This window comes from Pipistrellus hanaki (assembly GCF_964339955.1).
Source record: "Pipistrellus hanaki genome assembly, chromosome: 2".
Lineage (NCBI taxonomy): Eukaryota > Metazoa > Chordata > Mammalia > Chiroptera > Vespertilionidae > Pipistrellus > Pipistrellus hanaki.
This window is the reverse complement of record NC_140504.1, coordinates 95,305,944-95,594,301: the sequence shown is the minus strand read 5'-3', so window position 1 is coordinate 95,594,301 and position 288,358 is coordinate 95,305,944. Positions and strand designations below refer to the sequence as shown.

Sequence of the window (288,358 nt, the reverse complement as noted above, 5' to 3'; positions counted from 1 at the left end):
GGGCCAGGGACCTCAGCCAACTCTGCTGTGGCCCCCACCCACTGCAGCTTTGTCCAGAATGAAGGACGTCCAGAAGGCTATCTGATCTAATTAACATATTATTATTTTATTACTATAGATAAATGTGAAACCTATATAAGTTCATTAACCAATGTCACCCAATAAATTCAATAAAAATTTTAAAAAATAAAATCATCATTTACAAAACAATGTAAAAAAAACAAATTATTTGTTATAATTATTCTAGAGGCCCGGTGCATGCCAGTCAGATGGCCAGCAATCAGGGCCAATCCATGGGATGACCAGTGGGGTGATTGCCTCCCCACCCTCTGCTGGCACCTGCCTTGGCTGGCCTGGGGCCTGCAGCCTAGGGGAAGCTCCTGTGTTGAGCATCTTCCCCCTGGTGGTCAGTGTGTGTCATAGCAACTGGATGTTCTACTGTTAGGTCAATTTGCATATTAGGCTTTTATGGTATAGGATTATATTTTACATATATTATAGTATTTTAAGTAATTAAGATAGGATTAAATATATAACTCATTTTTTGCTTGAAATGTAATCCTGTTCTACTTGGGAGATTTTGAAGGAATACATGAAAGATGAGCATATGAAGAGAGAGAGAGAGAGAGAGAGAGAGAGAGAGAGAGAGAGAGGAGCTATTAAGGAAATTGGTGGCAAAAAAAAACAAGAAAAAAACACTCAAGGCTTAGAGTGCACCAGTTCATTCTCTGGTGTTGACTAGAGGTGAAGATTAGCTCAGCAAAACATGGTTTATTTATTTATGTATTTATTTATTTTGGGTTTATATGCAACCACAGCAAAAAGTGAAATAATATTCAAGTATTGTACAAAATTTGTTTTTAATTAGATTTAAGTGCATTCCAAGAGGAATGCTGAGAAAACATGGTTTTACGAGTCCAGTTGAGTCAATATGATCTTAGACATTTGCTCTGCCCAATTCTAGTTGTCCATCTGAGCTCCCTAAACTCTATCATCTTCATACCAGGTAGGGATCTGCCCTTGGTGTGAGATGAAAAATGCCACCTTCAAATGACTGTCCAGCTGTCCACAAGGCCAATGTCCATAGAAGAAACAGCCAAGCCAGTCTGTAAAACCAGCCACATATGCCATGGGCCAGGGGCCACTATCCTCCAAGTGGCCAGAAGAAGCATTTGTTTTTGTTTTTGTTTGTTTGTAATTCACTGCCAATTTTTTAAAAATTCAGTTCACTAAAGTATGTAGACACCTTACGTCTTTTTAAAAAAGTATGGTACTGCAGGGCCTGCATGTTGACACAGTGGCCTACACTGGGCAAGGCTGAGCCCTTTGGTAGAAGCCCCACCCCACCCCTAGGAGCCATTGCATCATGCCTTGCTCTGGAGCCAGGTTCCCTTTTGTTCTGAGAATCTGGACAAAGAGGTAACCATTCTATGCAAACATGTGTAAGGCAAAGAGAAAGAAGCTGTAGCATAATTTGATTGCTGCTCTAATGCTGAGAGATTTTATTTTCACTAAGGCTCACAACACCCCCTCCAGGTGTTAAGGAATGCTGTGCTCCTGTGGAATGTTGTTTTATGAATCCTACTGGGTAAAAAGCCCATGGGGCATAAACAGACTGGCCCAGGGCTAAGGCCTAAATCCTGACGCTATCCCCACAGCTTTGCTCTCTATCCTTTCCTGGCCCCTCTCTCTTCTCTTTTGCTATGTTTCTGGAGTAATCCCCAGAAGTAAGCTGCATCATTCTTTTTTCCTTTGGGAAGTAAAACCAGGAATAAGAGTTGGCAGTAGATGCAGGATGTGGAGACTAAGGAACTGGAAAAAATCATGAGATCACCTAAGTGATAGTTTCCAGGTGAAAATGGAGGTAAGCTCTCCTCTGAGGCTCAGCCAATGGAAGCCCAGCTCCAGGAGTCACCTTCTCAAATAAACTGGACTAATGAGAGTTGAGGGCAGAGAGGAGGGTGACTTTCAAGGTGGGCTTTAAAAACCGTCCTGAGTGTTTTCAGGTCTCAACCTTTTCCTCCCATCCTAGAGGCTCTCTTGCCTTCTAATTTTTTAAATAAATTCATCTCTCATGATCCAATGAGATAGCTAATTAACTCAATCAACTCATTCATGTTAGGTATGTGCTTTAATAAGAGTCTATTGAAGCTCTTGGCCTTGAAAAGAGCATCTTTAATAATGGGAATGAAGATTGATGAAGGAGATATATTAGAAGCAAGCACATTCAGCAACTTTCTTACGTAAATAAAAGCCCCACCACCACCACCACCACCCCACCCCCAGCCATGGGCAGGGTCCAATGGCTGAAAGACCTGTGTTTGGAGAGGAAGGCTTTGGTCAGGACCTAGAGGAGCATATTCATTATGGAGCCAGCACTTCTTCCCATGCCTGGCTCACCAGTGCCCCCTAGGGACACCTCCTGAGTGAGCATGACTGGAGGGAGCATTTCAGCTAGTTTGAGGGGGATTTAAGAAGACAGTTCTTTTCCAATAATAATCTTGAAAAAAAAAAATACACTATGGAACCCTCTTTCTTCTCTAAATGTTTTTTATGCTGTAAAATGGATCATGGCACTTGCTACCTTTCATACGGACATGGTACAGTTTAGAGGAAGATGATGTAAATATTAGTGTGCAAAGAAGGGGAGAGTAACACTATATGCCTGTGGTACTGAGGACACAGATGCCTTTGATAAATGCTTGTTGGATAAATGGACACTCAGGGGGAATTTCAGGTGATTTCCAAACTTTCATGCTCAATTCTCACAAAACTCTTTTAGTTAGGCGTTAAATATCTCATTTCATAAATAAGGAATCTGAGACGCGTGGCATTAACTTTCTCTCTGCAACATCCCACCCCACTGTCTTCTCCCTTTCCTGGCATGGCCATGGCATAAAATACAGGACATTAATGTTTTCAGGGGGGAAAACTTTCATGTAATCTATATATATCTCAGAATAATTGCTAATTATTGTACCATGCCCACCAGACATGCTTCTCCAGCATGTTGTCACTACCCAAGTTTCTAAACATCATCTTCCCAAAAGCACGCACTTTTCCTCCTTCTCCAGCCACCAGAGCCTCTTCCCTCTGGTTCAGCACACATAAATACACGCCTAACCAAGAACCCACCACAGATGGGGGACAGAGTGGGGTCTGATCCTGAGTGGTCTGCCTCCAGAGCCCAACAGAGATGGAGGTCTTAGAGCTGACAAGTGGTGAATTAGAAGGCATTTGATGAGAAAGCATATTTAAGTCCATTTCAAGTTTACAGCAGATGCATAAACACATTTTTATCAATGTGAACAGGATAGGTGTGTTGAACAACCATAAGAGAGTGAGCTGGTTTACTTTTATTTTTTTGCCCAGAGTTATGCTCTCTGCATTTGTGGAAAATAAGAGTGTGTGAGGATATGTTAATAGAAATATTACAATATATTGCCAAGACTGGTTTGGCTCAATGGATAGAGCGTCGGCTTGGGGACTGAAGGGTCCCGGGTTTGATTCCAGTCAAGGGCATGTACCTTGGTTGCGGGCATATCCCCAGTAGGGGGTGTGCAACAGGCAGCTGATCGATGACTCTCTCTCATCGATGTTTGTAACTATCTCTCTTCCTTCTTCTCTGTACAAAATCAATAAAATATATATATATTTAAAAGAAATATTACAATATAATAATAAAATTCATCAAATATTTGCTAATGACATGGAAAATTATCCAAAATTTGGAAATAGGCAAAAGAAATTTCTTGGAATCCTATCATTAAAAGTACTGGGCATTACCCAGTAGCCCATTTGGGATTATCTGATTTTTCTAGAGTATGTACCTTTTATGTCCCGTTCACTATTGATTAGATGACCTTACATATTATGGTCTCCCTCAGGCAGGTACTTATTATTGGACCTATTTTACAGAATGGAAATGGAGGCCTCAGAAAGATTAACTTGCCAAGGTCATGAGGGAGTAACTAGGATTCACATCCTGACTGGTCTGCCTGACATTCATGCCCATGACCACTACAGTGTAGTGTCCCTCTTTAGTATTTAATCATTTAGATGGGTAAAATCATTTCCATAGTACAAACACTACAAAGGAGGCCTCCCATTCCTGGTTCCAAACTCTGGTTTCCCCTCCATTCCTCAAACCCCATAGATTACCACTGCTGTCAATTATTGTGTCTTCTTCCAGAGATATTCCAGGCTTGCTGCCTGTTTATTTAAAAGATAATTAAAGTATCTGTTCCTAACATATCCACCTTGATCTTTTCTTAAGGCTTTATTGTTAAGAGTATTCAAATGTCCCTCTCTTTCCCTGCAATGTCCCCTTCCACCCAGTTTCTGCCCCACTCCAGACCCTTACCATCCTATTGTCTGTGTCCATAGGTAATGCATATATGCATTTAAGTTCTTTGGTTAATCTCTTCCCATTGAGATTAACCAAGTTCTTTCTTCTGAGATTCATCAGTCTGTTCCGTGTTTCCATTCCTCTGGTTCTATTTTATTCATCAGTTCTTTTTATTATTATTAGATTTCTTGTTAATTTATTTTGATTTTTAGATTTAATTGTTGATATGTATTTATTGCCATTTTATTGTTTATACTAGTATTTTTAAGCCTGTCTTCATCCTTTTCTCTTTCTCTTCTTCTCCTTCTTCTCCTTCTCCATTTCCTCCTCCTCCTCTTCCTCCTCATACTCCTCCTTCTCCTTTTTTTTCCTGACATCTGCATTTTATGTAATCCTTCTTTGGTGATGATGAACTCCTTTAGCTTTTCCTTTTCTGTGAATGATAGCTTTGCTGGGTAGAGTAATCTTGGTTTTAGGTCCTTGCTATTCATCACTTTGAATATTTCTTGCTATTCCCTTCTGACCTGTAAAGGTTCTATTGAGAAATCAGCTGACATATGGGTGCTCCCTTGTGGGTAACTAACTGTTCTTCTCTTGCTGTTTTAAGATTCCATCTTTGTCTTTAACTTATGGCATTTTAATTATGAAGTGTTTTGGTGTGGGCCTCTTTGGGTCCATCTTGTTTGATACTTCTGTGCTTCTTGGACTTGTAAGTCTGTATATTTCACCCAGTAAGGGAAGTTTCTGTCATTATTTCTTCAAATGGGTTTTCAATATCTTGCTCTCTCTCTTCTCCTCCTGGCACCCCAGGATGTGAATCTTGGTTCACTTGAAATTGTCCCAGAGTTTCCTTACACTAGCTCCATATTTTTGTGTCATTTTTCCCTTTTGCTCTTCTGATTGGGTATTTTCTGATTCCTCATATTTCATATTGCTGATTGGATTCTCAGCATTCTCTACTATACTGTTATTTCCTATAAATTATTCCTTTTTTCAGTTAGTATATCCTTCATTTCTAATTGGTCCTTTTTCATAACTTTGATGTTCTCACAGATTTCACTAAGTCCTTGAAATTCTCACTAAGTCCTTGAAATTCTCACTAAGTACCATAAGCATCCTTATAACCATTTTTTTGAACTCCATATTTAGTAGTTTGCTTGTTTCCATTTAATTTATTTTTCTAGAGATTGCTTCTGTTCTCTCATTCTGTTCTTTTCCTTTGTCTCTGCATTTTGACTGCTCCTGTTTGTTTCTATGTATAAAGTAGATCTACTATGTCTCCTTGAATTGATAGTGTGACCTTATGTGTAGGGCCCAGTGGCTCAGCCTCCCCAGTCACCTGAGCTAGGCATTCTAGGTGTGCCTTGTGCACTGTCTTATTGTAGTTGAGCCTTGATTCCTTTTGGCATCACTGGAAGAGATTGACCCCCAAGCCAATTGGCTGTGAGGACCAGCTGTGACCACAGTGGAAGAGATACTATGCAGGAGACACCCCTATACATCAGGACTGGCTTCACTGGGGCTTTGGTGCTCACTGAGTCTGTCCCTTGACTGTGTTGCTTATGGATGTGTTGAATTGTAATCTGGCATGGTCTGAAGCTGTCCATCGGACACACTGGCTCTGAAGCCCCTCTGGAAAGGAAAAGCTAGCCACTGCCTATGCCCTGACTGGGGTCACCCTTCAGAAGCTTCAGAGCAACCTGCAGATGGCTGCTACTTGTATTGGACTTGAAGTTTCCAGGAGAGGCCAAGCTGTAAAGCAAGGCAGGCTGCTGCTAATGTCAGACCTGGGGCCTCTTATTGAGAGGTATGGGGCACATTGATGCCAGTTGCTACTTGTTCGAGTGATTTTTATAAAGATCGGAAGCCTGAGCCAGGACAGGCCATTCGTATAGAAAAATAGCTGCTAACAGCTTAGGTAGGGCTGCAAATTGGGCAGGGCAGGGTCTCAGTGAATCACCAGGGCAGAGCAAACAGTATGAGCCAGGTTGATGTGGACTCAGATATGGCGCCTGCCAGTCAGCTCTATTATGGGGAGGTCTCAGCACAAGAACAATGACTGCTGAGGGCACCCCTCTCTGGGAGAAAACCGCCCCCAAGTTCTTGCTTTGATGTCAGACAGTTCAGTTCCTCCCCATATGTTTCTGTCTCCTCCTCCTTCCCCTTTTCCCCCAACCCACTGCCCCAGCACTGGAGCTCAGAGGAGTGGGGCCATGTAAGTTCATGCACTGGTCCTTTAAGAGGAACTGCCTGGGTTTCTAGCCACTTCTGTGTCACTCAGCCATAATCCCTGTTGGCTTTTATAGCCTGAAGTTATGGAGACTTCTCTTCCCAGCTTTGGAACCCTGGTTTGAGGGTTTGGTGTGGGGCTGGGACTCATTGCTTCTCATGGGAGACCTCCACATCCTAGACATCCCTCCTAATTAAAAAAATACCACAATGTGAGTGTTGAACCAGCCAATTTCTCCCTCTGCCCCTCCTACCATTCTCAATGTGCTTTCTTTTATACTTCTGTAGCTGTAGGACTTCCATTCAGCCAGATTTCATGTAATTTGGAATGGTGGTTGTTTTGTGTTCTAGTTGTAATTTTGATGTGCTTGTGGGAGGCTACAAGTACCAGCATTTACCTAAGGCACTATCTTGGTTCTCTCCTTCAACTTGATCTTAATAATTTTTCTTTTAACATAAAAAATTTTGTATATTGAAACCCATGAAAAATTAGTTATTCCATACTGATTTTAAGACTGGCTCTATCTCTGAGTAATGAATTTGGCAATTTTTAAAGACTTCTAAACTTATAATTACTGCAAAATAATAAAGTGTACCTTGCTTCATGTGTTTCCTCTGGAAACATTATGAAAAGTCAGTTTGGGGTGGCTGTTTTAAAGTAAGAAATTTAAACTGGAATATAAAACCAGAACATACCACCTGTAGTTTAATGAAGTTATAACTCAATGCTTTATTTTCTTTAGATACTTTTATAAAAAAAAATAAATCATTATTGATTCAATTGAGAGTCACTGTTCCTCTCCTCTATTACATTCCATTCACTCCTGAGAGTAATCATAATCATTGTTGCTATGAGACCATCCATACCTGAACAGAATATTTATAAAACTTCTTTTAAGCCAGGAAGCAAGATCTCAAGTGCTCCAAATGATGATCATTTTGCAGGTTCTTTTATGCATTTGGAATTAAGACAAGACCATAAGGAAGATTGCATGAAGGTAGAAAAAGCAAGGCAGAGAAATCTCCATGATTAAGTTTCAGGCTAGTTAATAAGATTAGATGCTCCCTTGAGGATGGTTCCACTGACAAGTGTCTGAAAAAGGGTATTTCCAAGGTGTGTTAACCTAGATGTACATGAAGATGGGTGGGGCTTGGTTCAGGGAAAGATAAAGCTTTTATAGGCCAGGGATGCAGGACTATCCACTATCACCTGTCCAGTTAGCAATTTATGATAAAATCACCCTGTGATGTTACTTTCAGTTAGCTTTGTTAGTGCCCCCTTTTCATCCACGTCATAATATCAGTGCAGATCATAGCCATGAATTTATTTAACTTTTACTACAAAAAAAAATCTACTTTCAAATGTTCTAAATTATGTTGTCCAATACAATGTGGCTATTGGGCATAGGAAATGCGGCTAATCTAAATTGAGATGTACTGTAAGTATGAAATATACTACAGATGTCAAAGAATTAATGCAAAAAGAAGCATGTAAAATATACTATTTGTAATTTTTATATTCATTATATTTTGAAATTATAAAAGTTTAGATATGTTGAGTTAAAGAAAATATTTTAATAACTATGTTTGGTGTTAGATGGGTACAAGATTTATTGGGGTGGTCACTTAATAAGCTATATAAAGGTATAATCACTATGTTGTATACCAGAAACTATTATAATAGTGTACATTAGCTGTAAATAAAAATTATTTTTAAGGGGAAAAAACTCTTATACTTGGCACTGCCCCTTCATATCACCAAAGGAATAGAAGTGATCATTTTCCAACATTATTGATATTTCCACGCTACTCTCTTCTTGCTGTTTAGAATGGACATTGTATCTCTGGGCCTAATATTTTCCATCTGTAAAAAACAGTTTGCCTGACTGAGCTCTAGGACTTTTTTTATTCCTTTCATACTGTATAATTTTTTACTTTACATTTAAAAAAAAATAAAACTGCTAGTGCAATCAACTTTTTACAAAGTAATCTTTGTCATATAAAACTGGTAAGTTAACTAGAATTGTTGTGTTTGTTTAACCCAAAGAAAACTTTCAGGGGGCAGAAGGAGGAAAGTGATACAAAGTATAAAATATGCTTATTTAAGATATAAAATGTCCAAATATTTTAAAGTCTGCTACCAAATAGAAGAGAGATTGGACTCAATCTTTCTAACCTCAAGGGATCTAACTGTGACCAATGAGAATTTTTAGACTTCTACTCTCTCTTATAAGCAAAAACCTGCCTGGTGCATAAGACCACAGAGTGACTTAGTCTCTGTGAAATTATTAAACCAGAAAACTTTTTAAATCATTTTAAATTGTAATATTCTTTGATTCTATAATAGACTGGTCTTCCATATTAGCCCTGTAAAGGAGATTCTATACTTAAGATTGAAAACCTTGGTTCAAGAGTATTCTATATAATAAAGAGGTGATATCCAAATTGACCATCATACCCTTTCAAGATGGCTTCTTATGACCAGGCTGGCAGGGAGATTAGTGAGGGATGACCAAATGACTAAACAGCAGGCTGCATGGAGAAACCAGGCCAGCAGGGGGCAGTAAGAGGTGACCAGGCCAGTGGGGGGGGGGTACAGTTAGGGGTGACCAGGCCAGCATGGGGGGCAGTTGGGGACAATTAAGCTGGCTAGAGGAGCATTGAAGGGCAACTAGGCTGATGAGAGGGAACAGTTGGAGGCAACCAGACCAGTGGGGAAGGCAAGTTAAGGGCAACCAGGCCAGCGGGGGGCGGGCAGTTAGGGGCAATCAGGCCGGGGGGGGGGGGGGGGGGGCAGGCTGTTAGGGGTAACCAGGCAGGCTGGCAGATAGCGATTAGGAGCCAGTGGTCCAGGATTGTGAAAGGGATGTCAGACATCCCCCAAGGGGTCCCGGATTGGAGACGGTGCAGGCTGGGCTGAGGGGAACCCCCCACCCCATGCACAAATTTCATACACTGGCCTCTATTCCTATATAATCAAAGGCTAATATGCAAGTAGATCAAATGGCAGAACAATTGAACAATCTGCCATTACGCAGTCCCACCCAGTGCTCACACCTGCTGCTGACACCAGCCTTGTTCTCACCTGCTGCTGGTGCCTAGCACTGGCCCTGATCAGGGCTTCTCCACTTCTCCCTGCTCCTGAGGGGCAATGAAGGCCAGCAACTGCCTCTCATACCCACTGCCAGTGATGACCCCACTCCCATCTGCTGCAGGCACCAGCCCTGCTCACACTTGCAGCCAGTGCCAGAGCTGCTGCTCACACCCACTGCTGATGCCCAGCACCAGTCCTGATCACTCTGTGCCATCAGTGGGTAGCCCCAATGAGCAGCAGCAGCCAGCCCCAGCTGCCTGGGGGCTTCTTCACCTCCCCTGTTCCTGAGGGACGATCAGGACAGCAGTGGAATGACTGGTTGCTATGAAGCACACTGACCACCAGGGGTCAGATGCTCTATGCAGGAGTTTCCCCCAGCCTACAGGTCCCAGGCCAGCCAAGGTGGGTGCCAGTGGGGGCCCCCTGATCACCCTGCCAGTTGTCCTCGCTGGTCACCCCAGAGCGGGAGGCAACTGACTGTGATGGCAGAAGGTGTGACCAGCTGGCGAGAGCATGGTGGTGGTGGTGAGGGTGCTGGCTGGCCTGCCAAGTCAGGTGCCAGTGCCTTCCTCTCTTCCCCTCCCCCCATCGCCCTGCTGGTCATCCACCAATCTGCCCTAATTGCTAGCCAGGCTTAGGGACCCTATTGGTGCTTGAATTTCATGCACAGGGCCTCAAGTCAACTCATAAATATCACTTCAAAAATTGGTGAATAGGTGAAAAATATATGCGCATGAAGCAAAGAAGGGGACATGAGACACCTAAATCATTCTAGGAGACCTGAGAGGCCTCATCTCCTGGAAGACTGGCTTTTACCTATAATTTTCCTATAGCTACCACACTCAACAACAGGCTGCTTAGGTGTGTTGAGAGCAATCTCTGGACCAACTTAAGAACCTGGCTGTCTCTTTATCTTTCAGATGTTCTCCTCCACAATATTTGCTGTGATTGGATTCTTGGGTGCTGGATACTCATTTGTCATCTCAGCTATCTCCATCAACAAGGGTCCTAAATGTCTCATGGAAAATAGCACATGGGGCTATCCCTTCCACGGCGGGTAAGGTACACCCTGCAAGGGGCACAGTCAGATAAATGGCCAAAGGGGAGACTGCACATGCACCTCCTGTCATCTTAATTTACAAGTCTCACGCATGCTGCTCTGAGAGGCAGAGCTGAAGTGTGTACTGGAGTGAAGCTGCCAAGATCTCAGCTCTAACTGCTGCTTTGACAGAGACCAGGAGAAATAATGAAAGAGGGCACCTCAGCTGGCCTGAGGGAAGGAGATTTGTGGTGTCTCCACTGACATTCAAAGTTTATTAGCAGATACACGAGACAACTAATAATATTAATAAACAGAGAGAACTGGCTTCCATTGTAAATATAACAATGGAAAACAAGGATAATTACTCATTAACAGGTTCACAGGCTTTCAGTAATATCCCAAATGGTCTATAATTGAACAGATTTTAAAGGTGCAAATTTACAGCTACTGACATTGGAACACATTATAGATTCTTCATGAGTGTTAATGTTAACAGAAATCTTTAAAATAGCATTTCATATTTTCATTATGCTTTGTTAAATGTTTCCTTTTTGTGATAGCCAGTTTTGCTCAGCAGACTGAATGGTCTCGGGTTTGATTCCTGTCAAGGGCATGTACATATCTCTATTGCAAGCTCAATCCTGGGGCACATGTGGGAGGTAACCAATTGATGCATCTCTCTCACATTGATGTTCCTCTCTGTCTGTCTCTCCCCATCCCTTCCACTGTCCCTAAAAATCAATGGGGAAAAAAATATCCTCTGGTGAGGATTGACAATAAGAAAAACAAACAAACAAACAAAAAAACTTTCTTCTTGCCCTGGCAAGAAGTTAGGATATTGGAAGGGTCTTGGGTTCAGTTCCAAATTAAGGTCACATACTTGGGTTGTGGGTTCCAGCCCCCACCCTAGTTGGGTTTTATGGGGAGGTAGCCAATTGATATGTATCTCTCACACCAATGTTTCTCTTCCCCTCCTCCCTTCCTTCCACTCTCTGTAAAAAAATAAATGGGGAAAAATATCCTCAAGTGAGGATTAACAAAAAAACCCACAACATTCTTTTTCTGTGTTTTTTTAAACAAATTTATAATTTAATACCCATAACAACCCCAAAAGGTAATTTACTTCCTGCCAAGACAGACTTAAGAAATTTGACTTGCTCTAAGTCAGACCACCATGTGGAGGCAGAGGCACAGCTCAAATTCACATCTTCTGACTTCCAAGCTTAGTCTCCTTATATTACACACTAGAGGCCTGGTGCATGGATTCATGCACCAGCGGGGTCCCTCAGCCTGGCCTGTACCCTCTCATAATCTGGGATCTGAGAAGCGGCAGTTCCCAGCTTACCCCTGCTTCCTAATTGTGCAAAATTCCATTGTTAGAAATGTTGCCGTGTTTTCTTTGTATTGTTTTTAATGTTAAGAATAAAGATATCCTATTTTCCCTTAAATCTCTTAAAATATTATAAAACAATGCATGTTCACTAATAAAAAGGTTGAGAGTTTAGGCCAGAATTCTTAGCTACTTGAATTTTATTTTCCTTCCCCAATAATTTGTTAGAGGCTTGCACTGTTCTCTGCTCTCTATGACATTCCCAAACCCAAAAGTGAAGTGGCAGGTGGCCAAGGAGGAGCCCAAGGCCAGGCCGGGCACCACACCACTCCTGCTCATTCCAGACCCACTGCTCCTGCCACCACTGCTGCTTGGTAGCACTGCTGCCGAGGTGGGAGAGGCTTGTGCTGTTGCAACTCTGCTTGTCAGCTGTGAGCCCAGCATCTGGCGCCCATCGGTGAGCTGAACAGCACTTCTGCTGTGGGACTGCACTGACCACCAGGGTCAGCTCCTCCTGCATTAAGTGACTGCCTCCCTGGTGGTCAGTGCATGTCAGTCAACCAGTTCAGTCACTTAGGCTTTTAAATATATACAATAGACTAGAGGCTTGGTGCATGAAATTCGTGTGTGTAGGGGGGAGGGGGAGAGGCTCAGTGCATGTAATTAGTGCATAGAGGGGGGTTGTCCTTCAACCCAGCATGCACTGTCTCCAATCTGGGACCCCTCGATGGAATCCTGGTGGAATCAGGGCTAAAACGGGCAGTTGGACATCCCTCTCACAAACCAGGACTCCTGGCTCCCAACTGCTCACCTGTCTATCTTTCTGATTGACCCTAACCACTTCTGCCTGCCAGCCTGATCGATGCCTAACTGCTCCCCTGCCAGCCTGTTTGCCCCCAACTTCCCTCCTCTGTGGGCCTGATCACCCCTAACTGCCCTCCCCTGCAGGGTTGATCACCACAAATGCCCTCCTTTACAGTCCTGGTCCCTCCCAACTGCCCTCTCCTGCTGCCTATCCTGTGATGGCCATCTTGTGTCCACATGGGGGCAAGATCTTTGACCACATGGGGGCAGCAATCTTGTATGTTGGAGTGATGGTCAATCTGCATACTGTACTACTTTTTTATTAGATAAGATTCTCTCCCTCCACACTACACTGTCCAATATGGTAGCCAGTAGCCACATGTAGCTATTTAAATTTAGATTCATGTAAATTAAATAGAGTTAAAAACTCCTCAATCACATTAGTCATCTTTCAAGCACTCAGTGGCTACACATGGCTGGTAGTGACTGTTTTGAATATCACAGACACAAGGCAGTTCCACCGTCACAGCCAGACTGCCAGACAGTGCTGCCTCCACAAGGGCTGGGACCATTTCTGCCCTGTTCACCACTGCAGCCCCTCCGCCCAGCACAGTGACCGACTCACCCAGAGGGTCAGGAAAGATGGTTGTTAGGTTCTCCTGCACATGGAAGATGAGTTCATTACTAGAAAACCTATAGGGCACTGGTTTATTAACTCAAACCCTTTTATTAATTTACAGTGAAAAGTTCAGAACTCAGAGCAGCCTTCAGGCAGCGGAGGTGGCAGTACTGGTTCTGTTATGAGTCTGACCTGAGGCAAGTGAGTTCACAAGTTTCACATAAAATATCCCCACCTTTCTCCGTAGCTAAATGGGAATATGCAGCCTCTATAACATCCTCATATCACAGGCACGGATCCCCAAATTTACTGTGAAAAGCCCTCTCATCTCACAGAGGACTGCTGGGGTCCTTAGCCATTCAGCTGTCTTGCCTGAGCATAGCATTCAGATTTCAGAAGGCTGAGCCATCCCCTAAGGTTCTTCCCCTGATGGCTCCCTCTCTCCCACATGGGGTGTGGCTGAGAACAACAGATTGTCTTCTTCCAAGGACCCTTTTCTTGTTGTTTCTAACAACAGCATCAGCACAGCACTAAACAGGTTTTTCTATTTATTGTGTTATGTGAATGATACTATCCTTGATGAAATTTAAAATGATTTAGAGGAAATCTATGTCTAAAACTAAGAGGGGAAAAGGGCCCTAACTGGTTTGGCTCAGTGGATAGAGCATTGGCCTGTGGACTGAAAGGTCCCAGGTTCGATTCTGGTCAAGGGCATGTACCTTGCTTGCGGGCACAACCCCAGTAGGAGGTGTGCAGGAGGCAACTGAATTGGTGTCTCTCTCATCGATGTTTCTGTCTCTCTATCTCCCTCCCTTCCTCTCTGTAAAAAACCAATAACAAATATTTTTTTTTTATAAAAAGAGGGAAAAAGGAAACACAACAGACTCAAAGTCATACTCCCAGGCAGTACATTGGTCTCAGATGTCACACATGAAGGGCCAAACACATCCCCTGGCACACTCATGCCCTGCTTGTGAAGCGATGGTCCCATACCCAGTTCTCATGAACTCACTTTAGAGAGTAGAAAAGTCCTTTTTAAAAAGTTTTGCTACAGGTAACTATGTCTTTGTTGATTCTGTGATTTAACTCAATTTTCTCAGGCACTGAGTTGAAAACACAGGCATTCACATGAAGATACCAAGATTTATCATGATATGAGTAAATATTGATTAACATACCACTAGAGACATATGTATGTATTTTATCCATCATATTCAAATAGCCTCAGGGGATATACTTTCTTAAATAGAGGGATGTGTTAAGAGCATTGGCTTTGAAGTCAGACAGACCTCAGATCAAATCCAGGCACTTCCATTTCTAGCCTCAACTTTTTAATCCGCAGTGGGTGTATGTTCATTCATTCGGTGACTATTTCCTGAAGGCAACTCTATGGCAGGTCTTGTTCCAGGAGATCAGCATGTCCTGTTAGGATTGGGGAGGCGATGTAAAGCAGCTGGCCCTGGGCCCGGAACACAGGCAGGGCACAGTAAGTACAAGCTGCTGTTACTTATGGAAACTCCCTGTGCTGGAACTGGGGACAGACACAGGGGACATGGTCCCTGTCCTTGTGAGTGTACAATCCAAAAAGAAGACAGACAAATGCCTAGACGATGACACAGAATGCTGGGAAGCACAGAAGGGGACCAAAACCAGGCAGAGTAGCCAGTGAGACAGTGGGGTTACCCTGCCCTTCTTCAGCTGCAAGAAGTGAGTTGCATGAACTCCATGATGCTCCAGTGATCAATGTTGATGGATTACTGCTGCTCCATGGGAATGCCCTTCCCAAGAGCAGGATGCTGTAAAACTCCAGCTCAGTACGCTGGGTGCACACTGCCTCAGCTCCCCTTGCTTCACAGAGTGTGGAAACATGATTAGTCCCCAGGTCCAAGGAATATGAAGTTGGAGAGTTGGGCACAGCAATCATTACCGGCATCTCTGAGAGTCTCGGAACCTGAGAGTTTGGGGCAGTGGTTGGCAAACTCATTAGTCAACAGAGCCAAATATCAATAGTACAATGATTGAAATTTCTTTTGAGAGCCAAATTTTTTAGACTTAAACTTCTAATGCCACTTCTTCCAAAAAGACTCGCCCAGGCCGTGGTATTTTGTGGAAGAGCCACACTCAAGGGGCCAAAGAGCCGCAGTTTGCCAATCACAGGTTTGGGGGATAGGAGAAGGGCCTGGACAGGCATGTGTGATGGTTTGTGAATGGGACTGAAACGATTGCTCCAGGCACCAAACTCAATCCTTGCTTCCAAGTTCCCCAGTGAGCTGATCTTACCACCAGGAGGTGCTAAAGGCATAACTACCTGTAGAAAAACTTTCAAAAAAGGACTTTTCCACTCCCTAAAGTGAGTGCATGAGAGCTGGGTCCGGGACCATCACTTCAAAAGCAGGGCGTTAGTGTGCCCACTGCACACACCTTCAGAAGAGGGAAGAACTCGGGACTTTATCTCAGGGTCTTCTCTTTACCAAATGTGCCTGGAAAATACTGTCTCCCTGTAACTGCCTATCATCATCAAGTTTAAAAACTGTAAGGAGGGATAAGACTACATGGAGAAATGCAGAACAGAAAGATGAGTGTTTAAAAAATAGTAAGTACTGAAAAGAGGTCTTACACAACAATACATACGGTATATTATCTCAGTGACTTCTCACAACTGAGAGGTTGGTTTTAGCCTCTTTTATAGAGGAAGAAACTGGTCTTGCTGCTGGGTAAGGGATAAGTAACTTGGATGAGGAATACACACTAGTAAGAGGAATGCTTGTATTCAAACACAAGTCCATTGAAATCCAAAATACCAGACTCTTCCCTTTAGATCAGACAGCTCAGATTAAGTGAAATAATAATACTAGCATTTATTGAGACATACCATATGCCTGACACTGTCCTAAGCACTCCACTAGTATTAACTCATTTAATCACAATAATTCTGTGATCTCATAAATAGTGAGCAGCTAGAACATGTGCTTTTATGGAAAAGTCCATCAATGTTATGAACAATGTTTATCTTTAAAGCAAGAGGAAATGCCCTTTCCTTTGTTCTTTTGACTGTTAAATGAAAAGGTATCTTCTGTCATTGCAAACATTTTTAAAATTTTTACACAGTATCTATACTAATAAAAGGGTAATATGATAATTAGTCTGGGAGACCTTCCAGACAAAGCCATAGTGGCAGGGCTAAGGCAGGGGCAATTAGGAGCTATCGGGCCAGGAGGTGAGGGCAGTTGGAGGTGAGCAATCTGGTGGTGGGGGGGGGGGGCAGTTGGGGGATAGCAGGTCAGCAGGCAGAGTGGTTAGGGTGATCAGGCAAGCAGGCAGGTAAGCAGTTAGGAGCCAGGTTTTCTGGATTGTGAGAGGAATCCCATTTTGGAGAGGGTGCAGGTCAGGCTGAAGGATGCCCCCTCCCCCCCCACACACAAAATGAGAGCTGGGTCTGGGACCATCGCTTCACAATCAGGGCGTTAGTGTGCCTACTGCACACACCTTCAGAAGAGGGAAGAACTCAGGACTTTATCTCAGGGTCTTCACTTTATCTCAGGGTCTTCTCTTTACCAAATGTGCCTGGAAAATACTGTCCACACGAATTTTGTGCACTAGGCCACTAGTGTATTAAATAAGTGTGCACTGATTACTAAAAGATTCATCATGTCAAAAAGGTCTAAAACCATCCGAGACTGGTTTGGCTCAGTGGATAGAGCGTCGGCCTGCAGACTGAAGGGTCCCGAGTTCAATTCCAGTCAAGGGCATGTATCTTGGTTGTGAGCACATCCCCAGTAGGGGGTGTGCAAGAGGCAGCTGATCAATGACTCTCTCTCATCGATGTTTCTGACTCTCTATCTTTCTCCCTTCCTCTCTGTACAAAATCAATAAAATATATTTAAAAAAAACACACATATTAAGGCAGATTATTTAGTGCTTTTAGTTAATTAAATCTTTTTGCAAGTGTAATTCCCACATGTTGACAAAAATATACTTGAGTCAAATTTACAATTTGGTTAGAATTAGACCTTTAAAAAAGTCAAGCTCTCCCCTTTAACTATGTGACATAATTATACTTTACATGGCTTCAGACAGCCACTTAGACATGGCAGAATTGTGGCTGAATTATGTCAAATGTCCAAGTGGTCCCAAATCACAGTAGGTAGGAACAAGCCCAGTGGTGAGATTCTGTTCCTGGAGTGTCTTCATTTTCCTGGCTCCCCGATCGATACTGAATTTACCCATCCTCTCTGTCAGCTCATAAAAGTCACTCTGTCACTTAGCTCTGTGACCTAAGGGAACTCACTTAACCTCTGTGCCTCAATGCCTTTATTTGTGAAATAGAATAAAAAAAAAAAAGCCTACGGCTTCTATAAGAAATAAAATAGTTATGGGTAGCTCAGTTGTTGATCATTGACCTACAAACCAGGAGGTCACGGTTCATAACCCGGTCAGGGTACATGCGTGTTCTGGGCTCGATCCCCAGTGTGGGCTGGGCAGGAGGTAACTGATCAATGATTCTCTCTCATCATTAATGTTTCCTTCTCTCTCTCCCTTTCCTTTCATCTCTGAAATCAATAAAAAAATATTTTTAAATAATTTAAAAAGAAATAAAATAGTTAATACTTTAAAATGTTTGGAATAAGGTCTAACACTTAGTATCCTATCTAATAAAAGAGTAATATGCAAATTGATTGTCACTCCAACTCCCATATGGCCAAAAATGGCTGCCCCCATGTGGACACAAAATGGCTGTCACAAGATGGCCAGAAGGGAGGGACCAGGCCTGAAAGGGAGGGCAGTTCGGGGTGACCAGGTCTGTAGGGGAGGACAGTTAGGCATCGATCATGCTGGCAGAGGAGTGGTTAGGGGATGATCAGGCTAGCAGGCAGAAGTGGTTAGGGGCAATCAGGCAGGCAGGCAGGCAAGCAGTCCTGGATTGTGAGAGGGATCGGGACTAAATGGGCAGATCCCCTCAAGGGATCCCAAATTGGAGAGAGTGCAAGCTGGGCTGAGGGACACACACACACACACACACACACACACACACACACGCACGAATTTCATGCACCAAGCCTCTAGTATAGTCTATAGAAATATTAGATATTGTTGTTAAAAAGTATTGGTATTGACGCAAAACTCTGGGTGTGGAGAGGGCATGCATGGGAGTGGGGTGGGGAGGGCGCAATGGTAATATATGTACACATATAATACCTTAATAAAAAATGAAAAGAAAAACAAGTATTGGTATTATGGGATATTTTTCTTATGGCACTTATATTTTTGGATGAAAGTATTTCAAAAGAAAAATTATTAGTGTGACTTTCTAGTCTAGGTATTGTCTACATTTTACAGTTGTTTCCTTTCTTTCCCATGCCCTGACAGGGATTACCTCAATGACGAAGCCCTATGGAGCAAGTGCAAGGAGCCCGAAAATGTGGTGCCCTGGAATCTGACCCTCTTCTCCATCCTGCTCATCATAGCAGTGTTCCAGATGCTTCTTTGCACCATCCAGGTGGTTAATGGCCTCCTGGGGACCCTGTGTGGAGACTGCTGCGGGGTAAGTTGAGGTCTTTGTCTTTACTCCTCAGGATGGGAAGCCAAGGCTAGCCTCCAGCACTAGTGGAATGACACAGTGAAGAGGGCTGCAGCTATAGAAAGCCACAGCCAGGCTGGACTGTCTGGCAGCCCCCTCTGTCAACCCAGGGAACAGTGACATTGTGTTAGTGGAACCCAGAAACTCTGTTCTCTGTGCATGTTAACATTTCCAGGCTCAAGTTGATGCAAATTTTTAGCTTCACACTCATTTGACCATAATCCTGGAGACAAAGGCCTGGATGTGCACATTCACATGTGCAGTGACGTCATGTGAAAGTCCCCGGGAAGTGGGCATGTGTCACCATAGCGCATCACAGTCTGGCCTGAAATGTTCTTCCCATTTCCTAACTAGAGCTACAGAGAGGGTTAAAGTTGCGAAGTAGTATGCAGAACACACTTCAAGATATTTTATTTTCCCTGTAAAAGAACAGAACATGCCAGTTAAAAACAAACAACTATATTTTGATGATATATCTTATATAAAAGAGAGAAATATTTTTAAAGAGGGGGGAAAGGAAAAGTACAAAGGGTTTAGTCTCAAAATTGATTATAAGTTATCAGCAAGGATATAAAAATAAAAATAAACCTATGGGAAGTAAGTCAGTGCATTTGTTTCAACTAATGACTAAAGCAGATCAGACAAAGTTATTTAAATACTCAGATTTGTGTAGGGGAAGTGGAGGTGGGGAAGGTGGGGAGGGAATAAACAACTTGTTCCTTTAATTGGAAATAGTGTAAATAAGGTAAATAAATGTCTATCTACTTAACATAATATTGTAAAAATAATTCCCTAATTTTAAATGATTCAAATAATTTTCTTTAAATATTTAGCAAGCATTATATGTCTATAAGTCAAAAATTGTGTGTGTGTGTGTGTGTGTGTGTGTGTGTGTGTGTGTGTGTCACATACAGCTATATAGAGAGTATTTCCTTGGGAAGGCTGCATTCTGCCCTTGTCTTCTGTTCACCCAATTCCCCCAGTTCTCCACCTAGGGAATGTTACCTAATTTCTCATATATCCTCCCAGAGTTTCTTTTTTATTGTTTTTATTTCCCATAGCTTAAAAAGATTTTATCAAAATGTATTACTAATGTTTATGATATAGTGTTATTTAAAAAGAGCAAAATGCAAAGTAGATGTATACAGGATATAAAATTATGTAAATAAGAAAAAATACGTTAAATAAAAAAGACCTAAAGGAAATTCAAGTAAAGTGTTAAATAATAGTTGTTTGTGGATAAGAAGGCTTTCATTTTTGTCCTTCTTCCTACTTTATGTTATTCAATATGAAGCAATTAGTCATTTTAAAATATAAAAGAGTAAACAAAAAGTCCTAGAAATCGCCGAAACCAGTTTGGCTCAGTGGTAGAGCGTCGGTCTGCGGACTGAAAGGTCCCAGGTTCGATTCCGGTCAAGGGCATGTACCTTGGTTGCGGGCACATCCCCGGTGGGCGGTGTGCAAGAGGCAGCTGGTCGATGTTTCTGGCTCTCTATCTCTCTCCCTTCCTCTCTGTAAAAAATCAATAAAATATATATTTTTTTAAAAGTTCCAGAAATCTACTGTAAAATGTATGTATTTTAAGTAAATTTTACTGGTTACTGATTTTTTTTCTATAAATTTTCAATTGTGTTGCATTTTTTTTTTTTTTTTTTTTTTTGTCAATACACACAATTGGAGAGAAAAATACCAGTTAGGTCATCAAAATTATTTTCATGCTAGCAGTGAGAATATTGAGCACTTGAATTTTGTGATTCCTCCTAAATGAATTCTTACTTTCTGAATCAGCCATTTTATTTCAAACACCAATATTATTTATTTTCCTGCTTTCACACTTCATACTTAGGTAGAAAATTTTTATTGCAAGATTTATTGAAATTACAACTGCTCTTTTAATAAAATATAGTAGTTTACTAAATTTGAGTGTTATCTATAAATATAACAACATACCTGTAAATGTCTGTACATTAGTTCTTTTCAGTGAGTGTCATTTACTCAGATACCATGTTTTTGAAATTTTAATAAATAAACCATTGATAGGCAAAAGGAAGTAGATGGTGAATTGAATCCTGCTGAACACAATCTCTGAATTCAGTCTCCCTGGGTTCAAATGCTGCCTCCTCTGCTTAGCCATGGCTAGGCATCACTTGAGCTCTCTGTGCTTCTTGTAGAAATTATTTTAATAATAAATTATGCAAAATAGCCGAAACCGGTTTGGCTCAGTGGATACTGAGTCGGCCTGCAGACTGAAGGGTCCCGGGTTTGATTCCGGTCAAGGGCATGTACCTTGGTTGCGGGCACATCCCCATAGGGGGTGTGCAAGAGGCAGCTGATTGATGATTCTCTCTCATCCATGTTTCTAATTCTCTATCCCTCTTTCTTCCTCTCTGTGAAAAATAAATAAAATATATTTTTTTAAATTATGCAAAATAAAATGAAGCTTTAACTCCTATAACCTAAACACAGTCAAGAGATTAAATAAAACTCTGAAACAAAGTCAGAATAGAATATAAAATATCCAATAAGTAACCAGTGAGGGACAGGAGTAATCAGAGAAGAGAGGTGACAGAGAATGGAGGTAAGGGGAAGAAGTAAGGCAAAAAATTATGTCATATTAATTAACTTTTTCTACCTTCTAGGGAGATGGACCAGTTTAAACCTCTGTGATGACTTTTTGTAACTCGATGACATGTGGGAAGACATTCAACGTAATCTCTTTTTGGGGTTGTCAGTTTCCATCATATCTTAGCTTGGAGTTTTATGTTAACTTCAAATAAAAAAACAGAATGCCTACATAAGTTATATTTATAAATCTTTCAAATAAGCTTCCTATTAGAATTGAAGAACAGGTAAAAAGCTAATTTTTTACCAATTTTTATTCAAGAATGAAAAATTGATGTCACATATACTACCAAACTACTTCTTTGTATATATGGGTGTTTATAGTTTATTGTTGTTTTTGTTGTTGTTGTTGTTGTTTTTCTTTTTCTTTTTTTTTCTTTCTGGAAGTTTAACATAATTGAAATGATAAAATCACTTTAAAATGAGCAACTAAGACCAATTTTTGTTGTCAAGATTTATGGGGGGGAAAAATAACTGACTGACCTATCAAAACTAATTTTAATTGGTGTCTTTTGGCTAACATGTTTGAATTAATTGTAACTACTCTTTTGAGTAAGGATTTCCTTATGAATGTTAAATTAAAATCTTAATTCAGTGGTAATATAATAAAGACTAGAGGCCCGTGCACGAAATTTATGCACAGGGGTGGTGGGAAGTGGGGGGGAGGCAGGGTTGGGGGGTGCTGTCCCTCAGCCCAGCATGCACCCTCTCCAATCTGGGACTCCTCGAGGGATGTCCAACTGCCAGTTTAGGCCCGATCCTGATTCAAGACTGCTCCCAACTGCTCATCTGCCTGCCTTCCTGATTGCCCCTAACCACTTCTGCCTGACAGCCTGGTCACCCCCTAACTGCTCCTCTGCCAGCCTGATTGATGTCTAACTGCTCCCCTGCCAGCCTGTTTGCCCCCAACTTCCCTCCTCTGCCAGCCTGGTCACCCCTAACTGCCATCTCCTGCAGGGTTGATCGCCTCCAACTGCCCTCCCTTGCAGGCCTGTCCCTCCCAATTGTCCTCCCCTGCTGGCCATCTTGTGGCCACATGGGGGCAGGATCTTTGACCACATGGGGGCAGCCATCTTGTGTGTTGGGGTGATGGTCAATCTGCATATTATTATTTTATTAGATAGGATAGAGGCCTGGTGAATGGGTGGAGGTCGGCTGGTTTGCCCTGAAAGGTGTCCCGGATTAGGGTGGGGGTTCCCTTGAGGTGTGGGGTGGCCTGAGTGAGGGGCCTGCGATGGTTTACAGGCTGGCCACAACCCCCAACCTCTTCCAGCAACCCAAATGGAGGCCCTGGTATCTGGGATGTATTTACCTTCTACAACTGAAACTTTGTAGCCTAGAGAGGAGCCAAGCCTCCTGTTCACTCCATGGTAGCAGCCTTTTCTGTTTGGAACTTATGTATCTTTTATAATTGATACTTTGCAGCCTGGAATGGAGGCATAGGCCTGCTAGGGCAGGTGGAAAGCTTGGCTTCTTATGTTACCAGAGAAACCTAAGCCTCTGTGGTGGCAGCCATCTTGCTTGGGGTTAATTTGCATACACACTCTGATAGGATGGTGGACATGCTTGTGGACATGACTTGTGGAGCAGAATGATGGTTAATTTGCATATTATTCTTTTATTATGTAGGATAGTGAGTGTTTTGGGTAAGGGGGAAAAAGGTTGCTTTCTTTAATCAAACAAAAACTATGTTTTAAAGTTGATTTTGGTAATAACATGTCAGCCAATGGCCCAGGGTTAACATACTAGATATTATTAATTCTACTAGAGTTCTAGTGCAGAAATTTTATGCATGGGAGGGTTTCCCTCAGCCCAGCCTGCACCTTCTCCAATCTGGGACACCTCAGGGGATGTCCCACTGCTGGTGTAAGCCTGATCCTGGCCTATACCAACAGTTGGACATCTCTCTCACAATCTGGGACTGCTGGCTCCTAACCACTCACCTGCCTGCCTGCCTGCACCCTGCCCCCAACCACTCCCATGCTGGCCTGATTGATGCCTAACTGCTCCCTTGCAGGCCTGGTTGCACCCAACTGCCCTCTCCTGCCGGCCATCTTGAAGTGGCCATCTTGTGACAACATGGGGACAGTGATCTTGTCACGATGTAGGGGCAGCCATCCTATGATGATTTGAGGGCATTGCTCGAGGACGAGAGGGCCACCTTGGCTTTCATTAGTATAGATGTGTTATATTATGACACTAAGACTTTAGTTTTTTGGGTCAGGCACTAATATAGAGTTAAATCCATTGTGTTGATTTAAGTTCAAACCTCAACTCCATCATATACCAGCAAAGAATCCTATGAAAGTTACTTTCTAAGTCTCAGTTTCCCCATCTGTTAAAGGACGGTTAAGAAATCTTGAAGAGATCCAAGATGTCGGCTTAGGTAAACACACCTATACTGCTGCCATGCACTACGATTTCAAAACTACAACTAAAAGACAAAACATCTATCACCCAGAAGCATGGAAAATCTGGCTGAAAGGAAGCTCTATAACTAGACAGAAAGAGAAAGGAGCACTCAGGGCACAAGTGCTGAAAAACTGAGGTACAGGTCATGCGTGATACAGGCTGATGGCGGATCCTGGCTAGCAGAGAGCGTTGTTTTCTTCAATAAAAAGAGAGACAAGCTCCCAATCTCCATGAGGTGCAGTTTCTAGAGAGAAGCTAGACTGTCTGCCATTGGGTCAGAAAGTGAGGGTGGTTTACTTGCAGAACTGCATGCAAGAATAATTGTTTGCTGTGCTGAGGTGAGAGACGTGGGGATGCAGTCAGAGAGGCAGAGACAGCTGATGGGCAGCCATTGCTGTTTGCAATGCCCTAGCCTAGTGGTGCCCTGAGTCCCTGCCCCACACAATCTACAAACACACTCAAGCTCCAAACAGTGGCTTTTGCATATGAATGGCTTCTCTATTGCAAACTTCCAACCCAGTACAGACAGCTCCAAAGCCTCCAAGCAAACTTGCAACCCGGTACAGACAGCTCCAAAGCCTCCAAGCACCAAGGAGGGAGGAGAGAACTGTGGTTTTCACTGTAGCTCCTGTAGGGTGGCCTCAGACAGTAGCTGAACTTTACCCCATTGGAGATCCAGAAGCCAGTGTACCTAGTGGTAAATGTGAGACACCAGATTTCAACCTTTCACATCCATAAGTGACACATTCAGGAGGCAGATTCAGTGAGCACCAAAACCTCACTGAAACAAGGCCTGCACCATAAGCGTGTCTCCAGCACTGCAGTTTTTCCATTATAGACAGAGCGGGTCCTCACAGCCAATTGGCCTGGAGGTCAATTCCTCCCAGTGTACCAATAGCAATCAAGGCTTAACTACACCAAGACTTTGCACCCAGCCCACAAAGGAGTGTACCAAAAGCAACCACCTCAGGTGATTGGGAAAGCTGAGCTACTGGCCCTTATAGGTAACCAACCACACAAAGCCACTACATCAAAACAGGAAGGCAACCAAAATGCAGAGACACAGAAGCATGTCACGAATGGGAGAGATGGAGAAAAGTAAACTACTGGACAACACAGAGTTCAGTATGACATTTATAAGGTTACTCAAGAATCTTCTAAAAACTGCTGAGAAACTTGAAGAGACCTTCAAGGACCTTAATGAGAATACAAAAAAAAAAAAAAAAAAAAAAATGGAAAAGGACCATTCAGAAATTAAGCAAACACTGTCTGATATAAAGAATATACAGAAATTCAACTGTAGATCAACATATCCCAAGAGTCAAACCAAAGATCTGGAATATGAGGAAACAAAAACACCCAAACAGAGAGGCAGAAAGAAAGAAGAATCCAAAAGTGTGAGGATAGTGTAAGGAGCCTCTAGGACAACTTTAAGTGTACCAGCATCAGAATTGGGGGGAGGGGGGGGGAAGCAGGATATTGAAGGCCTATTGAAAGAAATAATGACAGAAAACTTCCCCTACCTGGTGAAAGAAATAGACTTACAAATCCAGGAAGCACACAGAACCCCAAACAAGAGGAATCCAAAGAGGACCACACCAACACACATCATAATTAAAATGCCAAGGGCAAAAGACAAAGAGAGAATCTTGAAAGCAGCAAGAGAAAAAGTTAGTTACCTATGGGGGAGCACCCATACGATTACCAGCTGATTTCTCAACAGAAACTATGCAGGCCAGAAGGGAGTGGCAAGAAATATTCAAAGTGATGAACAGCAAGAACCTACAGCCAAGATTACTCTACCCAGCAAAGCTATCATTCAGCATTGAAGGTCAGATAAAGAGCTTCACAGACAAGAAAAAGCTAAAGGAGTTCATCACCACCAAACCAGGATTACATGAAATACTGAAGGGTATTCTTTAAGAAGAGGAAGAAGAAAAAGGTAAAGGTAAAAACTATGAACAATAAAAAGACATCAAATACATACCTACCAACAAGTGAATCTAAACATCAAGTGAATAAAAAATCTGAAGATCAGAATGGACTGGTAAATATAATAGAATCAGGGACATAGAAAGGGAGTGGACTGACAATTCTCAGGAGGAAGGGAGTCTGAGGGGTGTGAGAAGAGATTGCACAAAAATCTTATACCTATGGATGAAAACAGTGGCAGGGGGTAGGGGGTAAGGGCATGGGGTGGGGTGGGGTGGGGAATCAAGTGGAGGGGAGCTATGGGGTGGGAGAGGAACACCTGTTATAATCTGAACAATGAAGATTTATTATATAAAAAATGAAATAAAATAAAACCTATAGGTTTATAGTCTGGTTTAAAAAAAAAAAAAAAGAAAAGAAATGTTGAAATCTCAAGGATGAAATCAGGAGGCCTATGGGATTGTCTACAGTGAGGACCTCAGCGGGAGTTACAAGACAAGTCTCACCTCTGCACCCGCCATGTTCAAAAGCACATTGACAACGAGGCTTCTCATGGCCATTAACAAAGCAATTACCAATCATCCCTGAGTGCTGGCCACTGGGAGATGACCACTGAAGACTTGAGGAGTTACACATCTTTTGATTTTGCTCTCTGTAATGAGATCTCTGAGATTAGAGATCAAATCTGGCACTCAACAGGAAGAAGGAGAAAAGGCAAGCAATTATGCATTATGGTCTCTTTGAGGGACCTGTAAATACACACACACACACACACACACACACACACACACACACATACACACACACACACACAAATCATTCATTCAACGGAAATTTTGAAAAGATTTGGAACAGTGTACTAGGCATTGTTCAAGTTCCTAATATAAAATAACACAAAATCCCTGGTCCCACAATGCTGACAGCCAATAGGACAAAATAACAGAAGTGAATTATCCTCACTCTTGTATGGACTGAACTGCTGTGGAGGAAGACATGGCCAATAAGAAGCGAAGGAAGAATTCACAAACAGGGAGAGCATGAACATTTACTGACCAGCTATGAATTGAATTACTGGGTGTTCTTTATAGGTCTCTCCTCTTCATCTTCACTCTCTCATTGTACCCTTCCTTTTATTATAATAGTCAGTCTTATGTGTAAAGAAACTGAAGCCCAAAACATTGGAAAACTTGGTCCAGGTGTTAATTAATAGCTGCATGCACTGAACTTCTTAACTGGTTGTAGGAACAAAGCCCAGGATGGACTTGAAAAGGAGACTGCTCACACCTGCCCCTTCTTACCACTCACACACATCTTCCCTGGGACTTGCAATGCTGCCTGCAGTGTGCCAGCTCACCTTCCCATTAGTACTCCCCATATCCTCATTCTCTGAAATGTGTTCCTCTCTTCTCATTCCATGATGCAGTTTCTTTCTACAGTGCAAGGGCTTAGTGACAGTTAACCTCTGCTAATTACACAAATAATTTACTCAATTTATAGCCCTACAGTCAAATTGTTACATAAAACTGGAGAAAAACCAAGCAATGCTTAAAGAAATGGAGTTACATAGCTTTATTTTGCTAGCGGACTCAGAGGAGGTTGTCTCTCAAATTCTGAGCAAAGCTATCTGGTGGAAGCTTTTCCTTTATATCTTTTTGGCTTCTTTGTCCCCTAAATATGGGGCTTCCAGTCTCTTTTGCAAATTTTCAAAAGAGCCCTGTGTATGCTTAGCAGATATCTCTCAGGAAGCATGTAGCCTTGAGAGTACAACACAGTTCAGTAGCCTTGATAACAGATAACTAAAAGACACCTGCTATGGTGGTAGCTAGGGATGGCAGCAGAGCAGTTTGCAAGTCGGACCGTTGAGCTTATTTTCCTTATCATTAGAGAAAGCATGGTTACAGAAGCTAATAGCAGAATTGATTCAAAGAACCTTCTATGTCTAGTGGAAATTTCAAGCAGCGGTTTTTACAAAATAGAGATTATGCTTCATTCCCTACTGGTTTTATATACATGAGTCAAATCATTGACTCTTGTAGGCCATTATTGGGGATGAGGTTATATTGATCTCTGATGTAACAATGAACAGGGACGACTGTTCTTAGTTATAAGGAATGACAACCAAGAGGTTAGCATCCCATTTCTTCCTCTTGGAGGGGATTTTAGGGAATTCTTCTGGTTTGTAGAACCATTTGAAGTTTAAAGGCATCTAGGCAAGATGAGGTAAGGCGAGTTAAGAAATTTAGAAAACATGGTCCTAAGGTTATGGTTCTGAGTAGCATTAACAGTAATCCTGTCGATGGGAGAAGTCATTTCCAGACCTTCCCCCTCTCGCCCCCCCAAGCAGCTCAGGATCAGATAGCTCCTGTATTATTTTTGTTGCTCTTTCTATTAGATCCTTAGCCTTATCTCTGACAATGCCTGACTGGTTGGTGTAAAAGCAGAACTCTTCTCCTAAGAAAAGGCAGATTCCACCTTTCTCTGACATTAGTAAGTCTAATTCCCTTCTATTCTGTAGTACTACTGTGGCTAAGATATCAACTTGATCCTGAAAGGCAATTAGGGTCTCAGCTACTTTCTCTATGTCTTCTGAAAATTCTTGGGTCAAAAATTGATAAGAGGAAACAGGGTGAGCTATTCCTCCTACCCCAACTCCTATGCCACCCACAATTCCAAGTGCTATTAGAAGGAGAATCACTTGCATAGCCCTTTTATATCTAGTTACTGCTTAAAGAGGGGTTTCTAGGAATTTGTTGTTGGGTATAATAAACAAATCTGGGGTTAGATAGGCAGGAGTGCACACTCCCATCCAGTTTGCAGGCAGGCAGGGGTAAGCAATGGTCCCACACATGTAGAATGTTCCTGTACGGGGGGAATCAGTAGTTGGTGGTGTTTTCAGCCTGGAGAGTAGAGTTGCATAGATCATCTGGGAGGCGATCTTTTGGATGTTGGCTCTGGGTACTGCTGAAATAAATAGGAGCAACTTTAGTTAGCTGCACAATGGCCATAACACGTCCTATTATTTCTTCCACTAAGTTCCCTGGTTTAGTTATGTTTACTGGGGTAGCCATTAATAGGAGTGGTCCTGGGGGCAGATATAACCAGCAATCCCTAGCCAAATTAGGGTTGGTAATATTGAGGAGGTGGTGGGTTGAATCAAGGAGCTGATAGTATCGGAAGGCCAACTCATATTGCTTCTGTAGCTGAGTTCTTAGTCTGGGTACCAGTACCTTAGTCTGGGTACCAATACAAAAAATCATTGCTTGATTTTTTCTAGTCCAATGACTTCCCTGGGTCAGTCAACAAAACTTTGGTCCCCCTTATGGGTCCAACTGATGTTGGGTCCCAGGCTCAATTTCGGTCAAAGGCATGTACTTTGGTTGTGGGCACATCCCCAGTGGGGGGGGGGGGGGGTGCAAGAGGTGGCTAATCGATATTTCTAACTCTCTATTCCTCTCCTTTCCTGCCTGTAAAAAAATCAATTAAAATATATATATTTTTTAAAGAATAGAGACTTGAAGGGGAGAAGAGCTGTATGTGGGCTTGAGGAAGAGACCTAAGGAGCAAAAAAGCAGGTGGGAGAACAGTAAGATTCCTAGGACACCCATCCTTCAAGGACTTTTAAAAGCCCTAAGAGGGCTCATTTTATCTGTCATCCTGCGAGCATTTTAATGTTTATTTTTCCTGTTCTGAAATACCCTTTAGACATTTACCTGCCCCTTTAGTAAAGAACTTGGCTACAGTGGGGTAGGGCATGGAGGAAGGACATCATAAAGATGAATGGGAATTTAGATGGACTGGGTCAGATTCATTTCTGAAGTAAGCATGTTAGGTGAAAGTTGTTTATATTCAAATTTTACCTTGAAAATCATCTCCCATAACAGAGAGAATATGAGGTTACTTCAAAATGAAGCAGTTCACTTCTTTGTTCAAGATCATTTGCACATTTTTTCCTGGGTCTTTCCCACGTACATAGACTGTGTACCTACATGGATTGTGTTGGGCTTAACTGCATCCTTGGGTTGATTATTATAATTGAGGCAAGCAACCACATGTAGGTAAAATCCCTTTAACAAATGCTAAGACTTCACTGTGTGTGCATTCTAATGGGCGTGTCCTGCTGGAGGATGATTAGGAGAGTACTAGTGTGATCCTCAACATTAGTTTCAAGTCTTGATGGAGAAAGACTTGAAATACTTTAGTGTGTATTTGCTCTTTTCTTTGGAATCACATTTGGTGTTGGCAAGAAGAGGGGGAGTGAAAGGAGGGAGAGATAGATAAGAGAGAGGAGAGATGAGAGAGGAGGGAAGAGAGAGAGAGAGAGAGAGAGAGAGAGAGAGAGAGAGAGAGAGAGAGAGAGAGAGAGAGAGAGTGGAGTGGTCAGTGAAGACTTTTAGGCATGAGAGATCATAAAACCAAAACCTGTAAATTGATTTCTACCTTGATAGGTTAGGGAAGATGATTACTACAGGCTTGAAAACAGATGCACCCTGCCACACACAGGTTTTATTTTTTTAATCTCATAACACTTTTTAAGAATTTATTACTATCTGTTCTTCCTGCCTATTCTCCTAACTTACCTCTCAGACCCTGAATAGGTATTTCTGCTTCATGATACTTTTTCTGTAACATCTCACTATTCCTGAAATGATCGCTTTCCTGGTGGAGAAAACAAATGAAACATTTTTCAATGGTAAAGAGAATGCCATTTTGGTCCTAATTTTTGGGATGGAGATGAGATTGCTGTTTAAAAAGTATGACTTTTCTACTTTTCATCCCCTCTCTAAGAGGGGAAAATTTTCCACTTGAGAACGATGGCCAAATGAATGAAGTATTTTTCACAGTTATTTTCTCATAGCTATAGGGCAAATAGACAGTGGGTCTTTTCCATATGAGCATAATTTTGTTTAAAACATAACCATGATTAAATAAATAAAAACTAAAACATTAAGTCTCAGTGGAGAATTTAAAAAAAAATAAACTACTTGCCCTGATTGGTTTGCCTCAGTGGATAGAGCGTTGGCTTGCAAACTGAAGGGTTCCAGGGTGTGGGGGGAGGAGGGGTGCAGAAGGCAGCTGATCAATGTCTCTCTCTCTCAATGATGTTTCTAACTCTCTATCCCTCTCCCTTCCTCTCTGTAAAATATCAATAAAAATATATTTATTAAAAAATAATAAAAATATATTTATTAAAAAATAATAAAAATAAACTACTTTTACCTCATTCTCTTCAGATGGACCCTCTGATTATAATGAACTCTGAGTCTAATTGCTAAGCTGGAACCTTCCAAAGATTCAATGTAAAACTTGCTGAAACTCACAAAGTCACTATGCTTGGAATTGAAATTATATTTTCAAATAGGAGGACAGTATGTTTTTTTCCATTGCATTTTTTCTAGTAAATGCTTAAAATATATATAGCTTCTATAATTTTATTATAAACTAAAGCAAATATTTCTAATGCTTTATAGTCTATAAAACACACATTCATTTATCACATTGGATAATCTTCACAATCAACTTTTGAAGCAGGTATGAGACTGAGAGAAGTCAATTTGAAATGCAGGCAGATAGGGCAGAGGTCCACTGGAAAGCAAAGGCAGGTAAAACAGAGACAGGAGCAGACATGGCAGTTTGAGCAAGCCTAGCCGTAGGAACCAACCACCCAGAAATAAATAAAATGTTTCTGGATGCAAAGTGGGAGGCATGGCAAAACAGGGAAGGGCCTGCAGTAACAAGGTGTACATACACATAGAAACAGAGAAATTTCAGGTCCATTGCTGGGAAAGAACGATGAGGGAACCAATCAGGAGATGATAGATAGATATGGAGCGGGCTTGTAGCACATATATACTCCTAGAATGAGTTGCTTCACTGACACCCCATTATTTGGTCCCCCTTTCATTGGGGAGTCTGAATCTGCTTGTAATAAATTTTCCACCCTTTAGCTTAAATCAATGGTTCTCAACCTGTGGGTCACGACTCCTTTGGGGGTCGAACAACCCTTTCACAGGGGTCGCCTAAGACCATCGGAAAACACATATTTCCAATGGTTTTAGAAATGGAGACACTGCTCCTCTATCCCTCTCCAGGTGGGTCCACCCACATGCAGATATGCTCACATCACCAGGCCAACCCCATCACATATACCCAGTACAAATATAGGTGTATGTGACAGGGTTGGCGCCATAATGTACTTATGCGGACCAGTCACACATGTGTAGAGAACAGCTGCTGTGTTGAAAGCAGCAGTATTAGAGGTAAAACAGCATTTCATGAATTAAATTATTAGGTAAATGTGAAATCATGTACTGTAAAATCATCAACTACTGCAAAAAAAAAAAAAAATATATATATATATATATATATATATATATATATATATATATATATATATATATATATCTGTACCATCTCTTTCTATGGCCAAACCTCTGTGTGTTTTACTAAAGAACAATTCCTACCCAATTTTATGGAAAAAACAGGACTGACATAGCTTTAAAGCCTCAGAGGAGAGTTCAATGAGCCCACTGCCTTTGGGCATCCAATTATCACATCTCCTTTTTCCTTTATGTATATGAAAAGGAAGGGGATGTCCTTATGGTACTAACACCATTGACCCACAGTGTATAACAGCAGCAATAGAGCCTTGTGGCCTAGGGACATTCCCTTCCTTAGAGCAATTATTGCCATTGTTCTCTTGGTTAAGGCCACTGAGGAAGTCATTGTGGGATCTCCTTTAACCATCTTTGTTCCCCATGCAATAGAAGCCCTTCTGAATTCTCATCAAACTCAAGATTTTTTAGTAAGTTGCCTCACCCATTATGAAATCCTTTTGTTAATTGCTCCTCACATAAATTTTTCATGTTGTAATAACCTGCTACTCTCTTCCCCTCCATTGCCAGCAAAGCCCCTCCTGGTTTCTGGTCAAGATATTAGTGTTGCATCCTCCCACAACCACATCAAAATTACAACTAAACTACAGAAAAACCTTCATTCAGCACCCACAAAGCCCTTCACAACTGTTTAACACTGACGGATGGATCACCTCCTGACCCTTCGTGATGATCTACAGGAAACTCCTGGCTTCTAGTGGCTCACTCATAGTTCTTATTTAAAAGGTGACAATGGTAAGTATTGTGCAAGATATACAATATCAACAGTCTTTGTAACTGAAGCAGCATCTTTGCCTTTGCTACTCAGCCCCAAAAGTCTAATTATATGGGCTCATTCTTGTTTACACTGGCCTGCACCCCAAGGTCAAAACCAACAACATTCATATTGATAGTGGATGTGCTTCAAAGTAACTCATGATACTGGAATGCTGTGGAAGCAACATGGCTTCCTTCCAGTGGAAATAAAGTAAAAATTGGCCAGTATGTTTGGGGATTATTGGCTTCCATACATTTACATTCTACTTTAACTATCATTAAGTTCCTAGGGCATTCAAAACTCAAACTCCCTGGCAACTAAAGGAAATCAGCCTGCTGACACTTCTGCAGGGAAGACTGCTCTTTGAAACAAGTAGCAGTTAAAAAGATATTTTCCCAAATGATAACTTAGACAAACTGCTTAGAAAAAAAACAACAATTGGCTTCAGAAAAGGAAAAAAAAGATTGGAAATCCATAAATCATTTGCTTGAAAAAAGAGAAAGCTCCAGTTCAGACCAAATAACAACCTAATTCTAACAGACACCCTAATATCCGCACTCCTAACTACTGTCCACGCATTACCATGATCCACTGACAGAATGACAGCATTCATGAATCAGTATTAGTGGGGGAATATTAACAAGGCCACAGAAAGCACCTGTCTCACTTGTCTCATTTTTTCAAAGTACAACCCAGGGAAACTGTTCCCACAGCTCCCAGACACTTTAAATTACCTAATGGACCATTCAAGGGTTGGCAAATGGATTTCATACAGCTCCTCATCTCATGGACCTGAATGTGTTTTAGTCTCATGGTCTACATGTTTTCTCACTAGACTACTACCTCTAGTGAGTAGTAGTCAAAATCCTTTTGGAAAAAATTGTCCCTACCTGAGGAACCACTCTCAAACTCCACAGTGATAGGTCCTATTGTATAGGTGTGGGAACCATGCCAGAGTATGCTGGATGTTCAAGGCTAATTAGAGTGCGAAGACCTTTTTCAAAGTATGCTGGATATTCAAGGCCACTCTGAACATGGGAATCTTAATCAGGGTGTCCAAAGACTATAAGCAGGTGCAAGGATACAGACACTGTGCAGACGTGACCTTCTATAACCCAAAAGATTTATGTCACTATTTGGTTAGAAGCCTCTTTTGTCTAAGTAGTATTAAAGTGTGTTACTGAAGCTAGAGAGCTCAAGGGGAGCTCAGATATAGCTACTATGCTGTATTGAGCTCAGATGCAGCTGCTATAAGAGGCTGTGGGTCTAGAGGTAGCGTGTGGTTGCTCAGTTAATGACTATGGGGACAGAGACTCCTGCTGCCTTGTGGGAAAGATCTATTGTTACGTAGCCAGTATGTGGCTATCTGTTTTATGGACTACTTAAAGAACTGTTTTGTCTAGTGGGTTCTTGTTAGCAATGGCTACATAGCAATTGGCTCCTCAATAAAGACTTTTATATACCCACAGCTTCTCATGGCTTCTCTGTCTACCACCCAGTGTTCAGCAGGTCCAGCCTCTAGCAGAGGGGCTCAGACATGACAGTTGGTGTAGTGGAGCAGGAGGAAGAACCTGTGCTCCCACACTTGGACCAGATGGCAGGATGGAGCAATGCGTGTTCCCAACACTTAGTACAGTGAGCAGGGTTCAGGAGGAACTTACTCTAACAATTGGCGCTGTGAGCAGGATTTGGGAGTAAGTACTCTAAGAACTTGCCAGGCTCCCACTATGGGTCAGATGCTTTGAAAAGTCTGTGCTGTTTGGTCAGTTTTATAACACTTTGACTGCACTTACTACCCTCACCCCATGCTATTTGAACACACTATCAGCATTAAGACAATTAGCAAAGATTTAAAAAAAAAAAAAAAAAAACCTTAATTGGCAACATTTGTAGAGACCTTCCATGTTCATTGGTCCAAAGCACTGTCATTGGTCCTTCTAAATCTCAGATCCACCGAATCTGGTTTGGCTCAATGGATAGAGCGTCGGCTTGGGGACTGAAAGGTCCCGGGTTCGATTCCGGTCAAGGGCATGTACCTTGGTTGCGGGCATATCCCCAGTAGGGGTGTGCAAGAGGCAGCTGATCGATGACTCTCTCTCATCGATGTTTCTAACTCTCTATCTCTCTCCCTTCCTTTCTGTACAAAATCAATAAAATATATTTTTAATAAATAAACAAATAAATCTCAGATCCATCCCCTTTGGAATGCACAAACTCTCACCCTTTGAGATAGTTACAGGGCACCCAATGCACCTGGTCCCTGACCCTTGATCCACAGCTGATAAAGGAGACATTTTTCAATACTCTGAAGGCCTGATTGCTTGTATCAAAATAACTAAGTTCTGTTACAACAATCTTTTCACAGGGCATTCCTTCAGCCCTTCAGCCACACACTCCACAGCCTGGAGGTTTTACCTGCTGAAAAAGATAACTTTGGAAAAACTAGCCTCAACCTCACTGAAAGACCTCTATCAAGCATTGCTAACCACTCTGTGCCAACAAACTCCAGGAAATAGATATCTGGATTCAGGTGACATATCTAAAGAGAGCACTTCTCCTGCCTGTACTTGCACACCACCTAGTGACTCGAAAGTGAAGATTTCCTTAAATTGATGGCATCTGATGAGATATCTTTCAGGAGCTATTCAGACCACACAAAATTTACAGAAGATTTCATCTAAGCAATGAATTGACTCTAGATTCTTACCAAATTTCTAAGTTTCTGAATTCACCCTATAAGTTGTACTATTGATAAGACATTTTATTCCACTTTATAATTTCTTGTGAATAATATTGTTTAATATGTTTTCCGCCTACATTGTGTCTTCCCAAAGCACTTGTTTTGCTTTCTGTTCTGAGGGTACCTTTGCTGTATTTGTTATCTTAAAAAAAAAAAAAAAGATTTTAGATAGGAAATGCCTGCGAAATGTTCATCTGACCCCTCCTTGATATTCAAATGTGACTATAGTAGGTATCTAACTGTGCACTTTCCCTTTGAGGTGGAATATGCCGAGGAGTCATGGGGGCAGAAAGCGGTTCACCTGCAGACTTGCTCAACTCCACCGCTTTTCCCAAGAGGCCCAGGAAATGTCAGGTCATGGCTGCACACGGGTTACCATGTACTGTCTACAGCCAGGTCAGAAAGGGCTCGCTTTTGTTCAGAGCAGGCTCTACCTCATTGAAGAGGGGGATCAGATCTTCAGATCCCAGAGTTCCGAGGTCCACATTGGTTCCTGGGAGACAGTCCAGAAAATCAGGGAAATGGGTCTGCTGAGGATTGATGTTCGTGGGTTTTCCCCTGCAACGGAATGAGAAGAAAACATTTTCACTCCTTTTTCAGGTTCTTGAAAGAGGGTCAATTCAAATGTGAACATAACTCTTGTCTTCACCTGTGCTATGCCTACGCGGAAACAGATTACGTTGCTATGGGTATAAAATATTTCATCTCTGGGCAAAATTTCAGCTACCACACTGACTCTGAGCTGGTGATGCTCGTCCCTGGGACATGCAGAGGTGCCAGGGGAATCCGCAACTGTCCTGGGTCGACATGGGCCAGAGGAACAAGTCCTGGGAGAGGGTAGGCACAGGTGAAGGCCCTGCGGATCTGACCTATGAGCTGTGTCTTCCCCGGAGACAGTAGCATGAAGAGCTGCTCTGTAAAAGAGTGGAGAGGCCCTGCCTGTAAGAAATGCCTTATCTCAGGGCGATAATCTAGGATTTAATTGTAAGCTTATATGTACCCATATCCTCCCTCTTATATTTAAAGATAATAGTGAGAAGTTCCTTTTTTTAATATATTTTATTGATTTTTTTACAAAAAGGAAGGGAGAGGGATAGAGAGCTAGAAACATCGATGAGAGAGAAACATCAACCAGCCGCCTCTTGCACACCCCCTACCGGGGATGTGCCCGCAACCAATGTACATGCCCTTGACCGGAATCGAACCTGGGACCTTTCAGTCCGCAGACTGACGCTCTACCACTGAGCCAAACCGGCATTGGCAGGAGCTCCTTTTAATGGTGTTATTAAAAGGCTGTCTTCTGTTGAGAAATCAGCTGACAATCATATAGATGCTCCTTTATAGGTAACTACCTTCTTTGCTCTTGCTGCTTTTAATATTCTCTCTTTGTCTTTTGCTCTTGGAATTTTAATTATGATTTGTCTTGGTGTGGTTCTCTTTAGATTCCTTTTGTTTGGAGTTCTGTGCGCTTCCTGGACTTGTAAGTCTAATTCTTTCACCAGGTGGGGGAAGTTTTCTGTCACGATTTCTTTCAATATGTTTTCAATATCTTGCTCTCTCTCATCTTCTGGGACTCCCATAATTCTGATGTTGGTTCGCTTGAAGTTGTCCCAGAGGTTTCTTACATTATCTTCAATTTTCTGGATTCTCTTGCAGGCCAGATGGGAATGCAAGAAATATTCAAGGTGATGAATAGTAAGAACCTACAGCCAAAGATAATCTATCCAGTAAAGCTATCACTCAGAATCGAAGGTCAGATAAAGAGCTTCACTAATAAAAAAAAAAAAAAAAAAAAAAGCTAAAGGAGTTCATCAACACCAAACCAGAATTATATGAATTGCTGAAGTGGGTTCTTTCAGAAGAGAAAGTAAATAAAGATAAAAATTATGAACAACAAATACGTAACTATCAACAAGTGAATCTAAAAAACAAGGAAATTTTTTTTAAAAATCTGATGAACAATATTAACTGTGGAATATAATAGAATCAGAGGTATGGAAGGGGAGTGAAATGACGATTCTTGGGGAAAAGGGGAGATAGGGATATGGGAAGAGACTGAACATAAACCATGCACCTATGGATGAGGACAATGGGGAGTGGGGAAAGGGCAAAGGGTAGGGTGGGAACCTGGTGGAGGAGAGCAATAGTGGAGGGGGGAGGGGAAGGAACATTTGTAATAATATGAACAATAAAAATTTATTTATTTTTTTTAAAAAAAAGGCTGTCTTCATTGAAGGCACTAGGGATCAATGTCAAAGCATTTTATAAAGTGGGTTCTGCAGACCATGCCCCTCCCTCCACTCCACCCCCCACACCATCTGCCTTTCTCACAATGCAGGAGGGTCACAATGCCTGTGAGCTCAGGAAGGTTCTGAGATGTCTTGCAGTGAAGAAGTCTGCTTTATTTTGTTTCTGTCACTGTTACCTAAGCTCATGTAATCGCCTAATCTAATTTTGGCAGAACTTATATCCTAATAGAACTATGGTCTATGGAACTCACTTAGTCTCCATGGCAAAATAGTTACTCTGATCCAAGAATAAAACACCCAGGACTCTGGGTCAGGGAGAAGGTATTATAGCCATCGGCATTGAGGTTCAGCTCCATTTGAGAAGTGGAAGCAACTCCAGAACTCAGTTCCCAGGCTGACTGGCTTCTCAGCTCCAACATACGGATTGAACAGGGATATTGACTAGGACCCTTTGCTCATAACTTTGAAGAGACCCAGTGAAAGAGGCAGTGAGGGACGTTTCACCCGGTCCAGTGTCATCTTTCCCCAACATGTGCACCGGGATGTTGGCCAAGTGCCTGGGGGTCACCCTCATTCTGCTTTCCATGATTGCCTTCCTGGCTAACATCCTTTTGTTTTTCCCTGGAGGAAAAGAGATAGACAACACCAATCACCTTTCTGAAGAGGTCTGGTATTTTGGAGGAATAGTAGGAAGTGGGTTCTTGGTGAGTATTAAAATCCCCCTGAAGGAGATTTTCTCCCCATTCTTCCAAAATTGGACACTTACTAACCAGGGAGATACTTAGTTGCTAACAAAAGCCTAAGCATTGCTTGATGAAAAGTCGGTGCCTTAATTGTTCCTTCTCCATTAGGGCCTGACAAGGACCTGTCTGCTGTATTTCTGGGCCATTTAAACTTGGTCTGGCTGTTCTCATGGGCCAATTAAGCTCCGGGAACCAAACTGAAGGTCTCAGAGTTCCTTAATTCAAACAAGAGAGGGTGCTATGGGGAGGAGGAGGTGAGGGTGGAAATACACTTTAGAGCAAATTGATTGACTGAACCACCAAGAGCAATAGGTGTCAGAGGATTCTTCTTCCACTCGTACATGAAGGCTTTCGAGCTTCTGCTTTAGAGAGAGATCTTTATCATGACAATCCAGGACACCTGTTTTTTTGTTTTGTTTTTTTCTTTTCTTTTCCTAACCCACCATCTAAATGGAGACTGGGGGTGTCAGAGCTTGCAATCTTGGTCCATTGAAACTGCAATTAAGTCAAATGGCATCAAAATATTTAATAACACTGATCCACCTCACCAGCCACGCTCTATCATTCCTGCCATAACCTTCAGCCACCAAGGCCCACATCGTGACTGTGGCTCCTCACACGGCCAGGCAAGTGAGGGCCTTGCTTTCACATCCCGGACCCATGTTGAGGTGCTTCTCTTGCTGACAGATGCTCCTTCCTGCTAACGTGTTCTTGGACCTGAAGTACAATGACTGCTGTGGGTGCTGTGGCAACGAGAGTTGTGGGAAGAGATTTGCGGTGAGTTACCAGGGGGGGCAGACACCATAATTATTCCCAAGTACACTGTCCCCTCCTGCTGGACACCTCAAGGAGTGCAGAGGAGTAACTAGCCCCAAGCAGGACTCTGGGGACAGCTGGTGCAGGGATAAAGATGTAATTCTTCCTGTGGATGGAAAGTAACTATAACAATACATTTAAAATGCCACCTCTGATTTCATAAACAAGCAGAGTTGTCAGAGCTGGAGGGCTGCAGTGGAGCCATAGAAGAACCAGGATGGGGAGACAGAGATGGGGAGTGGCCCTCTCCTCCAGCCATAAGAGGCCTGAGACCCTAGACAAGACATTTCCTTCTCTGGTCCATCTGTAAAGAGGGGTAGGAAAGATAACAAATGTAACCTCTTCTCTTCTATAGCTCCTAAATCCCCCATGCACACCACTACCAGTTCACTATCTCAGTGCCCAGCTCTTCCCACTTCTCCCTGCATTTTCCCTCAGGACTTCTTCCTTCATGCAGCCATCCATATTTTCACAGACAGGTAGAGAGATTAGGCCTTTCTGTTCCTCTCAGGGTGGGAAGAATTCTGGGATGTAAGGTCACGTCCCCTTTTCACAGCTGGCCAAGTCACTGTCCTGCTCTCTGCCTCCCTTTGCTTACTTGTAAAATGAGGAAGTTGGACTAGATCAGAATTTCCCAATTTAGGACACGCTTTGCGGGAATTCAGATGTGCTACATTTTTCAATAGAATAGAAGGTTACCCCCTTTTCAATTCTCCTTCAATCCTTTGAGTCTATCATGAAAAAGAAAATCTTATTTTGATGGAATAAAGTTCTTACTATTCCTAACCCCTCATGATCTCCTTTTCTAACAAAAGTACAAGCCCCCAGCTCCAGGATTGCCAGCAAATTAACAAAGAATGATATTGTGCTCTGTTTGCTAAAGATCCTAGCTTTTCATTCAGATGATGATATGAATGAATGAAAGAGAGGGTTGACTTAAAGAAAAGTATTAGGAGATCAATACATTGATGTGGCAAAGGTGACGGTAGAACTGGAACGAAGGCGGGGTGAGGATGAAGGCCAGCTCCTGCTCCCATCTCCTGAGGTTCAGTTGTCCCCCTAAGAGAACTGAGAGCCCAGTGATGAACTATACCTTAACGTCTTCGAGGGAAAGCTATCTGTTCTGAAATAAAATCATGTCATCATTGTTTCTCACCACATTTGGTCATTTATTGAATCAAACAATACTTACTGAGCACATATGAAGGGCTGAGGCTGGTGCACAGAACATAGCACAAGGATTTTCATGGGAGATGAAAGATCATTTAAAGAAAACGATCTCACCTTCTTAACACCATCATGAGTCCCAAGTAAGCATCAATTATTATAATAATCTTTAAATCTCATTTACAAAAAGATGTAAAATAACCACAATTTATGTGATATATATATGCCTAATACACTAATTGTCCCTCTGACCATTCGACCATTCAACCAGTCACTATGATGTGCCCTGACCACCAGAGAGCAGATGCTCCAATCAGTAGGTTAGCTTGCTGCTGAGGTCCAGCTGATCAGGACTGGGGGAGACAAGACAGACACTCCTTGGAGCCCTCCTGTGGTCCCTCGGACAGTCCCTCCCTGGCCCTTATCATGTACTGGTGGGGTCCCTTAGCCTGGTCTGTGTCCTCTCCCAATCCTCAGGCCAGGCTGAGGGACCTCACCAGTTCATGAATCCATGCACTGGACCTCTAGTATAATTAATTATATTACATGTGCCTCCCTTTGCTTACCTGCAATATGTGTAATATTTACAGTAGGTCCTCTGGTTACATCGGAGATCTGTTCCTACAGCTCGATGTAACTCGATTTTCACTGTAAGTCAGAATCCACATACTAAAACACCTATGTCACTCACATGGAGCACATCATACACAGTAGTAATGAAGTGAAACGGTAAAAAAAACAAAACAAAAAAAAAACAAAAAACAAACAAACAAAAAAAACAACCCTGACCTTTACTTGTGGTAAATAAATAATAAAAAAACATAAAGTACATATGTACATATATTGAAATAATGAAACATTTTTTTTACAAATAAATGGGAGACAGCGACATAACCACAAAATGACATACATCAAATCCAATGTAACTGAGGACTGCCTGTATTTTTATATTAATAAGATAGAAAAAAAATATAAAATCCACTTTCCCCTTGAAATGTAATCTTGTACAACGTGGAATAATTGGGAGAATAAGTTGAAGGTGAGAATTTGGGAAGGAGGGGAAGGGAAACAATTAAGGATATTGAGTGAAAAGAAAAGAAGACTCATTGTTTAAGAGTCCAGCAGCTTATTCCTTGGTATTGAATAGAGGTGAAGATTAACCTGTTAAAACAAGGATGTTTTTCTTTTTTTTAATCTTTATTGTTGAGATTATTATAGATGTCTCTCTTTTCCCCCCACATTTGGTTCCAACTCTATCTTAGGCCCTTGCCACCTATTGTCTATGTCCATAGGTACTGCATAAATGCATATAAGATATTTTTCCAATCTCTTCCCACACCCTCCCACACCCCCTTTCCTCTGAGAATCATCAGTCTGTTCCATTTCCATGCCCCTGCTTTTATTTCACTCACCCGTTTATTCTGTTCCTCAGATTTTTTATTCATTTGATTTTTAGATTCACTTGATAGTTATGTATTTATTGTCACCTTGTTGTTCATAATTTTTTAATATTTACCTTTTTCTTATTCCTCCTCTTCTTTAAGAATACTCTGCCATATCCTATCTAATAAAAGAGTAATATGCAAATAAATCATCACTCTGCTATACCCACAAGCCACGTCCACAAGCCAATCAGGAGCAAATATCCAAATAAGCCCAACCAAGATGGCTAAAGCCACAGAGAACAGGAGGGAAGCTTGGGTTTCCCAGATAATGGAGGAAGCCAAGCATTCTGCTTGCCCTTGCTGGCCTAAGCCTCCACTTAAGACTACAGAATTTCAATGATAGAAGATATACAAATCCAAACAGAAATGGTGGCAGCCACAGAGCTGGAAAGAGCAGGAGGCTATGGTTTCTCCTGGAGATGGAGGAAGCCAAGCTTTTCACACACCCTGGCCGGGCCAGGCCTCCACTTAAGGCTACAAAGTTTCAATTATAGAAGATACATACATCCCAACAGAAATGGCTGCCCCCACAGAGCAAGCAGAAGGCTTGGCTCTGCTCCAGGTTACAAAGTTTTAATTGTAGACGATAAATAAATCCCAGATACCAGGGCCTCCGCTTTGGTCACCAGGGGGCACGGCCAGCCTGAAAAACCACCACAGGTCCCCCTCCCAGGCCGCCCTATGCCCCAAGGGAACCCCCACCTTGATACAGGATATCCTTCAGGGCAAACCAGCTGGCCCCCACTCATACACCAGGCCTCTACCCTATCTAATAAAAGAGTAATATGCAAATTGACCATCACTCCAACACACAAGATGGCTGCCCTCATGTGATCAAAGATTCTGCCCCCATGTGGACACAAGATGATCACCACAAGGTGGCCAGCAGGGGAGAAAAGTTGGGAGGAACCCAGACCTGCAGGGCAGAGCAGTTGGGGGTGGGGGGGAAGACCAGGCCTGCAGGGGAGAGCAGTTGGGGTGGACCAGCCCTCGAGGGGAGGACAGTTAGGGGTGACCAGGCCTGCAGGGAAGGGCAGTTAGGGACAAACAGGCTGGCAGGGAAACAGACATCAGTCAGGCTTGCAGGGGAGTCGTTAGGGGGTGATCAGGCTGGCAGGCAGAAGCAGTTAGGAGCAGTCAGGCAAGCAGTTGGGAACCAGCTGCCCTGGATTGTGAGAGGGATGTCTCATATTGGAGAGGGTGCAGGCTGGGCTGAGGGACTCCACCTCCCTGTGCACAAATTTCATGCACCAGGCCTCTAGTTTCATATAATACTGGTTTGATGGTGATGAATTTAGTTAGCTTTTTCTTTTCTGTGAAGCTCTTTATATGACCTTCAATTCTAAATGATAGCTTTGCTGGATAGAGTATTCTTGGCTGTAGGGTCTTGCTATTCATCACTTTGAATATTTCTTGTCATTCCCTTCTGGCTTGCATAGTTTCTATTGAGAAATCAGCTGACAGTCATATGGTACTCCCTTGTAGGTAACTAATTGTTTTTTTCTTGCTGCTTTTAATATTATCTCTTTGTCTTTTGCCCTTGGCATTTTAATTATTATGTGTCTTGGTATGGTCCTCTTTGGATTCCTCTTGTTTGGGGTTCTCTGTGCTTCCTGGAGTTGTAAGTATATTTATTTCACCAGGTAGGGGAAGTTTTTTGTCATTATTTCTTCAGATAGGTTTTCAATATCCTGCCCTCTCTCTTCTTTTATATAGCATCCCTATAATTTAGATGTTGGTACCCTTGAAGTTGTCCCAGAAGCTCCTTACACTATCTTTATATTTTTTATTCTTTTTTTTTAATGCTCTTCTGGTTAGGTGATTTTTTGCTTTCTCTTATTTCAAATCATTGACTTTATTCTTGGTATCCTCTAGTCTACTATTGAATTCCTGTATATTATTCTTTATTTCAGTGAGTGAATGCTTAATTTCTGACTAATTATTTTCCCCTTTTTTGGCATTCTCACTAAGATCTTTGAAGGTCTCACTAAGTTCCTCCAAGGTTTCTAGAAGATTCTTGAGTAAACTTATAACTATGGTTTTGAACTCTATATCCAGTAGTTTGCTTTCTTCCATTTCTTTCATTTGTGACATGTTTCTTTGTCTCCATATTTTGGCAGCTTCCCGTGTTTGTTTCTATGTATTGGGTAGCTGCTAAGTCTCCTTGAGTTGATAGAGTGACCTTGTGTAGTAGGTGTCCTATAGGACCCAGTACTCAGCCTCCCCAATCACCTGAGGTAGACACTCTTGGTGAACCCTTGTGAGCTGTGTTGTATTATAGTTGAGCCTTGATTGCCATTGATATCACTGGGAGGAATTTACCTCCAAGCCAATTGGCTATGGGGACCAGTTGCAATTACAGTGGGAGAGCAGCTATGTAGGAGACACCCTTATGGGGCAGGACTTGCTTCAGTGGGGCTCTGGTGCTCCCTGAGTCTGCCCCTTGTGTGTGTCACTTATGGATGTTAAGAGTTGTAATCTGGTATGTTCTCATACTGACCAATGGGTACACTGGCTTTTGGATCTCCAAGGAGGTGCAAAGTCAGCCACTGCCTGGGATCACTCAGCAGGAGCTACAGAGAGATCTGCAGATTCCTCCTCTTTGTATCAGGTTTGGAAGTGCTCAGATGAGGCCCAGTTATGAAGCAAGGGAGGCTGGTGCTGGTGCCAGCCTTGGGCCTTTTATTGATAGCTTTGGGGCTCCCTGACCCAGCGCAGCTTGTTTGATGGGCTTTAGGCTGAGAAAGGACAGGCGTTCATATTCAAAAGCTACTGTGCTCAGCTTGGGTGGGGTTGTAAATTGGGTGGGGTGAGGTCTCAGGGAATCTCCAAGACAGAGTGAACAGAAATGTCTCCCAGCACCAGGGAAGTCCCAGCACAGGAACAATGACCATTGTGAGCACCTCTGTCTGGAAGAAAGCCACCCTCGAGATCCTGCCTGATGCCAAACAGTCCAGTTTCTCCCCATTTGTGTCTGGGTTCCCAGAGCCTCACCTGGCTCTGGAGCACAGAGCAAGTGGGAGCTTGTAAATTCATTTCAAAGTGCTGGCCTTTTAAGAGGAGCAGCTGAGTCACTCAGCTCCAATCTACACTGTTTTTTACAGTCTGAAGTTCTTGCTGCCTGTTTGAACTTCTTTCCCCAGCCCTGGAGCCCTGAGATGGGGGTCTGGTGTGGCACTAAAACTCTTTGCTCCTTTGGAGGTGACCTCCAAAGAGACAATCTCCCTCCTGATTAAAAAAGTGACACACCCAAATGCCAGACCAACTCATTCCACACCTCTCCACCTCTTACCAGTCTCAATGAACTTCCTTCTTTACCTCTCTAGTTGTAGCTTTCCCATGGTTCTGGATGATAGTTGTTCTATATTTTAATTGTAATTTTGATGTGTTTGTGGGAGGCAGCAAGTACAGGTGTTTACCTATGCCACCATCTTGGTTCATCTCAAGACAAGAGTTTTTTTTTTTTTTTTTAACCTTTTGTCTTTAAATTTATATATAACCTTAGCAAAATGTAAAATAACATTCAAGTATCATACAGAATTTGTTTTTAATTAGATTTAAGTGCAGTCCAAAAGGAATTCTGATAAATCATGCTTTTACAAGTCCAGTTGAGTCAAATATGATCTGAAACATTTGCTCTGCCCAATTCTAGTTGTCCATCTGAGCTCCCCTAAACTCCCTCATCCACATACCGGGTTGTGACTGACCTTGGTTTGAGTTGAGGATGACACCTTCAAATGACTGTCCAGCTGTCCACAAGGCCAATGTCCATCAAAGGAACAGCCAAGTTAATCTGTAAACCCAGCCACATATGCCATGGGCCAGGGGCCACTATCCTCCAAGTGGCCAGAAGAAGCATTTGTTTTTGTTTTGTTTGTTTGTCATCTGCTGTCAACTTTTCAAAATAGAGTTCACTTAAGTATATAGACTCCTTAATTCTTTTTCAAAAAGTTTTGTACTGCAGGGCTGAGCCCTTCAGTAGCAGTCCCACCTCACCCGATCCCTAGGAGCCATTGCATCATGCCTTGCTCAAGGCCAGGTTCCCTTCTGAGAATCTGGACAAAGCAGCAACCATTGTAAAAAGACATGTATCCACAAACATTTGTCAGGCAAAGAGATGTGGGCTGGAAGCCAGGTTTCCTCAGAATATCAAACTATCCTATGTAATAAAAGGCCAAAGACCATAACGGTGTTACAACCATAATGACCGTTAGACCAGAATCACCATGACCTCTTGTGGGGCTGGCCCCACCCACCAGCAAGCAGTTAGGGATTATCAGGCAGGCAGGCAGGCAGAGTGGTTAGGGGCAATCAGATAAGCAGGCCAGCAGTTAGAGGTGATCAGGTAGGCAGACAGCCCCTCACAGGGCTGGCCCCGCTCCCCAGCAAGCAGTTAGGGATTATCAGGTAGGCAGGCCAGTGGTTAGGGGTGATTAGATAGGCAGACAGCCCCTTGCTGGGCTGGACCCTTCCCCAATCAAGCAGTTAGGGGTGATTAGTCAGGCATGCAGAGTGGTTAGGGGCAACCAGGCAGGCAGGCAGGTAAGCAAGCCAGTGATCCCGGATTGTGAGGGGAATGTCTGGATTGGAGAGGATGCAGGCCAGGCTGAGGGATAACCCCCTCCATGCACAAACTTCATGCACTGAGCCTCTAGTCCTTCCTATAAATATGATCTTTTGTTGACCTTTAAAAAATAGCCTATTTCTCCAGCAAAATGGGTTTATTTGGAAACAACAAAAAGTTGCAACTCAAGACATGCAGTTTAATGGTGAACCATGAGCAAGTCCTAAGAAACAAAGGAGAGGACCCCCTTTTCTGGAGAAAGGCGGTTGGAAGAACTCTTGTAAACAGTTCTTACTGATGGTTCCATGGTCGAAGTAAGGCTTAAAAGCTCCCCCCAGCCTTCTGACTTCAATTTAAAGGAAGTTTCTCTTTATTATTTTATACTTTCTTTTCAATTACATCTAATTTAGATACTCTAAGATTCTTAATCAGAGTTTAATAACTCCTGAATAATAATTAAAACTCAAATAAAGTAAGCAAAAAGATCTTTTTTTATATGCTGTTTTAGTTTTGTGAGAGAAATAATACCATCCACGGGCAACTTGAGAATAAGAGTATCTGGTGTTAGTGGAAGTGTGTCATGGGTATGCATGTATTTGAATAGTGGAAGTTACAGGACATTAGACTTGGAGAGAGGAGACCCAGATTCATAATCTAGCTTAGCCGTTCTAGACATGCAACATGAGAAAGTCCCAAATTAAGAGCATGGGCTTTGGAAGCAGTATTCAGGGACTCAGCTCCATCCTTTAGCTTCACTATTTGACTTAAAGCAATGATCTTAAGTTCTATTTGTCTCAGCTTTCTCTGGAAAGTGTACATTATACTACTCACATCATAGGTGCGCTAAGAGAACTAAATGAGATTATGCATATAAGGCTCTGATGGAATGAAGCTAGTTGTATTAGAAAGTGAGGTGCTTGAAGTAGATGATTATTGAAATATTTTTTACAAAAATATAATTATAAGAATATTTAACCATTTAGGTAGTGGCAATTCTGGCTTTGAAACACTTTTGACCACTTTTATTTTTTTTAAAACTTATTTGCATTCTTTTTTTAAAAATATATTTTATTGATTTTTTTACAGAGAGGAAGAGAGAGGGATAGATATTTAGAAACATCAATGAGAGAGAAATATCGATCAGTTGTCTCTTGCACACTCCCTACTGGGGATGTGCCAGCAACCAAGGTACATGTCCTTGACCGGAATCAAACCCAGGACCTTTCAGTCCCCAGGCTGAAGCTCTATCTACTGAGCCAAACTGGTTTTGGCTTGACCACTTTTAAGATGTCAGAAATCCTCCCTTTATAGAATCTGCTTTTTGGCTTTGCCACTGAGCCTCAGGAGGAATCTGAGGAAGAAGTAGAGGAACCTAAAGGAAGACAGCAAACACCAGAAGTGGTACCTGATTGTTTGGGAACTTTCTATGATCAGACTGGCAGCAATTACTTGAAAGAACATTTAGAGAAACCCGTTGCTGAACCTGAGCCTGATCCTGAACCTGTATCTGAAGTCCAAAAGGAGAAGTGTGAACCAGTATTGGAAGAAACTGCTCCTGAGGATGCTCAGAAGAGTTCTTTTCCAGAACTACAGACATCGCTCAGACAGTGCAGGAAGACTTGAGGATATTTTCCTGAGCATCTATGACCAGCAAGAACCTTCCACCCAGTGGAGCTGTTCCAGTTACTGGGATACCACTTCATGTTGTTAAAGTATCAGCTTCACGCCTTGCCCAGAGTCTAAGCCTGAATCTCAGATTCCACCACGGAAGCCTCAGAGGGATCAAAGAGTTCATGAACAACTGATAAATATTCCTCCCCAGAGGGTACCTAGACCAATCTGTGAGGCTGGTGAGCAAGGCGGTGTTTAATCTCAAAGAATCATGAGATAACCTGACAGTCACCAACTCTTCATTGGCAATCTGCCTCATAAGGTCAACAAGTCAGAGCTTAAAGGTTTATTTCAAAATTATGGGAATATGGTGGAGCTGTGTATTAACAGTGGTGGGAAATTACCCAATTTTGGTTTCATTGTGTTTGATGATTCTGAGCCTGTCCAAAAGGTCCTTAGCAACAGGCCCATCATGTTCAGGGGTGAGGTCCATGTGAATATGGAAGAGAAGAAGAGTCGAGCTGTCTGGGAAGGAGACCAGCAAGATAACCGCCTGCAGGGACCTGGAGGCCCTCAAGGTGGGATGGGTGGTGGAATGAGAGGCCCTTCCCATGGAGGCATGGTGAAGAAACCAGGATTTGGAGTGGGGAAGGGAATTGCTCCAAGGTAGTGAACTGCTCTTCACTGATCTTCATGCAGTAGTTCAAACCCCATTCCTACAGAATGATGATTTCTTCAACCATCCTTTGGTATCTTGCAGTATGACCCTGGTCTCTTAAAAACTGCTTAAGTTTGTACAATTAAAATTAAAATATAAAATAATTTTACTATATTGATTTTTGAAGTATGACTGTTCCCTCCAGATATTTAATTTTTACAACAGACCTTAAGGTAGGCATTATGGTGCCCATTTTATTGATGAGAAAATTAAGACTCTGAGGAAATACATTATGCATAGTCATCACAGAGAACAGTAGCAAAGCTAAGATTTGAGCCTGAGTCTGCTGACTTTTTTTTTCTAATAAATTTTTATTGTTCACATTATTACAAATGTTCCTTTTTTTCCCCTCCCCCCCTCCATTGCTCTCCTCCACCAGGTTCCCACCCCACCCTATGCCCTTTCCCCACTCCCCATTGTCTTCATCCATAGGTGCACAGTTTATGTTCAGTTTCTTCCCAAATCTTCTTCTCCCCTTTTCCCCAAGAATCGTCAGTTCACTCCCCTTCCATACCTCTGATTCTATTATATTCAACAGTTAATATTGTTCATCAGATTTTTTTAATTTCCTTGGTTTTTAGATTCACTTGTCGATAGTTATGTATTTGTTGTTCATAATTTTTATCTTTATTTACTTTCTCTTCTGAAAGAACACCCTTAAGCAATTCATATAATTCTGGTTTGGTGTTGATGATCTCCTTTAGCTTTTTTTTATTTGTGAAGCTCTTTATCTGACCTTCGATTCTGAGTGATAGCGTTGCTGGATAGATTATCTTTGGCTATAGGTTCTTACTATTCATCACCTTGAATATTTCTTGCCATTCCCGTCTGGCCTGCATGGTTTCTGTTGAGAAATCAGCTGACAATCATATAGGTGTTCCTTTATAGGTAACTACCTGCTTTGCTCTTGCTGCTTTTAATATTCTCTCTTTGTCTTTTGCTCTTGGAATTTTAATTATGATTTGTCTTGGTGTGGTTCTCATTGGATTCCTTTTGTTTGGAGTTCTGTGCACTTCCTGGACTTGTAAGTCTAATTATTTCGCCAGGTGGGGGAAGTTTTCTGTCACTATTTCTTTCAGTATGTTTTCGATATCTTGCTCTCTCTCATCTTCTGGGACCCCCATAATTCTAATGTTGGTTCGCTTGAAGTTGTCCCAGAGGTTTCTTACATTATCTTCAATTTTCTGGATTCTCTTGCTTCTGCAGAGGAGTGTCTTCTGGCTCTTTATGTTCCAAATCTTTGACTTGATTCTTGCGCTCTTCCATTCTGTTTTTAGGACTCTGTATAATATTTTTTATTTCAGACAATGTATTCTTTATTTCTTGTTGATCCCTTATCATTTCTTGTTGATTCTTTATTAATTCTAGTTGATCCCTTTTCATCTCCTCATAGGTCTTATCGACCTTTTCTAGGGAATTCTTGAAAAACCTTATAAGCGTAGATTTGAACTCTATATCCAGTCACTTTTTGTCCTCCATTGCTTTCCTTTGCGATCTATTTTGTCTCGGCATTCTTGCAGCTTCCCTGATGGGGCGGGGTTTTAGGGTGGAGCCTACAGCTTTGGCCTCCGTCAACCCCACCCTATGCAGTTCCTGAGTCTCAGTGTTTCTCAGGGTCCTTCAGGACTTGTTGCAAGCGCCTCTGAGAGAAAGGTGCCCTCAATTTTCACCTGCTACCAAACAGTCTAGGCTCTCCCCCAATGAGCCCTGTATTGGGGTTCACTTCAGCCGGAAGTGGAGTTGAAGGTGGCGTTCAGAGCAATCTGGAGCCCCTGTCTCCTTCCTGCCAGGGCAATCCCATGGCACAGCCAACCATCCCTTCTCTGCGCACAATGTGCGCGCCTCCGGGACCTCCTTTCGCTGCTCCCCCAGGGTTCAGCCTTACAGCCCAGCTCCCTCTGTTTGAGCCTGGGTCCCCGGGGTCTGGCCTAGAACTGGGGTTCAGAGCAGTTGGAACTGGGCCCCAGCACAGTCGGAGCTTTTATCTCCTTCCCGCTAGGGAACGCCAGCCAGGCACTTAGCCGCCCCTCCTCTCCGGCTCAGTCCTCTCAGCGCGCGCCGCGCGTCTCAGTACCTTAGGCTTTTACAGCTCCTCCGCTCTTCCTTCTGGCTTTCTCCTTGCTTCTCATTGTAGAATTTCCAGTCAGTCAACTTTCCTGTAGTTCTGCGTAATGTCCATTTTATATTTTAGTTGTATTTTATTGAAATTGTTGTGTGCGGCTGCGGCTAGGTCTTTACCTGTGCAGTCATCTTGGATTCTCCTGAGTCTGCTGACTTTTAAAATCATGTGCTTTGAAGTACACCTTCATGTCACCAAAGTAAAGCAAAAGAGGTGATAATTTTCTGACTCTATTTTCAAAATTATTAATGTCTCCAACTACTCTTTTATTACTGTTTAGAATGGAAATTGCATCTCTGGGCCTAATTTTTTTTTATCTGTAAGAAACAGCTGAATGGGTTTCAGGATTCTTTATGCCTTTCATGCTATATAATAAAAGCCTAATATGCTAAATGTCTGGTCATCCGTTCAACCAATCAAAGAGTAATATGCTAATGATATGCCACTCAACTTCTTGCTCTCATGTGCACTGACCAACAGGGGGCAGACACTCCAACTGGTAGGTTAGCTTGCTACTGGGGTCTGGCCAATCAGGACTGAGTGAGATGGACCAGCCACAACCTGGAGCCCTCCTATGATCCCTCCGTGGCCCGGCTAATGCACCCTCTCACAATCTGGGATCCTTCAGGGCATGTTGGAGAGCTGGTTTTAGCCAATCCCACAGGCAAGCCCGAGGGACCTCATGGAGTATGAATTCATGCACCGGGCCTCTAGTATTAACAGGTATATAATTCTATTTTTATTTTATGATTAAATAAAAAAAAGATGCTAGTAATCTCTGTTATATAAAAACATTTGAAAGAACTAAATGTTGGGCTTGTTTAACTCAAAGAAGAGAAAACTTTTAGAGAGTGGAAGGGGAGGAGTTATGTTAAATGCAAAACATGTTTAAGATACAAAAGATCTGAGATATTTTAAAGGCTGCTACTACATGGAAGAGAGATTGGACTTAATGATTTTGATCTCAAGGAGAATTTTTAAACTTCTGATTTTTCTCATAAGCAGAGTCTGTGTGCTACATGACACCAAAATCATTATAGGAGACCCCAGAAGCCCCATCTTTTGGAAAGACTGACATCTGCCTGTAACGTCTCGTAGCTACCTGTACTCAACAGCAGGCTGGTTAGGTGTCCTGAGAATAACCTGTGGACCAACTTAAGAACCTAACTGTCTCTCTTATTCTCTTTCAGATGTTCTCCTCCATAATATTTGCTGGGATTGGATTCTTGGGTGCTGGGTACTCATTTGTCATCTCACTCATCTCAGTCAGACGTGGTCCTAAATGTCTCATGGATAATAACAAGTGGGGCTACCCCTTTCATGATGGGTAAGGTACAACCTGCAATGCCCTTTTGTCACCATAAGGGGCACAGTCAAATAAATGGCCAAAGGGGAGACACTGCACTTGTCCTGTCCTCTTTTTTCTTTTAATTGAATTTATTAGGGTGACAGTGATTAATAAAATCATATAGTTTTCAGGTGTACAATTCTATAATACATCATCTTTATATTGTATTGTGGGCTCAACACCCCAAATCAAGAGTCCCCTTCCATCACCATATACCCTTTTCTATCTCCATACCCTGCCTTTCCCTCTGGTAATCACCATCCTGTTGTTTGTGTCTATGAGGTGTTTTTTATTTTTTAGCTTAATCCCTTCACCTTTTTCACCCAGCCCCACAACCATCCTCCTCTCTGACATCTGCCAGTCTGGTCTCTGAGTCCATTTCTATTTTGTTTGTTTACCTGATGTTTTGTAAATTAGATTCCACATATGAATAAAATCATACGGTAGTTGTCTTTCTTTGATTGGCTTATTTCACTTAGCATAATGCTCTCCAGGTCCATCTATGCTGTTACGAAGAGTTAGATTTCCTTCTTTTCTTATGGCCAACTAGTATTCCATTATATCAATATACCATGGTGCTTTTTTTATCCACTCATCTACTGGTGGGCATTTGGGTTGTTTCTAGATCTTGGCTATTGTAAATAGCACAATATAAATAACACAATACAATATAAAGGTAGTATGAACATAGGTATGCTATGAACATAGGGATGCATGTATTTGTAGAGGGCCGCCTGGAAAGGCACATGGGCAATTTTCCTTAATTATCGTGAGCTGAATTCAAGACGCAGGCAGAACCACACCTTGGAAACATGTTTTCCCAAGATGGTGGACATGTTGTCAGCTTGGCCTTCAAATCAGCCCAGGCGTTCGCAGAGGCGGGACTAGATATGTAAATCTAGGCATGGTAGGGACTACTTAAGAATGCAAATAAGTTGGTGTTACTTCCTGGTATTGGGGGTATAAAATAAATGCGCTGGGAGGGGTCATTGTCTTCTTCCTGCCTCTCCAGCAGACTGTATGGTGACCCACCCAGCTCCCAGCCTGAAATCTATCTCTGTGTCTTCTCTCTTTATTTCTATTATTTCTCAATCCCTGGCCGCCTCCACTTAGAACCAGTTCGTTCATCTCTCTTTCCGTGTGGGACACGGAAAAGGTAGATCCCCACCATGTCTGGCCCCCGCCGCATCAGGACCCAGCATGTATTCTTTAGAATTAGTGTTTTGGGGTCTTCAGATATATTTCCAGAAATGGGATTTCTGGGTCCAAAGGCAGTTCCATTTTAAATTATTTGAGGAAACTTCATACTGTTTTCCATAGTGGCTGCACCAGTGCATTCCCACACAATGCACAATGGTTCCCTCTCCCCCCCACCTCACCCCCCATCCTCACCAGCACTTGTTGGTTAATTTATTGATAATAGTCATTTGACAGGTGTGAAGTGATAGCTCATTGTGATTTTAATTTGCATTTCTCTGATGACTGGTGATGTTTAGTATCTTTTCCTGTCATCTTAATTTGCAAGTCTCAGGCATGTTGCTCTGTGAACAGAACTGGAGCGTGGACTTAAGTTGCACAAGATCTCACTTCTAACTGCTGCTTTGACAGAGACCAGGAGAAATCATGAAAGAGGGCACCTCAGCTCGCCTGAGGGAAGGAGATTTGTGGAGTCTCCATTGACATTCAAAGTTTATTAGCAAATACATGAGACAACTAACAATATTAATAAAGTACTAGCTTCCATTGCAAATCTTAAAACAGAAAACAAGAATGATTATGATAGATCCTCCTTTCCAACGAGGTTGGAGAGAGTCTTTTATTTGGTGTCTTTTCCAATACATCAAGTCTCCTGGTTATAAGCCGTGATCTTTGAAATCTTCGTCTTCCGGGAGCGCACTGTGAAATGAATCTGTTACCAATTTATCAATTTCTTTAAGTTGGTTAATAAGCCCTTGACAATAATGTAAAATGTCTCCTTTTAGTAAAGTTGGTTCATATGCCCCTTCATCCAGATGCATAGGGTGACCAGTGATTATTTCATAAGGAAAAAGCTTATTTTTACCAAAAGGAGTAGATCTCAGGTTGAGGAGTGCTATAGGGAGAGCTTTTGTCCAGGAGAGATTAAAGGGTTATGAAATTTTGGCTAGTTGAGTTTTGATTATACTGTTAGTATGTTCCACCAGTCCAGAAGACTGGAGGTGATAGGCACAATGGAAATGCTGTAATATAGGCCAAATATTATAGGTGGATTTTATTATTTGCCCAGTGAAATGAGTCCCTTGGTCACTATGCAACTCAGAGGGAATTCCCCAATTAGGAATTATTTTTTTCTATTATAGAAACAATTTACCAACTGTTAAGGCTGTTGCTCTCCTGAAAGGGAATGCCTCAACCCAGTGAGAAACATACAAATCATGACCAATATATATTTGTAACCTTGAAATGATGGCATTTGGATAAAATCCAATTGCCATATTTCAAATGGGCCCAAAGGTAGCGGGAATTGTTCTTGAGATCCATGGAGTGGTTTTTCTGGGTTATATTTTGGACAGATAGAGCATTTGCTGTACACTTTATGAGCTACTGTAGGAGGTTTCCAGTAATATTGTTTACTCCATGAAATCATTTTTTCAGGACCCCAATGTGTTAGCTCATGTACATGCTGAAGTACAGATATCTGGGCCCCTACAGGTAAAATAGGTTTCTGATTGGGTCCAAGCCATATCTGTCTGTCTAGGTCAAAAGTTCCCCCCTTTTGTTGCCATATTCTCTTTTCATCTTCCTTGGCTGTGTGTTGAAACTTTAAAAGATAATCTTTTATTGATTTAATAGGAAGTAAAGAACATTCTTGAGTCTGGATAACTAGACTGTTCAATGCTGCATGCTTAGCTGCAGCATCAGCAAAATGATTTCCTTTTGCTTCCATGGTGGTGGCTTTAGAATGCCCTGGGATTTTTATAATTGCCAATTGTTTTGGTTGTTGTATAGCATCTAAAAATTCTGCAACCAGTTTTCCATTGAATCTATCAGATTACTTACTGCCCAACCTGGATGGCTCAGAGGCTAAGCATCAATCCATGAACCAAGAGGTCACTGGTTTTGATTTTGGGTCAGAGTACATGCCCAGGTTGCAGGCTCTATTCCCAGAAGGGGCATGAAGGAGACATCTGATCAATGATGTTTTTCTCTCATCGATATATTTTTTCTTTTTTTGTATTATATTTCATAGCATTTTAGTGACTTTTTATCTTTCCATATTCTGTAATATGGTTACAATACTTTATAATTCTTTTTAAATTTTATTTTATTGTTTAAAGTATTGCAAATAGTAGTACATATGTCTCCTCCCCACCCTCCCCACATTGACCTTCCCCTGTCCTCCCCTACCCAGGCACATGCCCTCACCTCACCCCAATGTCTTGCATCCATTGGTTATGCTTATATGCATGCATACAAGTCCTTCAGTTGATCTCTTACTCCCCCCCAACCTTCCCCCACCTTCCTGCTGTAGTTTGACAGTCTGTTTGATGCTTCTCTGCCTCTGTATCTATTTTTGTTCATCAGTTTATAAATGTACTCGATTATCCATAAATGAGATAATGTGGTATTTTTCTTTCACTAACTGGCTTATTTCATTTAGCATAATGCTCTCCAGTTCCATCCATGCTGTTGCAAATGGTAAGAATTCCTTCTTTTTTATAACAGGGTAGTAGTATTCTATTGTGTACCATAGTTTTCTAATTCATTCATCTGCTGATGGACATTTAGGCTATTTCCAAATCTGGACTATTGTAAATTGTGCTGCTATAAACATAGAGGTGCATATATCCTTTCTGGTTGGTGTTTCTGTTTGCATATATAGGGGTGATATATTCCAAGGAAACATATCCCAATGTTTTCTTGGGATATATTTCTATAAGTCTGCTATTTTGCTGCTTATGGCTAAGATTTTTATGGTTTCCCATCTTACGTTTAAGTCCTTTATTCTTTTTGAATTTATTTTTCTGTATGATATAAGTTGGTGATCTAGTTTCATTTTTTTTTCAAGTATCTGTCCAGTTTTCCCAACACCATTTATTGAAGTGACTATCTTGACTCCACTGTATGTTTTTTCCTCCTTTGTTAAATATTAATTGAGCAGAATTGCTTGTGTTGATTTCTGGGTTCTCTATTCTGTTCCACTAGTCTATATGTCTGTTCTTGTGCCAGTTCCAGGCAGTTTTGAGAACAGTGGCTTTGTAGTATAGCTTGACATTTGGTATTGTGATCCCTCCAACATTGTTCTTCTTTCTCAAGATTGTTGCAGCTATTCTGGGTCTTTTTTTATTCCAGATGAATTTTTGGAGAATTTGTTCTAGGTCTTTGAAGCATGCTATTGGTATTTTAATGGGGATTGCATTGAGTCTATAAATTGTTTTGAGTAGTATGGGCATTTTAATTATACTGATTCTACCAATCCATAAACATGGTATATTCTTCCATTTGTTCGTGCCTTCCTCTCTCTCTTTTATCAGTGTTCTGAAATTTTCTGAGAACAGGTCCTTTATCTCTTTGGATAAGTTCATTCCTACATATCTTAGTTTTTTTGTTGCAATGGTAAATAAAATTGCTTTTTAAATTTCTTTCTGTGAGTTATTATTGGTGTATAGACAAGTTATAGACTTCTGGTTATTAATTTTGTATCCTGCTACATTGTCAAATTTATTTATCAAGTCAAGTAGTTTTTTGATGGAGTCTTTGGGGTTTTCTTTCATATCATCTGTGAATAAGGACAGTTTTACTTCTTCTTTTTCAATTTGGATGCCTTTTATTTTTTCTTCTTGTCTGATCGCTATGGCAAGCACTTCCAGTACTATGTTGAACAGGAGTGGTGAAGGTGGGCATGCCTGTCTTGGCCTTGTTCTTAGGGGAAATGGTTTTAATTTTTACCCATTGAGTATGATGTTGGCTGTAGGTTTGTCATATATGACTTTTATTAATGGTTTTAATTTTTACCCATTGAGTATGATGTTGGCTGTAGGTTTGTCATATATGACTTTTATTATGTTGAGGTATGATCCTTCTATTTCCACCTTGCTGAGAGATTTTATCAAGAAAGGGTATTGGATTTTGTCAAATGTGTTTTCTGCATCAATGGGTATGATTATATGGTTTTTATCTCTCAGTTTGTTTATGTGGTGTATCACATTTATTGGTTTGCAGATATTGTACCATCTTGCATCCCCAGAATAATTCCCACTTGCTGATGGTGTATGATCTTTCTAATGTAATGCTGGATTTGATTTTCTAGAAATTTGTTGAGGAGTTTAGTGACTCATCTCACAAAAGACTGCTGGGGCCCTTGGCCATTCAGCTGTCTTGCCTGAGCATAGCATTCAGATTTCAGAAGGCTGAGCCATCCCCTAAGGTTCTTCCCCTGATGGCTCCCTCTCTCCCACATGGGGGTGTGGCTGAGAACAACAGATTGTCTTCTTCCAAGGACCCTTTTCTTATTGTTTCTAACAATAGCATCAGCACAGCACTAAACAGGTTTTTCTATTTATTGTGTTATGTGAATGATACTATCCTTGATAAAATTTAAAATGATTTAGACGAAATCTATGTCTAAAACTAAGAGGGGGAAAAGGGCCCTAACTGGTTTGGCTCAGTGGATAGAGCATTGGCCTGTTCGATTCTGGTCAAGGGCATGTACCTTGCTTGCAGGCACATCCCCAGTAGGAGGTGTGCAGGAGGCAGCTGAATTGGTGTCTCTCTCATCGATGTTTCTGTCTCTCTATCACCCTCCCTTCCTCTCTGTAAAAAATCAATAACAAACTCCTCAACAAGAAAAGGGTCCTTGGAAGAAGACAATCTGTTGTTCTCAGCCACACCCCCATGTGGGAGAGAGGGAGCCATCAGGGGAAGAACCTCAGGGGATGGCTCAGCCTTCTGAAATCTGAATGCTGTTCAGGCAAGACAGCTGAATGGCCAAGGGCCCCAGCAGTCCTCTGTGAGATGAGAGGGCTTTTCACAGTAAATTTGGGGATCCCTGCCTGTGATATGAGGATGTTACAGAAGCCGCATATTCCCATTTAGCTATAGAGAAAGGTGGGGATACTTTATGTGAAACTTGTGAACTCACTTGACCTCAGGTCAGACTCATAACAGAACCAGTACTGCCACCTCCGCTGCCTGAAGCCTGCTCTGAGTTCTGAACTTTTCACTGTAAATTAATAAAAGGGTTTGAGTTAATAAACCAGTGCCCTATAGGTTTTCTAGTAATGAACTCATCTTCCATGTGCAGGAGAACCTAACAACCATCTTTCCTGACCTTCTGTCATTGCAAACATTTTTCAAATTTTTACACAGAATGTATTAAATAAGTGTGTTCTGATTACTAAAAGATTCATCATGTCAGAAAGGTCTAAAAACAATAAGATGGGTGTTGACCTAGTAGCCACATGCAAATGGTTTCCCATGGAGGCCTTGGGAGAATAGGCGAGGCATAAAGGAAGAGGGGCAGACAAATCTGTGGCTCTGAGAATGTGAGAGGAAGGATAATGACCCAAAGGTCAGACCGTTTCCCTGTGTTTGGTGTTGAAGACAGCGTGCTTCACTTTCCTCCTTCATTGCATGATACCCATTGTCATGCAGTGGACTCCCTATACACAAAATTTATAAATGTATTGCAGTTCTCCTATTTCAAAATTTTTATAAAATACACTAGAGGCCCAGTGGACGAATTCATGCACCAGTGGCGTTCCTCGACCTGTCTTGAGGGATCAGGCTGAAACCAGCTCTCCAACATCCCCCAAGGCATTCTGGATTGCGAGAGGGTTCAGGCCAGGCTGAGGGACCTCACTGGTGCATGATCAGGGCCTAGGAGGGATGTAGAAGGTTGGGCAGCCGGGGAGGGACCAGAGAAAGGCTCTAGGGCTTGTCCAGCCTATCTCACTCAGTCCTGATTGGCCATACTCCAGCAGCAAGCTAACCTACCAGTCAGAGCATCTGCCCCCTGGTGGTCAGTGCACATCATAGCAAGTGGTTAAGCAGCCTTAGCATGATATGCAAACAGCAGAACAACTGAACAACCAGTCGCTATGATGTGCCCTGATCACCATGGAGCATGTGTAGAATATGGTTGGCATTGGCAGAAGGTGCAGAACATGATGGGAATCAGCTATGGCAAGATGGTGTAGCAAGTAAGCTGGGGCACCAGACCAAAGTGGGATGCTAGTCACTGTCATCGGGAGAGCCTCTGATGGTTACTGAAAATTCTTTGCTCCTGCACCAGCTGCTGTCACTGGCCCTGCTCACACCTGCAACCAGAGCCACCACTCATATCTGCTGCTGGCGCTTGGTGCCAGTCCTGATCTCTTAGTGCCATCAACGGGTGCAAGCAGGTGCTGCTGGCCCTGATCACCCCTGAGGGTTTCTCCACTTCCTCCTGCTCCTGAAGGGTGATTGGGGCATTAGCCACCACTTGCACTCGCTGCTGGCTCTGGCCCCAATCACTCCATGCCATCAGCGGTTGTAAGCGGGGCCAGCATCATCAGCACCAGCATATGGGATCAGAGGTGGGAGTAGGGGTGCTGGCAGACAGGGGGGCAGGAGCTGATTGGGAGGGGCTCGGCAGGATCATGGAGGATGGGCCACCCCTGTACTCACCGCAGCCTCACGGCCCACAGTTCCTTTCAAGGTGCACAAATTTGTGCACTGGGCCACTAGTATATATATAATAATCTATAATAAAAGTGTATTATGCTAATTAGACCATATAGTGGAACAACCTTCTGAACATCATTTCGGATGAAGCTGTGGTGGCAGAAGCCAAAGCAGAGTGATTAGGGGCAATGAAGAAGACAGGCAGAGTGGTTAGGGGTGATCAGGCAGGCAGACAGGAGAGCGATTAGAAGCCTGTGGTCCTGGATTATGAGAGAGATGTCCAGCTGCCTGTTTAGGCCAGATCTGGTATGAATTTTGTGCACTGGTTCTCTAGTTATTAGCATATTATGCTTTGATTGGTTGAACAGTCAACCAGACACTTCAGCATATTAGGCTTTTATTATCCTAATATATAAAAAGCCAGGGGCCATTACCACCTAAATGACCAAATGACCAAACAGGAGGCTGCATGGGGCAACCAAGCCATTAGGGGGAGAAGTGAGGGATGACCAAACAACTGGGCCCTGGGTCTGGCCGGGGCACAGCAGCAGAAGGGAGCTCTGGACCCTGGCTAGAGCATGGTGGAACTCTAGGTCTCCCATGATAAGGGGCTTGACCAGCCTTCAAACCCGAGGCCCAGAGCTCCCTGTTGCCACCGCACCCCAGCAGTGGCTCAGAGTTCCCTTCCACTGCCACACCCCACAGGGGGGAGCAGTTAGGGGAGACCAGGCCAGTGGGGGGGCAGTGAAGGGCAATCAGGCCAGCAGGCAGGTAAGCGGTTAGGGTCCAGTGGTCCATAATTGTTTGAGGGATATCCCAGATTGAAGAGAGTGCAGGCTGGGCTAAGGAGAACCCTCCACCCCCGTGCACAAATTTTGTGCACTGGGCCTCTAGTATGGAATATTAAGGCAGCAGATTATTTAGTGCTTCTATTTAATTAAATCTTTTTATAAGTGGAATTCCCACATGTTGACAAAAATATAGGTTACATCAGAGATCCATTCCTATGGCATGACATAACTCGATTTTTGCATTAATCGGAACCCACCTACATAAGCACCTATGTCACTCACATGGAGCACATACACAGCAGTAATGAAGTGAAACAGTAAAAAAATTTTAAAGAAAGATAACAATTCTTGACCTTTACTAGTGGTAAATAAATAATAAAAAAAAACATAAAGCACATATGTACAAACGTCAAAATGACTGAACTTTAAAAAAAATAAATACTGTAAATGAGATGGCTACATAACCATGAAACAACATAAGTCGAGTCCAATGTAACCTGAGGACTGCCTGTATACTTGAGTCAAATTCACAATTTGATTAGAACTCGGCCTTTAAAAAAAAGACAAGCTCTCCCCTTTAGCTAAGCAACACGATTATACTTTACATGGCTTCAGACGGCCACTTAGACATGGCAGAATTGTGGCTGAATTATGTCTAATGTCCAAGTGGTTCCAAATCACAGTAGGTAGGACCAAGCCCAGGTGGTGAGATTCTGTTCCTGGAGTGTCTTCATTTTCCTGGCTCCCCGATCGATACTGAATTTACCCATCCTCTCCGTCAACTCCGTCACTTAGCTCTATGACCTATGGAAACTCACTTAACCTCTGTGCCTCAATGCCTTTATTTGTAAATAGAATAAAAGAAGCCTAAGGCTTCTATAAGAAATAAAATAGTTAAAATGTAAAATATTTGGAACAGAGTTTAACACATAGTATATAGTATATAGTATATACCCTGTTTCCCTGAAAATAAGACAGTGTCTTATATTAATTTTTTCTCCTAAAGTTGCTCTAGGTCTTATTTTCAGGGGATGTCTTATCTTTCCATGCGCTAGGTCTTATTTTCGGAGGATGTCTTATTTTCAGAGAAACACGGTAATATATAGTATATAGTATATATTATAGTATATAGTATATAGTATAATGTTACGTATTGTTAAAATATGTGTATTATGTAATATATTTCTTATGAGATTATGCTTTAGATAAAAAATATTTTAAAAGAAAAATTATTAGTGTGACTTTCTAGTCTAGGTATTGCCTACATTTTACAGTTGTTTCCTTTCTTTCCCATGCCCTGACAGGGATTACCTCAATGACGAAGCCCTATGGAGCAAGTGCAAGGAGCCCGAAAATGTGGTGCCCTGGAATCTGACCCTCTTCTCCGTCCTGCTCATCATAGCAGTGTTCCAGATGCTTCTCTGCACCATCCAGATGGTTAACGGCCTCCTGGGGACCCTGTTTGGAGACTGCTGCGGGGTAAGTTGAGGTCTTTGTCTTTACTCCTCAGGATGGGAAGCCAAGGCTAGCCTCCAGCACTAGTGGAATGACACAGTGAAGAGGGCTGCAGCTATAGAAAGCCACAGCCAGGCTGGACTGTCTGGCAGCCCCCTCTGTCAACCCAGGGAACAGTGACATTGTGTTAGTGGAACCCAGAAACTCTGTTCTCTGTGCATGTTAACATTTCCAGGCTCAAGTTGATGCAAATTTTTAGCTTCACACTCATTTGACCATAATCCTGGAGACAAAGGACTTGGTGTGCACATTCACATGTGCAGTGACGTCATGTGAAAGTCCCCGGGAAGTGGGCATGTGTCACCATAGCGCATCACAGTCTGGCCTGAAATGTTCTCCCCATTTCCTAACTAGAGCTACAGAGAGGGTTAAAGTTGCCATGTAATATATGGCATAGGCTCCAGGAAAAGAACAGAACACACCAATGCAAAATCTGTATTTTATAATCCAGATGAGAGACATATTTATATAGGAGAAAGCACTGAGAATTGGGTATAGGTAACCAGTAAGTGGCAGGAGTAATCTGTAGAAGAAGGATGATGGGGAGGGGGGAAAAGAAAGGGAAAACAAGCAAAATAACAACAATAATAATACTAATAATAACAACAACAATAATATAATTAGCTTTTTCTGTCTTATAGGGATATAGAAGAGTTTAAACCACTATGATGACCTTCATTACTCTATGACATGTGGAAAGACACATTAAACTTAATCTTCTCTCTTTGGGATTGTGAGTTTCCATCTGCTTTCACACTGTCCAAGCTTAATTATTCCTTCTCCTTTCCAACCAGCCTAGCTTGCCTTGGAGCTTTATGTTAGTTTCAAATAGAAACAGGTTGCCCACCTAAGTTGTATTTATAAATCTTTCAAATTGACTTCCCTTTTGGAATTGATGAGCAGATTAAAAGTAAATGTACAAAATTTTTCTATAGAAGTCAAAAATGTATAAAATCACATGTACCACCACACTGTTACTTTCTTACATATAGTGTTTACATTTTTGGAAGTTTAAGATAATTCAAAGGAAGGAAGCACATTAAAAATAAGAAAATAAGAGCAATTTTTATTTTCCAGGTTTATGAGGGGAAAGAGTGACTGATGTATCAAATAATTTTATTTGGTTTCTTTTGACTTACTTATTACTAGTCTTTTGTGGCTGTCATTATTAGTAAGCATTTCTTTGTGGATATTAAATTGAAATCCTAATTCAGTGGTAATATAATAAAGATGGTGAAGGAGGGGCAGAAGGTTGAATGAATTATACCTCTTTTCACCTTTCTACAAATTCTTCCTTTGATCAAACGAAAAAAAATATGTTTTAAATGTTAATTTTGGTAATAACTTGTCAGCCAATAGCCCAGGGTTAAGATAATCAATATTATTAATTCTACGTATTATATTATGACACTAAAACTTTAGTTTTATGGGTCAGGCACTAATATAGAGTTAAATCCATTGTGTTGATTTAAGTTCAAACCTCAACTCCATTATATATTGCATAGAATCCTGTGAAAATTACTTTCTAAGTCTCAGTTTCCCCATCTGTAAAAAGATGGTTAAGAAATGTCAAAGTTTCAAGGATGAAACCAATAGGCCTATGGGATTGTCCACAGTGAGGACCGCAGGGGGAGTTACAAGTCAGCAAGTCCCACCTCTGCACCTGCCACGCTCATAGGCACAGTGAGGCTTCTCATAGCCTTTAACAAAGCAATTACCAATCACCCCTGAGTGCTGGCCACTGGGGATGACCACTGAAGACTCGAGGAGTTACATGTCATTTGATTTTGCCCTCACTGTAATGAGATCTCTGAGATTAGAGATCAAATCTGGCACTCAACAGGAAGAAGGAGAAAAGGCAGACAGTTACGCATTACAGTCTCTTTGAAGGACCTGTAAATAGTAAATACGCACACACACACACACCACACACATACACAGTTTCAAATTGGTTTAGATTTCTTGTTCTCAAATGTGGCTGATCATCAGAATCACACAGGAAATGTCCTAAAATTATGATTCCTGAGCCCCAGCATAGACCTACTGCATCTGAAATCTCAGGCATGAGGCATGGATGTCTATCTTTTGTATTACTGACTTTTTAAAGCTGCTGACTTTTAAAAACTAAAAACTAGCCACTGTGAGCAACCATTGACTACACCACAGACTGGCAGACACCAAGGATGAAAAGGAGTCAGACCCCTCTGGGAGCTCACACTCTACAGATTAATGTTTAATACAACATAGTATATAACAAATCCTAAAGGGTCACACAGGTAACTATGTGCCAGAAGTTCAGAGACAGCAGACCATTGGGATTACTCATCAACCTAAGTTCTTTGATGAGGAAATAAGAATGTGAGTGAGGCATCACTTCCTTATTTAGGGCTTTCATTGAAGCAGATTTTAGAAACGAAGGTTTGTATTCATCATCAAATCCAGTCTCATTATTTTATAAGTCAGGAAGTAACACACAACTTTGACACATTTTTACACAAAAAGCCATTTTTCAAATGCAATTTTATAAAATTGGGAAAATAGCTTGCGATGGAAAAGAGGACTTGGAAAGAAGAGACAGGAAACAAAGGATAAGGTTGAATGGGCCCTTCCTTTGTAGATCCTCACACACACACACACACACACACACACACACACACACACACACACACCAAGGTTGGTAATAAAACTGTTCAGAAATTTTTCTTATGTGAGTTCCTAACTTGGTATTGCTTTCTTGGGTATGTGATTGGTGTCTCTACATTTTGGAGTACAAAAGCACACAGGAAAAAACAGTATCTCATCCAAGGCTACACCCCAGTGCCTAACAAGGAACCTCGTACATAGTGGGCAATCCATAGATGTGCTGTGTCAGTGGAGGTACCCAGAACCCACATCATTTCTTGCAGCCTCAGGCTGAGTAAGGTAGTGTTCCTGGCTGTAAGAAGATTTCCATACTGAGCCAAAAAAGTAGCAAGTGGGCATCTAAGCTAGAAATTGGATGAGGTGCTGACATGAGCTTATTGATCCATGACAGGTCCATGAGTATAGAAGTTTAAACTGTATTTTCTACAACTGCATGTGGTTCCTGACTCTGAGCACATGGCACTGGGCATTAACCTGGGCCATTCGTGGAACTCTCCTTCTGCTTCAGTCCTACTGAGTCCAGGAGCACAAGGCCAAAGGCCCACCTGGTAGGTGTCTGCCCAGGAATGGGACAGCTCTGTTCTTCACAGCTCAAGGAAGACACTAGGACTCTGGAGATCTCCAGAGGGGAACAAAAAAACAACAACAAACAAACCTGAACACCCGTGATTAGGTGGACCATCCCAACAAAATGGGATCATCCCAATTATGGCACCATACTTCTTTAATGGCCTACTTGTAGCTTCAAGGCTGTGACAATTGTGGAGAATCAGCTGTGCAGGGGCTCACACTATGGAGCAGATTTATTTTAATGGGGTTCTTGTGCCTGCTGAGTCTGCCCCTTGAGTGTGTTGCTTGGGGTGGTGCTTTGACAGAGTCTGAAGCTGTCCACTGAGTGCAATGGCTCTGGGACCTTTCAGGAGGTGAACAGAAGTCCTACAACTAAGGTGGAGGCCAAGGTTAGCTGCTGCCTGTTTTCTTCTTGGGAGCCACCTGGTATGAGCTACAAAGTGATCTGCAGATGACTATGACTGGTGCTGGGATTGGAGGTGCCCAGGAGAGGCCAAGCCATGAACCAAGGCCATCTGCTTCTAATTCCAGTGACATGCCGAGGCTAGATACTGCTTGTTTAAGAAACCTTAAGAAAGTCTAAAGCATGAGTCAAGATAGGCCATCTGTATGGAAACAGCATGGATGGGCCCACAAGCTAGATGGGGAGGGGTCTTAGGGAATCACCAGGGTTAGGCTAACAGTGAGCCAGGTTGATGGAGACTCAGATATGGCACCTGCCTGCTAGTTCTGCCATCATTTCTGTCAGAGAGAAAGCTGCCTCTCCAGCTCTAGCCGCAATGCCAGAAAAATCAGTTCCTCTCTGTATGCCCCTGGTGCCTCTCAAGCTGCTATCTAGTGCTGAAGCTCAGAGGGAGAGATCCAAGTAAGTTCTTTTGAGGGCCCTATAACAGGAACTGGCTGGGACTCCAGCAGCCTCCATCTCACTCAGGCTCAATCCCCAGTGGTTTTTACAGCTAGAAGTTATGGGGAGCTTCTCTTTCTGGCATTGGATCTGTGGTCTGGATGACCTGGTATGGAGATGGGACCCTTCACTCTAAGCAGCCAAGATATTCCTCCCAATTTTTAACTGTCACATGTAGAGGTGGGACCAGCCCGCTCTGTGTCTCTGTCTCTCCTACTAAGCTTGATATACCCTTGGTTGTAGGACTTCAGTTCAGCTAAATTTTAGGTGTTTCTGAATGATGACTCTTCTGTAGTTTAGTTGTAATTTTGATGTGGCTGTGAGAGGATGGGAATATTGCATTTACCTATGCTGCCATCTTCACCAACCTAAATTTTTTTTGAAGATTAAGTTTTATTACAAACATGTAGTTTCAAAAACTATGTAGTCAAATTTGGTTTATATAAACTCTAACTTTTTTGTTTTCTCCTAAGTTTATACTTTTCACAAAATATTAGAGAAGATACGTAGAATATGTAAATAATAATCAAAATTTGAATGAAAAATATATTTTCTATTCTAATAATAATATACAATGAAAGTGAATTCTGTTTTTCCTTAGTTTTATTTAGATATTGACATATAACATTAGAGTGTACAACATAGTGATTTTATATATGCATATATTGCAAAATGATTGCCACATCAAGTTAGTTAAACATGCATTATTCAAATAGTTGCAATTTTCTTTTTGTGGTGAGAAATTTGGTCTAATTCTTAAATCTTTGTAAGTATGATAGGTATAAAATATCTTACTTTATAATTTATACTTCTTTTTTAAATTTTTTATTGTTTAAACTATTACATATATATCTTTTTTCCCCCATTGACCTCTCCCTGCCTATTCCCACACCCCAGTATATGCCCTCACCCTGATACTGTCTGTGTCCATGGGTTATGCTTATATGCATGCAGACAAGTCCTTTGGTTTTTCTCTCTCCCCCACCCACCCACCTTTCCTCTGAGATTGGACTGTCTGTTCAATGCTTCTATATCTCTAGATTTATATATTTTCATCAGCTTATGTTCTTCATTATATTCCACAAATGAGTGAAATGATCATGTGATATTTATCTTTTTCCAACTAGCTTATTTCACTTAGCATAATGCTCTCTAGGTCCATCCATGCTGCTGCAAATGGTAAGAATTCCTTCTTTTTCTCAGCAGCATAGAGTTCCATTGCATAGATGTACCAGTTTTTTTTATTCACTCATCTGCTTATGGGCTTAATAGTGAAATTGAATGCTTTTTATAATACTACTAGTATTATAGAAATTAATTAGAAGGTGGCCAATGGGACAGGACTGGATGAGTCAAGCTAGACACCCTGAAGCCAACCTTCTGTGGTCCCTCCCTGGCTGCCACAACTGGGGCTGCACTGGAGCTACAAGGGTATCTGGGGAGTGAACAGGATCCCTCCAGCAAGTGGGATCCCTTGTCTGGGTCTGCAGGGATTGGGCCAAAACTGGCTCTCCAACATCCCTGAAGGGGTCCTGGAGTGTGAGAGTTGCTGTCACTGGGCAGCTCCTGCATTGAGCATCTGCCCCCTGGTGGACAGTGCACATCATACCCATTGGCTGGTCGGATGGATAGTCAGTCTTTTATATATATAGATTTGACCTCTGAGTGAAATCTTAGTGATATGTTGTGTTTAAATCAGGATCAGCTTATTATCATTTCTAACACAAAACAAAAGAATTTTATAGAAAGGCAAATTATTTTTTCTCCTTGAGGTCCAATCAGTGGTCCTTTCCCATGAATTATTCTAAATCCTGAATTTATTTTGTTCTTCCTTCTCCTCTTCATCCTCTTCCACCTCTGCCACTTCTTCCCTCTTCTTAATTTTGTCCCATCTCACCTTTTGGATGAATATACTCATGGATTACGATATGTACTAGATAGCAGTCTCTTCCTGAATTCACAGGTGTATGCCAAGACAGTTACCCAGGGTATGTTGGCATGGTTTGTGTGTACTTCCACGTGTTGGTCTCTTTGCCTGAGACCAACACCAAGTCCCCAGTCATCTCCTGCCACCACCTGGGATTTACTAGTAACTTGAGATGGAGCAGCACTTTTCTTCAAAATAATGAGTTAAAACTTCCCGCCAATGCTCTTTTTTGGTATGAAATTCAACATTTTTAAGTGTAAACATATCTATGATGTTAACACATTCAGAAAATTTGACATATGAAGTTTTGAAGCTTGTTGTCAATACAACAAAATAGCATACATATCAAATTACATATACATCAACATATGTGTAACTCCATCTATTGAAAAAAAGTCCACAATATTAACTAGTACTCCTGGTCGGGGGAGGGGGGTAAGTTCCTTCCATTGAGATGCCAACAGTAATCAAGTCTCAACTACAACAGGAGGGTGTACCCAGCCCTCATGAGGTGGCATACACGTGGAGTGCCCTGACTGGATGAACGGGGAGGCTGTGCCCTTGGACCATACAATATGTTATGCCCAGATTTCAAGATCCCCAAGGACCACCAGGGAGCTGAGTCTGATGCAAAAAATAAAAGAGCCTTTTATTCCATGCTATCATGGGCTCCCGTCTCCAGCAATCACCAGTGCAATGGAGCGCCCGCGCACGAGAGAGAGAGAGAGAGAGAGAGAGAGAGAGAGAGAGAGAGAGAGAGAGAGAGAGAGAGAGAGAGCGAGAGAGAGCGAGCGCGCTTTGGGAGAACAAGGGCTTTTTATAGGATTTAGGGTTGGGTGGTGGGGTGATGCTTGGACCATTGTGTTGGCTGGTTTTGATTGGTGGGGTGAGGGCTAAGGTCCAATTACGCTGGGTTACTTCCCTCTTTATTTTTATTGGCTGATTTAAGGGTGGTTTGGGTAATTGATACATTTTATGGTTTTTCTGGGAAAGGGGCTATGTCAGAGACATAGTTATACAAGATAGTTATACAGTACAAAACGAAGTCTGCTCTGCCTTTCAAAGAAGGGGCCATAAGACCGTATCTCAAGTGGTGTCAGCATTGATAATTTTTCTGGGGCACAGTCCACGGCCTCTCTGGAAGCATGTTCTAATATTTTTACTCTCTAACAAATATACATACATTAGGCCACTCTATTAAGCTCAGTCTACCTAATATATAAAAACAAATACTGGAAGGCTGCCAAACTGAGGAGACAAAGAACTACGTCCCTAATGAAAGAACAGAATAAAACACTAGAAAAAATACTAAACAAAATGGAAACAAGCAATCAGAATCAGAGTTCAAAACACTAGTTATTAGGGTGCTCAGCTAACTTAGGGGAAGAATACATGAACTTAGAACTTCAATAGCATAAAAAGGATATGGAAACCATAAAAAAGAGCCAGTCAGAAATGAAGAATACACTAACTGAAATGAAGAAAAATTTATAGGGAGTCAACAGTAAAGTAGATGAAGCCAAGAATCAAATCAGTGTTTTGGAATATAAGGAAGCAAAAAACAAACAACAACAACAAAAAAAAAACACAGAAGAGCAAAAATGCTTTTTAAAAGAATCCAAAAATGAGGCAAGTGTAAGGAGCCTCTGGGACAACTTCAAGCATACCAACATTCATATAATGAGGGTGCTGGAAGGAGAAGAGAGCAGGAAATTGAAAACTTACATGAGAGGGGGGTGAAGGGTAATGGGGGATAAAGACACATATGTAAAAATAATAATAATAATAATAATAATTTAAAAAATAAAAATAAATAAAAAATAAATTGTGAGGTAACCAGAAACCCAAGAATGCCTAAAAACGTCTTTCTTGCCATGCTAGCAGTCATCAGCTGTATGGTAATATTGCCTGGGGCAAATAGGGAGGTATTTTGGACATATGTTCCTGACCCTTCATGGGTAAGAGCTCTTATGTGGGCTGATCCCCCGCCTAATGTAGTCACCAATAATACCAAACACCTTGGTCATTCAGGAAAACCATGGGTAAAGCAAGGAAGTATAATTACACAGGGGTCTCCATCCAGCTTCCCTTTTGTATGACACAAAATCAAACCATTGCCTCTTTGTGTATAAAATTAAAGAGAGGTTTCTGGCTTGTGTGGACACCAAAGGAAGGGACCATCACTACTTCCTCCTGGGAGAAGTGCAGAAAATGTAACTAAGAACTTATCTATACAAAAAGAAATTGACAGCCAGTTTGAAATGGAATTGCCATGGCCTAGAGCAAAGAATATTCTTACATAATATTATTCTACAATGTCATTATAATTTTCCCCAGATTTCTGTTACCTCCATTACCTGTAATAGTACCTCACACCCTTGGCTATCAATAAAAAAATCACCTTTTTGGTGCTTGGAGACAAAGGTAACACATCTTTTGATATTTTAGAAATACAACAGCATAATGTATAATTATCCCAAACAAACTTACAAACTAAATTTTTGAATGTCTGGCAGCAATTTAAAAAGGACATGAAAGAATTTAATCCCTTCAATTGTGTAGAGGACCCCCTTGGGAAGGCACCTGAGCATTCTATATTGGCCCTCCTTGCCCTTTTGGCCAAGAAGGACCCTCTTCTCACAATCCAATTGCCCACAGCTGTTGCCTGAGCTTTCTGTTCATGCCGAGGTGAAGCCTCGTGATGGCTGGTACCATGGATCTGTCTTTCGCCCAGTGAGGCAAACTGGACCCTCCCTGGAGAAGAAACCTGGGTTGCCCAAGATATGTGATCAGTGCTGGGGCCCTGCCAGCAGGTGAAAGGATCCCAAGGCAGATGCTGGGCATGGAGGCTAAGGGACTTAGGCTATTAAGGAGACAGAACTGAACCTCACATCACCCTGCTTGGCCCCGGAGGATGGCTGGTTAGCCGAGATGGGTAAGATTCCTCAGGGAAGGAACAACCTAAGATAGGCCTAGTCGCAGAGGGGCCATGAGGATAGAACTTGGGGGTCAACAGAGGTAGGGCACAGACCCTCATCCCCCCAACTTTTCAGGAGCCTGAACCCTCACCCCTTCTGAGGGAGGTATCCTGCCCCCATGGCTGCTTATCTTCCCAGGCCCAGCTCAAATTGGGACCCAGGTAACAGACAGAGACTTGGCCAACAGCAGCTGCCCTCTCACTGCAACAAGACTTATTTGAGTTGTCTTGTACCCATGGTGTGGGGAAATAGGTTTTTGATATCTAAATCCAGCCTAGCACCAGGAATGCTCAGTGCCTAATAAAGAAGAAAAATAATCCTTTTCACTAATATTTACAGGGTAAAATAAGATTGTTGTTAGAGTATTAAATTTGACAGTAAATAGTAGTCAAGTTTTCAGGCTAATTTAAATTGGCTAATTGAAATAAGCGAATATTCTAAAAAAATTAATTGTACTGGACAAAAAGCTATTCCTAAAGTGTTAACTAAAATTTTTATTGGTAGTTCATCTCATGGTAAAATTGAGTAAGATACAATGAACCTAAAGCAGTCATATTTTAGTGCACAAAATTAAAATTTAAAAGCTATCAAGATTACGTTATAAAATTTCCAAAAGCCTCCTAATATTTAAATCAAAAAAGGGGGTAGTAGAAGAATATAATGTAAGGAAAAATATCCTGTAAGTGAATTACATATAGAAAATCTTTACTTTAGAAAATTAACTTTCATTTGTTATGCTAACAGCAAGATACCCATGTAAAACACATATGGTGTCAAAACAAGTCAAAGGAAAATTGTTAGGGAAAAAAATGAAAAAGATCCCAAGTCAAATTTATAGAACATATTTCTTTATTAAATTTTGGTCTAGAATATATTTGTATATTTTCAGAAAACAACTCAGAGACTACGTGGGTTCCTGCAACAGAGAGGGATTGATAAGCCTACTCCAGCCATGAAGACAGAAGAGAAACAGTCCAGCAATGGAAGATGCTGATGATGCCTTGCCAGACTAGCAGTCAGTAGCTGTGCGTCACTGCAGGTTGCCCAGGACCAAACCAGAGAGGATCGGACCTGAATTACCACCACTTGTCCACCATCCAGAACTGAAATATTGCTGACATGTACACATAAGGAACTGTTTGACATTGAAATTGGAACTCAAAAGAACTGTTGGCCCAGAAAGAAACTCACTACAGACTGATTCATTTGCCTCTCAGCATAACCATTATTGCTTGTCTCATTTTTTATTCTTATAAGTATATGTCTAATAGCACACAATCTCACTCATCTAGGGGAAATGTTGAACAACATAGGCTGATGAACAAGAATAGATCCGGAGACAAGAAAGCATAGATCAGACTGTGGGACCTCGGAGGGAAGGTAGGGGAGGGTGGGGATATGGGGGAGAGATCAACCAAAGGACTTGTGTGCATGCATGAGCCTAACCAGTGGTCATGGACAACAGGGGGGTGGGGGCATGCATGGGGAGGGGTTTGGGATGGGAATGGGAGGATGAGGACAAATATGTGATACCTTAATCATAAAGAAATTTAAAAAAATATTTATTGACAATTATTATTTATTGGACATAACACTAGGTTCCAATATATAGAGTAAATAACATAGACACAGTTCCTCCTAGAGATTGGGACCATCCTAGATATTAAACTATTACACAGTTAATTGTTTTTTCATATGATATTGGAAAATGGAACAAAAGCACAGAATATTGTTATACTACATAATAGGGTTCTGACCTACTTTGATGAGGTCAGAAAAGTCTTCACTGAAGGAACTAATATTTAAGTTGAGGTTTAAGGAATAAGTATGGCAGAATCATGGGTGGGGGAGACAATTCCAGATAGAAAGAGTTGCAAATGCAAGGACCTATAAAACAGGATGCCTTGAGAAACTGAGAGAAATGAGAGACTGAAAAATAAGGAGTGAGGGGATTTATGTGAGATGCAGCTGGTGAATTCAGGACAAATTAGGCCACCGAGAACTTTGCAGGCTCACTCAGGGACTTGTGGACTTGATTCCAAAAACAAGGCATGAAATGATCCTATCTGAATTTTAAAAAGCTCCCTTTGAATTCAGTGTGATCGATGGAAGGATATGGAAGAAAGCACATCTACTTCATCTAAGAAATAAATGGTGTATTCCAGGGCATGGTGTTTGTTTTGCACACAATATTGTGTGCTTCATTCTAGAATACATGTTAGGCCACAGAAAGCTAGTGGGAGCATGGCCATTTTAGGAGAGATTCTTGGCACAATGGTGAAACTGGGGAAATACAGTTTTGGAGGCATCTAGTTTTTCATTAGTACACCTTTCCTTTACTGAATTGTGACCTTCTTTAGGTATACTCAGGTACACACCATGTGTTCCTCATACAAATGGTCATCAACCACTCTCTTTTAAGAGGCTGACACATTTTCATTAACCTCTACTATATGCCAGGCTGTGCTAATAGGCTGAAGAAATCACTCCTTTCAAGGCTTCTTGCATACTTAAAGGCAGGGGAAACTTTCAACTTAAAAAACAAATAAATGGGAAAAATACTGAACAGTGGGTGTGCTATTTTGGTAGCTATGGGAGCTTGCCTCACCCTCCTCCCACCTTCTATTTGGTAAGCAGCAACCAACTCTATTCATAAATAAATGACCTTTGATGATTGCATGATATTTGATATATATACAATTGTTTCAGGGATGCACATAGTAGATAAAATAAAATGAATTTCAATGTGTTTTAGGGGACTATCTTCTTTTTTTTTTTTTTTTTTTTTTTTTTTTTTTTAATATATTTTCTTGATTTTTTTTTTTTTGCCCCCCACCCTCCCTCCCACACATCCCCTCCCTCCCCAGAGTTTTGTGTCCATTGGTTATACTTATATGCATGTATAAAAGTCCTTCGGTTGATCTATTATCTCCCCCAGATCTTCCTCCCCTCCCCGCTGTAATTTGACAGTCTACTTGTTGATTTACTGTCTCTATATCTATCTTTTGGTTCATCAGTTTATAATGCTCTTTGTTATCCACAAATGAGTGAGGTCATGTGGTGTTTCTCTTTCATTGATTGGCTTATTTCACTCAGCATGATGTTCTCCAGTTCCATCCAGTTTGCTGCAAATGATGAGAATTCCTTATTTTTTATGGCCGCATAGTATTCCATTGTGTAGATGTACCAAAGTTTTTGGATCCAATCATCTGCTGACGGACACTTAGGCTGTTTCCAAATTCTGGCTATTGTAGATTGTGCTGCTATGAACATAGGGGTGCATATATCCTTTCTGATTGGTGTTTCTAGTTTCTTGGGATATATTCCTAGAAGTGGGATTACTGGGTCAAATGGGAGTTCCATTTTCAGTTTTTTGAGGAAACTCCACACTGTTCTCCACAGTGGTTGCACCAGTCTACATTCCCACCAGCAGTGCACGAGGGTTCCTTTTTCTCCGCAACCTCGCCAACACTTGTCGTTTGTTGATTTGTTGATGTTGGCCATTCTGACAGGTGTGAGATGGTACCGCATTGTTGTTTTGATTTGCATCTCTCGGACAATTAGTGACTTTGAGCATGTTTTCATGTGCCTTTTGGCCTTCCTTCTGTCTTCTTTTGAAAATGTTCTATTTAGGTCCATTGCCCATTTTTTAATTGGATTATTTATCTTCCTTTTATTTAGTTGTATAAGCTGTTTGTAGATGTTGGAGATTAAACCTTTATCAGTGGTATCATTTGCAAATATGTTCTCCCACACTGTGGGCTTTCTTGTTGTTTTGTTGATGGTTTCTTTTGCTGTAAAAAAGCTTTTTATTTTGATGTAGTCCCATTTGTTTATTTTCTCTTTAGCTTCCATTGCCCTAGGGGTAGTATCAGTGAAGAAGTTCTTTTGGCATACGTCTGAGATTTTGCTGCCTGTGGATGCTTCTAGTATTTTTATGGTTTCCCGTCTGATGTTTAAGTCCTGTATCCATTTTGAGTTTATTTTTGTGAATGGTGTAAGTTGGTGATCTAGTTTCATTCTTTTGCATGTGTCTGTCCAATTTTCCCAACACCATTTATTGAAGAAACTGTCTTGACTCCATTGTATATTCGTGCCTCCTTTGTCAAATATTAGTTGAGCATAGTGATTTGGGTTGATATCTGGGTTCTCAATTCGATTCCATTGATCTATATGTCTGTTCTTGTGCCAGTACCAGGCTGTTTTGAGAACAGTGGCTTTGTAATATAGTTTGAAGTCTGGTATTGAGATCCCTCCTACTTTACTCTTCTTTCTCAGGATTGCTGTGGCTATTCGGGGTCTTTTATTGTTCCAAATGAACTTTTGGAGAGTTCTTTCTAGGTCGGTGAAATATGTCGTTGGTATTTTAATGGGGAGTGCATTGAACCTATAGATTGCTTTAGGAAGTATGGACATTTTGATGATGTTGATCCTACCAATCCATGAACATGGTATGTTCTTCCATCTCCTTACATCTTCCTCTATCTCTTTTTTCAGTGTCGTGTAGTTTTCCCCATATAGGTCTTTTACTTCCTTAGTTAAAGTTATTCCTAGGTATCTTAATTTTTTTGGTGCGATGGTAAACGGAATTGCTTTTTTAGTCTCTGTTTCTGCAGTTTCTCTGTTGGTGTATAGAATAGGGGACTATCTTCTGATTAATGTGAGAAGGCATTGGAATAAATGGCATTTATGTTGAATTTCCAATTATATATATTAATAAATTAATGAAAATATTAACAAATTAAGAAAAGAAAGAAAAAGAAAACCTATGTGAAAAATGATGGAGAGCTTCCCTAACCTGATGAAGAAAACAGACACTCATGACAAGGAAGTACAGAGGAGGAGGTAAGATGGCGGAAGAATAGATGGGCGGATTCTGAGCCCGCTCCCGAAGCAGAAAGAGAGAGAAGCTGATGGTCTTGTGCTGTGAGTGTTTATTAGCAAGCTGGGAGACAGCGAACACCAGAAGAAACTGCTGGGGGGCTGCTGACGGAGGTGCCCCTCACAGGGAAGCACCCACGCGGGCTGTGTCCCTGCCCGGAGCTACCTACTGGCTTGCACGGGGAAACCTCACCATCTTGAGAGGAAGATAGGATCGTGTCAGAGGCCTGAATATCCACAGCCGCAGCGACCACCAAGCAGCGGTGCCCCTCAGAACGCGGATCCCAGGCGGTGCGAACACCTGACTGCATTGGAATACCCCACTGCTCGGCGAAAAGGTCAGATTTCGAGGGGAGAGGGTGGAGAGTGCTCGCGGCGAAGATAAAAAGCCTGCGCGCCCACGCTCGCGGAAGCTGGAGGACAAAGGCAGTGATTACAAGTAGAAGCCCCCGCTGTTGGGCGGGTGTCACCCGTGAGAGTGGACGGGGCTCCTAACAGGGGAGATATCTAAAGAGCAACACATTTGGATCTGGCTCGGAGGGATATCGGAGAGTTGCGGGAGATTGCAGTTGCTCGGGCCTGCCCCCTCCCCCCTCCATAGTTCCTGCTGCAGAGAGGGCGGAGAGAAAAAAAAAAAAAAAAGCTGGAGAGGCTCTAGACTAGAGTCTGGAAACTCAACCTAGAAACGCTGCCCCCAGAGGCTAATTCACAAATTGACTCTAGTGTAATAAAAACAAAGCAAAACCTGCCTAAAAATCAGGACTGGATCATAACAATAGAGGAAGCGAATGACCTTCATTACTGCAAATTTTACTTAAAATTTTTTAAATTTTATTATTATTTTTTTAATTTTTAAATTTTTGTTTTTTATTTTTGTTTTCATTATTTGCAACGTTTACTCAAGAAACTATTTTTTTTTCTTTTTCCTCACTTGATTTTATCTTTATAATTATTACATTGTATATGTAATCAACATTATTACTACTATTAATTTACCTTTTTCATCTTATTTTCTTTTATTTCTTTTTATTATTTTTATTTCATTTGATTATATAGATTTTTTTTTTTTAATCTCAGGATTACTGTTCTACAGTCTTTATCTATCTTTCCTTCTCCAACGCTTTATTCTATCTCAACCCTACCTTTATGCCTTCACCCTCTTTCCGATCTTTTCCTTTGGTACCCCGTTTATCTTAACCCTTTCCTGCTCTAGATTTTCCCCATTCCTTCTGTCTACCCCCTCCTAAAATTTCACCCTACTTGTATATATCTAATTTCCAACTACCTGCTCCAAGCCCATTCACACCTCCCTCGTAGTTGTCCTAACAACAAAACAAAACAAAACAAAACAAAAAAACAGTCTATCTCTCTAACTCTTTGAAGTTGTATGTTGAATGTTAACTATACTGAAGTTGTATGCTTTTTTTTTTTATATAAGATTGATTTGCCTATGCTTTTTGTTTGATTGTATGTTTTTGTTAGCCGGGTTCTAGTCACCATTATTGGTGGTTATTAATATTGCAAACACATTTCTATTCAGTGCCTGTGTGTAGTACCTGGTTGTGTTGTATTTTGTGCCCTTAAATCAAAGCAGGAGAGAGAGAGAACTACACAACCAGACATCCTAGATAATGGGCAGACCAAAAAACAGTCTGCAAATGAAAGAAAAGCAGGCTTCACCAGAAAAGGAAGTAAACGAGATAGACTCAAGCAATCTACCAGAGCAAGAATTCAGAGTAATGATCATAAGATGGCTAAAAAGAATGGAAGACAAATTTGACAATATGAGTAAGACCCAAGAGGAAATGAAGAAGAACCAAGAAGAAATGAAAAATGACATTGCTACTGTAAAGAACTCAATAGAAAGCATCAAGAGTAGATTAGAAGAAGCAGAGGACCGCATCAGTGAGCTAGAAGACAAGATGGAAAAAAATACCCAATTAGAACAGCTTCTGGAAAAAAAAATTAAAAAACAGGAGGAAAGTCTAAGGGAACTTTGGGACAATACAAAACAAAACAATATTAGAATAATAGGGGTTCCAGAAGGAAAGGGAATTGAGGAAGACATGGAAAACGTATTTCAAGAAATAATGACAGAAAACTTTCCTGAGATAGAGAAGAAAAAACCCACACAAATCCAAGATGCTCGCAGAGTCCCAAGCAAAATGAACCCCAGAAAATCCACCCCTAGGCACATTATAATTAAGCTGGCAAATACCAACGACAAAAAAAGAATTTTAAAAGCAGCCAGAGAGAGACAGACAGTTACATATAAAGGAGCCCCCATCAGACTAGCAACTGATTTCTCCACAGAAACTTATCAGGCCAGAAGGGAATGGGATGAAATATACAACGTCATGCAAAGGAAGGGTCTGAATCCAAGAATACTGTACCCAGCAAGGCTATCAATCAAAAGTGAAGGTGAAATCAGGAGCTTCACAGACAAAAACAGACTAAGGGAATTTATCTCCACCAAACCAGCAATGCAAGAAATGCTAAAGGGTCTACTGTAAAATTAAAGAAATTGAAAGCAAAGAAGGAACACAGGGGTATAGAATAAAAATGGCGTCAAATCAGTATCTATCAATAATAACTTTAAATGTAAATGGACTAAATGCTCCAATCAAAAGACATAGGGTAACGGATTGGATAAGAAAACAAGACCCATATATCTGTTGTCTACAAGAAACCCACCTCAGAAAAAAGGATGCACACAGACTGAGGGTGAAGGGATGGAAAAAGGTTTTCCAGGCGAATGGAAATGAAAAAAAAGCTGGGGTAGCAATACTTATATCTGACAAATTAGATCTCAGAGTGAAGGACATAACAAGAGATAATGAAGGCCACTTCATAATACTAAAGGGAGCAATCCAACAAGAAGAAATAACCCTGGTAAATATATATGCACCCAATACGGGAGCACCCCAATATATAAAAAAATTGCTGGAGGACATTAAGGGAGAGATTAATAGCAATACAATCATAGTAGGAGATTTTAATACCCCACTGTCACCCTTTGACAAATCATCTAAACAAAAAATCAGCAAAGAAATATCAATCCTAAATGACTCGCTAGACCAGATGGAATTAATCGACATTTTCAGAACATTCCACCCCAAAGCCACAGAATACACATTCTTCTCAAGCGCACATGGGACATTCTCAAAGATAGACCACATTTTGGGACATAGGCAAAGTCTCTTCAAATTCAAAAAGATAGAAATCATATCAAGCATCTTCTCAGATCATAGTGCCATAAAACTGGAAATTAACTACAATGAAAAAAATCCAAAGAAATCAAACACATGGAGACTAAACAGCTTGCTATTAAACAAGGACTGGGTTACCAAAGAAATCAAGGAATAAATTAAAAACATCCTAGAAACAAATGACAATGAAAACACAACTATCCAAAATCTATGGGACACAGCAAAGGCAGTTTTGAGAGGGAAGTTTATATCCCTACAAGCCTATTGCAAAAAACTGGAAAAAAGGGTAACAAATGATCTAACTCTACAACTCAAAGAGTTAGAAAAAGAGCAACAAGAAAAGCCCAGAGTAAGCAGAAGGAAGGAAATAACAAAAATCAGAGCACAGATAAACGACATAGAGACCAAAGAAACAATACATAAGATCAACAAAACCAAGAGCTGGTTCTTTGAAAGAATAAACAAGATAGATGGACCTCTAGCCAGACTAACCAAGAAACAAAGAGAGAGGACTCAAATAAACAAAATCAGAAACGAAAGAGGTGAAATAACAACAGACCCCGCCGAAATACAAAGGATTGTTACAAAATACTACGAACAACTCTATTCCAACAAACTGAACAACCTGGAGGAAATGGACATATTCCTAGAAAAATACAATGTTCCAAAACTCAATCAGGAAGAATCTAAAAATCTCAATAGAGCAGTGACTTGGGAAGAAATTGAAACAGTCATCAAAAAGCTTCCAGCAAACAAAAGCCCAGGGCCAGATGGCTTCACAGGAGAGTTTTATCAAACATTCAAGGAAGAACTAAAACCTATCCTCCTCAGATTATTCCAAAAAATTCAAGAGGAAGGAACACTTCCAAACTCCTTCTATGAAGCCAGCATCACCCTAATACCAAAACCTGATAAAGACAACTCAATGAAAGAGAATTACAGGCCAATATCCCTAATGAACATAGATGCCAAAATCCTCAACAAAATTCTAGCAAATCGGCTCCAGCAGAGCATCACAAAGATCATACACCATGACCAAGTAGGATTTATTCCAGGAATGCAAGGTTGGTACAACATCCGCAAATCAATAAACGTGATTCATCACATAAACAAGTTGAAAGATAAAAATCATATAGTCATATCAATTGATGCAGAAAAAGCATTTGATAAAATCCAACACCCTTTCCTGATAAAAACTCTCAACAAGGTGGGAGTACAAGGATCATATCTCAACATAATAAAAGCTATATATGATAAACCCACAGCCAACATCATACTCAATGGCCAAAAACTAAAACCATTCCCTCTAAGATCAGGAACAAGACAGGGATGCCCACTATCGCCACTCCTCTTTGACATAGTACTGGAAGTACTAGCCATTGCAATTAGACAAGAGGAGGAAATAAAAGGCATCCAAATTGGAAAAGAAGAAGTAAAGTTATCCTTATTTGCAGACGACATGATATTGTATATAAAAAACCCAAAAGACTCCATTAAAAAACTAATTGGCTTAATAAATGAATTTGGCAATGTAGCAGGATACAAAATTAACGCCAAGAAATCTATGGCATTTCTATACACCAACAGCAAATTTATAGAAACAGAGACTAAAAAAGCAATTCCATTTACCATCGCACCAAAAAAATTAAGATACCTGGGAATAAACTTAACTAAGGAAGTAAAGGACCTATATGCGGAAAACTACACGACACTGAAAAAAGAGATAGAGGAAGATGTAAACAGATGGAAGAACATACCATGTTCATGGATTGGTAGAATCAACATCATCAAAATGTCCATACTTCCTAAAGCAATCTATAGGTTCAATGCACTCCCCATTAAAATACCAACGGCATATTTCACTGACCTAGAAAGAACTCTCCAAAAGTTCATTTGGAACAATAAAAGACCCCGAATAGCCACAGCAATCCTGAGAAAGAAGAGTAAAGTAGGAGGGATCTCAATATCAGACTTCAAACTGTATTACAAAGCCACTGTTCTCAAAACAGCCTGGTACTGGCACAAAAACAGACATATAGATCAATGGAATCGAATCGAGAACCCAGATATGAACCCAAATCACTATGCTCAATTAATATTTGACAAAGGAGGCACAAATATACAATGGAGTCAAGACAGTCTCTTCAATAAATGGTGTTGGGAAAATTGGACAGATACATGCAAAAGAATGAAACTAGATCACCAACTTTCACCATACACAAAAATAAACTCAAAATGGATACAGGACTTAAACGTCAGACAGGAAACCATAAAAATACTAGAAGCATCCACAGGCAACAAAATCTCAGACATATGCCTAAAGAACTTCTTCACTGATACTGCCCCTAGGGCAATGGAAGCTAAAGAGAAAATAAACAAATGGGACTACATCAAAATAAAAAGCTTTTTTACAGCAAAAGAAACCATCAACAAAACAACAAGAAAGCCCACAGTGTGGGAGAACATATTTGCAAATGATACCACTGATAAAGGTTTAATCTCCAACATCTACAAACAGCTTATACAACTAAATAAAAGGAAGATTAATGATCCAATTAAAAAATGGGCAATGGACCTAAATAGAATATTTTCAAAAGAAGACAGAAGGAAGGCCAAAAGGCACATGAAAACATGCTCAAAGTCACTAATTATCCGAGAGATGCAAATCAAAACAACAATGCGGTACCATCTCACACCTGTCAGAATGGCCAACATCAACAAATCAACAAACGACAAGTGTTGGCGAGGTTGCGGAGAAAAAGGAACCCTCGTGCACTGCTGGTGGGAATGTAGACCGGTGCAACCACTGTGGAGAACAGTATGGAGTTTCCTCAAAAAACTGAAAATGGAACTCCCATTTGACCCAGTAATCCCACTTCTAGGAATATATCCCAAGAAACTAGAAACACCAATCAGAAAGGATATATGCACCCCTATGTTCATAGCAGCACAGTCTACAATAGCTAGAATCTGGAAACAGCCTAGGTGCCCGTCAGCAGATGATTGGATCAAAAAACTTTGGTACATCTACACAATGGAACACTATGCTGCCATAAAAAAGAAGGAATTCTCATCATTTGCAGCAACCTGGATAGAACTAGAGAACATCATGCTGAGTGAAATAAGCCTGTCAATGAAAGAGAAATACCACATGGCCTCACTCATTTATGGATATTAAAAAACATTATAAACTGACAAACCAAAAGATAGATATAGAGACAGTAAAGCAAAAAGTAGACTGTAAAATTACAGCGGGGAGAGTAGGGAGATCTGGGGGAGATAAGAGATCAACCAAAGGACTTGTATACATGCATATAAGTACAACCAATGGACACAAAACTCTGGGGAAGGAGGGTATGTATGGGGGGGGGGGGCAATGTTAAAATATGTACACAAATAATAATTTAATAAAAAAAAATAAAAAAATAAAAAATAAAAAAAATAAACAAAAAAAAAAAAAAAAAGGAAGTACAGAAAGTCCCAAAGAAGCACACGCCAAAAACATCATAATTAAAATGCTAAGGTCTAAAGATAAAGAGAGAATCTTAAAAGCAAAAAGAAAAAAGCAGTTAGTTACCTACAAGGAAGCTCCCATAAGACTATCAGCTAATTTCTCAACAGAAACTTTACAAGCTAGAAGGGAGAGGCAAGAAATAATATGATGAAAGCAAAGACCTACAACTAAGATTACTCTACCCAGCAAAGCTTTCATTTAGAATCAAAGGTCAGATAAAGACTTTCCAAGACAAGGAAAAGCTAAAGGAGTTCATTACCACCAAACCAATATTACATGAATTAAAGAATCTTCAAGAAGGGGCAGGGAAGGGGGGAAAAGGGCAAAGATATGGCAATAAATACATATTTGTCAACAATTAAAGCTAAAGAACAAAATAAAAAAGCAGAACAAAAACAGACTCATAGATACAGAGAACATATTGACAGTTACCATATGGGAGGAGGAATGGATGGGTGAAATGGTGAAGGGATTAAGAAGTACAAATTGGGTCCTAGTTGGTTTGGCTCAGTGGATAGAGCGTTGTTGGCCTGCAGACTGAGTGGTCCCAGGTTCAATTCCGGCCAAGGGCACATGCCCAGGTGTGGCCTCGATCCCCAGAAGGGGGTATGCAGAAGGCAGTCGATCAATGATTCTCTCTCATCATTGATGTTTCTATCTATTTTTCTCCAAAATCTATCTTTCTTTCTTTTTCTTTCTTTCTTTCTCTTTCTTTCTTTCTTTCTTTCTTTCTTTCTTTCTTTCTTTCTTTCTTTCTTTCTTTCTTTCTTTCTTTCTTTCTTTCTTTTTCTTCCTTCCTTCCTTCCTTCCTTCCTTCCTTCCTTCCTTCCTTCCTTCCTTTCTTTCTATCTCTATTTTTAGAAGTACAAATTGGTAGTTACAGAATAGTCAAGGGGATTTCAAAATACAGTATAGGGAATATAGTCAATTATCCTATATAAGAAAGAGATAATATGCAAATTGACCCTCAAGTGCTCACACAGGATGTCTGCCCCCATATGGTCAAAGATGGCCACCACAAGATAGCCCACAGGGGAGGGTAGTTGTGGGCAATCAGGCCAGCAGGGAAGGGCAGTCAAGGAGAACCAGGCCTGCAGGGGAGGGCAGTTGGGGGCTATCAGGTCAGCAGGGTTGCAGTTAGGTGTCAATCAGGCTGGCAGGGGAGTGGTTAGGGGGTAATCAGGCTGGCAGGCAGGAGAGCAGTTGGGAGCCAGCAGTCCCTGATTGTGAGAGGGATGTCCCAGATTGGAGAGGGTACAAGCTGGGCTGAGGGATACCCTGCCTCCCACCCCATTCACAAATTTCATGCACCAGGCCTCTAGTACTCTAATAACTATGTATAGTGTCAGAAGAGTATGAAATTTATCAGTAAGTTTTATAATGTCTAATCACTGGGTTGTACACCTGAAACTAATATAATATTTTGTCAACGGTAGTTAAAAAATTTTTAAATGATGTTAAAAAGTTAGGCATTCCAGCTTTAGGCTGGCAATGGTGAAACAGGCTTTTGTATATATTGTTGCTCGAAGTAGAGATGGGTAGGTCCTTTGTGAAAAATATTTGGCAGAACTTATCAATATTTAAAATCACATATCTTTTGTTGATGTACTAATTTCTTTCCTATTAAGTTACTTATCCTCCAACTATATTCACACAAGAATATGCCATTTTCTAAAGCACTATTTGTAGCTACCACCTGGCTATCAATAAGGGACGTCCATACAAATAAAATATTATTTGTTGATAAAAATAATGAAGTATACAAATAGATGTACTGGCATGAAAAGATGACCAGAAGGTATGGGATATATCTGTTGCTTATTGTGTGACCTTACACAAATTACATAACCTCTCCAATACTCAATTTATTCATCTGTAAATTGAGGATAATATCATTGAAATAATAGTGATAGAGAAAATGAGACATTGGCGGGAGGGGGGGCGGTAGGGGGTTAGCAATCTGAATCTAGTCACTGGCCCTTTGATTATCTGATCCTGTAAGACCCATTTACCCAAAATACTACCCCCATTTTAGAGGCCATAAACCATCCCCAGATGGAGTTTATCAGTGCTGGCATCAAACCAGCCCTTTAGTTGTGGTCTCAAGGCCCTAACACCTAGGTCTTTTTGCAAAGCCTGCAAAAGGTCTGGAAGTATATTCCATATTTGGGAGACAAAGAGACTGAGAAACTATAAAAAGGGAAAGCCTCCTTCATGTTGGGACTCAGGATTTGAAACAGTCTCCCCCTGAGTCCTGTACCAGTACATGTGAAATGTTTGGAACTAAATGGGTTTTTCTTGTACCTCTGGTACTCCTGCATATTTTTTTCAGTCACCTGGTAAATTCTGTAACAATAGTAATGTTGCTGTGCATATTAAATTAGATTATAGCTACTGTTTTACATAGCTTCTGGCACATAGTATATGCTCAATAGGTATTAGTAATATCATTGTTATTAAGAGAGAAAAAAATGAAAGCTTCTAAACAGCAAGTACAAATTCCATTTGCTAAAAAAAAAATCTCGGGGGGGCGGAGCTTGAAGATGGCGACCGAACAGTCGGACTCGTTCTGACTCTGGTCCCAGAACAGATAAAAGTGGCATCTGAGTCGCTCAGGGAGGGTTGATTAGCAGCTGAGGGGCAGCCGAGGTCTCTAGCAAGCTAGGGAGCGATCCGCTGGACAGAATTTCCTGGCCACGGCAGCGGCCGGCAGTGGCAGCGGCAGCGGCGGCGGCGCTGCGAGAAAGGAGTGGCTTCTCTGAGGCCGGGAAAGCCCACAGCAGAGAGGTCCATCCAGTAGCTGAGACGCCCGAGTTGGCGCAGGCGCGTGGATTCAAAGGAGTTCTTCGGTCACCCACGGAAAGGTCAGAGTTTGCAGGGAAAGCCTGAGAGATCGCGGTCCCGCAGCGCCGGCAGCCACAGTAGCCGGGGAGTTCCGGCCCCGCCTCCATGGAGCGCCCGCAAAGCTGAGCCCTAAGAAGGCTGCAGCGACATCTAGTGCTGGGTTTGGCATAAGCTTCCCCAGAAGCGGGAATTTTTGATTTTATTTAAAAAAAAAAAAAAACGCCAGGGGACAGGGGACAGAGTGTTAAGAATCGCGGCTGTCCCGCCAAGGGCGGAACATCTGGACACCTCGGCGCCTGATCCCCTTCAACCCCTAGCTTCGGAATACTAGGGAAGGTCTGCCTAATTGGGCATATCCGGGGAATTTGCAGGGAGAAATTCCCTTCCTGGAAACAAGGGATCGGAGCCAGAAGAGATAGTCTGGGAGCCAGCTAGCACCCTGCCAGCTAGAGCCATAGAGAAAGAAGGCCAGAGCAACCAAAAAGACTGGGAGGTCAAACCGGAAACACTGACACCTAAGAGCTGAATTACAAACTGCCCTTCTTTTTTTTTTTTTTTTTTTTCTTTTCTTTTCTTTTGTCTTTTAATTAATCAAAAATAAATGGACACAAATAACTAAGATATAGCCTACTTAAAATTAAGGATTACCTTACAAAACTGAGGTGCAGTGGAAAGCTGGGAACTGCAAGACTGTCTGGTCCGAGAATCAGAAGTGCCAAATACATTAACTGAGGAAGTAAGGGACTACTACTGGTCATTTTTTTGCTAATTTTGCTATTCTTTATTTTACTTTCATTTTTTACATCTTTTATTTAATTTTCATTTTTCATATCTTTTACTTAAGAAACAATTTTTTTTTCTTTTTTTCCTTACTTGATTTTACCTTTTCAATTATTACATTTTTCAATCTCTATCATCACTATTACTACTGCTATTTTGCAATTTTTTTAAAAAAATTTTATTTATTTTTTTTCTCTCTCTCTCTAGTACCATTTTATTTTTTCTTTATTTTACATTAGGAGTAACCTTCATTCTATTTTAATCTCTACTATAGCATCATTCAACCCTATCTCAACTCAACCTTTACACTATCACTCTCTTACTAAACTTTACCCTTTAGTCTACAGTTTATCCTATCCCTTTCCGGCTTTAGTTTTTCCTCTATTCTCTCTGTATATCCCCTGCTAGAGCTCTCACTATACTTATAGACCTAAGTTCCAACCCCTGATCCAAGTATATAAATACCAATCTCTGCACTATATTAACTAGTTAAAAAAAAAAAAAAAAAAAAAAAAAATCTGTTCTCCCCTCTATCCTTGTCGCATTGTTTGTGTGAAGGTTGATTATTGTGAATTTTTATGCTTTTTAGTGAAATTGTTATGCTTATTCCCGTATTGTTATTGTTGCTTTGTATTTTTTTTTTAAATCCTCTGTTTTTGTTGGTTTTTTTACTTCTGTATATCATAGCCTTACTTAATAATAGTGGATATAGTAGTTTGTATTAATCTCCAAATATTGTTACTGGCATTGGCGGGGTCCAGAGGTTGTTCTTTGGCAATTTTCTCCACATATATATAGTTTGTTTCACATTTCTCTTTTAGTTTGCTTCTTCTCTCTCTTTCTCTCTCCCTCTCTCTCTCTCTCTCTCTCTCTCTCTCTCTCTCTCTCTCCATCTTCTTTTTTTCCCTGTTTTCCAACTTCATTTTGTCATTATTTTTTTCCTCTTCTTCTTTTTCTATCTCTTTATCCCTCTTTTTTTTTTAATTTACTTAATTTTTTTTTTTAATTTTAATTTTAATTTTTTTTAAAAAAATTTTCTTTATTTTATTTTTACCTCTATTCCTTCTCAACTATCCCCTAAGTTGCCTTTCTCTAGTGGTCACCTTTATTAGAGGTTATTAATATTGTAAATACATTCCTGTTAAGTGCCTCTTGTGTTGTACCTGGTAGTGTTGTATTTTGTACCTCAAAAATCAACGCAGGAGAAGGAATACCGCATAACCAGACTTCCTGAAAAGATGGGGAGACAAAAACATAGTCCGCACGTGAAAGAAAAGCAGGCATCACCAGAAAAGGAAGTAAACGAGTCAGAGGTAAGCAGCCTACCAGAGCAAGAATTCAGAGTAATGATCATAGCATGGCTAAAAAGAATGGAAGAGAAATTTGACAATAGCCAAGAAGAAATGAGGAAGAACCACGAGGAAATGAAGAAGAGCCATGAGGAACTGAAGAAGAACCAAGAAGAAATGAAAAGTGACATCGCTACCATGAAGAACTCAATAGAAAGCATCAAGAGTAGACTAGATGAAGCAGAGGACCACATCAGTGAGCTAGAAGATAAGATGGAAAAAAATACCCAAGTAGAGCAACTTCTAGAAAAAAAGATTAAAAAGCAGGAGGAGAGCCTACGGGAGCTTTGGGACATAACAAAACAAAATAATATTCGAATAATAGGGGTTCCAGAAGGAAAGGAAACTGAGGTAGACATGGAAAAAAGTATTTCAAGAAATAATGACAGAAAACTTTCCTGAAATAGAAAAGAAAAAAACCACACAAATCCAAGATGCCCGCAGAGTCCCAAGCAAAATGAATCCCAGAAGACAGACTCCAAGGCATATTATAATTAAATTGGCAAACAACAATGACAAAGTAAGAATCTTAAAAGCAGCCAGAGAGAGACAGAAAGTTACATACAAAGGAACCCCCATCAGACTAGCAACTGATTTCTCAACAGAAACTTATCAGGCCAGAAGGGAATGGGACGAAATATACAAAGTCATGCAAAGGAAGGGTCTGAATCCAAGAATACTGTACCCAGCAAGGCTATCAATCAAAATTGAAGGGGAAATCAGGAGCTTCACAGACAAAAAAAGACTGAAGGAATTTATCTCCACCAAACCAGCAATGCAAGAAATGCTAAAGGGTCTACTGTAAAAATAAAGAAATAAGAAGTGAAGAAGGAACATGGGTATAGAATAAAAATGGCGTCAAATGAGTACCTATCAATAATAACCTTAAATGTAAATGGATTAAATGCTCCAATCAAAAGACATAGGGTAACAGATTGGATAAGAAAACAAGACCCATACATCTGTTGTCTACAAGAAACCCACCTCAGAAAAAGAGATGCACACAGACTGAGGGTGAAGGGATGGAAAAAAGTTTTCCAGGCAAATGGAAATGAAAAAAAAGCTGGGGTAGCAATACTTATATCTGACAAATTAGATCTCAGAGTGAAGGACATAACAAGAGATAATGATGGCCACTTCATAATAATAAAGGGAACAATCCAACAAGAAGAAATAACCCTGGTAAATATATATGCACCCAATACAGGAGCAACCAAATACATTAAAAAACTGCTGGAGGACATTAAGGGAGAGATTAATAGCAATACAATCATAGTAGGAGATTTTAATACCCCACTGTCACCCTTCGACAAATCATCTAAACAAAAAATCAGCAAAGAAATATCAATCCTAAATGACTCACTAGACCAGTTCGAATTAATTGACATCTTCAGGACACTCCACCCCAAAGCCACAGAATATACATTCTTCTCAAGTGCACATGGGACATTCTCAAAGATAGACCACATTTTGGGACATAGGCAAAGTCTCTTCAAATTCAAGAAGATAGAAATCATATCAAGTATCTTCTCAGACCACAATGGCATAAAACTGGAAATTAACTGCAATAAAAATAATCCAAAGAAATCAAACACATGGAGACTAAACAGCTTGCTATTAAACAAGGGCTGGGTTACCAGAGAAATCAAGGAAGAAATTAAAAACATCCTGGAAACAAATGACAATGAAAACACAACAATCCAAAATCTATGGGACACAGCAAAAGCAGTTTTGAGAGGGAAGTTCATATCCTTACAAGCCTATTGCAAAAAACTAGGAAAAATAGTAACAGATGATCTAACTCTACAATTCAAAGAGTTAGAAAAGGAGCAACAAGAAAAGCCCAGTGTAAGCAGAAGGAAGGAAATAACAAAAATCAGAGCACAGATAAACGACATAGAGACCAAAGAAACAATACATAAGATCAACAAAACCAAGAGCTGGTTCTTTGAAAGAATAAACAAGATAGATGGACCTCTAGCCAGGCTAACCAAGAAACAAAGAGAGAGGACCCAAATAAACAAAATCAGAAATGAAAGAGGTGAAATAACAACAGACCCCACTGAAATACAACGGATTGTTACAAAATACTATGAACAACTCTATTTCAACAAACTGAACAACCTGGAGGAAATGGACATATTCCTAGAAAAATACAAACTTCCAAAACTCAATCAGGAAGAATCTAAAAATCTCAATAGACCAGTGACTTGGGAAGAAATTGAAACAGTCATCAAAAAGCTTCCAGCAAACAAAAGCCCAGGGCCAGATGGCTTCACAGGAGAGTTTTACCAAACATTCAAGGAAGAACTAAAACCTATCCTTCTCAGACTATTCCAAAAAATTCAAGAGGAAGGAACACTTCCAAACTCCTTCTATGAAGCCAGCATCACCCTAATACCAAAACCTGATAAAGACAACTCAATGAAAGAGAATTACAGACCAATATCCCTCATGAACATAGATGCCAAAATCCTCAACAAAATTCTAGCAAATCGGCTCCAGCAGAGCATCACAAAGATCATACACCATGACCAAGTAGGATTTATTCCAGGAATGCAAGGTTGGTACAATATCCGCAAATCAATAAACGTGATACATCACATAAACAAGTTGAAAGATAAAAATCATATAGTCATATCAATTGATGCAGAAAAAGCATTTGATAAAATCCAACACCCTTTCCTGATAAAAACTCTCTACAAGGATCATACCTCAACGTAATAAAAGCTATATATGATAAACCCACAGCCAACATCATACTCAATGGCCAAAAACTAAAACCATTCCCTCTAAGATCAGGAACAAGACAGGGATGCCCACTATCGCCACTCCTCTTTGACATAGTACTGGAAGTACTAGCCATTGCAATTAGACAAGAGGAGGAAATAAAAGGCATCCAAATTGGAAAAGAAGAAGTAAAGTTATCCTTATTTGCAGACGACATGATATTGTATATAAAAAACCCAAAAGACTCCATTAAAAAACTAATTGGCTTAATAAATGAATTTGGCAATGTAGCAGGATACAAAATTAACACCAAGAAATCTATGGCATTTCTATACACCAACAGTGAGTTTATAGAAACAGAGACTAAAAAAGCAATTCCATTTACCATCGCACCAAAAAAATTAAGATACCTAGGAATAAACTTAACTAAGGAAGTAAAGGACCTATATGCGGAAAACTACACGACACTGAAAAAAGAAATAGAGGAAGATGTAAACAGATGGAAGAACATACCATGTTCATGGATTGGTAGAATCAACATCATCAAAATGTCCATACTTCCTAAAGCAATCTATAGGTTCAATGCACTCCCCATTAAAATACCAACGGCATATTTCACTGACCTAGAAAGAACTCTCCAAAAGTTCATTTGGAACAATAAAAGACCCCGAATAGCCACAGCAATCCTGAGAAAGAAGAGTAAAGTAGGAGGGATCTCAATACCAGACTTCAAACTGTATTACAAAGCCACTGTTCTCAAAACAGCCTGGTACTGGCACAAAAACAGACATATAGATCAATGGAATCGAATCGAGAACCCAGATATGAACCCAAATCACTATGCTCAATTAATATTTGACAAAGGAGGCACAAATATACAATGGAGTCAAGACAGTCTCTTCAATAAATGGTGTTGGGAAAATTGGACAGATACATGCAAAAGAATGAAACTAGATCACCAACTTTCACCATACACAAAAATAAACTCAAAATGGATACAGGACTTAAACATCAGACGGGAAACCATAAAAATACTAGAAGCATCCACAGGCAACAAAATCTCAGACGTATGCCAAAAGAACTTCTTCACTGATACTACCCCTAGCGCAATCGAAGCTAAAGAGAAAATAAACAAATGGGACTACATCAAAATAAAAAGCTTTTTTACAGCAAAAGATACCATCAACAAAACAACAAGAAAGCCCACTGTGTGGGAGAACATATTTGCAAATGTTACCACTGATAAAGGTTTAATCTCCAACATCTACAAACAGCTTATACAACTAAATAAAAGGAAGATGAATGATCCAATTAAAAAATGGGCAATGGACCTAAATAGAATATTTTCAAAAGAAGACAGAAGGAAGGCCAAAAGGCACATGAAAACATGCTCAAAGTCACTAATTATTCGAGAGATGCAAATCAAAACAACAATGCGGTACCATCTCACACCTGTCAGAATGGCCAACATCAACAAATCAACAAACGACAAGTGTTGGCGAGGTTGCGGAGAAAAAGGAACCCTCGTGCACTGCTGGTGGGAGTGCAGACTGGTGCAACCACTGTGGAGAACAGTGTGGAGTTTCCTCAAAAGACTGAAAATGGAACTCCCATTCGACCCAGTAATTCCACTTCTAGGAATATATCCCAAGAAACTAGAAACACCAATCAGAAAGGATATATGCACCCCTATGTTCATAGCAGCACAATCTACAATAGCCAGAATTTGTAAACAACCGAAGTGTCCGTCAGCAGATGATTGGATCCAAAAACTTTGGTACATCTACACAATGGAATACTATGCTGCCATAAAAAAGAAAGATTTCTCATCATTTGCAGCAACCTGGATGGAATTGGAGAACATCATGCTGAGTGAAACAAGCCAATCAATGAAAGAGAAACACCACATGACCTCACTCATTTGTGGATAATAAAGAACATTATAAACTGATGAACCATAAGATAGATATAGTGACAGTATATCAACAAGTAGACTGTCAAATTACAGCGGGGAGGGGAGGAAGATCTGGGGGAGAAAATAGATCAACGAAGGACTTGTATACATGCATATAAGTGCAACCAATGGACACAAAACTTTGGGGAGGGAGGGGATGTGTGGGAGGGAGGGAGAGGGTCAAAAAAAAAATCAATAAAATATATTTAAAAAAAAAATCTCACGTATAGATAAAGCATCTAATGTACTTTTTATTTTTTTATTTTATATATATATATTTTTATATTTTATTGATTTTTTACAGAGAGGAAGAAAGAGAGATAGAGAGTTAGAAACATCGGTAAGAAAATCATTGGTCAGCTGCCTCTTGCACATCCCCTATTGGGGATGTGCCCACAACCAAGGTATGCCCTTGACTGGAATCGAACCCGGGACCTTTCAGTCCGCAGGCTGACACTCTATCCACTGAGCCAAAGTACATTCAGCTAATGTACTTTTTAAAAATATATATATATTTTATTGATTTTTTTTACAGAGAGGAAAGGAGAGGGATAGAGAGTTAGAAACAATGAGAGAGAGTCATCGATCAGCTGCCTCTTGCACACCCCCTACTGGGGATGTGCCCGCAACCCAGGTACATGCCCTTGACCGGAATCAAACCCGGGACCTTTCAGTCCACAGGCTGATGCTCTATCTGCTGAGCCAAACCGGTTTCGGCAGCTAATGTACTTTTGAATTTTCATGTGAGATTTAGGGGATACAGAACTTTCAGTTTTACATTATACATGTTGTGATTTATAACATTTTCAACAATGAGCACGTTGCCTTACAAATAATGAAATATGGTTTTTAAAACAATGCATGAGACAGACCCTGGAATGTGGGTAATGTTTCCAGTAGCATCTCTTCTCTCTGCTGTTTAGCTGAATGTTTCTGCTTAAACACTCTCTGCCACAAGTGCGCTCCCCCAGTGCTCCTGTGCAGTGACAAAAGGGTCATAGCAGTGAGTCAAGGGACTCAACAGGCAGAGAAAAACACAGTCCCAGTGCACAGAGTGTATGACAACAAGGAAGTATTCCATACTTTGTATATCTTGGTATACAATAGAAGAAAAACTAAATTCCTATACTTCTGATGTGTGTCAAATCTGTAAGGATGCTGGAAGGACAGTAGATGTTGTTTTTGTTTTAACATATTTTATGGATTTTTTACAGAGAGGAGGAAAGAGAGATAGAAAGTTAGAAACATCGGTAAGAGAGAATCATTGATCAGCTGCATCTTGCACACCTCCTACTGGGGATGTGCTCGCAACCAAGGTACATGCTTTTGACTGGAATTGAACCTGGGACCTTTTAGTCCACAGGCCGATGCTCCATCCACTGAGCCAAACCAGTTAGGGCACAGTAGAAGTTTTAAAGTATACATACATACATATGCAATCTTTAAAAATCAGAGGGAGAAACCAAGATGTCAGCATAGGTAAACACCTATACTGTTACCTCACACAACAATTTAAAAACTGCAACTGAAAGACAGAGCAGACACTGTCCAGAACCACCAGAAAGCTGGCTGAGTGGAAATTCTACATCTAGAAGGAAAGAGAAAAGGACACTGAGCTCAGAGGAGGTGCAGAGACCTATGTGTGGGGTAAAGGGTGGGTGGCTGAATACAGCTGGCTTACTCACAGCATGCAAAGAGGGAGGGCAGCAAGCGCACAGTTAGCTTTCTCATTCTGGAGGGAAATAAAATCCGATTGCACTGAAATCCAGTTCTGGGTGAAACTTTGGGTACCAGACTCATTCAGGGAGATACTGGACTGTCTGGCAGTGGGCAAAACTCAAGAGCAGCCTTCTCTCAGAGGTGTGTGCAGCCATTGCTTTGGGACACTGAGACCCAGGGGCCTCTTAGGGTGGGGCTGATGAGAAATCAAGGCTGTCTGCTCTACCTTAAGACTCTACCCCATCCAAGCTGAGCACAGAAGTTCCCATAGCAGAAACACTGCTGATCCTCACAGCCAACTGGCCTGGAGGTTAACTCCCTCCAGTGATGCCAACAGCAGTCAAGCTTAACTACAACAAGACTGCACACACAGCCCACAAAAAGGTGCACCAAGAGTGTCCACTCAGGTAACTGGGGAGACTGAGCTACTGGGCCCTGCTAGGACACCTAGCACACAAAGCCACTCCATCAACTCAGGGAAGCAGCTAAAATGCAGAGACAAAGAGACAGGCCACAAATGAAGAAAATGGAGGAAAGTAAAACACTGGATATAGAGTTCAAAACCATGGTTATAATGTTTTTCAAGAATTTCCTAGAATAGGCCAATAAATTTAACAAGACCCTCGAGATATGAAAAAAGAGCAACTAGATATTAATCATGCACTGACTGAAATAAAAAAGTTATACAGAGATCTAAAAGCAGACTAGAGGATCACAAGAATCAAGTCAAAGATTTGGAATACCAATAAGCAAAAAACACTCAAACCAAAAGTCAAAAAGAAAAAAGAATCCAAAAAGTTGAAGATAGTGTAAGAAACCTCTGGGACAACTTCAAGTGTACCAACATCAGAATTATGGGGGTCCCAGAAGAAGAGAGAGAGCAAGATACTGAAAACCTATTTGAAGAAATAGTGACAGAAAACTTCCCCTACCTGGTGAAAGAAATAGACTTTCAAGTCCAGGAAGCGCACAGAACCCTAAACAAAAGGAATCCAAAGAGGACCACACCAAAATACATCATAATTAAAATGCCAAGAGCAAAAGACAAAGAGAGAATATTAAAAGTAGCAAGAGAAAAACAGTTAGCTACCTGCAAGGGAGCACCCATAAGCTGATTTCTCAACAGAAACTATGCAGGCCAGAAGGGAGTGGCAAGAAATATTTAAGTGATGAATAGCAAGAACCTACAACCAAGAATACTCTACCCACCAAAGCTATCATTCAGAATTGAAGGTCAGATAAAGAGCTTTACAGACAAGAAAAAGCTAAAGGAATTCATCACCACCAAACCAGTATTATATGAAATGCTGAAAAGTATTTTTTAAGAAGAGGAAGAAGAAGAAAAAGATAAAGATAAAAATTATGAACAACAAATTTGTATCTATCAACAACTGAATCTAAAAACCAAGGGAATAAAAAATCTGATGAACAGTATTAATTGGTGAACATAATAGAATCAGGGGCATAAAAAGAGAGTGGACTGACAATTCTGGGGGGAAAAAGGGGAGTGGGGGTGCAGGAAGAGACTGAACAAAAAGAGTACACCCATGGATGAGGATAGTGTGTGTGTGTGGGGGGGGGGGGGGGGGGAGTAAGGGTAGGGGGTGGGGTAGGAACCTGGTGGAGGGGAGCTATGGGGGGGAAAAAGAGGAACAATTGTAATAATATGAACAATAAAGATTTATTAAATTAAAATAAATAAATAAATAAATAAATAAATAAATAAATAAATAAATAAATGTTTAAATAAAATAAAATCAATGCCACCCAAATGGGGGGTTTCTGAGGGGAAAAAAATTCTAGAGGGTCACTTCAAATAAAGGATTCTTAGAATATTCAAAAACAAGCATTTGAGCAAAAAAAAGTATTTGCCTACAAAATTTTCTTTCTTTCATTCTCTGCCAGGAGGGTTGCATAAGCCTCTCTTTAGTACATTACCACCCAAAGTTGTCAGTAAAAGGAATACACACAAATAATAAAAAGACAAAGGCTCTATGTGGAAACTCAACTGTATTTATTTTTCTTTTACAGAATCAGAGAAGTAAAAACCAGTACCAAAGTCCAGGTAAAATGGTTTGATCTGCCTGGTTTGGCTGCATACTCTCTGTACACATAGCATTCTAAATTAAAAATAAACACATTATAAAATGTAGAAGTAAATTTTGTAAAAAGTTAAAGTACTAGCACAGAAATGATGTAGTGTGTTAGGGAAATGGTCTGTTAATGGTCCATTTTCCCAATTAAACTAATCTACAATTTATTTTATTTCATAGAAGTTGTACTTTCAGAAGTTACTTCCTAATTATATCATGAGACAACAACTCGTAATTAGCAACACTCCTATCACACAGATCACCTTCTTCTACTGAGAGCTTCTCTGCCACCCTGGGAATAGCCCATCGGCATACTGTCTTTTCCCCCCCTGTTTTACGTGCTCCTGGTACACTGTGTAATCAGTGAAAGATGGCATTTTCACATCCTAAATACTAAGGTGAAACACTAAGAATTACTTAGATTGAATAGAGTTGCAAATAGGTTTTAACAATGTATTTACTTCAAAAAAATGTGTTTAATGGCGGGGGAAGGGATATCTAAAAAGAAAGATATATGAAATTATTTTCCTATTTCAATTTTAATATGCCTTTTCTATGGCAAAACTGAATGAAATGTTGAAGTTGATTGATGTAGAACTAAAAAGACTAGATATTCTGGCGGTTGTTTTCTAATAAGAAAAACAGTATAAATAGCACCTTATCATGATCCTGCAGGGTTTTTAACACTCACAATAATAGGAAGTAGCCTTTAAAAAGCTATTCTTACATAGATTTCTAGTTTTAGTGTTCTTTAACAAAGGCCATATTTTATGGCCTTAATAACAAACACAAAAAATTATATCTGGCTTTATCTATTAGTAAGCACATAGTCAGAGTCCATATTTAATTCTGAAAAAAATATTTGTTATGTTTATTAACAAATGTTTTACCTAATTTCATTTAAAAAATTCTAGTGTTTTCTAATGCCACAAGCTTTTTAGGAAATTATTTCTAAAAATTGATATTATAAATCATTGATATTTTAACTACTTTAGGGAAAAAAGAGGAGTATCTGTTTCTTTTACATTTAATAACCTGAAAATGAATCTATAAAAAATATTTTTTAAAAATACAGTAACACTGCTCAGTTTTGTTAGGTCCCTTGTTTGTTTTTTTCTTAGAATATACAACTCTTTTTGCAATTATTGCTAACCCAAGAGAAAAAGGAATAGTGCTTCCTACAATTTAGTAGCAACATAAACATCACCCCCATCTCTCTTGGAGCACTTGGAGAGAGAAGAAATAAAAGGAACTTAAACCAGGGGTCCTTCAGGAAAAAGAAATCACTGTGTTGTGTAGGAAGCACTGCAGGCTCATGCCCTGATCACCTGCTGCTCAGCATCAACACGGTCAGGGCTCCATCCCTGCCCCTCCCCCGCCACCTAAAGTGCACTGAAGCCTTCTTTTCTTCTACAACAGTCTTTGGGTATAAAGGCTGTAGTTGAAAATCGTTGTTTTGTTTTGGGAGTGCACTGCTCATACCTTCTGCCTGTCTTGCTTTTGGGATACTCTAGTTTGTTTTTCATTTCACAACTGGTAGCCTTTCCACTACATTCCATAACTTTACTACTTCATCTCTGACCTTTTCACGTGCTTTCTCTCCAACAAGATAAAAGGTACTCTGCCCATCTATATTCTGATAGATTGAAAGGATCTCAATTAAGATCCCAAATGAATAAGTCCCCTTGGGAATTGAAAGGTTCCTCCCAGAGACCTCAATTACTGTCTTTTAAAAAAGATATTAAATTCATATACATATTATAAATAACGTCAGTTGAAAATACTAAATAGAGGACTTCATTGGCAGACAGAGTGCATACCAGGTGAACCTGATGCACTCTCTCAGTCCTTAAAAGCTAATAAAAAAAACATTTTTTGGTTACATAAGAGGTACTGAGTACATATTTCATGCCTTTTTATACCAATTATAGCAAAAGGATTAAGATAATATACTTAGGAATCACTTTTACTGAATTTAGAAGCATATGCCTCCACCACACACCATCTAGAGGGCATATTTTAAAATGTCAGTCAAAGACCTGCTTCATCCTTCAAACAGTTTCATAGATAAGACTATTTTAAAACTTGAAATCTTAAAAGCAAAACTGACAAGGCTTCAGAATTTAAAAAGCAATAGCTTGCTGTGTGTGCCATTGGACTGAAAGCTATGTGTCCTGATGTTTTCAGAACAATTTCAAAAGACAAAAATACAGTTGCCACTGATTCATCAAAAATATTTGCCTGCCCTTTGTCATCAGCTACAAAATATAGTGCTTCATAAAATAAACATCGATTTCTAAGCAGCAATATTTTAAAAATATAACTTGTAATTTTAAATGTTTTGTTTAACAAATGGTCATAATTAGTAGCAAATGGGTATCATTCATAAGATCCGCAGTGTAGGGACTATGGCATGCTGCTGCGGCTCTCCCGCTGGAAGGACTAGCTATGCACATACTATGCCCAAAATGATGGAGCATAAACTACAAGAGGACCATGTGTGCCTTTGTAAATACAGAGTAAAAAGAGTCATCAGAACCAGCATGGATTCAGCACTACATGGCATTCCATACAGCAAAATTTTACTATCCATATGATGATTTTTAAAGTTCAGGTAAATATTTAAAGGATTTAGTACTATTGTCATCAATAGTTTTAAAACAGTAAATCAGGTCTCATTTGGGATACATTTCCTGGACCGAGCCAACTGTCAGAAATCACTGCCTGTGTCATCTTTTTATGGTTTATAATCAATTGATGAAAAATTTCAACACCCATAAAGCTTAGTCATGGGGCTACAGAGAGAAAAACAGGTACGCAATTCTGCATAACCCACCACAGGAATGCAGGCTTGCAGAAAACAAAAATAGAATATTTATTTATGTTTAACTTAGTTTACTGTCAATCAAATCCAGGCAATGATTAAACTGGCCACATGGAAAGGAGGGAGCATGAGTCATGGGGGCAGAAAGCGGTTCACCTGCAGACTTGCTCTGCTCCATCGATTTTCCCAAGAGGCCCAGGAAATGTCAGGTCATGGCTGCACACAGGTTACCATCTACTGTCTACAGCCAGGTCAGAAAGGGCTCGCTTTTGTTCAGAGCAGACTCTACATCATTGAAGAGGGGGATAAGATCTTCAGATTCCAGAGTTCCGAGGTCCACATTGGTTCCTGGGAGACAGTCCAGAAAATCAGGGAAACGGGTCTGCTGAGGATTGATGTTCATGGGTGTCTGCCCTGCGTTTTCCCCTGCAACAGAATGAGAAGAAAACATTTTCACTCCTTTTTCAGGTTCTTGAAAGAGGGTCAATTCAAATGTGAACATAACTCTTGTCTTCACCTGTGCTATGCCTACGCGGAAACAGATTACGTTGCTATGGGTATAAAATATTTCATCTCTGGGCAAAATTTCAGCTACCACACTGACTCTGAGCTGGTGATGCTCGTCCCTGGGACATGCAGAGGTGCCAGGGGAATCCGCAACTGTCCTGGGTCGACATGGGCCAGAGGAACAAGTCCTGGGAGAGGGTAGGCACAGGTGAAGGCCCTGGGGGTCTGACCTATGACCTGTGTCTTCCCCCGAGACAGTAGCTGTTTTGTAAAAGAGTGGAGAGGCCCTGCCTGTAAGAAATGCCTTATCTCAGGGTGATAATCTAGGATTTAATTGTAAGCTTATATGTACCCATATCCTCCCTTTTATGTTCAAAGATAATAGTGAGGAGTTCCTTTTAATGGTGTTATTAAAAGGCTGTCTTCATTGAAGGCACTAGGGATCAATGTCAAAGCATTTTATAAAGTGGGTTCTGCAGACCATGCCCCTCCCTTCACTCCACCCCCCACACCATCTGCCTTTCTCACAATGCAGGAGGGTCACAATGCCTGTGAGCTCAGGAAGGTTCTGAGATGTCTTGCAGTGAAGAAGTCTGCTTTATTTTGTTTCAGTCACTGTTACCTAAGCTCATGTAATCGCCTAACCCAATTTTGGCAGAACTTATATCCTGATAGAACTAGAGTTTATAGAGACATGAATGACTCTCATTTTCACCTGCGCTATGCCTACACAGAAACAGATTACGTTGAGAAAATGCTGTTCTACAATAAAATTAAGTGACTGGGGCTTGACATGAGGAATTCATGTTCTTTATGAATAATAGTGTAAGAGAAAATGTACTAACCTTGTGTCCATAGACTGACCTTTTTAACTGTGTGGCCCTAGACATACATAACATGTTATGTATGAGATGTCTGGCCCTGTTTACCCATATGAAGTTGATATTATAGCGTCATCTTCACAAAATAGAGTAAAGCACCCATGGCTCTGGGTACTATTCACACAAACTCATATATATACAAAAATACAATAAATACAAAAATACAATAAAAGTTTGTAGATTGTGCTTAAAGAAAGAAAAAATCTTAGAACTCAATCACCGTTGAATACAGAATATTAGAACAACTAGTTAATGTAAATAGCCCCAAACAATTTTCTGAAGGAATACAATATACCTCAAAATTGAGAAACACTGATAACTGAGGCCCACTCCCACCACAGCATCTTTTTTACGAAACTCATTACATTAGCTTTTGTGTCATAAAGTGCAGTAGTCACTGCAAAGAAATTCACTATTCTGACTAAAACTGCAGAAAATTCATTTTAAGCATATGAATTAAATGTTTTCCAGGGAGAAAAAATATATCCTTCCTAGTAATGAGGGAAACATAATTCAACTTTATTTGGGTGATAGCAAAGCTTCATGTCTTTTCTCATAAAATATCAATGCTTCTTGGCAATATTTTATAGGATTTTCATTGCAAAATACAATGAAAAATTAAATCAAGTTCAACCACATATTGAAAAACATCAAAATAGAAAAGAAAATCCAAAATAATTTTTCAGCCACTACAATATAACAGATTGGAAGTGAGGTCCAAAAAAGTTACCTGCCTTGAAGAATGATCTAAGTTGCTAACCTTTTTTTTCCTTCATCGCCAATTAGAATCATTTATCCCTATTGATTTCCCATTTTAATACTTTCTAATAACTGGAGAATACATTGTTTTAGCCAACTAAAAGCTCTCTGTTTTAAACAATTCCTCTTATCCTTTCTCCTCAGACATGAAAGGCATGAGGAAACTAGTTAAGGTTCTTTGTTGAGGTTAACAATTTTAAATTATTTCTCTTTGGAGCAACTTTGTAATCTCGTAATCTTTTTGGTTTTTGCAGTTTTATCCATTTAAAAAGTGGAAGAGACAAAAATCAGGCAGTTCTTAAAAGGGTGTGATTATTTCAAAATATTCTGGAAGGGTCAGTTACTTCCCAGGCTTTGCTCTATACACTTAGCTGTGGTTTTGTGTGCCTTTCACAAGGAGACTACTCGGCTGGCTCACTTCCATTCCGCATATAGTCAGTGGATCTAACCCAGTGTTTTTCAACCTTTCTTGGGCAAAGGCACACTTGTTTCATGAAAAAAATCACGAGGCACACCACCATTAGAAAATGTTAAAAAATTTAACTCTGTGCCTATATTGACTATATATAAAGTAATTCTCTTGAATAGGAATCAAATAAACACAAAGAAAGTATTTTATAATTACTTTATTATGAAATATTAAGTAAACAAAATAGTGAAAAATTATAAAATTCTTGTCTTGTCTGCACCTACGGCACACCAGGCAACATCTCGCGGCACACTAGTGTGCTGCGGCACAGTGGTTGAAAAACGCTGATCTAACCGACCTTTCTAGCTACACTGGACCTCCACACACCCTCAGCCTCCCCTTATCTTGTTATGGGTAATTAAATTCCTCCCCTGAGAGGGCTTATCCCCATTTCATATAAAGCCTTCAGAGAAGTGCCTCACAAGTCAGTGGGCTGACAGTCACCTAACCAGTGTACCCTGGAGCCCTACCATTTATCAAATTCCTTTGGAACCTTACCTCAGCCTTCTTAGAAGGAGGCCAGGCTCTGTGGTCTCATGATTCCTCACAGCTCTAAGAAGTGAGCACAGGGGTCCCACTTTACAGGTGAGGAATCTGAGGTGCGGGGAGGTGACAGCACTCACCCAAAGTCACTGGCAGGAAGTGGGAAGCAAGAACTCAACTTCAGTTGCCTGTCTGCAAAGACTGCTTTTTTCAGGATACCACTTAATTCCACATTCTCAATTTTAAAAAGCCATAGAATAGACTTCATCTATTTTAAAAAGCTATAGAGTAGAATTCAACTTTTTTTTTTTTTTTAATGTCAAGCTTAGATTTAGGTCTCCTTAGTCTTTTCTTATTTAACTTTGCCTTCATTTTTACTGGCTTCCCAGTGTTCAAAAGATGAAGCAAACAATTATTAAACACTAGAGGCCTGATGCATAAAAATTTGTGCAAGAGTAGGCCTTCCCTCTCCTAGCTGCCAGCACTCTTTCCTCCAGCACCGGAAACCTGGCCTTCCCTCCTCTGGCCACTGGCAGGCCCCTGGGACCTGGGCTGCCTCCTCGTGCTGCTGCAGGCACCCGGGACCCAGGCTGGCTTCTCAAGAAGGACATCCAGAATGACACCCAGAAGACGTCTGGTCTAATAAGTATATTACCCTTTTATTATTATAGATAGGAAGGAGTCACTCCAAAGAGGGCAAATAAATCTCACATTGAAAAGGAGAGAAAGATGAAGGAAGAGAGAGGGGGGGGGGGGGGAGGGAGAGGCTAGGAAGGAGAAAGCTGAAGTAATAAATTAAAATATAACAAAACAAACAGGTCAAACTATTCCTGTGTGACTTCTCACAATACAGCTACACAACCCCCTAAACATTCACATGACACTTGCTGGAGACCTGGGAATCCTCCCTGCGCCCACACTCCTGGCAAGTCTGTCTCTTGGCTAACCGATAATTCAGAGTCAGATGGGAAGAGCAGACTTCGACGAGCAGAGTGTGACAAACACAAGCACTGCGGACAACAGCAGTGGGAAAACCAATTATTTTCACCACAGAACAATTCCTTTTCTATCAGTCATCAGAATAAAGGAGAAACCTGCCTAAAAACTCCAAATAGTGGACACCTCTACTATCTTTTATTTTTTATTCTAGATAGCTCTTGGAGTTTAGAATTTTGATAATTAAGTCTAGATTTGGCTAATACGTCCAAATTCAGTTTTTCAAATTGAAGGCCTTACTCCTTGAATAGACGAGGAAAGGAGAGGTAACAGGGAAGCCAGCAGAGGACTGGCCTGCAGGCTGGGGATTAGGGTGAAGTCACCCAACTCTTCATTTTAATTGTGATTTGGAGCTGACAATTTAGAATCCTCTGAGTTGCTTACCTGTCCAAATGCCCACAGCCAACTGCCCTCCAAATGCAATGCTGGTATAACTATAAGCAAGTATTTTCTCAAGAGAGAAAGTGGCTTATTTGTTATAACTAAGGACCAAACATATCACTATTTCACTGGATAAGAATGACAAGCAGACAGTGGTGTTCTGATATGATGGTGAGGAAAGGGCTATGTGTAGCAAGAACAGCAAACAAAAGAGAGAGAAAGAGAGAGAGAGAGAGAGGAAGAATTGAAAATCTTGTGCCATATAAAAAACTATATTTGTATAAACTATTGGGGGGGGGGGGGAGATAGAATTTATTAATAGTGCTTGGGGCCCAGCTGGCATGGCTCAGTGGTTGAGCATCAACACATAAACCAGGAGATCATGGTTTGATTTCTGGTCAGGGCACCTTTCCAGGATGCGGGCTCCATCCACAGTAGAGGGAGTGCAGGAGGCAGCTGATCAATGATTCTCTTTCATCATTTATGTTTCTATCCCTCTCTCCCTCTCCTTTCTTCTCTCTGATATCAATTTAAAAAACGTATTAAAAATATTTTTTTTAAAGTGCTTTGTTGAGATTAAGTGTTTCTGGTTGGATTCCAGAATGGAGATGACTATAAAGATGATATGAAAATGCAAACTCATTACAAGTACTTGCAGGCTTTGCTCCTACCTGTGTCCATCTCATCCACGTTGCTGAGGAAGTCCTCCGGGGTGGTAGGGACACTGTAGCACCCTAGCCCCAGGCCACTGTCGGTGCTCTGTTCCCTCGAATGATATGGCCCCCTGTAGAGAAAAAGTGGAGGAACATCAAGGTGAGCCCACTACAGAAATCTCCAAATTAAAGTACAGTCATAAAAACCTAACCTAGTGTAATTCTGTCATTTGGTCCAACTTTCCAAGTAATGAAGAGAGGCATAATTTGTAGCTCCTTTTAATTTTTTTTGAAACATACATCCCAATATCCATGAAGTTAATAAATTATAAGCAAATAAAATGGACTGTTCATAGTAAATTGATTTCCTTTTCATCTTAAAACAGTAATTTTTTACTGTTACTCTACATATTCTATATAATAAAAGCATTACTCTACATATTCTATATAATAAAAGCCCAATATGCTATGTCTGGTCAGCCATTCAACCAATCAAAATATAATATGCTAATGATATGCTAAGGCTGCTCAACTGCTCGCTATGACCTGCACTGACCACTAGGGGGCAGACAGTCAACTGGTTGACCGGTTGCTATGATGTGCCCTGACCACCAGAGGGTAGATGCTCTGACCAATAGGTAGTTTGGTGCTGGGGTCCAGTCCATTGGAACTGAGGGAGATGGGCTGGACACTCCCTAGAGCCCTCCTGCGTACCTTCCCGGCCCCAATCCTGTACTGGTGGGATCCCTTGGCCTGGCCTGCACCCTCTTGCAATCTGGTCTGAGGAACCCCACCCCCCTGAGTACACAATATAATAAAAGGTTAATATGCAAATTGACCAGTCACTATGACATGCACTTACCACCAGGGGAGCAGCTCAATGCAGGAGCTGCTCCCTGGTGGCTCCGCTCAGCCAGAAGCTGGGCTCACAGCTAGCAAGCACAGCAGCAATGGCAGGAGTCCTTCCCGCCTTCATGGCAACACTAAGGATGCCTGACTGACAGTGGGAAGTGGGCCTAAGCCGTCAGTTGGACATCCCCCAAGGGCTCCCGGATTGTAAAAGGGCGCAGGCCAGTCTGAGGGACTCTCTCTGAGTACATGGGTTTTGTGCACTGGGCCTCTAGTCAAGTATAATAGCATTTATGTAAATTAAAAAAAAAGAAAAGAAAACAGTGTTGAACGCTGCTTAGGGATGCACACGTTATCAGGCAACCAGAAGCATAAAAGCATGTGTGATGAATATGCAGTGACAGGAATGAGTTTAAATATTAACTGTAATGCTTATTTCAAAAATTAAATCTATAAAAATATGGGAAATCTGGGTTTGGGGTACATGGTGAGTCTGACATTATACTTTATATTTTTTTGAACATTTGAAATACTTTAAAATCAACACTTTAAAAACTTTCCTTCATTATTTTAGCTACTGTTTGTTTTCACCTCTTTCTATTTTTTATAACATTCATAATTATATTTGTTTGCCAGTATCTTCTGGAAGGACAGAAAAGGCAGAGGAAATAGAACCCTACCCTTTATTTGAGTTTAAGAAACTAAGGTTAACTACTTCTGCTCATGAAGATATTCTTGACTAAATTATCTTTCCCATCTGCTCTTATGTTTTCTATTTTAAAACATCATCTCTTTTTTTTTTTAATTAATTTTATTGTAAAGTAATTTTAGAATCACATAGAAGATGCAAAAGGAACAGACCCTCATGCACTCTTCCCCTGCCTCCCCAAGGACACTTACGTAACCACAGGACAAGGATCAAAACCAGGAAACTGACATCATATAACACTATTAACTGAACTACAGACCTTACTCACATTTCACCATAAACATAATTTCTTAACTGTTAAGTTCTTCATTTGCCACATGGCAGGCTTCCCCTCACCCCCTTACTAGCTACATTAAACCACAAGATTTTTCCAAATAATTCTGTGCAACACCATCCCACTGAAATAAGTTCATTCCCATTTTTAAATTATTGACTAAGGTTTCAGTCCACGTCATATGACCAATTTTTAAATTTGAGATTAAAAAAGAAAAGTAGTTAACTTCCTCTGCTTTTATTTTTTCTGCCACTACTTGCTGCCTCTATCCTCACTCTAGCCTCCAAGCTCCCCACTGTTTCCCACACACACAAACACCACCATACTCTAGATCACAAAATAAAGAAAGCAAAAATAAGTGGTCCCTGAATATTAACTTACCCATTGAGGAAAGGATCTGAGTTATTATTAGTGATGGATCTCATGTCTGGAGTCATGGCAGGGGGGTTAACAGCAGCCTGAACCGTGGCCAGAGTCTCGGCTTCCATGGGGAGCTGTCTACAGAGGGCAGCTTCCTGCAGAAATATGCCAGTCAGAGGGAGAGACAAGAGTTATTCCCTTAGTCTCAGGATCAGAGCAAAGTATACTTCACATGAAAACATTTCACCAAATACAAAGCACTTTACGTTAATTGCTAATAAGTCAAAATTATCAGGAAATCAAGTGTTCTTTCTCTGAAGAAAGTCTTACAGGTGAAAGACGCTTCCTCACATTCACAAAGTTAATGAGAAGCTCAGCTAATATTTCTTCTCAGGACACTTATGGAGCAATGTCCCATCCTTAACAATTGTTTAAATGCCCAAATCTTAGAAAAGCCTCTCAAGGCACTTACTCAGAGACAAGGCTATTTTTATCTTAGGGATTCAGACCAAACCTCAATCAATCAAAGCCATTGGACTCCTCTGCACTAGCAGGTACATCTGGTCTTTGCCAGGCACTGGCCAGTAAAACTGTGGGATTACTGAGTTCAAACTCTACATTAAATCATAGCTGGCACTTTTAGGTCAGTAGCCAGGAGAGCAAAACAATCAGTTAAAAACTTGTTTGTCAATCAGTTGTTCTATTAGACTAATTATTTTGTCAAGGACTGAAATGGCTGAAGGTTAGGGAAACATGCAGACCTAGTCCAAATCCCTCTGCTGAATGAATTTTTGAGAGCATCTGCATTTTATTAGCAAAAATCAGAATGCTAGCATTATTTTTTTAAAGCTAATGTTACTTTGCCAAGAGAGCCAACCTGAAAGTTATGGATTTGACTGAAATTACTTTATCTAGGTATAACTACCAGGGAGTCTCTCCCATTTTGATAATCATAATCAGACATCAAATTTCTTTCAAATTCCAGAGAATAGTTTTGCTTGTTTATACTTCATCCAAAATCAAGTCTAGGCCCTTTCCATATTTATGCCTATTAGTTGCCCACTTTCCAGGATAACGCCTTTGGTCTCACTGCCCCTCAACCCCTTCTTTCCCCTCCTCCCCCGCCTACAATGGCAAAGAGAATATTTAGGCCATGTAAGTTACAATATCTTTGTTAGATCTGTTCCAGTCTTAATATGCTATGATTTCAGAGAGTAACTGCTGTCTAGACAAATCTAGTGAAGTCATCGGCTATAAAAATTTTCGGTTACTAGAGTTCACTGCACTGTTACTAGGAGTTACAGTGACATGTTTCTCACATATGGTGAGGCTGACTAATAAGAAATTGCATTGCTAACATACACTGAAATTAATGCCCTGGCTAGGAAGGGCTCCTGGTTCTTTTGCTAATTTAGCTTGCAAATAATCTGAATACTTAATTAACACAAATTTTATTCAGTTAATCCATAAAAAGCAAGCAAACAAAAAGAAAGGAGATTTTTTAAAGTTGATTTTAATCCATAATCCAAATCTTGGAAATACCTCTGGATAAATATAGAAAAGTCTGTTGGTCCTTACATGGCAGGCAGTGTGCATTGGAAGCTTATTTCCCAAACAAAGCTTACCCAAAGGCTTCACAGGGTTGACCAACAGTGACTGAACCTGGTGTGAGGAGCCTAGAACCCACTAACCCCTCACATACACTCATACACTAATAAATGTGGGTTTTACCCCCGAACTGATGCCCTTTTATTATTTTTAATGTATTTTTATTGATTTCAGAGAGGAAGTGAGAGGGGGAGAAACATAGAAACATCAATGATGACAGAGAATCATTGATTGGTTGCCTCTTGCATGCCCCCTACTGGGGGTCAAGCCCGCAATCTGGGCATATACCCTTGACCGAATAGAACCAGGGACCCTTCAGTCCACATGCCAATGCTCTATCTATTGAGCCAAACCAGCTAGGTCTATCAATCATGTTTTCAGAATACTATTTGAGTTTGTAATTTTAGGTAGTCTGAATATAAACATAAGAATCATTTTGGGAGTTTCATGGAATAAAAAAATCCATATTAGACACATAAAGCATATGAATTATTTATCATCTCTAATGTTATAATATCAAAATGTTTACATTATGAGGAAAAAAATACCAGGTATAAGCTTTCCTCTTCATTTCAATTACTCCTGGCATATTTCACATAATTATAATATAGAACTTTTTTTTTTTTTTTTTTTTTTTTTTTAATGCCTGTGTGTGGCTAAATCCTAAATAATAAAATCGTAGTATGCAAATTGTCCCCTCAACCTAAGTTCTGGAAGTTCGACCAGGGGGTAGGCTGGCAGGGGTAGAGAGGACATGGGGGAAGGAAAGCAGCCACTAGGGACCTCTACCAGTGCACAAATTTCATGCACTGGGCCTCTAGTATGTAAATAAAATTCAAGAAGCCTAAGTGACCAAAATGACCAGTCGACCAGTCACTATAATGCATACTGACCACAAGGGGGTCACTGTGCTCCCACAGCCAACCTCCCACAACAAGCCAACCTCCAGAACCCCCCACTCCACCTCGTCCCTTCCCCCAGCCCCATTGGGACTGGTCAAGGCATCCCCAATCGGCCCTGATCTCCAGCCAGGCATAGGGAACCCACCCATGCATGATCTGTGCACCGGGCCTCTAGTGCAGTGTTTTTCAACCTTTTTTGGGCAAAGGCACACTTGTTTCATGAAAAAAATCACGAGGCACACCACCATTAGAAAATGTTAAAAAATTTAACTCTGTGCCTATATTGACTATATATAAAGTAATTCTCTTGAATAGGAATCAAATAAACACAAAGAAAGTATTTTATAATTACTTTATTATGAAATATTAAGTAAACAAAATAGTGAAAAATTATAAAATTCTTGTCTTGTCTGCACCTACGGCACACCAGGCAACATCTCGCGGCACATCTTCAGTGTGCCGCGGAACAGCGGTCGAAAAACGCTGCTCTAGTGTATAATAATCAAAGCTGAAGAATCTATACTATAATGGGGAAAAAGGTTCACTGTGCCATTTCACATCTGTTTCCTCTATTTTAAATTAAAGATAACCAAAGTTCCATTCTTCAGCAGCTCTGTTTCTCTTCTTGAAAGACTTGACTCTCAGGTCATTATAAGTGCAAGGCTATGTTCTGCATGTAGGGGACTCACAGGATCATTTTCCATCTTCAAATGATTAACAAGTGAGAGAATACAGAAAGGGTGTTAAGTGCATTTGAATACTAACTTTATTTTTATATTCCTTTATTTTTATATTATAATCAATAAAAGATATGCTTTTATTGATTTGAGAAAGAGGAGGGGCAGGAGAAAGAAATGTCAATGTGAAAGAGAAACATGGATCTATTGCCACCCCAAACACCCCGCAACTGACTGAACCTGACCAGGAAGCAAATCCGAAACCTTTTGGTGAATGGCACGACACTCCTACCAACTGAGCTACATGTCCAGGCCACAACTTTGAAATATAAATTAGGCTAGTCTGAGTTGGAAAGTTATTATAAGGGGCAACACTTTCTCCAAGATTATTCCACACTTCAGCCAACCTGAAGATCATGCTGGCCCCTACTGGAAACCCATCTACATGTTCTTCACTTATTCACTGAGCAAATATTTATCGAGTACCTTTCAGTATATGGTACAATGCTCCAACTGAGCCACACTGGCCAGCGTTAAATTAGTTTTTAATATAAATGGAGAATGGTGAGAATTTTCATTTCATTTAATTATATTTCATAATATAATAGTTCTGTATTTAGAATTCTAAAAGTATTGCCTTTTTTTTTGAATGACAGTATTTTTCTACTTCTGCTATGAATGGAAGGAGAAAAAAAAGCAGCACGAAATCCTAGTTTTTAAATTAAAGGGCTAACCTCACTAACACATCTCCACCCAAACAAGGGAAGATTTAAAAAAAAAAAAACTAAGTTTAGGTGTAAAATTCAACCCTAGATTCAATATGCTTCTACCCACAGCCCTGCCTAGGCAGAACCAAGAGGCAAACATTGACCAAGAAGCAGCAGTCAATTGAGACTGTTGGAACTAAAAGAGCTGAAGCAAAGATAGAAGATGGGGGCACTGGACTATGTAAATTGATATGAAAATAGGGAGACAGCTGGCCAAAGCTGGTCTAGGACATGACTTAGGCCTCCAAGTCAGAAAACTGGCAGTACAGTTGCCATAACCAACCCTGTGCTCCGTTACCAGCTCCATCTAGTTGAGGCAGAAGAAATACTAAGCTGGAGGCACATCCAAGCCCCCTGGTCTGTCTCTCATTTCCCACTTCCACTCTAGTTCAACAGATCTATTCACAGACCCCTTCCCAGTATCCCCTCCACCCCACCCACCCTGTTCTCCCAAGCAAATCTTCAGTTGTCTAGACTCCTCAGGACTTTGGGTCTCTCTTCATCTAGTCAAATCTCACCCACCCTTAGGGCAGCAGTCGCCAACCTTTTAGACCTCACTGACCACCAGTGGTCCATGGACCACCGGTTGGTGACCACTGCCTTAGAGGTTCCATTACACCATCTTTCCAGGATGCCTTCCCTGACTACCATAACCACAGCAAGCTACCTTCCCTTTCTCCCAGCCCTGAACTCCTAAACAAACAGCAGGGGTCTGAAACCTCATGTCTTCCAAAACACTTCTCATCAGGCTCCTAAGCAGGGGAGGGTAGTTGGGGGCAATCAGGCCAGCAGGGGAGTAGTTACAGGCAGAAGCAGTTAGGGGCAATCAGGCAGGCAGGAAGGTGAGTGGTTAGCAGCCAGCTGTTCCAGATTATGAGAGGGATGTCCGATTGGAGAGGGTGCAGACTGGACTGAAGGACCCTTCCCCTCCTCCCCACCCCATGCACAAATTTCATGCACTGGGATGAAATAAGAGCCAACCCTGGTGAAGTCCATGTCCCTGATATCTCCTTGGTCCAAACCCCGCTTCTATCTCAAGTAGCAGGTCAGCACTGTTCCTCTGGGCATTTCAACCTGCCCACCTTATCAAGCCTGTATCTAGTTCTCTGTTCTGCACTTTGCTGAGGTCCTTACAAAGACTGACCAGAAAGGAAAAATAAGATGGGAGGGGTGTAGATAAAATGTCCTATGAAGAAGTAGGATGCTATATAACCAGAGGAACATGCTTTGGCTCTCAAACTATCAAGGAAACATTACATGAGAGCAGGAAGATACCTTCTACCCAAAGTTGAGACCAATATGATTAGTAGGACTTCATAATTAGTAGTTTGTTCTGGGGTGGAACTAGCTGTTTTCCATTCTCTGGGTACTGGCCACTGCAATTCTCAAGCAGTTGTAAAAGGCTGTGTTATTAGACATGTCCTGAGCTTGGCACAGGGAAAAAGTGTCCTCACATAAAAAAGATTGGAGTTCAAGTCCCAGCTCAGCTACTCCCCAGCTATTACATCTGGGACTAAATTCTTAACCTTTCTTAATAGTTTGTTCATCTGACTCATTTTTCTGGGATGTTATAAAAATTTAAAAGCATATTTATAAAGAACCTGGCACTGTAGGGCAGTCAACAGAATGAATAACCCATAGTAGTAAATGTTTTTAGAGGCAGGAATACTAGCTAATACCTGCAAATGGCTCCCAACGTGTGAAGCACTGTTCTGAGCACTTTAACATACTATTTCATTTCATCCTCATGCCTATCCAACTGTCTCCAAATTGCAGATGAGGAAACTGAGGCATTGAGAATTAAGCAACTTTCCCAAGATCTGGCTCCAGAGTCTGTTCTCATGGCCACCACACCAAGAGTGTAGCAGACAGAGTAAAGCCGAGGGCTGAGGTTGGCAGACCTCAAATTTTTGGCCCTTTTACCTACTGGCAGTGAGACTGGAACAGGGTATTTCATTGCTCTGGGCCTGTTTTCCCAGCTCTGACATGGAAATACTGACCCCCCCCCCCCCCCTCAGACAGTTTAGAGAGGGGTTTAATGAAACAATCTATTTACTCTTGAACACAGTTAACTGTCCTGAATTGGGAAAGTGACTGAACTGCATGGTTCTAAGTTCCTTTTCAATGTATATATGGGTGGAGCTAGTGTCCTGGGAAAACACAACACATCAAGCAAGGTTATACTTTCAGATTTTAAAGGCCAGTTTCAGAAAGATCTGGAAAGCTGCTCCTGGTAATCCACTCCTCCCTTCCTCCACCACAACTTTACTTTGTCTCTAGACCCAGGCTGGAGTGGAAAGACTGCTGCCAAGTGAAGGCTTTGAGACTCTCTCGGAGCTTTTGGTTGAGTCTGTGGTCATCCATCTAGCTCCCTGAAATGAATAATGATATATAGATTTAAAAACACCTTCTCCATTTGGCTCAGTAGATAGAGCATCGGCCTTCAAACTGAAAGGTCCCGGGTTCGATTTGGGATGAGGGCACATGCCCAGGTGGCAGGCTCAATCCCCAGTAGATGCAGAAGTCAGCTGATTGATGATTCCCTCTCATCATTGATGTTTCTATCTCTCTCTTCCTCTCCCTTCCTCTCTAAAATCAATAAAAATACATTTTAAAAAAAACAAAAAACACACCTCTCCTAGCACCTGTGGGAGAGGGTGGTGTATAAAAAAGCTAGAGGGTAAAGGTATGAAAACACTTATTTGTCAGTAGAAGGAAGCAAACCCCTGACCTCCTCCCCTCCAACTCCCCAGGGCCTGCATCTCGCCCTCGGAATAAATCAACAGCAAAGCAAGCAAGTCCACAATAAGTGAGAGCCTCTGTGGCTAGTCCTGGGCTGAGGGCAGCCTCCACATGGCTGCTGCCTGCCTCCCTGGAATATACTTCAAAGAGAAACGAATGAGAATAACCTTTTCCAAGGGTGTCCTGCTTGATGTAAGTGTGCGTTTCCAGGGATTCCAGAAAAATAGAAAATTTGGATTGTTTTCATTATAAAGGGTGGGGTGACTAGAAACTAATGAAAAAATAAAGACCTTTTGAAATCTTAACATTAAAACAGTTATTCCAGCCGAAGCCGGTTTAGCTCAGTGGTAGAGCATCAGTCTGCGCACTGAAAGGTCCCAGGTTCGATTCCGGTCAAGAGCATGTACCTTGGTTGCGGGCACATCCCCGGTAGGGGGTGTGCAAGAGGCAGCTGGTCGATGTTTCTCTCTCATCGACGTTTCTAGCTCTCTATCTCTCTGTTAAAAATCAATAAAATATATATAAAACAAAAACAAACAAACAAAAAAAAACCCAGTTATTCCTGTACAGAGCAGTGCCTCTCTCTGCCCAAAGGCTGAGGCTTTAGAGGCAGAATGCGGAATTATTCATCTTCTTCATAGAAAAACGCCTGTGCCAAAGGGTTCTAAAAACCCACTGTCACATTTTTGAGAGCCTCTCTTCTTGAAACACTTCATCACACACTCAGTTGCCAGAACTGCTGCTATGAAAGAACAAGGGGAACTCTAGCCCTTTCAAGAAAACAATTAGAGTCTATATTATTATCCACGGCCTGTTTGCTGCTCCTTTAATTCAGGACATATCATATATAATAAAAGAGTAATATGCAAATTGACTTGCCTCCGCTACACCCACCAGCCAATCAGGAGCAAATATGCAAATAAATCCAACCAAGATGGCTGTAGCCACAAAGAGCAGGAGGGAGGCTTGGGTTCCCTGGCAATGGAGGAAGCCAAGCTTTCTGCCTGCCCTTGCCAGCCTAGGCCTCCACTCAATGCTACAAAGTTTCAATGATAGAAGATAATTCCCAACAAAAATGGTGGCAACCATGGAGCTGGAGAGAGCAGGAGGCTAGGGTTGCCCTCGGTAAAGGAGGAAGCCAAGCTTCTGTAGCCCTGGCTGGCCTAGGCCTCCTCTCCAGGCTTTAAAAGTTTCAATAATAGAAGATAAATAAATCCTAACAGAAATGGCTGACACCAGGGAGCACGCAGAAGGCTAGGCTCTGCTCTAGGCTACAAAGTTTCAATTGTAGAAGATAAATAAATCCCAGATACCAGGGTCTCCACTTGGGTCACCGGAGGGCGTGGCTGGCCTGAAAACCACCACAGGCCCCACACCCAGGCCACCACATACCCCAAGGGAATTCCCACCCTGATCTGGGACACCCTTCAGGGCAAACCAGCTGGCCCCACCCATGCACCAGGCCTCTATCCTATCTAATAAAAAAGTAATATGCAGAAAGACCATCACTCCAACTCACAAGGTGGCTACCCCCATGTGGTCAAAGATCCTGCCCCATGTGGACACAAGATGGCTACCACAAGATGGCCAGCAGGGGAGGGCAGTTGGGAGGGACCAGGCCTGCAAGGGAGGGAAGTTGGGGGAGATTAAGCCAGCAGGGGAGGGCAGTTAAAGGTGACCAGGCTGGCAGAGGAGGAAAGTTGGGGTTGACAAGGCCTGCAGGGAAGGGCAGTTGTGGGGGGACTTAGGCCAACAGGGAAAAGCAGTTGAAGGGGGACCAGACCTGCAGGGGAGGGCAGTTAGGGGTGACCAGGCCTGCAGGAGAGGGCAGACAGGGGCAAACAGGCTTGCAAGGGAACAGATAGACATCAATAAGGTTGGCATGGGAGTGGTTTGGGGTGATCAGGCTGGCAGGCAGAAGAGATTAGGGACAATCAGGAAGGCAGGAAAGTGAGCAGTTGGGAGCCTGCAGTCCTGGATGGTGAAAGGGATGTCTGACTGCCCGTTTAGGCCCGATCCTACTGGGACATCCCTCCAAGAGTCCCAGAATGGAGAGGGTGCAGGCTGAGCTGAGGGACACCCCCACTCCCATGCATGAATTTCATGCGCTGGGCCTCTAGGATAACAATGTTGTGATATTCTATAATCTCTGTTGTTTCTCAGAATCACATTAAGGAACACATTATAATTTAGATATTATAATCACAGCATAACTTCCATGACACTCGCTTCACTTTAAAAAATAGATGAATGGACCTTGAAATGGAATAGTTCTTCATACTTTGGTGATCTCGTTAAGACCAGCAATCAGAGGCTGCTTTTCCCTTTGTGCAAACTTGGTGAACCTCCATTTAAAAATGTGTTCGACTTATAACATTTCCTAAAGGGTCCTTTTAAAAAGACTTGAATTGATATTATTTTTCAACAACATAAGATTTTAGACAATGTATTATTTCTGGTACCTGTGGGCAAACAAAACACTTGATGGAAGTTAGAAGAGCTCTGTGAGGAAAGGACCCAAGTCTATCTGCTCACCACTTTGCATTCAGAGTCCAGAGCATGTTGAACAATGAGTGAATGAATTTAGAGAGCCAGGCTGTTCTAGAGGGATTTAAAGGTTGGTGGAATCACAATCAACTCTGAAATGTAATTATATAAAATGTTTTTTGAAAAGTTAAATTTTAGCTCTTTTTCTAAAGGAAAGAATTTATGAAATAGCCACCACATATGCTTCATGACCTGCTATGATATGACACTTTTTTAACCTCTCTAAATAGCTATTATTCACATGACAAAACACAGAACTTAGAACCTTCCCCCTAGACCAGAGCTGCGCACAGCCGGGCGTGTCCCTCCCAGCACCCTTGGTCAGGAATGGCTGTGAGAAGCCCGCCAGCTGGCCAGCAGAACCCGGTAGTGGTGTTCAAACCCAAGAGAAATTTCTGAGACCTGCCAAAAAAAATTCCACAGCCTCCTGCCCAAACCCTCTGTCCTCCTCCTCCTTGTTGCCCTGGCAACCAGAGGCCAGCCTTAGTCAGCATTTTTGTTTGACTGAGCTGCATTCTTCTGTCCACTGAACCCCAATCAAGGAAATGGTGGAGGTAAACTCAGTGTTGAGCTTGCTTGAGAACAATACCAGTTTCTCAACAACACAGACCCTGAGAAGGGGCTCAGGGGACTGACAGGAAGATTAAAATATTGGAGACAGAAGCCCCAAGCATATCCCTGGCTTCACGTTTAAATGAATAATACACATGAAAAGACACACTCTCCTCAGATAAAGGCCTGAGTCTGTTTCCATATAAAAGAATTGTTCTTTTAGATGGGAAAATAGAGACTGAGAAGCCTGTTTCTCAATTTCTTGGCAGTTACTAAAATTTTCCATTTCATTAGGCAAAGTTGCAAACATGTCTTTTATATAATGCAAAGTGAATACTGTGTTGAATTTTAAGCTGTAACAACAGAATGTTCTATAGGCATTATAGGCAGGTGTGGCTCATGTTATCTTAAAATATACATTTAACCCTGCTGTAGAAAGGATTCCAGGCAGCTTAGAATAGACACAACCAAAGTCACAGCACAATTTTCATGATCAGAATATAAAGTGACTGCCCAATATATTAGTGACTGCCCAATACAAAATAGTTATGTAATATGCTATTAACTGTGTTTTAAATAACAAAGTACACACACAGATCCATACAAAAACTAGAAAGAAATCACATCTTTCTACGTAAGAGCATGAGTGATTATGTCCTTCCTTGTTTTTGAGTATTTTAAACATTTTTTTAATAATGAATGTGTTTTATGCTTGCTATGATTTTATTTTCATACAGTTCTTAGGTTTGATAAATACATACTATTGTGAAACAGCCACTAAAACTAAGATGTAACACTGTGCCATTACCCTCCCCCCCAAAAAAATTCCCTAGTGCTGTTCCTTTGTAGTTGGGCCCTCCTCCCTCACCCCTAACCCTGGCAACTACTCATCCGTTCTCTGTCCCTATTGTTTGCCTTTTCCAGATTGTCATACAAATGGAATTATGTAGTATGTAGCTTTTTGGGGTCGGACTTCTTCCACTTAGCAAAATGATTTCTTTTGACTCAATTAGGAAAAAACAAAACATCAATTATATTTTTAAAAGTTAAGACTTTAGAGAGAGAAAAAAACCAAGATGGTGGCATAGGGTAGACACCCGAATGCAGCCTTCCACAACAAATTTGAATTTAGAACTGAAAAACAGAGGAAACATCACCCTGAAGTGCCAGATGGCTGGCTAAGAGGAGGCTCTACCATCTGGGAAGGAGAAAGAAGGCGCGCTGAACCTCAGGAACTGTGAAGGTGCGGAGAACTGTGCACACGAAAAGGTGGCCGCCCGACTTCGCTGCTGGCTTGCTTGCAGAGCACGGAGAGGGCGGGCCAAGTTCGCTGCCTGCTTACTCCCTGTGCGCGGAGAGGAGAGGGCGGACAACTAATACATGGCTTGCTTTCTTGTTGGGGGGGAGAGGGGGGGCGACAGAACGACCCTATTGCACTGATAGACGGCCCCAGACAGGGAGAGGCCAGACTGTCAGGCAGTGGGCAGAGATCTCTCGGGGGTGTGTGAAGCCAGCGGCCATTACTGCAGGACTCAGAAACCAGATCCAGATCCTCATAGGGAGGGGCTGAATAAAGCTTGTCTGCAGCACCCAAGACTCCGCCCCATCCAAGCAGAGCAAAGAAGCCCTTCCAGTGGCTAGCTTTCTCATTCACAGTGAATGGGACTCTCCTAGGGAGTGACAGACAGGAATCTAAAGCTTGTCTGTGCCTATACCAAAGAGATGCATGCACCTGCAACCAATTTTGCAGGATTCAACAAAGTTTGTCTGTGCCACCCCAAGACTCCGCCAATTCAAGCGGAATACAGAAACCCTCCTAGTTGAGACACTTCTGATCCTCATAGCCAATTGGCTTGGAGATCAACGCTTCCCAGTGATACCAACAACAAGCAAGGCTTAACAACAAGACTGCACACACAGCCCACAAAGGGCTGCACCAAGACTGTCCATCTCAGGTAACTGGGAGGCTGACTCACTGAACCATATAGGACACCTTAGCACACAAAGCCACCCTACCAACTCAGGGAAGCTGTGAAAATGCTGAGACAAGAAAATAGATCACAAACAAAAGAAATGGAGGAAAAGAAGAGACTGAATATAGAGTTCAAAACCACGCTTATAAGGTTTTTCAAGAATTTTCTAGAAAAGGTCGATAAGACCTATGAGGAGATGAAAAGGGATCAACAAGAATTAATAAGGGATTAACAAGAAATAATAAGGGATCAACAAGAAATAAAGAATACGCTGAGACCAGTTTGGCTCAATGGATAGAGCGTCAGCTTGGGGACTGAGGGACTCGGGTTCGATTCCAGTCAAGAGCATGTACCTTGGTTGCGGGCATATCCCCAGTAGGGGGTGTGCAAGAGGCAGCTGATCGATGACTCTCCCTCATCGATGTTTCTAGCTCTCTATCTCTCTCTCCCTTCCTCTCTGTACAAAATCAATAAAATATATTAATAAAAAAAAAAGAATACATTGTCTGAAATAAAAAATATTACATAGAGTCCTAAAAACAGAATAGAAGATTGCAAGAATCAAGTCAAAGATTTGGAACATAAAGAGCCAGAAGACACACCTTCGCAGAAGCAAGAAGACAAGAGAATCCAGAAAGTTGAAGATAATGTAAGAAACCTCTGGGACAACTTCAAGCGAACCAACATCAGAATTATGGGGGTCCCAGAAGATGAGAGAGAGCAAGATATCGAAACATACTGAAAGAAATAGTGACAGAAAACTTCCCCCACCTGGTGAAAAAATTAGACTTACAAGTCCAGGAAGCGCACAGAACTCCAAACAAAAGGAATCCAAAGAAGACCACACCAAGACAAATAATTAAAATTCCAAGAGCAAAAGACAAAGAGAGAATATTAAAAGCAGCAAGAGCTAAGCAGGTAGTTACCTATAAAGAAGCACCTATATGATTGTCAGCTGATTTCTCAACAGAAACCATGCAGGCCAGACAGGAATGGCAAGAAATATTCAAGGTGATGAATAGTAAGAACCTACAGCCAAAAATAATCTACCCAGCAAAGCTATCACTCAGAATCGAAGGCCAGATAAAGAGCTTCACTAATTAAAAAAAAAAAAACCAAAGGAGTTCATCAATCCCAAACCAGAATTATATGAATTGCTGAAGGGGGGTCTTTAGGAAGAGAAAGTAAATAAAGATAAAAACTATGAACAACAAATATGTAACTATCAACAAGTGAATCTAAAAACCAAGGGAATTCAAAAAAAATCTGATGAACAATATTAACTGTTGAATATACTGTATATTATAAGACGACCCCCTAATTTTACAGTTAAAACATAGGTTTAGGCCTATATTTGCTGTATAAGACTACCCCCCACTTCAAAGAAAAGACTTAAGGTACTTTGCTGTCAAGATCTGCAGGTAATTTTTGTGCAATTTTGGTCTTTTGCCCCCGATTTTTGGTTGATTTTTTTTTTTTTTTCGTTTCAAAAGTCGTCTTATACGCCGGAAAATACGGTAATAGAATGGAAGGGGAGTGAACTGACAATTCTCAGGGAAAAGGGGAGAAGGGGGTGTGGGAAGAGACTGAACATAAACTGTGCACCTATGAGGACAATGCGGGGTGGGGAAAGGGCAGAGGGTGGGGTGGGAACCTGGTGGAGGGGAGCAATGGAGGGGGGGGTGAATGAGGAACATTTGTAATAATATGAATAAAGATTTATTTGAAAAAAAAGTTAAGACTTTAATTTTTTACTTAATAAAAAAATGAAAATAAAAAATCCACAAACTTAATTCTAGTTTTTATTCTAAAAATATGAGATACCAATAAGTACAATTTTAACTGAAATTGCTCTCTTTTCTAAAGTTGCCATTTCTCTGATAGGCCCAGAACTGCTTCATAGCCTTTTGGGAAATTTAGCAAAAATCAAACTCTCATTATCAAGACCAGTGGAGAAGGTCTTTCATAAAAGTTCACTCTGCACAATGTCTGTGATAGATGACTGTTGAAAGCAGGGAAAGATCTACTTTCTTAAAAAAAAGTAGTGTCCTGGGATCCCCACCTTGGTGCTGGTGACACCCCTCCACTCAGAGCACCTAACACATTCCGAGATAATTCACCAATTATCAGATATAAGTATTTCAACTCTGTTGCTATAGCAGCCAATGTTTAATTGTAGAAGCAAGCCATTTTTAATGAAACTGTCTCATTTCAGAAGGTTCCTAGCTGGGGGAGATAGTAATCCTCCCTGGCTCTTTGATCCGAATTCTGTAGCTGTTCAATAACTTGGCCTGATGGGCTACTGAAGAAAATAAGGAAGCATTCTGCCCTCATGTTCATAAACCTATGTGCTTGCCAGTGTCTGGTCTCTGCTCCAGTAATAAGACTCAAAGATGGGAGCCACCTGAACTCTATAAAGTAGAGAGGAGTTTGAATCCACTGCTCTGGCCAATGATTAGATTTAATCATCTTGTTTCCTCTACTAAAATACATCTTACCTGAGGGCAGCCATGTCCCATTTATTATTTTCCACTATATAAATGTTGGTTGAATAAACGATTGATGAAAAAAGGAAGGAAAAATATTTTTCTATTATGTAATAATGGAGGTTCACTTTAGATCTGAAGTCAAATTTTCCTCAAATCCACTTTGTTAATATCCTGACATGATTTCAGTGACTATGAGTTAACATCCGAGCACTTGGAATTGGGAGGTGTACATTAGATTGTGCAATGAGGACTGAGGAGTGGTTTTCTCCATGGCACAATATCATCAGACTCTATACCTAGAGGTTGAATGGCATGGAAGGAAGAAGCAAGAAGAGGAAGAAAGAAGAAGATAAGAAGAAACAATATTTATATAGCACATCCTATCTAATAAAAGAGTAATATGCCAATTGACTGTCATCCAAACACACAAGATGGCTGTCCCCATGTGGACACAAGAGGGCCACCACAAGATGGCCTACAGGGGACAGCAGTTGGGAGTGATCATGCCTGAAAGGGAGGTTAGTTGTGGGTTATCAGGCCAGCAGGAAAGGGCAGTTGGGGGCGATGAGACCTTCAGAGGAGGGAAGTTGGGGGCAACCAGGCTAGCAGGGGAGCAGTTAGGCATCAATCAGGCTGGCAGGGGAGTGGTTAAGGGATGATCAGGCTGGTAGGCAGAAACAGTTAGGGGCAATCAGGAAGGCAGTCAGGCAAGCAGTTGGGAGCCAGCAGTCCTGGGTTGTGAGAGGGATGTCCGACTGCCCGTTTAAGCCCGATCCCAGGGCCTAAATGGGCAGTTAGACATCCCTCAAAGGCTTGAGGGGTCCCAGACTGGAAAGGGTGCAGGCTGGGATGAGGTATACCACCACCACCACCCCATGCATAAATTTCATGCACTGGGCCTCTAGTAATTTATAAAGCGCTTTCACATCTATCATATATTTAAGAATAATAAAAATATATAGGAGTGCGATGATTTCCCAGAAATTGGGGAATAAATCCATGTACTTATTAAATTTGCTAAACTTCCTTCCTAATACAGAGAAAGCTTCCCTTAAGAGAACTGCATGCAGTAAAGGCCTGCTTATAGGACAAGGACCTAGTGAAGATGGGCTGTATAACCAGGGCCATCCTGCAGGCATGGGGAGAGCAGAAGTTACTAACTCCCTAGTGAGCCAAGGATATACAGGCAGTTGTTAATGCCAAGGACATGAGAGTGGGACACAGTGAAGAGAGGAAAGTCCACATTTCTACTAGATGCTGGAAGGTAGCTAACAGCTGAGCCAAATATCACTTTTATTGCCAACCCATCCCTGCCTTCTGCCCTGGCTTAAGTGCAAATAGTGAAGCAGAAACCCCCTCTCCCCCCCACCCCCCCCCCAAAAAAAGTAGAAAAACCACCCAAGATGATAGACATAATCCACTCCTGAACCATCAGGCATCTTCACAAATGCCCCAGAAAACTATCATAGACCACTCCAATACCAACTACTATATGGCTTTAAATAAACTCTTCAGACCATTTTTTCTATATTCCATAATAAAAGTAATGAGACATCAACTATCCACTCCATCTCCTTTCCTCCTCCTAAACACACACACACACACACACACACACCCATACACACGCACGCGCGCACAGTCTAGGCTGAACTGTGTGAGCCTCTGTGCAAATCCAGACAGCTCTCCTTCCCTGTCCCACACAATGGAATGCGCGCTATGAGGCAGCAAAATGCACCAAATGCCACAGCCTCTGGGGACCAGCATTTAAGGAACTTGGTTGGCATTTCTGTAATAGGAACCATCAATAGTACATTCTGGCTCAAAGACACTTAGGGCTGGAATAGAGGAAACAATTTAGGGCACTTTTCCCCACCCCTTTTCAGAAATACTTTCTGTGGGAAAGAAGGAGGTGGGGCAAGAGAAAGAGAAGCAAAGAAAGAGGCGAAAACTGAGAAACAAGCCTTTGATATGGCGGCTCTGCCTAAGGGAAAACACTCCATTAAGCTCATTTAAATATAAAACTAACAAAACTTACAAATGTTCCTAAAATAATATTGTTTCATTTACTCTACATTATTAAATAGAAAAATTATTCCAAATGGAATTCTTATCCAAAGACAGAAAATAATGTAATTATTTTCCTGCTGAGAAACATGATACTGTTTATATCAAAACAAAATAAATAACTGTTACCTGAAATAACTATGAATTCAGACACAAATCCTCAGAGTAAAGGCACAACTATAGTTACACAGTTCAATGGAATAATTCAAATGAACAAAAAGCACAATTTGTATTCATTTCCCTCATTTTCAAAGGCTCTAAGGAATTATTTTAATTTACCAAGTTTTTTAAAACCATATGCAGCATGGATACTTTATATATTACAATTTATTTGATGAGAAATACATTATGCATATTTTTTAAGTATCAGCTGTCACTAAAAGAGAAAATAGTGTTTACCCTAATGCCCCCAGTTCCCTGCAAGAAAGCTCTCTAAACCAGTTAGAACCTCTTAGTTCCTTAAAAGCCAGTGAAAGGAAGCTACTCATATATCTGGCTTTTTGGGAGTCATAAAGCAAAGTCTGAAGAATTAGAACAATAAATGAAGCTTTCCTCCCCAAAATGTAGCCAGCAAAATTTATGAGACCAGAAAACATGTGCTGCATTAGTTTAGCAGCTCGGAAGGAAGACTTCTGCTCTTGCATAAGCCAAGCCACAGAAAAAGGGGAAACAAGGGTTCCTTCAGGAATTCTTCTTATTCAGTTTTTGAGATACAGCCCTGAGCCTGACCTAGAGAGAATACACAGGAGCAGTCTGTTGACTGATCAAATAAATAAATGAATGATCAATGCCCAGGCAGCTTTGTAGACCACTCTACTAGAGTCCACAAGCAAACCATTTTCCTTGCTCATTCTCCCTCAATCTTCCCTCTCTGTCATGTTCCACAGCAGATCAAATATGGTTGCAGATTCTTTGTCATTCCTCCACAGAACAACCTCTGCTACCTGCTCTAATCCGTGACTGCTTTGACCAAGAGAACATGGCAGACGTGACTCTGAGTTCCAGAGTCAGGGCCTTAAGACACTGGCCAGTTCTATTTCCTGTTTTTTAGAACATTCTCTTGGGGAGACCCAAGCTGCTATGTAATATGTGCCATTACTCTGAGATAGCCCTATTAGGGATGCCTTAGAGATGCTCCAGGCTTTACTCCTAGCTAAGCACACTTCCAGCAATCCTGATTGTGGTGCCACACATTTGAGTGATGCCATCTGGGACCCTCCAGACTAGCCTGCCCACTAGCTGAACACCACTCAGTGACCTCAGTCAACATCACATAGAGCAAAAGAGAAGTCCAGCTGAAGCCCTGCCTAAATTCTAGACCCAAGATGTGTGTAATATCATAAAATGGCTACTGTTAGTAGTCATTAAATTTAGGATAACATGTTACACAAAAATAGATAATTGGAACATATTCCTTCTCTCCTTCTAAAGCTAGCAGAAGCAGAAGGCAGCCATGTTAGTGTAGCTAGTCCTGCTCTCGAGTGGCTCTGCAGATAGTGCAGGCAGAGGCTGGGACAAGAAATTCATTCATTTTTTTTTCTTTTTTTTAATTTTTTTATTTTTTTAAAATATATTTTATTGATTTTGTACAGAGAGGAAGGGAGGGAGATAGAGAGTTAGAAACATCGACGAGAGAGAGTCATCGATCAGCTGCCTCTTGCACACCCCCTACTGGGGATATGCCCGCAACCAAGGTACATGCCCTTGACCGAAATCGAACCCGGGACCTTTCAGTCCCCAAGCCGATGCTCTATCCATTGAGCCAAACCGGTTTCGGCAAGAAATTCATTCTATTTGAGAGGTCTGGAGCAAGACATTGGGCCTCTAATGCTTCTAGAGGAAGATTTACCCTAATGGCTAGCAGCTACCTAGCCAACAGCTTTGGCAACAAATGCCACAAAGCACCACCAGGCACCTTGGAAGACCATACCTGCCTCATGAGCTCCTCTTGACGCATTCGAATCCTCTCTCTCTCCATCTGGATCCTCTGAAGCCGGAGTTTCTGCTGCTGCTGTTGCTGAGTGGTCAGTGCATTGGGCATACTCAGGAGCCCTGCTGTTGGGTTCTGAGTAGGGTGGTTCTGCTGGCTCAGGGTACTGGATGCCATTTGCTGCTGGTGCTGGTGACTCATCACTGTGGAAGGAACATAGGAGATTAATGACAAGGGTCCACAATACCTTATCAAAAGGAAACCATTACAATGTTTGTTACTCAAGAATCTTCTAAAAACTGCTGAGAAACCTAATGAGACCTTCAAGGACATTAATGAGAATGCAAAAAAAAAAAAAAAAAAGGAAAAGGACCAGTCAGAAATTAAGAATACAATGTCTGAAATAAAGAATTTACAGAAACTCAACTGTAGATTAATGTACCCCAAGAATCAAACCAAAGATCTGAAATACAAGGAAACAAAAAATACCCAACCAGAAAAATAAAAAATAAAAAAGGATCCAAAAATATAAATATAGTGTAAGGAACCTCTGGGACAACTTCAAGCATACCAACATCTGAATTTTTGGGGTGCCAGAAGAAGAGAGAGAGTAAAATATTGAAAACCTATTAGAAGAAATAATGACAGAAAACTTTCCTTACCTGGTGAAAGAAATAGACTTACAAGTTCAGGAAGCACACAGAACCCCAAACAAGAGGAATCCAAATAGAACCACACCAAGCCACATCTTAATTAAAATGCCAAGGGCAAAAGACAAGAGAGAATCTTGAAAGCAGCAAGAGAAAAACAGTTAGTTACCTACAAGGGAGTACACATACAAATGTCAGCTGATTTCTCAACAGAAACTATGAAGGCCAGAAGGGAGTAGCAAGAAATATTTAAAGTGATGAAAAGCAAGAACCTACAACCAAGATTGTTCTACCCAGCAAAGCTATCATTCAGAATTGAAAGTCAGACAAAGAGCTTCACAGACAAGAAAAAGCTAAAGGAGTTAATCACTACCAAACCAGGATTACATAAAATGCTGAAAGATATTCTTTAAGAAGAGGAAGAAGAAGAGAAAGGTAAAGATAAAAATTATGAACAACAAAAAGACATCAAATTTTACCAACAAGTGAATCTAAACATCAAGTGAATAAAAAGTCTGAAGAACAGAATGGACTGGTGAATATAATGGAATCAGGGACATAGAAAGGGAATGGACTAACAATTCTCAGGGGGAAGGAGGTGTGAGGGGTGTGGGAAGAGATTGGACAAAAGTCTTACACCTATGGATGAAGACAGTAGTGGAGGGTAAGAGCATGGGGGTGGGGTGGGGTGGGGAATCAGGTGGAGGGGAGTTACGGGGGAAAAAAGAGGAACACCTGTAATAATCTGAAGAAAAAGAAAATTTTAAAAAATCTTATTTCATGCTCTACCTATGTCTAGAATACATTTAAGCCTTACACAGAACATAGTGGTAACAAGTAAATTCTACAAAGGTTAGTTAGCACTACATATGGAATCATTTCACCAGGACACCTGGGTGTGGGTGCACTTCCTCAGAATACCCGTGTGTGAATGGTAGAGCTGCAGAAGCTGTGAGCATGTGCTTGCTGGATATGCAGCAATACCTAGGGTGAAGGAGAACGTATTGCATATGTAAACAAAATGCCTGGGTCAGAGACCTGTACACAGGTAGGATCCCATAAGTGCTTTGTCAAAAAAGGGTGCCCCAAAGAAGTGTGAGCTAAGCTCAGGAACAAGTAGCTGATTGAGGAAAAGTATTTCAGTTTTTGCAAAGAGAAAAATTAGTGATAAAAATTTACATAAAAATTTTAATCGCGCTTGTGATTGGATAAAGGCATTAGAAGTTCTTTAAGTTTTTTAAGGATTTTCCGTTTATCTGCATTTACTAACATTTTTAATTTTAGAATGTCATACTTCACTTTAGAATACAATTGAAAAATCCTTTAATAAATTATATCATTCTCACAAAAAATGCATTTTGAAAGGTGCTAGTTTTTTCGAAACAGTTTACCAGTCAAATTTGCTTAACTTCTGCCTGGGTGATATAGTATAATAATGAAAACCATGCTTTTCAGTCTATTTGTTCCTAGGTCAGGGCCAAAGACAACAACTTCACACACAGAGAGAATTTGTTTCTTTAAGGAACAATTAATTTCATGGCAGGAACTTCCTTCAGCTGGGGGGAGAGGGCGTTAAACCATTCTTTAAAAAAAAAAAAAAATGTATTGATACACTCAAATTTTGATTGTGTTCCCCACCCCTACCCCCACTGTGTATCAGGCAATGGGTTTGTAGTTGGAATAGATAGCTCCTGCCCTCACAAGAACTAATAGGCTGTTGGAAAAAATGTGGAAAGAAATGAGGTGGGTTTTATGTGTGGCTGTGGAACACTAGAATGATAGGCTTTGTAAGGAACCTCGGAGATCATCTAACCCAGCATTTTTCAACCGCTGTTCCGCGGCACACTAGTGTGCCGCGAGATGTTGCCTGGTGTGCCGTAGGTGCAGACAAGACAAGAATTTTATAATTTTTCACTATTTTGTTTACTTAATATTTCATAATAAAGTAATTATAAAATACTTTCTTTGTGTTTATTTGATTCCTATTCAAGAGAATTACTTTATATATAGTCAATATAGGCACAGAGTTAAATTTTTTAACATTTTCTAATGGTGGTGTGCCTCGTGATTTTTTTCATGAAACAAGTGTGCCTTTGCCCAAAAAAGGTTGAAAAACACTGATCTAACCCATCCCTTCATTTATGGCAGAGAAGAGGAAACCCAGAGAGGTGAAAGGATGTGCTCTGGTTGGCACAAGAACTATTTTCAAAGTTGCCTCCTGAGACCTAGTCCACCTGTTCTTTCAACTGTCCTTGGCTGCCCTCTGCCTCACCTTAGACTGAAGAACAGGAACAAATGCTCAAACTGCAAGCAACCCTCTAAACATCGGTTGCCTTTGACAGCAAGTCATCAAAAATTGTCCAGGTTACAAACAGAAGGTTTCAAGGAGGGTTTAGCTAGATTGATAATTCTCTGCTCAATCATGAACTACTTCAGGGACAGGAATAGTCTGTCCGGAGTTCAGCTTTCTCTCCCAGAATCAAGCCCACCACAAAAAAAAACCTCTCACCCTCAGGCACCATCCCAGCACACAGGAGGCTCGGAAAATGATGTGATAAGGGAGTGAAAGCACCTGGGCATTTCTTATGTTCTTAGCTTGGGAAAAGAAAAAGAGGCGTGGCTGGTGGCAAAATAACTGAGTGTTTTATTTGCATAGCTTGCTAGAGCATAATTACAGTCTCTGTTTAAAGGACTGAGGAGAAGTCCAGGGACTGTGCACAAGGGAAAACATGTTCTTCAATACTTTGTCAAGTAAGACAATGTCCAGCTACCGGGAAGGGTTCAGTTCATTAGACCTCTTTCAAGGCAAGGGATGGTGATCATTTCCAGGGATAGTTGTTTCTGAACCTCCTGAAAAAAGGTGCTCCTATTTTTCTGAGATAACTAACAAAACAAATGCACAATTGTGTCTATAAGAGAAATGTGTAAAGTGAATATTTCTAATATCAGAAACATCAGGTTAGGAAAAAGAGGCTTGTAAAAGTTTTTGTTGGTAGTTCAGAGGTTAACTGTTAATTTTTATAACTCAGATACTTTGAATGTTTTTTAAAAATGACTCAGTTCTGGTAAGTTATTGATATTTCAAATAAATGGGAGCAGAACTATCTTCGGGGGCCTGAGAAGACTCCTGCCAGTGTAGAAAATCCTGCCCCAGTTACTCAGTGGACTCTCACTCATCTCCACACAGCACGCAGACACTGCTCGGCACACTTCATCGATGTCTGCATCCTTATCTGGGGGTGAAAGACTTGGAGACAGCTCTTCCAAAGCCACACCCTTGCTGGTTCTAAAGCACCAGCCACACAGAGCCATCCTAGAGAGGAAAGGTGGGCATGCTGCCTTCTTTCAATTAATTCAGATTTGATCATTCAGACTAGACATCTTCAGTTATTAACTGTAGAAACTGAAAAAGAGCGTAACTTAGACAATGACTTGGTTTTCAAAGTGTGGCACATACAAAACCCAGCAAGTCTGTATGAGAATATTCACTACAGTGCAGTCTATAACAGCAAAAGGCTAAAACCTGTCCACAATGGGAGACTGGGAGCCTCGATGAGAGGAGTTGTGTGTGCACTACTGCAGATAATGAGGGAGCTCTGCAGGCACTTTCATGGAACAATCTCTAAGAAACATTGTTCGGAGAGGGAAAATTCAAGGGGCAGAACTATTTGCATGAGTTCAACCTATCTGTAGTTAGAAAAGGGAAATCTGTGTACATATACAGCAGATCTCTTGAAGGACACAGGAAAACTAGCAATAGTGGTGACTCTGGAGAGGAAGCTGGGCGTTGGGGGTAGGAGGAGATCTTCCTTTTCCTCTTCTGTACTGTTTGAAGTTTCTCTGTGTGCATTTATTACTTACGTAAAACATAAACAAAATATGAAAGTTAAGAAAATATAAAATAAAACATGGTCATGTATAGATCAAACTCAGTATTTTCCTGGTGGAAAGGTAGCCTCAAATTTATTTGAAAAATAACAAATAAGGCTTAGAACACAGTCAAGGTCATCAAAACTGAGTGCCCACCCATGTGACTCCTCCTCGTGAACATGATGAAACCAATACTCAGAGAGCGGGCGAGTTAGTCAAGGCCTTAAAAGGGGCGGGGACCTAGAAACCAGGTGTCCTAACTCAATCTAGGTGTTTACAATTCCACCAGCCACTCTGTTCCCTGGAGCTATTCCACTTTAAACTGTCACTGAGCCTTCTCTGAGACTGGAGCTTGTGGGTGGCAGTTGAGGTTCTTCAAAATGCTGCTTTTGTTAGCCACTCAGAGACAGTGTGGTAGAGGAGGCCAAGACAGAAAGAAAGAGGGGCCCACAGAGGCATGGGAAGGCGAAATACCTAAATTTGTGATGAACAAAATACAACTTGAAATATTCCAGAACATTTTAGGGGGGAAAATAGCCCAGCTTTGTGTGTGTGTGTGTGTGTGTGTGTGTGTGTGTGTGTGTGTTGTTGTTGTTGTTGTTGTTGTTTGTTGTTGTTTTGTGTGTGTGTTTTTTTAAGGGAGATGGGGGAGTATCCCAAACACAGTGCCTAAAGCCAAACCAGTTAAGGGCAGACTGCCATTAAATGCCTCAAAAAGGCTAAAGACTGCATCAGTTCTAGACTTTGCCAGTCCTCACACAAAGGAATAACCCAAACAAGATTTCTCCATCGAAGCAAGAATGAACAAAATCTAAAGCAGACAGTGTTTTTTCCTCTTCCAAAATAGTCAGAATTTAAATTTAAATCTACATTTCTCTTTCTCATTGTTTTCATCTTCTTTTGTTTTCTTCCCTTTTTCCTTCAATACTTGGCTTTTTGTTCTGTGCTTGGAACTCAATAACCATACTTTGCAGATATATGATCAAACGTTTCTCTATTATTACTCAACAGAATGAAAAACCAAGAAACAGCAACTTCATAGCATCTGAGACAAGAATACCCCGTTGACTGAATGACTATTTCCTTAGTGAAGTTAGTAGTCAGCATGGGAATGGGTGTAGCGGGTGATGGGGTGACATGTTGGCATGACCCTCTGGTTAGTGTTGTCTGGGACAAGGTGCACTGTGTACCCTCTGACCTGTTCTAACAACACACTTGGTCACTTCATCTAGAAGCCCCAAGAGTAGGTTAAAGGTCAGGAAAGTCCCTGGGCTCAGTTCTAAGCCTGCACATCATCTGCTGTTTAAGAAGTAGACAAGGAAAAGGTACAGGTTTCACTCCTGGACTTTTGTCTTTTGCTGTACCAGGAAACAGAGCACAACAGCTCATAGTGAAAGTGCTTTGGCAGTGCCCCCAAGCCAGGACTGCAGACAACAAGAGAGGCCAATGCAGCAGAGGCTGCTCAGCCTTCTGGAATGTCTGACAAGTGTCCTTTTGGCCTTGGAGAGTCTCAGTTGCCTGCTCTTGTATGTCCTCAGTGTACACGTATGTGAGTGCACACATCCATCCACTACCACCACCACACACACACCACTAGTACCACCACCACCACCAAAACACACCCACGCATGCACACATGCGTTCGCAGACAGACAGACACACACACACACACACAACAACAACAACAACAAAGACACACAGAGCCAATAACAACAACAACAATAAAGATACACAGAGCTAATTGAGAAAAACAACAACAACAACAACAAAGACACACAGAGCCAATAACAACAACAACAATAAAGATACACAGAGCTAATTGAGAAAAACAAAAGTTAAGCTCAAGTACAAAACCAACCCATCACAGGCCTGCATGGAGTTGGCCTGAATAGATTATGGAAAAGACAACCAATGTGCCAATGGCTAGAAGCCACACCTAAGCGCTAGAAAGACAAAAATTATTTTCTTCAAGTCCTTCTCCAATTGACATGGGAGTCTGGGGAAGGCATAGGAATACCTGTAGTTTAGTTATACATCTCTCATCTCATTCTCAGCCCCCTTTTTCCTTTTGACAACAAACTTCTTAGTTGAGGTATCTCTACAATTGGCACTTTCAGTTGAACTTTTAAACTATGTGGTTTAGTCAATATGCCAGAGGCACAATTCCATTCAAGTGAGTAAACCTCTCCAAGTATTCCATGACCTTTCCACTCACAGAACCCATTCCTGAACTATAATTCTTTCAAGAGTGGGTAAAGTTTCACATGTTGCTGACTTTGGTTCATTAGTTTAATTAAAAATATATATTCATGAATCCACACTCATATAAACAAATAATTAAATAATGGAAAACACTATGGAGTTTCCTCAAAAAATTAAATATGGATCTGCCATCTCACCCAGTGATCCCACTTCTAGGAATATATCCTAAGAAACCAGAAGCACCAATAATACAAAATGTATGCACCTCTATGTTCACAGCAGCACAATTTACAATAGCTAAGATCTGGAAACAGCCCAAGTGCCCATCAGCAAATGAGTGGATAAAAAAGCTGTTGTACATTTATACCATGGAATATTATGTATTAATAAAAAAAATTAAAAAAAATAAAAAGAAGCTCTTACCCTTTGAGACAGCATTGAGGGACCTAGAGAGTTTCATGCTAAGTGAAACAAGTCAGAGAAAGAAAAGTATCACATGATTGCACTCATATGTGGAATGTAAATAACAAAATAAACTGATAAACAGAATGGACCCAGTGACACAGGAGCACAGAACAGAGTGTAGAATCTCAGCAGTAAGGTTGGGAGGATGGGTGGGTGGGAGGTAATCAACCAAAGACCTTGTATGCATATTTGCATAACCCATGGACACAGACAATAGGGTGTTGAAGGCCTGGGATGAGGGGGGTGGAGCGCGCAGGCAGGCTGGAGGAGGTCATTGGGAGGAGGGAGAAGGGGACATATATAATACTTTCAACAATAAATAATTATTTTTAAAAAACACACAAATAATTAAATAAATAAGTGGGCAGAGGAGAGACAAGTCAGACTGAAGAATTCAAAACAATTTCATATATACATGAAAGTGGTGGAAGTCTAGCTCCCATTCCTTTAGTGTGTACTGTGCATAGTGACTGCCTCCCAAAAAGTACAGAATTGAATGAGTAGGGGAACAGTAATTCTACAGGAGAGAAATCTTGTATATGAGCCAAATGATCAAGGTCAACACTAACCGTAATAGTATAACCCTCCCTAATATGTTATGAAAAAGGTACGTTACTTCTGCAATCTTTCTCTGCAAAACCCATCATTCCAGTCTAATAACAGAAAACCATCCCAAAAATCCAATAGAGAGGAATTATACAAAATTCCTAAGCAGGAAAACTCACAGGAGAGAACCCTAATACCTGAGGACCAAAGGTAGAGACCACATAGAGACTGGTAGGATGGGCGAAGATGCAAAAGGGCTGGGTGGCCCCCACAGACAGCAACTGAAGTCCCAGAGAGAGATCTCAGCTATGGTGGGGAGGCACTAAGAACTCTAGGACCTAATCCCCAAGTTGTGCTCCCCAGCAGAGAGCAGTAAATCTGAGGAGGGCATCCACATCAAATCTAGCTATGAAAACCAGTGGGGTGCTGTCTGCCAGGGAGTGGCAGTTGAAAGTTCCAGAACCCTCTTGAAGGGCTAATACACAAAAATTCCCTGTAGAGCTAACCACTTTGTGCTCTGGCAGAGGGAGGGTGAAGTGGACCGGAGCTGTGAGAGCAGAACCCAAAACTGGGGACTCGGGGGGGTAGGGTGTGTGTGTGTGTGTGCGCATGTAATAGAGCTCAGAAGGCAGGCACACCATTCCACCTCTCCCAGCAGAGGACATCTTTCCCACATAGACATTTGCCTTGCCTGGGGGAAAAGACAGTTGATATACCTTATTGGAAAACACCTTGCCCTGAGGCCATTAAGAAATTACAATTAACAGCCTCCATGCAGAAGCAACTAACCTACCCTATTGAAAAAAACTCTTGCTACACCTGAGGATGATTGCCTCTGAGCAATTCATGTCAGAGTCCTATTAGTCTGTAGACATAGGGGATCTCTGGAGGCTTTAAGTTTTTGCCTGATCCAATTAGTCAGAAACTGACTTTAACTCTATCATGCACTAAGATTGAGAGGTATAGAATATCTACCTAAAACAGTCACAAACCCAGACAACCAAAATGAGGAGACAAAGAAAAAAAAAACCAAAAGAAAGAACTAGAGAATTCTTCAGAAGAAGAAGTAATGAAGCAGAGATTAAAAAACTTATCTGAAAGAGTTCAGAGTAATCATGGTAAAAATGCTCAACAGTATGAAAAAATATATAGTAACAAAAAACATATGAAAAAAGAACAGTCTGAGATAAAGAATGATGTACACAAATAAAGAACACATGGGAAAGAATACAAAGCAGATTAAGGGAAGCTGAAGATCTAATCAGTGAATTAGAAGACAGAGTTGAAAATAGCACTCAATTACAGAACCATATAGAAAAAACAATTAAAAAACAGGAGGGAGCTGTGGGAAAATGTGAAATGTAAAAATATTAGAATAGCAGATGTACCAGAAGAAGCAGAAAGGGAGAAAGGAATAGAGAAGGTGTTTGAAGAAATAGTGGCAGAAAATTTCCCTAACCTGGAAAAGGAAAAAGTCACACAAGTTCAGGAGGCACAGAGAACTCGAAATAAGAACTCCCACAGACCCACATCCAGATACATCATAATTAAAATGCCAAAAATTAAAGACTAAAGACAAAGAGAGAATTTTAAAGGCAGCAAGAGAAAAGAAAACTACGGTATTACCTCCAAAGGAACTCCCATAAGGCTGACACCTGTTTTCTCATCAGAAATCCTACAGGCCAAAGGAAATGGCATGAAGTACTCAAGGCGATGGAAAGCAAGGATCTGAGTCCAAGATTACCATATCCAGCAAGGCTATCATTCAAAATAGATGGTCAAATAAAGAGTTTCTCAGGCAAAAAGAAGCTAAAGGAATTCATCACCACCAAGCCAGCATTACAAGAAATGCTAAAGGAATTGCTGTAAAGGATTGCTGAGAAGAAATAAAAAGAAAGACCTAGCCATACAGAATCAAAATGGCTATATATAAGTACCTCTCAATAATAACCTTTAATGTAAATGGATTAAATGCTCGAATCAAAAGCTGAATGGATACAAAAACATGACCCAACTCACAAATACCAATCAGAAGGGATATATGCACCCCTATATTCATAATAGCACAATTTACCACAGCTAAGATTGGGAAACAGCTTAAGTGCCCATCAGCAGATAAGTGAATTAAAAAACTGTGGTACATCTACACAATGGAACACTAAGTTGCTGTAAAAAAGAAGGGACACTTACCATTTACAACAGCATGGATAGACCTGGAAAGCATCATGCTAAGTGAAATAAGCCAGTTGGAGAAAGATAAATATCACATGATTAAAGATAAATATAATGAACAACATAAACTGATGAACTAAAATTGAGCCAGAGGAAAATAAAATATTTAATATAATAGAATCTGTTATTTGCAGATTTTTGGTATTTCCTATGACTTTTGTGATACTATACTTAAATTCCTTTTTTTCTTGAAATATTAATGTTTCTTTTTTAAATACATTTTATTGATTTTTTACAGAGAGGAAGAGAGAGGGATAGAGAGTTAGAAACATCGGTGTGAGAGAATCAGCTGCCTCTTGCACAACCCCTACTGGGGATGTGCCCAAAACCAAGGTACATGCTCTATGACTGGAATCAAAACTGGGACCTTTCAGTCCGCAGGCTGATGCTCTATCCACTGAGCCAAACTGGTTTCAGCTGAAATATTAATGTTTCTTGCATGTAATATTATTATATTTGAGATCATTTTTCTTGAATTATTGGTGTTTATTGCATGTAACATTATTATATTTAAAATCATTTTTGTTGAGATATTAATGTTTATTGCATTTTGTATTGTTATATTTAGGATGATTTTCCTTGAAAATAAAGATTTTAAAAATTAAGAAAAAAAATTCCTGGAGAAACCAAGATGGCAGCCTAGGTAAACACTTAAGCTGCCTCATCACACAACAATTTCAAAACAACAACTAAAAGACAGAACAGACATCATCCAAAACCACAGGAAAGCTGGCTAAGTGAGAAATCTACAACTAGAAAGGAGAGAGGCTCACAGATCAGGGGAGCCGCAAAGCACTGAGATAGGGAGATGCACACACAAAGAGGAAGGGCAGCCAAGTGCCTGGCTGGTGGAAGGGGAAATGAAGGCCCCAAGTGCATTGAAAACCAGGTCTGACTGCACTGAACCCTAGTTCTGACTGCACTGAACCCCAATCACGGCAGAAACCCGATGGACCCAGGTTCATACGGGTAGAGTCTGGACTGTAGGCACCCGGAGACTCAGAGACTGGGAGAGTCGGGGGAGCCAGGAGCTGCAGCAGGTAGGGTCTAGAGGCACTCACACGTGTGCGAGTGAGTGCGCGCAGAGAGGTCTGACTGTGGAAGTTACCACAGCCTCTCCATAGCAGAAAGAGTCAGAAGCTCCAGACTGTACTGAATCCCAGTTCCGACTGCACTGGGATTAAACATATTGTACAGAAACCTAACCCAATTCCAGGCGAGCCCCTGGGGCACCCACACTCTTGCAGGGGGAATCTGGACTGTCAGGTGGAAACTCAGGGGAGCTGCGGAAGGCAGAGGTTTGAGGCGTGTGCATAAGGGCAGGACTGACTGGAAGCCAGGACTGACTGTCAGCTCAGCCCTGAGACTCCACCCTATCCAAGCTGAGCACAGAGGCTTTTGCAATTTTACAAGTCTGATCCTCTAAGATTGTCTCCAATACAGAAGGTATCCCGGAGTATACACAGCTGATACTCACATCCAATTGGCCTAGAGGTCAATTCCTCCCAGTGACACCAACAACAATCAAGACTTAACTACAACAAGGCTGTACACACACTACACAAAGGGAGGCACCAAGAGTGTCTACCTCAGGTAACTGGGGAGGCTGACCCACGGGCCCATATAGGACAGCAAAAACACAAAGTCACCCTACCAACTCATGGAAGCACGAAAAACAAAAAGAAAAGGAAACAGATCTCAAACGAAAGAAATGGAGAAGAAGAAAAGACTGGATATAGAGTTCAAAACCACAGTTATAAGGTTTTTCAAGAATTTCCTAGAAAAGGCCGATAAATTTAATGAGACCCTCGAGGATATGAAAAAGGACCAACTAGAAATTAAATATACACTGACTGAAATAAAAAATATTATACAGAGACCCAACAGCAGACTAGAGGAATGCAAGAATCAAGTCAAAGATTTGGAATACAAAGAGGCAAAGGACACTCCTCTGGAGAAGCAAGAAGAGAAGAGAATCCAGAAAATTGAAGGTAGTGTAAAGAGCCTCTGGGACAACATCACGCATACCTACATCATAATTACCGGGGTGCCAGAAGAAGAGAGAGTGCAAGATACTGAAAACCTATTTGAAAAAATAATGTCAGAAAACTTCCTCCACATGGTGAAAGAAATAGACTTACAAGTCCAGGAAGCACACAGAACCCCAAACAAAAGGAATCCAAAGAGGTCCACACCAAGACACATCATAATTAAAACGCCAAGGGCAAAAGAGGAAGAGAGAACCTTACCAGCAGCAAGAGAAAAACAGTTAGTTACCTGTAAAGGAGTATCCATATGATTATCAGCTGATTTCTCAACAGAAACTATGCAGGCCAGAAGGGAGTGGCAAGAAATATTCAAAGTGATGAATAGCAACAACCTACAACCAAAATTAGTCTACCCAGCAAAGTTATCATTCAGAATTGAAGGGTAGATAAAGAGCTTCACAGACAAGAAAAAGCTAAAGAAGTTTAGCACCACTAAACCAGTATTATATGAAATGCTGAAAGGTATTCTTTAAGAAGAGGAAGAAGAAGAAAAAAGTAAAGATAAAAATTATGTTCAACAAATACATATATATCAACAAGTGAATCTAAAAATCAAGTGAATTAAAAATCTGAGGAACAGAATAAACTGGTGAATATAATAGAATCAGGGGCAAAGAAAGGGAGTGAATTTATAATTATCAGGGAGAAAGGGGTGTAGGGAGTACAGGAAAAGACTGGATTAAAATCGTACACCTATGGATGAGGACAATTGGGGGCAGGTAAGGGCAGAGGGTGGGGTGGGAACCAGGTGGAAAGGAGCTATGGGGGGGAAGTAGGAACAATTGTAATAATCTGAGCAATGAAGATTTAATAAATTTTTTTAAAAATTATTTAAAAAATTAAAAATAAAAATAAAAAAATTCCTAAGCAGTACTCCTCAAAACTATGAAGGCCATCAAAAACAAAGTCTAACAAATTACCACAACCACAAACAGTGTAAGAAAACATGCCGACACAAAGTAATAATATGGTATTCTGTAACAAAACCTGGAACAGAAAGTAAGGAAATTTGAATAAAATATGGATTTTGTTAAAAAGTAATGAATCATAAAATGTATTATACATGTACATAAACAACAGAATATTATTCAACCATAAAAGAAATGAATCCTGCCCTGGCTGGGTAACTCAGTTGGTTAGAGCATCATCCAGATACACCAAGGTTGCAGGTTCTATCCCCATTCAGGGCACATACAAGAATAAACCATTGAACCCTGACCAGTTTGACTCAGTGGATAGAGCATCAGCCTGAGAACTGAAGGGTTGTGGGCTCAATTCTGGACAAGGGCATGTACCTTGGTTACAGGCTTGATCCCCTGCGTCAGTCGATGCATGTGCAAGAGGCAACCAATCAATGTGTCTCTTTCATATCAATGTTTCTCTCTCTGTCTCTCCTCCTCCCTCCCACTCTTTCTACAAATCAATGGAAAAATATCCTCAGGTGAAGACTGACCCACCAAAAAATATATTAATCAATGAATGTATAAATACATGGATAAACAACTTGATGTGTCTCTCTTTCTCTCTCTTTTTTCCCCCAATTCTAAAATCAATCAATAAATAAACCCCGCTCAGCACAGCCAGTGGTGAACCTAAGGAGAGGTGGTGAAGGATTAAAGAAAACAGACAACAGAATATAGCTGGGGCCAGGTGGGACACTGTTCTTGGATGGAAAGACAGTAACACAACCTGGAAGCCAAGTCTTTATTTTATAGTCAGATCCCACAAAGCAAAGCAATGGCATGGTCAAAATATTTACAATGTTCTCATCAGTTTCTAATCTACTTGATTACATACACCCGAGAACTCTATCAAGCTTTGTTTTGCACCTCTCAGCCTACATCATTCAGCCACCTTGGACCACAGGTTCAAGCTTACAACCATAGCCTTTGGCTATAATTGTGCTTGGTGGGCTTTGCTGGGACCTGCACATGGCTTTTCCAAGAGAACCGTGCCCTCTCATTAGTCTGAGGCTTGAATCTCTCCAAACACTGTAGCCATTCTCCACAAATAAATAATAATTTTTTAAAATAAAATCATGCCATTTGTAACACTATGGGTAGTCCTTGAGGGTATTATGTAAGTGAAATATAAGTCAGACTGAGAAAGATAAATACTGTATTATTTCACTAATATGTGGAATCTTAAAAACATGCACACAAACAAACTCACAGAAACAGGGGACAGGCTGTCAGAGTGAGGGAGGGGAGGAGGTAAGGAAGGTCAAGAGTAGAAACTTCCATTTATAAAATAAATAAGTCCTGGGGGTGTAATGTATGGCATGGTGACATATTAATAATACTATACTATATACTTTAAATTTGGTAAAAGAATATATCTTAAAACTTCTCATCACAAGAAAAAAAATTGTAACAATATGTGGTGATGATGTTAACTACAATTATTGTAGTGATCATTTCATAAAATATACAAATGTGGAACCATTATGTTATACAACTGAAACTAATTACCCTGTTTCCCCGAAAATAAAACAGTGTCTTATATTAATTTTTGCTCCCAAAGATGCGCTAGGTCTTATTTTCGGGGAAACACGGGTATATACCTCAATAAAAGGTGAAATTGAAATAATAATGTATCAGTATTGGTTTATTGGTGATAACTAATGTAGTGTACTAATGTAAGATGTTAATAATATGGAAAATTGGAGGAAAGGATATATGGGAATTCTATCTTCTTAATTTTTCTGTAAATCTTAAACTATTCTTAAAAAACGGTATGTGTGTAGTAACATGTCTTTAAAAAATATCAGGAACTGTATTGGGTGCTGCCTCTTCAATACGCACTATTAATTAGTTTTCAGAGAGTATATAAAATGGATAAATATTCAAAAGGAAACATAGTCTACAGTATGTTCTATAGGAGTAAACAGATATTAAACTTTTTTCGTGTTTTTTGTTTTTTTTTTTAAATAGCTGTTTCTAGGAATGGTCAAATAAGATTGGGAAATATTTAAACAAAGTTAGAAGAGCTCATTTCACTGCAGGGTTTCTCTGAGCCTTGAATATGCTGAGATTTCCCAAGTGGCAGATGTTAAAATGCAGCACTTCCCAAGTTTAAGACAGGTGCCACACTGAGTGTGAATGCTGGGAAATGCTGTGCCCTTCAACTTTAACAGATGTTTGGCAGTACTGGATTATGAATTGAACTGAAAATGAATTAGTATTTATTAAGCTCCTACTATATGCTAAACTCTTTAAAGTCAACTAAGCAGCTGTGTAGGTTGTGGAGCCAGAAGAAGGAGCAGGGCAGCCTGTGGGTGTTAAAGTGACTTCATGGGCTTAGAATCAGACTGCTATTCAAGACAAAAACAAAACAAAACAAAACAAAACATGGGGAAACAAGAATTTTACAAAAGACTGACAGTATTTGCTGAAATTCTCCACAACAAATGTCGATTTAATTGGAAAATTTCAAAGTCGTATTAGCCTACGTATGCATTTTCACAGGTGGTAAGCAGAACCTTAATAAACTAACTTTAGTTCCATAGATTTGCAATAACTTATCTTTTCAATTTAGTCAGGGCTTTTTTTACTTGCTTCTGTAATAAAATAACATTACCTCTTCCAAATAATCCTTCTAATATCATCTCTCAGGAGTAAGAAGAAAATGCTGGCATTGTTTTTAAAACCTGGTTGCAATTTCCTCAAAAGAGGTGCACATGCAACATAAAATCAAAAACCACTTTTTTTCAAAATAAGTGAAAATATGCAATATTTAAGTGCACACCCTGGGCAATACACTTGATTTTGGATCTGGGAAACTTCCTCCTAGATGGAACAGGTTTTTAATTCTGTTTGATGTTTGGGCTAATAAGTGTATATAAATTGCATCAGAAACTCTATTAGAGGGGATTATAAGAGTTCCTAAATCCTGGACAGTGGGAGTGAAAGCCTAATCATCACTTCATTCTCTCCCCATTCTATTAGTGCGAGAACTGAGGTCTGCCAGAGAGGACTGAAGACACAGCACTTTCAGTGCTCAACGTGGGAGAGTCCCAGGTAAATGGATTGCTTGGTCACCCTATATCTGTGACCATCCACAGCCCCAGAACTAGCTCATGGCAGTAGAACCCAAGTTTCCTGTTTCGACCCTGAAGTGTTCACTGACAAAGAAAACCAGAGCCAGCCAGGGTTCTATATCTTCTATACAGAACCCCGGCCAGGCTGCCCAGATTAGTTCTCAGAATGCCTTCCATGGATTACAACTAGCTAGTTTTCTTTTTGTAACCACATCATTGGATAATCAGAGAGGAAATATTACTCCTCCAACTGACTAACTTTTTAAGGTAATCAATCAATATTTATGACATTGTATGGCATCATGCACTAGTAAAGAGGCACTCAATTAAACCTGAAATTCAGGGAATCTTTTCTGTTGGGTCCCTGATTGAGCCAAACGCACTAAAGAGAAGCACTTTTAAGAAACAGTGAACTATTCTCTTCCTAGGATTTGAAGTAACTCTCATCTTCCTGAGGGCTGGGTTTGTGCACTTTAACAATAAGTCCAGGGAAGGAGCCAAGTTTCCCCAACTCCTCTGAACCAAGCCTAACAATATGGATCTTCCTTATAAACACAGAACAAAAATAATTTAGTGTATGTGTGCTCGGTGGGTTTGGACCTGGTACCTCTTTGGACTTGGCACTTGCTATGGCCTGGGAGAAGTCCAGACTGAGGAAGCCGATCATATGAATTTGAAGGTGGTGGGGCAGGGTGGCTCTGTGGTGCAGTGTAAGATTAAGAGGCATACACCACTTAGTAAATGAATGAAAGCCTACTGTGAACGACGGGGTTTGCCCATGAGGCAGATCAGATTCCCATTTGAGGGGCAGCCTGTCAATGAAGGGAGGAATCTACCGAACAGGGAACCTGCTGCTTTACTCAAGAACTCAGTTCCTCCAGACTAAAAAGACATCCTCAATTAGAAAACCCCCCTTAGATCAACCAAAGTACTTGTATGCATGCATATAAGCCTAACCAATGGACACAGACAACAGGGGGGGTAAGAGCATGAGTGGGAGGTTGGGGGATAATGGGGGGATGAGAACACATATGTAATATCTTAATCAATAAAGAAAATTTCTTTAAAAAAGAAAAGAAAACCGCCCTTTAGTTCCACCACCTCCTGACTACTACAGTATAGCTTTCTCTTCCTTCATTTTACCCTTCCCTATTCCTTCACTATACACACAGTAACCAGTTCTATGAAAATACCCCCTTTCTCTATTAGGGACATGCTCGTTCAGCTCTTATCTTTATGTTCCAGTAAGTCATTTTGCTCTTACTGTTTAACAAAAAAAGAATATAAAAATCCTTGCATTCCTTGTTTGATAGGAGAATTTTAATGCTTTTCATTTATCATTATAAAACCAAGGACAATTTTATAACTTTTTGTACATGGCTGTCACAGGCAAAGCAATCTGTCTTTAAGTAGGGATAAATCACTCTGAAAGAGTAATTTTCTAGATAGTTTTCCCTTTAGTCACGCATCTTGTTGTTTAAATAAACTTCTGGTTTAAAATGAAATAATAATTACAATAATTTAGTGCACTTCAAATCTAATTTGATAATGCCTAGTAAACATTAAGTATATTTTGCCTGAATCAAGCTTTGGGGTTTATGAGTCAGAAATTGGTAGTAAAATATCAGTTTTATTTATAAGAAGATGATCACCATACGCATCCAGAACAAACTAGAAAACCTTCCCTTCCCAAAAAGCAGACACAATTCTTTCCCTTTTGCGTGAAGCATTTTATCCATTACTCCCATTTTTTATAAGTGGATATTTAATAAATACTAAATTTTTTGTTGCTGCTTTCTCTTTATTCCCAGAGCATATTCCCTGCTCAGCACCCAATTCATTTTACTGTTTTATTATTAGTGGTTTACAAACCACTTCCCCCACCACACTCATTAGGGCCATGTGTTTACCCTATGTTTTTCCATCACCATAGAAGATTAGGCTGGAAGGGGCCTTAGTCCATTTAGACCAGGGATCTCAAACTTTTCTTTAACAGTAGGATCTTTCTCCAAGCCTGATACATGGCATGAAGCAGCGACGATGCTCATGTGCCGAGAGTCATTCAAAGCAGGCCTGCGCCCCAGCTGGTCTGGTGGGCATGTGAGCGCTGGCAGTGCTTTCGACTGTCTTCTCAGCGTGCTCTCAGTCTGGATTTCCACTCGACTTTCCCTGCTGGCTTTTCTCAATGCATATCACAAATATTAAACAGATTTTAAAAATCAGTTGACACAGCTAGGAGACTGAATACTATGTAAGTTTTGCTTCTGCTCACACCACCCTGAAACCCTGGCATAGGACCTTGGGACATAATTTAAAACCAATGATTTAGGCCAATTCACTCATTTTAGAGATGAAGAAACTTGGAAGATTAAATGATTTATTACAAATCACAGACATAGTCTAACAAACCTCTGAAGCCCAGAGAATATGTTAGAATGCCCTGGCTGGTGTTAGCTGCCCTGTCCTGTCCACCCTCAGTCAACAAAAATGTTTACTGAGTTAAATCTGGTGACAGGAAGTGCTTCCTTTTCCCTGTGTCATAAAAAAGCCTAATGCAGACTAATGTATTTAACTTATTTAGTACTATAAAATGATGAAATCAACATGGACCACATGTTATGATGGGGACTTGTTTATGTAATCTGGTTTTACAGAATAGGGTATAAGGTGTTCTTCCGTTCTTAAAACAAAAGACAAAGACAAAAACCAGATGACTTTGACAAGTTGCATTTCATGGTTCAAGAAGGTTTAAACAAGGAGAGGGGTTGCCATTAGGCAATATTCTGGCTCAGGGCCTGCAGGAAGCAATGTTATGAACAGAAAGAGGCCAAACACACACGTCCATCATTTCTGACATATGTGGGGACCCAGCCACCAAACTTCAAAAGTGCTTCAGAGCCCAGAGTGTCTGGTGCAGCTATGGGTCTTTTCCTGGCTGTTTATGGCTTAACTCATGTGAACTGGCCAACATCAGGTGTCACGCAGCCCTGTCTGATATGAAACACATGTCTACAGAGGTAGAAAGAAAGGCCCAGCACAGGCCAACCCTGACTCAGTCACGATACAATTAAGGGGAAAAGGGCTGCCGACGCGTCTCTCGCCCTTCTTGTGTCTCTCTCAGGTCCTGCCAACAATGAGCCACTTGTTTCTCTTATTTCCCAGAAACCCTATTAGCCATCCAACAAGGTCAGCAAAAAAAGAGCAGCTTTTCACTTCAGGGTGCATTTGGTTCCAAAAATCTGTAAAGTATTAAACCAAGAAGTTGCACTATCCCAACTTCACACTGAGCCCTTTATTCCAATTCTGGGTGAGAATAGCTGTAAGGAAATTTCTCACCGGCTCAACTGATAAGGACCAGAGTCCTAGGGCATGTGTGCATTCAGGCTGAGGGCATCAAGCTTGAAAACATTTCCAGGTGCCCCAAACTTAACAGGTGGACCTTTGGTTTTCCAGATGCCCCCAGCTCTCTGGTTTTAGATTTGTAATCCAAGCTGCATTTACTTCACAGAAAACCCTGAATTTTCAGGACCAGGAAATAAATTTCCTGCTTGTTATCCTGTCTGCCCATCCTAGCAGCAATGTAGTCGACAAGCCAGTATGCCAGTGTATGGATAACTGGGCAACTCTGATCTCTTAGGTGTAAGGATGTCAATGCCTGCATCACGGGTTTTCATGTTTCCCAGCAAATGCATTACCTAAAATGTATATTTTATTGGTGTTTAAAGGATTTAGACATCAGCTGTCATCATTGCAATATATCCAGAACAAGCTAGAAAAAAAAATCTTATCTTTCTGGCACACTGATTTCTTCTGGATCCTTTTGCTATAATGAAATCGTATTTCTTCCACCTAAAGCAACACCATCTGATTTCAGGGATATATCCAGATTTATCAGAAGCACATTAATGAAGTGAGGGCATTTAGGCAAATAATGACCCAACTTGGAAAAAAGAGGAAATTGGGAGCCTCGCAGTGCTGCTTCACAAAGTTATCTTTGTGTCTTTGAATTTAATGCCACGGCCTGGCAACAGCAGCAAAACCAAAACTGTTTTATTATCTTCAGACAATAGGTATACTTTACTCCAGCAGGAAATGGAAACTCTGATTCATGCACTTATTTTCATTAGTCAGAAGAGAGTTTACTGGAGCTGTTTATTGGTTAGCTTTCCTGAATAGTATTAAAGCTACTCCAGGTGCAACGTGTGGCAACCCAAGCTAAACATCAGAAAATGAAACCACAGCTGTTTTCCACAAGAAGCGGAGAAAAATTTGCCATTGTGGGTCACTAGTTTTTAATCTGTTTTCTTTTCATAACATGCCATTTTTGTAAACACTAATCAAAGAGCTCATGCAGCAGACGCTCTAAGAGACAAAGGGCTTGAATGGTTTATGAAAGAGAACATGCAATTAGGAATCAAGGAAAAATTATCAGCTTCACATGAAGTTACAGCAAATAAAAGTAAGAGCCATTGTTCAGCTATCAAACAACAAAGATGTGATGTATTTTGCATTGGGCCAGGACCACTGTGTAGTGGAAATGAAACAAGAATTAAATTAGGGGGTGCGGGATTCTGGTAAAACGACACATCAAGACTTGGGAATTTGTGCATATATGCATTTTGAGGGCTGTGCCCCTAGATCTATCTAATAGTGACCCCAAAAGGTTAATTGCCTTTGAAATGAAAAAGCATCAAAATATTAATAATGGTGTTTGGATGCTAGGACTATATAGGATTTTTTTCTTTTCGATGATCTTTCTATAGTTCATTTAACTATTTGCTCACCAAGTATCTGCTGAGCCCCAAATAGGTGCAAGGCACTGCTTCTAGGTGCTAGAGATACTAATGAACAAGAAAGAAGGGTCCTGGCGTTTTGGAAGCTGTGGTCTAATGGGAGACAGACCTAGAGTCTAATTCTAGGGCTAAGGGCTTTGAACAAACAAATGTGGAACTACTTTAGGCCTGGAAGTTAAAGGAAGACTTCTCTGAGGAGGTGATGTGTGATCTAAAATAATCTGAATAAAGCGCAGAAATCAGTGTGGGGGGCCAATCTCAGCTGAGGAATAATAAATGCAAAGGTCCTAAGGAGGGAAGCTGCCTGACCTGTGGGCTTGGAGTAACTGCAAGACAGGCTAGCCCACGTGGCTGAGGGCAAAGGGTAAGGGACCAGGGCCTGCAGGGCCTCATGGCTTAGGTGAGCACCACAGTTGGCTCTGTTCCGGAGTGACAGCAATCTCCTTTTGGCTCACTGCTCATACTACATGGGAAACACCAGAGTATTTCATACACTATGGTAAGATAAAAAAAAACTCTGAAGAAAATGCAGAGAAAGAGGAACTGTCTGTGAACAGTGTCCCTTCAGCCTGTGAGGTGGTTCAGGGTCCTCTTTCAGGAAGAAAGGAAAAGGGGGGTCAGGGAAGCGGGGGAAGCCAAAGCAGCTCTGCTTTGAAACGCTGGAACGGAGATTCAGGTACCAAGCAAAATAAAAGAAAAAACCTACACCTCTAAATTTGATTTGGAAGGTTGTGTCAAAGGGGTTCTATTCTTAACAAAAATGAAACAAAACACACAACAAAAAAGCTACAACGCTGGGCATTGTCAAATTTATCCTTGACGCACCCTGGGCATGGGTGGAACTTGTTCTGGTCTTCTAGAATGCTGGCTAGTGCTCCCAGACCACATCCTCACTCGTGTTTAGGGAGGTTATAAAAAAAACTCTAAAATTCCTGGAGGTCACTATCAGAGGATGCTTTCTGAGGACTGCCTCGTAGACACCAGTGTATAAATCATTTATAGGAAATTAGAAGGAGAACTCCTTCTTAGGCACTTACACCTGGCAAACCTTGCCCACAAATATCTGACTCCCTATTACTGAACATGTTGCCCTCTCCGCAGGAGTCCGCAGGTCTCAAAGCCAAATCTCCAGGTACTTTTAGTAACCACAGAGGGCCCATGGTATGCATGTTTCTCCTTGGCTAATAAAATAATACAATTCCCAGCCACAGTCTTCCTTTACCCCAATTTAACTCAATTATTTTATATATCCTTTTGAATTATGTGTTTTGTAAGAAGCAAGAATATAAAATAAATGGGTGGAAGCATCAGTTTCATTTTAAAACTATATCTCTGTGTATAAAGCTACACAGATATATTATTTTATTTGTCCAATTAAATACTGTTCTGTGAAACTTAACTGAGTGTGCTGAAAATGCCATTTGCCATCATCTCAAGAAGGTTTGCATGATCCAAGGCCATCTCTGGCAGAGAGACCTGGTGGCCCAAGAAGTTTTCCTCATATCACATCGTCTTTATGGAACATGCTGGTTAGAGCCAGTTGACCCAGGCAAACTCTGTCTCCCAATTCTCCACCTTCTGCAGACACGACCTTAACCAAGCGATCAAAGCCAATGTCACCCAGCCTGGACAACCTGACAGCATGCGCACTCAGCAGAACACACACCACCTCTGAGGTATTCCTGCCAAGGATGTATAACCTAAGTCATGAGGAAACACCAGACAAACCCAAATTAAAAACAATTGCCAGGCCTGTATGGCTCAGTGGTTGAGCATCGACCCATGAACTAAGAGGTTGCTGGTTCGATTCCAGTCAAGACACATGTCCAGGTTGTGGGCTCGATGCTCAGCAGGGAACATGCAGAAGCAGCTGATTGATGATGTTTCACTCTCATAGGTGTTTCTATTTCTCTATTCCTCTCCCTTCCTCTCTAAAAATCAATAAATATAAAATAAAATTTAAAAAATCTATAAAATAACTAAACTATACTCTTCAAAAATGTCAGGTCCAGAAACACGAGAGCTGAGAAATTATTCCAGGTAAAAATTAAGAAGACAGGACAACTAAATGCAATGCGTGATCCTCGACAGCTCTTGAACCAGAAACCAAAAGAGACATTAAGAACATTATTGTGCTAAGTGAAATAAGCCAGTAAGAGAAAGATAAATATCACAGGATCTCACACATTTGTGGAATATAATGAGCAACATAAACTGATGGATAAAAATAGAGCCATAGACAAAAAAGCATTGAACAGACTGTCCAACCTATGAGGGAAGGTGGGAGGTGAGGGGGTAAGAGATCAACCAAAGAACTTATATGTACACATATGAGCCTAATCAATGGACACAGACAGTAGGGGGGTGAGGGCATGTGCTGGGGGGTGGGAGCGGCCAGGGAGAGGTCAATGGGAGAAAAAGGAGACACATGTAATACTTTAAACAATAAAGAATTTACTCCTAACCAGTTTGGCTCTGTGGATAGAGCGTCAACCTGCAGACTGAAAGGTCCTGGGTTCGATTCTGATCAAGGGCATGTACCTTGGTTTTGGGCACAACCCCAGTCAGATATTTCTCTCTCATTGATGCTTTTAACCCTCTATCCCTCTCCCTTCCTCTATGTGACAAAAAATAAATAAATAAAATAAAATATATTTAAAAAATAAAAAAATTAAATTTTTTAAAAAGAACATTATTGTGATAAATGAAGAAATTTCAAACATGAAATGTAGATTAGACAATATTATTGTACCAAGATTCAATTTCCTGATTTTGATACTTCTACTGTGTTTATGTAAGAATACGTCCTTTCAGAAAATACAATCTGAAATATTTAGGATGAAGGAGCATTATGTCTTCAACTTAGTCTCAGAGTTTTCAGGGGGGGGAAAAAAGGCAGAGAGAGAGAGAGAGAGAGAGAGAGAGAGAGAGAGAGAGAGAGAGAGAGGGAGAGAGAGAGAGAGATGGAGAGAGAGAAGGCAAAGGCAAATCATAAACAATGAACAAGGGCAAATCTGGGCAAAAGGTACATGGGAGTTCCTTTTACTATACTTGAAACTCTTCTGTAAGTTTAACATTATTTCAAAATAAAAAGTGACATATTAATGAAATAAAAACAATGAAGAAAAAACTTCCCTATATATACCTTAAACTCCCTGGCAATTGACAATTCTGGCAGGGCCCAGAGAAACATTGTCATATCTGAGCATTGTCCTGTGGGTGATTTATCTTTGAGGAAACCCCCACTAAACAATGGTTGTGAGAACCAACTGGGATGTAGGGGAGGGGAGAGAACCCTGGTTGTAGTATGTTCCACATGATGCTGATACCTCACATTCACTGTTCCTCCCAGCTCCCCCTACCCCCAAACTCAACTGCTAATGAAGAAATAATGGGTGAAGATGGTCAAAAAATACAAGCATCTAGTTCTAAAAGAAATAAGCCCTCGCCGAAACCGGTTTGGCTCAATGGATAGAGCGTCGGCTTGGGGACTGAAAGGTCCCGGGTTCGATTCCGTCAAGGGCATGTACCTTGGTTGCAGGCATATCCCCAGTAGGGGGTGTGCAAGAGGCAGCTGATTGATGACTCTCTCTCATCGATGTTTCTAACTATCTCTCTCCCTTCCTCTCTGTACAAAATCAATAAAATATATTTAAAAAAAAAAAAAAAAAGAAAGAAAGAAAGAAAGAAAGAAAGAAAGAAAGAAAGAAAGAAAGAAAGAAAGAAAGAAGCCCTGGGAGTGTAATGTACAGCATGGTGACTATCCTATATGATAAAAGGCTAATATGCAAATCAACCGAATGGCACAACCACTGGTTACTATTGAAGTATAGGCACTCCATCTTGTCCCCATAACCTCTATGCTGGGAAAAACTGCTGTTTGAAATTTTCCACTAAACATAAATAGTCCTTTGTTTTGTGAATTAACTCTGCTATTCTTGGCTTCTGTAAACACGCTTGCTTGAATAATAGGGAAAATAAGCTCAATTATCTAGCCTTGCAAGCCGCTCTGCTGCCGTCCCTGGCTACTCCCAGGCCAGGTGTCATTTAGTTATCTGAATTATGTTGTACTCAAGGTTACTGAATTGTGCTATGCTAAAGGCTACAAGCTTCCTGCAAAATATCTTCCAGTACATAGGGCTCTTTGTAAAGCCCACAAAAGGTCCAGAAATCCCATATTTGGGGGACAAAGAGACCAATGGGGTATAAAGAAAAAGTTTCCTCCGTGTTGTTTTGCTCAGACTTTGAGAAACAACTCCTCTGAGACCACTAGAGTAATAAAGGCTCCAAAATTCAGTTTACTGATTGATTAAGACATCCTCTATTTAGCTCGCTGATTTACAATATAACCATATGATGGGCACTGACCACTAGGGGGTAGACGCTCAACGCAGGAGCTGCCCCCTAGTGGTCAGTGCGCTCCCACAGAGGGAGCACTGCTCAACCAGAACGCCTCTGTGGCAGGAGGACTTCCCTTGAGAGGTCCTGGACTGTGAGAGTGTATTGCCAGCCTGAGAGACCACCCCAACCCCCGCCCCCTGCCAGTGCATGAATATCACGTACCAGGACTCTAGTAGTTAATAATACTGTTCTGCATATTTGAACCTTGCTAAGAGAGTAGATCTTAAAAGTTCTCATCACAAGGAAAAAATGTGTAACTGTGTGCTGATGGATGTTAACTGGATTTATTTGCAATACATACTTGTATCGAATGTTGTATACCTAAAACTAATGTAATATTATATTTCAATTATATCTCATTTTTGAAAAAGAGGAGCAAAAGTCTCATTTTCAAAAACAGAGAGCCTGGGAAAACAGGACAAAATGCTGCCTTCCAGGACTGGTTGGGACAGTCTTTCAGCTCTGCACAGCTGTGCCTGACAAGGCAGGGAACTAAAGAATTACATTTCCTTGGAGGGAACTGGGAGTTGTTGACCCTAAAGCTCGAGGCTCTGCTATCAAAGGGTCTCACTTCCCAGGGTCACAGCTGAAGAAATTGGGCATGGCATCTTAATAGAAGGAAAAAAACAAGCTGAGGAGGGCAAAGTTGAGGCTGGAGAAGGAACTGGCAGATGCAGACATATGGCAGTATGCTCCAGAAAGGAATGTCTCAGGCCACAGACATCCTATTTTAATAGTTTGAACCCTGGGATTCCTTCAAATTGCAGGGGAAAGCTTTGTGCTTAAAACTGGAGTAGAGTCAGAGGGGATGGCATAAGCAAATGTAACAAGTGGTATGTCAGAGGAACATCCCTTGTTCACTGTGTCCCAGGCAGTAGCAAAAGAAAAACAACATAAACGATGTAGGCAAGGAATACAGAAACCTTCCATGTACATCAGCCCTGAGTGTCCATTTTATTAGGATGAGATGACCCAATTTTATTTGGGGAGAAGTTATAGTTCCATTCTAATTAATTCAGGAATTGTGGCAACTGATAAGGGTGGAAAGAGAATATTTTTCTTGATAGTTAAAAGTGTGAGCTCTGAAGCAGCTAAATGAAAGTCTTGGGAACCAGGACTAAATTAGTCACATCAAATATTGTTTTACTTTATTTTTCTCCAGCTCTGCAAATATTTAACTCTTGGCAAAATTGCAAACTCACAACTCACTCTTCACTTATGTCTGAGAAATATAATACTGGAAAGGAAAAGGATGAAAATAATATGGAATGAAATGCATAACATGTAGTACTGGGGAGCAAAAAAAAAAAAAATTCAAATGAAACTTCCATTTATTGCTTAGTCAAAAACATATGGATAGCAAGCTGAAGAACAGAGCTAGTGGGAGAGCTAGGTGCTTGGTTAGAAATGTATTTTTTGAAGCAACCTTAAATCATTTTTTCTAAACAAATCCCTCCCCCAACACATACATAATGCATCTGCAAACAATTATTTGTTTAGTTCCATAGAAGTGAACCATGTCAAAATTTAATTTTATAGGAATAATTATGCTTTGCTAACAGACATCCCAAAGAAACTGGAAAAAATGAGGGAATTAAAAGCACAAAAATTTTATATACAAGAATTTTGCTATAACATCAATTATAATGGTAAAATATAGAATCAGCTTATATGTCTCTCAGTAGAAGAAATGGTTGGATAAATTATGGTAGAGCCACATAATAGAATATTGTACAGCCATTAACAATATATAATGTTTATAAACAAAAAATCTTCCTAAGTCCATTAATAACTTTAAAAACAAAGAAATCAAAAAATGAGAATCTAGTCTGTACATATCAAAATTAGTTGGTTTGGCTCAACTTTGGCCTGTGGATTGAAGGGTCCTGGGTTCAATTCTGGTCCAGGGCACATGCTCTTGGGCTCGATCCCAAGTAGAGGGTGTGCAGGAGGCACCCAGTCAATTGTTTTCTCTCACCATTGATGTTTCTATTTCTCCCTCTCCCTTCCGCTCTGAAATCAATAAAAATATATATTTAAAAATGTAAAAAAAGAAAAGAAAGAATTCTAAAGACTAAAAAGCGTGATCATGGACATTACTGGCCAGAGTAGGGGGAAGAAGCACTTTGTCCCACTGATGGTAGGGGTAGGAGTATTATATAACTTAGTGTAACCATTTTGGAGGGAAGTGGAACATCTTTTACAACTTCAAATGCATATATTCTTTGACTCAGGAATTCCATTACTGAAAATTTTCCTTTACATAAACAGCATATAAGAACTTATGTATAGGGATGCACTCTGTAGCATTTTTAATAATAGCTAACAATCAGAAAAGAACCTAAATATCTACCATAAGGGACAGGATAAATAAATTACGGTATATCAATAGAGTGAACTATTATATATTGTTAACAAAGAATAATATATCTACAAGTCCTAATTTAGAAAATTCTCTAAGATATATTAAGTTGTAAAAAGACAACTTATATATTCAAGCATGCATGTGTATATAGAATATTTCTAGAATCTCACTCAGGGAGCTGGTAGCAATGTTTCTCTGGGGAGGAAAGAAAGGCTGAAGGTTCTAAAAAGAATTTGACAAAATCCAGCACCCTTTCTTGATTAAAAATCTCAGCAAGGTGGGAATAGCAGGATCATATCTCAACATAATAAAAGCCACATATGACAAACCTACAGCCAACATCATACTCAATGGGCAAAAACTAAAACCATTTCCCTTAAGAACAGGAACAAGACAGGGATGCCCACTCTCACCACTCCTGTTCAACATAGTGCTGGAAATACTTACTAGCCATTGCAATCAGACAAGAAGAAGAAATAAAAGGCATCCAAATTGGAAAATAAGAAATAAAACTGTCCTTATTTGCAGATGACATGATACTGTACATAGAAAACCCTAAAGATTCCATCAAAAAATTATTAGACTTCAAAAATGAATTCGACAATGTAGCAGGATACAAAATTAATGCCAAGAAATCTATGGCATGTCTATACACCAATAATGAACTTATAGAAAGAGACTAAAAAAGCAATCCCAATTACCATTGCACCAAAAAAACTACGATACCTAGAAATAAACTTAACTAAAAAGGTAAAAGACCTACGCATGGAAAACAATAGCACTGAATAAAAACAGCTAATCAAAAATATTGTAGAAAAATCGTTATTGAAATGGAAAGATGCTTCATGATACATGATACATGAGTGGGGGAATGGTGAGGGGAGGAGACTACAAAAAAAAAAGAAAAAGAAAAAGAAAAAAAGGACTGTAGAGGCCTTTCCAACCATTTTTACTTACATTTGTATTGAAAAAAGGCAAATATATGAGAAAATGTTAGTATGTTTTTGAATGGTCAGATTAGTGTTTTATATTTTTCTCGATTTTTTGCTGATCAGCATTTTCTACAAAGACCAAACAGTAATTACATAACATGGGGAAAGAAGATTCTTGAATCTTGCTGCCTCAGAACACGTTTAGAATCTTCTTTTTTCTTTTTTTTTTTTCTTTTTTTTTTTTTTTCTTTTTCCTAAAAGCAGGAAGATGGGTTATCTCCCTCTTTTCAGCACTTAATGAGAAGGTGCTGAAAGACTATGAAGGCTTTTGTTTTCCTGGTTTCTTTTATGGTGTTATTTTGCTGACCCCATCAAAATTACTCAGAGTCGAGCATTGCGGAACAGCTGCCCCTGACCACCAGCAACTGCAAGTCACCAGGGAATAAATTTAGACTTCCAGAAAGGAAGACAAGATCAATCTTCCAGCTGAATAGGCTGAGAGAGGTGGTGGTCAAGACACAGGTGGATAGCATCACCAGGGGGTCCCAACGAGGAGATCTAAGTGTCCAAATGCCACTCGGCACTAATCAGTTTGGAACAAGTGACGAAATGACAAACCATCCCAGAATTCCTCTGCCTCACGTTAGGCAAAATGCGCCACAGCAAGTAAGCTCCCAAGGGCACGCTACTGGAAGTCAGGCAGCACTACCTTTAAAACCCTCTGCAGCAGAGGTCCACAGGTTGGTGAAAAGAACAGACTCCATTAAAAATAATTTAAAATGAAGGTAGTGTGCACAAAGAAGTGACTAAGGAAAAGCTTGATCTGCCTCCATCTCCTTCCTAATAGGCTCTGCTCTCCTTCAGGGCATGGACGCCCTCTGGAACTTTAGGCCTGCGTATGACTGAACTTCCAGCCAGCTCTCAGGAAGCCACTTTAAAGGCAGGCTCGCACAGTTACCTGCGAATTTAAACAATACAGTTCAATAATCTGAATCCGAAAGCGAACGTTTCACTGAGCTTTTGAAGTTCACTTGGTATGACTGGGATCAAACTTTCTGGAAAATGGTGTCAGCGTTCACAGACCCAATGTTCTTGTGTACACTAAAGCTGACAAGTGCCAAAATGACAAATATTGATGCCACATTAATTTCTATTTTGGACAAAGAAGTTAATCAAAAGGTTGGTAGGCATCCTTGGAGTTCTCTTCAGCTAACTGCTTAAAGACTAAACATCTGAGTCAGTTTCTGCCATTTCTTATGATAGCATTCTCCACTCATGGTGCTAAAACACACAATTCTATTGTGGTTCCTACACCTGGCTGACGGCCAGAGTCATCTGGGCACATGAAACAGCACCCATTCCCAGACCCCACCCTACACTGTCTGAATCAGGCTTTCCCAAGGTGGGGCCCAGGCAGTCTTCCTCCTAGCAGCAGCCCATGACTGTCCTTCGGGGAGCAATCAGACTGCTGGGTTCTGAAGGTGTGTGTCTGACAAATGTCCCATCGGATACAACTAGTGCTGGCCCTGGATCCCACCTGAAGAAACACTGATCTTAGAGACTAAAAAATGACTTGGCCACAAACAGACTGTGTTGACTCTCGAGGCTTGACAATTCAAAGTTCTGTCCGTATTGCTCACGGGGGAGTGGGGTGGAGGGGCCAGACATTGCATCCTCCTCTCCCACCATAAAAACCACACCAAGAGGTTCTCCTTTTCTTCTTCTAGCTATCATAAAAGAGACATAATCATATTACAGAAAAAAATAAAGGAAATCACCCCCAATCTAAAAGTCTTACTATACTATTGACATTTAAAATGCACACCTGATTTACTTAATACTGTACATTTATTTTACAAAGTGGTAGAATGCCTTTATTCTAGCTGTGCTACATAATGCCCTTTGGCCAGAAGCTAGAAATACACAGATGGAGAGCAAAATCCTGTGGGAAGAGAATCCAAGCAAAGTCTTTTTATAAAAAGTAAAATTATAATCATGGCATAAGCCCTTTGCCTGCTTTTTAAAATTAGACTGACATAAATTTTTTGTGCCACAAAATCCTTATAGCTATTTTTTAAAAATAAATCTTTATTGTTTAGATTATTACAAATGTGTTTCTCTCCTCCCCCCCTCAATTGCTCCCCTCCACCAGTTTCCCTCCCCACCCTCTGCCTTTTCCCCGCCCCCCATTGTCCTCATCCATAGGTGCACAGTTTTTGTTCGATCTCTTCCTGCACCCCCCATTCCCCTTTTCCCCCGAGAATCATCAGTCCACTCCCCTTCCATACCTCTGATTCTATTATATTCAACAGTTAATATTGTTCATCAGATTTTTTTAATTTCCTTGGTTTTTAGATTCACTTGTCGATAGTTATGTATTTGTTGTTCATAATTTTTATCTTTATCTTCTTCCTCTTCCTAAATAACCCCCTTCAGCAATTCATATAATTCTGGTTTGGAAGTGATGAACTCCTTTAGCTTTTTTTTATTTGTGAAGCTCTTTATCTGGCCTTCGATTCTGAGTGATAGCTTTGCTGGGTAGATTATCTTTGGCTGTAGGTTCTTACTATTCATCACCATGAATATTTCTTGCCATTCCAGTCTGGCCTGCATGGTTTCTGTTGAGAAATCAGCTGACAATCGTATAGGTGCTCCTTTATAGGAGCTTTGCTCTTGCTGCTTTTAATATTCTCTCTTTGTCTTTTGCTCTTGGAATTTTAGTTATGATGTGTCTTGGTGTGGTCCTCTTTGGATTCCTTTTGTTTGGGGTTCTGTGTGCTTCCTATTGTAAGTCTATTTCTTTCACCAGGTGGGGTAAGTTTTCTGTCACAATTTCTTCAATTATGCTTTCGGTATCTTGCTCTCTCTCTTCTTCTGGGACCCCCATAATTCTGATGTTGGTACGCTTGAAGTTGTCCCAGAGGTTTCTTACACTGTCTTCAACTTTCTAGATTCTCTTATCTTCTTGCTTCTGCAGAGGAGTGTCCTCTGGCTCTTTGTGTTCTAAATCTTTGTCTTGATTCTTGCAATCTTCCATTCTGTTTTTAGGACTCTGTGTAATATTTTTTATTTCAGAGAATGTATTCTTTATTTCCAGTTGACCCCTTTTTATTTCTAGTTGATCCCTTTTCATATCCTCATAGGCCTCATTTATTTTATCGGCCTTTTTTAGGAAATTCTTGAAAAACCTTGTAACTGTAGTTTTGAACTCAATGTCCATTCTTTTCTTTTCCTCCATCTCCTTCCTTTGTGTCCTGTCTCTTGTCTGCATTTTAGTTGTTTCCCTGATTTGATGAATAGTTTTGTGTGCTAGGTGTTCTGGTAGAGCCCAGTAGCACAGCCTTTCCAGTTACCTGTGGTGGACAGTCTTGGTGTAGCCCTTTGTGGGCTGTGTGTGCAGTCTTGTTGTTAAGCCTTGCTTATTGTTGGCATCACTGGGAAGTGTTGATCTCCAAGCCAATTGGCTATGAGATCAGCAGTGTCTCAGCTAGGAGGGCTTCTGTACTCCGCTTGGATGGGGCGGAGTCTCGGGGTGGCACAGACAAGCTTTGGTTCCCTGTCAGTCTCTCCTTAGGAAAGTCCTATTCGTGGTGAGTTTCACAAGATTGGTTGCAGGCGCGCACACCTCTTTGGTAAAGGCACAGATAAACTTTGGATTCTGGTCAGTCCCTCCTTAGAGAAAGCCAGCCTCTGGGAGAGCTTCTGTGCTCAGCTTGGTTGGGGAAGAGTCTCAGGGTGGTACAGACAAGCTTTGGTTTCCCGCTGTCCTCTCCCCAAGTCCTGCAGTAATGGCCTCTGGCTTCACATACCTCCGAGAGATCTCTGCCCGCTGCCTGACAGACCGGCCTCTCCCTGACTTGGGCCATCTATCAGAGCAATAGGGTGATTCTGTTTTCCTCTCGAACAAGAAAGCCAGCCGCGCGTTAGCTGTCTGCCTTCTATGTGTGCCTGGAGTAAGCCAGCAGGGAACTCGGCCCACCCTCTCCACGAGCCAGGAGTAAGCCAGCAGAGAACTCTGCAGCCGCCTTTTCTCATGCACAGTTCTCTGCACCTTCACAGTTTCTGAGGGTCAGCGCACCTTCTCTTTCCTTCCCAGGTGGCAGAACCTCCTCCCAGCTAGCCGTCCAGTGCTTCAGGGCAATGCCTCCCCTGTTTTCCAGTTCTAAATTCAAAATTGTTGGGGTAGGCTGCATTCGGATGTCTACCCTAGGCTACCATCTTGGTTTCTCTCTATAGCTATTATTTTAATAGTAAAAATATATATTTATTTTTGCATTGCAGGCACTTAATGAGAGGGTGGCTACATTATAAATAATACATCTTTATGTACATACTTCCAAAGTATTCACCTAGCATTTGACATAAAAATTTTATCTTGAAGAATATCTTCATAGGAAAATTGTGGCATCAGTTTTCATGAGTCTTGAAACTTGTTAACAAATGAAGGTTTTCTACCTAAATTCCTAAATTTATAAAATTAAATCTACAAGTCTTTATACCTAATCTTAATACAATACCTAAACTTAATATATCAAGATAAATGAAAACTGATCTAAATAAAAGATTCATGCACATTAAGATAAATAAAACATGCCATGACAAAACAAGGTTAATTTCTTTATATACTATTTTATTGCACAACAGGAACTGAATCGGGCCCTGGCTAGGTAGCTCAGTTGATTAGAGTGTCGTCCTAATATGCCAAAGTTTCAGGTTTGTTCCCAAGTCAGAACACACACAGGAGTCAACCAACAAATATAAAAGTAAGTGGAATAACAAATCAATGTTTTCCACTCTCCTTCCTCTCTCCCTAAAATCAATCAACCAATCAATTGTTTTTAAAAAGAGGAATTAAATTAGTTGATAATTTGTTTTCATTTCACAAATTCCTTAAAAGCTTTAAAAGAAAAAAATGGTAATGAATCTCCTTTTGGGAAACCCAAAGAGCAGTCTACAATAATGATGACTCAGTGGAGTAAATTTTGACAATAGATGGCTTCCACCAAATCTATCTAAGAAGAAATTATAATATTGATTTTCCACAGAATTTAGAAAAAAAAATGTTCCTTTTTCTTCTAATCAAGGAGGTGGGAGGAAGTTTTTGCACCTGTAACTAATACATACTAATATTGAATATATACTACAAATGAAAAATAAAAAAAAACAAAAAACACCCTTTTACCAGAACACTTTTCCTCTTTCCCATACCCACCAGTCTTCCTTCCTTTCCATAAACACCCACTTTCCACCACCCCAATCCTACCAGTCCCCCATCATTTTCACCCTCCCCCATAAAGTCTGAAAGTTGACAGTATATCTTTGGGTTTGAGTGTGCATGTGCTAGTGCACTTTAGGCTAATTTATACTGCAGAAACCATACGTTCAAAAATTATTGAGAAGATCAGAGCTAGAAAAAAACACAGTAGCCAGATGTGTCTGCCATGAACTCACCACATAAAATTGACAAGGAAAAAACAGAGGAAAAGAAATAGATATCCTACATAAAAACCTTCCACATACTTTAAGCAATGCCAGGCTATTTTATTTGCTTTTGATAAAATTGTTATGTGTCTCTGTATACTTCCTAAAGAGAAGAATGAGCCAACTTAGCAAGTGGGCATAGACAATTTTCTTTCCATCTTGTCTTGAAAAGTATGCCTTACAAAAAAACCACACAACCAAAAATGCATGCATATATTTGTAATTTGAAGTTCATAAGAAGATAGGCTTGAAGGACATCAACTCTGGCCTAGGGGATGGCACACCTTCAAAAAGAGGAAGTGTGTGAGCACACACATGATTTTTTAAAAATTCCAATAACTTAAAAAAAACATGTTGGCTGCACTTAAGCAAAAGTCTCTAAACTGGCTAGAGATGGCCATCTGGTAAAAGTTTTATACAATCTTTATTTTTTGTCCTGTCTAGGAGAACATTGGTGCCCCCAGCCAGGGCCTTACTTGAGCAAAAAGACCATTAACATGTGACAGGAGCCCAGCACATGGTTTATGACTGCTAGGATTATCACCAAAAAGGCAAAATTGTATGTGACTTTTCTTGGCAAAAAGATGAAGTTTTTTTTTTTTTTAAGATTTAAAAAAAATTGATTTGTTTACTTTTGTTTTCAAAAACGAGGAGAGAGAGAGAGAGAGAGAGAGAGAGAGAGAGAGAGAGAGAGAGAGAGAGAGAGAGAGAGAGAGAAACATTTATGTGAGAACAAAACATTGATAGGCTGCCTCCTGCACACCCCATACTGGATATAGAACTGCAATCCAGGCATGTGTCCTGATCTGGAATCAAATTCACAAGCCTTCACTGCACATGATGATGCTCAACCAACTGAGCCATTATGGTCAAGACTTGGCAAAAACATTTTAAAACATGGGGATGTGTTGTCCCAGCCAAGTTAGTAATGGGCAGAGTTCAAATTCTGACAGTCTGACCCCCAACTTCATGTACCCAACTTACAGGAAAAAAATTGTTGAGAAATTTATTTATCTATATCACTTATTATATCACAACTAGAGGAATATATAAAATTAGCTATGAATGGTACGAATTCTATCATCTGATAGTAATATTATTAACTGTATTTCTACATCATTTTCACACATAAATACCTCCTAGTGAAGGGATGTGTCATTTGTTATCTTTTTTGTCAGCTATATTCCATGAAAAGATCAAACTCCTAGATTCAAGGAGGAGGAAGAGAAGGAGGTAGAGGAGAAGCGGGAGAGGGAGGATATGTTCTGTTCAAAAGGTAAAAGAAAAAAAATGCAGTTGATGTAAAACAGACATTAAATTTTGATTTTATGTTTCTATATGCTAATATATATGGCATAGGTTATATCTATATATAAAAAAGCCTAAGCGACTGAACAACTAAAGAATTGGTCGACTGGTCACTATGACGTGCACTGATGTTCAACACAGGAGCTGCCCCCTGGTGGTCAGTGTGCTCCCATAACTGGAGCGCCATTCAGCTGACTGCCCTGCCCAGTCCTGCCAGCCCACCAGTCCGGCGGTAGCTCCTCACTCCCTCAGTAGTCCTGCAGGTCCAATCTCTGGAGAATGGGCCCGGGACATATGCTGACAGCGCCATCCACCTCTGGGAAGTCAGCCTCAGGCACCAGGGCTGCTTCCCCTCCCTAGATGCTACCACAAGGAAGAAACAACATAAAAACAGCTGCCAGGTGGCTCCAGACAAGTGGCATGAACATCAGCAGGATGGGTCTGTATCCCAGGCTGGCAAGGGCGACCCACCACCTCTCGACCAATCATGTTTCAGCTCCCCTACCCCCTCCTCAGGTCAGGTGCCAGATACAGGGCTCATGACTGGCAAGTGCTGATCAGGACTGACTGTGTGTGAGCCTGTTACAGGTGCAGCAGGGCCAGGATGAGAGGGAGCAGCAGGCAGGAGTGGCAGGCGGAGTTGGACTGTGGGGTTTTGGCCCGATCCCCACAGGCCACCGTAAGGGACCCCACCTGTGCATGAATTCACGCACCTCTAGTCCTATCTAATAAAGAGGGAATATGCTAATTGACCATTATGCCCTCACAAAGATGACAGCATCCACAGCCAATAAGGAGGAAATATGCTAATTGACTGTTAAACCCTCAAATATGGTGGTGCCCACAGCCACAAGATGGCGGCACCCAGTCCCCTCAGCCCCGCTGGGGCAGCAGGTGCAGCATGGCTGGGCCCATCCCCAGGCGGGTCTGACTGCTCCACACGCCTGCCTCCAGAGTCCCCCAGTCCCCTCAGCCCCCCAGCTCCCAGGACCAGCCCAAAGCACAGGCAAGCCTGGGGTCTCGGCTGATCCAAGGTGCAGGCAAGCATCGGATGTCAGCTGCCCAGCTGCCTAGCGCCAGCCTGAGGTACAGGCAAGCTTCAGATGCCAGCTGCCCAGCCATCCTGGGCCGCCCAAGGCTCAGGTATCCAGGGCCGGCCAAGGCTTGAGCTGCCAGCAGTGGCAGCAGCAGAGGTGTGATGGGGGCATTGCCTTCCCCTGATCACTGGGGTGCCTCCTGCCCCTAAGGGGCTCCTGGACTGTGAGAGGTGGCAGGTTGGGTTGAGGGACCCCTTCTCTCCTCCCCCCCTGCCCCCACCCCCGCTCCAAGTGCAGGAATTTTCATGCACCAGGCCTCTAGTATAATATATAAAAACACTGATATAGACCTATTATTCTAAATCTTAAAAGAGAGAGAAGGAAACAATCCGTTCTTTATATATTTAAAGATTGATATCAAAGAGCATAAACTACAGGCAGACCTATAGCTTGAAATAAAATGTTCTGAGCAAATAATTTATTAAGACCATATTGTGACTCTCTAAATTGTCCCAATCTTTGGTGTTTACTTTGCATTCCCCAGTATATTTCCATCTCCAGGACACATCTGTGATTCTCAATGGGCTAACAGCACACTTTGTAATGACAAATACTCAAATATTATTGGCAATCCCCAGAATGTGTATCATGAGTAATTTATTACCCCAAAATATTAGAAATCTGGAAAGATATTTTATTCAACCACAGGTAAACTTATTTCAGACATTCAGATTACAATTTCTTTAGATGTAGTTTATCATCAATTCAGGTGTGTATGCGCACGCGTGCATGTGTATAGGCAATACTCCCTATTTATACACTTTTTTAAAATTAACTGCAGTGTTTAATGTACTAGTAACACACTAATATCTAAATATCTATCAGTTTGGGGGCTGAATTTTTCAACCAGGTCCATAAAAGATTTTTTTTTCTATTATAGTGATTATAAAGTTAAGGTTAATACTTTATAATTGGTTTTTATAATATTCAATGAAAATTAAATTATTAAAGAAACCTTGAAACTACTCTAATGTTACCTAATATGTGGTTTCTTTACTGCATTTGGATCTGCTTTCTATGTGAGCTTTTATATCATATATTGGGAATAAATGACTTGGGAAGTTTTGGCTTGCCACTGCTGGTAGAAGCATTGATACCATTTTCCTTGATCTGCCTTTTAGACAAGTAACAGAACAGAAGTTATCCCAATTAATTTGCTTTTTGGATATATTTTACATCTGCAAGCTTTAAAATGGTAGGTCCAAACTTCCTGCAAGAACAGACTGTATATTTACTTTTAGTTGACTTGGTTCTACTTAAGTTCATGCTCACTCTGGCTAAGCCAGGGTATGGGGGCAGGGTGTCTAGCAAAAGGACTTCCATACTGCCAATCCAGCAGGAACTTCTTTTTACTCCAAAGTTAACTGTTCTGTGTATAAAGCAGTATTAGACATTTGCTCTTAAATGGGTATGTTATCTGAAAATGGTACCATCTTTTAGGAAATTTTAAAACTGCCATCTTATTTTTAGCCTTTGGGGGAGAATGACTACAACAAAAGCTGATTAGTTCTGTTGCTACAATATTTAATTCACAACTGGTTATCTCTACTGGGCAGAATTTTAGTTTTCTGAAGTAAAGGAAATTAGCAGAAGATAAATTCTTCTCAAATATAAAATCATACTTAAACTTTCTAAATGAAATGGCAAGTGAGTCAATTATCCCAGAGCAGGTATAGGAGAAGCCACCTGAAGGACATATAATGATAGAATGCATTCTAAAACCAAACCAACTTTGGTTCAACTCCAGCTCTGCTATCCGAAAGTGGTGACTTTGAGCAAGTTTCCTATCTACAGAAAAAAAAAAAAAGAAGGGGTTCAAGACCAGAATTGTACCCTTTGGCAGTCTTCAGGGACCAAATTCACAGAAAGCGGCTACGTGCCCTCCTCCTTGCTTTGGTCTGGATGAAGACAAGAGGCCTGTGTGATTTTTCAAAGAACTTCAAGAAAGGAAGTTGGAGGAGAGGCCAGACCAGTAGTGTAAACCCTACCCTAGGGTGGACTGTAGCAAAAAGGACAAGTAAAGAAGGCAAAGGCAGGAAAAAATGCTCTCTCGGTGCACAAATGGGCACCACAGCAAGCAGAGCTGCTTCTGAACCCATAGCCCCGCAATGGAACACCACATTCAACTCCAAGTCAAAGCATGGCTTACCGAGATTCGGCTGGGACACGGCCATGGGCCTCTGGGGCACTGGTGTGGAAGTGGCGGCAGGGTGAAGACTCATATGATTCAAGGGTTGATTCATCACCTTCCTAGGGTCTTGCCATGTGGTGATTTTTTCTATGTGACTAAAAGAAGGAAAACAATTATCTTTTTAATTTTCAGTATCGTTATCTTTATCACCATCACCAATAACAGCGCAACAGTCCATGACTTTGGCTCTTCTTCCTTTAGGACCTGCTGCCGAACAGCAGCTGACACATTGTACTTGGTTTCATCCACGGTCAGGTCACTTACCTAGCATCCAAATGGGGCTACACTGGGGATTTTGCAGTGACTCTCTGAACACAAGCCCATCACTAAGCTGTCCCAGATGCCCCTCTTAAAGGTAAAGCCTTACTGGGGACAGACAAACCCCAGCAGTCCTCACCACTGCCCAAGGAGCCTGCATTCCCAGCTCCTCGGGGACATCATTGCCATCCAATTAATGGGACTCCATGGTGTGAGCTCCTGTCCAGAAGCAAGGCCGCCAACCCTCCCACACTCGCAAACATATTTAATTAGCACCACTGTCCTCAGCCAAAGACCAGATCCTTGAAACCAACCTCATAACACTGATCTTACTGCATCCTTACAAAGTACGGCCTGTGAAATCCATCTTGGTGACACATTAAACCCTTGAGAGGCCTATGTTCTGCCATGCACAGTCACAACTGTGTGGCTGAGCAAAGCAGCAGTAAGCACTAGGAAGTGCAGAGGGCAGGGGCACCAGACTAATAAGACACCTCGATGCTGAGGCACAGAGGCCTCTGAGGGAGAAAACGTTAGACTGAGTTATGTACAACTACCGCTGTTGTTATTATGACCGTCCCAGAGAAAGTAGCACAACAAGCTTCTGCCCAGTTTCTGACATGTCCTTGGAAGGATGGACGGGCCGCTCTACCTAACTGGCTCCCAACCACATCACAAGTTATTCTGGGTGCCTTGGTGCCTTATATAAACCCCGCACCACTCCACGACTCCATCTTTTTTAAGAGTTTATTACATTTTTATTTACAGATGAGCATATTCACAGCCCTTTTTTAGGTACTGTATCAGAGGTTTTCTATATTTATCAGAGACAGAAAACTGATAGCAGAAACTGAATGCCAGCCCTTTGTTCTGGGCCTTACAATTGGCTGCACTCCCCAACACAGTTTGCAATGCCAACCCCCAGGCACTATTGACCCTGCTAGATGCACAGGCGAAAAAAGGTATTTTCTGTTGCTTGTTTCCACATTTGTTTTTCACTTTTTTATTGATTTCAGAAAGGAAATGAAAGGGAGAGAGTTATAGAAACATCAATGATGAGAGAGAATCATTGGTCGGCTGCCTCCTGCTGGGGATCGAGCCTGCAACCTGGGCATGTGCCCTTGACCAGAATCCAACCCAGGACTCTTCAGTTTCCAAGCCAACGCTCTATCCACTGAGCCAAACCAGCTAGGGCTACATTTATTTTTATTTTAAAATATATTTTTAATTAATTTCCAAGAGGAAAGAAGAGGGGGAGAGAGAGATAGAAACATCAATGATGAGGGAGCATTGATAGGCTGCCTCCTGCATGTTCCCTACTGGGGATTGAGCCCACAACCCAGGCATGTGCTCCCCACTACCACTGAGCAATCGGCTAGGGCCTAGCCGCTAGGCTGTTTCCTCACAATTAAATGCTGCCACTGCCCCTGCTAAATCCTCTTCAGATTTCCCCATCCTAGACTGGAGGCTATTGCCTTGGGGAACTCATCCATTACCTTGATTGAAAAGTTGGATATATCCCAAGAATACTTTAAATGAGTGTGAGTTTTTTTAAAAAAAAAAAAAGGGGGGGGGGCGCCTGGGAAAAAAGGTGGGACTTCTGCATTTCAGTACTATAGGAGCCATTAGCAGTCTTCGAAGAAATCAATGATGAATTGGGAGTAATGAAGTGGCTCAGTTGGTTGGAATGGCATCCCCTACACCAAACAAAGGCTGTGTGTTGGATTCTAAGTCAGGGCATGTATGGGAGGCAACTAATAGATATTTTTCACACTGATGTTTCCCTCTCTCCCTCCCTCCCTCCCTTCCTCTCTCTCTCTAAAGTCATTTAAAATAGATATATAAATATCCTCGGGTGAGGATTTAAAAAAAAACAAAACACAAACACAAACACATCTTGTTAAGAAAATAAACAAATAGAGGGGGAAGAGACTGAACTAAAGAGATCAGAATCCATTACCTAAGCATAAAAAATGAAAAAGGAACAATGATTTTAGTTACACCTTCAGTTTAATAATGTTTAAATTCTGTTTAAAGCTTTTCATAAAGTACTTTTGTCAACTTTAGGTTCTGTGGAAACTCATAGCCAGCCCCGGGGGAATGGGGAAGGGGGTGTATAACAGGCCTTTAGAGTGAGAAAGCAATTGATGAGGACGCCAAAATTAACTAACTTGCTTTAACAAAGGAATTAGAGCTAAGAAACCCTTTAACTATTCCTTCAGGACCATACTATAATATTAAAACTTGTTTCCCAAGGTACGCAGATCCTGCATAAATACTTTCTACTGTGGTACCACAGGGGAGCAATCATCTATCATGAGCCTTTCTTAGACCCTCTGAACCATGAATAATAATGCTGTTCGAGAACCAGTATAAGCAAAGCCTGATAGGATGGACATGGAATGGTAGCAGACATAAGGACACTACTGTGGTCAGACACACTCAATTACCAGTCAGCAGTAGAAATAATACAGGAGCTAGAGTGATACACTCCCAAATGCAGGCCCTCCATTCTGCCATTCTGAACAAGTGGGCTGTGAGTCAACAATATTGTAATAACTATGTATGGTGCCAAGTGGGTACTTGAAATATTGGGGGATAGGGAATGGCACTTTGTAAAGTTTATTATTGTCTAACCACTATGCTGTATACATGCAACTAATACAAAATAATATTCAATGTAAACTGTAACTGAAAAATAAAATACATTTTTTAAATAAAAAATAAAAAAACAAGTGGGCTGTGGCTCCAGGATCTGGGGAGAGCAGTGAGACCTGTACTCTAGTGGTGGATGAGCCCAGCTGCCTAAGAACTGCCAGTGAGCCTGGCCATCCTCCTCCCCCTGGGACAGACACGCTGGCTCTCAGTCCGATAGGTCTGACCCCAAAGATGTACAATGCACCCATGGCTTCAGATGCCAGAACTCCCTCAGGACTGTGGGAGCCTCCACAGCCCACTCTTCAAACTCTACACTCAGCCAATGCTTTTAAAGGAGTTTTGTTCCCAGTGGATTTGTTAATTAAAAGTGTCACTCATAGTATTTTCCAAAGATTTGAGTACAAGAGGGAGCCTTTCTTAAGTGAGCAGTTCTCACTGCTCTGAAACAACTCTGCAAGCCACTCAAATTCTCAGCCACTACAGCCGGTGGACAGGACACCAGCTCTACCCTAAGGCTCAGCTTACATGATGATGTCCAGAGAGGCCCCTGGTCTGAATGCCAAATGGAAGGGCATTACTCACAAGTACTCATTAATGCATTGCTTATTATTTGACCTGAAAACTAAATTCTACAATGGTTCAAATCATTTAGTGTCCCTCACCCCAGTCCCAAACATAGGATAAGCCATTCAGTCTTCCATGTGGCTATCTCATCTCAGCTCCCTCTCTGAGTTCTGAGTCATTTCCTTTCTCGTATTTGTCAGTGTAACCTTACTGCCTGCCAGGACCCACAGTTAACCAGATTAATCCCCACTCCGCTACTACTCCCACCTCTTTCCTGATTTCACTCCCTTGTCTACTGGAAGAAAATATCCCTATGCCATCGTTAAAAGTCTAATTTCTCGTCAAAATATCTATTATAAAAACATACATTTAAGAAGATAGCAAACTTTTATGCTGATATATGCAATAGCTCACTGGTGCTTTATCTAAACTCTTCTGAGCTTACCAAGTTTTTAACAATGATTATCTATTGTTTTCATAACCAGTAAAACAAAAATACTTATAAAGTTACAAAATGGCAAAAGGAAAATGATGCATATCTGTCTTCATGTGGTCAAAGGGCAATTGAATCAATTACCGACTCCATGTTGTTTATATAGAAAAAAAAAAAGAGTACAGATCCTACAAGAAAGAATAACTGACACTCTCAGCACCCCCCAAAAAAGGTGTTGTTGGTTTTTTCCCCCTAGACCAGTGGTTGGCAAACGGTGGCTCACGAGCCACATATAGAAGGCTCTTTGGCCTCTTGAGTGTGGCTCTTCCACAAAACACCACGTACAATGCGATTGAAACTTTGTGGCCCAGGGGAAGTGTAGAAGATCCAGGATGGCTGCACCCAGGTGAACACCTAGCCGCAGCCGCACACAACAATTTCAATAAAATACAACTAAAATATAAAACAGACATTGCCCAGAACTACAGGAAGGTTGACTGACTGGAAATTCTACAGCGAGAAGCAAGAAGAAAACCAAAAGGAGGCGCGGAGGAGCTGGAAAAGCCTAAGGTACGGAGACGCGCGGAGCCAGAGAGGAGGGGGAGGCGGAGTGCCTAGCGGGAGTTCCCTAGCGGTAAGGAGATAAAACTCCGACTGCTCTGAACCCCAGTTCTAGGCCAGACCCCGGGAACCCAGGCTCACCCATAGGGAGCCGGGCTGTAAGGCAGGACCCGGGGAAGCGGCGAAAGGAGGTCCCGGCGGCGTGCACATTGCTCCCAGAGAAGGGCCGGCCGGCTGTGCCGCGGGATTGCCCTAGTGGGAAGGAGACAGGGGCTCCAGACTGCTCTGAACGCCACCTCCAACTCCACTTCCAACTGAACTGAACCCCAATATCGGGCTCATTGTGGGAGAGCATAGACTGTTTGGCAGCAGGCGATAAGCAAGGGCACCTTTCTCTCAGAGGCGCCGGCAGCGAGCACTGAAGGACCCGCATAGGGCGGGGATGACGGAAGCCAAAGCTGCAGGCTCCACCCTGAAACCCCGTCCCATCTGTAACTGCGAAATGCGACAACAAAATAGATCACAAACAAAAGAAATGGAGGACAAAAAGCGTCTGGATATAGAGTTCAAATCTATGCTTATAAGGTTTTTCAAGAATTTCCTAAAAAAGATGGATAAGACCTATGAGGATATGAAAAGAGATCAACTAGAATTAATAAGGAGTCATCAAGAAATGATAAGGGATCAACAAGAAATAAAGAATACATTGTCTGAAATGAAACATATTTTACAGAGTCCTAAAAACAGAAGGGAAGATCGCAAGAATCAAGTCAAAGATTTGGAACATAAAGAGCCAGAAGACACTCCTCCACAGAAGCTAGAAGGCAAGAGAATCCAGAAAATTGAAAATAATGTAAGAAACCTCTGGGACAACTTCAAGCGAACCAACATCAGAATTATGGGGGTCCCAGAAGATGAGAGAGAGCAAGATATCGAAAACATACTGAAAGAAATAGTGACAGAAAACTTCCCCCACCTGGTGAAAGAATTAGACTTACCAGTCCAGGAAGCGCACAGAACTCCAAACAAAAGGAATCCAAAGAGGACCACACCAAGACACCTCATAATTAAAATTCCAAGAGCAAAAGACAAAGAGAGAATATTAAAAGCAGCAAGAGCAAAGAAGGTAGTTACCTATAAAGGAGCACCTATACGATTGTCAGCTGACTTCTCAACAGAAACCATGCAGGCCAGAAGAGAATGGCAAGAAATATTCAAGGTGATGAATAGTAAGAACCTACAGCCAAAGATAATCTATCCAGCAAAGCTATCACTCAGAATCGAAGGTCAGATAAAGAGCTTCACCAATAAAAAAAAGCTAAAAGAGTTCATCACCACCAAACCAGAATTATATGAATTGCTGAAGGGAGTTCTTTCAGAAGAAAAAGTAAACAAAGATAAAAATTATGAACAACAAATACGTAACTATCAACAAGTGAATCTAAAAACCAAGGAAATTTAAAAAAAAATTTGATGAACAATAGTAACTGTTGAATATAATAGAATCAGAGGTATGGAAGGGGAGTGAACTGACGATTCTTGGGGAAAAGGGGAGAGGGGGGTGTGGGAAGAGACTGAACATAAACTGTGCACCTATGGATGAGGACAATGGGGAGTGGGGAAAAGGCATAGGGTGGGGTGGGAACCTGGTGGAGGAGAGCAATGGTGGGGGGGGGGGGGAAGGAACATTTTTAATAATATGAACAATAAAAACTTATTTAAAAAAAAAAAGAAAAGAAAAGAAACTTCGTGGCCCATGCACAGAAGTCGGTTTTCGGCTCTCAAAAGAAATTTCAATCATTGTACTGTTGATATTTGGCTCTGTTGACTAATGAGTTTGCCGACCACTGCCCTAGACTACAAAAAAAAAAATGCCTGCAGGGTTTCACTGAGGCCCTGGGTATGTGGTGGGAAAGGCGCCCATAACAAAGACAAGAGGATGGGATTTTCCTGTTCCTTTGAGAGTCTCTCTGACAACTACTTCCCAGGCTGAATTCTTCTTTCAGTCACAGAGAGAACAAAACAAATCCTGGTCTCCAGCCACATCAGGAGCAAGTGCTTGAACCCCGTGCAGGCCCAGAAGAGTTTCAGCCCTCAGGACCGGCAACTGTCCCGGGACAAGAAAGGTAGGCACTTCTCTGGGAAGATATTTGTCTGGAAGGTGTAGCTAATGGGAAACTGTGTTGTATGAAATAATTTTTCTTTCTTGGACTACTACTATGTTCTTCAATAAAGACAGAAACTTATTTTATTAAGGAAATTCTGTTTGTGGTTAAAATGTCATTGAAATCAGCCCTACCGGGTTTGGCTCTGTTGATAGAGCATGGGCCCAGGACTGAAGGGTCTCGGGTTCGATTCTGATCAAGGGCACATACCTCAATTGCAGGCTCAATCCCTGGCCCTGGTTGGAGAACGTGTGGGAGGCAGCCAATCAATGTGTTTCTCACATCGGATGTTTCTCTGTGTCTCTCGCAATCCATTCCACTTTCTCAAAAACTCAGTGGAAAATTATCTTTTGTGAGGATTTAACTAAACAAAAAAATCTCATTGAAATCAGCAGGGGAGGGGCCGGTATGGCCATCTTTCCAGTCACCATTCCCCCTCTGCCTCATCCTCCCATTAGCTTCCAGGGGATGGTTAATTTAGATCAGTGATTGGCAAACTCATTAGTCAGCAGAGCCAAATATCAACAGTACAATGACTGAAATTTCTTTTGAGAACCGAAAACCGACTTCTGCACATGGGCCACGAAGTTTCAATCACACTGTATGTGCACATCCACCTGTGGTATTTTTGTGGAAGAGCCACACTCAAGGGACCAAAAAGACTCATGTGGCTCTCAAGCCACGGTTTGCCGACCACTTGACCTAGATGATCACAAAAGCCTCCAGTCTTCCTAGCTTTCCTCCCACCCTCCACCTGGAGTGTGTAGTACTTTTTTACTTCAGGGGAAAGGGGGCCAAGCCCCAGGAGTAACTTGGATCCACAGGCAGCTTCCTGTGAGACACTTTGGGCTCTAGAAAGACCACAGCCTTGGGCTCACACACAACTGAGTTTTAATGCTAGCTCTGACCTTGTGTCACCTAACTAAGTCATTTAAGCCATCCTAGTTTTAGTGCCTGTATGAAAGTAGGTAAAAAAAATTTAAAAAAACAATTATAATAAATAATAAACACACTGGTTCCTTGTTGTGGAGGTAAAACAGGTCTGTTCTGGGAATCCACAGATTTCTAGACCAGTTCTCTAGGCTTCCCTTGCAGCATGGAAGGCAGCGGCCACCTTCCCAGTGTAACTGGACAATCAATGGGTCCAAGCTGCCTGTCACTACTTGAACCAATTAAGCAGAGAGAGGATTGAATCACATATGAATTCTAGTAATACTGGCATTATGGGGAGAGCAGCAGGTCATCTGCTCTACACCCCACCATAAGCCAGCTGCTTACGTTGGGTTGGACAAAGACTACATAAGGATGTAGGCAAAAAGGGCAAATGGGCAGTTTACAAAGGGCTGAGGATCTTCAAATGGCTCAGTGATATGCAAGGACTGGGGTCTTCAAAGGGCTGGCGATTCTATCTCTCTCTCAAGAAAGGGCTGGCGATTCTGGTTTCCGCAACAAGGTTGTTAATCTTTCCATGAGAATTGGCAGCTCCAAATGGGGAGGATGGGCTGGCTGCCTTTCCAGGTAAGTGCTGAGGTCCCGAGGTCCTGGGTGCAACTGCCAGCCAGGTAGAATGTGACTTCTTTATTCAGAATAAAACAATCGCAATTAACACAGCATGATTAATATTTCTTATCATTATAGCTGGCCCCCAATATTCTATTTCTGCCCCTATCACCAAGGCTGACAATGCTCAGCTCAAGTTTATTCAACAAGTGGGGACAATATACCTATTGTGTGTGATATACGAGGTAAGTATAAAAAGGAAAAGCATTTTATAAATGCAAAAAACCCTTACTAGCAGCAGAATCATTAAAGGCATAGATAAAATCTTATTTGTAAAACTAGAATCCACTGGCCTCTCAGAGCCCAGGAAAAGGCCTAGTATTTTGAATGAATTTACCCTCTACCAACTTCATGGAAGGAAGTCACATAACAAAGATTCTGAAATAGGAGGCCTATGTAATACATTTTGTATTGTTGGAAACGTACAAAAATAGGAATGATCATTTGTGGACTATATGAACAACGTAAACTGATGAACAAAAATAGAAACAGAGATAGAGAAGCATGGAACAGTCAAACTTCAGGGGGGTGGGGGCTGGATCAAACAAAGGACTTTGTATGCATGCATATAAGCATAACCAATGAACACAGACAACACTAGGGGGCGGTGAGGACATGTGCTGGTAGGGGAGGGAGGTCAATGGGAGAAAAAAGAAAACATGTAATACTATATGTAATACTTCAAACAATAAAAAAAAATAAGAATGGTTATAAGTGCTTAATTTTGAAAGAATTTAGAATTCTTAGCAACATAATCTGCTTATTTCTATGGGCAGAGATTTCACCTTCAAATATAAGCCTTTTTACTTCCCAACCTCTCCCCCAACCCCCGCTTCTTTAATATTTTATGATAGGTGTATACACCTATCACATTAGTTTCACATTAGTGTCATGTATTACTCAGGGCCTCCTACCATCAACAGAGCTGTTAGGACAAGACTTGGAATCAGCCTCCAACCTGCCTCTTATTTTCCACCACAACCTAGTGTGGTGGTTAGAGAACCAGCCAATGGGATGGGAAGTTAAAGGCAGCCTGGGTCATACAACCAACTTAGACCGCTTCCAACTCAATTCACAATCCACTCGGCTTCATCACCTGACAATCCTAGTTTCTTCTTAACCCCTCCCTTCATTATTTCTTTTTTAGGGGTGCTGGTATTTCTCTTCCAATGGAACATAAGCTCTTTTGATGACAGAAATGACCCTATATGTCAAAGCAAAGTGTTCTGCCCATAGCAGGTACCCGAAAAGCAATACTGCTTCAATACCCATAATGTTCACAAGTCCGGTTTAGGATATAAGTTGTCTTATTTTTTCAAATCAGACATTAAAAACCTTTTTTATTTACTAGGCCAATTCACTACCCCCTTAGTGTTATAACCAATTATCATAAACTGAAGATTGCTTGCTTTAAAACTACTAACTGAACAGGTTTGCAGCTTGCTTGTTGTGAACCAGTTCGATTAAACCCATCAGTGTTAAAGATGAAAACTGAAACACACTTGCCCGAGAGTGATCATTTCCGAGATAGGGCGGGCCAAGCAAATTTGACCCACTGTCAACAGACAGCAAATGCTATACCAATGCTTACTCCTGGACCAGATGGCAAGAATTGTTGCCCCAGACTCATATTAATGTTTAGAAATTTCCTTCAATTAAAATTAAAATACACATATGCAAAAGCTGGTTTACCTTTTTGTTGTATTTCAAGGATAAATGCCCGTGTTTCAATTAAATTAAACATGCTAGCAGTGTGTTCTTATTTAAAGTGTCAAGAGCTAGGAAAGACACCTCATATCTTACTCATATCTTACATTTCTTAGAGTGGCACCTTTTGTTTTTTGGGTCTTTTTTGCCAATGGTACTGATACGGGATTTGTGGGCTGGAACATGTGGTGCTCCCCTGGCAGGATGGCTTCCCCAGGCTCTTTGTCCTTTAGAGTTGAAGAATGAAACCACGAACAGAAGATGGCATAGCAAAGGTGGAAATTTACCGAAGAGCAAACAGACTCCCACATGGGGAAAGGAAAGAGTCCCCACCCAGTCCCTTCTTCACAGTTTATAAAGGCTGCCTCAATAGCCCTTCTGATTGGCCACTATCCTGCTTTGATTTGGTCACTATAGTAACTCCTAAGCTCAAAAGTCAAACCTCACCGGGACAAGTGAGGCCCTCCTTCCTTATTGCTTTCCTAATTTTCCTTCTTTGAATGAGGGGCTTTCTTCCCTTTATTTTGTAAATGTGTATCTTTTGCTACTTCCAGCTCCCTTGTCTTATGGAAATGCAACTACTGCCTCTCCCAACTCCCTTGTCTTATGGAAAAGTAACTTTTTGCAGCTCCATAGCCTGTGCTTTTTCCATGGACCCCCTTAAATTTTAAAGTTCCCTAAACCTGTCTATTTTGCGCTTAAAAACTCCTATTTCAGTACTTAGCTCTTCCACAGGACACGAGGTAGGTCTAAACCACAAGAACAAAGACAGCTGGCATACACAGTGACTAATTCTCCCAGGCCTGGATGCACAATCTTTCTCCAGAGAGTTTCTCTGCTGTCATCTAAAACCATAACATGGGGCGAGCTGGTCACAGCGGCACCCCATCACCAGGATAACTCACAGCCCATACGTACAACCCCACCTCATGAGTGACCATCCACTAAATTGTTCTCTGCTTAACACTATCAGCTCAGTTGAAAACTGGGGAGTCTGCTTTTGAACTTGGATACATTGACAATCGGAAGTAAGGTGCTGGCTCTTCACCTAGCTGAAGAGCTAATGTTCCATTTTATTTCTAAAGTCATCTCTCTCCCTCCCATGTTATCATCCTTCCTATTGTCACCCCAACGGATGGTTCTTTGTCCTAAAGCAGCTTGCATAACATGATCACTACAATTCTTCCTCTGTTCTGCCCAAATCTTAAAAACAACACTGTCTCTTACTAGTCCAATACATTAAAATAAAAGCTACAAAGAAGTAAAAAATCAGGCTGACACATCCATTAGCAAACATAACAGTCACAAATTAAGTCCCAAAACTATAAAAACTAACTCTCCCATACCATATAATACAGGTGACTCTCACATAACCGAAGCATGTTGGATGTAAGAGCTCATCCTTCTTAGAAAACCACAGGATTTATAGTTAAAAGGTTCTGGTCAGATTTTTACTTAAGTAGCTCATCAAACACTGCTGCAATCTATGACACAGAAATAATAACTTACCTATAAAGAGGAGATTTTTTAGGCTCTTCTAATAAAAGAGGATACAAAACCAGAAGTATTATTTTGGTGCATGCTTCCGGTCTCTACCATTCATTTGCCAATTCAAAAAATTTCAGAGTTCTCTGGAATTTAGAATGAATGGCAGGGACTGTATTTTTAACTACCAGGCTCTAATCCTCAACTTCCATCACAGCCATGCCAAGAAGCCTCCACTTATTTAAATTATCAGCAGTGGCGGCGGCAGCGTGAAAGTTCTGTGCACACTTCCATTGAGCCAGCTGTGCGGGTCTGGCCAGCTGTGCGGCTCTGTCTGCTGGAAGCTTTCCACGCAGCACCACGGGCTTTTCTGCAGACTCACCATTGAGGCTGCCGGTCAGCTCAGAGCTGAGTCAAGCCAACCTGCTGTCCACCCCTTAGCTGGGTGTGAGTCGCTTGAGACTGAAATAGCCACAGTTCTGGTGAGGCCTATTTACCAGCATTTTGTCCCTGGGTTAGGAAAGAAGGGGACACTATGAATGTGCCACACTTCTGGAGAAAACCACTTTGGGAAGCCAGTGACTCATCAGCACAGCTGAGGTGTGACTCACGGATCCCTTCTGAGTGGGAGCCACAGTGCTAGAGAGCCCTGTCGTTCCGGTGAGGTCCCCAATGTCACCCAATGTAGGCAACCCTGACTCCTGGCACTGCCTCTGCAAATTTGGCTATACTCTCCCTTAACCTCATTTTTTTCTATCCCCTGATAAAGCAAGAAGAAAACGTGAAGGCCTGTGTTTTCATTTGCTTGTTTGCCTCAGGCCAAAGAAGTCTATCAAAGAACATTAGCTGTGCTGAGATTTTACAATGGACACTTAACATTTTTTTTTCTGTTCTCATGTCAGGATAAAAAAATGCTATTAAAATATTTACAAATCACGTTAAGTTTGTTGTGTTCAAACCAAACAACATAACAGTTTGTGTCACTGTTTTATTATTTATTGATTGATTTTTAAATACATTTTATTGATTTTTTACAGAGAGAAGGGAGAGGGATAGAGAGTTAGAAACATCATTGAGAGAGAAACATCGATCAGCTGCCTCCTGCACACTCCCCACTGGAGATGTGCCAGCAACCCAGGTACATGCCCTTGACCGGAATCAAACCCGGGACCCTTGAGTCCACAGGCCGACGCTCTATCCATTGAGCCAAACCGGTTTCGGCTGTTTTATTATTTAAAGATATCCAGAATAAATTATGTACTTGATACATATTTTCTCAATTTCTTTTTCCAAACAAAAACGTGAGATGAAAATTAGAAAAGTGGAGAAGAGATTATGCTCTTTATGAACGGTGAATTCTAGAATTATCAGCATGAAATGAAACACATTCATCCATTTATTCATTTGACAAGTCTTTATGGGAAGCTGTATCATCCGTGGGGATTCAGTTTCAAGGTCAGTTTAGGCAAATATGGAAGTGGTGAAAATTACCATTGAAAATCATTTATAAGTCCCATAATGTTCAGTCTACTAGGCTTTCTGTACATTATATTGATTTTCGGTAATCATAGCCAATTCTTTCCAGTGTTGCAGCATGGTACTGTTTCTACAGCCAAGCTCCAGTGAAATGATACTGTTCCCAAGCACAATGCTGGGATTTGCAAGGTGTGCAGTCTCTAATTCATGCCATGGAAAGAGGCATATGGCTACGTGCCTGTGGTGTCCCCTGCTCCAGACTGGGTGTAATGGAAGATGACCTAGCGTGGGCCCTCCAAGCTGGCAATCAAACTGGTGGGCAGTAGTAACAATGAAATAACAAGGCCCATACCCTATTTTTATTGTTATTATAAGTGTCCAGAGCCTGACATTCTACCTCGATAGCTGCGTGTTAGATACACTCCCCATATCAGCTATGTCTGACATCTGGGAAACAGCTTTAATTTCACATTCAGTTTTTAAAAGGGGCTTGTTTTGAAGCCACTGAGCTACTCTAAATGTTAAAATACTTTGAAAATTGTTTTTCCAGGCTCTCCATGCCCAACACGTTTCAACGTGCTGTTTTTCCAGTTGTTAAATGGAACATTAACACATAGCTTGCTTGCCCCTAAGCCATTGCAAGTATAAAATATCTCACAGCTAAACTGTGGCTGCCCTCCTTTCTCCTCTTCCTAATGAGGCCAAATGACTTCAGTGTCACCTGCCTCCCGCCACCCACCACTCCCCCACCCCAAAAAAAGGCAAAGCCTCCTTAAAACCAAAAATTATTTCGGGTTAATCTACCTTCTCCTCTATTTATGAGAAGAGATTCAATTCCTTTTGGTTGGCTTTATGGGTGTTTTTAATTCTGGAAAGATGAGCCACCCTGGGCTCTGGTTGTCTGGTTGTCAAAGTCACTTTCTGCACGTTTGAAAGACATGACAACTGGAAATAGAGATAAAACTGCAGGAACCCCACACCCAATCTGAAGATTGGTGGTGCCGTTCGGAGCTAAGGTGCCATTTCATAGGAAATGATTTGGAGATTTGAAGACAAGAACTGAGGCATTAAAAGGGATCGAGTTAGGTAGGGGAGGGAGTGCTAGGGACCTTGAAGGTAATCACTGGGCAACACTGCTTATGTTTCCTGTTTTTAACCCAGCCCACAGCCTGTCTTTACATGTTGGCATCTTTGGTTGAAAGTACCACCCAAATTAGACAGAGTGTACAGTGATTTTGAATTTTACATCTGCTATTAACTAGGTAAGTAATATTATTGTTTTGAATATTTCATCAAACAACAAAAGTATCAGACATACATGACACTATAAATATTCATGCCCTTCCTTTTCATTGTAAAAGTCTATCACAACTGTTTAAATAGATGAGGAATTTAAATGCAAACACCCATGGTACAATGAATCTCCCAAAATGAAGGGAAATAATGGTAGATACCAACTTGCTACAAAAACTAGAGATACACTTAACTTCACATAGTCAGAATGACTAGATAATAATTGATCTAGAGACATAAGACATTCCCAAAGCACAAAAGAGCTAGCTAACCACCAGCCTCAAGCGGCTCTTCCACCTTCTTTTTTTCTAATAATAACTCAACAGCACATGAGAAAAGGCCAAAGCTGAGATTCCTCCAGAGCCTGTTCAGTCCTATTGGTGGTGAGTGTGATGAGCTTCCTATGCCAGCCTAAGATTTCAGTCTTGAATTTAACATAAAAAGAGTAGCTCTAGCCAGTTTGGCTCAATGGATAGAGCATCAGCCTGAGGACTAAAGTGCCCCGGGTTTGATTCGTGTTAGGGCCACATGCCCACATTGTGAACTCGATCCCCAGTAGGGAGACTGCAGGAGGCAGTTGATCAATGATCTCTCTCATCATTGATGTTTCTATCTTTCTCTCTCTTCCTCTCTGAAATCAATAAAAAAATATTTTATATAATAAAATAAAGTAAAAAAGATTTCACCTTGACTGGAAAACATGGTAGGACTGAATACTTAGAAGAGGTTATGTAAAAGCTTCCCATAGTTATGTAACAGAAATGTTCAAGAAGTTTTAGGCTAATTTAGTCTTTTAATCATTTACAAGTTAAACCCCAAAATATAGGGGTAAAGATCAGGTTACATAAATGCAACCTGATTAAATTTGAGGTTTCTGTGACACAACAAACAGAAAAACAAAATTTAGCCTAAAAGTAGTAAATTTATATACAATGCATATTTTTGCCAACTCCAGAGAGTTAGCTTTGTACTCACAGGTTGAATTTAAAAATATACTATTGCTTTAAATTTTTTATTTAACAAAGAGCATAAATATGTATCTGTTTCAATTTTTTTAAATATATTTTATTGATTTTTTACAGAGAGGAAGGGAGAGGGATAGAGAGTTAGAAACATCGATGAGAGAGAATCATTGATCAGCTGCCTCTTGCACACCCCCTACTGGGGTTGTGCCCACAACCAAGGTACATCCCTTGACCGGAATCAAATCTGGGACCTTTAAGTCTGCAGGCCGACCCTCTATCCACTGAGCCAAACCGGTTTCAGCTCTGTTTCAATTTTTATGAGTAATTTCCCCATCCAAACCCAACTGTTCTTCACTAAAGCAGCTGGTATTGATTCTCATATAAAACAAGCAGCTACTTATGTGTTGTAACTTTTAACTCTGATCTGATTTTAAATGTATAGGAAACTTGTAAGAATATATAATGTACTTCCACCTGCTGACTCACGAGCTGTCTTTTTTATTTTTTCAAATTACTTCAGATGAGTAGCACTAGAATAATCATCTGCTTTTATATGATCCCTCAGTGATAGTAATAGTATTTTTCCATGTATAAGATGCCCCCATGTACAAGATGCCCCCCATTTTTCCAACCCAAAGTTAAGAAATCAATATTTTAAGCATTTTGCTGGTTTTTCTCTTAAGGATGTCTTCTTTTTTGGCCTCTTAAGGAGTTGTTCCTCCTGTTTTCTCCACTGTTTGATCATACACTCAGTGGGAAGAGGTCCAAATTGTCTCTCTGCAGCTCTATTTCCATGCTCTTTTGCACAGCTGATCACATTCGGTTTGAATTTTGCCAAGTAAGACAATGGCTTACTAGCATTTATCTTTTGATTTTTTGACATATTTATGGGCTCAGAACACTCCAGTCCCTGTTGCATGTGCCTGTTGCATCTTCGCACTCTCCACCTCCACCTCCAATTACAGCATCAGCTGGCATCAGTAACAATAAGGCTAGTGATTGAAGGAAGCCTGTTTGACAAGGTATGGGCAGGTAGGCAGCCACGTGGCCCCTCCTCGGCTGACTTGGCTGACTTGCGTGTATGAGACACTCCTACTCCTCGATTTTCAGTTTAACAATTTTAGTGGGGGGAAAGCATCCTATACATGGAGAAATACAGTATTTAGGCAGGTTACTTTTCTGACTCTAAAGATAATTGAATATTACTCTGTAACATATGCAAGATAAAGAAATTTGAAGAAAAAGAGCCAAGATAATCAATCTGAATAACTAAATCAAGAAATGAGTGATGTCAAAACAGAAACCATAAAAATTCAGCAATAATGGTGACCCTTAAAATCATTTCACTGGAAGAAAAACAGGCCCCACCAAGAGGAGGAACATGGGCAGCAGAGCCCAGTGTGAATGGAACTCCTGAGGGCCACCCACTGAGGCAGGATCCAACAGGTCTCAGCACTGACTTGTGCAGAACAGCTTTTCCCTACACCTTTTACTTAACCGGCATGGAGATTTTTCAAACTGGAAGATAGCCACATTAGTTTGGTTAGTTTATTAATTCAATCTCCACATGTTTTTTACAAGTAAAGAAAATACGTATAAATAACATTTAAGTTCTCAGGCGAATGACCTTCCAATGTCTGGAATGAATGCTTTACTTGTATAGACAAAGACTTTGAAGAAAAAATTATAAATATATCAAAACTCTCCACATTACCCTCTGCAGAATGTGATTTAAACAAAAGAATACACAGCTTCGGGGAAATAGCTTTAAAAATGCCCAGAAAATGCTCACAAAAGAATCCACAGCCACCATAGCCGGTTTGGCTCAGTGGATAGAGTGTCAATCTTTGGACTGAAGGGTCTCAGGTTCAATTCCGGTCAGGGGCATGAACCTTGGTTGCGAACACATCCCCAGTGGGGTGTGTGCAGGAGGCAGCTGATCAATGTTTCTCTTTCATTGATATTTCTAACTCTCTATCCCTCTCCCTTCCTCTCTGCAAAAAATCAATAAAATGTATTTTTTAAAAAAAAAAAAAAAAAAGAAGAAGAAGAAAGAATTCACAGCCTTATGAAGGGTCTTAACTAAATTTGGTACCACCATCTTTCTGGAGAATAGTTTTCTGACATGTAAGAAATAAAATGTTTTGAAAAAGCTTTGATCCACCAATTCCACTTCCATCAAACTATACCAAGAGTGTAATTAGATAGATCCGGCAGAGATGGCAGGCTGCTTCTAAGAATCTACTGGCCCTTCTGCTAGGTGCTAGGTGTGGCCATACTCAATCCGCAACAATAAACAGAATAAACAGACTTTTCTTTTTTTCCATCCATCTTCTTTCCTCCTGCTTGCAATGTGGGCATGATAGCTAGAGCTACAGCAGCCCTCTTAATAAGAGCAACAATTTTTTTAAAGGGTAAGTGCATAAAGACCTATCAAGCCAGCCCTTGACTGTCTTATTTCAGATTTCTTTAATGTTAGAGATAACAAACAATCTCATTTCACACCCCGGTTAATCACAAACAGCCTGTGAAAATAGAAAAATGTTCATAATCTATTGCTAAGTGAACACAATCCCACTTTGGTTAATATACATAACATATAAATGAAGAGAAAGTGGTTTTTATTCACATCTTTATATTGCTTTGTACTTTGTTTTGTACAATAAGCATTCATTTTTTTCAATCAGGAAAAAAAGAGAGAATGAGAAAGCTATCCTCCCCGCCAAGTGAACTCACTTCCTGCTTAAAAAATAATGTTGCATTCCACATTTGAACCTGTAGCTGATAATTACAGCCTCTGAGAATAATTCCACAGCTAGAGTGTAGGGTTGAAAACCTTGTCAGTCTCTGAAACAGTGAGCTGGAAATGGCGCCATGGTAATGCCTCTATAAGTGCTTAGCTTAGAGGTGCTCTGAACCAGGGAAGAGCACAAAAAAGGCGGGAAGAGAGCAGTAGAAGGAAGGGATAAAGCAGATGAAGGGAAAGTCTGTAAGTAAGCAATATTTTATGGCTGACTTTGCAGCTGTTTGAGCCAGGGACAGCCTCTGAACAAGGCATCAACAAAGGGGAACAGCCCCTCCCCAGGCAGATCAAGTGGGGCCCATCATTCTCAGCACTGTCTGCACTTCACAAGGCAGATGGGCATCTTATATCCAGCACCTGTCGGTCTTGGAGACGCCCGGCAGCAGTGCTGTTATTGCTGTCATCTGCTTAATCCAGAAGGGACAGGCACTTATTGTATCTAGAAAGATTAGGATGAAACTATCTTTTGATTGTTCTCACAAAAGAGAATGCATACCTCATGTAATTGTGTTTATTTTCTTCTTTCCTGATACCCCTCCCGCCCCCCTCCAGTGCCACCTCCCCGCAATGTTTTTCTTTTTTTACCTACCCTTGCAGCTGTATTTTTTATTGTTAACCCCCATATTAATTATATATTCTTTTCTAATAATGGTTTAAATGGAGTCTGATGACCAGCCACAAGGCTCCTTTTTCATCCCACTCGGAGGCACATCATGACCTCAGACCCTTCACGCAATTCCCATTGACTTGGAGAAGAAATCTATGCAAGGAATGAAGCAGGGCAAGATCATAAGAATTATCAGAGGAAATAGTATTTTCTTCACAGGATGCTTTCAGTTTTTCCTTTCTGAAAGCCTCTTTTAAATGGTATTTAACTGAAGGAGACTTTAAATAAGCTTTCAACTTCTCTGTGGTTCCAACTGTGGATTGAGTATAGAAAGCCTGATATTCAGAACTCATGGAATAAATTAAGAAAAAGAATGAATGAGAAAATGAATAAATATAATGGGATTCCTTTAGCAAATAATTTTGCTTCTCAGTGTGAAATGAACCTTATGAATATCATATAAATCTTTATCTATAAAGTAATCAAAGAACTTATCTAGGAAGCTACAACATCCTCTAAAGCATGTGAAAACAGTATCAATTCATTCAACAAACAGAACAGAGCTTCTCTCTACCAGATACCACCCACCATGAGTCCTGAAAGCACACCACCCTGGCATAGACACTCAGTAAATGTTTGTTGAATGAGTAAATAAATTGATATTAATGTTTATTAATAATTACAGTCATGCTAATGATTCGTTTATTCATACTTCATGATAATCACAATAATTATAGTGATAATGTATAACAGCTCACATTTACATAGTGTTTTATAGCTTCAAAATTTATCCTCACATGAAGTTTATTAATCTTTTTTTTTTCAAATTAAATTTTCCTTTTTATTTTCTTAAATAAATTTTTATTGTTCATATTATTACAAATGTTCCTCCCCCCCCCTTTCCCACCCCAGCCTCTGCCCTTTCCCCACCCCCCATTGTCCTCATCCATAGGTGCACAGTTTATGTTCAGTCTCTTCCAACATCCCCCTCTCCCCTTTTCCCCAAGAATCGTCAGTTCACTCCCCTTCCATACCTCTGATTCCATTATATTCAACAGTTAATATTGTTCATCAGATTTTTTTAATTTAATTTCCTTGGTTTTTAGATTCACTTGTTGATAGTTACGTATTTGTTGTTCATAATTTTTATCTTTGTTTACTTTCTCTTCCAAAAGAACCCCCTTCAGCAATTCATATAATTATGGTTTGGTGGTGATGAACTCCTTTAGCTTTTTTTTTTTTTATTAGTGAAGCTCTTTATCTGGCCTTTGATTCTGAGTGATAGCTTTGCTGGATAGATTATCTTTGGCTGTAGGTTCTTATTATTCATCACCTTGAATATTTCTTGCCATTCCCGTCTGGCCTGCATGGTTTCTGTTGAGAAATCAGCTGACAATCGTATAGGTGCTCCTTTATAGGTAATTACCTGCTTGGCTCTTGCTGCTTTTAATATTCTCTCTTTGTCTTTTGCTCTTGGAATCTTAATTATGATTTGTCTTGGTGTGGTCCTCTTTGGATTCCTTTTATTTGGAGTTCTGTGTGCTTCCTGGACTTGTAAGTCCAATTCTTTCACCAGGTGGGGGAAGTTTTCTGTCACTATTTCTTTCAGTATGTTTTCGATATCTTGCTCTCTCTCATCTTCTGGGACCCCAATAATTCTGATGTTGGATCGTTTGAAGTTGTCCCAGAGGTTTCTTACATCATCTTCAATTTTCTGAATTCTCTTGCCTTCTAGCTTCTGCAGAGCAGTGTCTTCTGGCTCTTGTGATCTTCTATATTATTTATTTCAGACAATGTATTCTTTATTTCTTGTTGATCCCTTTTCATATCCTCATAGGTCTCATTTATTTTATCGGCCTTTTCTGGGAAACTCTTGAAAAACCTTATAAGTGTGGTTTTGAACTCTATATCCAGTCGCTTTTTGTCCTCCATTTCTTTCATTTGTGATCTATTTGGTTTAGGCATTTTCGCAGGCAGCTTTCCTGATAGGGCAGGATTTCAGGGTGGAGCCTACAGCTTTGGCTTCCATCAGCCCCGCCCTATGCAACTCCTGAGACTCAGGGTCCTTCAGTACTCATTGCCAGCGCCTCTGAGAGAAAGGTGCCCGTGATCGCCTGCTACCAAACAGTCTAGTCTCTCCCCCAATGGGCCCGAAACGGGTTCAGTTCAGTTGGAAGTGGAGTTGGAGGTGGCGTTCAGAGCAGTCTGGAGCCCCTGTCTCCTTCCCGCCAGGGCAATCCAGCAGCACAGCCAACCGTCCCTTCTCTGCGCGCATTGTGCACGCCTCCTGGACCTCCTTTCGCAGCTCCCCGGGGTTCCGCCTTACAGCCCAGCTCTCTCTGGATGAGCCTGGGTCCCCAGGGTCTGGCCTAAAACTGGGGTTCAGAGCGGATGGAGCTGGGTCCAGCACAGTCAGAGCTTTTATTTCTTTCCCGCTAGGGAACGCCAGCCAGGCACTCAGCCTCCCTCCTCTCCGGCTCCATCCTTTCCGTGTGCGCCGCGTGTCTCCATACCTTAGGCTCTTACAGCTCCTCCGCTCTTCCTTCTGATTATCTCCTTGCTTCTTGTTGTAGAATTTCCAGTCAGTCGACTTTCCTGCAGTTCTGGGTAATGTCCATTTTATATTTTAGTTGTATTTTACTGAAATTGTTGCACACGGCTGCGGCTAGGTGCCTACCCGAGCAGCCATCTTGGATTCTCCTCTTTTTTAATCTCCATTTTTAAGATCCAGAAATTAAGTTGGGATGAGTGGAATGACCTAATAAACACCTTAAGGAGCTTACTGCTCTGGGGCTTTTCCCATGAACCCAAGGAAGCTGATGCAAATAACATGGGCCATCAGGAAAGAAGGAAAAGAGGGTATGGACAGTGGGTGCTGCTGATAGCTGAACTTTGTCTAGAACAACATCTCCTACAGGTTCCGTCCTTGGGAGCAAAGGGCCCCACGGACAGATTCCCAGCCTCCTGCTTCAGTAACACACTACCATCCTGCCTCGTCCCTCCCAAAGCCCTGAGTTACGTAGTGTGTAAACTTGCCTACAAAGTTGAACCTTTTCACTGCCTGGTTTTATCAGGCCCATCCTGTCAAGAAAAGGGAGTCTCAGCCGAAACCGGTTTGGCTCAGTGGATAGAGCGTCGGCCTGTGGACTGAAAGGTCCCGGGTTCGATTCCGGTCAAGGGCATGTACCTTGGTTGCGGGTGCATCCCCAGTAGGGGGTGTGCAAGAGGCAACTGGTCGATGATTCTCTCTCATCGATGTTTCTAACTCTCTATCCCTCTCTCTTCCTCTCTGTAAAAAATCAATAAAATATATTTAAAAAAAAAAAAAGAAAAGAAAAGAAAAGAAAAGAAAAGAAAAGAAAAGAGAGTCTCATGACAGTAAAACGAATTAGTTACATGTGATCTTGTAGTTGTTGTCAGGGAGAAAGGAAAGGGAAAAACACACTACTGCTTTTAAAAATGCAAAAGCAGACCAGCTGGCATGGCTCAGGGTTGAGTATCGACCTATGAACCAGGATGTCACAGTTTGATTCCCGGTCAGACCACATGCCCAGGTTGTGAGCTCCATCCCCAGTGTGGGGCGTGCAGGAGGCTGCTGATCAGTGATTCTCTCTCATCATTGATGTTGCTATTTTTCTCTCCCTCTCTTTCCTCTCTGAAATCAATTAAGAAATATTTTAAATAAATAAATTTAAAAAAATAGAAATGCAGAAGCCAATGCTCTGCTCTGACTTAAAAAGAAGCAGTAAAAGGACTCGGGAGATGGATTTGGGGATTTGCCAGCATGGGTGTGGCTAGAAAGCCACACCAGAACTAGGCTATAATGTTGAAGGCCCTGCCTTCTGGAAAGCATGTTCCTCCAGGAATCAGTCTCTAACAATAACAGTTTCAGCTAGGTTGTCTTTAGTTTGTATTAATGTTGATTACTAGGAAAAATATACAAATAGGATTGACATTCTATAAAACAAACCTGTTCATACAATAATATGTTAGCTTACTAGCTTTTATAATAAAAGGCTAATATGCAAATTGACCAAACTGCAGACCAACCAGTCGCTATGATGTGCACTGACCACCAGGGGGCAGACACTCGACACAGAAGTTGCCCCCTGGTGGTCAGTGAGCCAGAAGCTGGGCTCACGGCTGGTGAGCATAGCAGCAGTGGTTGGAACCTCTCCCGCCTGCACAGCAGCACTAAGGATGTCCAACTGACGGCTTAGGCCCGCTCCCTGAGCCCTAAGAGCTCCTGGACTGCAAGAGGATGCAGGCCAGGCTGAGGGACACCTTCCGCCAAAGTGCATTATTTCGTGCACCAGGCCTCTAGATGTCTATAATAACTAACTTTTCAACATCTTTCCTATCTAATTTTACTGCAATGGGATGGGGGAAGAAGTATCGGAGATAATTCCAATTTTACTACTACTACCTTCTCCCTTTTTTTTTAACACCTCACATTTAACACTAACAGAGGCACATGTTTGTGAGACCTTCTGAAATAGAAATGTACAAACACTGATTATCATATGTTGCCAAATGACAAAAAAGGGTAGAGACTATTGTTGCAATGAAATAAAATCAAGAGAAAAAGGACAGAAACTTGACTTTATATGACTATCTAATTAACTACCTGTATTTTATTAGTTTGCTCCAAAAAATTCCTTGCATATTACATTCTTGCAAGCATGGTCTTACAAAAAGGAAGCTAAGTTGAGCTTTAGTTTGAAAATTTCCCATAACCTGAAAACTTTTTTTTTCTTTTCAAATTCTCCCCAGAGGATATTTTTTTCATTGATTTTGAGAGAGTAGGAGGAAGGAAGGGAGGGAGGGAGGGAAGGAACAGGAGGAAGGGAGGAATAAAAGAGGGGGTGGAGAGAGAGGGGGGGAAGAGAGAGAGAGAGAGAGAGAAAGAGAGAGAGAAAGAGGGAGGGAGGGAAAGAAGGGAGAGAGAGAGAGAGAGAGAGAGAGAGAGAGAGAGGGAGAGAGAGAAACATCAATGTGAGAAACATCAATTGGCTGTCTCCAGCACATGGACAACTGGGGCCCGAGATCAAACTTGAAACCTAGGTATGTGCCCTGGATCAGGAATCAAACCCATGAACCTTTGGTGCATGGGTTGATGCTCTAACCACTGAACAACATGGGCCAGGACCCAGCAACAACTATTTTAACAAAAAGATGAAAACGAAAGTGTGCACTAAGGTGAGGGCCTATGGACCAATACTAAGGTACCATAAGGCAATTAAGGGAGACACTTCTTAATGTGTGCATCACATTACTGCGTGGATGGGTCTCATGTGGCACTTCACCCTAAAATTTACTTCTCTACTTCTACAAAAGCCTGTGTGCTCAGCCACATTGTCTGTAAGGAGATACAGTTATGGGCAAGGTCACCTCAAAGATGTTCTCCAAAATATTAGTCCTAGAAGATAAACCCCACAGGCCCATACTCAAAAGTGCTTTGTTATCAAACAAGTTTGAGAAACACTGAATGTTATTATTTCCCTCATAAAATTTACACTATATTAGAGGCCCGGTGAATGAAAATTCATGCACTGGGAGTGAGGGTGGTCCCTCAGCCCAGCCTGCCCCTTCTCACAGTCTGGGAGTCCTCAGCCCGCTCCTCAGCCTCTGCAGAAGGCGACCAGGCCGATCAGGGGATCAGGCCGATCAGGGGAAGGCACTGCTCCCATCACCCTGCCGCTGCTGTTGCCTCTGGCCTCCCTCAGTGGGAGGGAGAAGCCACCCCTATCACCCCACTGCCGCTGCCAGTACTCCTCGGCCTCGCAGCCTCTGTGGCTTTGTCCAAAAGACGTCCGGTCTATCCGGTCTAATTAGCACATTACCCTTTTATTAGTATAGATATGTATTATTACAAGAGGCTCTGGGATTTAAATTAGGTTAACCCAATAATTCTCTAATTTATTTCAGATATAATATTTTTTCACTTTATTAATAAGCTATAAAATACAGTTTAGGAGTTAGGACATACCATTTGTGGCATTTTTTCCAATCATGCCTTCAGATTTAATGCAGCAACATGTCCAAACACGCAATATGCTTCAGACATTGAAACAATATTTTTATATCTAACTTATCAAAACTAAAAACTATAGGCAGTTCCTATCGAGAGTCACTGGGCAAATGGGAGTGTGATGCTACAAAGCCCTGATTCCAGAGCACTCCAATGACAAGGTTTATCTAAAGCAGAGTTAATGTAGGTAAGAGACAGAGAAGAGGAGGGCATATATAGGCATGTGTGCATTCAAGCTTTTCAAAATTGTGTTAAAATTAAACTTGTGTTTTTCTAAAAGTGAACTGAGCTGTTTGCATCCAGAAGCTTTTAACCTTCCTCCTTACTTTAAAATAAAGAGCCTGTGACTGTCTTTTCTTAGTGTGCTTTCCATTTGCGGCTTCTCTAGGCTCAGGGCCACAGCTGTTGCTCAGCACTCTGGGTGGCTCCTCTCCATCTTGAAACAACTGGTGGGAACTGCACTGGGCCATCAACCCAGCTGTTCAATCTCACTTTCTAACTTTAGCAAGTCAACTAATGTCACTAGGGCATGCCACATAGTGAACCACATCAGAGAAGGCAGATAGATGCCAACCCCCCTAAAAAACTGCAGGCACACAAAGCAAAGTCCCACTCAGGTGCCTACAGCAATATCACCCAGATGCAAAATGAAGGGTCTCTGGGCCTCATTTACTCAAGGGATGCAGTGACTAAAAAGGCTTCACTAGACACCACAATCAGCAGGCCTTCATCAGCCCCCAGCACACATAAACTCATTACTAATATTCTGTGGCACACCATAAAATATATTATGTTTTTTGCTGTGGTAACATCCATGATGAGAGTGAATCATTAATCGGCTGTCTCCTGCACGCCCCACACTGGGGATCAAGCCCGACCAGGAATGGAACCATGACCTCCTGTTTCACAGGTCGACGTTCAAGCACTGAGCAACACCAAATCTTCCTTTTTTTTTATTTTTTTTTAACTGCACGCTTATTGTAACTAAGCCATATTTCAGAGTTATTTGACTGTTTACTATCCTTTGAGAGTTACAGATTAAAATAATTTCCTTTCATGCAGAGAGTTGCTCTTTTCTGAATTCCCCTTACACTTACCTCCAAGGAGAACTCCTAAGAATGCCTTGCTAAGCTCCCCTACAATTGACTGTAGCCATTGTTAACATGCATGGACTTAACATTAAACGACTTATACAAATGAAAACAAAATGCCCTTTCATTCTATTGATAACTTAACCTTTAGGTTTTTGAATGCAATCCCATTTCTCAAAAAGCAGGGGAAGCCACTGAATGAAACCATTATGTACAACATTGTTGTGGGAATTATTTTGTGTGAAAATATATACATATATCACTTAAAATTTCTTTGATTGAAGGTGGGTCTTCATAATTCACAACTAAAGTATACATATCTTTTATGATTTTTCTAATTGTGTCCCCTCTTTTAGGGAAACAGAGGTCGTTTTGAGCAGGCCAATGAACCCATGACAACTGGACATAAGGAATGTGGCACCCTTGGGGGCCTTGGATCAGGAATGCCCTGTATCCTAAAAGCTGCCTACGTGGGTGTGTTCAATTTGTGAAAGTTCATCAAGCAGTATACTTAAAATGTTTATATACAAAAATTATTCTTCATTTTTAAAGTAATTTTTATAAAAGAAGATATAGTAGTCAGCTCCAGAAACATAAAAATTAACTAAAGTATTTATAAGGAATAGGATTAAGATGTAGTTTATTTTCCTACTTTGTTTTCGTTAAAATGTTGCATAATGTTTGTTTTGAACAAACAATGTAAAAACCACATCTGGGACAACCGGAAAAAACTCTGAGCAGGAACTGGGTATTAAATGATATTAAGAAATTTTTGTTTGTTTCTTGATGTGATACAATAAGAAATTCACAAAACTATTAATGTTAAAATTGTATCAAAATTGTTAACCTAATTTAATCGTAAGGGACCCATGTGGGATATTGGTCTAAAGTCTTTTTTTAAAAAAGCTTAATGTGAAGAAAAAATAACACAGAAAATAATAAGGGAGAGAGGGGCAATGTTCTGAATCAATAGAGTAACATAATAAGCAGATATCACAGTAAACCCTGATTGGCTCCTACACCATAGGCTGCAAAAGACGTTTTGGAGGTGGGAGTATTTGAATAAGGGCTGCACATTATGCTATATTTTTCAAGTTACTTGGGTGTAATAATTGTATTTGTTATTGTGTAAAATATATTCTTATTCTTAGGAGCTGCATGCTGAAGTATTTTAGGGTGAAATCTCTTGTAGCCTATAACTTGCTTTCAAATTGTTTAGTAATGGAAGGAAAGAATAAAGAGAGAAAAATGTGGCAAAATGTTAAGAAATACTGAGTTGAGATAAAGGAAAAGTATACTCTTTTTCAGCACTTCTTCAGGTTTGAAAATGTTCAAAGTGAAAAGAAGAAATAAACTTAATTTTGTTAAGTCTGAAAATGGTAATTTTATTATGTATGAAAACGTCCTTATTTTGTAGAGACACCTATTGAATTACTTATGTTTAATATATATTATCTATTATTTACTTAAAAATGCTTCCATTAAGCTCTGGTCAGTGTGACTCAGTGGACAGAGCATTGGCCTGTGGATTGAAGGGTCCCAGGTTTGATTATGGTCAAGGGAATGTACCTTAGCAGTTGCAGGCTCAATCCCTGGGCCCATGCAGAAGGCAATCAATGAATGTGTCTTTCTCACATCAATGATTCTCTCTGTGTGTATCTCTCCCTCCCTCCACTCTTCCTAAAAATCAGCAGAAAAATATCCTCCAGTGAGGATTAACAAACAAAAAAAAAAGAAAAAGAAAAGAAAAAAAAAAACAAATATGGGAAATGTCAGCCATTCTTTCTCTACTTGCATGTTTGAAATTTTATATACTAAAATGTCAAAAACAGCGCAGTCAGCGTGGCTTAATGGTGGAGGGAACCTATGAACCAGGAGGTCCAGGTTCAATTCCCGGTCATGGCTTATGCCCAGGTTGCGGGCTTGATCTCCAGAGTGGGGTATGAAGGAGGCAGCCAATCAATATTTCTTTCATCATCAATGTTTCTATCTCTCTCTCCCTCTCCCTTCCTCTCTGAAATCAATAAAAATATATTTAAAAATAAACAAAAAATAAAATGTCAAAAAGTAGCAAGTTTTGCTGAAACCGGTTTGGCTCAGTGGATAGAGTGTCGGCCTGCAGACTGAAAGGTCCCGGGTTCAATTCCGGTCAGGGGCATGTACCTTGGTTGCAGGCACATCCCCAGTAAGGGGTGTGCAAGAGGCAGCTGATCGATGATTCTCTCTCATCGATGTTTCTAACTCTCTATCCCTCTGTCTTCCTCTCTATAAAAAAAAAAAAAATAAATAAAAAAAAATAAAAAAAAATATATATATATATATATATATATATATATATTTTTTTTTTTTTTTTTTTTTTTTTTTTTTTTAAAGTAGCAAGTTTTGCCCTGACCAATGTTACTCAGTTGGTTGGGCATCATTCAATTCCCAGTCAGAGAACATGCTCAGGTTGTAGGCTCTATCCCAGTAGACCTATGTTGCTATCTCTCAACGTTTCTTTCTCCTTCTCTTTTCTTCTCTCTAAAAATCAATAAAAATGTACATATATTTTTAAATAGCAAGTTTTGTGATTTTTTTTTTCTCTCTTTAACAATAAAATCCTTCCAAGTCTTCCTGGTGTCAAGTTAGCAAGATAAATTGCAGAAGAATTCCTTCCAAATTAATTTTCAAAGTTCTCCATAAATTGGTAGAGCATGGGGAGACTCTATTGGACCTGAAAATTATGATTCTTTATAAGTAAAGCAAAATGGCACATACTCCTCTCTCCTCCAGTTATAAACATAAAGGATGGTAAGTGTCCTAAGAAAAATCCTCAAAGTTATGAGCTTTCCCAAAGATGAGCCATCATTTTCCTGCTCTCTAAGACACTGCCACTGATAAGACAAGGGCCTCTAGGGATTCATTTGTTTTCTTCTGGACCACTCTCCTTTGGGGAATCAGCTCTGGCACTCTAACAGCACTGCTGGACCCCAGCCAAGCTCTAGCACCACACTTCCCAGGAAAATCACTTCCCAACCTGCTGCTGGGTCAGCACTCGTAATAACTTTAAAAAGGAGAGCCCATTCCTCAATCATTCTCTGACCTCAGAAAGAAGAAATTGTAGACTTGAATACACAAGGCAAGAGCTCTAGTGCAGTGGGCCTTCAAGGGGGACCTCCCCCTAATGTACATTTTTTCTGCTGTTATGACAGCAGAAGGCAAAAAGCTCTCAGAGTGGGACCTAACCCCCTAGCCTTAGCCTCCAAGGTCATACTGCACAACAGGCAACCCTGTGGACAGAGGGTCACAAAGAGCCTGGTCTGAAGGCCACCTCTGCCACTCACCAGATATATGGCCTTAGACAAGGCACTCAGCCTCTATTTCTCAGTTTCTTTATTTGTAAAATGAAGAGACCAAACAGTGACTAACAGTTAAGGAGAGGGTGGAGGTGGTCAAAAAAGTACAAACTGCAGTTATAAGTTCTGGGATGTCATGTCCAGCGTGGTGACTGTTAACTGAAAGTTGCTGAGAGTAGATCTTAAAAGTTATCATTACAAGAAAAAAGTATTTTAACTATGTGGTGACATATGTCAGTATATACATATATCGAATCATTATGTTGTACACCTTCAACTCAATGTTAAATGTCAATTGTATCTTGAAACTGTGGGGGGGAAATTAATATTTTTAAAAAAAGAGGTCTACCCGAAACCAGTTTGGCTCAGTGGATAGAGGGTCAGCCTGGAACTCAAGGGTCCCGGGTTCGATTCCAGTCAAGGGCATGTACCTTGGTTGTGGGCACATCCCCATAAGGGGGTATGCAAGAAGCAACTGGTCGATGATTCTCTCTCATCGATGTTTCTAACTCTCTATTCCTCTCTCTTCCTCTCTGTAAAAAATCAATAAAATATATATATTTTTAAAAAGAGGTCTAGAGCTAGACTGTGTACCAATCCTCCAGACCTAGCGCCTGCACTTATTACGTGTATAAACGTGAACAAGTTATTGAATCTTTGTGTGCCTTCGTTTTCCAACACCTATCGCATACAAAGTCTCTGGCAGGCTGGCAGGTAGAAAGCTATCAATAACTGTTAGCTACCATTATTATTATTAGGAGAAAAGTATCAGGCCCATAAAGTTATCTTGAAATTAAAGTTACTAAGGCATGTTAAGCTCTTAGCATAGTTTCCTGGCATATAACTGTTCATACATGTTTGTTATTATTATTATCGGGCTTCCCAATAACCCTGTTAGGGAAGCAATGCCAATAAGTATTTTACCAATGAGGAAAAGGGGATCAAAAAGACTAGGTGACATTCCCTCTGTGGCAGCTGACAACAATGAATCCTACTCATGCCACTTCCTAAAATTCCCCATGCCTCAAAATTCCACTGTGAAGGAGATAGCAAAACTAAAACAGCATTTGAAGATATACTCATGAACATCAGCATAAGCATGCTAAAGCTAAGTTTAAAATATAAAATGGTGAGTAAGTGATGGGAACAGGTGTGACAGACCTACAAAAATGCTTGAAAGAAGGAGTCCAACATTGGACACAAATGCACTTTACTTCGTGGCAACTGAAAGTTTATATTGAAATCCTTTTTCACTTGGTTTGTTGTTGTTTTTAAATGTTTTTATTGACTTTAGAGAGAGAAGGGAGAGGGATACAGAGATAGAAACATGGATCAGCTATCTTCAGTACTCCCTCCCAACTGGGATGAGCCCACAACATCCCTCACCTCACCCTGCCCTTATGCCCAATCAAGAATCGATCTGGCGACCATTTGGTGTGTGGGTCGATGCTCAACCACTGAGCGACACCAGCCAGGGCTCATTTGGTTTGTTTTAATCACAGTTTAAATGCACAGAGAAAGCTCCCTTTGAAAAATAAATTTGATGCCAATCTTTTTAAAAAGTGAGTGATTATTTTTCCTAAAGAAATAAACTCCCCTTGCCAGGCTGGTGTGGCACAGTGGTTGAGCAGTGACTTGTGAACCAGAAGGTCATGGCTTCATTTTGTTTGGGGCACATGCCCCGGCTGTGGACTCGATCCCTAGTAGAAGGCATGTAGGAGGCAACCAATCAATAGTTCTCTCTCACTGTTGTGTTCTCTCTCTCTCTCTCTCTCCCTCCCTCCCTCCCTCCCTCCCTCCCTCCCTCCCTCCCTCTTTCTGAAATCAATAAAAACATTTTTTAAAATAGCTCTACCCTTATCAATATTACTGTAGATACAGATTTCCCTATAGCTGTTTAACTGAAAATAATCAGCATCTGTATTCAAGAGTGTTTGCCTTCAGGTTGGTATTATTGGTCCATCTCAGGTAGAGAGTGATGAACCCTGATCATGTGACAGTTCCTATAGTGGACCAGAAGAGCCATAAAGAAACATTCTCCCCACTGGTAGGTCAAATTAGGTGCAAACAATGCAAAAATTCACAGCACAATGTCAAAGTCAAGAATACAACGGAGATCACCTTCTTGAAGCTGTTGGTACCAGCTACCACCCAGCTGTTGGTCTCCTACAGAACCTCAAGAATTTTACTTGAATCATTACCTCATTTAATACAATAATCATGAAAAGAGAAATTATCCCCATTTTATGAATGAGGAAACTGAGATTTAAAGTTTAAGAGACTTGCCTAAACATCCATAACTCATAAATAGTATAAGAATTTATACTATTAGATAGGTAGATCTGCCTGGCACCAAAACCAAGCACTCCTGAAATTTTCCTTAATCTTGTGAGGGTCCCTCAGAAGAAAAATAATTTACTTAGAATCTTAAGAATCTGAATCCAAAATTAAAAGAAAATAAATATTATAAAGAATTAAGCTTGGTCAAGTCCAAGAATTTCCCTATGAGCAAAAGACATCACTTTCTAAACAAAATCAAGTCGATGGGTCCCCTGCCCCTGTGCTCTGCTTACTGTGCAGGTCGCCTCCTGCTTGATTCTCAGCACCCAGCCACAGTGATATCCACAGGCTCTTGTCTCCCTGGCTGTCCAGGCCAGCTCACTATTGAAATTAACATACTTAGGTCCAAGCACAGTAGGAAGGTTGAGGAGGTTTTAGAAGAGAGGCAGAGAAAGGAGGGGAGAAAGGGGAAGCACTCCCCTGTCACTAAAGAATGTGACTCAATGCTTAGCTACAATTCGGAGAAAAGTAATTAGCAACCATTATAGCATCCGAAGTTGGGCTGCACTTCAAGAAAAGCAGCACACAATTTGATTTTTAATATATTTTATTGATTTTTCACAGAGAGGAAGGGAGATGGATAGAGAGTTAGAAACGTCGATGAGACAGAACCATCGACCAGCTGCCTCCTGTACACTGGGGATGTGCTCACAACCAAGGTACATGCCCTTGACCGGAATCGAACCTGGGACCTTTCAGTCCACAGGCCAACGCTCGATCCACTAAGCCAAACCAGTCAGGGCAAGCACATGATTTTAACTACCACCTTTGTGCTACAGTGATGCTTTACTAAAATGTGCGTTTAAAGAATTTCTGTCTTATTTTCCAATTGGCAGGCTTTCTTCCTAGACTTCTTTAAGGAGATAAAACTCACCTGAAAGGGGAAAACTGCTAAAGGCTGAAACATCCAGCAACTTTATTTTTAGCAAAATAAGTATAGGTCGCATTTTTTACCATTGTTACCTGCAGTGGTAGGCGGACCTCTCAGTGTGGGGCCGAGAGAGTGAAGCTTGGTGACACTTTGCCTATATGGTCCACCTAGTTTTGTACATACAAAAAGTTGGCTTACTTGTTGAAATGTGTTTTTAATTAATGGAAGCAAAAATGAATAAAATGTTGATAATGTCTTGACATTTCCATGACACTTATCAGTATCAAAGCCAGGAGTCATTGCATTTCATACTTAACTTTTGAGCCCTATGGGGAAAACATATTGAAACAGAGCTTACCATAAGGATTAACAGTAACACTTCTAAGCATAGACCAAAATATTATCATTTTCAAAAAGAGCCCTGCAAAGATGATCCAAATATAGATCAGCCTCCCCATTCTCATAAAGCTCTGTGTGATTAAGTAAATATACTGATAATTAAGATATCAGGATTCTTAGTGCTCACCCAGAATACATCCCAAATACCTAATAGCAGTGATCAGGTCATTGATTACAAGGACCATCAATCATACTGCATCCTACAATATGTAAGTAATTTTTCCCAACAGAGCTCCTGTGTTCCTCCTTATATTACATCAAACCCTTAGGCAGGCTACAAAAAAGACTAGATTTGCAGCTTTCTTTAGGGTAGGCTCACTGTACTGAATAATGGTTTTATTAATAATATTCAGCAACGTGGGAGAATCCAAGATGGCTGCACAGGTAAACACCTAGCCGCAGCCGCACACAACAATTTCAATAAAATACAACTAAAATGTAAAATGGACATTACCCAGAACTACAGGAAAGTCGAATGACTGGAAATTCTACAACGAGAAGCAAGGAGAAAACCAGGAGGAAGAACGGAGGAGCTGTAAAAGCCTGAGGTACGGAGACACGCGGCACGCGCAGAGAGGATGGAGCCAGAGAGGAGGGAGGCTGAGTGCCTGGCTGGCGTTCCCTAGCAGGAAGGAGATAAAAGCTCCGACTGTGTTGGGCCCAGCTCCAACTGCTCTGAACCCCCAGTTCTAGGCCAGACCCCGGGGACCCAGGCTCACACAGAGGGAGCTGGGCTGTAAGGCCGAACCTGGGGGGAGCGGCGAAAGGAGGTCCAGGAGGTGCGCACATTGCGCTCAGAGAAGGGATGGTTGGCCGTGCCGCGGGATTGCCCTGGCGGGAAGGAGACAAAAGCTTCGGACTGCTCTGAACGCCACCTCCAACTCCACTTCCAATTTAACTGAACCCCAGTTCCAGGCTCATTGGGGGAGAGGCTAGACTGTTTGGTAGCAGGCAAACATTGAGGGCACTTTTCTCTCAGAGGTGCTTTCAACGAGTACTGAAGGACCCTGGGGATTACTGAGACTCAGGAACCGCATAGGGCGGGGCTGACAGAAGCCAAGGCTGTAGGCTCCACCCTGAAACCCCGCCCCATCAGGGAAGCTGTGAAAATGCTGAGACAACGAAATAGATCACAAACAAAAGAAATGGAGGACAAAAAGCAACTGGATATAAGGTTTTTCAAGAATTCCCTAGAAAAGGTCGATAAGACCTATGAGGAGATGAAAAGGGATCAACTAGAATTAATAAGGAATCAACAAGAAATGATAAGGGATCAACAAGAAATAAAGAATACATTGTCTGAAATAAAAAATATTATACAGAGTCCTAAAAACAGAATGGAAGAGTGCAAGAATCAAGTCAAAGATTTGGAACATAAAGAGCCAGAAGACACTCCTCCACAGAAGCTAGAAGGCAAGAGAATCCAGAAAATTGAAGATAATGTAAGAAACCTCTGGGACAACTTCAAGCGAACCAACATCAGAATTATGGGGGTCCCAGAAGATGAGAGAGAGCAAGGTATCGAAAACATACTGAAAGAAATAGTGACAGAAAACTTCCCCCACCTGGTGAAAGAATTAGACTTACCAGTCCAAGGAAGCGCACAGAACTCCAAACAAAAGGAATCCAAAGAGGACCACACCAAGACAAATCATAATTAAAATTCCAAGAGCAAAAGACAAAGAGAGAATATTAAAAGCAGCAAGAGCAAAGAAGGTAGTTACCTATAAAGGAGCACTTATACAATTGTCAGCTGATTTCTCAACAGAAACCATGCAGACCAGACGGGAATGGCAAGAAATATTCAAGGTGATGAATAGTAAGAACCTACAGCCAAAGCTATCTATCCAGCAAAGCTATCACTCAGAATCAAAGGCCAGATAAAGAGCTTCACTAATAAAAAAAGGCTAAAGGAGTTCATCACCACCAAACCATAATTATATGAATTGCTGAAGGGGGTTCTTTTGGAAGAGAAAGTAAATAAAGATAAAAATTATAAACAACAAATACGTAACTATCAACAAGTGAATCTAAAAACCAAGGAAATTTAAAAAAAAAAAAATCTGATGAACAATATTAACTGTTTAATATAATAGAATCAGAGGTATGGAAGGGGAGTGAACTGACGATTCTTGGGGAAAAGGGGAGAGGGGGGATGTGGGAAGAAACTGAATATAAACTGTGCACCTATGGATGAGGACAATGGGGGGTGGGGAAAGGGCAGAGGGTGGGGAGGGAACCTGGTGGAGGAGAGCAATGGAGGATTGGGGGGGGGGGGGGAGAGGAACATTTGTAATAATATGAACAATAAAAATTTATTTAAAAATAAAATAAAAAATAATATCCAGCAACATGTAGACAGGAAAGCTGTGCTTATGAAAATCTATTATCAAAAACAACTTTTTAATTTTTTAATTTATTTTAGAGAGAAAGAGGAAGCAGGGAAGAGAGGGAGAAAGACTTTGACTCGTTGTTCCACCTATTTTAGAACTCACTGGTTGCTTCCTGTATGTGCCCAGATAAGAACCGAGCCCACAACCTTGGCACATAGGAAAAACAGTGCAACCAACTGAGCTACCCAGCCAGGGCTTCAAATATAACTTTTTAAATCAGAGCACCTTTTTTTCCTAAATTTCTCATTATGATCAAAAAGCTTATTCCTGGAAGACAAAAATGCGTATACATCATTTCCTTCATACCTAGGATGTAAAAAATGGGAAAACTTTGAGACCATCTAATCTAACCTCTTTGTTAATTTGTCTTCTGCTTCACTATGCACATTCCTAAGTGACAGCAGGAAGCACTCGAGTCACACACATCTCACAGAGTATCTCAACCCAAGGAGGAGAAGAGAATGTGACTGGGCACGAGCATCATTGTTCTGGGTGCTGGCCCAGGTGACTTCCCCAGTCTTTTGTTATTCGGGGGCTTTGTTCCCCTAGAGAAGTGGCACAATCAACAAGCAACCAGTGTCAGCAACCAAGTTTTATCTCTTGCTTATTTTTATAGTTAAAAAAAAAATGATTGCCTTATTATTGAGGATGACTCATACATACAGACTTTAAAAATTATTGTACATAAGAGCATATTAATAAAAAAGAGCATATTAATGATATTTGCACTGCAAAATTATCTTTAGTTGACCAACCAAATTTAATCATAGGTCAGTGCTCCTGCCATATTTGGATTATGTCAGTCTATAAGGTAAGGATTCCAAGATTGCAATGACCAAGGTCTACCATAGGAACCTTGTTCAGAAATTAACATCACTCTGCATAGTACTAACTTACAGATTAATAGCTAACTTCGTCAAATTAATATGCTGGGGAAAACTAAGGGCCTAATTAGCAAATGGCTTATTCCTTGAACCTTTTGCTAAATTCAAAAAGATAAGCTTATTGGTTCCCATGGAAAAAAAAAATGCAGAACAAATAACCAGGTTAATCACTGAAGTTAAAAAAAAAAAAAAAAAAAAAAAAAAGTTGGCTGGTAATGGTTGTCAAGGCTCTGTGTCCAGGAAATCCTGCCAGACAGGCACTGTTTGTAAATGGCTGGGAAATGTGCTCTATTGCCATTAAAAACAGATGAAAAGCAGGATTTGTTTAAAAGAGGAGTCTCTTCCCAAGCAAAACCTTTGCAAAATAAAGGAACAGTGCATGCTGGCTGCCAACTGACCTCAGTTAAAAAGAGGGGGCAATCTCACACTGGTGTTCATTATACTCGATATACTATTAAATGGTGTTGAGTGGAAATAAGACTTAATCAACTCTGGCAGTGTGGTAATATCCCAAACTGAAATGGATTCTCATTAAATCAGATTTTTTTAACTTAAAAGTAAAAAGCACTAAGAAAATATTTATTCTAGTCTTAAGAGAAACTAAAATAATATGAGGGAGGACTTAAGGATGTGTTCAAAAACATCAAAAATGTAAGAATTTCAGAATATCTTTAGAATTATATTTGAATGGCAGCAATGTATATATTACACAGAGTAATAAAACAAGACAAGGGATTATCAATAATAACCTATTCAACAGCAACAGTATTTTAAGATTCTACCAGTAACAGTCTCTTGTGGGAATATAATTGAGATAATATCTATAGTGTCTGGTACATTGTAAGTATTATATAAGCAATAGCTCAGCTAATAAAATCACAAGGAAAAGAATCCTATCAACTTCCTTACCTCGAAATTAACACAAGTGTGCCCTTCTCATCCCTCCAAGGAGTTTAAGCTAGGATCCAATCTTCTGTCCCTGACACTCCATTCAGCTGAATGGGAAAATAAAACAGGCCTTATAATAAGCATCAACAGTACCTCGTGGACTTGGCGCCTTCCTTTACTCTTCGGTCAGAATAAGACCACCTTCCCCTTCCCAAAATAGGAGCTATGGGTGAGGGTAAGAATTAAATGACTTTCACATATAATTTCTTATTCAAAATTCACATTATCAACTGATTGACCATTAGAATATGGTACCAGTTTCTGGCTTTAAGTCTTAACAAACTCAGTTTCCACCTCTGTCTCTTGGAATGTTCAAGCTTGGAACCCAGCCACCATGCCATAAGGAAGCTCAAGCAGTCCACAGAGAAACCCACAGGAAGGAAACTGATGCACCAAGCCAACAGCCAACACCAACTTGCTATCTATGGGAGTGAGCTGCCTCTCCAACAGACACTGTTTGAAGCAGAGATCCGCTATCCCTGCCACGCTCTGTCAAAATTGCAGATTTGAGAGAAAAATAAATAATGTCTTAATTTTTAAAAATCACATTATCTCAGTAAAGAACAGAGCCATGCTCAGGTTCTAATTAATCAAAATTTCTGATCTGAAATATGTAAATTTTAAGAGGTGGTCATATTTCAAAGCAACCCAAAAATGAGCAGGCATGGCTCTCTCTCCTTTACTTGAAACTGCAAGGTCAGTCCTCCCCCAATCACTTCCCCGTAGTTACTACCTAATTCTTCTCTAAGTAACAACCAGCCCAAATACCCCCAAACCAGTCTTCAATTCTTCATACTATCATGTCACTGTTAACAAGGCAGCATGGCTTAAGATATGAAACAAAAATTTACAAAATACTGTTCCTTGCATATCTTTTAGGGTTCCTCTAGTTTACTTGAAAAATAGATGTGCATGTTTATAACCCAGCAAACAAGTCTAAAGGCAGTACTGCAGCAAGTAAGCAGCCACAGATTCAGATGGTATAGAGTGGATGCCTTCACACAAAAAGAATTCATTGTAAACTAAGCAAAATGTGGGTGGTATGCGGCATGCATTATAACTCCACAGAGACTTACACTCATGGCTGGAGTAGGTCTTATTTCTGTCAGACTTTAAACTCCTTTGGAGCCTGGACCACATCTAATCTTCCCATTCATCACTAATAGCCACAACTAGACCCCGATAGAAAAACTATCAATATGCATTTTGTAGGCACTCAAATACTACTGGTGAGAAAATGAGGGGGGCGGGAATTTCTAAATTTCCTACAGAAGGAAATCTATCTATATAGGATTCAAAAGGCATGTTAGGAAAACACAAGGCAAAGTTCAGTTAGAATTTTTCATTCCCAAAGTCACAGTGAAAAAGAGTATTTTTAAATGTTTTATATTCTTGAATGAGCATTCACATATACTTTTGCTAACAACTACTTAGGAATGAGCCCAGGATCTGGATTAATTTATAAGCAAAAGATGTGAATGGAGGCAACATGAGATGGGAAAGCCTGAGCTGGGAAGAGGAGTTCAGTTGCAGTATCCCTCCCTCCCTTATTTCACTCTGAGTGCTGAGCAACTCTGAAATCCCAGCAGACACAGGTTCCTAAATACTTTGGGATATGCCCACTCAGTCTCTCAGGCCTCAAAGGAATAAAGCACAAGATCTGAACAGGAACTTAAACCCCTGTAGTTGATCATTACCATGGCACAATTTTTAAACGGTCCCTAAACCCCTTACATAGTTCATACTGTCATCACTGTTTAAATTGACCAAGCTGGCCGAATCGGGTTTGGCTCAGTGGATAGAGCATCGGTCTGCAGACTGAAAGGTCCCAGGTTCGATTCCGGTCAAGGGCATGTACATTGGTTGCAGGCACATTCCCAGTAGGGAGTGTGCAGGAGGCAGCTGGTCGATGTTTCTCTCATCGATGTTTCTAGCTCTCTATCCCTCTCTCTTCCTCTCTGTAAAAAATCAATAAAATATATTTTAATAAATAAATAAATAAATAAATAAATAAATAAATAAATAAATTGACCAAGCTGATACTCAAATAATTTATGAGAGAAGCCTAATTAATAAAAATAATAACCAGGCTTCATCCAATTCTATGCTTCAACTGCAGAAATCTATTTTCAAACTGCAAAAAATATTAACTCTGGCCAACAATTTTTAAAACTTGACAAGAAAAAAACTGAGGTAATAATTTGGTGTTTACTACTTTGAGGAGTGAGTGGTGTCACGGGTGACTTACCCCTCTTATCCCCACTCGCCCTGGCTCACACACTGCCCGCATCACTAGCATTCTCTGCTTCCCACCAAGTCCTTAAGAAATGATTCACTAAGTTCAGTCAAGTAACCAGATTCTATGAAATAATGAAAGAAAAATGGAGTCCATGACTGAAATCAGGCTGAGGAAGACATAGAGTCTTTTGTTAATAACTGTACAAGGGAATGCAAATGAAGAAGGAATTCTGACATCTTAATGAAGATTTATGAAGAACTTCAAATGCAAAGAAAAAATGGTCACATAAAAAATGGTCACATAAAAAAGGTTTTATGACTTCTTTGCTTAAAAACAATTCAAAAGACAGTTCCTTCATAATAATTCTAACAACTGAGTTATGGATTTACTTTTCTCTGTCCTGTATTCTAATTACACTTCCCATCCCTCACATCCCTTTTCTTCGGTTAACAAACAGAAGTGACAGCTCGTCAGCTGCCCCAAAGCGTTAGTGAGCTGCCCACTGACGAAATTGTGAGGGCATTTCTACTTCTGATTCCACAGTTTTGTGTTAACACTGTTTTCTTTGTTCACGTTCTTAGTAGTGCAGAAAAATCAACTGACATTTTCTCCTAATAATGATTGGATTATGAGAGGCTGTAAATGGAAGAAAATGCTGTCACAGTAAAATGTCTCACAGAACAGCATGTGAAGCAGCACAGATCTCAGCAAGGGACACATTCCCATATCCCAGGTCACAAGGGCATTCTGCCCAGTTGTGTGTTTTACGCTGCAATCATGATGCATAGGGAAAATTAAAAAAACCCAATTTATGAAATATACTCAATAGGTAGAAATTCTTACAACTATAAGGAACTAGAGGCCCATTGAACAAAGAGATTCATGTAATAGGCCTTCTTTCCCTCGGCTTCCAGCACCGGTTTTCCTCCGGCACCTGGGACCCAGGCCTTCCCTCCTGCTGGAAAGTCTGCTGCCTTTGTTTCAGAACCCAGCCAGAGTCTGCCTTCTTCGTCTTCACTGCAGTCTGAGTGCCTCTCCTATAGATCGCTAGCACGTCCCCCACCCCTCATAGCACGCCTGGAGCAGCTGGGTGGCTGCCATCTTTGTCCTCCTAATTTGCATATTCCCTCCTGATTGGCTGGTGGGCATAGTGGAGTGATGGTAAATTTGCATGTTTCTCTTTTAAAAGTGTAGATAATATTAATAGTAGCAGTAATTCTATAAATAAGTAGCATAAAAAGTAATTTTACATTTCATAATATGCAAAGCATTTTTGCTTTTGATTCTCCTAATATATATATATTTCATGTTCTAACCCTGGAAGATAAGTATTATCCCACCTTTATGGGTGAAAAAACAAGATTGAAACAATTTGTCTATAATCATGCTGCTAGACTATGGCTGAGACCCAGATCCTGGGAAGGGCCCTTATCAGGATCACAGAGTGCAAGTCCCAGGGCACACTGGAAAGGGGTTGGTCACCCTGCTTTGCAAGGGCACTAGAGCTGGCTCCAATTTCCAGGCATCATTCAGGGAAGCTCCTCAGCTGAAAAGAAGTCAATCTCAATAAATAAATGGTTGATTCCTAGAGCTCTATCTCCTTTACTTTAGCTATAATTCAGAAAATCCAGGAAACGCAGGAATGAGGTCAAAGAGTCCTAGGACTTCCAGGAGGGCCAGGTGCTCCCTGTGTCACAGTTGCTGCTATGAGGGCTGCCTTAATCCCTAGTCCCCAGCCCAGCCCCATTCTTCCCAGCCCACATGCTGACCAGCTGCTCATGCTTCTGTGTGTGTTTGGGGGGGCGGCAGGAGTCAGGCAAGCCCACAGCTCCTGGCTCTCCCTATGTTGCCCTTCCTGATAAAGCACTGCTGACCCCCCTCAAATCCTCCCCATGTCTTCTAGATCAGACACACTGGCAGGCCAGAAAGCAGGTGTGATGACAGGTGCCAGGAGAAACCAAGCACACAAGGAAACTGAAGCCATAGGTTTCACATTCTCACCCGCCAAGCAGAGGGAAAATATCAATGAAGGCTTGACTTGCTGAGGTTTAGAGTCACCTTACTCCCTGATTTCAGAGTACTGAGGTTCAAAGGCTTCCAGCCCTGTGCATTCGAGTAGGGAAGGATCACCAACTGAAGAGTTAAGTAATTCAGGCAGAGGGAACAGCATTGTGAAGGCCCGGAGGTTGGAAAAAGCGCACTATGTGGGAGGACCTGGAAGAAGTTCAGCATGGCTGGGGTTGGCAGGGATCAAGAGGGTCTTGTAAGTTCAGATAAGGCATTTGTACTTTATGAGAAGCTTTAAAGCAGATAACATGACATTAAGACATTTATCTTTTAAGAAAATCACTATGGCCACAGCATGAATCAGAGGAGAAAGGCCATCTACAAGGAGGAAGATCTCTTAGAAGACTATTACAGGAGCCAGAGTAAGAGAGGATGGTGACCTAGACAAGGAGTATGGAGAGAAAGGTTTGTGGGGAAAATTCTGGAGGTAGGGCTAAGAGGACTTGAAGAAAGATTGAATGTGATGAGTGAGGAAGACATGATGAGTGAAGTCCCAGCTTTAGTAACATTTACTAGTTCCAACACAATGGAAGAAAAGCAATTTTGAGGGTGAGAAAATGAATTCACTTTGGACATATTGCTTTTGAGGTGACCGTGGGACATACACGTGGACCTGTCTAAATCCTAATGGATACAATGGCCTGGAACTCAAAAGACAGATTTGAGCTTGAGGTTTAGACAGGGGACTTATGGTATCCAATGGCTGGAACCTTTTCTCTAACTACTGAAATGTGGCTATGTCTTATAGTCCCACTCAAGCCCCAGCCACTCGATGAAGCTGCTTCAGGACATCAATTCCCATCCTGAACTCCTCTCCTGAACTTAATGGCCTTGTACAGTATCAATGAGATATTGGGGGGAATATCAGACAGACAGACACTGTCATTGGGTGCACACTAGTTATTTCATGCACATGTATTTTCCCATCCCACACAAATTTAAAGACAAATATATATCTATTACACGCCCTGATTTTTCCAAGGGGGTCTGGGTTCCAAATATCCTGACTCTATTCATTCTGTGCCATTAAATGTTCTAAAAAGTTCCAACATTTCCTCAAAGAGTAATTGAGCCTTAGCTGGTTTGGCTCAGTGGATAGAGCATCGGCCTGCAGACTAAAGGGTCCTGGGTTCGATTCCGGTCAAGGGCACATGCTCAAGTTACGGGCTCAAACCCCAGTAGAGTATGTGCAGGAGGCAGCCGATCAATAATTTTCTCTCATCATTGATGTTTTCTGTATCTCTCTCCCTTTCCCTTCTTCTCTGAAATCAATACAAATATTTTTTTAAAAGAGTACTTGAACAAACTAGTCAGCTAACATTATAATTAAATATTTAGGCCATGAAAGTTAGAAACCCACAAAAGACACAGAACCACAGAAAGAGGAAACACCGAGATTTCTCACTAAATCATATGAGTAGTAGCTTATACTAATAATTCTCTGACTGAGATGCCTAGGAGGGAGGCTCTGGGATGGCATCCATTTATACCAAGTGCTGAGGTGGAGTGATAGGCAATACAGTCTCTACATTCATATGGCCTACTGTTAGATGATATAAATAATTAATTACAGTGGCTATGAAAAAAATAAGGGATGCTACAGGATGTATAACAAGGGAAACATCCATCTCCAGAAAGGTCAGGTAATGCTCCAGTAAAGAGGAGAAAGACTTTCAAGGTCAGACATCAGTAATTAAGTAGAGGGTAGTGTTAGAATGAGGGGAATCCCCAAAAGCAGCAAATAAATGTGTGAAAAGGTCTGTGGTCAGATTTGACTTTATTTTTTTAATTTTTTTTAGAAAAATGAAGTGTTGACCACTCTGACCAGCAGTTGAGCAGAGTGGGGAGTGATATGGGGAGAGTGATGAGGAATGACAGCTTTCATTATCCTTGGGTTATTATTGTCATAATGTTATTGGAATGGTAATTTTTTCTAGTTGTAAAGTCCAAGAATGCCATCCTATGTAATAAAGAGGTGATATGCAAATTGACCCTCATGCCCTCACAAGATGGCTGCCTACAACCAGGCTGGCAGGGGGGTTAGTGAGGGACAACCAAATGACTGAACAAGCAGGCTGCGTGGGGCAACCAGGCCAGCAGGGGTGGCAGTTAGGGGCAACCAGGTCAGCAGGGAGAGGGCAGTTGGGGAACAACCTGGATGGCAATGGGAGGGCAATTAGGGGCAACCAGGCCAGCGGGGCTAGGGACAGTGAGAGGCAATCAGGCTGGCATGGGGGGAGCAGTTAGGGGTGACCAGGCAGGCAGGCAATTGAGCGATTAGGAGCCAGTGGTCCAGGATTGCGAGAGAGATGTCCAACTGCCAATCTAGATCAGCAGTCAGACATCCCCCAAGGGGTCCAGGATTGGAGAGGGTGCAGGCTGAGTTGAGAGGACACCCCCCTCCCTGCACAAATTTCATCCACCAAGCCTCTAGTCTCTTATAAAAAACAAAACAAAATTTGTGTCCTTCAGGTAAAGCCATGAGACAGCTTTAACAGGTATTAAGTACTATCAGTTGCTTTTATTTTGTCTGTGTTTTATTTTTTTTATTTTATTTTATTTTTTTTAGTATTTGCTGAATAAATGCATATGGAATATTTTTTAAACAGTATCGTGTAATGCAAACCTAAATTCACTACTATTGCTTAGAAGGCTGATAGTATGGATGAAAAGTTCCTTTTAGAATGTGACAGTAATTTTCTAAAGGACCTACTTGATTTAAGTAGATCGAAGTGCTTTTTAAATTGGTTAATGTAACTAAAAAGAGCAAATTCATTTTCTGTCAGTGAGGAATTAGAATTATATTCAGTGATTAACAAACTTTAGTAGACTGGGAAAGTCAACAAAAACCTGCGTGACTTACGGTAAAATTTCCTCTGATCACTCAAAAACATTACTCAGAGATTTGCCAAGAGATAACTGAAATAAAACAATATGAAAACAAATAGTGAATAAGCAGACCTTTTGTGAAAAGTAAAAATAAAACTACCTATCCATCACCTTCACCAAAAGATTCCATTAGAATGTATACTTTATATTTAAAAAATAAAAATGTTTTAAAAATAGTTTTATAGCCCTAGCCAGTTTGGCTCAGTGGATAGAACATTGGCCTGTGGACTGAAGGGACACGGGTTGAATTCCAATCAAGGGCACATGCCCGGGTTGCAGGCTCGATCTCCAGTAGGGAGAACAGGAGGCAGCCAATCAATAATTCTCTCACCACCTATGTTTCTATCTCTCTCTCCCTCTCCCTTCCTCTCTGAAATCAATAAAAATATTTTTAAAATGTTTTTGAAAAATGTTATTAAGAAAAAAATTAAGCTTTAGAAAAACCATTAGATGTTCAATGACAGACCAGTACCTGGCTCAGAATACATACTCAAGAAATATGTGTTGCATGAATAAATAATTTTATTATTTTTAAAAATATTTTTAAATGTGTAATTGCATTATATTGGTTTTACAAATACAAGAAAGGCTATTTTTCTCTTTTTCACAATCTGGAAAATTTTTCATTTGGAATACTAAAATGTACATTTTTGTGTTCTGACTACCCTCCCATCCACCTCCACACATATAGCCCTCACTACCATCAAGCCCTGTACAAGTTGGGCATATTTGTTCCTCAATAAATATTTAAATAATTTTTAGGAAGATAATTTGCAAAAATTACCATCAGCAAACATACAAGTGATATAGGGCCTAAAATGTTAAAATCTACATGAAGCCTTTAAAGTGATCTAGTTCAATCACATCTTACACCAGATGAGCTACCAAGTACCACTCACCTTGGTATTCGTGGGGCAAGAACTCCCACAGTGGTCCACAACCCACCAGGGATTTTCTGCATAAGTCTGTGTTAACCAATCATAATCAGACTAAAAGGTGAACCATAAAGTACAAGATATGCAATGTGTTCAACACTGTACTCTCCTTCAACCTCAAGAAATCACCTTGCTGACCCACCAGAACAGGGATCTGCAAATAATGGCTGCAGCCAAATGCCACCTACTACCTTTTTTATACAGTCAGCAAACAGAATTGTTTATACATACATATATATATATATATAATTGATTTCAGAGAATAGGGGAAGAGAGAGAGACAGAAATATCGATGAGAGAGAATCATTGATTGGCTACCTCCTGCAAGCCTACTAGGGATGGAGCCCACAACCCAGGCATGTGCCCTTGACCAGAACTGAACCTGGGGCCCTTCAGTCCACAGGCCGATGCTCTATCCACTTAGCCAAATCAGCCAGGGTGATTTTTACATTTTTAAATAAGTGGAACACATTAAAAGTTGGACACATGAATGTTCAAATAAAGCTTTATTGGCATGTATCCACACTCGTTTGCTGCCTGTGACTGCTTTTGCGATACAACAGCAGCTGCGACAGAGACTGCATGGCCCATAGAGTTTAAAATATTTATCAGGCCCTTCCTACCCCTGCACCAGGAGATAGTTAATGTGACTTTGGTAAATTTCACCTCCAAAGAGCCAGCCCTTTCCTTGCCAACCAGCTGCCGTCACTTGCATGCTATTTCCTTTTATTTGATTATTGAAACTCCACAGCAAACTATTGTTTTTACCAGTCACTTAGAAAACAAAGATAAAAGTTTCCACAAAGGAAATAATAACCTTCCTTTTCCAAGGTCCACATGTGCCTCACTTCCAGTGAAATTAAAAGCAATACTTCACTCACCAGTTTGTCTGTACATTCTCCCCTACTGAATTCAGGACCCCTAAAGGTTCACTTTTACAATGAAGGGCTCAAGCAGGGGGGAAAGGCAAATAGAGACTTCAGCAAATATGAAATTATCCTACGGAAAGTAAAAAATAATGTTTATTATCTGGAACTGAAAAGCATTTTTTCTTACTTTGAGATACTATTCTTGTTTGTTTGTTTGTTTTTTATGGGTTTTTGTTTGTTTGTTTAATCCTTATCCGAGGATATTTTTCCATTTATTTTAGAGATAGTGGAAGAAAGAGAGAAGGACAGAGAGAAATGTTGATGTGAGAGAAACACATCAACTGGTTGCCTCCTGAATTCACCCTGACCAGGGCTTTGGCTAGGGAGGAGCCTACAACTAAGGCATACGCCCTTGACGGGAATTGAACACAGGACCCTTCGGCCCACAGGCCAAAGCTCTATCCACTGAGCCAAACAGGCTAGGGCGAGATACTATTCTTTCTAAATGTGAAAACTGCCCTTATATACATCTTCTAAAAATTGAAAATTATGTCTATAGTATTTAAATTTTCAACTTACAGGTTTCCAAATTCATACCTGCTCAGTGTTGCAAAATTATTATTAACATGTAATAAAGTTTTTCTTTTGATTTTGTTTCATTTTCTTTTCCTCTCCCAGTGTACAAAGTACCGCCTTGTAACGCACAAACTAGGAAAACCCCAATCCCTGAGCCTTTGGAAATAACTTGAAGGGTGTCTACTAGTATTTTCACTTAAATCATAGCCACCAGCTATTATGCTTCTGACATACAAATGGCCACTCTCCTTTGTTTTAATAGCACATTTAAAGAAACCTAATGTTAGTTTGACATGAGTAAACAGTTTCCAACACTGTATAAATAATCACTTGAGTTGTAAATAGTAGTTGCTCAAAGTAGTGGAAGGATGGATGAGAAAGACAGAAAACGAGATGGTCACAAAGCTCAGAGGGCCTCTCCTCTCCCTTTCCCGAGGGGCCGGTGAGGGGGAAAGACACCAGATGGCTGAAAGACACTTAAGGTTGCCAACTCTGGAAACCAGCCAACATTTGACCACTGTTCACTCATTTGCCAAGCATCAACTAAACACCCTCCTATCTATACAAGAGGGGATTACAAAGAGCAAAAACACCTGGACTCTGCCCTTAAGAAAACCACTAACTGGCAGGAGAAATTAAATGTGCACAGAACCAATAGAGTTACATAGCTGACAATGACATATGCTAGGGGTTGACTACTGTTTTGTTACAACAGGCAGTAGGTATATGTTCACAGAGATGAACTTGAATCCATCACAGACAAAAACAAAACCCACCTGTCAATACCAATCTTAGCATTTGGATCATCTTTATTCTGCTCTGGAAAACTTAAGATCCTTAAGAGAAAGGCATTGTAATGAATTATTCTGTTCCTCTGTAGTGGCAAGTACATTAAACGTGTTTGAATGAGTCCCTTAGACACCCAGTTGCCTGCTAATTAAGTTATACCTTCTCTTTTTTTTAATATATTTTATTGATTTTGTACAGAGAGGAAGGGAGAGAGATAGAGAGTTAGAAACATCGATGAGAGAGTCATCGATCAGTTGCCTCTTGCACACCCCCTACTGGGGATATGCCCACAACCAAGGTACATGCCCTTGACCGGAATCGAACCCGGGACCCTTCAGTCCCCAAGCCGACGCTCTATCCATTCAGCCAAACTGGTCCTGGCAAGTTATACCTTCTTTTCAGGGAAGTGCCATAAAAGAGGTTCTAAAATTTGGGGTACCATGCATTTCCTATGCAAGATGATATTAGGCTGCAATACCAAATCTCTCCAGCAGGATATTCAATGTGATGAGTAAATGAGCAGGGAATCACCAAGTTTGTAGAAATGGTTTCTTTAACCATGGAAGTTGCCTCTCTCAACCTCTTCCCCATGCCTCACCACTCACATCCCACCTCCACTGATCCCTCAAACATCTTTTCCTGCACAATGTGTTTTGTTCCTTTAACTGCTTGCTTTACACAAGCCTGTCTAGAGGTCTTTATAACTAAAGTATTTCAATTATAATTAACTTTAGAACAGACAATGGTTCCAAAGCAGGTCTGAAAACCATTGTGATAATTCTTCTTCCAAAGTAGAGGTGGGAAGGCTGGCAGGGGAGCAGAGACGTGTTTTTTTTAATAATTTCAGGATTGAAATAACACCTGCTTTATGAAGTCCATGTCCCAGTCTCTCTGCTCCTGTCCTGTCTCCCAGCATCCACCACCACCTAGCCTTTCCCAACACCCATCTCTTAAAGCCAGCTTCAGAAGGCAGATCAGAAAATGTAAAGGCAGAAGACAGAACAGAATCAAGCACAAAACGTAAACACAACTTTGGGGACTGGTCTACAAAGTATGGTCAATTGTCCTCCCACCTGGACTAAGATGAAATATCATGAAGATGAGCATAACTCCCCACCAGTAATGAGAAACAAAAGAGAGAACCTAGTACAGGGTTGAGAATAAGCAGTGAAGCTTGGGGTAAAAACTTGGTAGTTAAGAAAAGGTATCTATATTTCCTTGACATAGTCACATCAATATAGCCAACCTCTACTGCCTGCATGCCTTCTTTTATTTTGGTAATTTACATTCTTTTATTACTTTTTAAACAATCAAATAATTTAGAGTCATGGTGACAAAATTATAAAGTACAGATAAACAAAAATAAGCCTTAGCCAGTTTGGCTCAGTGGATAGTGTGTCAGCCTGTTGACTAAAGAGTCCCTAACTCAATTCTGGTCAAGAGCACATACTTTGATTGCAGGCTCCTTAGTCCTGGGTAGGCGGGAGACAACCAATTGATGTGTCTCTTTCACATCAGTGTTAGAGTCTCTCTTTGTCTCCCTCTCCCTTCCTCTCTTTCTAAAACTCAATGAGAAAAAAATGTCTTTGGATGAGGATATTTTTAAAAAAGAAAAAGATGAAAGAATGGAAAAAAGAAAAAGAAAAGGAGAAAATCCATAATTTCCCCTCCCAGAGAACCCATTGATAGTTTATCACTGATATATTTCTCAAAGGCACTGGTGATTATGAATTTCTTTCCATCTAGTAAAACTTTAAATTGTGATTCTATACCTTCTTCAAAACTTAATCTGGCCATTTTGACCCTGGAAGTCTCTTACAAACAACATGAACATCTTTCAAAAGGAGATGTCAGAGGCAAAAACTAAAACCATTTTCCTTAAGAGCAGGAATAAGACAGGGATGCCCACTTTCATCACTCTTATTCAACAGAGTACTAGAAGTCCTAGCCACAGTGATCAGACAAAAAAACATAAAAGGCATCCAAATTGGAAAAGAAGAAGTAAAACTCATTATTTGAAAATGATATGATATTGTACATAGAAAACCCTAAAGATTCCACCAAAAAACTACCAGATTTAATAAATGAATTTGGCAATGTAGCAGATACAAAATCAAAACCCAGAAATCAATAGTATTTTTATATACCAATAAAGAATTCTCAGAAAGTGTAACTAAATAAATAATTCATTTACCAATGCAACAAAAACATTGAGATACTTAGGAATAAACTTAACCAAGAAAGTAAAAGACTTATACTAAAAAAAACTACAGGATGCTGAAAAACAGAGATAGAGGAAGATATAAACAAGTGGAAGAATAAATGGTGTTCATGGATTGATAGAATTAACATAATTAAAATAATCCATACTACCCAAAGCAATCTATAGATTCAATGCAATACCTATTAAAATACCAGCAGCATATTTCACAGATCTAGAACAAATGCTCCAAAAATTTGTATGGAACCCAAAAAGACCCAAAATAGCAACAGCAATCTTTAGAAAGAACAAAGTTGGGAAATCACAATACTAGATATCAAATTATACTACAAAGCCACCATAATCAAAACAGCCTGGTACTGGCACAAGAACAGGCATTTAAAATAATGGAACAGTACAGGATTGGTCCCCAGTAGGGGATCAACTGCCTCCTGCAAACCCCACACTTGGGATTGAATCCGCAACTCAGGCATGTTTCCTATGACCTCTTAGTTCATAGGTCAATGCTCAGCCACCGGGCTTGACTTCTACAATTTTTAAAAAGTTTTTTTTGGCCACTGATTTCTCAGACTAACTATACACACAAGTATATGGTATCTGGAAGTTGCTTTAAAATAATTTAGGTAGTAGTTAATTGTTACAAACTTTAAAGTATTTTTTAAAAGAGAGGGGATCCATAAACAAGAATGGCAGAATGCTGAGAATTGTTGAAGTGGGTAATTGGTATGTGGGAATTTATTACACTAGTCTCTCTACTTTTATATGTAGTATTTCAACATTTACCTATCAAAAGGGTTTGTGTTTGTTTTGTTTTTTTTAAATCGATGTGGATAAATCTTTCACACCCAGTGCAGACACTAAGCTTTGGTGGAGTGGCTGCTCTGTGACCAATGCTGGCCCTGGCAATCTATACTCATCTGTTTCTCATTACAGGCCTAGTTGGTTGGTAGTATTTGCCCCAATTTTGTATCTGAGGAAACTGAGATGCAAAGGAACCAGGCGAAGAGTTGAAGGCAAGTGAGATGGGGAGGAGAACAGCCACACCACTGAGGTGTCTACTACACATATCGTCCAGTCCCTTTATAAATATTATTCTACGTGAGCATGTCTGTTTAATTGTTACTTGCAGTATTTTAGTGCATCCTGTTTTTCTAGAAAAATGAATCAGCCTCTGTCTGTTTATCCAAGATAAAAAAAAAAAAAAAAAAGGCCCGAGAACAATATTGGTCCAATGGAGGCCATCCTGACTGTAAAAGGAAACACCCCTGAGTCAATATCCTCAGTAACAGACATCCCCTCATAAAATCAACCCGGAATATTCCAGCGGGGTCCCACTGAGCATAGCACCCACAGAGCTCAGTGGACCCCCACACGCACCCACCCAAGTTCTGACCGTCTGCGCCGGCTTCGGTCTCATCTCATATTTGCCCCCACAAACTCCATTTCACAAAGAGCTTTAAAGCTTCCGTTTGGTCTTTTATCTTTGCCCTTAACGGAGATGCCTTCTCCCCACCCTTCTTTTCTGTCTATCATAACTGGACCGCATCTTGAAAACACAGCTTGAGAAGCACCCTCCTCCATGACCCTGAATCCCGGGCTGGATTCCTCCTCTGCTCTTCCCTAATGAAGCAGCTGTCAGCTCCCTGAATAAATGTCCTCCATTCGCCATATTATGATACTCAGGTTTCTCTCTAAAACTCAAGGCCAACTATTTAGGACAAAGGCCATGAGTTGATTCATGCTTATGTCCCACAGTCCCAGCAACAGAAACTCAACTCAATGGGGCAGGAGAAGGAGAGAGGGAGGGGGGAGGGAAGGAGGGAAGTAGGGAGGGAGGAGTGCTGTTTTGTGAGTACAGGCCAGAGGTGAGTGTAATAGTCACCAAGTAAAGGCAAACTGGTACAGGAAAATTGCTCTTTGGAAAATCTAACTGAACATTCAGTTTGCTGTGCCATTTTTAGACATTCTATTGCTTAATGAAACCAGCAGAGTTTTCCCCCACTTTAGGTAAGGCAGCTAAGGGATAACTGGCAAGAACTTAGGCACCACATTGTGGTCACACTCTTGAGGGTCTCCTGGGAATCAAGATGAGCAGAGGGAAAAACACATCTCAATTCACACCCACAACAGGGCCTACCTTCCCAGAGCCCATATGAAGCAATAGGCACCCAACCTTACTTTCTCTCTGTCCCTCTCTCACCAGGCCCACAGAATCGCAAGTGGGCCTGGAGAGCAATGTCACTGTGTTCTTCAAGTACAGGACTACTAGAGTCAAATGGGTTTCCTTGCATCAGCTGCTTTCATTATTTCTAGATGGCCTCATTATTTAGAATTCCATAAATCACGTTGATATTATTCATGAACTTCTCCCATAGATATGAAAGTAAAATGCAGACTATTCCATCATTGGATAAAAGAAAATAGCTGAAACTGTAGTAAAAAAGCCTGAGAAAATGTATACCACAGTGGACAGTGGGTATTCAAATGGTGGACTATGAGAGATTTTTTTCACCCTTACTTAAAAAAACTATGATTCCTTTTGGTCCTTGATCAATTGGTTGGAGCATTATCCCATATACCAAAAGGTTGTGTTTGATTCCCAGTCAGGGCACATACCTAGGTTGTGGGTGTGATCTCCAATTGGGACAAGTACAGAGGGAACAAATCAATGTTTATCTCCCACATCAATGTTCCTCTCTCTCTCTCTCTCTCTCTCTCTCTCTCTCTCTCTCTCTCAAATCAATAAAAACATATCCTCAGATGAGGATTAAAAATATATATGACTAGCCAAAACCAGTTTGGCTCAGTGGTAGAGCATTGGTCTGTGGACTGAAGGGTCCCAGATTCAATTCCGGTCAGGGGCATGTACATTGGTTGCAGGCGCATCCCCCGGGGCGGGGGGGGGGGGGGGGGGGGGGGGGGGGTGCGGGAGGCAGCTAGTCGATGTGTCTCTCTCATCGATGTTTCTAGCTCTCTATCCCTCTCCCTTCCTCTCTATCAAAAATCAATTTTAAAACATATATATATATATATATATATATATATATATATATATATATATATATAGCTATTTCTGAAATAATTTTTAAGAGTTATTTTAAGGGCCACTATCAAGTTCTTAGGGGGGGACTAAAATAAGAGATTACAAAGATAAAGTCTGTGTCCTCTGTAAGCATGTTTTTTCAGACACTGAAGAATGGTATGAGGGGCTCCGTGAGCCAATAGGCTGCCTGCCCGTATTGGCCATAAACCTGGGCTACAATTAACTGATCTACACACTTTGATTTTTTAAATTTGTTTAGTTCTGGACTTCATCATAGAGCACTCTTAAGCCCCTATTAATACTTTATTAGTACCGTACATAGAATTGCTTTCTAAATCCCCAAACAGTCTTGTTGGTAAGTGCTTTTGTTATCATCTCTGTTTAGAGATGAAGAAACTGAGACATGGAGAAATTATGTGCCCCAGGTCACATTGGTCTTAAAAGGCAAAGTCAACAACTGAGCCCAAACATTCTGACTCCAGAGCCTGTATTTTCAACCACTATACTGGATCACTTCCTCTACAGAGGGTTTGGGGTAACTTGTTTTCTTTATGGTTTAAATGGGGTTCTCACAAGTGGAAGCGTGGTGCGTGCACAGAGACAGAGGCACACAGTCATGCATGGATATCCTAACCTCAGTATACCTGGATGTACCTGGTACACAAAGATGTACCTGAGTCTTCTTTGAACCTGTTTGGTTGGCCCTCACATTGAAGCCCTCCAAGATGACAGTAGGTCTGACAGCAGAGCTCAGCTGGACTGAGGAAAATAGATGAAGGGGTGTATTCAGGGATCAGTTGACTTCAAGTTCAGTTCCAAGTGCCTTACAGCAGACCCTTTGGGGACCTGGGTCTTATGCAACTGCATATCATGTCCTCCTGCACCCGTCCTGCACCACACACACACACACACACACACACACACACACACACCAACCTTTATAAAAGACTTATTTTTAACAGCACAAGAGTACCTACTTGACATGACAGAGGATGTTTCTATAGGAGTTGACACAAATATCTACATCATTTTTATCTACTTCCTATCTACCTGCAGGTCCAGATCCAGTTCAAATCCTATCTGTCTAATTCTACTAACAGCATTTCCACTGCAAAAAGTTACAACTATGTGTGCCCCACATCCAGGAATAAACTCCCCAGGCTGCAGAGACCACACACATCATCCTTTACAGAAGAATCTTAAGTTTTTTATGCAGCACCTTCAACTACTCAACTTGCTCAGGATGATACAAGTACAGAAAGGTGCAAGCAAACTACAGAGCCTCAAGCACCAGACCTGGGAAGGAAAATGCTGTATTGGTATTAATTTTGCTGAATGAACCACAGATCCCTGAAAACAAATTTGCTGCCATTCTCACTTTATGGTCTCAAGAATGTCTCACAATGACATCCTTTTCTACTTTGATTTTCACCTTGCTTGAACTGTTTTGAGGTACACCTCAAATATGGCTATTTAAAGGGCAAAACAATAGGGACCAAACAGCTTTTATGCCTCTTATGAAGAAAGAATCCTTGTTTTTAAACTTTTCAAGCTTCTTAAATTTGCTTTTTCACCGTCGACTTTTTAAAATTGCAGGCGATAACTCTAATCACAGAAGTCTTTGTGAAACTATATTGCTATGATTTTTTTAAAGCTCAAGTAATGTTATTGGAAGGAAGGAGAAAACCACAGTGCCCAAACAGAAGTGACTAATGCTGGAAGCAAGTGCTGTAAGAAATAAGGCCCCACAGAGAAAGAGATCACTGCACCTCTGTAGCCTACTATGTGTTACTGTGGCCGGGACTATTCAGTTACTAGCAACCAGGTTTTCCAGTTCCCTTGATGTGTTAACCAAGTAACCAGATGCAACTCCTTTCACTGGCAATAGTCTTTCTGCTAATGATAGGAAAAAGAAAGACCAGGCAGAACAACAATGAAGGAGAAGAAATTTCTATAAACACTCAATTCAGTAGAAGACAATAGTCACACCATATAGCCCATGCTCAGTTATGTTACAGATCCATTTGTGAAGAACTACCTATGTTCTGTTGTCTGATGTTATGCATTGTAGGTATGCTCAAAAAGTTTCACATGAAAGATAGACCAGCGAGCTACACTGAGCTCTTAGACTCCTCTACTATTGTTTGGAAATGCTGGCACATTTTCAAAATTTATATGCAGTTTCCCTTTGATATTGTAAGTATGCTTGCACTGGGTCCCAAAGAGACAAAATGACTTAATCAGTCATGTAGTTTTCCTTTATTCTCTCAAGTCACTCATTCCCCTCTATGTAAAAAGCATTTTAGTAAAAATCATGAACCCATGTCTCATACTCCACCTGCAAAAATCATAAGCCTCTCTGCTACATTCTCCTCCACCACCACCTAATGACATGATTGATAATAACTATTTCTAATGAATACAAAATCATTCATTTCAAAAATAGCATGGGGCTTGTTTTAACCCAGTCTTGTGAAGTGTTTCCTTGACAACAATGTTTTAGTTACAACCAGGTTGATTAAAGCAAAATAGGGATATTGCTATTATTTTCCCCAAGTGCTAGTATCTTTTCCATTGTTATTTGAATAATAGATTTATTTTTCAAAAACCATGAAAATACAACCAATTTTCAACTTATTAGAGACCATTAAATATATATATCAATAATATATTAATAATATAATAATGGTAACCTTTTTATAATTAACTACCAAATTCCATTTTCCCACATAGTAGAAGAAAACTAAAGAATTAATGTACTTGATTCAATAGCCAACTAAAATTATTTTCTGAGTTAATCATCATTATTTCCTCACTCTCCCCAATAAAACCCATGGCAATAGTCTTGGATCCAATAACTGCATTTCTAAGAATTAATTCTAATGAAGATGTATTTTTAAAACCTATAAGAATATTTATCACAAAGCTTATTTAAAGTGTGAAATGGGAAATGATCTAAATAATCACTAAGGGGGGCTGGATGAATTAATTAAGGTAGGACCATAAAATGGAATACTTGACAACTGGGAAGTCAGGCTACAATGCCACTAGTTGTGAGAGGCATCCCAAATCACTAAGTTTGCAAAATATGTTCTTTCTTTTCTTTTTTTTATGAATTAAAGCTCAAACAACTTCACTTTCATGAACTTTTATTCTGACATCTGGACTGAACAAGAGAGAAATAATTTATATGGGGGAATGTAGATCTATATAAATAGAAATATTATTGCTTCCAGAACTAATCATCTACTATGTATCCATAGAGAAAATAGAGAAAATCATAATGCACAAACTGGAAGGCTACTTCTTACAGCAGGTGGGAAACTGCATGTAAAGTTAAAAATGCACAATCCTCTCTGAATGACCTTCATTCACAATGATAGCATTTACTAGTAATTCTGCATCTCCTCATTTCCTTTATGCAATCTGGGCAATGCCATGCTCACTTCCCTGTATGCATGTCATCTCTCCAGTGGGCCTACAGGGTTCAAACCAGGGTCTGTCTCCCACTGTAATGAAAGTATGTTGCATTTCTTGGCATCTCTTCCTCTCTTCTGCCCATTCCCCACCAAGACCACTTCCATTAAGAAACTTCTCCTTCTCCATTCCAACTATGCATTTCCTGGGTGGTGGCAATCCAGTGCCCCGCTTGCCGAGGTTCAGGGGAGGGCAATCCAGCAGATATTGGTGTGCACTGAAGCTGGGATAAGAGAAAGTCCTCTCACCCTTTGAAATTGTTCACCTGAGATATGGAAAGCCCAGGTCTGCCAGGAGCCACACTCCTGCTAATGGGAGGAGATGTGGGCAAAAGGAAGAGAAATGCCGGGGAACGGATGGGAGTCCAAATAATACTGATGTAGTAGTCCCCAGATCTGGAGTTAATCTTAACCTCACTTGGTATATACATGAGCTAGTATGAGCTGGACATCTATCACTTGCAGCTGAAACAGTCCTGACTGGCTCATTCTCATCCACACAAGCCAGAGAGAGGACTCTACATTCTGTGTTGTGTTCATGGCCAAAAGCTCCAGTCTGCTCTCCAAGCCCTCCAGGTAATTGGGTTATCACCTTGAATGTGTAGATCACACAGATTCACTTTGCTGCATCCTTCTAAAATACTAGTGTTTATGCAAAGGAGAAGAAACTGGTTTTTTTTTTCTGTTTCTTTTGAAACTTAGAAAAATAAATTGTAATCACTTAATCTTCATAGAAAGTTTCTTCTCAAGAAAGATTGGTTGTTAGTTAAGTAGACAACTTTTTATCTGCCCTTTTTATCTCTGCCTTAGTTGTCAGAATTATAGTGACTTGGTTTGTTTGTTTTTAATGAAGCAAAAATTAGGACCACAAGTGTTTTCTCATAAGAAAGACATGAGTTGTTCTAAGAACAGCACTAAATACCCTGACTCAACCCAAATGCCACCTTCTTAGTCACTAATACATCTCCATACAGCACACTGTTTCCTATTTAAGTACCTACCAAGTTCCCTCCCTTCCTTGATGTCTGATACCCAGCTGAGCTCATGGATCAAGGTGACACTCACAAACCATTCCTAGCAATGAATGTGTTGCAACCACATAGTAATGACTACACAGTAATTGTCACTCATGACGAATGAATTTTCCTGCAGGGCCCAAGAAATAAACACATCACAGATGTGCTCTGAATCAAATCGAGGTACAAGGAACAGGTCTTAAACTGAAGAAATTGTATATTTTGAGATTTCAGTAGAAAACAACTGTAAATAAATTAATCCCACTCTGTCAGTCCTCTACATTCATTACTAAAACTTACTAATAACAGAGCCTCCAAAAAAAAGAATGCCCAAAACCCAGCAGTCAGTGATACAACATCCAGGTAGCCATCCTTTGTGTTACATAATCCTATTTCCTATGCTTTTTTTCTTCCCTAAAATCCACCCAGTTGAAATCAGTCACTATATAAAACAAAGCTAATAAGGTCTCTTGTTTGAGCCAAAATATATGGGGGGGGGGGGGGGTTTGAGCAGAATCAATGTGTTTTGCATAAAAATAATATTTACTTAAATAATTTTCATTAAAAGCCCAGAAGCAGACTCACTATTATTGGCTAGAGATGAAATTCTACTCCTCTCTCCCAAGTTTTAAGAGAAGATATCAGAAGTATTTGCTCAGGAAGACAACAAAATGGCAGCAGTTGGAAAATCAGCCATATTGGGTTTATGTTCAGATGGGGTGATGAAATATGTATAACATAGGGGTGCATCCAAGAATAGTATCAAAAACAAGATGTTGCCTAACTTTGGCATATCGTGAACAGGTAGTTGGAACACCTACTCTGTACTGAGGCCATCAAGCAGTTTCTTGGCCAATACTTTATTTATGCCCTGCCCTGTCCTCTCTTAGTTCACACTAATGTAACATCCTGCCTACTGTGCCACTCCCCAGCACCTCTCTAAAGCAAAACAATCTTGGGCCAGGTAAGCTAGAGGCTAACAAAAAATGTCAAATGAGACATGAGAAGTATATTAGGGACTTAGGCTTTCCAGATTTAGCAAATAAAAATGCAGTCTACACAATTATAATCTAAACTAGAGGCCCGATGCACAAAATTCGCCCTCACAGTTCAGGAGCCCTCGGAGGATGTCCGATTGCTGGCTTAGAGCTGCCGTGGAAGTGGGAGAAGCTCCCACCACCGCAGCTGCTGCTCTCACCAGCCGTGAGCCCGGCTTCTGGGAGAGTCTGGCTTCTGGCTGAGCGGCACTCCCCTGTGGGAGCGCACTGACTAACCAGCAGCAGCTCCTGCATTTCACGCCTGCCCCCTGGTGGTCAGTACACATCATAGTGACCTGTAATTCTTCTGTTAGGTCGATTTGCATATTAGCCTTTTATTATATAGAATTTCCAGAACACAACAAATAATTTAGGATGGTGCGTCTCATACAATATTTGGGATACACATATACTAAAAAGTTAGCCATTGTTTATCTGAAATTCAAATTTAACTAGACATCTGTATTTTACTTGATAAACCCTACTTAGAGTAAACATTTGTTGTTGACTACACATCAACTATTCACATTTCTTTCCTGGCTGTAATCCAAATTTCCTGGGAAACACTTGCCCCCATTTTCAGCCACGTGGAGTGTTATGTGGGATAGTCAACCCTGAATTTACACTGAGCAATGAAATGCAATAGGCAAAGGAAGACCACATTTTAATGGGAACAAATTATTCTTTATTCTGCTAGAGGTGATGAGATTTTTTTTTCCCATGAGTCTTCTTTTTTAAAAAGAATTTCCAATTATCATTATTATAAATTATTTTTGCAATAAGTAATATTCTAATATTTAAGTGAACTATAAGTATGAGTGATGGTCCCAAAATAACATGTATAAAAGTCTTAAGTCTTTAAAATTTTGCTTCTACCTCTAGCTCTCACAATGAACAGGAAGAGACAAGAAAAAAAGAATTTTTTTTATACAAGAAAAAAGAAAATCAACAACTTCTCAGAACAACAGCCAAAGACAAAGATCTACAATTTCAGAGGTCATCTACTCCTCTTTGGCCTAAAGACAGGCTATGCCTCTATCTGGAGACAGGTAATCAGAACTACTTGCTCTTCCTCCAGACCAACTCAGGTCTGCTCAGTACACTGTATTTTCAGGCAGGCATAAGACAGAAACACAAGGCCAAGGCTTTGCACAGTCACGTACCCAAGCCCCTCTGGCCTTGTTGGGCAGCAAACAGAAGGAGTCTGTATAAGCCAGAGCTCCTGAGCCCCAGGACCAACACAAGCACTCATGATGCTTAAGGTAATGAAAATAGCAGGTAACTCAGCCATTTAAACTTTCCTTTCCAAGGTCATGGTGTAGAACACAATGTGTGGATGATACCCCAGGAATGGTGTCCATTCTCACCTCATCTATTTCTTTTTGCACAATTTGCATTTGGATGCAGCAAAGTAAATTTTCTTTACTCATTTCTTCCTGTTTCTAAGCTCTACTTATTCTGAAAAGAAACACAATCTAGTGATGGAAAGGTCAGACTTAATGGGAAAAAAGGATCGTCAATGCCCTGGAAACAAATATTCTTTTGTGGAGATCTCCCACACAAAGTCTGATCACTGTGACAGCCTGGAAATGTTGACTTGTTCACAATTGCTATGCAATTCAGACTAGTGAGGAGGAGGCCAGGCAAGACCTGTCTCCACTCACCTGGGGCCAGAAAAGAATAGGGAAGTGAAGATTCCATTCTCCCCACAATCCCATTTCCTCTACCTCCCACTAAGTTCACAGGGGCAGAAACTTAGTTTGGATGAATAAAATTACTTACTCTCCATTTTATCAAAAGATCTGCTGTTACAAATGTAAAAGTTGTATGTTTCTAAAACCTACTTACGTTAGTTAAACAAAAAAATTATTTTTGTGATTCTGGGTAGAGAGGCAGGCCTTGCCTACAATTCAAAAGTGTAGGGTTCCTTGATTTGTAGTAACAACACTAGCCAAATCAGTGATACAGTTCTGAAATCACCCTCCAAGTAAAGCTTGGATCATATTAACATTTCATTCCTTATCCAATTACTGAAAAAGACATTTTTAGTCTTCCCATTACAAACCCCAAACATAAGAGCCAATAGATACTCTACCTCTGAGAAAACAACCTTCATGTAAGAGCCTACAAAGGAAGTGCTCCATCTTCCTTGCCAATCCCCACTACCCCTTACTAAAAGTGACAACTTTAAGCATTTATTTTTACTTATTTACTTATTCATTTTTATAGCCATAGTGAGGTCCCTCTGCACTTGTTGTCCTCCCAGGCCACATCTGTTTTAACTTGATCCTGACTCTAAGGAAGCAGGCACGGTAGCTTCCATTATGAGAAAAATGGGCTTGCTGAAGTTGTGCAAGCTCAGCAAGTGGGAGCTGTGATTCAAACCAGAATGTCTGACTACAAATCTCATGAGTACTCCCTATGACTGCTCCCTGCACTAGTGATCAAGTCTCCAGCCACCTTTACCTGGATGTTGTGCAAATACAGCCACCAGGTCCTGTTCCTACTTCTACAGCAGCAAGGCAACTGCTATTGACAACTGGGGAAACCTCCACAGGGAAAGCCATTTCTCCCTCAAAAGTAAGTGTAATCAGCCAAGTGATGCAAACATCAATAGATGAATAGATGAACGAAATATCTATATAATGAAGTAGTACTTAGTCATAAAAAAAGAAAGTACCAAAAATAAAAATAAAAATAAAAAAGAAAAGAAGTACTGATAAGTACTACAACACAGATAAACCTTGAAAACAGTATGCCAACCAAGTAAAACAAACCAGTCACCAAGTCCATATAATATACTAGGGGCCTGATGCACAAAATTCGTGCACTGGAGAGGGTTCCCTCAGCCCAGCCTGCCCCCTCTCAAATGCTGGGAGCCCTCAGGGGATATCCTATTGACGGCTTAGGCCCGAGCTGATCAGATGAAGGAAACAGCCCTATCACCCCACTGCTGCAGCCACTGCCAGTCACCACAGCCACCAAGGTATTTTCATTAACATGGACTCCAGTCTCTTCACCATGAAAAAATGACAACTTTCGGAGAAAACCACGATGGCGGCATAGGTAAACACCTAACTGCAGCCTCACGCAACAATTTCAAAAAATACAACTAAAATATAAAGTGGACATTATCCAGAACTACAGGAAAGTTGACTGACTGGAAATTCTACAACTAGAAGGAAAGAGAAAGTCAGAGGAGATGTAAAAGCCTAAGGTACGGAGACATGGTGCGCACATGGGGAGAGACCGGAGCAGGAGAGGAGGGATGGCTGAGTACCTGATTGGCATTCCCTAGCAGGAAGGAGATAAAAGCTCCTGACTGTGCTGAACCACAGTTCTGACTGCTCTGAATCCCAGTTCTGGGCAAGACCCTGGGGTCCCAGGCTAATACAGAGGGATTCCAGGTTGTAAGATGAAAACTCAGAGGGGCAGTGAAAGGTAGAGTCTCCGAGTCGCGCACATTGTGCACAGAGGACTGACTGCTGACTGTGCTGCTGGATTGCCCTGGCGGGAAGAAGACAAAAGCTCTGGACTGTGCTGAGCCTCAGTTCCGACTGCACTGAACCCCAGTCCTAGACCAGACCCTGGGGACCCAAGCTCATACGGAAGGAATCTGGGGTGTCCAGAGGACTGACTGTTGACTGTGCCACTGGATTGCCTAGTGGGAAGGAGACAAAAGCTCCAGACTGCACTGAACCCCACTACCAACTTCACTGAACCCCAGTTCCAGGCTCATTGGAGAAGAGACTAGACTGTCTGGTAGTGGGCGAAACTCTAGGGCACCTTTCTCTCAGAGGTGCTTGCAGCGAGTACCAAAGCACCGAGTACCAAAGAACATTGAGGAACACTGAGACTCAGGAATCTCATAGGGCAGGGCTGACAGGAAGCCAAGCTGTAGGCTCAACCTGAAACTCCGCCCCATCCAAGCTAAGCAGAGACTTTTGTGCATAGACACAGCTGATCCTCACAGCCAATTGGCCTGGAGGTCAGTTTCTTCCAGTGATACCAACAATAATTAAGACTTAACTACAATAAGGCTGTACACACAGTCCACAAAGGGGTTCACCAAGAGTGTCCACCCCAGATAACTGGGAGGCTGACCCACTGAACCATATAGGACACCTTAACACACAAAGCCACCCTACCAACACAGGGAAGGAGCAAAAATGCCGAGACAAGGAAACAGATCACAAACAAAAGAAATAGAGGACAAAAAAAAGACTGGATATAGAGTTAAAAACCACACTTAAAGGTTTTTCAAGAATTTCCTAGAAAAGGATGATAAAATAAAGGAGACCTGCCGAAACTGGTTTGGCTCAGTGGTAGAGCATCGGTCTGGGGACTGAAAGGTCCCAGGTTCGATTCCGGTCAAGGGTACATACATTGGTTGCAGGCACATTCCCAGTAGGGGATGTGCAAGAGGCAGCTGGTTGATATTTCTCTCTCATTGATGTTTCTAGCTCTCTATCTCTCTCCCTTCCTTCCTCCTCTCTGTAAAATATCAATAAAATATATTAAAATAAATAAATAAATAAATAAAATAAATGAGACTTATGAGGATATGAAAAAGGATCAACTAGAAATAAAGAATACATTATCTGAAATAAAAAATATTATACAGAGTCCTAAAAACAGAATGGAAGATTGCAAGAATCAAGTCAAAGATTTGGAACATAAAGAGCCAGAGGACACTCCCCCGCAGAAGCAAGAAGACAAGAGAATCCAGAAAGTTGAAGATAGTGTAAGAAACCTCTGGGACAACTTTAAGTGAACCAACATCAGAATTATGGGGGTCCCAAAAGAAGAGAGAGAGCAAGATACCAAAAACATACTGAAAGAAATAGTGACAGAAAACTTCCCCCACCTGGGGAAAGAAATAGACTTACAAGTCCAGGAAGCGCACAGAACCCCAAACAAAAGGAATTCAAAGAGAACCACACCAAGACACATCATAATTAAAATTCCAAGAGCAGCCGAGACCGGTTTGGCTCAATGGATAGAGCATCAGCTTGGAGACTAAGGGGTCCCGGGTTCAAATCCGGTCAAGGACATGTACCTTGGTTGCGGGCATATCCCCAGTAGGGGGTGTGCAAGAGGCAGCTGATTGATGACTCTCTCTCATTGATGTTTCTAACTCTCTGTCTCTCTCCCTTCCTCTTTGTACAAAATCAATAAAATATATTTATAAATAAATAAATAAATAAATAAAATTCCAAGAGCAAATGACAAAGAGAGAATATTAAAAGCAGCAAGAGAAAAGCAGGTAGTTACCTATACAGGAGCACCCATACAGAAACCATTTCTAAACAGAAACCATGCAGGCCAGATGGGAATGGCAAGAAATATTCAAGGTGATGAATAACAAGAACCTACAGACAAAAATACTCTACCCAGCAAAGCTATCACTCAGGGGAATACAAGATGGCTGCCCAGGTAAACAACTAGCCGCAGCCGCACACAACAATTTCAATAAAATACAACTAAAATATAAAATGGACATTACCCAGAACTACAGGAAAGTCGACTGACTGGAAATTCTACAACGAGAAGCAAGGAGAAAACCAGAAGGAAGCGAGGAGGAGCTGTAAAAGCCTAAGGTACAGAGACACGCGGCGAGCGCGGAGAGGACGGAGCCGGAGAGGAGGGGGGCTGAGTGCCTGGCTGGCGTTCCCTAGCAGGAAGGAGATAAAAGCTCCTTCTGTGTTGGGCCCCAGTTCTGACTGCTCTGAACCACAGTTCTAGGCCAGACGCCGGGGACCCAGGCTCATCCAGAGGGAGCTGGGCTGTAAGGCCAAACCCCGGGGAAGTGGCGAAAGGAGGTCCCGGCGGCGTGCACATTGTGCGCAGAGAAGGGATGGTCGGCTGTGCCGCGGAATTGCCCTGGCAGGAAGGAGACAGGGGCTCCAGACTGCTCTGAACGCCACCTCCAACTCCACTTCCAACTGAACTGAACCCCAATACCGGACTCATTGGGGGAGAGCCTACTGTTTGGTAGCAGGCGAAAATCGAGGGCACCTTTCTCTCAGAGGCGCTTGCAGCGAGTACTGAAGGACCCTGAGACCCAGGAGCCGCATAGGGCAGGGCTGACGAAAGCCAAGGCTGTAGGCTCCAACCTGAAACTCCGCCCCATCTGTAGCTGCAAAATGCGACAACGAAATAGATCACAAACGAAAGAAATGGAGGACAAAAAGCGACTGGATATAGAGTTCAAATCTAAGCTTATAAGGTTTTTCAAGAATTTCCTAGAACAGATCGATAAGACCTATGAAGATATGAAAAGAGATCAACTAGAATTAATAAGGAATCAACAAGAAATGATAAGGGATTAACAAGAAATGATAAGGGATCAACAAGAAATGATAAGGGATCAACAAGAAATAAAGAATACATTGTCTGAAATAAAAATATTATACAGAGTCCTAAAAACAGAATGGAAGATCGCAAGAATCAAGTCAAAGATTTGGAACATAAAGAGCCAGAAGACACTCCTCCACAGAAGCTAGAAGGCAAGAGAATCCAGAAAGTTGAAGATAATGTAAGAAATCTCTGGGACAACTTCAAGCGAACCAACATCAGAATTATGGGGGTCCCAGAAGATGAGAGAGAGCAAGATATCGAAAACATATTGAAAGAAATAGTGACAGAAAACTTCCCCCACCTGGTGAAAGAATTAGACTTACCAGTCCAGGAAACGCACAGAACTCCAAACAAAAGGAATCCAAAGAGGACCACACCAAGACAAATCATAATTAAAATTCCAAGAGCAAAAGACAAAGAGAGAATATTAAAAGCAGCAAGAGCAAAGAAGGAGCAACTATACGATTGTCAGCTGATTTCTCAACAGAAACCATGCAGGCCAGATGGAAATGGCAAGAAATATTCAAGGTGATGAATAGTAAGAACCTACAGCCAAAGATAATCTATCCAGCAAAGCTATCACTCAGAATCAAAGGCCAGATAAAGAGCTTCACTAATAAAAAAAGGCTAAAGGAGTTCATCACCACCAAACCATAATTATATGAATTGCTGAAGGGGGTTCTTTCAGAAGAGACAGTAAATAAAAATAAAAATTATGAACAACAAATACGTAACTATCAACAAGTGAATCTAAAAAACAAGGAAATTAAAAAAAAATCTGATGAACAATATTAACTGTTGAATATAATGGAATCAGAGGTATGGAAGGGGAGTGAACTGACGATTCTTGGGGGAAAGGGGAGAGGGGGATGTGGGAAGAGACTGAACATAAACTGTGCACCTATGGATGAGGACAATGGGGAGTGGGGAAAGGGCAGAGGGTGGGGTGGGAACCTGGTGGAGGAGAGCAATGGTGGGGGGGGGGGGAGGAAATTTGTAATAATATGAACAATAAAAATTTATTTTAAAAAAAGCTATCACTCAGAATCGAAGGCCAGATAAAGAGCTTCACAAATAAAATAAAAAAAAGCTAAAGGAGTTCATCACTGCCAAACCAGAATTATATGAATTGCTGAAGGGAGTTCTTTAGAAAGAGGAAGAAATAAAGATAAAGATTATGAACGACAAATACGTAACTATCAACAAGTGAATCTAAAACCAAGGGAATTCAAAAACCTGATAAACAATATTAACTGGTGAATATAATAGAATCAGAGGTATGGAAGGGGAGTGAACTGATGATTCTTGGGGAAAAGGGGAGAGGGGGATGTGGGAAGAGACTTAATATAAACTGTGCACCTATGGATGAGGACAATAGGGGGTGGGCAAAGGGCAGAGGTTGGGGTGGGAACCTGGTGGAGGGTGAAAAAATGAGGAACTTTTGTAATAATATGAACAATAAAGATCTATTAAAAAAAAAAGAGAGAGAGAGAAAATTTAGAAAGATGAGAAACTCAATGAATGAAACACTAAAAAACTCTGTCATTGATTCTCAGCCTTGCCATTATAAACATCTGGGGAGCTTTTAAAAATTCTTGAACCCAACTCCATGCCCAGAGGTTGGGATACAGTTAGAGGAGCAAGGCCCCAGCAGCTGCATTTATGTTATCTTCTTCAGAAGAGCTGCAGAAGATGTGCCTGCAAGGTCGTTAGCTCAGGCACTGATGGAAGAGAAAAGCATATTGTGAAACCAGCAAGGGATATTTTACATTGAAGGACTTTCAAAATCACTAAGTTTGCCTTAGCTGGATTAGCCCTGTAAATAGAGAGTCAGCCTTCCGACTGAAGGGTCCCGGGTTCAATTCCAGTCGGTCAAGAGCACATGCCAGCTGAAACCGGTTTGGCTCAGTGGATAGAGCATCAGCCTGCAGACAGAAAGGTCCCTGGTTCCATTCCGGTCAAGAGCATGTACCTTGGTTGCGGGCACATCCCCAGTAGAGGGTGTGCAAGAGGCAGCTGATCAATGATTCTCTCTCATCAATGTTTCTAACTCTCTATCCCTCTCTCTTCCTCTCTGTAAAAAAAACTCAATAAAATATATTTTTAAAAAAAGAGCACATGCCAGGTTTCGGGCTCCATCCCAGTGTGGGACTGTAGAAGGCAGCCAATCAGTGATTCTCTCTCTTCATTTATGTTTCTACTTCTCTCTCTCTCTCTCTTCCTCTCTGAAATCAATAAAAATATATTTTAAAAGAAAAAAAATGACAACTTTCTTTAGACATTTTCAAGATGTGTCTTTCATAGGATATGACATTTCTTTTTTTTTTTCTTTTTTTTCTTTTTTTTTTCACCTGAGGATATGTTTCCATTGATTTTTCTCCTTCCCTCTGATTGCAGGCTTGGCCAGGGGCTCCCCCAGCCCTCCCATCACCGGCTAGGCTAGAGGCTTTAGGCTTGGGCAGGGAGCCCCCCTCTCGCCCCTCTGATGGCCCACTCAAAGTAACCTGGGTGCCAAGGATGTTCCTGGGACCCAGGTGCATATGCAAATTAACCGCCATCTTTATTGGGTTAATTTGTATACTCTCTCTGATTGGCTGTGGGCGTAGCGGAGTATGGTCAATATACATGTTTCTCTATTATTAGGTAAGATGATTCATTTATATGAAATGTCTGTAATAGGTCAGCTTATAGAGGTGTAAAGTATATTGGCATAGGCTGGGGAAGGGGAGGGTATGTGTGTGAGGGAGGGGTGAGAGTTAATAAGCTATCTCACTAGTACAAGATTCTCTGTGGTGTTAAATTGACTGTGATGATGGTTGCACATGTCTGTGAATATACAAAAAAACCATCACATTGCACACATTAAATAGGTAAAATGCATGGTATATAAATTACATCTATATAAATTAAAGCTATTTAACAATAAATATAATCAGTTAAGAAAATTAAAACAGATCTTAGCTATTATCTCCTTCAAATTCTTAATTTAAAGGTGAGGATACCAAGCAATGCCCTCAATATTAAGGTCTAAATCAATGCCCCAATGTGCTCTGCCTACTAGACCCACTACTCAATGGCCCTTGGGTACCCAACTCCATGCCAGACCATGGATAATGGGAGACCTTACCCCTGCCCGCAAAGAGCTTAATTGTAGGTGGGCTTTTTCAGGCCTATAACTATGGAGGTATACCCAGTAGCCTGAGTTCAGAGCAGGTAAAAATCACAGGAGCTGAGGGCTCAGGCAGGAAGTGAGGGCACTCGGGGGGGAAGGGAGAGAGGCACTGGCAGGTAAGAATTCAATTTATTCCAGGCATTGCAGATGAGGTTTAAATAACATTGCAGCCTCATGACTAGAATAGGTGAATGTGCAGGACTTCAGCCTGGATAGGGCAGGATGCAGGGAGAATCTAGTGGGAATGACAGGATTCGGGCTGTCCTGGCTAGAGGCCAGGATATTGTAATCTGCAAATGAAGTACCAAGACACACACAGGGTAGGGGCAACAGGACGGGAGAAGAAGGCAGGATGAGAGATCACATAGGGAAAAACAAAATCCAAACACTCAAGACCTGTGACGGGGGACAGAGGCACAGCCAGGGCACTGACTCTGGGCCTTAACTATTTCTAGCTATGTGACAGGTCAGGCTACTTAAATGCTCTGTCTCAGTTTCCTGGGTAAAAGGGGGGTAGGGGTAGGGGAGGGGGGGGGGGGGGACTAGTGTTTCAGAGTTGTTGGGAGAAAAAGTATGTCAGTGCTTAGCACAATACCTGGCACAGAGAAGTGCTATGTTGGTTAGATAAATACATGTAAATGCATATTAAGATCTCTGTGACCCAACTTCTGAAGACAAAAGCAGCAACCACGAAAAGCCTCTATCTCCCAGCCAGCTTCCTTTTTCACTCACTTTTCCCCATTCATTCACCCCACACTCTTAAGTTCTAGGAAGAATAAAACATGATCCATACCCTCAGGGTGGGCCTTCTGGGAAAAAGGGGCCAGAAAAAGAGCCATGATTACTCCCCAACACCATAAATGGCTGAATGGCATGCTTGGTGAACAGGGAGGACAGGAAGGACCTGGGCCAGCCAGGCTGGGTTGTGCTGGCAGCTGGAACTCCTATTTAAGTAGCCGATGCCCTGAAGCGATGCTCAGATGGCACCCACCCTTCTACCCAAGGCTGCCTGGCCTCAGGCCTGGGACAGCCAACCCTCTTTCCTGCTTAGCTTCCTAGTAGCTCGCCCTCCAGGCCTGGCCATGGCCTCTCCTCCCCATGTCCATACCCTCACAGCTAAATCAAAGCCTGGAGGCCAACCCTTGAACTGACAATGCTGGTCAGAAAATTCTGGGCAGGGCTTATAGACTAGAAGAGAAGGAATTTCCAGCCGGAGGAAGAAACACAGTTTATGATCTTGAACCAAGAGCCAGACAACAGTCAGAAATCAGAACAGGTCTCTGCTCCATCCTCACCTGCATGTGGCTGTGATTATGCGGTGGTGTCTTTCCCCCCACCCCCACCCCCCTGGTGCACATTCACAAGACTATTGGAGATATAGCGCCCATATTTCTAAAAGCTGTCAATTATCACATAAATGAAATGTAATTTTAGTAACTGGACTTGTTGAGTCAAATGTCTTTTGGTAATTACTAAAAATATCCCTTCAAAATGATGAAAAACTCAAATGGAGTAAGAACTGGATTTATACCAGGTATTTCAGATGAGGCTTAAAAAATATTGCAGTTTCATCACTTGGAAATGGATAAATAAACTGTGGTATAGTCATATGCTGGACTAATATATAAAGTACATTTTTACCTACTATCATGAAAAAACATACTTTCAAGTGGAAAAAAAAAAAAAGGAAGTTAAGTTACAACATGTAAAACACATTGGAACCAAGTTTTCTCCATGAACATGTATGTTTGTCTGAAGGGCAGACCCTGAACAAAGAGGGGGGCTCACCCTCCCAGGAGATGAGCAAGCTGGGGGTAGAGAGTCAAGACAGAATGTCTCTGGCTGGATTTCTTAAAACAAAATATAACTTGGGCAATTTTAAAAAATTAAAGAATACATATTGTTGTATTTAAATATACTACCATCTATGATAAAGTAAACCTGGTTTAAATTCTTCCCTTTATTCTGGCCAGAAGGAAGCTCATTTTCCAGTCTTCAGAGATCTAAATGATAATATTAAATCCTGGTTCTGTGTGACCTTAAGGGACATGTAATAAATAAAAGAGCCAAAGCTAAATTTTATAATAAAGCTACTAATATTGAATATATGATTTAGAATGTGATATTCTCAGGAGAACCATTTCTTGTTAAACTTTTTAAATTTGTGGATGATGGTGATATCACTGAGACTGAACTTGAGGCTGTGTTTAAAGACTTCCTACTAACTAGGTCCTCTGACATCTCTGTATTCACTATTGACACAGTTAATCTACTTAATTACAATGTTGTTGATGTCTCAAAGTCCCCATGTTTACTTCACATCCTGAAAAATCCTTTGAAACCTAAACAGTCTACTACCTCTTCCAGCTCCATTTGGAAAGGTTGCAATCTTAGGATAGTTTGAAGGTGGGGAGGGGAGCAGAGGAGAGGGACTGGGAGGGAGGCAGTTTTCCCAGCATGGAGTAGAATGTGGAAATAATCTGGGAACAAACGAAGATACTAGATTATCACCAGCAACTTTTCCTCTCTTGGATCATCACTGTTCTATTTGAGTAAGTAATTTCTTAGAATTTATAGCTAGACTAATAATGAAATACAAATAATAAAATATATTCCAAAGTGTCATATCCTTTATGTGTACCACTATGCTAAGAACAGTAAAAATATTCAACACACAGTACGTGCTCAAAAAATACCTATTGGCTTATTGCACAGAAAAGAAGCACCAGATGATCTAAATAATGGAGAAATTAAAAATCATTTATATTTCTTTCAGCAAATATTAATTGAACTCCTACTCTGTGTGGGAGTTCATATTCTGAGAGTTGATGTGGGGGGAATGAATAAAGCTACTCACTGAACAAGCCTTATATAACATTGTAATGGACAAGAGAACAGGTTAATTGCCAAATCACATGTGCATATCTCACTACTGTGGGGATCTGGATGAGGAAGAGATCCCTTCCAGCTGGGGGTACAATAGGGAGATGGGGTTGGCTGAGTCTTAACTGACCAAACAGGGAGATGGAGGATATTCCAGGCCAGTGAGGGAAATGCCACATACTCTTAATCAGAAATCCAAAGACAAGTCACTCTTTATAAAATATTCATTGGCCATGAACATGAAATACAAAGCTGGAGAGAATAGCACAATTACTATGGGCTGCCTTCAGGCATGTTTATTAACAAAACCCAAAAAATCACTCCACTGTTATAGACACATACACCTTGAGATGAAGGTGACCTACATCAGGGGCACAAGCCCCCAAGTAAAGTGTAATTCCTTGATATTTGTAATATTAAAGATTTCATATTGCCATAACTGGTTTGGCTCAGTGGATAGAGCTTCAGCCTGCGGACTGAAAGGTCCCAGGTTCGATTCCAGTCAAGTCATGTACCTTGGTTGTGGGCACATCCCCAGTAGGAGATGTGCAGGAGGAAGCTGATCAATGTCTCTCTCTTCAATGTTCCTAACTATCCCTCTCCCTTCTTCTCTGTAAAAAGTCAATAATAAAATATATATATTTTAAAAATATATTTTTATTGATTTTTCACAGAGAGGAAGAGAGAGGGATAGAGAGTTAGAAACATTGATGAGAGAGAATCATCTATCAGCTACCTCTTGCATACCCCTTACTGGGATGTGCCCGCAACCAAGGTACATGCCCCCTTGCCGAAACCAGTTTGGCTCAATGGATAGAGCGTCGGCTTGGGACTGAAAGGTCCTGGGTTCGATTCCGGTCAAGGGCATGTAACTTGGTTGCGGGCATATCCCCAGTAGGGGGTGTGCAAGAGGCAGCTGATCGATGACTCTCTCTCGTCGATGTTTCTAACTCTCTATCTCTCTCCCTTCCTCTCTGTACAAAATCAATAAAATGTATTTAAAAAAAAAAAAAAAGGTACATGCCCTCGACCGGAATCAAACCCAGGACCTTTCAGTCTGCAGGCCGACGTTCTATCCACTGAGCCAAACCGGTCCCGGCAAAATATATATATTTTTAAAGAGTTCATATTAAGGGCAAAGGCATTAGCATAATACTGGCTTTGGATTTTTAACCAAATGATAAAAATGACTCATTTTTTCTTGTCTCTATGCATGCTTCCCTCAGTGTCTTGGCCTATTTCTCTTCTCCTTTCCTTTATTTTCTCTCTCCACCCTTCTCTGTATAAGTTTTAAAATATAAAAAAACCAATGCCACAAATCTGCATGTTTAAATTCAGCCCACATGACATTTCCTTCAAGTTTAATTGCTTCCATACAATTTATATCCCCAAGTCACGCTAGACCCTAGAGTATTAAGCATGCTCTTTTACAAAGCAGCTCTTGTCCTATAATAACCCCCATAATCAAAATGCAGGAATTATGGGTAAGGCCCAGCCGGATGATGTGGGTGAAACAAACAGATTTTTTAAAATCACCCAAAGCAGACAGGAAGCAAGTCTAAGCCAGCCCGTCTACCATCAGGCTTGAGAACAAAAATACGGAGTACTGGCTCAAATGGAGATCTGGGCATCTCCACATGGCCGGCAACTCGGAATTAAGTCAGACACTTTACCTTCAGGCTACAGTGAAGAGCCACTGAACACTGGCACTTAAAGAGACCTGGTTACATTCTCTCTGCTTTCTTTCAAGTTAGTCCATTTCAAAAGTTCCAACAGCAATCTCCAAAGACCACTCTCTCAAATGTCTTTGAAATGAATAAATCATTCTTTTTTGTGGCCTCTTCCTATAAAAACTTGGGCAACATTGCTGGCCTTGTCCTACAGCAAAGAACATCTACAAGCATTTCTAGGTCTTTTATAAACACTAACTTTATGACAACTTGTTCAACTTATTCCTTTATCTTTCCTCCTCTGAACACACCCCCTCCCTAGAAGTTCGCCTTTGAACCATAGTATCACTAACAGGACTCCCTGGACTCATAACAGTTAGCCACTTTGCACAAGAAGTAGCCTACCTTTCTTATAGTATTCCTGTAAGCAACGTTTTGGGTCCTCCCCATTGTATTCAGATAAATGCCTATTCACTAGGATCAGAAACAGCTATTTTTTAATCTCGTGCCATTTCTCCTTATGTTCAAAATCCATTCAGAGCAAGAGCAAAACAACTTGAACTAATCAGATCCCCATACTCAAATGTTCTATATTAAATGTTTCTATAGCTTACCCCTCTGCCTATATTCCCTCATTGATTTTCATAGACCAATGATTTTGTGTATGGACAAAGATTAGAACCATATAGTTTATATCAAATGTCATCCTAGAACCAATGTAGTTTATATCAAATGTCATCCTACTCTTAAAAACTGATGGATAGAAAAACATTTTGCTTGTTGCCAATGAACTACTTTTGACCCATTATAATTAAAAACAATTTACATGCTACCACTAAACAAAATGTCATTTGAGGTTTATTTATCTTTTACATGCTCTAACGATATATTAATAAATAAACTACTTATTTATTGAAGTAGTCTAGATCTGGGCATATTCAGAACCATAATCACTTTATATATCAAGTCACTGGGCATATCTAAGAAAAATCAGGTTTTTTAAAACATTCATTTAGAAGTTCATATTTACATTTTGGAAAGAAACTTTACTCTTTAATGGTATTAGACATTATTTATTTCATAGTATCCTTTTTTTCTTGTTCCATAACACAACTTTTTTGTTTAACTTTTGGCATACTTTACTTTTACTGTACAAAACAGACATTGCTTTAAAAACCCATTTATAATACATGTCAGTAAATATGATCTTTCACTTCATCTCAAGCAACTCTATAGTATTGGTTTACACTTCCATGCTCACTTGGAAGTTTAAAATATTCTTTTACAGCAGCTCTCAAAACTAGACTCCAAATAGATACATACCAGTCACCAAGATATTTACCAGGCCTCAGAGGAACCTTCCAAGAACTCTTAAAACTTGACTTGTTGCTGACAGTTGGCTATCAGGGGAGTATGGACGGCGCACTTTAATTAGCCAGACGGTGGGCTCTTTTGTTCACACACATGAGGCAGGCTGAACATTCCAAAATCATGTGCAACTTGGAAAGCTGAGTCCTTTAATGGTTTTTTTTTTTTTTAATATATTTTATTGATTTTTTACAGAGAGGAAGGGAGAGAGCTAGAGAGTTAGAAACGTCGATGAGAGAGAAACATCAACCAGCTGCCTCTTGCACACCCCTTACTGGGGATGTGCCCACAACCAATGTACATGCCCTTGACTGGAATCAAACCTGGGACCTTTCAGTCCGCAGACCAACGCTCTACCACTGAGCCAAACAGGTTTCGGCCTTTAATGGTTTTCAATCAATTAACAAGGGCTGGCCAATTATCAGGTTAAACAAAGAGCCCAGTGGCATAATGACTCACTTCACTGTAGCTAATAATTTTAAAAGGCTGTGCTGATCCATCCCCTGCTCTACTCATCTGCCAAAGTTTTAAGCAAAAGCTTCAACAATTTAGATCTAACCTTTAAAATCATTTCTTTAAAAAGGAACCCTCATGCACTGCTGGAGGGAATGCAGGCTGGTGCAACCACTGTGGAGAACAGTATGGAGTTTCCTCAAAAAACTGAAAATGGAACTCCCATTTGACCCAGTAATCCCACTCCTAGGAATATATCCCAAGAAACACCAATCAGAAAGGATATATGCACCCCTATGTTCATAGCAGCACAATCTACAATAGCTAGAATTTGGAAACAGCCTAGGTGCCCGTCAGCAGATGATTGGATCAAAAAACTATGGTACATCTACACCAGTGATTCCCAAAGTGGTCTATATCGACCCCCAGGGTCTATGACAACCTGCAAGGGGTCTACGTCAGCAAAAAAAAAATTTGGGGGTCCATGAAATGAAAATGGGGGTCCACGATAGTGGATCTCAACATACACTGATAGTACCTATTTACTTACATCATACTATCTTATAATATAAAAACATATAAATTATTTATAAAAGTACCTATGAAGTAAAAAATTTATTATATATGTTTATAAAATTGTGTAAGTTGTAGGATAAAAACCTGCACATAATGATATACCAGTATCATCTTGTTACAAGCACCGACTTGTTCAATTCGTCACTCTATAAATATGAATGTTCATTCGTTTCCTGAATCTTGAATAGGAAAGTGCTGAGAAAATATTTAAAAAAAATATAAACTGGTAGTTTATCATACAAATTATAGTGAATCAGTGTAATTTTGTTTGAGAATGCCGGAGAAAAGTAGGTACATTATTTTTTATTAAATTTTAACACTAAACTTCACTACAGTTAGAAATTTACAAAAAAATCAATATCAGGTAAGTAGGGGGTCTACCCAAAACCGAAAAACATGGCAAGGGGTCTACGGCACAAACAAGTTTGGGAACCTCTGATCTACACAATGGAATACAATGCTGCCATAAAAAAGAAGGAATTCTCATCATTTGCAGTAACCTGGATAGAATTAGAGAACATCATGCTGAGTGAAATAACCCAGTCAATGAAAGAGAAATACCACATGACCTCACTCATTTATGGATATTAAAGAACATTATAAACTGATGAACCAAAAGACAGATATAAAGACAGTAAAGCAACAAGCAGACTGTCAAATTACAGCGGGGAGGGGAGGGAAGGGAGATCTGGGGGAGATAAGAGATCAACCGAAGGACTTGTATACTTGCATATAAGTACAACCATTGGACACAAAACTCTGGGGAGGGAAGATATGTATGGGGGGGGGGGGGGCAATGTTAAAATATGTACTCAGATAATAATTTAATAAAAAAAAATAAATAAAATCATTTCTTTAATGTTGACATTTCGAATTTTTCATAATGGCCCTACATTCTGCTCCTACTATTAAATACCAATCTTTGTTAATAATCACAGACTGCTCAGTAGTTGTTAACAGGTAAGCAACAGACAAATAGAACAATGGCTGTGTTGTGTACCACATGGGCTAGTCCTCAGACATGCACTTGAGAACTCAGCTTTTCAAAGCCCAGGCATAGCCTTTGACATCTCCATACTTACAGAAATGCAAGATCGGTAAATTCAAGTGTAACTTTTTTCAGACCATAGATAAGATAGCTAAGCTTTTTTTAAAACCTAAGAAAAAGTTTATTTTTAAAAAATACAGTTGGGTGCAGCTTAACCTTTAAGTAATGATCCTTTCGCCTCCATTCCTCTCCTTTCTTCAGATTTTTCTATAATATATATTTATGGTTCAATTTTATGTTAAAATGCATGAATAGCCAAATATATGTTGGATGGTATAATATATAAGAAAAATTCACATTTGCTAAACTTTCTATATACAAGACATATTTCACACAGTATGTAATATAAAGACCCATAAAAGTGGAAACTATTGCCCTAGAATGCATCTTCAGAAAACATAAGTAATTTTCTAAGCCACAATGAAACTTACTGCTTCTTTTATGATTCTTAATCCCTCCTACTAAACTCACATTTATACAAATTCCAATCCAGTAACAAAGCCACTAGGTGCTCCCATATTAGCAAAATGCAACAGAATGGCCTTTTAACTGCCAACTCTAACTACAAAATTCAAACTGAAATCAGTCTGATGTAATCAAATGTGTTTAGTTTACTTACCTATACTGTGAAAGGACAATTACCTGGGCATTTACCTGTATTAATTTCAGAATCCCCTTTGCCAGATACTAAAATCAGTTCCAGCAAATGGAGAAATAAAGATAAAAGTTTATCTGAAACTACACAATATTCCAAAATATAAATCTTTAACTGATACTCCCCAAATAGAATCTGCTGTGTTTATGGCTGTAATTAAGTATGACCAGGCCCAGCAATAATAGCCCGTTGTGCCACGCACTGTGACAAGGGTATTATCACAGCCAGGACTGGAGACTAATTCCTCACAGCAAGTGATTATCATGTCAATTAAGAGTAATATTTTTATCAAGTCTTATAACTTATCTTGGTTAGTTATAAAACTCCGATTTCAGGTCTCATTTTAAAGGATGTTTAAGTAAACAAATGGAGTCCTTCCATATGCCATTAGTTACTCAGCAGGAACACCATAGAGTATGTGGGAATTGGAGGACATACCTTATCTAAGATGCTTATTTTCTTCATTTTTCTCTCTTCAAAAACTAGATTCTATAAATTAGAACCCTAGGCCCTTGCCCTGACCTGGGAAAGAAAATGGCCTCAGTAGAGAACTTCTCTGGAAATTTTTCAGTTCTCACCTTCTTTGACTCTGAAAAACCACCCACAGAATCAACCACTCCTTCCTTTGAGTTCCCCTGGATTTCATGTACTACTTTCTGATTTCCTCATATACTGCTAGCTGTTTCTTTTTTTTTTTTTTTTTTTTTAATATATTTTATTGATTTTGTACAGAGAGGAAGGGAGAGAGATAGAGAGCTAGAAACGTCGATGAGAGAGAAACATCGACCAGCTGCCTCTTGCATACCCCCTACCGGGGATGTGCCCGCAACCAACGTACATGCCCCTGACCGGAATCGAACCTGGGACCTTTCAGTCCGCAGACAGACGCTCTACCACTGAGCCAAACCGGTTTCGGCTGCTAGCTGTTTCTTTTACAGGGTCTACGAGACTTCCTTTGTTTTTTTCTCATCCTATCTGTAACCATATAGTTATAGTTTAGTTATCTGGATTTGGATTAGTTAATTATTATATATGTGTGTGAATGTATATGTATATGTATATGTATATGTATATGTATGTGTATGTGTATGTGTATGTGTATGTGTATGTGTATGTGTATATGTATGTGTATGTGTATGTGTATGTGTATATGTATGTATCCCTTAGATATCTTAATGTCACCTCAAACTCAACATGTTAAAAAGTTTTTCAAACTTGTCTAAACCTTTCAGTACTGCTTGTCACAATCAAAGGCACCTTCTTTCATGCCATTACACAGATTGCAAATCTTCCTTTTCCCATCTTTTCCTCACTGCCCTTACCTAATCCATTACCAAATACTGTCAAATTTACTTAATATCCCTTAAATGATTTATCTTCCCTTTCTCAGCACCACAAAGCAACTTCCCAGCAATTAAACCACTCTTATGAGGACTTCATTCCAGAGTGGCGAATATTTAAGTCACTGCTTGTGAATTCTAAAACTGCAGTTAAAATTTATAACCCATTTCCTCTCAGTGCAGCCCACAGACTGTGCTCCAGAACCTGATCAGTTCTGGAGCACCAAGGACATCAACTTCTTGAACCACAAAGCCAAGAGCCAGTCTCTGAACTATAGTTACTCCAACAAAGCTTTCCACCGCAAGAGCTCTCCATCCGTCATCACATCTAGGCCTATATAGTTTAATCCTTACCTATTCTCTATGCAGTCCTGAGGCTGAGTGTGGGTCAACCAGAAACAAAGAGCACTTACACTAAGGTGCCTACAATACCAAAACCACCAGCTGATGCCATTATGAGTGAAATTGTATGTGTGCCTAATAAATCCTGGGAAGACACACAAGCAACTGTGAACAGTGGTTACACCTGACTAAAACTACTAGGTAAAATACTCTTTTCACTTTATATCCTACAGTTCTATTTTTGTTTGTTTGTTTTTAAATATATTTTTATTGATTTCAGAGAGGAAGGGAACAAGACAGAGAGAATCATTGATTGGCTGCCTTCTGCACTCCCCCTACTGGGTATCCAGCCAGCAACCAGGCATGTGTCTTGACCAGGAACCAAATCATGACCTCCTGGTTCACAGGTCAATGCTCAATCACTGAGCCACACTGGCCTGGAAGGAATTTTTTTTTTTAATAAACAATCCAGCATGTTTGTTTTTCTCCAGTCACCATTCTTTACCGAGTCTGTAGTTAGAAAACTTGCAGGTAAATTATTTACATGAAAACAAAAGAATTTACATGTCTTCAGTATTCAGAATTGAAGTGTGTCAAAGCATATTTCTAAAACAATGAGTTATATAGGGGCCACAAAAACAAAATATATTATGTTCTGGAAAACAGATCATATATAATCTTTGTGCTGTAAAATTTGTTTCCATATTGAGATTCACTACTCAACATATGACATGGATTGATCCTTGTCAAGTAAGAGATATAATGGATTGGTTGATACATAAAAGATAGTTAGTTATAAGGATAAATGGACAAATAAAATGATAGGTAGGTAAATGGATGGATGGATGAATGGATGGAAGGAAGTTTGGATGGATGGATGGATGGATGGATGGATGGATGGATGGATGGATGAATGGATGGAGTAAATAGATAAATAGAATTAAGAGAAACAGACGGATCAGTGAGTCTCAAACTGTGGTAAAGGACCAGTCATTTTTATTTTCAATCTGTCAAGAGCAGAACGTGGTCCTATTGGGGACGGCTTGTATGTAGCTTGGGCCATATGAGACTCAGCACAAAAGTTTGACATACCTGCCCTAGCAGGTTTGGCTCAGTGGATAGAGCATCAGCCTGCTGACGGAAGGGTCCCGATTCTATTCTCATCAAGGGCACATACCTTGGTTGCAGCTCCATCTCTGGCCCCGGTGGGACACAAGCTGGAGGCAACCAATTGACATGTTTCTCTCTCATTGATGTTTCTCACTATCTCTCCCCCACCTTTCCACTCTCTCTAAAAAATCAATGGAAAAATATCCTCGTGTGAAGAGTAAAAACAAAAAAAAGTTTGACATACCCAAACTACCTTGTTCCACAAGACAGTCCCACTGATCATATGCTTAAGTGTCACAACAATGTCATTTTGCTATAAAAGTTCCTAAACACTTCAACTTCTGTATCTAGCTTGTCTTGGACCAGTTACATTCACACACTGGTGTCCGTCCATGGACCACACTTTGAGTTGCACTGAGATATATCATCAGCTACTTCACGCTGGTATGCCATTAGTTCTGCTCAGTTGAGCATCCACCTAACTGACCAGTGCATTTGCCAGACCATGTATCACCCTTGTATAAGAAGGGTAGATGGCCGAAACCGGTTTGGCTCATGCCGAAACCGGTTTGGCTCATCGGTAGAGCGTCGGTCTGCGGACTGAAGGGTCCCAGGTTCGATTCCGGTCAGGGGCATATACCTTGGTTGCGGGCACATCCCCAGTGGGGGGTGTGCAGGAGGCAACTGATCGATGTTTCTCTATCATCGATGTTTCTGGCTCTCTATCTCTCTCTTCCTCTCTGTAAAAAATCAATAAAATATATTTAAAAAAAAAAAAAAAAGAAGGGAAGATGTATTGACTAACAAGTAGATGATTGATAAATTGAATAACAGATAAGCTAGAGAGATAATTAGACAAGAGCCAGAGAACTGCTCTTTGTGCAAATAATAGCTCTGGCTAAAGTGTTAACAATGGTTCTCTCTAAATAGGCATCCAGGGAACATCAGAAGAATTTATTTTCCATTTTCCTCCCTCCAGGAGTGTTGAGCACATATTATTTTTATACTTAAAAAGAGAAAGTCAGGGCTCTCCCTTAAGAACATGCCCGAGCCTTTCCCTTTCCCTTTGCCTTCTCTCACTTCTAGGGCCCTTCCTTTACCTCTATAACTTGTTTCCTAAGCCCATTATTTTATAAGTAAATGTTCTCTTATTTAAAAAAAAGTTAAAAATAGTCTAGATGTCCATCAATAGGGGATCAGTTTGAGGTTTTCTATTGATTTCAGAAAGGAAGGGAGAGGAAGAGAGAAAGAGAAAAACATCAATGATGAGAGAGACTCATTGATAGGCTGCCTCCTGCACAGTCTTCATTGGGGACCGAACCCACAACCCAGGCATGTGCCCTGACCAGGAATAGAGCAGTAACCTCCTGGTTCATAAATCAACACTCAACCACTGAGACAAAGCAGCCGGGCTAGTTTTTTATTGTTGCTGTTCATCCTCACCTGAGGATATGGAATTGAACCCCACCTCTCCTAGTCCTTTCGCTCTTTTCCCAGAACACCCTGAGGTTCTAGAACACATGTGTCAAACACAAGGCCCGCGGGCCAAATCCAGCCCGCCAGGCCTTGCAATGTGGCCCGCACCGCGCTGTCATCACTGCACTCCGCTGTCAGTTTATGACATTGTCAGTTTATGACTGTTCAGTAAACCATTCGGCCCGCGATTTAGGCTGGATTTTAGATTTTGGCCCCTTCTCTGATTGAGTTCGACACCCCTATTCTAGAACCTCAATGGGATGCACAATCACCTAGCAACCAGGTCAGGCCATGTTCTTCTGGCCTCAAAACAACACCCTTGCACTGCCGGTGTGGCTCAGTGGTTGAGCATCAACCTATCTATGAACCAGGAAGTCACCTTTTGACTCCGGTCAGGCACATGCCTGGGTTGCAGACTCAACCCCCAGTAGGTAACTGATCGATGATTCTCATCATTGATGTTTCTATCCCTCTCTCCCTCTCCCTTCCTCTCTGAAATCAATGAAAATATATTTAAAAGCAAAACTAACTGAAAACACATCCTTAGCATTTCTGCCTTTGCATTTCTCTTCCTATCCCCTCTTTTCTGGAACACCTCTTTGTCCACCTACCCACATTCTTTCCATTTTTCAAGGTTCCATTTATGTCCAACCACCTTTAGAGACATCTCTGCACACCCATCCACCTTTCACCCATCACCCTGTCCACTGCATGTAATATGTGGAGCTACATTTCTAAGCCTTCAGCACAAGGGACATAGACATGATGGAATTACATTTCCAAAAATGGCAGATTCCTATAAGATGCCAGCTTGCAGTGCAAATGGCTAAAAGAAAATAGGATAAGATTCTTTCACTGTCTAGCACCTACCTGTGTGGCCAGGCACTGTGCTCGGGTTATATAATGACAAGCAAAGCAAACATCATTTTTGCCCTCATGGAGGTTAGAGTAGAAAAAAAAGAGAAATAATTAAATAGTAATAAAGCAGTAATACTATGGCTGGGGAGACACAGAGGGCTCTGGGAGCACAGAGCAGGAGCATCTAAACCAGTACCAGGGAGGAGACTGAGTCAGGAAGGACCTCCGGCATGGGCAGGCGGCATCTGTGCTGGTGCCTGAAGGTAGTGTAGGAGTTAACCAGGCAAAAAGCAGGGAAATAATGTTCTAGGCACAGGTGGCTTGTGCCAAGTTTCCGAGGCCAGAAGGAGCAGAGCCAATGGGAGAAACGAAAAGACTGGTTCAGTTCAGCTGCCAATTTCAGACCTGCAGCCAAAATAGAAAGGACTGCCTTATCATGGCACACCTCACATGAGCTTCCAGCACAGGAAGAGCAGCTGTTCTAGGCAACAAACACCACATAAGTCGGAAGGCAGCTAGTTAGCCTGCTTTTCTAGTGTTCTCTTGGTCTCCCTAGCTAGACTGTGAGCTGCCTGAGGTCCAGAAACGGGGCACACATTTCTCCCCACTAGTCACACTGCAACACAGGGACACAGCAGGAGTTCAATGACTTTTCCTTGTAAATGCTGAAACAGCTATTGATTCTTTTTTATTATTATTATTGATTTTTTACCGAAAGGAAAGGAGAGGAATAGAGAGTTAGAAACATCGATGAGAATCATCAATCAGCTGCCTCTTGCACACCTCCTACTGGGGATGTGCCTGAAACCCAGGTACATGCCCTTGATCGGAATCGAACCTGGGACCTTTCAGTCCACAGGCTGACGCTGTATCCACTGAGCCAAACCGGTTTCGGCACTATTGATTCTTTAGGCGCCACAAAGGAAAGGTCCTGGGAGATCCAGTCCCCAACCCATCTCAATTGGAAATGTAACAGTAATAAATTTTCAACAGACTGTACCTGCCAGGCACAGCAATAAGCATTGCATATACACTGAGTGGCCAGATTATTATGATCTCTGAATACACAATAATCTGGCCACTCAGTGTATTTGTATCTCAAATAGGTATCAAAAGTATTCTAGGCTTTTGTTGCAGATCAACCACCTATTTGCCCTGAGCTTTCTATCAGCCAGTGCAAAGGAGAAAACTGATCAGGTGCACAATTTATAGTATCTTTGATATTAAATAAATCAGGTACTCAAGAGAAGTACACTGAGTGGCCATATTATTATGCGTTCAGAGATCATAATAATCTGGCCACTCAGTATATATCCAGATCTCACTTCATCTAACAGCAACACAGGATGAACATCTTTTCCCTTCCTACTTACTATCTGTTATGCCTACATGGAATGTTAAGTAAAAGCTAGAACTTAGGAAAGAGAGCACACAGATAAAGGTTAAGCTGCAGGATGTCCATATGACCTGAGACTTGCCATAAGCAGATTTCTTGAGATGAATTTTATGGAGAATTCTTGGTTAATATTTTAGCAATTATTGGGTCAGTTCATTTTTAAAGAAAATAATCCAAGAAAAACACTTCGGTTACATAAGCTCCAGCCTTCAGTGACTGAGCTATGACTAAGATGGCCCTAGACCCCAAATCTACCACTCCAATGATTTTTTGTTTCTCTTGCAATTTTTTAATACCACCCCTGACAATTTAAAAAGAAATATAAATATATTTGTATTGATTTCAGAGAGGAATGGAGAGGGAGAGAGACATAGAAACATCAATGAGGAGAGAGAATCACTGATCGGTTGCCTCCTGCACACAATACTGGGAATCAAGCCTGCAACCTGGGCATGTGCCCTGACCAGGAATTGAACTGTGACTTCCTGGTTCATAGGTCGACACTCCACATTTGAGCCATGCTAGCCAGGCATAAAGGCAGTAAGAAGTAACCTGGCTCTGTTTCTCCTTGAATACACTTTACCAGCATTATCTAATTAATGCTCTCAACAAGTCCTCAGCAGTGTAACAGATCCAGATACCAATAAAGTAATCCACTGTAAGTATACTATCCAAGTCTGGTTTATTCATTTCATCTCTCCCTCTCCAGCACCAAGAGTTCCAAATTCGATCACCCAGACTGAGCTCAGACACAAACTCTAATGCTTCATTTATGACTGAAGTTATCTGGTCACCAAGGACACCTAATTGCAGGGCCTTATTATGGGCATGTAATTGGCATGAGGCAACACAATGTAAGGGCAGGAGCACAGATTTTAGAATTACAATTCTAATCCCATCTCTGCCACTCACCTATTATGAGATCCTAGGCCTCAGTGAGCCTCAATTTCCTCAATAGTAAATGAGATAATAATAGGTACCTGTTCACAGGTTCACTATGAGGTTAAAAGAAAAAAAATGTATGGGAAAGCACATAGGATTATGGAAAAAAGATTTTATACACATGTTAGGAATGTGCTTCATGGCTCATTCTGGTGCTGTCTCAGGGAAGCACCGATTCAGCTCCCTGCCTTGTCTGGCATAAAGCAGATAATCAACAAATGTCCATTACCTCCTCTCTCCAACTCTCCATTTCTCCATCCCATCTTCCTTCCCTCCATCCCACACGAAATTAGCCCAACTTGTAATTACAAACCAGATTCAAAAGAATAAAAAAGTACAGCCTCTCAGAAGGGGTTGGGTATTCTCTGTCCAAGATGCCAAAGCAAAAGGCACTCATGATGGGCATTCCTATTTAGATTCCTTAACAGGGAAAGTGACTCTTAGTCCTTACTTTAATTTTTAAAAACTGGATTTGAATCCCAGATCCAGGTTGTCATTCAGAGTCAAAATCAGTTTATCCTACTGCCATCTGATTTTGGCCAGGTAGACAAAGTATGTGTGTGGGAGAGAGGCAAGGGGGAGGCAAGAAGAAAGTTGTACTGAAAGTCTACTATGTGCCAACCACTTCAAATGTTATCTAATCTTCCAAAACATCACAAAATAGGTACTACTCTCCTCAATTTACAGACAAAGAAACTAAGGCAGCAGGCAGTATTTTTTGAATGATAAAAAGCCTCAGCCTAGCCATTTTGGCTTAGTGGATGGAGCACCAGCCTGTGGACTAAAGGGTCTCAGGTTCAATTCTGGTCAAGGGCAGGTATCTCGGTTGCAGGCTCCATCCTGACCTTGGTCAAGGCGCATGTGGGAGGCAACCAATCAATGTGTCTCAGATTAATGTTTCTTTCTCTGTTTCTTTCTTTCTCTCTCTCTATCTCTCTTCCCTCCCTCCCTTCAAAAAAAAAAAAAAAAAAAAAAGATGTTACTCAAGCATGCGCTCCAGCAAAATGAAGGCATAAACCAAAAAAAGAGAAAGACATGGGAAACAGCACTTTCAGCCATGGAGAGAAGTACAAAGAAGTCCCAGAATGACATAGGCCAATACAGAAATCAGAATCCAGAATGATTCAGAAAGATAAAGGAATCTGGGCATAAGCTTAGGGAAAAAAGGCTTGATAGAATTGATGGCACTAAGAGCCTAGACAATTTTGAGAACATAATAAAGGCAAATAATATACAAACATATAAAGACAATTAGAAATACCAGAAAAAAATGTTTAAGGAAGTCAAAGTACAAATATGAAGAAAGGAAAAAGTGGCAGCCTGGCCAGTGTGGCTTAGTATTTGAATATCTAGGTCACCTGAACCAAGTCACCATTCAATTCCTTGCCTGCTCGATCCCCATTAGTTGAGTTTCTATCTCTCTCTCTCTCTCTCTCCCTCTCCCTTCCTATCTGGAATCAATAAAGATATATATATTAAATAAATAAATAAATAAAAATAAAGATGACACAATTTTAAAAAACTGATGAGAGAAAAAGAATCTGTCTTTGGTGCTAGATATATCCTCTTTTGATTAACCCAGTTCTGACCCCAGACCCGATGTGCAAGTCTAAAAGCTAATCTTAATACACAGGCAATGAACTATATTTATAGAATAATAATAATGTAATCGTTTCCTACAGATTTTCAACTTTAAGAATAATTTATGGATAAAAAGGTCAACTTTGGGGCAAAGCACAAAACCTTTATTGGTTATGGATTCAGGGCCTTGGAATGTTATTATTATGACAAAAAGCAATTACTATAACTGGTAGTTACCCAAACCTCCTTGACTTACAAAATGGGAAGTCAAGATATACGGTCAAAAGTTGACCAAAAATATAAGAAAGGTGTCCTAACAAACTAAAAACAATATAAATGTTAAATCTGAAAGAGGCATAGCTTAAAGAGCCACATTCTCACTTTCATATCAGGAGTTAAAGTTGGTAAGTCGTAAAGTAGTGAGTGGTAAGCCCATATTAAAGAAGATAATAATCTAAGAATTAAATAAAAAAATAATTTTAAAAAATTAAATGGTTTGGCTCAGTGGATGGAACGTTGGCCTGCAGACTGAAGGGTCCCAGGTTCAATTCCAGTCAAGAGCATGTACCTTGGTTGTGGGCACATCCCCAGCGGGAGGTGTGCAAGAGGCAACTGATCATTGTTTCTCTCTCATCAATGTTTCTAACGCTCTATCCCTCTCTCTTCCTCTCTGTAAAAACTCAATACAATATATTTTTTTTTTAAATTTAAATGGTTTTCTTTGAGAGGCTTAAGGAGGTAAAGGAAACCATTATTTTCAACAAAAGTCCTTCTGTTCTATTGAATATGTTGCCAAGTGCATAGATCACATTGACAAAAATAATTTTTTACCACATATGTCAAAAAAGGCAATCCATGAAAATTATTACTAAACATTGGGACTGGTGGGCAAATATTATAATTGGAATTATATTTAGAAGTAAGGATAAAGTTACTTATAGAATACTAGAAGCCCAATGCATAGATTCGTGCACCGGTGGGGTCCCTAGGCCTGGCCTGCACCCTATTGCAATCTGGGACCCCTCAGGGGATGTCTGAGAGGGCCAGTTTTGGCTCGATCCCCGCAGGCCAGGCTGAGGGACCTCATCGGTGTGTGATCATCAGGGCTGGGGAGGGACCATGGGCAGGCTCCAGGGCATATCTGGACAGTCTCACCCAGTCCTGATCCACCCAACCCCAGCAGCAAGCTAACCTACCAGTTGGAGCATCTGCTCTCTGGTGGTCAGTTCACATCATAGCGACTGGTCAAATGGTCTAATAAATGATGGGACACTTGAAATATTAGGCTTTTATTATATAGGATTACTCAAGTAAAAATGTTTTCCAAGATTTGAAAGTTCTATTGAAGCTATAGCATTCTTTATATCTTTACTTTCTGGTTTGTGTACAATAAACATATATTCCATTTATAACCAGAAATTTTTTTTATTTTTTTTTAATGTGATCAACATTCAAAGTCAGTGATGTGCCAGGTTGCAAAGAGCCCAATACCTACACACACACTCAGCCTGATTTATGATCTTTAGAGAACAGCAAGCACAATGCAGTCATTTTCAGAGGCCATGTGTTTTAACATTTGATCCTCTATGGTTATATGCTTCCCTAAAGGAATGCCTGAACAGCACAGGAAAGGTGCCCTTTAAGAGGTTACCAGAAAGTGATTACATCATACACCTAGGAACAATCTTCCCTGAAAAAAGGACAAAAAGCTCTTGAAGTATCTTAAGATGTCCAGGCTTTGTTATCCATAAAGCTCCATTGTTCCATGGTGAAGTGAGTGGGGATAAAGGTGGGTGGGGAAAATGGAAAAGTGCTCAGTACACAGAGAGCAACAGATTAGAGGTCCAATCCAGGGTCCACCATTAAATGACCACATGACTTTCCCAAAGTCAAATAACTACCCTTTTCTGAACTCAGTTTTTTTAGAAAAAAAGTTATTCACTTCAGATTTATGAAACCCTAGCCTCCTGACCTAGGATTCTACTGCTAGCCCTGTTTCACAAATGTTGGAGCAGATTTTATAAAAATTAAATCAAGATCAGTTGCCATCATTTTTTGCACTTCTATTTATTCCACTGGAATACAGTGCCTTTTGAGATTGTGCAACAAAGTGTATCATCTTATATTTACCTCACTTCAACTTAAAGTTCCAATAGAAACTCAGAGAGCCCTGCCTAGTTTGCTCAGTGGTTAGAGTTGCCAGCTCTCAGACTGAAGGCTTGCAGATTCGATTCTCAGTCTTGGGCATGTACCTCGATTGCAGATCTCTCACTGCGGATGTATCTCTCTCCCTCTTCCTTCCTCAGTTAAAAAAAGAAAGAAAGAAAAAGAACCTCAGAGAACTTTGGGCAGATTACTAATGTTAAAAGACAATAGTCATGCCCTGCTGGCTTGGCTCAGTGGTAGAGCTTCAACCAGGAGGTCACAGTTAGATTCCCAGTCAGGGCACGTGCAGAGGCAACCAATCAATGATTCTCTTACTGACATTTCTATCTCTCTCTCCTTCCCCCTTCTTTTCTAAAATCAATAAAAATATATTAAAAAAAAAAAAAAAGCCCTACATGGCTCAGTGATTGAGCATTTGATTCCTGGTTAGGGCACAAGCCTGAGTTTCGGGCTCAGTCCCTAGTGTGGGGCGTGCAGAAGGCAGCTGATCAATAATTCTCTATCATCAATGATGTTTCTATCTCTCTCCCTTTCCCAAAGCAATAAAATACATATTTTTTAAAAGACAATAGTCATGCAAAAACCAGTTTGGCTCAGTGGTAGGACATCGGTCTGCGGACTGAAAGGTCCCAGGTTCAATTCCGGTCAAGGGCATGTACCTTGGTTGCGGGCACATCCCCGGTAGGGGGTGTGCAAGAGGCAGCTGGTCGATGTTTCTCTCTCATCGACGTTTCTAGATCTCTATCTCTCTCCCTTCCTCTCTGTAAAAAAATCAATAAAATATATATATATACATATATATATATAAAAAAGACAATAGTCATGATGACTTAATTTCTTTAATTCCTTTAGCTATGTGGCCAAAAAACTTCCAGGGATAGCATCAGATCAGGCTATCCTCCTACCTGTTTTTTTCAGCTGTTATTTTCACTGAGGACCCAATAAAATGAAGACACACATCTCCCCAACTACAACCACTCCCCAACTACAACCACTCCCTTTGTTTGGGTTGGGGAGTGGTTGTAGTTGGGGAGATGGGCAGAGGGATCAGGGCAACTTTCTCTCTAAACTCAGGCCAACTTCCACTATTACCATCGTTTCACAAAGATAGTTCTGATCTATTACAATCATTCAAAATGTGTATAAAAGGGAATTATTTTGTTTTGCTTTTATTTGAGGGCTTTTTTTTTTTTTTTTTTTCCTATCTTTCCTCAGGTAATGTGTAAGCCCAGCTCTTATTTCTTATATACTTTTCTGTGTACATTCATAAACAATTTAAAAATCATTTGGGCCAAAAATGATCTCCCCAATTACTGTAAATTATTATGTCTTTTTCTATTTTATTTCTTACTAAGTCCATTTCTAAAAAATTCACCATAAAATGTTCACAATTGCATTTACCTATTAATAAAAGAGGCTAGTTATTTTGGACCTTTATTAACTACAGAAACTAATGTCATCCTTCAGAACAACATCATGTTTAGGAAAATGCCATGTTATTACATCACACACTTGAATTCCACCAGCGATTTAAAACTCATAGGACTGAGTACATGTCCACACTATCACTTAAAAACAGAGAGAGAAAAAACAGTGGTGGGATAAAATGGCCACCAAGTCTGTTCCAGGATAAGTGGTTCCCAGCATTGCACCAACCCCAGGAATAAAATAAAGAACTCCTCCTCCTTGCACAAGATGTCAACAGCTTTGGGATGGGAAAGAAATCCTTGGTTACCAGTGTGAGTCAAAGTGTTGGTTATAATAAACCTCATACATTATTGCATATTCTTTATTAGGGCCCTCAAATAGCAATCAACGTATCAAATACTAACACCAAAGAAAGGATTGATTATATTTTTAAAATAGCATTTAATGTTTCAACTTTCAAACAAAGGCTGCACCATCAAAGAAACATGGACTTTAAGTAAACAAAAGGCAAGTTCTTCGAAGAGAAGTTTCTCTCCGTGGCTGAGAACAGCCAGCTGGTGCAGGCACTCCTGAACCAAGTGGTCCAGTTGGCACAACTTCCATCTAGGCCATGGATATAACCTGAGCCTCTAAGACCTCACCAGTTACCTTTCAAGTTCCAGCTTGGTTCCACCTCTGGAATATAATTATCTTAGGATACCACAATTGAAACATTTTTTTTATGTCTGTGAACCTATTTTCCTATAGAGTCTCTAACATGAATCTAATGTTAAAATTCATTACATCAGAAAGCCAGAACAACGTGAAGGGAAAAATGACAATATAGGCTCCTGATTCGATGGTATTTTAAGTTACCAAGTATGACGTAATACAACTCCTGACCCAATTTCCACACAATGCATTTGTCCAGCCCACAACTACTTCATCAGCAGTTGCTAATTACATCACTGTGCTGTGTGGTCATTACATCACCCAGCTGGGAGGTAAGGCCTACCAGGCAGTGTTCACTTTTCCAGCTTTTCCCCAGAACAGAGACTGTAGACCTACCCTACCAAGAGTCCAAGAGTCCAAGAGTCCCTCTTCTCCAGTCTCAGAACTTTTCTCACATGTTTTTGGTGTCCAGGCTCTGAGGTATCTGACTTAGAATGGGCAGGGATGGGGTGAGTGTTTGTGCGCAGAAGTCTGTATCAATACTCCAGATTCAGGGCAAAGTCACTTTAAGAGTTTCATGAGAATCCCCCCAAAACTACTTTAATGTCTCCTGTCTCTAAGAGTTTCCTTCCATGACCAGACTCTCTGCTTCTGATTCCTTACACTTCCAATATCCAGGGATCCACTCCTTTCTCCAGCTAGCTTCACAGATATTTGGGAAAGAATCCTGGAAAGACACACCATCAGATCACACACACCCTCACAAGCCCGCGCACCTCGGAATCGGGACTCTCGGCCCCCTTCTCCTGCCCCGCAGCAGGCTGACTTACTTGAGGAAGTACCTCTGGCCCGTGGGCGTGAAGGTCATCTCCCAGCCCGGGGGCAGCGGCAGCTCGTCCGTCACGTCGTAGGACTGCTGGCGGAGGTGCGCGTGCTGCTGCGCCGCGCTCATCGCGGCGCCCGCGCCGGCGCCCAGCTGCAGGGACGCGGGCGACGAGTGCGAGCGGACGTGCTGGGCGCCGCCGGGCAGCCGGGGCCCGGGGTGGCCGCCCGAAGAATCGGTGCTGGACTGGCGCGAGTGCGAGCCGGAGTCCGGCTCCTTGAAGAATGACTCGGGCAGGATCTTCTTCCGCCAGGAGCTGGGTTTGGGGTTCATGACCGAGTTGAAGAGGGCTTCGAGGTCCGTGTCTAGGTCCGGCGTGACATGGATCACTTGCTGCCCGGGCGGCGGGAGCGGATGGGGCGCCGAGGCCGGATTCATCTTCTACAAGGAAAAGGGTCAGAGCAGCCTTTTACTTAAAGTCGGAGTAAGAGGTACCGGGAGAAAATGGAGAGAAAATAAAAAGACACAGATAGGTGTCCGCCTCGAGATCCCAGACACTCAGCCGGGAGACCAGCCGCCTGGGGGAGGAGTCCCTCCCGGCCGCCAGAATTATGCAACTTTCTTGGAGCCAAAAAAGTTACTGAGAGAAGGAAGAGCGGGGAGAGGGGGAGGTAGCTGCACTCCGGACGTTGCTGAAGTGTGGGTGGCAAAGAACAGGTCGCAGCTCTCCAGGGCAGGAATCCCCCCAAAGAAATCTCAGCCCCAGCCAACTCCACATCTGGACCCCGGGAGCCCGAGGTCCCGGGCACCCGGGAGCGGTGCGGGGCGCGCTCCAGCGGGCACTACCTGGGCGCGAGGCGAAGCCGAGTCTGGGCGTGCGGCGGCGGCCGTCGGGCCTGGGTCGCTCGGAGTGCGTTCCGATCTTGCCGGATTGGAGCCGGAGCCCAGCTGGCAAATCCGGACCCGCCTCGGTGCCTGGCAGTCGAGGGGCTTCGGCCTTCACATTCCCCCAAACTGGCCTCCGGCCTTCGCGCTCTTGAAGGAGGAGAAGCAGACAGCGCGGCCGCCGCGGCTCTCCGACTGTCCCATAAACAAAGTTTGGAGCAAACTCCCACTCCCAGGAAAGAGGCGGGCCCGAAAGTTGAGCTGTTGAATTATGCATGACTTGCAAGTCCTGAGCCTGCCTGCCCCCGCTTGTCCCTCCCCTTCCTCCTCCTCCTCCTCCTCCTCCTTCTCCTTCTCCTCCTCTTCCTCCTCCCCTCCTCCTCCTCCTCTTTCCCCCCTCCCCCTCCTCCTTTTACCCCTCTTCCCCCCCTCACTCCGGCTCCAGAAAACCTTGGGTGTGTTGGGTACATTGCAGGCTAAGAGGAGAAGGTGCCCCCCACCCACTCTTGATCGCGCGGACCTCTCCCTAGGAGCTCTGGAAGTGCATTCCTTTGAGTTTACCGCGGGCTTGGGGCGGATCAAAGGGAAAGTGACCCGGGCCTGTTTAATCAAGGGCTGGTGGACCGAAACCAAGGCCTGGGGCGGCGGAGGGCTCGCGGTTGAGGGGCCCCGGCGGAGGAAGGGCGGGTCCGGGCGCCGCGCCCTACCTGAGCGCCCGGTGCCGAGGCCCGGAGCTCCGGGCCGCCGCGCGGAGCCAGGCTCTGCCCGCGGGCGGGACCGGGTGCGCCCCGGCACGCGGAGGCTCCCTGGCCGGCCTTCACGCGGGAGGCTGCTTGTGACCATATTTGGTCTGGCGAGGAGGCATCTGGGTTGTTTGGCTTTCAGTTGTCTGCCCCAGCGCAGACGGTGCCCAGAAAGTGTCTCTCGTTAGGGATGCGGCTCCACCAACGGGCGCGTTGTAAACAAACAACCTTCAGACCACTCTTCAATCCTGTTTCGTCTCCGGGGACTCAGGTCACTAGACACGGAGAAGAAATGTACTCAAAGCCGGGTGCTGGAATGGGAGAGCAGTCGTCGTCCCCTCCCCCGCCACATCCGCGCGGGTGGTGGGAGGATTGGAATGTCCCTGACGCCCTCCAGAGAGCCTGGAACCGGGATGGAACCCAAGCAGGTGGCTGGGAGTAAAGAGGCTGCGCCAGTGACCCGGAAAAAGCCACTCGCCCTCCCACGACTGGATCTGGGCGAGGGTGGAGCCCCCTGCCCCTAGATCTAGCCTGGGTAGACAGCTGGGGGAAGTAGTAGGCGTCCTTGCCCTCCGGAGAAGCTCAATTCCATTTCTCCTCCTCTCCCCGTTGGGGGAAACGGAGTGGCTACTAGATAAGTCACGCTTCAAAATACCCCTACCACACCCCATTTGATTCATATCGAAGTTTATAAAATACGTCAAAAAACGCAATATATGTAAAGCACTTTGAACAGGACCCAGCCCATCTACATACCTGTTTGTTAAATAAAATAGAACTGTATTAAGTGTAAGTATTGTGCCTCAACATTTTTATAAGGGTGAAAAGAAGTCAAAATGAAAATCTGGAATTGTCTTGAAGAAAATGTTTACAGGAAAAATAAGGCCACCCTATAATTTTGCCTTGAAAAAGTTAGGAGTATCTGGGGTCACTCCCTCAATGACTGCTGCCCATCACTGCCCCAAAATAGAGCAGAGCCCACCAAGGTGAACCACCTCCCCCATTATCTTTTCTTGCTAGTATACTCTGACTCCAGACTCCCCACAAAGTGTTTACCAGAGCAGGCTGCCCTGACTGATGTATTCACTGGCAGGGCACATACCTAGTTTTCAGGTTCATCCCCAGACAGGACACAGTCAGAAGGCAACTGATCTAGGTTCACTCCCCTTCTCTTCTTTTCTCTCTCTTCCTCTTCCTCCCTCTCTCTCTCTCTCTCTCTCTCTCTCTCTCTCTCTCTCTCTCAAATCAATAAGCATGCCCTCAGGTGAGGATTAAAAAAAAAAAAAGATCTAGGCCGCCTTAGGGAAAGACAGCCTTGTGATGTGGATCACCTTCAAAGTTAAGCAGAACCTGACTCCTCTCAGGAGACTGGAATCTGGGATTTCCCACACAGCAAGTCCTGTTCCCACAGGACCCACATAGGGAAAGGGGAAACCATCAAAAGTCACTCTATAGGAAATGGAGCTTTTTGCAAAAGCTATCTTCAGAAGCCCCCAATTTTGACAAATTTATCTATAAAACTATAGAAGTGACAGGGACCATATGGTTATTAATTCAGAAGCCACAAGTCCATCTTCATGATTAGAGGATGGAAACTTGAGGCAAGCCTTACTCCAGGAAGGTTCTCACCCAAGAAGGAAAGCCCTGCTTTGTAAAGAGTATCTGGCTGTTACAAGAGAAGGAAATGCTGCAGAGCCATGAAACTAATACTGCAGTGAGAATCAGGGTTGGGATTGGCATGGGTAAGGATGTTGTCTTCATTCTTTGCTAAGCTTCAAGAAATAGTGGAGGACAGAGGAGCAAATACCTGAAAGGAAAACTAAATAGCAGAATAATTCATAGAGAAAACTCTCAGTTCCGAAACGGCCTATAAGATTCACATCTGATAGTACATGGTTAAAGAGATTTGCTTGAGTTAATCCTTCAAATAATTGCGTCAGGTTAAATAACATTTACATGTGCCTTGTATGTATCAGGTACTGCCCATATGAAACAATTTGGTGTAGCAGATACATATCCTTCATTTCCTTCTTTGAAAAGTATGTCCAATCCTCATAGGATTCTAGATTTAAACACTACACAGACATTCCTCGGAGATACTGATTCCAAACCACCACAATGAAGCAAGTATAACAATAACGCAAGTGTAATTTTTTTGTTGGTGGAGGGTCTTGCCTTCAATTTGTAAAAAACATTTCTTAGTGCAATAAAGCAAAGCACATTAAAAAAAGATATGCTTGTACAAATTGTATCTGTTGACCCATGATTTAGAACATAAGCTCTAAGTACCTAAGTACCTAGCTCTAATCTCTACATTGTCAAGTAACTAATTCTCCTTAAGTCACAGATTATTTATTTACAAATTGGAGATAATATTAGGTAGTCAGCGACTTCAATGGACCACCCTTCTATTAGTCACACCCTCATGGAGACCCTTCCACTTAAATCTGGACTGAGCCAGTGACTTGCCTTTGCCAGGAAAATGCAGCCGTGAAACTGTGCTAGTTCCCCACCTAACCCTTGAGAAGGTGTGGAAGTTTCTACTTAGAAGTCTTAAGCCACTGGAGAAAGCACATAGAGAGAGAGTGAAGAGGGAGAAGTCCAGCCATCCCAAATCTGAGCTGCACCCAGCTCCCAGCCAGCTCACCAGCTGACTGAAAACACATCAGTGACAGTAAAAGAACCACAGAGGCTTGCGAGCTAGCCCAGCCCAGATTGTAGACCTGTGAGCAAATAAAATGGATAGTTGTAAGCCACTAAGTTTAGGAATTTTTTAAAAATACAAAATGGACAGTCTACAGGTTAATTAAGAAAATGCAAATAAAGTTTTTAACACAAATTCTATTACATACTAAAGCACTCAACAAATAATGCCTGTGATTTAAGACCCCAAAGAATAGATAATACATTATATATCCCCATTTTATAGATAAAGAAACTGGCCCAATGAATTTTAAAGCATTAAAAAAAAAAAAAAAAAAAGCGAAACACCTGGGATTCAGACCAGGGTTCATAATCTTAGATCAGATTGCTTTTTTCTACTCTCCCAGCCTGTGTGAGCCAGAAGTTTCTCCTTGTTACTGTCGTTTTAAATCAGTGTGATATCTATTGCCTGCTTATCTCATAGAGAAACTCCATGGTGATTACAAGATAATCAATTCAGAAGACACTCCTACTCTTATGTAAATCTTTCTCTCCTCTTGCAAAGATTTTCCACTGGAAGTTAATGAGTACTTCCAAAATTTCCCCTCAACACACTTCCTACTGAAAGTGTCCCTCCTCCCTCTCTGTCCACATCCAATCAGGTAAGTGCTGTAGATTTTTCTTCTGGTGTCCTTCAAATCTATCCTTGCTTTCCCTCCTCCCACCACAGGACCTTATCTCAAAGTGCTGCAGTGGCTCTCTAATTGGTTATGTGCCTCCAGTCCTCATTTCTGGCCTCCTGTTTTCTTGATGTCATCTCTTGGCTCACAAGTTTTTAGCAACTACCCACAAAAATAAAGGTCAAAACTATTAATCTAACCCCAAAGTCTCCCAACAAACTCCTAGCTTTCCAACCTTGATTCTTACACAGATATGTCCTTCATCCACTCCAGTCTCGTATCAAAGCATATCTAGCCTGTTCCTTCACCATGGCTCTCTCTTTGAACACTGCTTATAACTGCCCTCCATACTCCATTGTCAGCTTCGTTAACCTCTTTCTTCTTTCCCCGAAATTCAAGTTGTTCTTGTCTTTTTCACTCCTTTGACACACAATTATACATAACACTACCTTATATTATAACTTTTACCTCAGTATCACTTGCCTCCCCAACTGGCTGGGAACTACCTATGGGGCTAGAAGCATCTTACATTGCTTTGCGGAATTGTTCTTCTGGAGGCCGTCATTCCCATTGTTCTCAGCACCACTAGTGTACTCCTCACAATTTTTAAGGTGTCACCCTACCATTCACAGCAATTTTGGCACTGTGTATGGACTCAACTCCTAAATAGGGCTGCAAGCTTTTTGAGGACAATTCTCAGAGGACTTCACTTTCTTTTTGTTTCCCCCATGCCTAACAGCATGTTCTCCACACAGGAGTGTCCAGTACATGTGGTCACCTCACCCAGTGGCTGTTGTCCCGACTATGTTCATCTGCCATTTTTGCCTCAGGACAGCCACAAGCTGATTTCTCAACCCTATGCCCTTGAATTGCTGACTTGGTCTGAGTGATTGCAGCTACAGTGAATGGTCAGAAACTTGGTGGGGTGAGTGAGTTGCTAGAGGACTCTGGCCCAAGAGCCCTTGAGGTAGAACTTGCTTGGACTTGTTGAACCAGTATGGAGAAAAGTCCCAGAGCAGAGTCACCATTAGGAACTGAAGAGGAGCAAAACAGACGAGGGCCTTGAATAGATGAGAGTTTGATTAGCCCTTGCGAGTATGGCTCAATGAAAAAGATTATTGATCTGCGGACTGAAGGGTACAGGGTTTGATTCCTGTCCAGGCACATGCTCAGGTTGTTGGCTTGATCCCCAGGGAGTATGCAGGAGGCAGCCAATCAATTATTCTCTCTCATTGATGTTTCTCTCCCTCTCCTTTCCTCTCTGAAATCAATAAAACTATATTTTAAAAATACTAATCTTTATTTCAACAGGAGCATACATAAGAGTTGTCCAGTCTCTTGACGAATCAAGCATGACACTTTGTTTATTCATAATTCACCATATCGCAAGTGTCCGGCAGTGTGTAGCAGACAGTAAATTTACAAATACTTAAATCACAACGAGTTGGTGTTGCAACCTATTTTTGCATTTACTCTTCCCAGATACACATCTCATTGTCACACTTTGCTTTTGTATTCCTAATAATGCATGACTGGCTTGCTAATAAGGAAGATAATGTATAATATATACTAAAAGCCTAAGTGACCCTTATGCTGGAATAACCAGAACGACCAGTAGCTATGATGCATACTGGCCACCAGGGTGCATACACTCAATGCTGGAGCTGCCCCCTGGTGGTCAGTACACTCACTTCCACAGGGGAGCGCAGCTCAGCCAGGAGCTGGGCTTACAGCTGGCAAGTGCAGCGGAGGTGGTGGGAGCCTTGTCCACCTCCAGCAGCAGTACTAAAGAGCAGCAAGCCAAGCGGTAAGGAGCAGTGAGCAGGTGGGCAGTAAGGAGCGAGAGATTCCAGACTGCGAGAAGGATGTCTGCCAAAGGGTCCCAGACTGCAAGAGGATACAAGCCGAGCTGAAGGATCACCCTCCAGTGTACAAGTTTTGTGCACAGGGCCTCTAGTTTTAATACGATGGTGATGATGATGTATGGACTGTTATCTATTGCTTCAGCAATGCAGTGGTACCAGGGGAAAAAGAAATTTTTGAGATTTAGTCTTTAATTAGGTACTATGTACAAGTTGTTTATCATTTAGTATTTTTATAATATTTCTTTTTCCTTTTCTTTTTCCTTTTCTTTTTTTTTTTTTTTTTAAATTTTTATCACAAGTTGCCAACAGCACTTTATTTTTTTTCTTTTCAACATCCTGTTCTTCAGCTTCTGTGGCTATTTTTGCCAGGAGCCAAAGAGCCGGGCATTGGCACGGGCCATTCAAAGGCTGGCAAAAGCCTTGAAGTTCTTCTCCTCCTCTGTGATGACCCTGGCTTTCTCCTTCTTGTAGACATTCCGTATGGGCATGACTGGTCCGGTCAGCTGTGTGGCCAGTTTGAGTTCTTCAGCAGAACTGTCTCCCTTCTTGGGGGCCGAAGGCTTCCTGGGGAAGAGTATGAGCTTGGAGCGGTACTCCTTCAGCCGCTGCACGTTGGCCTGCAGGGACTCGGTGGACTTGTTCCGCCGCCTCGGATCCACAGAGATCCCAATGGTCCGGGCCACCTTTTTGTGGATGCCAGCCACCCATACTCTTCCAAGCTGAATCCCCTACGGGGAGGGGGGAGAGGGGAGGGGGTTCGCTCGCTAGCACTTTGGTGAGGTACCTCACGGTGGGGCATCTCACTATGGGTCTGATGGGTCCAGATGCAGGGCACAGGGCGCAATGCGAGGGGCCTTGCATCTGCAGATCTTCCACACCCGCTGGCTAAACCACGTGGCAACACGCCGCTGGTGGCAGTGGAGCTTGAGGATCATGCCATTTTGGCTGGGCACCATGGCTGCTGCCTATGGGCCCACCTTCTCCGAAAGAGAATAGCCGGTGGAAAGAGAGCGGCACCGCAAAGCCCATAGTATTTAACTGGAAAAAAATATTTTAAAATGAACAAATTAATTCTAAGAAATATTCTCTAAGAAAAGAAAAATACACTTTGAAAATGTATAATAATATACCGTGTGGTTCCGAGATTAATCATCAAATTGTATTGTAGAGTTGCCAATTGCAGCATAGCCTATACTAAGGGAAAATTAGAAAATAATAGGGAAAATCTATTAGTAAGGAAGACATTTAACAAGAGATTGGCTGAGTTTATCTGACAGCATATGTATCCAATGAAGTGTTTGGTAGCTTTGTAAAAGACTATGAAGACAATGTACCAATGTGAAAAGGATCTTATTTATTATTTTTTATGGAAAAAAAAACCCAGAAACAAATATCTATGAACACTGTAATTACAAATTTGTTCAAAAATATGGGCAAAATTAATGAAAAGATGCTAAAATAATGAAAAAAATACTTATGCAAAAAATAAAAAGATAAATATTTCTGATGAACAAAAATAGATCCAGAGACATTGAACAAACCATCAAACTTCAGAGGGAAGGCAGGGGAGGGTGGGGGGAGTTGGTAGAGATCAACCAAAGGGCTTGTATGCATGAATATGAGCATAACCAATGGACACAGAGACAAGGGGTGGGGGGAGGGGAGGCGGATGAGAGCGTGTGCTGGGGGTGGGGGGAATGAGAGGGAAAAGGAGACATATGCAATACCTTAATCAATAAAGAATAAATATGTTTTTAAAAAATATATATATATATTTTTTTAAGATTCTTTTTTTTAAAATATATTTTATTGATTTTGTACAGAGAGGAAGGGAGAGAGATAAAGAGTTAGAAACATCGATGAGAGAGTCATCGATCAGCTGCCTCTTGCACACCCCCTACTGGGGATATGACCGCAACCAAGGTACATGCCCTTGACCGGAATCGAACCCGGGACCCTTCAGTCCCCAATCCGACGCTCTATCCATTGAGCCAAATATATTTTATTGATCTTTTACAGAGAGGAAGAGAGAGGGATAGAGAGTTAGAAACATCGATGAGAGAGTCATCGATCAGCTGCCTCCTGCACACCCCCTACTGGGGATGTGCCTGCAACCAAGGTACATGCCCTTGACCAGAATCGAACCTGGGACCTCTTAGTCCTCAGGCTGACGCTCTATCCATTGAGCCAAACCAGTTTCGGCAAGAATAAATATTTTTTAAAAGATAAATGTTTCTATATACTTAGATCTGTGTCAATCTTTGGTGTGTAACCTGATAGAGAAATAGAATCATCACACTCCGAGGCCTAAATAATATTAATGTCATTTTGGGTGTGTCAAGAAAACTACTTAGCAGTGCTTGGGTGAAATTTTCAAGGTGTTTAGTTTTATCCATATATTGAAGAAATATATATATTTGAGTGTCCACTGTTTGCAAGACCAAATGTGGTCTTTAAAGCTTAGAAGTGTTTGCAACCTGATAGGACATTCATTGGTTGAGGAGTTATTTAACCCCTCCCTCTACCCAAATAAGTTCCAGATCTGGTTACACCAGCTGTTCAAGCCACTGCTCTTCCCCTATCTTATTTGTCATGTTGACTGGAGCCAAGCATATACAAGCTCTCCCTGTCTTGTCATTGTCTGGACTCTAGTAAAACCACTTTTCTTCCTGCAGGTCAAGGAAGGTCAATTTGTGGTATAGAGCCAAGGAGAAGAGAAGAGGACCAGCTAAATCAAGACAGGGTGGAGGGAGCCCAGAACTCAAATTCTGCTCCAAAAGAGAGCTGATGCCATAGGCATGAATTCAACTCACACATGCTTAAAAAGTAACACAATTAGAAGGAAACATCAATGTGAGAAAGACACATTGATCAGTTGCCTCCTGTAGGCACCCTGACCAGGGCCAGGGAACCTGCAACCAAGGTGATGAAGTAGAACAAAAAAAAGTCTCAACATATGAAAGCCCAGAGCCAAGTAATGAATTAGAGCTAAGGAATGAAATAACTGAGCTCCTGAAAGGGTTTTATGTGGAAATGATTGTCACATATAAAGAATATTTTGTTCAATTACCAACAAGATCCTCATCTATTGGAAATTATGGACTGGTGGCCCTGGACCAGATGATGATTGATTGCTGGATTCCAAAACCAAGGCTTTGTTTCAGCATATAAATGTAACAGATGCCTTGATTTCAACTTTATGTTTTTGAAAATTGTATACATTTAATGTTTCTGTAAAATATGATCCTATATAATGAAAGCCTAATATGCAAATCTACCAAACAACAGAAGGACCAGTCACTATGATGTGCACTAGGGGGCAGACACTCAATGCAGAAGCTGCCTCCTGGTGGTCAGTGTGCTCCCACAAGGGGGGCGCCACTCAGTCACAAGCTAGGCTCACAGCTGGCAAGCGCAGCAGCAGTGGTGGGAGCCTCTTCCACCTCCGAGGCAGTGCTAAGTAGCAATAAGCTAAGCGGTAAAGGAGCAGTGAGCAGGTGGGTGGGTAAGGCGCAAAGGATCCCAGACTGTGAGGCGGACATCTACCAAAGGGTCCCAGACTGCAAGAGGATGCAAGCCGAGCTGAGGGACCCACTCTGCCCCAAGTACATGAATTTCATGCACCAGGCCTCTAGTCACTAATAATATGCAAAAATATTTAATTGAAAAAAAGTTAAAAAAAAAAAAAAAAAAGTAATACAATTTTCCTTTAAAAAATATGTATTTGCAGCCTGGCAAGGTGGCTCAATAGTTGAGTACCGATCAACCTATGAACCAGGAGGTCACAGTTTGATTCTGATCAAGGGCACATGCCTGGGTTAAAAGCTTGATCCCCAGTAGGGGGCATGAAGGAGGCAGACATCAATGATTCATCATTGATGTTTCTATATCTTTCTTTCTCACCCTTTCTCTCTGAAATCAATAAAAATATATTTTAAGCCGAAACCGGTTGGCTCAGTGAATAGAGCATCAGCCTACAGACTGAAAGGTCCCGGGTTCAATTCGGTCAAGGGCATGTACCTTGGTTGTGGGCACATCCCCAGTGTGGGGTATGCAAGAGGCAGCTGATTGATGTTTCTCTCTCATCAATGTCTCTAACTCTCTATCCCTCTCTCTTCCTCTCTGTAAAAAATCAATAAAAAATATATATTTTAAAAATATATATATTTTTTAAATAAATTAATTAAATTACATTACATATATTATTTGCAGATAATCTTAGAAAAGAGGGTAAATTTATTCTTATGTAGCCAAAGCCAGTTTGGCTGAGTGGATAGAGCGTCAGCCTGCTGACTGAAAGGTCCCAGGTTCAATTCTGGTCAAGGACATGGGCCTTGGTTGCAGGCACATCCCCAGTAGGGGATGTGCAAGAGGCAGCTGATCGATGTTGCTCTCTCATCGATGTTTCTAACTCTCTCTTTCTCTCTGTAAAAACTCAATGAAATATATTTTTTTTAAATTTATTCTCATGTAGTGTCTGCCACACAATAAATCCTAATTTCATTATATTACTGTAGTCATTTCCACCTGGCAGTAATAATTAAAAGTTGTTAGTATTTCATAATCACAGTAATCATATATAATAAAGAGGTAATATGCTTAATATGCCAATTGACCATCATGCCTTTGCACAAGATAGCCACTCACATATGGTAACAAGATGGCTACCCCCATGTAGTCACAAGATGGCCACCACAAGATGGCTGGCAGGAAAGGGCAGTTGGGGTGGTACCAGCCCTGCAGGGAAGGGCAGTTGTGGGGGACCAGGCCTGCAGGGGAGGGCAGTTGGGAGCAACCAGGCCTGCAGGGGAAGGCAGTTGGGGGAGACCAGTCCTGTGGGGAAGGTCAGTTGGGGGGGAACAAGGCCTACAGAGGAAGGCAGTTGGGGGGCGTTCAGGCATGCAGGAGAGGGCAGTTGTGGGTGATCGGGCTGACCGGGCAGCAATTAGGCATCAATCAGGCTGGCAGGGGAGTGGTTAGGGGGTGTCAGGCTGACAGGCAGAAGTGGTTAGGGGCAGTCAGGCTGACAGGCAAAAGTGGTTAGGGGCAATCAGGCAGGCAGGCAGGAAAGCAGTTGGGAGCCAACAGTCCCGGATTGTGAGAGGGATGTCTGACTACTGTAGGTTGAGAACCATTAACAGGGTTGCCTAAGACCATCAGAAAACACAGATATTTACATTACAATTCATAACAGTAGCAAAATTACAGTTATGAAGTAGCAATGAAAATAATTTTATGGTTGGGGGGTCACCATAATATGAGGAACTGTATTAAAGGGTCATGGCATTAGAAAGGTTGAGAACCACTGCTCTAATGCCAATCAGCTTTCAAATTGTATTTCTCTCATTACTTCTTAACTGAATCAGAGTCTTAACTGCTTCCTTCTCTGTGAGCATACTCAATTCTGTGTCCTTTTAAAAAAATAATAATAAAAAGAAAATAAGGAATATCCCCGGTAGGGGGTGTGCAAGAGGCAGCTGATCGATGACTCTCACCGATGTTTCTAACTCTCTATCTCTCTCCCTTCCTCTCTGTACAAAATAAAAAATAAAAAAATAAAAAAACACTTCTGTAGTCAAAACCGGTTTGGCTCAGTGGATAGAGTGTCCAGCCTGCGGACTAAAGGGTCCTGGGTTTGATTCCGGTCAAAGACATGTGCCTTGGTTGTGGGCACATCCCCAGTAGGGGGTGTGCAAGAGGCAGCTGATCGATGATTCTCTCTCATCGATGTTTCTAGCTCTCTGTTCCTCTCTCTTCCTCTCTGTGAAAAATCAATAAAATATATTAAAAAAAAAAACACAAAAAAACTTCTGTAATGTGAATCACACTAGTAATTAATATGGAATAGGCAGTCCCCCCCCCCCCTTTTTTTTAAAGGTTTATATTCTAAAAGTTATTTTGTAAGTTGGTCATTTGGAACTCAGAACATGTTTCATTATACCAAAAATATATTACAAATCATGGTTAGTCAATCCAGCCTAGCAATTTAACTAGGGGCTCCAAAACAACCCCAAATTTCTGGAAGCCCCCAAATCTCGGTCAGTCTGTGCTGATCCTCAAGAGCAACAAAATTCCTATAGAAGCAAAGTATTTCTTGTGAGGCCAGGACTACCTGGAAAATTAGTATTTTCTGTATCATGCATTCTCAAGGAGTGGGATAAAAGAAAATTAAGACTCCTCTTGACTGCAGGTAAAAATTATATTTATTTAATAAAAACAGAGTAGCTATAATAATAGTGCAAAATCCACACACACACACCTCTCTCTCTCTCTCTCTCTCTCTCTCTCCTTTGTTTCTCAATATTTACTTCATTCTTCTTTCTGCACCAACCAGCTTTGTCTCTTCCTCAATCCACGTGGCAAATGCATGTCCCTGTATCACAATTTCACATATTATATGTAGTTCCTCTTTAAAAAGGAATGGACTTTTTAAGCATGTCTAAATTCTTGGGGAAAGCTTGAGTCTATTTTCTATCTTTGGACTAATCACCTTTGATGGTGGAGGAACAAGGAGAACAGGATCAAGAATAAGTACAATGAGCATGACCCCCAAGAGAGGACAGGAAACTCCCAGAAAAGAGGGCCCAGGCAGAGAACCACAGAAATGAAATAGCTTCCCATATTCATATATTTCTTTCTTCTTCTTTTTTTTTTAACATTGTCAGTTCTATATATATATATATATATTATTGATTTTTTAGAGAGAGGAAGGGAGAGAAATAAAGAGCTAGAAACATCGATGAGAGAGAAACATCGACCAGCTGCCTCTTGCACACCCCCTACCAGGGGTGTGCCCGCAACCAATGTACATGCCCTTGCCCGGAATCGAACCTGGGACCTTTCAGTCCGCAGACCGATGCTCTACCATTGAGCCAAACCGGCTTCAGCTCTTTCTTCTTTTAAATATTTTTAAAATTGATTTTTAGAGAGAAAGGTGTGGAGAGAGAGAGAGAGAGAGAGAGAGAGAGAGAGAGTGAGAAACTTTGATGTGAGAGCAAAACATTGATTAGCTGTCTCCTGCATGTCCCCTGCCAGGGATCCAGCCCATAACCTGGGCATGTGCCCTGACCAGGAATCAAACAAGCAACCTTTTGGTGCATGAGATGGTGCCAAAACAAGTGATTTTCACTGGCCATGGCTATACTTGCTATTTCTTAGCTTGAACACAGATCTTCAGCCATTTGTCCCCCTCCACTCCACCCAGATCCTGCCCCACCTCAGAACTTCACCATCTTATTTTCTGTGTCCATGAGTTATGCATATTCTATCTAATAAAGAGGGGAATGTGCTAATTGACTCTCAAGCTGTCTCAAAAGATGGCGGCACCCACAGCCAATAAGGAGGGAATATGCTAATTGCTGCCCTGCCCTACAAGTTCCCTCAGCCTCGCTGGGGCGGCAGGTGTGCAGCAAGGCCTGGCTGCTCTGCACACCTGCCTCCGGAGTCCCCCAGTCCTCTCAGCCCCTCAGCAGCCCAGGGCTGGCCCAAGGTGCAGGCAAACCTCAGATGGCGGCTGCCCAGGCACTCAGGGCCAACCAAGGCCAGACAAGGCTTGCACTGCCAGCAGTGGCAGCAGCAGAGGTGTGATGAATGTTGCCTTCCCCTGATCACTGGGTCGCCTCCCGCCCCTGAGGACTCACAGACTGTGAGAGGGGGCAGGCCAGTCTGAGGTCTCACACACACACACACACACACACACACACACACACACACCCCAGGGCATCAATTTTCAAGCACTGGGCCTCTAATATATTATGAAATACTACTCAGCCATAAAAAAGATGAAATACTACCATCTGCAACAACATGGATAAACCTTGAGAATACTATACTAAGTAAAATAAGTCAGTCAGAATAAGCTAAGAACCAAGTGATTTCATTCATATATCAGATATAAAGCTGAAACTCAGAGACATGGACAGACAACAGTATGGTGGTTACCAGAGGAAATTGGTTGAAGGGGTGGTAGAAAATATATAGTGAAGGAGGATGATTTGACTTTGGGTGATGGGTACACAATGCAATATACAGATTATGTATCATAGTAATGTATACTTAAAACCTATATGCCCCTATTAATGAATATCACCCTAATATATTTTGAAAAAAGACTGCCTAACTTAATTAGGAACGGTCATTTGTACCTTTCAATGAGAGAGAACAAAGTTCTTTGTCTGATGTTGATTTAACTTGTTGATCTTGGTGAGGACCTATCTCTTCTATCTGCCCTGGGGATAGATATATTGAGGTATACCAGATTAGAGCTTCATTACTTCATATTACAATAAAAGGTTTGAAGTTAGAAGTGATGGATCCTACTATTTTTTAATTTATTTTTTATTGTTTAAAGTATTACATATAGTAGTACATATATCTCCTTTTCTCCCCCATTGACCTTCCTTCCTCCAGCCTCCCCTACCTTCTGTCACATGACCTCATCCCACCCCCTCAGTGTCTTGTGTCCATTGGTTGTGCTTATATGCAAGCATACAAGTCCTTTGGTTGGTCTCTTCCCCCCCTCTCCAACACTCTCCAGCCTTCCTGCTGTAATTTGACAGTCTTTTCAGTGCTTTACTACTCTGTATCTAACTTTTTATTAATCAGGTTATAATGTTCTTTATTTTCCATAAATGAGTGAGATCATGTGGTATTTTTCTTTCATTGTCTGGCTTATTTCACTTAACATAATGCTCTCTAGGTTCATCCATGCTCCTGCAAATGGTAAGAATTCCTTCTTTTTTATATCAGCATAGTATCCCATTGTGTAGATGTACCATAGTTTGCTAATCAACTCATCTGCTGATGAGCATTTAGGCTATTTCCAAATCTTAGCTATGGTACATTGTGCTGCTATGAACATAGGGATGCATATATACTTTCTGATTGGTGTTTCTAGTTTCTTGGGATATATTCCTAGAAGTGGGATTACTGGGTCAAATGGGAGTTCCATTTTTAGTTTTTTGAGAAAACTCCATATTGTTCTCCACAGCAGCTGCACCAGTCTGCATTCCCACTAGCAGTGCATGAGGGTTCCTTTTTCTCTGCATCCTCGCCAATGCTTGTCACTTGTTGATTTGTTGATGATAGCCATTATGACAGGTGTGAGAGGGTACCACATTGTCGTTTTGATTTGCATCTCTCGGATAATTAGTGACTTTGAGCATGTTTTCCTATGTCTCTTGGTCATCTTTCTGTCTTTTTTAAAAAAATATATTTTACTGATTTTTTTACAGAGAGGGAGGGAAAAGGATAGAGAGTTAGAAAGATCGATGAGAGACATCTATCAGCTGCCTCCTGCACACCCCCCACTGCATATGTGCCCACAACTAAGGTACATGCCCTTGACCGGAATCAAACCTGGGACCGTTCAGTCCGCAGGCCAACCCTCTATCCACTGAGCCAAACCAGATTCATCTTTCTGTCTTCTTTATTTTTTTTAATATAGTAAATCTTTATTATTCAGATTATTACAGATGTTCCTCTTTGTATCCCCCCCATAGCTCCCCTCCACCTGATACCCCACCCTATGCTCAGTGGATAGAGCATCGGCCTGGCCTGCATACTCAAGGGTCCCAGGTTCAATTTTGGTCAAGGGCAAGTACCTTGGTTGCAACTGATTGATGTTTTTCTCCCATCAATGTTTCTAACTGTCTATCCCTCTCCTTTCCTCTCTATAAAAAATCAATAAAATATATTTTTTTAAAAGAAAGAAAGAAGAGGGGGAAAAAAACATGCATAGGGGGAGAAAACTCCAATAGAACAGCCACTAATCTCAACAAATGCCAGCAACAAGTACCTGGAGATTAATGCAAACTACAAACAACAACTAATATCTAGCGAGGCGTGGGAAAATAGAAGCAAAAACAAACAAAAGCAAAACAAGGAAACAAAAAGCAAAAGCAAAACTATCTCACAAACAAGCATAAAAAATTGATATAATCAACAATCAAGCAAACAACAAAAGGACAGAGTGAAAAAAATGTTTGGATAGTGAAGAAAGAGAAGAGAGAAGTGTGCATGGATTTGGAGCAGAGGATTGAAAATTAGGGTGAAATTTTAACAGGGGTAAAAAGAAGGAATAGGGAAAATCTAAAACAGGAATAAGGTACGATAAACAGGACAACAAAAAGGGAAAAGTGAGGAAGAGAGTGATGGCATAAAGGTAAAAGTGAGATAGAGTAAAATGATACTAAAGGAAAGATGAAAATAGAATGTAGAACACTAATCCCAAAGTAAAATAAAGAGAAAATAAAATGACACTTAAAAAAAACCATGTAAAATAGTAGTAGTAATCTGATTAAGAATGAAAATGTAATAATTAAAATGGTAAAAATCAAGTGAGAAAAAAAGAAAAAAAATTGTTTCTTAAGTAAAAGATGAAAAAAAAAAATGTATAGTAGTGAAGGTCATTCACTTCCTCTACTCTTCTTTTTGGCATGTCTGTTTCCTAGTCAGGATAGTATTGAAGTTCCCTGTGTTCCACTGCTCCTCAGTGTTGTTAGCCAGTCCTGATATTAAGGAGGGAGTACATCTTTATTTCTTATATTCTTGTATTTGTGTTTACACAAAAGTGGATTTGTGATTCAACACCTGGGTGGCAGTGTTTCTGGATTGACCTCCAGGTCTATAGGTCCTCTGTAGCTAGTGTTTAGATTTTGTTTTCCCTGTGGCACTTAATATCGGTTTGGGTGAGAGGGTTGCCCAAAAGCTGATGGTTTTCTGATGGTTATTCCCCGTTCTGATCCCCAGGTTCCAGAAAAACAACTTTCCCCTTCAATCTCTTAGTGTCCCCAATTGGGTGATCCTATGTATTGGACTTCATAATCAGAAGCAAGGATTTAAAGAGGAAGACAAACAAACAAACAAAGAACCAGAGTAAGTATGTGAACTCTGGGGCTGCACGCAAGTCTGTGCAGACTTTTTTCCCCCTTGGGTCTAAGCAGCCAGCAAATTTAAAAAATTTTAGGCTGTCCTTCTGAGCCCAGATCAAAATGGGTTGCTTCTTAGAGTTCCCTTTTGTTAGTAGCTTTGAGGACCCCCTTCCACATTCACAGATCATACCAGCCCCAATAGCCAAGGGTTTTTTGTTTGTTTTTTTAAAAATATATTTTTATTGATTTTTTTTACAGAGAGGAAGAGAGAGGGAGAGTTAGAAACATCAATGACAGAGAATCATCGATCAGCTACCTCTTGCATACCCCCTACTGGGGATGTGCCCCCAACCAAGGTACATGCTCTTGACCGGAACTGAACCTGGGACCTTTCAGTCCTCAGGTCGACGCTCTATCCACTGAGCCAAACCAGTTTCAGCACAGCCAAGGATTTTTCTAGGCACAGACTTCCCCAGGACCTTCAGTTCCCACAGTGCATGTGTTTCTCCTGCCTGGACCACAGTCCTCACCTTATCCCAGGCAAAATATGACCTTTCCATGAGGGAGTATAGAGATCCTTTGAATCAACATGCTTCCACCACTTGGGGACCAGTGTTCTTGGATTTGCAGCTGTTTGATGGGTGCTGTATTTGTAGATTTTGTGGCTTTTCAAACTTCTGATAACATCCACTTTCCCCTTCAAGATAGTGCAGTCTCTGCATCCAAGCTAGTCGTTCCAGGAGGGAACCCAGCAGCAGTGGGAGCTACCCAGTCAGGGGAGCCCCGTCTAACAGTCACCCACAGTTTTCTGGAGTATAGCTGTCCCTCAACTCACCAACAAATACTCCCAATGCAACCATACACTCTCCCTTTGTTTTCTCACTCACACACTCTTGCAGTCTCTCTTCCTGTTGGCAGCCAATGGATCCCATTCTTAAAATAATAGTCACCAGTAAAGGGGAACCCTTTTGATAAATATTCTGACAACTTGGAGCAATAGTTATACTGATTCTTACATATAAGCTCCCTCAGACACTTCCTCATCAAAGAACGTTGCATGGGTTTCAAAATTGTTTGCAGTAGTGTTTAAGTACCCCACAAAGAGACTACCAAGGAATAAATCTCAATCTGTTTGGCTGGAAAAACAGACATAATCTGGTGGTAAATTTAATCCTTACTAATAAATCAGTCTTTTGACTTTCTAGGCAGCTTGACCAAATGTATTTGGAAGCAGAAATTTATAGTCTCCAAAGCAAACTATTGGCATGGGAGGGGCCCAGCCCACTTTTCTAAAGTCGCTTAAAGCCTTTGTGCCAGGGCCAAGATTTACCTTCAGTCATTCTTCTCCATTTACCCCTGTGGTGGGTCAGGGGGTGTTTTGGGGAGAGGCAGTATGAATCCCACACATAGGTGTTTTTCTTCCCAGGCTTATTTATTTTAAAGGAAATGTCAGTGGCCATAAAATCCCACCAAGGAAAATCCCAACCAAGTTTATTCCTGTGCCAATACCATTAATTCATAGTTTAGGTCAGCAATGGATAGTAAGTCTTTTGAATAAATTTTTGAATGCTCTTTCTTTTGAATATCACAACTTCATCTGAACTCAAAAGGGCCTCACTTAAATCAGGAATTTCTATTCTTTTGGAAATGTCATTTCATTTGAATTTACAGTTCTCTGGTTTAAAGAAGATAAACTGGGTCTCAAACACTAGAGTCAAACACTAGGAGGGAATCATAAAAATAATCCAGGAAAACTTTGAAGGCAATCTTGCCCTTCTGCAAAGTGTACCTCAAATTTCCTGGTACACATTCTAGTAGACACACATCCTGTAACTCCTCTGCATAGTCAAATACAGTAAATTGTCCAGCAAAGATATCTGTCCAGCAAATAGGTGTTTGCTTAACCTTCAGTGTTCACACTACATATCAAGAAAAAAATAGTAGAAACCGGTTTGGCTCAGTAGATAGAGCGTCAGCTTGTGGACTGAAGGGTCCTGGATTCGATTCCGGTCAAAGGCATGTACCTTGGTTGCGGGCACATCCCCAGTGGGGGATGTGCAGGAGGCAGCTGATCGATGTTTCTCTCTCATCGATGTTTCTAACTTTCTATCCCTCTCCCTTCCTCTCTGTAAAAAATCAATAAAATATATATTTTAAAAAAAACACACAAATAATTTGAGGCCTGGAAAAGAACAATTACAAGCCTACACTTCACAGCAAAGGAGATGGGGAGATGCTTGCTAGCTGTGCACCTCAAGAGGAGGAGAACACATTTTTGGAGGCAACTAATAGATTCTACCATAGTCAGGCTGTAAAGTGCAAAAATAATTTTATCATTATAATTATTACTAGGGGCCTAGTGCACAAAATTTGTGCACTGGAAAGGGGTCTCTTAGCCCAGCCTGCCCCCTCTCACATACTAGGAGCCCTCAGGGGATGTCCTAAGGATGGCTTAAGCCCACTCCCCATTGGGAGCAGACCTAAGCCACAGTCTGGCCTCCCTTTGTGGGAGGCGACCAGGCTGATCAGGGGAAGGCGCCAGCCCCATCACCCTGCTGCTGCAGCCACTGCCAGTCACCACAGCCACCAACGTATTTTCATCAACACAGACTCCAGTCCCTTCACCATGAAAAAAAATGACAACTTTCTTTAAGCATTTTCAAGATGTGTCTTTCATTGGATATGACATTTCTTTCTTTATTTTTCTTTTTATCCTCACTTGAGGATATGTTTCCATTGACATTTTCCCCTTCCCTTCAATCCCAAGCTTGACCACTTCCCAAGACTAAAGCCTCCATGCCAGGCTGTAGGCTTGGGAAGGGGTTTCCATCCCCAGACCCTCTGATTGCAGGCTTGGCACCTCCCTAAGCTTAAAGCCTCTGCCCCAGGCTTTAGGCTTGAGAAGGAGTTCCCTACCTGCACCTCTGATCATAGGCTTGACCCCTTCCCAAGCCAAAAGCCTTTGCCTGATGGCCAGCTGGAAGTGACCTGGGTGCCAAGGAGGTTGCCTGAACCCAGGTATGTATGCAAATTAACCGCCATCATTGTTGAATTAATTTGCATACTCACTCTGATTTGCTGTGGGTGTAGGGTAGGTATGGTCAATTTACATGATTCTCATTATTAGGTAATATTAGTGTATAATTTACCAAAATATCCCACAGATGTGACAAATTATGGTAAACATTAAACACAAAAAGGTAAAATTTTTTAAAATATATATTTTTTATCAATTTCAAAGAGGAAGGGAAATAGAGAGAGAGAGAGAGAGAGAGAGAGACATCAAAGATGAAAGAGAACCATTGTTGTCTGCCTCCTGCATGTCCCACACTGAACCCACAACCCAGATATGTGCCCTGACCAGAAATCAAACCATGACACTCAACTACTGAGTCATATCAGGCAGGACAAAAAAAGTAAAATTTTTATTATTTAAGTTCTTTTTTTAAAAAAATATATTTTATTGATTTTACACAGAGAGGAATTGAGAAGGATAGCGAGTTAGAAACGTCGATGAGAGAGAAACATCGACCAGCTGTCTCCTGCACAACCCCCACTGGGGATGTGCCTGCAACCAAAGTACATGCCCTTGACCTGAATCAAACCCGGGATCTTTCAGTCTGCAGGCCGACGCTCTATCCACTGAGCCTAACCGGTTTCAGCTAGTTAAGTTCTTAATAAGATAGATGGGGCTGTTTTATTTTTGATTAATTGTGCCCCAAGTTAGAGCACCAATTTTATTCCTAGTTTTCATTCTTAGAAATGTTACCATTAAGATAACTTCACAAAAATAAGAGGATTGGAACGGATGAGTTATTTGAACTTATTCATAACTTTGTAATAAATTATTTTATACTCATCAAAATTTTGCATTCATAATCCATAAGCTAACACTTCAATTAAGGACTCTTTGAGTGTTATGAAAGTGTTTTATTAGAAATAATCTGCCCTAGCTGGTTTTGCTCAGTGGATAGAGCATCCACTTGTGGCTGGAGAGTCCCAGGTTCTATTCTAGTCAAGGGCACATGCCTGGGTTGTGGGCTCAATCCCCAATAGGGGCCATGCAGAAGTCAGGTGATCAATGATTATCTCCCATCATTGATGTTTCTATCTCTCTCCTCCATTCTTCCCTAAAATAAATAAAAATATATATAAGAAAGAAAGAGCCTAAACTAAAGGGTCCCAGGTTTGATTCCATTTGGGGGCATGTACCTTGGTTGTGAGCACATCCCCAGTAGAGGGTGTGCAAGAGGCAGCTAGTCGATGATTCTCCCTCATCGATGTTTCTAATTCTCTATCCCTTTCTCTTCCTCTCTGTGAAAAATCAATAATATATATATATATATATATATATATATATATATATATATATATATATATATTTTTTAATGAAAGAAGAAAGAAAGAAAGAAAGAAAGAAAGAAAGAAAGAAAGAAAGAAAGAAAGAGGAGAAACTAAGATGATGGCATAAGTAAACACCTAACTGCAGCTTCACACAACAATTTCAATAAAATACAACTAAAATACAAAATGGACATTACCCAGAACTATAGGAAAGTCTACTGACTGGAAATTCTACAATGAGAAGAAAAGAGAAAACCAGAAGGAAAATCAGAGGAGTTGTAAAAGCCTAAGGTAGGGAGACATGGTGCGCTGGAGAAGAGGAAGGAGACGCTAAGGAGGGATATCTGAATGCCTGGTTGGCGTTCTCTAGCGGGAAGGAGATAAAAGCTCCGGACTGTGCTGAGCCCCAGTTCCGAAAGCACTGAACCCCAGTTCTGGGCGAGAACCTAGGGACCCAGACACATAAGGAGGGAGTCTGGGCTGTAAGGTGGAGCGGCGAAAAGCATTTCCCGGAGGGGTGCATATTACGCCAGAGGATGGACTGTTGACTCCGCTGCTAGATTGCCCCTGCAAGAAGGAGACAAAAGCTCCGAACTTTGCCGAAACAGTTTGGCTCAGTGGATAGAGCATCGGCCTGCGGATGCAAAGGTCCCAGGTTCGATTCCGGTCAAGGGCATGTACTTTGGTTGCGGGCACATCCCCAGTGGAGTGTGTGCAAGAGGCAGCTGATCAATGATTCTCCCTCATCAATGTTTCTAACTTTCTATCCCTCTCTCTTCCTCTCTGTAAAAAATCAATAAAATATATTTTTAAAAAATTTTTAAAAAATTTTAAAAAAGGTCCGGACTGTGCTGAGCCACAGTTCCGACTGCACTGAACCCCAGTTCTAGGCCAGAATCTGGGACCCAGGCTCATACGGAGGGAGTCGGGACTGTGAGGCAGAAACTCAGGGGAGCGGCAAAAGGAAGTCCCGGAGGCGCGCACATTGTGTAGAGAATGGACTGTTGACTGTGCCACTGGGATTGCCCTGGCAGGAGGGAGACAAAGGCTCCAGACTGCTCTGAACCCCACTTCCAACCTCACTTCCAACTGCACTGAACCCCAGATCCAGGCTCATTTGGGGAGAGCCTAGACTGTTTGGTGGCGGGCGAAACTCGAGGGCACCTTTCTCTCAGAGGTGCTTGCAGTGAGTACTGAAGGACTCTGATGAACACTGAGACTCAGGAACCTCATAGGGCAGGGCTGATGGAAGCCAAAGCTGTAGGCTCCACCCTGAAACTCTGCCCCATCCAAGCTTAGCACAGAGGCTTTTGCAATTTTCCAAGTCTAGTCAAAGGCTGTCTCCTGGCATTGACACAGCTGATCCTCACAGCCAATTGGCCTGGAGATCAGTTCCTCTCAGTGATACCAACAACAATCAAGACTTAACTACAATAAGGCTGTAGACACAGTCCACAAATGGGAGCACCAAGTGTGTCCACCTTAGGTAACTGGGAGGCTGACCCACTGAACCATATAGGACACCTTAGCACACAAAGCCACCCTACCAACTCAGGGAAGCAGCGCAAATGCCAAGACAAGGAAACAGATCACAAACAAAAGAAATGGAGGACAAAAAGCGACTGGATATAGAGTTCAAAACCACGCTTATAAGGTTTTCCAAGAATTTTCTAGAAAAGGCCTATAAAATAAATAAAACCTATGAGGATATGAAAAGGGATCAACTAGAAATAAAGAATACATTGTCTGAAATACAAAATACTATACAGAATCCTAAAAACAGAATGGAAGATCGCAAAAATCAAGTCAAAGATTTGGAACACAAAGAGCCAGAGGACACTCCTCCCCAGAAGCAAGAAAACAAGAGAATCCAGAAAGTTGAAGATAATGTAAGAAACCTCTGGGACAACTTCAAGTGAACCAACATCAGAATTATGGGCATCCCAGAAGATGACAGAGAGCAAGATACCGAAAACATATTGAAAGAAATAGTGACAGAAAACTTCCCCCACCTGGGAAAAGAAATAGACTTACAAGTCCAGGAAACACACAGAACCCAAACAAAAGGAACCCAAAGAAGACCACACCAAGACACCTCATAATTAAAATTCCAAGAGCAAAAGACAAAGAGAGAATATTAAAAGCAGCAAGAGCAAAACAGGTAGTTACCTATAAAAGAGCACCTATACAATTGTCAGCTGATTTCTCAACAGAAACCATGCAGGCCAGATGTGAATGGCAAGAATTATTCAAGGTGATGAATAGTAAGAACCTACAGCCAAAAATACTCTAACCAGCAAAGCTATTACTCCGAATCGAAGGCCAGATAAAGAGCTTCACAAATAAAAAAAAGCTAAAGGAGTTCATCACTGCCAAACCAGAATTATATGAATTACTGAAGGGGGTTCTTTAGGAAGAGGAAGAAAATAAAGATAAAAATTATGAACAAATATGTAACTATCAACAAGTGAATCTAAAAACCAAAGGGATTCAAAAATCTTATGAACAATATTAATATTTTAGAATATAATAGAATCAGAGGTATGGAAGGGGAGTGGACTGACGATTCTCAGGGAAAAGGGGAGTAGGGGGGTGCGGAAAGAGACTGAACATAAACTGTGCACTTATGAATGAGGACAATGGGGGGTGGGGAAAGGGCAGAGAGTAGAATAGGAACCTGGTGGAGGGGAGCAATGGAGGGGGAAAAAATGAGGAACATTTGTAATAATATAAAGAATAAAGATTTATTAAAAAACGAATGCTAATTAGTTGTTTATGGTTAATGGCTGGTATTTATGCTTAAATTCCACGTAACAACAATATAATTGTAGAAATTAAATATAGTTTAGTGTCACACTTTATAGTTTTTTATTACAACACTGAACTATACATAAAAAACTCAGTTTTCATCTTTTGTTGCTCTCAGATGGATCTCTGCTTATAGCTTAAAAAATAAAATTGAACCCCTAGCTGGTAAAAAAAAAAAAAGAAAAAAAAGAAAAAGAAAAAGAAAAAGAAAAGGGAAGAAAGAAAGAAAGAAAGAAAGAAAGAAAGAAAGAAAGAAAGAAGAGAAGAGCCGGGACCAGTTTGGCTCAGTAGATAGAGCATCGGCTTGGGGACTGAAGGGTCCCGGGTTCGATTCCGGTCAAGGGCATGTACCTTGGTTGTAGACATATCCCCAGTAGGGGCTATGCAAGAGGCAGCTGATCGATGACTCTCTCTCATCGATGTTTCTAGCTCTCTATCTCTCTCTCTTCCTCTTTGTACAAAATCAATAAAATATATATTAAAAAAAAGAAAAAAAAAAAAAAAGAAAAGAAAAGAAGAATTGGATTGGTTGTCTTCCTTTTGTTAAGGTGTATGAGTTCCCTGAAAAATAATCTGGTACCCAGTTACAAAAACCATTCCCTTCTGCAGGGAGGTTTGTTAAGAATTTCTACTAAGCCTTGGCTGGTTTGCTCAGTGGATAGAGCGTCGGCTCAAGGACTAATAGGTCCTGGATTCAATTCCTATCAAGGGCACATGCCTGGGCTGCGGGTGCAATCCCCAGTGAGGAGAGTGCAGAAAGCAGCCAATCAACGATTCTCTCTCATTACTGATGTCTCTATCTCTCTCTCTCCTTCCCCTTCAATAAAAACATATTTCAAAAAAAGAATTTCTGAGCCAAACCAGCTAGGGCAGGTTATTTCTAATAAAATACTTTCCATAAAACTCAAAGAGTTCTTAATTGAAGTGTTAGCTTATGGATTTATCAAACAACTACCTCTGTTACCTTTTCATTAGAGGTGTCTTGCTTACTCTGAAAATTAAAATATTGGTCTCAATATACTTTTGCCAACACATTACTATCCAAAAAAATGCTTTTATTTCATTTTTTTCCATACTCAGCAAGGATATGTTTATTAATTTGAGCAAGAGAGAGAAGAAAGGGGAGAGAAACATCAACATGAGAGAAACAGCAACCAGCCACCTTTGGTACACATCCTGATCGAGGATCGAACCTGCTACCTAGGAGTGTGCGCTGACAGGAATTGAACCCACAATCTTTTTGTGTACAGGATAACACTCCAACCAACTGAACTACCTGGCCAGGGGGGGAAAAAAAATGCTTCTAGTTTAACATATCTTAAATAGTATTTTGTCAGAAGTTTGGAGCTGCTGAGTTGGCTCATTTAATTTACAGGAAATACTTCCCATACAGACTAACTGGAAAATTCAGTCCTGGTTGTCAAATCAATCAGCTAAATCAGACTTGAATTCTTCTTTTTCTTTGACCTCAAATAACTCAATTGACTTCTTCTACCTGTGCCTACCTCCCACCCCAGCCAGGCCTTCATCACTCTATTGTCTGTGTCCATGGGTTATGCATATATGCATACAAGTTCATTGGTTGATCTCTTCCCACTTCGGGTTCGGGCTCTGGAGGAGGCTGTGCATAAATAAAAGAGACAAGAAATAATTTGGAAATTGGGGGCAGGCAGAAGCTCAAGGAAGGACATCGCTTTGCTTTGGCCTTGCCATTCTTTTATTCAGGTTTGGGATACACCCATAGCCCTTAGGCAGGCAATTCCAGTAACAGATCTGTGATAGACTATCAACAAAGATTTACATCAGAATAAAAGGTGGAAGTTGCTTCAGCTATCTTTGTCTTAACTAGACAGTGGGTGTAGGCTCTGACCTTTGCCAAAGCTCAAGGTCTCTAGCCTTCTGGGTTCCTTGTCCACACCTCTCTGCTAGTGAAGACAATGAGTTGTTTCCCACACCACCCACCATCCTCTGCCTTCCCTCTGAGGTTCCACAGTCTGTTTATGCTTCTATATCTCTGGGTCTATTTTTGTTAACCAGTTTATGTTGTTCATTGGATTATACATATGAATGAGATCATGTGATACTTGTCTTTCTCTGACTGGCTTATTTTGCTCAGCATAATACTCTCCAAGTCCAGCCACAGTGTTGCAAATGGTAAAAATTCTTTCTTTTTTACTGCTGCATAGTATTCCATTGTATAAATGTACCATACTTTTTTTATTCACCATCTGCTGAGAGGTACTTAGTCTGTTTTCATATCTTAGCTATTATTGTCAATTAGTCTGTTTCCATATCTTAGCTATTATAAATTTTGCTGCTATACACATAGGGGTGCATATATTCTTTCTGATTGGTGTTTTGGGTTTCTTAGAATATATCCTAGAAGTGGGATGACTGGGTCAAATAGGAGTTCCATTTTTAATTTTTTGAGGAAATTCCATACTGTTTTCCACAGTGGCTACACCAGTTTGCATTCCCACCAGCAGTGTACTTGGGTTCCCTTTTCTCCATATCCTTGCCAGCATTTGTCATTTGTTGATTTGTTGATGGTAGCCATTCTGACAGGTGTGAGGTAATACCTTATTGTCATTTTGATTTGCATCTTTCAGGTGATCAGTGACTTTGAGCATGTTTTCATATGCCTCTTGGCCTATTGTATGCCCACTTTGGAGAAATGTCTATTTAGGTCCTTTGCCCATTTTTTAATTGGATTGCTTGTCTTCCTTTTGTTAAGTTGTATGAGTTCCCCATATAGTTTGAAATTAACCCCTTATTGATGTATCATTGGCAAATATGATTTCTCATTTTATGGGTTGCAAATATGTTTTTTAAATTAATTTATTTATTATTTAAGTATAGTTGGTATACAATATTATATCAGTACTGGAGGCCTGGTGCACAAAATTTGTGCACTTGGTGGGGGGGTGTCCCTTAGCCTGGACTGCACCCTCTCACAGTCTGGAACTCCTCTCTCCTTATCGCCAGCCTGCTTACTGCTCCTTACCAGTCTGCTTACTGATCCTTAGTGCTACTGAGTTGCACATCTCATGGATGTGAGAGAGGCTTCAACCACCACTGCTGCACTCACCAGCTGTGAGCCTGGCTTCTGGCTGAGTGGCACTCCCCCTGTGGGAGCACACTGACTACCAGGAGGCAGCTCCTGCATTGAGCATCTGCCCCCTGGTTGTCAGTGCTCATCCTAGCGACCAATCATTCTGGTAGTTCCACTGTAAGGGTTGCTTAAGCTTTTATTATATAGAATAGAGGCCCAGTGCACAAAATTCATGCATGGGGAGTCCCCTTAACCCAACCTGCACCCTCTCCAATCCAGGACCCTTTGGAGGGATGTCCGATTGCCGGTTTAGGCCTGATTCCAATTGGACATCCCTCTTACAATCCTGGACTGCTGGTTCCTTATTGCTCACCTGTCTGCCTGTCTGGTCACCCCTAACTGCCCCCTGCTGCCGGCCAGGCCACTCCCAACTTTCCCCTCTCTGCCGGCCTGGTTGCTCCTAACTCCCCTTCTTCCCCAGCTTGGTCAACCCTTTCTGCGCCCCCTCTGATGGCCTGGTCACCCCCAACTTCCCCCCTGCAGGCCAGTTCACCCCATGCAGCCTACTGTTCAGTCATTTGATTGTCCCTCACTAACCCTTCTGCTGGCCTGGTGGTAGGCAGCCATCTTGTGAGGGTGTGATGGTCAATTTGCATATTACCTCTTTATTATATAGGATATTGGTTTCAGGTATAGTGAGTGATTTGACAGTTTTATACCTTACACTGTGATAATGTCACTAATTCTAATAATCATCTGTCATTGAGCAACCTAGTACAGTATTATTGACCATATTCCCCTTCTATTTTTCTTTTTCTTTTTTTTAAAAAATATATTTTATTGATATTTTACAGAGAGGAGGAAGGGAGAGAGATAGAGAGCTAGAAACATCGATGAGAGAGAAACATCGACCAGCTGCCTCTTGCACACCCCCTACCAGGGATGTGCCCGCAACCAATGTAACATGCCCTTGACCGGAATCGAACCTGGGACCTTTGAGTCCGCAGACTGACGCTCTACCGCTGAGCCAAACCGGTTTTGGCTCCCCTTCTATTTTCCATCAGTTCCTCCATCCCTTTCCCCTCTGCCAGTCATTCCTTTGGTCTCTGTTCCTATAAGTCTAGTTTTATTTTATTTTATTTATTATTTTTTTAAATATGGAAATTTAATACATTTTATTTATTTATTTATTTTTTAAGTATATTTTATTGATTTTTTACAGAGAGGAGGAGAGAGGGATAGAGAGCTAGAAACGTCAATGAGAGAGAAACATTGACCAGCTGCCTCTTGCACACCCCTACTGGGGATGTGCCCGCAACCAATGTACATGCCCTTGACTGGAATCGAACCTGGGACTTTTCAGTCCGCAGACCGACGCTCTACCACTGAGCCAAACCGGTTTCGGCTATTTGTTCATTTTTAAAAAGTAATTAAGATGAGAATAACTACCAATGGGAAGATAGTCCATGATATAATTTCATATATGTAAGTATAATTACTCTGTCCACATTATGTAAAGGAAGTGTGCAAAATTTTTACCCAAGAGTGTTACTAGTGCAGCAGAGAATGTAGTAGTCTCAGAAGCAATTCAGTTAACTTGAAAAGAATTTGCACATCCCCGAAGTAGCACCAGTTTAAAGAGCATCGTTCACATGTGCTCTAGTAAAAGTGGATGGCACAGGGAAGGTATGTGAAAATCCAGCATATGAGCATTTTGCTGTGCTTGTTGTACCACTCTGCCCTGCATCAGCATCAGTGTCCACAACCTATACAGTTTGCATTACTCATAGATGTTCTTTCCAACTAATACTACCTGCTATGACTGAGTTTGGGGAATAACTGAAATCAAATGGCAGACACCATTCTCAGTATTTCAAGTGTTCTTTGAATTGCAGTTATGTGTCTCTCCCTAAAGAATTATGGATTCTTTGACAATAATCTGGACAAGAGATGCTGAATCACTTCACCTCTGCACTGTACATTATATCTGAATACAGAGCCTCCCAACACAGACTCAAATACCCCAGGTCCAACATTACACCTTACCTTGCTTAGAAAGACCTTCCAGGTGATTTTGCTTAATCTTTAAAGAAGGCTCTTTCAAAATCAGTACTTTAAATCATCCCTTTGTTTGCCTTTTCCTCTACTCCCCATAAGCTTTTGACATCCTAGAGATGATATTACAAGGTAAGTCTCAGAATGGGTATAGGGAAGAGAGGTTATTTCAAAATGTAAAATGAAAATAAAGAGTTTATATTAAACTTGTGGCTAGTTTTCAGAAAGAACAAGTTGAAAATTTAGACACTGATTCCCTTAAAAAGAAATTCCTTGGAATGTTGCTTAACTCAGATTAAAGATTGCTTTTAAAGAGAGATTTTTGTAGATCATGACCTGGATTAGACAAAATATTTAAGCAAGACCACACATCTGTGTTTCCTAGTTCAGCTAACAGCTGATATTCCTGCTGCCAGCCTATGACATTCCAAGTTTCCTGGCCCTTCCAATTCTTATATTCTGTGATTTGAAAAATCTATAGTAAATTTGAATGCTTTTCTAAAAGTCACAGAGAACCAATAATATTTTTAACAAAAGGGCTATGTGGCAAAGCAGTGTTTCTTGGAGATGAATGTGGCCATATTATGTAAGGTAGGCTATGTGGAAAAGAAAGTTGGGAGATCAGTTAGGAAGTTATTATATTTGACTTTGGGGGAGGTTACAAGGGCTTGGACTAAGGTGGTAGGATGAGAGACATACCTTTGCCGACCTACTCTTAAGGTATAGATATATTTATATTCTATTCCTCAAATTCACTAAGGGTTTTTTTTAACTTAAACTAATTAATTAATTAATTAATTAATTTATATTAAGGTATTATATCTTACTATTGCCCCCCCCCCCCCAACTTCCATACATGCCCTCACCCCCCAGAATTTTGGGTCTGTTGAGGATGCTTATATGCATGCATACAAGTCCTTTGGTTGACCTTTTATCTCCCCCATATCTACCTAATCTTCCCGCTTTTGAGGGTGTTTTTTAGACAGTTTAAACATCTCTGGGTTTTTTGTTTTGTTTTTAATTTTTTAAAATATATTTTATTGATTTTTTACAGAGAAGAAGGGAGATAGAGAGCTAGAAACATCAATGAGAGAGAAACATCGACCAGCTGCCTCTTGCACACCCCCCACTGGGGATGTGCTCTCAACCAAGGTATTATACATGCCCTTGACCGGAATCAAACCTGGGACCTTTCAGTCCGCAGGCTGATGCTCTATTCACTGAGCCAAATCGGTTTCGGCTTGTTTTTAATTTTAAAAGACATTTATTGAAGTTGAGAACAGTGAAACAACAAAGGGCTGGGAAAATGAGCTGAGTCTGGGCTGCTTTGGCTTACTTAGAAGTCAGAGAAAAGGGGACCTCGGGGACAAGTTCAGGGGTTTGCCTGTAACGACTGCCCACTTATGATGGCTGCCCTGGTTGCAAGTCTCATAGGTGGGGTCCTATAGAGTTTAGAAGTTTCATGCCTTGGAGGAAGAAGGGGGAGGGGCATACAGGCGTGTTCCTTTTAGTGCACAGGACGATGCCCAACCAACTGAGTTACATCTGCCAGAGCTAGAACTTTGTTTTTATTTTTATTTTTTTATTGATACCAGAGGAAGGGTGAGGGAGAAAGAGGTAGAAACATCAATGATAAGAGAGAATCATTGACTGGCTGCCTCCTGCACACCCCTCACTAGAGATAGAGCCTGAGACCCGGGCATTTGCCTTGACTGAGAATTCAACCGTGACCTTCTGGTTCATAGGTCAACACTCAACCACTGAGCCACGTCGGCTGGGCCAGACCTTTGGTTTGAGAGGCTTTAAAGGCTGGGTAATTAAGGGAGGTCTTAGGGGAGATCTTAACAGAATATTCATTGTCCTTATGCTGATGTACCAAAATGAGGTTTATTCTCTTAACTTCTTCTGTCCTTGGGTGTGGCTGGTAAAAAGCACCAATTGGGTTTCTGCTGTCTGTCTCCCAAGTAGGGTGCTTTAAGTGATTTACCCTTTGGCTGGGGAGGAGAAGTGCAAACCAGGTATTCTTTTGGTTGTTGTTAATCCTAACCCGAGGATATTTTTTCACTTGTTTTTAGAGAGAGTAGAAAGGAGCGGGAGAGACACACAGAGAGAAAAACATTAATATGAGAGAGACACATTGATTGGTTGACTCTCACACTGGTGCCAACTGGGGTAGGAATGGAATTGAGCCTGCAACTAAGGTACATGCCCTTGAGTGGAATTGAACCTGGGACCCTTCAATCTGAGGGGCTGACACTCTATCCACTGAGCTAAACCAGACAGGGCAAACCATTTTCTCTTAAGTGTTCCTGGTTTAGGAAAGATAGGATTTACTAGATACATGCCAGATAGTTTGCATCTAGATTTTCTACATGGCTGCAAACTGCTGTTTAACTATCTATTTCCCTATTCCAGTTGTACTGGTTTACTAGTCTGTCTCATACCCCCTCAGACTCCATCCCTAAAATCTTTTAGGGGTTGTTATCAGTGAGAGGATGAGACATTGGTTCTTATCCTGTTGAAGGAAATATTTCAATCAAGAGACTAAAATGTAGAAAAGGAAGCAATAATTTATTGACCACAGCAAAAACACACTTAGGACAGTGAAACAAGGAAGGACTTAGAAGAAGCAGCAGGAGAGCCTAGACTGGCCTGTGTTGGCTCACTGGGAAGTTAGAGAAAATGGGGCCTTGGAGACAGGGTCTGGGGGTTAGCCCAGAAGGAGCTGCCACTGCCCATTGCTCCCCTGGTTGCAAGTCTCATGGGCCCCTTGGAGTTTAGGAGATAGGTGGGGGAAGGAGAGAGGGGAAGGAATGGTATAGGTGTGCTCCCTGGAGGGAGAGACTTTAGTGACCTTCCTTTTGAGAGCTTCTAAAGGCTGGATTTTAGAAATTGGATTTCTGTTATCTGTCCCCCAAAGGAGGGTGATTTAAGTTATGTACCCTCTGGTTGGGGAGAAGTGCAAACCTTTTACTCTTGAAGTGCCTTTGACTTAGGGAAGACAGGATTTATTAGGTGGATACAAACTGCTGTCTAACTATATGTCGCAGTTCCCCTATTCTGCTAGTCCTGGAATTTTCATAGCTTTCTATCATGCTATAACATATTCAGCAGATAGTAGGCACTAAGTATTAACAATTCCTATATATATATATTTTTTCTAAAGTAGCTTTTATTGCCCTAGCCAGTTTGGCTTGGTGGATAGAGCGTTGGCCTGTGGACCTAAGGTTCCCAGATTAAATTCCGCTCAAGTGCACGTACCTCAGTGCAGGCTCCTCTCCCACCCGGGTCCTGGTCAAAGGCGTGCAGGAGGCGACCAATCAATGTGTTTCTCTCTGTCCCTCTTTCATCCACTCTCCATAAAGTCAATGGAAAAATATTATCAGGTGAGGATTAAAATAATAATAATAATAATAATAATAATAATAATAGCAGCTTTTCTCTACTTTAATCTTGTAAATTGAAAAGGTACTTTCAGACACATTCTGATTGACTAATTTAATAAAACAAGCAAGACCAGTCTTTCTTTGAATACAGAACACAAAGATCAGTTTAAGAAGCTTCATTTTTTTTTTACTACTACTTACCAGGCTGGCAATGGCATTTCTGAGATTGCAAGGGCTGTTGATTCTATGTTGCTGTGAGACTAGCCACATGATACAGTCCAGACCACTAAAGTGATTGCCTGAGTTGTCCCCCTATGAAGTCAGCTGTGCCAGGAGGCTGTCAGTTGTGGAATCCTCACCAGAATAAATTAGAGTTTAAATGTGAAAGTTATTAATATTTAGCATGGACCTAAATCCTTGCTCTTATTGTTACTCTTGTTCCTGTCCTCCTCTCCCCCAACCTAAGTCCAAATCTATCCTTACACCTCACTCTTCAGAAAGAAGGTAGACTATAAAGTCTCCTATAAAAGTAGATATTAAATATAAATATAAATATAAATCTCTCATTACAGAGATTTTAGTTGGAGTGACTGAATCTGTGATTTCCAGGATACAAGCTGAAATGATGTTACAAGTCATTGAGAAGCCTCTGGTGCTGTGATGAAGTGTCACAAAGTGAGAGCCTGGGTGTCACAGCCCATCTGGGGCACACATGTGTTTACATCTCTAAACACATAAAAGGTGATTAACAATCCAGAGGGTTTGCCAACAAATAGAACCTTTTACTATGCAGTAGTTATAATGGCTAAAATATTAAAAACCAATTAGAAAATAATGGACACATTTATACAACTATTCTAAATAAATCAGTTGACTTGAGATTCTGGCACAGAAAAATCTAATTTTTGAGAATAAATAATTACACTAAGAATATATTTTTAAAAAATTACTGATTTAAGATGGCCCATTGAACAAATATATTTACCCCTTCCCCCAAATCTCTA

The 288,358-nt window shown here is 41.1% G+C and overlaps 3 protein-coding genes and 2 pseudogenes across 6 annotated transcripts in view; 3 read left to right on the top strand and 2 right to left on the bottom strand.

Annotated features, from left to right (window-relative positions):
* LOC311618445 (transmembrane 4 L6 family member 4) overlaps window positions 1-21,842 on the top strand; it is a 25,171-nt gene extending 3,329 nt beyond the window's left edge. The window contains exons 3-5 of the mRNA XM_084876008.1: window positions 10,592-10,728; window positions 18,834-19,008; window positions 21,684-21,842. Coding sequence (XP_084732134.1) covers window positions 10,592-10,728; window positions 18,834-19,008; window positions 21,684-21,701 — 330 coding nt within the window. The 3' untranslated portion in view covers window positions 21,702-21,842. The remainder of the gene's footprint in view (window positions 1-10,591; window positions 10,729-18,833; window positions 19,009-21,683) is intronic.
* A 16,836-nt stretch (window positions 21,843-38,678) lies between these two features.
* On the top strand, window positions 38,679-63,332 carry TM4SF4 (transmembrane 4 L six family member 4; the record flags this gene model as incomplete). Its single annotated transcript, XM_084876010.1, has 5 exons — window positions 38,679-38,852; window positions 39,579-39,668; window positions 52,522-52,658; window positions 62,419-62,593; window positions 63,271-63,332. 5 exons carry the CDS (start codon window positions 38,679-38,681, stop codon window positions 63,286-63,288), a joined length of 594 nt encoding a protein of 197 aa, XP_084732136.1. The 3' UTR covers window positions 63,289-63,332.
* Window positions 47,189-49,164, top strand: LOC311617408 (ras GTPase-activating protein-binding protein 1-like; annotated as a pseudogene). The gene is made up of 2 exons: window positions 47,189-47,197; window positions 48,195-49,164. The product of its transcript is annotated as a ras GTPase-activating protein-binding protein 1-like (transcript).
* Window positions 63,333-96,628: 33,296 nt separating the features above from the next.
* WWTR1 (WW domain containing transcription regulator 1) lies at window positions 96,629-255,711 on the bottom strand. 2 transcript variants are annotated; one of them, XM_084875960.1, is made up of 7 exons: window positions 255,615-255,711; window positions 254,030-254,463; window positions 163,699-163,835; window positions 125,121-125,323; window positions 106,891-107,024; window positions 104,696-104,808; window positions 96,629-99,974 (listed from the first exon to the last, which is right to left on the bottom strand). In XM_084875960.1, the coding sequence occupies exons 2-7, from the start codon at window positions 254,458-254,460 to the stop codon at window positions 99,790-99,792; spliced, it is 1,203 nt and encodes a 400-aa protein (XP_084732086.1). In that variant the 5' UTR covers window positions 254,461-254,463; window positions 255,615-255,711; the 3' UTR covers window positions 96,629-99,789. The 2 variants fall into 2 exon arrangements, with proteins under 2 accessions (XP_084732086.1, XP_084732085.1); XM_084875959.1 differs by lacking the exon at window positions 255,615-255,711 and adding an exon at window positions 254,869-255,186.
* Window positions 255,712-261,004: 5,293 nt separating this feature from the next.
* On the bottom strand, window positions 261,005-261,851 carry LOC311618278 (large ribosomal subunit protein eL13-like; annotated as a pseudogene). Its single transcript has one exon. The product of its transcript is annotated as a large ribosomal subunit protein eL13-like (transcript).
* Window positions 261,852-288,358: the final 26,507 nt, after the last annotated feature.

What these genes read in the sequence shown, in the direction of transcription:
- WWTR1 (XM_084875960.1), bottom strand. Translation starts at nt 254,460, where the DNA reads ATGAATCCGGCCTCGGCGCCCCATCCGCTCCCGCCGCCCGGGCAGCAA. An exon ending in CGTGTCCCAGCCGAATCTCG is followed by an intron (nt 125,324 to 163,698) that starts GTAAGCCATGCT and finishes TTCCTTCCACAG; the next exon opens with TGATGAGTCACCAGCACCAG. An exon ending in AAGAGGAGCTCATGAGGCAG is followed by an intron (nt 107,025 to 125,120) that starts GTATGGTCTTCC and finishes ATATTTCTGCAG; the next exon opens with GAAGCTGCCCTCTGTAGACA.